A 224285-nucleotide genomic window follows, 5' to 3' on the forward strand; every position below is an offset into this window, starting at 1 on the left:
TCTTTTAGCATGGGTAGACTATTCACAATATATCATCGTCCCATAAGACACTTCTAAAATAATAAGCTAATATCATCCCACTGAGCACACACTGGTTAAATCAACATTGTTTCCACGTAATTTCAATGAAATTATGTCGAACCAACGTGGAATAGACATTGAATTGTCTGTGCCCAGTGGGATATGGATGAAGCATTGGCTAATCCTCTGATGTTCTAAAGTAGTGAATGTTACTTCATGCAAAGTAATGAAGAGTATCTCTTGCTTTGATTTTGTACATTTGTATAGAATATCTTGGCATATATAGGCTACTGTCCACACAACTCCCGCTCCGATACTCATCCTAAACAGAAAAAGGTTACAGATAAAGTTGGAGATAGTTTTGGATTTGAGAAGGAAGATCAAGTTTGACTGAGGCCATCTGTAGAGTTAGCATCAAAGCAAATGACATTGCGGCTTCAAAGAACAATCAACAAACCAAAGAAGCCAATATCTATTTCAGCATAAATGTTATATCAAAAGAAACAAAAAGTACTTTGTTGTCAGTTCTGCCTCATTGCTAGATCCTCCCACCGCTGCTCCTTGGGGACTCCCCCGTCACTGACGGCAAATGACCTTGGCGGAGCAGGGCAGGCCAGGGTTAATTGGTAGGAGCTGAGAGATGCCTTGGGGTTTGGACCTCGCTCACTCACCAGGGGAATGGGAGCGTTGGGTGAGACCCTGGCCTTCGGGATGCTATTCTAGCTCATTAGGATGTCAATCTGCAACACATTTCCGGCAGGGGTTTGGAGCCCCTCTGACTGCCATGGCAACAAAGGCACCCTCAGAATTTAAACCCAAATGCAGCTAGGCAGCTGCTTCAGGCACGCGACAAAAGAGAGCAGCAAAGGATCATGGGTCAAAACAAGAGAAACACATGAATATGATAAAGATGGCTTAAAATGTCATTGATCCAGTAAGACAGTATCTTGAAATGTGGATGTCTTCTTTATTCAGTTATTCAACTTTTGATAAAACTGCTACTTAGCCAAACTAATGAGCAAGCTAAGACTGTTCCTTGCCTCTGTCTACTAATTGGCTTACCTTCTGTGAACTTCAGCACCTAGTTATTGTCCTTCATGTTTTAGGAAACTCCGCCATTAGGCTGCATCCAAGGTCACTCAGGGGCATTTACACTCCTATTAATAATGTCTTGACTGAGTCACATGGCCTATTACTCCCCATCCTCATTTTCCAAGAGGCGTGTTGGTAAACCAGAGAGTGTGGCCTATCCTGTCCGCACTAAGCTGAGGGTGTCGGGTGAGTCAATGCTGGAGATCTCGGGGGACTCAACCGTCTCCTGAGGTCCACCTACTTCACATTCTAAACCATTGCAGTGAAATCAGTGACCCACCCTCCTGTCACTATCTCTGAAGGCACCTCTATGTTCAGGGGTCACGTCGTGTTTCAGTGAAATGCCATAATGACTGCTTGATTGTGCCAAGAGTGAATCATTGTAGGCAGAGTAAATGTTTCATATTGCTTTTAAACACTGTATTGATTGAGAAAATGTCTGTAAGAGATGTCTGTAAGAGCTGGTTATACAGTTTGACTACATAATGGCCTTTAAGGGAGGGACTTCTTTGTCAGTGGCTACTGCTGTGCTGTGAATGGGCTGAGATTTTCATTGTTACCGGGTCTGTGCATAGCAATCAATGACAAGAAATAACATGTCCTGTCAAGTGTTGTGTTTTTGGCATCATTAAAGTGAACACTTATTTTATCAAATCAATTCTCTGTAATTATTATTATGCGATTAAACAAATCATGTCATTTTAATTAACTAGGAAGTCTGGGCAGCAAGGAAAATCTTCAGATTACAAAGTTAGAATATTTTAACATCTGATTAATTAGTTTCTTAATTAATGAAATATTCTTTACCACACGTTAGTCTCATTCCAAACGTCATAAATTGTTGGTTATCTGCACAAACCCAGCCTTTATTATGACTCATCCATACACCAATTGTCTTAAATCATTTAGTAAATACTAACTAACTAAACAATCACAGAAATGCATAAACAAACAACACAGTAGATATGGTTACAAGGAAATTATAGGGGAGGTTCCCTCGCGGGCTAAGCCAATATGACGGCTTGGTGGACAAAGGGAAGTGGGTGTGGACTGAAAAGGGCAGGAAAGACAAAAGGCGTCACTACACAGTTTATAATTATATTAATTGAAATGCCAATCCTTTGCACATAAACGCTCACTCATTCGGGAACAATTGCAATCAATATTTATGCCCAGTGTGTCGTCGTGATCTCTGTTGGAATCGTCATTCCTTCTGTTGGAGAGTTCATCCAAGTCTCTATCTCGCTCTGCTTCCCTGAAGATCAAAGTATTTCGTGGTTAGAATGGATACTCCAGAGTACCATTCAGAAATGTTCTCATAGAGTAGCTGTTTCGACGGTTGTCGGTCTTCGCATCCCAGGTTGACATCATTTCTAGCTGCAGACCAGTAATTAGTATCTAAGATTTGCTCTTATTCTGTAGGGATCGATAGTCTCAGAGTTGAACCATTTCCAGCCGTGTAGCCAATGCTCCACGTGGTATGGTTAGGAATTCAACAAATATTTCAACCTTAGTTTATACTGAGGTTTTTGTGGTCTAACTCAACCTGTGCCCTCTCGGTGTCCATCGAGGTACTTGTGGTCTGAAGAGGATTTACTCAGGAGGGTTTTTTATTTGTAACAATAGAAAAGCCGGGTCTATGACGACAGATCATGTCTGTGCTCACGGGGGCGGGCCAATGACTTAGTTAATCTTTAAAGGAAATACAATTCTCTTTCATTAAAAATGTTTAACATCACCGTACATAATTTCACAAATAGTTGAATCTTTACGCATTCATTTTATACAATAATTAGATGCAAACCCCATAATTGAGAAGTGTACATATACATATACAGAGATATAGTTGAGTTTCTCCTGTCCTCTCTGAGGTCACCAAATGAAACACACTCGTATCAATGGACCATTCCCACCTTCTTACAAGTGGACCTTTTGTATCAAATTCCCATTTTGAGGATTTAGGAGTTTGCCATGTGAAATTCTTTGTTCTCTCTGTGTCTCTCTTTCTGCATGGCCAGAGGGAGAGAGTCTCCTCCAGGAATGTATGACCTGAGAGAGAGAGGGGGGGGGGGTGTAATCACAGACTTTATACCCTGCCTTTACACCCTCACATTAGAAGTGACAAGGCAGGGCATAAGCTGTGTGATGTCACTTCTGAGGGTGTAAAGTGTGTGCCGTCGTGAACCTTATGAAACTTGTTTCAACAGCCCCTGCTGATAGGTGTTGCACAGTGAGTGGGTAACATGAATGATTCAGAGATCTTCCAGTCTGTATTGTTCACAGCAACAAAGGTACAGTATGTAGACATATCTGTTAACATTCCCCATCTTCACTCCCCGTCAGCTTTTTTGACGTAATGGGTACATATGTTCTGGAAATAGCTGCTCACTGTTAGCTTCTAAACTTTCAACACTTAAAACATCAAGTCAATCATGTTGGTGTAAAACGATGTATATTTCTGTGCCTGTCTGCTTTCATGTCGTCTTTTGAATTAGGATGAAATGGAGATGGAGTTAAAGTAGTTGTGGTACAGTCAAACAGTATAAAATTGTCTTCTGGCATTGTCTTTATCTGCATCAAAAAAATGGATGCGATTAATGAGGATGGAAGGATAGATACGTAAATAAACCTAGTTAGGAATGTAACAAAACTTTGGTCTTTCTTTTCATTTTATATTAGTGGTGTAAGGTTTGAAATAGTTGTTTTGTGTAACATTTGCCACATATGGCAGTCATCCAGTGAACGTTTGAAAGGTTTGACATTTGTTTGGAAGGTCAGGGCACATGCTCCACTCCCTACTGCATGGAATATGGAATGCAGAAATAGTTTTTATCCAGGTACAAATTAGCTCTAGTGTGTCTGTAAGAAAGACATTAATGCAGTTGCCAATGTCACTATGAGAAAGAGAGGATGCATCTTTATCCTGAATATCCTCCAAGCAGCTTATTAGGGCAGACCACAGCTCCCTCCAAGCCTTCTGGGAAATGAAAGCGCTGTGATAACTAGTAAAGAGAGGTTGTGTGGGTAGCGTCTGGAACAGGGAAGCTGTTCAAGCTCTGAGCAGCTCTCACTCAGTCAGCCCCCATCACATATGTGGTCCTTCTGTAGCTCAGTTGGTAGAGCATGGCGCTTGTAACGCCAGGGTAGTGGGTTCAATTCCCGGGACCACCCATACGTAGAATGTATGCACACATGACTGTAAGTCGCTTTGGATAAAAGCGTCTGCTAAATGGCATATATTATATTATTATTACATACCATTGTACGCTCAGACCTCCGTTTGCACAGCGTGTGATGGTAACGTTGTCTACTACACCATCTGTGAAATGAGTGTGATGCTCACTTGTTTAAATGAAATATCATTGTATCTTAGGTATTTAGGGTTTGGTTTTCGCTGGGAAGACAAAATGGGCTTTTAGTACAGTATACTGCTGGGATTCATACAGCGAGGGAGACAGTGATTGTTGTTCATTCAAGAGGAAAGACCTCATTGCCCAACTACTCGCACTCCACATGCTTATTAATAAATGACATGCAGACACAGCCGAGAGAGAATATGTGGAGAAATGGATGGCTGAGCAAATATGAAGTGTCCTGCAGTATTCAAGAGTAGCGTCAAAGAGCATGTCTATTGGCAGAAACATTTGCGCCGGCATTCTGCATCTAGTCATTTCTTTCAAGTGATACATTATCGTTTCAGCGTGGGTTTTTAGACGTTGAACAACTCAGACATTTAATTGGGCCTGTGAAAAGGTGGTCCAATACCAACACCAGCCCATTATATGAAGGTAACGACATCTGCTGAGGCCTGCTGCGTTGCTTGGCCATCGAGTACCAGAGTCATGTACGGGGAGAGTTTAAGCGAAGGCCCACTCCCTTCTTCAAAAATCATACCAGGACTGCGCTTGCATCATCTGCCCACACATCTAACCAAAAATGGGAGCCATGCTCTGACTCACCCCCAACAATCCCTCTAAAAATCAGCCAATTAAATGACTTCTGCTTGGAGAGATACTGAAGGGCACCCAGAGCATCTCGTTTCCAGCTACACCTTTTCCTCCTCCATTCCTTGCCATCATCACTCCCGGTCATTCTGTTCATTTTCCTTATTAAAGAGAAAGGCTTTACTGTACACGTCAACACAGAGCGCTTCAGAGGTCTGATTGGTTAACCTCATTCCCTCATTCAAACACAGGCCTGGCTAGTACAGGTGTGTTTTTAGTCATTTGGGAACCAAGTCAGGTTGCTAAAACAAGATGAATGAGGCAAGACATTTTCTTCTCTTCTCTTGTAATGTTGGACCCTGATTGAAGAGGGACGATTTGAGTTCCATTTAGAAATAGTTGTTTTGTGTGGTAGAAATTACACAACTATTTTCAGTCCCATTTAAGTGGCTGAGAAAGGTAGACATTTGAAAGTGTCTGATCATGATGGACATTATTGTGAAACTATTTGTGAACAGCTAGAGAGAAAGGCCCGACAGGGCTCTCACGGTAAGTCTTCTATTGTTCTTACTGATTGGCATAATTTGCCCACTTTGAAAGCAGTTATCCCTCAAGCAGTGGCAGTTCTAGCTTGTATGGCTCCCTGGGCGAACCCCCCCCTTCAGCCCCCCCCCAAAAGCACCATTCTGCACTAACTGTAATTTTTTGTCAGACATTTGGAACACAAATAAATAATCATAACATTTAAAACTATATAAATATAAAAAAAGATATACAAAAATACTCATAAATATCTAAAAGAATTAACAAAGAAAAATAGAAACACGTACTAATGCTCGAGTGCCAAATCAACACATTACCCATCCCCCAACACTGTCAACCAAGAGTCAAGACTAAACCAGTTCACCTTGGTAGTGTGCAGACTGGTTTTATATTATTCTTAACGATTTCGCAGAAACCGAAAAAAAATGCAACAATATGTCTGTGAAACTTTATATTCACAGTATTATGAATGAATTGCGGTGTATTTGGTGGCATTTCGTAGTGTGACTGATTTCACTAATTGCATTAGTACTGTACAAAGTTAGAGGTGTGCTATTTGATAGATTCCCACGCTCCCCCTACGTTCGGGCTTCCAGTGGGGAAGTCTGAGGTCAACCTACCCCCCCCCACTCCCCATCTCGTACTTCTGAGTGGGAGACCTTCCCAGGCAGTTGCCTGCCTCGCCCACTCCGACAAGGTTAATTGCCCCACAGTCCCACACGGTGACATGATATCATTGACGTGATGTGCAAATGAGCGATAAAAAAAACGATCACGCAAATGTCACCATTCCAAAAGTTTTGTGCGGGCGCCCCGTGCCACCATTGGCGGCTGCCAATGTCGCCTATAACTAAATCTTCTACTGCCCTCAAGGATAAACCAGACGTCAATCAGCCTGAATGGTCCTTGTTGTACACTTTCTTTCACAGTAAAATCTCTGAATTTACTCACAGAAAGACTCAGATCCCTCTCATTAGTTGAGTACAGAGCAACACACAATCACTTGCAACAGTGGCGATCGGTGCCGTTTAAGATATGGGAGGCCAATTATTATTATTATTTTTATGAGCATGGCCTTATTTCTATTACAGCATATTGGATGACTGTCATTCACATTCACCCAGCTTAATGTAACATTGGTTTAGGCTACCTCATGGTACTAAAATGTTCCCAATTCCCATCATGTTGCTACAACCTAGCCTATGAATGAAATTTACAATGTTGAAATTTGAGTAACCAAGGTGACAAACATTGACACATTCAATACCACCTTACAATCTTGCCTGTATCTTGCTGATCAAGGATGTAATCATTAGTCCAGCAGTTGCAAACAAGAGTTTCTATTGGACAAATGTAGGTATGTTTATTCCCATTTTGTTCCATTTGCTTCACTTTAAGAAACGTTTTTCAACAGAATCGGCAGGATGAATACACCCCTGATCACACGCAAATGCAGTTCATTTTCATAGCAGCCACATACAAACAGCATGATACCTTCATATTCCTTCTCATATCTACACGCTCTCCTCCTCTCACCTTTTCCCTTTGCTTGTGGACTTCAATGCAAAACACATCAGCTTTTTGTGACCAGGCACAAAAACCTTTCCAAGCCAAACCTTGTCATAACCGCAGACTACATTGTCATCCCCATATTAACATCCTAGTCAACATATTGGGTGGGCAACATGTCAGTTCATGCTAAGACCACTGATAGGTTGGAGGATGTCCTCTGGAAGTTGTCATAATTACTGTGTAAGTCTATGGAAGAGGGTGAGAACTACGAGCCTCCTAGGTTTTGCATTAGAGTCAATGTACCCAGAGGAGGACGAAAACTAGTTGTCCGCCAGCTACACCATGGTGCTACCCTACAGTGTTGTTAAGGCTAGTGTAGACCTTCATTAATCAATTATCTGGTCACATTTACATATATTGTGTATAGGTTTATCTAAAAAGGACAACTTTAAGGTTTCACTATTTTTATGAAATTCACTGATGAGGGTGGTCCTCCCCTTACTCCTCCGAGGAGCCTCCACTGACTTGCAAGCACCCTAAGATATGACCCTGAATATCTCACACACTAGTCCCTTAGTACACAAGAGACACTACACACACATTCATTTGAATGTTAAACATACATTTAGTAACTAGTACTGCATAATAAACCCCTAATTTATGCCCTCAATGCAAATGTCCTCATTTAAACTATTTACATACAGTCGGCTAAATAATCATGAGTTAACACTGTCGTTCATTGACTGTTAGAGGAGTGCTTGAGAAAATAAAGGGAGCTTTTAAACCATAGAATTTATTGGCCTCTACATCCATTTACATACACAACACATCATTAAACAGTTTGAATTGTTGTTAAAGAGCACAGTTTAGCTGAAACCTCCCACTGGTGGCCTTGGCAGCTTTTACAACAGTCCTCTCTCCTTTATTCATTCAGCTGTATGTTATAATGCCATTCATATTTCAATGGATGTTTCCAGGTCAAATGAATGATTTATGTGCACAAGCCAGGTAATACAAAGATTTACTCAGAAAGAGACTGTTTGCCATTCAATAAAAATGTACAAAGGAGGGTCTGCCACAGTGTGGGTACCCCATCTCATATACTGAATCCATCAGTGAAACACAAATACATGTTCATATGCGTTTCTGGAAAAGATGGGGAAAGGAGAACAATTCCAATTTTACCAGACAAATTCTCATTCGACCTTGAAGGATAGCTACACTGTGTTTTCTGTTTGTTTACCTTGAGCGTGTATAATGCTGTATTAATGTACAGTTGTTTTCTTGGGGTGAAAGGAAAACTCTTACAAGTTGCTTTAAAATGTCTGGGTGCATCAAGGTTAAGTCCACAGTTTTTGTCCACTCATAAAACAACGTTGTCAGTTAGTAAATCAAATCAAATGTATTTATATAGCCCTTCTTACAGCAGCTGATATGTCAAAGTGCTGTACAGAAACCCAGCCTAAACCAATAGTACATGTGCTGCTCGCCACTAAAAAGCCTATCCTCATGTGCCCTCACTGTTCTCCAGACACCCTACATTGAAACAAAAGTGTTTTCTTCCCAGGGCTCTTGTCCTCAAATGCAATTACACATTTGCATAAAGCTGTGGCAAGGTGCCGGTCATTTAATTGAATGGATAATTTGTATAATTCTAATTCTAACAGAGTCAAGTGTGACGGTGAGAACTGAGAAAAGAGAAGGAAGCAGTACCACTGGGGGGCCATTTCTTAAATTTGCCAAATTTTCTCCCTAATGTATTGCCTGTTGAAATTATGATTGTTCCACGTACTCAAACATCTACATAAAATTATATCAGCAAATCATATCAAACTATCCCCTAAATATTTGTACATGTGTCAGGTTCAGTAACTTACTGTACACCAATGACCCTCCTTCACAGCTGGTAAAGGCAATCTGATCCTGAGACCATTATTTTTAACCTGAGACCTTAGCAAACAGTATTTGGTATTTCGATACAGCACTAGTGTACCAATACATGTGCAGCATGTGGTTGCTGCATCCTTCCTGGTCACCGTGTTTAGCTCAGTCATAACTGTGTGTCCATCCACTCCCATCTGTCTCTCTGTCCTATTTTAAGCATCAGGCCCAGCACTTAAGACTCACTCACAATATTAAATCACATCAAAAACCACAATTAAAACCATAAATACCAGTAGCTTCCCCCATTTATTTCCCCTTGCGTGGCTTATTTCCGATGAGACGTGAATGCAGCCTACTGTGGTTGATACAATTGCTGTCCCTTTAAAGTCAACCCACCTATTAGGGAATTAGGAGTATTTAGGAGTATGTCCTTTGGAAATGATTTGGATCACAGTAAAAGACTGGACTTTGACGGTGTCCTCCAAAAAGATGTCGCTAATTTAACTAAATTAAAAAAATATCTACATTGAGAGGACTAAAAACACAGTGACCTTTAACTGAAATGCACTCTTAATCCTGCCATCTGGCATTCATCGTAAAGTGGATGATAGATCGGCAACTAGTCCTCTTCGTTTGTCCCCTCTCGAAGGTCGAAGCCCCACTTGTAAAACGTACACCAGAAACGTGCTGGGTTTTTGATAACATACGGTCTCAACACAAACACACACTAAGAGAGACACACATGTGAAAGCACACCCTAACACACACACACACACCCTCCCTTTCTGTCATGAGTCTGTTATTCAACTCAAAAGGGGCGGATGTGAGATGAGGCATTCTATAAAATGTCACACGACATTTTAGACAAAAAAAAGAAACAGCTATGAAACTCCATTTGGTACAGTATCATGCCTACAGCACTACCACTGAATAAAATACAGTCCACATCCACAAAACAGGCAACACAGTGCAAGCCAAGGATGAGAGCTGTAAAGAACTGGACCTCCTTAAAGCACAATAGCTCTGAACTGTGCAATACTTTCTTGTACTTGAACATAATGGTAATATTAAGTATCCCTCTGCTGTTCCTCACAGTAATGAAGACATTCCAAAGCATATTTGAGAAGAAACAGAACAGGACCGTACCGTCCATTAAATATAGCACATATGAGCACACACATCCAAAGTTAAACAACATGAATAGAAGCTTCATTTAGTTCTTTTTAATATGAGGAACGGCGTGGCCTGGATAAATATTTATTTTGTAACACTACTTGAACGAATAGCGAAATATATCCTTTTTAGGCCACACTGCTCAGCCCCAGCCGTCCTCTCCCTTGCTGGCTGGATTGAACACTGGTTATAGAGAGCAAGAGTGTGATAAAAAAATGTCTCTCAGGCCACATATAGGCTGCTCATAGAGGAGACTGGGGCACAAAGTAACACTTTCAGTCTTTTGCATATTTATGAAAAGATGATTTGAGTCAGATTAATAATATGCATATCTCAGCTACCATTACACATCAACTACGTTTCTAGGACATACCAGTAGTTTACAACTCAACCGAAAGTGGCGTAAGTCATGAGTCTTGGGCTCCAGAGTGGCGCAACGGTCTAAGGCACTGCATCCCAGTCACTACAATCCCTGGTTCGAATCCAGGCTGTATCACATCCGGCCATGATTGGGAGTCCCTTAGAGCGGCGCACAATTGGCACAGCGTCGACCGGGTTTGGCCGGAGTAGGCCGTCATTGTAAATAAGAATTTGTTCTTAACTGTCTTCAAATCAAATTGTATTTGTCACATACACATGGTTAGCAGATGTTAGTGCGAGTGTAGCGAAATGCTTGTGCTTCTAGTTCCGACAATGCAGTAATAACCAACAAGTAATCTAGCTAACAATTCCAAAACTACTACCTTATAGACACAAGTGTAAGGGGATAAAGAATATGTACACAAGATATATGAATGAGTGATGGTACAGAGCGGCATAGGCAAGATACAGTAGATGGTATTGAGTGCAGTATATACATATGAGATGAGTATGTAAACAAAGTGGCAGTTAAAGTGGCTAGTGATACATGTATTACATAAGGATGCAGTAGATGATATAGAGTACAGTATATACATATACATATGAGATGAATAATGTAGGGTATGTAAACATTTTATTAGGTAGCATTGTTTAAAGTGGCTAGTGATATATTTTACATCATTTCCCATCAATTCCCATTATTAAAGTGGCTGGAGTTGAGTCAGTGTGTTGGCAGCAGCCACTCAATGTTAGTGGTGGCTGTTTAACAGTCTGATGGCCTTGAGATAGAAGCTGTTTTTCAGTCTCTCGGTCCCAGCTTTGATGCACCTGTACTGACCTCGCCTTCTGGATGATAGCGGGGTGAACAGGCAGTGGCTCGGGTGGTTGTTGTCCTTGATGATCTTTATGGCCTTCCTGTGACATCGGGTGGTGTAGGTGTCCTGGAGGGCAGGTAGTTTGCCCCCGGTGATGCGTTGTGCAGACCTCACTACCCTCTGGAGAGCCTTACGGTTGTGGGCGGAGCAGTTGCCGTACCAGGCGGTGATACAGCCCGACAGGATGCTCTCGATTGTGCATCTGTAGAAGTTTGTGAGTGCTTTTGGTGACAAGCCAAATTTCTTCAGCCTCCTGAGGTTGAAGAGGCGCTGCTGCGCCTTCTTCACGATGCTGTCTGTGTGGGTGGACCAATTCAGTTTGTCTGTGATGTGTACGCCGAGGAACTTAAAACTTACTACCCTCGCCACTACTGTTCCATCGATGTGGATAGGGGGGTGTTCCCTCTGCTGTTTCCTGAAGTCCACAATCATCTCCTTAGTTTTGTTGACTTTGAGTGTGAGGTTATTTTCCTGACAACACACTCCGAGGGCCCTCACCTCCTCCCTGTAGGCCGTCTCGTCGTTGTTGGTAATCAAGCCTACCACTGTTGTGTCGTCCGCAAACTTGATGATTGAGTTGGAGGCGTGCGTGGCCATGCAGTCGTGGGTGAACAGGGAGTACAGGAGAGGGCTCAGAACGCACCCTTGTGGGGCCCCAGTGTTGAGGATCAGCGGGGTGGAGATGTTGTTGCCTACCCTCACCACCTGGGGGCGGCCCGTCAGGAAGTCCAGTACCCAGTTGCACAGGGCGGGGTCGAGACCCAGGGTCTCGAGCTTGATGACAAGCTTGGAGGGCACTATGGTGTTAAATGCCGAGCTGTAGTCGATTAACAGCATTCTCACATAGGTATTCCTCTTGTCCAGATGGGTTAGGGCAGTGTGCAGTGTGGTTGAGATTGCATCGTCTGTGGACCTATTTGGGCGGTAAGCAAATTGGAGTGGGTCTAGGGTGTCAGGTAGGGTGGAGGTGATATGGTCCTTGACTAGTCTCTCAAAGCACTTCATGATGACGGAAGTGAGTGCTATGGGGGCGGTAGTCGTTTAGCTCAGCTACCTTAGCTTTCTTGGGAACAGGAACAATGGGATAACAACAGGGGATTGATTGAATATGTCCGTAAACACACCAGCCAGCTGGTCTGCGCATGCTCTGGGGGCGCGGCTGGGGATGCCGTCTGGGCCTGCAGCCTTGCGAGGGTTGACACGTTTAAATGTTTTCCTCACGTTGGCTGCAGTGAAGGAGAGTCCGCATGTTTTATTTGCGGGCAGTGTCAGTGGCACTGTATTGTCCTCAAAGCGGGCAAAAAAGTTATTTAGTCTGCCTGGGAGCAAGACATCCTGGTCCGTGACGGTGCTGGTTTTCTTTTTGTAATCCGTGATTGACTGTAGACCCTGCCACATACCTCTTGTGTCTGAGCCGTTGAATTGAGATTCTGCTTTGTCTCTATACTGACGCTTAGCTTGTTTGATTGCCTTGCGGAGGGAATAGTTACACTGTTTGTATTCAGTCATGTTTCCAGTCACCTTGCCCTGATTAAAAGCAATGGTTTGCGCTTTCAGTTTCACTCGAATGTTGCCATCAATCCACGGTTTCTGGTTTGGGAATGTTTTAATCGTTGCTATGGGAACGACATCTTCAACGCATGAACTCGCACACCGAATCAGCGTATTCGTCAATGTTGTCGTCTGACGCAATACGGAACATATCCCACTCCACATGATGGAAGCAGTCTTGGAGTGTGGAATCAGATTGGTCGGACCAGCTGAACAGACCTCAGCGTGGGAGCTTCTTGTTTTAGTTTGTCTGTAGGCAGGGATCTTGTCTATAGTTAAAGGTTAAATAAAATTCTAATAAAATAAAAGTCAAAACATTACAATTAATTTTACAATAAATTAGGTGGGGTTAATTAGGTGGGGTTAATTAGGTGGGGTTAATTGTAACAGGCTGCGGGGTTAAATGTTACATGGTCTTCAAATGGTAAAAAACACACAAAAAATAGATTTGAAACTGATATTTGGAAGAAAACACACAAAATATATTTTTATTGACAAATTAGCCACAATTAAAAGATAGGAAAATTAAACTAAGGTATTATATAGTTAAGACTATATAGTTAAGTACTGGCAAACCTGATGTAAAGAAGGGACATTTTATACCATTATGTAAATGTGTCTAAATACCATAGAATTTTAGGTCTTGAGAAAATACAACAATAATTATCATCGTCAACCATACCAATCAAAAGACCTCTTCTTACTGATACAAAGGGACATACTATATTATGATTAGATATAGAGGGACTGTTCCACAGGTAAATAATCACAAAAGAGAATTTGGCCTGGAAAAAAACCCGTCAATAAAATAAAGTATTTATCGATTCAAGAAAAACTTCCTAGGCTTGTAGATACACTTACCAAGCATTAGCACATTGAATAACAGCTTTCTAAGTGGTTTATAATTTGAATGATTTAGTTGTTACTTTGTGCCCTTCTCTCCCATATGCCAAATCACAGACGACAAGCTAAACATGGGGAGGCTGGTAGACTTCCCTTATCAACCAACTGTCACGCCCTGACCTTAGAGATCCTTATTTATTCTCTATATTTGGTTAGGTCAGGGTGTGACTCGGGTGGGAATATCTATTTTTTCTATTTCTTTGTTGGTTTTGCCAAGTGTGGTTCCCAATCAGAGGCAGCTGTCTATCGTTGTCTCTGATTGGGGATCATATATAAGTTGTGATGTTCCGTTTGGATTTTGTGGGGTGTTATTTTCCACGCTGCGCTTTGGTCCACTCTTCCTTCCACCATCGAAAGCCGTTACACCAACCCTCTGGCTGGGGCGTAATAAGGTTACAATAAGAAGATAGGAAATTAGAAAAAAACAAAACATTGCACCTATCAAACAGGAAATATGGACTAGGGAGAGTAACCTAGCGGTGATGCTGTTGTTGCCGTTACATTCAGATGACGGACTACATTTTACATGGTCAATAATAAACCCACGCTTCCCGGAATGCAGAGAGACACTCGTCCTCCCACTCATTATAACACGTAGACAAGTAATAAAACAGCAGCAACTGATTCCACAGAAGCGCTAGACCTACAGACAGAGTGGTGGATCTTCACCACAGTAAAGCCAGGCCATGTGTCTGAAAAGGGGTGAAAAAAAGCACTGATTTCCTTGTGAGAGCTGGAGAGACTATATCCCCATGGCAACCTGAGCCTCAATATTTTCCTTGTCCTCTCCAGTAGCACAATTCTCCACCAATGTTTGATATAATCTCTAAGGTGGTTATTATTACGGTCGTTCTGAGACATTTTCTATCTCCTCAAAGATGGTTACATGATATCCAGGTACAGTTCATAAAAATGGTGGTACCTTATTCATGGTCTGTACAGTGTGTTGGGTAATGGAGAGTACTGAGTGTGCTGTGATCTAGGAACAGGCAGGTGTGAGCAGTGGAGCAGGGTACAGAACAGCTCTAACAGACATCCTGACAGCCCGACCTTTCATATACGTAAACAATGTAAAACTAAAGTGAGGGGCAACACTTAGATAATGGAGGCTACAAAGCATCACAAGGTTACATACAGATGTAGGATTTTAATCTGAGCCAGTTTGCTACTACAGCAGGAAAAATGTGCAGAAAACCTACATTTTCTGCAGAAAACCAGCAGAATCAGGAAATGTGAATTATTACGTATTTGTGGGTTGGAGTTGAGTTGATACATTTTTTGTAAGGGAAAAAATCAAGCTGAAATTTCAAACTTCAGAATCTTTTTTTAAACCTCAAAAGTCTTGCAATAGGGTGATCAAATTAAGATCCTACATCTATATAGGGCTTCTCTACGGTGATAGTATGGAATGGAATTATTGTTTTGTTGAATATGGTGAAGCGGTTTCCCAACCAGCCATCTTTCTCTGATGAGATTCACCACATGATAATTCCCCAGGGATTATTCCAGTTGCAATCCTCAACTCCTCCAGTGGAAGACAGATGTGATATCTGCTTTCAGTTTCAACACATTTCAACAACTGTCACATTAAAAGCTTCACGGTTCAGCTATGTGTATTAATGCAATATTTTTCAGCTAACCTTTCTGGTAAATTCATGTCTGTTCATTACAAGTTTCTCTGTTGGAAATGTTTGCAAAAAAAAAAAAATGACCTTCCCATCACAATGTCAGGATAACGCAAATGGAAGATTCTTTGCCCAGATGGTGTTTTTAGTATCCATCTTCATTCTGCTTTCACCATGTACTGTAGCCCACGGCACTTGAGCAAGAGGCAGAGCAGATTTAATCAAATTGCATTTTTCCCAAAATGGGAATAAGAATTTAATTAAAAGAGAAAAACAAGCACAGTAACAATACCAATGAGATTCATTATCAACCATTCAGGGTATCTAAACTCATTTTAGGCTTGGCCACAAATAATGGATATTGATGTATTACTAAATCTGATAACAGGTGATATTGTAAAGTTCTGCAGTCACCGTATGATTTAATGCTTAAGCAAATCAACTCGACTAAACACATTTGGAGATGTGCATATCTGCCTAATGTTGAATCACAACATTGATCTGGACAGTACATGCTGCAGCTGAATATCACCGGTTTGATGTGATGTTCTAAGATGTCAAATTCATAATAGAGAATAGAATGGTTTTAACATACAGCCCCATGCAACAGTGTGATGACAGGAAACACCACTACACAATCAAACATTAACGTCAGAAACGCCCAATGGATCTCTGAGTGGGTAACATTGGATTCCCTCAGAAACTGAATGGCTGCCCACTGTGGAGGTTCCCCTTCGTAGTTCCTAAACCTGATGTACCTATGGAGAATTGATCCTCACTGGACACCTTACGTCAGAGCCAAAGCCCAAGCCCCTCTGCTGCCTGATTCATCCTCAGTCTCCATAGACAGTATCAGCCCCTCCATCACACACACAAATGGTAGATTAATTGGCAATTCATCTGGCCTATTTTTTAAAATGTTTATCTCCCCATTTCATAAAATAAGAGAGTGACAGATTTTGCTTCATGCATTTTTATGAATGTAAGCATATTACAGACCGCAGGCAGGAAAGCAGTGGAAATGAGCTAAACTGATTCCCCCCCTCCTGCTCCTCACCAGTTGAATGTCCTAAACCTGTTCATCATAAAATAAAGAAATGATTGAAGCCAGGTGTCTGGCACCAGTGACATCTTCTTCGGTCCGAAGTTCAAGGCTTTGCTATAATTTCCGAACGGTTCAACCGATATGGATGAAAATACCTTCAAATTAAAGCTGACAGTCTGCCCTTTAACCCCATAAGAATTGTACCATTTTAAATCAAAAGTGCTGGAGTCAAAATAACAAAACGTGTCACTGTGCCAACACTTTTGGAGCTCACTGTGTATAGACAGAAAACATTGCTTTGTTTTCACAATAATGACTTGGGTCAGATTGAATATCATTGGTTATATATAGCAGAGTTTCGAGTTGAGGAAGCCCTGATGTACAGCATTCTTATTCAAGTGACGTCAGGCCAGAACAAAAGGGATTCTCTTGGCGATATAGATCAGTGTCCTCCACCGTAGACAGCCATTGAATTGAGCTCTGATACACACATGAAATACCATGGCTGCACTGACACACAGATAACACAAATCAACCCTTCCTCTCTCTCAGCTGTGAGAAGCCGTCTCTCAGGACGCCTGAACTGAAAGCTCAGAGGAAGTATCTTAGTAATTACAATTTCCCCCCCCAGCCCTCACTCCTAATGCCTAGTCTTTCAACCATCTGGCCTGACTCATCATCGAATAAGAACATTGTTGATCTCATGATCCAATGTCCTCTGTGGCCTTAGATTCCCTTGATCCGTGAGTTAATTACACTACAGAGCACCTTTCCCCGATCATTTTAATTAGATGTACAATGTTGAAAATAAAGTACTGTATCAATAGGTTGAATCCAATCTAAGAGGATAATCATTGTCTGCAACCAATGTGAAACTCTATTTTAAATTGTGGATAAAAATGCCACCCTTCAAAACAACAAAACAAAGAGCATGGATTTTGGATGGACGATATCTGACAAGATGGATCTTTACACTGAGTGAGAATGAAGCAGAGTATTGATTGAGGCTAGTGAGAAGACCCTAAAGCAATCCTCACCTCTGGGGGGGTGCTGTCCCCTTGTCTCACCAGGAAATACACTAATTAAATCCTTTGGTGGTGACGGATAGTAATCTGGCCTGGCAGTAGATTTTGGCAATTTTAGCATGGAAATCTTGGTGGGCCAAGAAATGTAAAAAAAAAGAAAGTGGGATGCATGCCAGCAAAGCCACTATACAAAACATTAATTCAGCCTCATTTAAACAGTTCATTCAGCCTCATTTACTGCCTTAAAAAAACGTAGCTGATATGGCTGACTTGCTTAAACAAATGTGGTTTCTACTGACAATTGAGATGAACAAACTATGGCATAAGGGGACAACAAGCGGATCTGAGGCAATCCATAATTTTGATTAAAACATTAACGAGCGAGCTAGGACGGACGTAGTCAATATAACTGTTTGTTCAGCACTTTTGAAAAGTACACCGACAGAATTCAGAACATGGCCTTTCTTACAGTGTTCTCCCTGTACACCATGTCAGAACAGTATGATAAATAAAGGGGGCATATAAGCAGACAATGTAAGCTCTTACAATATTCGATGATTAAATTTCTCTAAAACATGTATAGGCTACCAAGTCAGAACAGTAAGCGAAATTAAGAGGTGAAAACAGACCAATTTATTAGGGTGAGATACATGGGCTACTAACAGCTTACTACACAACATACACTTAGTATTACTTTCTTAGCTATTTAGTTATCAAAATTTGTCATCAAAGTCTGTCATTCTCTGGATTTATGGTGCTTTCAAGACAACTGGGAACTAAAAAAATAAAAAAAAATGAATCATGATGACGTCAGTGATCTTCAGGGCATAGCCTAGAAAGAGGCAGAGTTACAATTTCGAGTTGGATGAAAGTTCAAAACATATTTTCCCAGTCGTAGCTCATCCCCCCCCCGAGTTCCCAGTTGTTTTGAACTCACTAAAGTCAGATTTCGCAGTTCCGAGTTAGCAGTTGTTTTGAGTGCAGCGCAAATCATGCTTCATCGACAGCATGGCCAATGTTGAATGTTTATCATTTTAAACTAGGGGTATAGAGCCTTAATCCCAGATTTGGGACCACACAGCCACTCCACTGAATAGCAGGCTAATGTTTGCCTTGCAATGCTTACAGTTAGCCACTGGTTCCTTCCAAATCACTCATTGTTGAATTTGTTGTGTAATGTTTATGTCCAATGATCACTGATACATTTTATCTATAATTTCTCTTAATTATTTATCTTAATGTGACAAGGATTAAAATGGAATTGCCAGTAGATTATCGACTTGATTCATGATGATGACTGCTAGCTAAGATTTTGAAAGTATGATGTTGACATGATTAGTCCAATCAAAGCTACTGTACATAACGTGATTTGACATCATTTTAGCTGTGCCAATGACCTTGAGCCTTCTTCGATGGGCACTTCTAATGTAACTCTATGGCTGCACCCAAGGGGCTAGAATTTTCGAGGTCTACCCTTAGACTTGGCGGTGACGTGGTGTCCCCATGAGTGACAGAACACTGAGCCAATCACGGCACAACCCTCCGTATTTTCTGCTGGCTTGCCCCATCACCATAGAAAGCACTGAGCTAGGCTGAAACACCTGCATTTTGGAGCTGCCTTACTTAAGAAAACAAAAGAGACCATGTTCGTATGTGGTTTATTAACTCAATTATATATATTTGACATTGTTTGAAAACTGATATGTGACACGTATTAATGCCAAAATAACATGAAAAACAGGCAAGCCCCCCAAAATAATAAAATTATTTTTCTTGCTAAAAATGTGGGGCGCAAACCTGCCCCACCTGCCCTGAATGACAGATTGCCAGTGCCCTGGGAGTCATTAAGACTGATGTCTGAGCTACAGCAATGAGAAGAGGGAGGGAGCAGCGGGAGGTGACAGGATCTCTTTCGCACTGAGTTTATACGTTATAGATAAGCGCTCAGAGAGGAGGTTTAAATGGAGTGGTGGGCGCTAGAGGGAAGGAAGCTTCTAGCCTGGAGATGATGCCACTCTGGGAAAATACCATCATTAGAACAATAGACAGAGGAGGCAACAGATGATGTTATTTTACGCTCACAAACGGCAAAATGTCAAGCAATCGGTGAATCACTGACATCCAGAAATTGGTGTTTCCATAAACATCACAGTAAGGAATTCATGTTGATATCAATCGAGAACCACAATGTCAGAAAAACAATCATTTTGTTTAAGCCCCACCAACCCACCCCCAGTGCAGAAAAAAAACTTGACAGTACATACAGTATTGTGGTATAGCAACACCAATCTACTGTAGCTCTGCATCCAAATGTAGTTCACAATTCAGGTAAATGTTTGAAAAGTACTGACATACTAACCCATCCACTTCACACCGATCATTTCAAGTAGCAGTACAAGATCAACATCCAATAGAAAAGTACAATTCAAAACGTTCTGACAGGGGAAATAGATGTAGGGACTTCATTACCATCTGTTTTAGTGAAAAGGTCCTTCCCATCAAGTGAAGGGCCACTACACTCCTCCGCCTGTAGGATTCAGATGAGAGACCAACGAGACTGCAACCCAAACAAGACAATGATACCAAGGTGTAACTGACTGGTGTCTTCTCTTAGACTTGGTTTGAGCTAGTTGAGGGTAGTGTGTCGAGTCTGGAGCCCCATATGACATCAACTTGTTTGGGCACATACAGGACATATACATTCCAATTCTTTTTTAATCAAGCACAAGCATAGAGTACAACGTACAACTTACAGTATACATGCCACTCAACACAGCAATGGTAATGTTTTGACGATGGAGCCTGTCAATAGACCAGTATGGGATGGGATGCATGGCACTGGATACTGTAGTACAGAAGAATGAGTTCTGGGGATGTGGTTCATTTTAGGAGAATATACAGTCATTTCAGCACAGGACAAAATGTAATCCTAAATCAACTTCGCACACGTTTACATATTCTGATGAATTTATCAGGATGCTATACCCTTTGGAAAACACATTTCTACAGAGGGTGGAATCTCCTAATCCCTGACGCTAATCAAGCAGCAACAACATGCTGCCAATTAGGAAGACCGTAAATCTACACAAGAAAGTGTGATGCCACATTCACAGTGAATACATTACCTCATAACTTTTAAATTGACAATCCCAAATGGATATTTAGACATTTCAGACAGATTAATAATGATTTCAAGTCAAATATTGAGACAGAGCCTGACGACCGGTTGTGCCTGGGTTAGGCTATTAGATGTCAGGTAGAGGGATAGTCAGTGAGAGGATCGTCTAAATCAGCATTCAATAAAAAGTAACAGTTTTGCTGGACAGTTCAAACAAAAACAACTATTTTTGTTGTTGTTTTGGTTCTGTACTTCAGCACTTCGGATTTGAAAATGAAACAATGACTGAGGTTAAAGCGCGGGCTGTCAGATTTAATTTGAGGGTATTTCCATATCGGGGGAACCGTTTAGAAATTACAGCCCTCTATATTGAATACATCATTTAAACATTTCACAGCGTAGGTTGGAAAAGGTATGCAAACCCCTAGGCTAATGACTTCTCCAAAAGCTAATTAGAGTCAGGAGTCAGCTAACTTGGAGTCCAATCAATGAGATGAGATTGGATATGTTGGTTAGAGCTGCCTTGACCTATAAGAAATACTCATAAAATTTGAGTTTGCTATTCACAAGAAGCATTGCCTGATGTGAACCATGCCTTGAACAAAATATATCTCATCAGTTCACAGTAAGACAAATTGTCTATAAATGGAGAAAGTTCAACACTGCTGCTACTCTCCCTTGGAGTTGTCATCCTGCAAAGATGACTGCAATAGCACAGCACAGAATTCTCAATGAGGTTAAGAAGAATCCTAGTGTCAGCTAAAGACTTACAGAAATCTCTGGAACATGCTAACATCTCTGTTGAGAAGTCTACGATATGTAAAACACTAAACAAGAATGGTGGGAGGACACCACAGAAGAAGCCACTGCTGCATGTCTGAAGTTCGCAAAAGTGCACCTGGATGTTCCCCAGCGCTACCGCAAAAATATTCAGAGGACAGATGAAACTACAGTTGAGATGTTTGGAAGGAACACACAACAAACACTATGTGTGGAGAAAAAAAGGCACAGCACACCAACATCAAAACATTATCCCAAATGAAAAAGCATGGTGGAGGGAGCATGATGGTTTGGGGCTGCTTTGATGGTTTGGGGCTATTGACGGAAAAATTAATTCCCAAGTTTATCAAGACATTTCGCAGGAGAATGTTAGGCTCTGTTTGCCAATTGAAGCTCAACAGAAGTTGGGTGATGCAACAGGACAACGATCCAAAACACAGAAGTAAATCAAAAACAGAAGACCTCAACCCTATTGAGATGCTGTGACATGACCTCAAAAGAGTAGTTCACACCAGACATCCCAAGAATACAGCTGAACTGAAACAGTTTTGTAAAGAGGAATGATCCAAAATTACTCCTGACCGTTGTGTAGGTCTGATTCGCAACTACAGAAGACATTTGGTTGAGGTTATTGCTGCCAAAGGAGGGTCAACCAGTTATTAAAAGGGTTCACATACTTTTTACACCCTGCACAGTGAATGTTTACACGGTGTGTTCAATGAAGACATGAAAACGTATAATTGTTTGTGTGTTATTAGTTTAAGCAGACTGTGTGTCTATTGTTGTGACCTAGATGAAGATCAGACCAAATCTTATGACCAATTTATGCAGAAATCCAGGTATTTCCAAAGAGTTAAAATACATTTTCTTGCCACTGTACCTGTATTAAAGTAGTCAAAGGTTTAGTATTTGGTCCCATATTTCTAGCACGCAAAGATTACATCTTGGTTGTGACTCTACGTGTTGGATGCCTTCGCTGTTTGTTTTAGTTACAGACACACAAATATCATACCCCCAACCATTAACCTCTCACCATTACAATAACATGCCTCAAACTTTCTCAGTCATCCTTATTCACGATTCCTTCAGGATTATCTGTAATCATGGAAGCATCCACATTAATGTAGAAGTGTTTAGAAACATTATATTCTTTCAAAATAATCTGAAACACAACCTAAACAAACAGCAAATGCATCCAACAAGTTTGTAGAGTCACAAGCTCGATGTAATCATTGTGTTCTAGGAATATGGGACCAAATACTAAACATTTGACTACAAACAGCAAATGCATCCAACAAGTTTGTAGTCACATGCTCGATGAAATCATTGTGTTCTTCGGCCTCCAGGGTGGCGCAGTGGTTAAGGGCGCTGTACTGCAGACAAGCATCGTCCGGGTTAGGGAGGGCTTGTCTCATCGCACATCAGCGACTCCTGTGGCGGGCCGGGCGCAGTACGCGCTAACCAAGGTTGCCAGGTGCACGGTGTTTCTTCCGACGCATTGGTGCGGCTGGCTTCCGGGTTGGATGCGCTTGCTGTGTTAAGAAGCAGTGCGGCTCGGTTGGGTTGTGTATCGGAGGACGCATGACTTTCCTGGGAGTTGTAGCGATGAGACAAGACAGTAGCTACTACAACAATTGGACACTATGAAATTGGGGAGAAAAAGGGGTACATTTTTTTTTTAAATGATCAAATGATCATTTGGGACCAAATACTAAACATCTGACTACTTTATTACACAAGTGAATTTGCCCAAATGTTTTTGCTGTATGTTACCAAATCCACAGCATATGCCATGCTTATGCATAACTTGTGCTGTTAGTCAGACTGTATGTTAATAGCTCCCTTTGGACAACTTCTGTTGCGATAACACCCCATGCCCTTGATACATTTCCCTTCAAAATCAGAACATTTATTTTCAGTCAAACAACCTCCAGTGTCTTAGGACATGAAATTAAAACTGACTGCCACGAGTCTCAATCAAATCCATTTAAGTCAGATGATGAGATTGTAATTCTCACGTCACGTTGTTTTAAAGTTGTTTTTAAATTGACACATGCTCAACAACAAAAAAACGGGCAGACCGGATCCCTCTCTCCATGCCCACGACTTGGCATTTCTCAGCATGTCATCATTTCACGAGGGCAGAAACGCAAAGTAAATATGAGTTTTCCTCTATGAGCCCAAAAAAAACTGTCTCTCCCTGGGGTTAGAAAAAGGATGTGCGCTCCTCCACTTTCCCACTAATGGGTTTTTCTTTCAATGGAGAGGAGATTTCTGTCCAGCAGCTTGTACATAAAGTATCATCACAGTTGCTGAACAGTCTGCACCCACACAACCGTATGTACATACTCTAGTATGATAAAATGTAAACAGAGTGTACAAAGCATTAGGAACACTCTTTCCTCGACAGACTGAGCAGGTGAAACCAGGTGAAAGCTATCATCCCTTATTGATGTCACTTGTTAAATCCACTTCAATCCGTGTAGATAAAGGGGCGCAGACAGACACGGCAGCATGGCAAGAATTCTGCTACACCTGCAATAACATCTGCTAAATCTGTGTATGCGGCCAATACAATTTGATTTGATTTGAGGAGACAGGTTAAAAGAAGGATTTTTAAACCTGAAGACATTTGAGACATGGATTGTGTATGTGTGCCATTCAGAGGGTGAACGGGCAAGACAAAATATGTAAAGTGCTTTTGAAAAGGGTATGATAGTAGGCGGCAGACGCACCGGTTTGTGTCAAGAACTGCAACGCTGCTGGGTTTTTCCACGCTCAACAGTTTCCAGTGTGTATCAAGAATGGTCCACCCTCGAAAGGACATCCAGCCAACTTGACACAAATGTGGGAAGCATTGGAGTCAAATTGAGCCAGCATTCCTGTGGAACACTTTTGACACCTTGTAAAGTTCATACCCCAACGAATGGAGGCTATTCTAAGGGCAAACGGGGGTGCAACTCAATGCGTTCTTAAGGTTTTGTCCACTCAGTGTATGCACTGTGCTTGTAGTACTGCCAACAGTGATCTGTTTTCCATGAGGCTGAGGCTGAAACCATTTCAGTATGGTAGATAGGTTTGGGTGATCAAGTGGCTGTACACACTAAAACACAGATGTCTAAAAGCTGCATGACTATTCCAAACACATCCCCTTACATAACAACAGTGGAATTCTAAAAGCTATCAACTACACCCCTGGACAGTTCACCTCTGTAGCCTACACTACAACAGGTTCCTCTAAATGTGTCATTCACACCACAGGATTAGATCTCTGTCACATTTACACACCAGCACTGTTTCCATAGTTACCCAACAGAAACAAAACTACCCATACCAGGATACACTTTGCATATATCCAAACGGGGATTCGTTTGCTCACGCATCTCAATACACTACAGGAATATTGATGATGCGCATCATTTCTTGTTACAGGCAAGTGGGAGATTGACTCATCCGAATTCCCACAGATGAGAGTAGTGTGTTTTCACCAAATATATTGTGAAACTCCTAGAAAGAACAGATTTACCCCACTGACATAGCATGATGTGTGGAATATATTATTGTGACATAATGACATTCAGAAAGATGAATCACAGAAGAAGAGATCTGTCATAACCCAAGTGGGAGGGAATAGCCTACGGTGTCTGTATGTGTCAGTCATACACCAGTGTACAGAGGTGGGGAAATGCCCCCCCCCAGAGGCATAATCCATTAACAGAATACTAAAACAATAAATTATGCTTGACAGGCATCCAGTGTTAGGGCCCAAGATGTTTCTCACTGAAAACCTAAGTAAAGAAGGAAGAAATTGATAACCTTTCCCACCATGCCGTATGTCCTACACCAAAAACATTGTTAACGCTCATTTTTAACATACTGTATTTTACATCCATGTATTCTGCTGTATACACTTGACAGCTTCTATAGAATGAAAAGCAGTTTTTCTTTTAAATGCACACACACTCGTCGTCAAGGTAAGAAGGCTCTCTGTGAGGAGTGATACAGAGAGGGCAGAGGTCAAAACACTTTTACTCAAACCTGATGCAGAGAAGAACGCCTACTTTAACGATACTTCTCCCTAATGAATCCCTCGCTCCCTTTCAAATGGATGTACAACCACACAAGAACCTCTGTAAACACGACCTCCTTATCTACTATGAGTAGTAGAGAGCTGCAGACTCTAGTAAAACAGAACAATCAAACTGTAAGACAGAAGTATGCTGCTACTAATAGATAAACAAATAAACATGTGCATTTATGATCGTCAGATAGGGAGTTGCGATTGGCTCATATTGTCTTGTATGGGTTAGTCAGAGTATTTTCTTTTTCGTGGCAGCCCTCTTATTTTGTGAATTGCGGCAGGAGAGAGCAGTCTACCCACAACCATGACATGCATCTGTTAAAGAGTTAAGGCAAATTCCTTTACTAATCAATTCCTGCCCTTGTTACGCCACAATGCCAATCCAATATTTATCCTAGATTTTCAAAGCCTTGTCAGATTCGGTCATCGTCAAGTGTCTGGTTGTGCTCCACTTGGGAAAGATCAGGAGAGCCCAAAAAGATGAAAGAGCCAGCCAGCAGGGCTGATGGACAGAACAGAAACATATCTAGAATTAATTAATTTGAGCATGTGTTTAATGTCTTAATATTTGTTCTCCTTTTGTCATGCTAAAAAAACTTTCAGGGCCTGGCTAATAGGCACGCTGATAGAATGGGAAGATGTGCATCATTCGAACCCTATTGAAGCAGCAGGCAGCTCATCCTTGTGTTCAGAAACACACATTTCCACAACGGTTTCAAACATGCCATAATGACAATTGCAGTAATAACACGCTGCTCAATGCAAAAGAGCAGCCTACTAAATAGAACCAAATCTCAACTCCCAGCCCTGCCAACCCTGGGCTCCAACAGCTCCACACAGACAGACGCACCTCATCACAATGTCTCCAAGACGCTCTATTAAACACAAACACATTGTCAGCTCTGCAGTCCTCTGCTGCACTGCCTATAGTAGAGTATGATCATACTAGAAAAATAATTAGCAGTTGACTTAACATTGCACTACAGGAAAACAAACAAGCTCATAGAATGGTGTGGAGGAGCAGTGTTTGAAGAGCAAACCATGATTGCGCTGCTCTCTCTTCTCCTACCGCTAATGGGCAGATGCAAACCATTAAATACCAAATCTAGTGTAATGTACAGGACGGAACAAGTACATGATGCATATAGTAGTAGAATGTAAGATTTAACCTTGAAGGAGCTTCATGGTGTGGAATGGGATCAACGGAGATTGATTGATGTGTCGAGAAACAGAAAGCAATCTGTTCATACGTTCCAGCAGACCCATGTGGGTGGGCTGGTCAGGGAGCGGGTTTAGGAGAAAGGTTAAGACCATGTCATCCCATCAACGAAAGGTAGTGGGTCCACTTCCTACAGTACTGACTTGCTGTAGACAGCAGTCCTACATTCACCATGGACAATACAGTGGTCAGACAACTCACACACCTCAGGCGGGTTTTCATTATAATCCATCTTTTCAGAGGAGCAGAGTCAATAGCTGGAATATGAGTGAGATTGGGTTGATGCTGAGTGATGGCGACTAAAAAGAAATTGTCATCCGTCCTCAAATGAAGCGTAGTGGCATTTAACACATTGGCAACTCTGGATAGATACATAACAAAACGGCAGAAAGGCATTGAAATGCTCTTCTAGTATGACTAGCATACAGATAGATGGCTGTTATATGCTCATTTATGTAAGGAAGTGCTAATTTATCAAGGAGAGAAAATATGGCGACTATACAGTATGCTGCCCATGACTGTCATCATCAACAAGTAATGAAAACGCCAATGACCAATTTAGCCTCGATTAACCACACTTTTAGAGTCCCCAACCTTATGTCTCATCCAGTGAGTGTCGATACAATTGACAGGCAATAGACTGAATCCAGAATGATGCCCGTTTTGATGCCCCCCTTCGAGTGAGAAGTGTGGTGCTTCGACAATGACAGTAGGCCAAGACATGATCACTGTAGGGGAGACATCCACTTACTGTGGCCTCTCCCTTACAAACAGAAGATCAATCATGGTTTAGTAGCTACTAAAGTCTGAGGAAGTCTAAACATGACAGCCTAATTAAATACGTCTGCTCTGGGTCGGAGCTAGGTAATTACGTGCTCTGATGAGTTGCTTATGTTTTGTGGCAGCGTTTGAACGTTTCATCTCCATCGCTAAGGACTAATAGTCTATATTTCAAATAGCATCGACAGTCAGTCTATCTTTAGTGCTCGCGACACTTTGTTGGGTTTTGAATCACTGATTAATCGTAACGACATGTTAGTAGACGCAAAATCAAACATCGAGTAGTTTGTGGCACTGTACTCTTATGAACTATAGAGCACCGTGGAGGCCTCAAATAATATTTATATAAAAGCAGCACACCCTGGACCTTACCCTCTTCAAAACCCAGCCTAAAACACACGACTTAAGCCTATGAACCCTCACGAACAAGAGAGCGACGATACCCACTCAAAACCCCCAGTTCGTGTGCTTATGTAATGGGAACGCGAGAAAGCTGTGGAAAATGTCAGTCGTGACTAAATCCAGTGAAGTAGTAGGGCTGAGTAGCCAAAGTAAGAGACAGGCGGCGGATTCCATTATGAACGTAGTTGGATTTCACACAGCTCCTCTCGGTCTCTCGCTCTCTCTTTGGAGCTGAGCTATAAAGGGCTGTAGGGTTATGTGCAGTCTAAAGCCATGTTAGAGGTGGAGATATAATCAAATTCTATGGTGATTTCTCTTTAACTACTATGAAAATGCAGCAAGATCTAGGACACATACAATGCCGAAAGTCATTGAAAAGCCTACTGTAGCGCTGCACGCCCTTAATAAGCACCAGTGTGTGATATTAAGTATAGTCCCTCTCCAGGACATGAGCCAGTGATGGAGAAAACATATTCCGCAATTGTTACAGAAATCCCCATGAAACCACGAAGCCTGGCAAAGCGTCTGGGTAGCCAAAATAAGCTCATGATCAAAGGGAGAAGGATACATTCCAATGCATTGATCCAGATGGTTGGTATTCGTCATTCGGAGTCAAAGTGGCTCTCTCACAATTTGATGGCTGAGACAGTGACGTGAGTTTCTAGGGCCGAGGGATTGATTAGATACAACTGTGGCAGGTCAAAGATGTGTTTTATTGATTTCTCAAATGTATGCAAATGAACAAGGCACTAAGAGTCTACGAAAACAGGAGAAAGCCTCAGAAATGGCCTGACATGGAGATGATTGAGAAAATGGCTTTTTATTCGCGGTACCCCAATGGCTCATTTGAATAACCTTACCTTGAATGGCAAACAAATGAAAAGCGTCTGCTAAATGGCATTTATTATTATTATTATTACTAGGCCAGATGAAGGAGCTAACAAACTTTTTTCTAAACAGAACATTTTGTAGTAATCTTGAACCCTTGAAAATGAAACACAATCCCTTGGGGGAGTATTTTGGTTTCAGAGTTGCTCATGAAGTGTTGTAAATCTCTTCTGTAATCATGGCAGGGGACTTTCGGGCATGCTTATTCAAGAAACACATAATGCACATTGACAGTATTCGATAGCTGAACTATCGCAGTTGAGAGTAAAGCCTGTTTCAAAGGAAACCGTGCTTATCGTGCCAATAATGAAAGTTGAGTAACATAGCCTGTTTATAATAAGAAGTCTTATAAATCCTATTATTGAACAAAATAAAACACCTCAGGGATTTTTGTAAGACAGATTGCAATGATTTTATCAATTCAGATTTCGATTGTATTCTGATTAAGTATAGACTTCCACAACCATACATTCAGAGGTCAGTATAATAGCCCAGTCAAATCTAATTTGTGTCACAATCCTAAACTAAACAAACCAGTCAATAGACATTCACACAGATAACCTTTCAACAGCTTCACTCAAAATCTGTTAGGCCAATTCAAATCTCTCAGATATCTGCTTCAACAGATTAGATGTTTCCATCAAACCCCATACTATCTCAGAGAAATGGTAACTATCCAAAGTGACAGAGAGTCTGTATGTTTATGATGTCGGAACAGGGTAACAGGGGCTCACGTCTGGATTGGCCCCCTAGCACAGGTCCCGGGCTGGGTAAACTATTAACTAGGCAGCAGTAAATCCACTTAGTAATCACAGGGTTGTTTAAACAACCGCACAAAGTCCAAATCACCAGTGGTATTACTACAGCAGTGTCACAGAGCCAAAGGCCCCAGTCTCACCAGTTACCACCATCAGTATGTCCAGCTTGGTGCTGTTTCTAAGAGAGGTTCTCAGGGAGGTCCCTGGATGGCTGCTGTGGTTTGGAGTCTTCCTGCCTGTCACTCTGCTGTTGATACAGATCATGGTTTACCTGAATTGGAAGCTGAAGGAAGGTAATTTAACTGCACTCTGCTTTATCTGTCATAACAGCTAACAAATTAGTGATTTTTGACAATATGCAATTAGATGAGACAAAGATTGTCAATATCTATATATTCTTATTTGTCTGTAACATACTACTTGTAGCATATTGCTATTGGACAACTAGCCCGTGTAAACCTGGTATGATTTGACATGCATATTACAGCTGCATTGGCATAGAAAAAGGACTACTTAAAAAAAAAAAAAAATTTTGAAAACAGTTCACCCTGTCTGAGACCTGTAGCAGTCATTGGAAAGCTTCTTAGTGTGGAGCTGGCCTGAAGGCTTAGTCACTGGTCATTATTTTCTCAACTTCGTCATTATTGATAGTATTACTGATGGAGCTCTGCCTCTCAGCTGGGCTCAGACCTCACAGCTTTTCAACCCTGCTGGCTGTAGACAGAGATGTGACCACACACAGACACAAAGAGACAGACTGACTATATACTTTCTTTATCTCAGTAGAGGCAGAGTTGTCTGCAGCACCTTACCCCAGGGACATGGCCTCCAGGCAGCACAACAGAACCACATCACCCAGGCAGAGACGACGGGCTGGGGGGAGAATGTACACCTAAGAAGGGGAAGTGTGGATGGCCCCACGCTGGATATTGCCCTGCTGGGTACAGTACAGCCTTCTGAGAACTCATATGCAAACAGAACAGTGTCACAGTGAGAGTAAAGTGGATGGAGATAATGAATACAAGTACTGAGGACTATCCACCACCAGATCATGGATAAAACACGAGCTAAGCCATGGATTGAGTGAAGCAACAACCAATATGGAATTCCAAATTACGGTTAACAAGGTGTTGGAATGCAGAGACAAAGTGCATTTTTTATTGCTGCAATTATAGTGTTTATTATACCTTTCTAAGAATGGTTCAAGATATTTTCAGAATATTTCCTTATGGTTGAAAAGGTTAAGAAACTGAGAAGTCCACAAATAGCTTTTGTTAAAGGGATACTTCAGTGTTTTGGTATCTACTTCCGCAGAGTCAGATTAACTTGTGGATACCGTTTTCATGTCTCTGCGTGTAGTTTTAAGGAAGTTGCTAGCATGCTAGCAGATACCCATAGACTTCCCATGTATTGTATTAAAGAATGTCATTTTTATGATAACATATTTACTTAGGATCTCACTTGGTGAAGACCAAAAGACTGAACATTGAATGCAACAACCATGTCTCTGTCACTAACAAATACAGTCATGGGTGGTAACTCTACAATTCATTCGAAAGGCAAGGCACTCTGGAAAATATGCAAATAAGCCTTTACAGTAAGAGGCACTTTGCAGTAGCATTATTAATACAGTAAATCAAATACAGTAACAGTATTAGATACCATAAAATACAGTATGGTAAAACTATTCCTTTTTATTTTACAGTAACTTATAGGAAACTGGCTGCCTGTAAGTTACTGTCTAAACAACTTTTCTTTTTGCACAGCGCATATTTTCTAGTGTGTAGTTCCAGTAGTTAGCTACATTGCAAAAAAAGTAATTAACTACTGAAAACACTAACTAGATTTTAATTTTGTTCAACTACCACCAAGCTACTGCAAAATGTAGTTCAATTACTAGCTGAACTACATGTAGTTCACTACTCCCTAACACTGGTAAAAAGGAACCAAACTCATCCAATCAGAGAATAACAACATTTTATTTCAACAGTGTTACACAGAGGGTGGGGTGGCTGTGGGGGAGACAACATTTTAAAGCTGCTAAAAATCTAAGATTATTTGCTATACACTGGGCCCAAATAGCAAATTGGTGAGGTTTGTCAGATTGCAGAGAGAGCTAAGGCCAGCCATCTTCTTTACCTACAGGTAAAAGATAAAAACAGTGGCAATTTTGTGTATTTCTTTTAGTTGTCAAAAAACCTCTGAAATATATTAAAAATATTTAAGAAGGGGCAAAAAAAACACAATCTAAATCAGTTTACTGATTGACAAAGAAAGATAGCAAAAAAATATATATGTTTCTACAAATATATTTCTGATTAATGATGCCAGAAAGTTATGGAAAAGCAAAAGTTTCCAAGCTGCCTAAGTGTTTCATGTTTTAAATGTAAATTTTGTTGTGTTTTTTTCTGAGGGAGGTACAGGAAAAGCACCTGCCCTTTAAAGGAATGTTTTTGTTATGACTGCATAGAGAAGAACATGTGTTGGCACTGTAGTGCAATGTACAAAATGACACAGCGCTTCGTCCTTTGCTAGTCCCTTGGAAACTCACCCAATTAAATACAATTTGCTGTTCCTCCTTTCCCCCAGAAACTGATAAAAATTTGACTCTAAGAGAACATGGAAGAAGACCAGGACCAAAGCTAACATAATATAATACCTGTCCACCTGCAACTGCATGAATACAGGAAGATAGATATTGAAATGACTTTCTCATAACATTACCCGTCTGTACATACTAGGAATGTGAATACTACTCAACAATAAAAATGACCACTTTTTGGTTCTAATAATGGCAGAATTTTTTTTCTTATTTTTGCAAAAAGCACAAAACAATTTAAACACGCTACAAATGTTAGCTAAGTGGTTTTCTTCTGAGTGATAAAAAAAAAGGAACGTGTGCAATGAAACACAGGAGTTCAGCCTCGGGGTTGTCCGACAGTCTTCCCACCAGGTTGACTCTCGGTTTGGGAGATGACAGGAGGTTCTCAAACATCCAAGTATGAACTTCACAGGCTCTCAGCTCTGCGAAAGAGAAAGAATTGAAGGACTGAATATTCTATTCAACATGAAGGAGAGTTGAGTGCCACCAACTGGAGTCATTTTACAGAGAAGGTCCAACGTGTCTGGAGATTTAATCAAAATCACCTCAAATAACTTGGTATGGTAATGCAACTGCCTTGCACTGATTAACAGTGTATTATACAGTTGATCATATCTGCTATTTTGTTGCTCTTCTAATTTAATTAGGAAGATTTAATCTGCTTCGGCGAAACTGGCTGAATCGCCTTGAGCTAAAGAGCTACTACAGCAGAAATTGGATTCTCATTACATACTAGCCGAATGGGATTAAAAGACACCATGTCCCTAATGCAAGCCCCAAAACCAGGTAGTAGTACTCCAGCGTCTGCTTCAAAGTCTTTTGATGAGCGAGGCATCTCTCACGTCCTGCCAGGTACAGTTCCTTCAGAAAGTATTCACACCCCTCGACCTTTTCCTCATGTTGTTGTGTTACAGCCTGAATTTAAAATGGATTCAATTGACTTTTTTGTGTGTGTGTCACCGGCCTACACACACAATGTCAAAATGGAATTACGTTTTTACTGAAATGTCTTGAGTCAATAAGTATTCAGCCCCTTTGTTATGGCAAGCTTAAATAGGTTCAAGAGTAAAGGTTTTCTTAGCATGTCACACAAGTTGGATGGACACACCCTGTGTGCAATAAGTGTTGAACATGATTTGTGAATGACGACCTCATCTCTGTACCCCACACATACAATTATCTGTGAAGACCATCAGTCGAGCAGTGCATTCAAAACACAGATTCAACCATAAAGATATGGGAGGTTTTCCAATGCCTCACAAAGACAGGCACCATTTGCTAGAGGAGAAAAACAATACAAAAAGCAGACGTGGAATACCCCTTTGAGCATGGTGACGTTGTTAATTACACTTTGGATGGTGTATCAATACATCCAGTCACTAGAAAGATACAGGCGTCCTTCCTAACTCAGTTGCCGGAAAGGAAGGAAACTGCTCATTGATTTCACCACGAGGCCAATGGTGACTTTAAAACAGTTAGAGTTTAATGGATGTGATAGGAGAAAGCTGAGGATGGATCAACAACATTGTAGTTACTCAACAATACTAACCTAATTGACAAGAGTGAAAAGAAGGAAGCCTGTACAGAATACAAATATTCCAAAACATGCATCCTGTTTGCGACAAGGCACTAAAGTAATAGTGCAAGACATATGGCAAAGCAATTAACTTTTGTCCTGAATAGAAAGTGTTATGTTTAGGGCAAATCCAATAACACATTACCGAGTACCACTCCATATATTCAAGGATAGTGGTGGCTGCATCATGTTATGGGTATGCTTGTGATCGTTAAGAACTGAAAAGTTTTTCCAGGCAAAAAAAAACAAAAAAAACATATGGAATGGAGCTAAGCACAGGCAAAATCATACAGGAAAACCTGGTTCAGTCTGCTTTCCACCAGACATGGGGTGATGAATTCACCTTTCAGTAGGACATAAGGTCAAATCTACACTAGAGTTGCTTATACCAAGAAGACAGTGTATGTTCCTGAGTGGCTGAGTTACATTTGACTTAAATCTGCTTGAAAATCTATGGCAAGACCTGGAAATGGTTGTCTAGCAATGATCAACAACTGATTTGACAGAGCTTGAAGAATTTTGAAAATAATAATGGGCAAATGTTGCACAATTCAAGTGTGGAAAGCTCTCTGCCAAAGGTAATTCTAAAATGTATTGACTCAGGGGTTGAATACTTTGGTTGAATCAATTTTCTTTTGTCCACTTTGACAGAGAATATTGTGTAAATAGTTTGCACAAAAAAAAATCAATTTTCATCCCACTTTGTAACACAAAGTCATGGGGTGTGAATACTTTCTGAAGGCTCTGTAGGTAGACAAGACAAAAGCACTTGATGATCTGACCACAAAATTCTCACTGAAGGTAAATATGCTGCTACACCAATCAAAGCGCCTTTCTATTCTCAGCAGCCGCTACAGTCATGCTTATTTCCCCCCAAATTCATAACTGGAGAGGATGACAGAAGTAACAAGCGGGAAGGGCTGGCTCAGGCCGGAGGTCTATCGGGTCCTCCTCTGAAGTGGTGGAAATACATTTAGCACATTGTATTTCTGATGGATTTTAAGCAATAGCTTAACTGTAATGTAAACAAGTTCCTGTGCATTGGACGGCTGCCATGACGGTCTGAGCAAACGACCAATGGACATACCGCTAAATGGGCAGGGTGTAGGCAGAGCAATGAGTTGGTTGGACAGAGTAATACCAAAGTAATCAAGGAATATTATCCGCCAAGCACCCCTGAATCGACTATATTTAACAATTGTCTATGAGCCTCTGCCTTGCTGTGGGTACATTTGATCCCATTGTGTGAATCCATTTCTGGCTCCTATTTGATGGGCCCATAGATACTGATTTATGACTGAGTTGTATTCAAGACAATTCTCTGGGCTTGATCCAAACTTCATGAGACTTCAATGGATTGGAATGGTTCCAACTCCAGGGGTTGACAAGGTCGAGTGACTGTTGAAAGAGCTATTGTGAAGGGCTTTCACGCTAGCAACCCACAGGGAATATTTGTTTTCTCTTCTCCTCCATTACACCAATTAATTACCATTGTCATTAATCTGCTCTTCCTGTGTGTATGAGGGGTCATCTGTCTGGTGGAGAGTGTGCTTCCACAGTCTGCCAGTACTGTGCATATTAGAATACAGATAGTAACGTCACGAGGTTAGTAAAGCCAGTGAAACAAAACATTTTGACCAGAAAAAGTGACACATCTGCAGATGTTTGGTTTGCTGACATTTTGTATGAACTTTACAATTCGTCCAAAAAAAGCTCAGTCATAAGTGCAGAAAGAGGAAACGTGGAGTTAAGAGAAAAGATGGAGATCTCAAAGAAAAAGACAAGGAGACAGTCAGTTCCATCCTGTGGGGGACTTACTTCCGGCAGATGCCTGTGATGCGCTGTTGGTTTGGGCTAGAAGGGCCACTGTAGAATCCTAACAGAGGGGGACTAACCTTTACCACTTACCCCTATAAACCCCCTAATCACCACACCCCTGGGCCTCCTGGTGGCTTCTGTTCCTTACCTGGCGCCTCAGTCCTCGCCCTCCTCTGCCAGCTCTGTCTCTTTGTGGACCACCACCCGAGTCACTGACATGTCAGGGTGCTGCTCTTTGGCTTCCTTTATAGCCTGGGCCAAGGCCTACCCGGGGTGGCAACATGCCACGGCAACAACACACCCAAAAGGAAAGGGAGACGATGGCATTAACGGAAATAAAGGAGAACAAAGGAACAGAAAAACAGACAAACAAAATGGAGGCGCTATGGATACAGATGAGAAATGTAGCAGCGACAACAACAAAAAAACAGCAAAACATAAAATGAAGACAAAGGATGGGAGGGTGAGGGGAGGAATGGAAAGCATGGCTTGGACATCTGCCCATGCTTGTGCCTTTGGGGTTTGGGAAGAAATTCTACTATGGAAACATATGTTGTTGTGAATTTTGGTGAGTTCTTTAGGGACCTCTTTGTGTGGAGTGTATCGGTCTGCTGTACTCTTTGGCTTAGTGACCAGATGAGCTCTCATACTGAGGTAAAAGACCCGTGCCACTATAAATCAGAGCGAAGTCTTTTCACAGGGATCGATGCATCTCTTTCAGCTGAGACATTGATTGAAAACACTTAAGTCCTCTTCTTATTGCCATTTCTAGTCTAAAGGAGCAGACACCAGAGATACTGGGCCACCACATTGAATTCTCATTCTTGCTAAAATGGCCAATAATATATTCTCTTAGATACACCACTTCACTGAACATATGAGCGCTTGACCTCAGTCAGTAGTATGGCACATTCTCATATCTCCATAAGTATAAAATGTAGGAAACATTTTGACAGAAGTGTAATAAGCCGACATCTTCCCTTCAGTAATACAAGCTGTTGTGGTGTGTAATTGGTCCCACCGGAGGTCGTATCTGATTGGTGACTGACTGACGCTCACCTGATCGTGGTCGATGTCCGAGTCTCCGGTGATGACAATGCGCTTCTCGATCCTGGTTTCTGAGAGACCGCCTTTTAATGTCTGCAAACAGCCAGATGTTCAGGATAAGTGCACAGACGTACTGCACGAGTAAAACAACACATCCTTCAGGCCTCGGGTTTCCCAAAAGCACCTTTAGGCTAAGTTCATCGTTAGAACCATTGTAGGAGCATCGTTAAAATCTCAGAACTGTTTCCCAAAAACTATCGTTACTAAAGTTGCACTTGAAAATGCTTGTCATTTACAGACGGCCTCAAACCAGAACAGCTAAGTGCCTTGTTAAATGCTTTTTTGCCCTTCCGCGCCACTTGATACATAGCTCTCTTCTAAACATATAATCAAGATGTTTATCTCTCTCTCTCTCTCTCTCTCTGTGACCGCTGATAACTTCAGAACGAAGTTTACTACAAATACAAAGTTGCCAAAGTCTTTACAATTGTTACAAACAAGCAAAGGGTAAAAATGCTTCAAATGAAAACGGAGATTAAAATATATATATACAGACAGAATAGGCTACATAAGGCCTATATCAAGACAAAGGGTGGCTACTTTGAAGAATCTAAAATATATTTGGATTTGTTTAACCCTATTTTGGTTACTACATGATTCCATGTGTGTTATTTCATAGTTTTGATGTCTTCACTATTATTCTACAATGTAGAAAAAAAGTAAAAATAAAGAAAAACCCTGGAATGAGTAGGTGTCCAAACTTTTGACTGGTACTGTATTTCAATAATATTGAAAAACATTTAATGTTCAATCGAGTTCAATTGAGTTCTATTTAGCTAATTGTAGGCTACTGTCTGTAATTTTTCTCAATTTCATGATGTGTCGGCCTAAAATGCACAATGATGTGGCCAATATTCTATTTAGTGCAGAGGATAGCCTAAAAATTAGAATAAGCTGCCTCAACATATATCTCACTAAGAGATGATCCGTCCTCAGTATTGTGAAATAATTATAATGTTAAGGTAAGACTTGAATGGGCAGCAAGGTAGCCTAGCGATTAAGGGCGTTGGACAAGTAACAAAGGCTGCTGGTTCGAATCCCCGAGCTGACGAGGTAAACATTTGTCGATATGCCCTTATGTAAAGGCACTTAACCCTTGCATAAGGGCACATCGGAGTAGAGGAAAATCAGAATTCTTCAGCAGTCTGCTAGCAACACTGTTCACTGATGTTTGGGGTCTGTTGAAGCCAGGTGCGGCACACAAACTTGGCTTGAGGTTTAGCATCTATGAGTCTGCACCAAGTCGCAACAGAGGAATTTTGCCTGGGCTGGGTAGGTGCCAATCACAGCCCCAAGCATCAACACAACAGACTACAGAGCAGGCTGCTCTACATTTGCACACAGATTACACAGAATAATGCTGCCAGATGGGAATCCAATCCTCCCTGCCAGAGTCCACAGTCTACATACCATGGCGTTTACACAATACACCAGGGAGAGCTGGGCTGTTACCTTGCTGATGGATGTGGCTTTGAGGTTACCATGACAAAGTGTGCGGTTGCCACGGCGAAGTGTGCGGCTGCACGGTTACCACGGTGACGCGTGGGTCACTGTGGTGACGTGTAGTTACCTTGGTGATGTGTGTGGTGGTGGTGGTGCACAGTGACTCTGAGGTAATGGTTTGGGCCGTCATGAGAACGCCTGGTTCGCCGTCTCCACTGCCGTCCAGCTGGAGGACACACACGGAGCCAGTTAGAGCTTCCTATCACCCGTCTAAACACTAGCCGTTTAGTGGTAGAGGGCTTACCTGTGCAGCCTCGTACGTGATGGTCTTTGTCTCGGTGTGCACGATGGGAACCTCCTTAGTGGCAATCTCGGTCTTCTGGGCCGCAAACGTGTCTGAGATGGTCACCATCTCGGTCTTCACCACAGGTGGCTGAGGAGGGGGTAGGGGGAGAGAGAGTCATGACAGAGACCCACACTTCACATATACCAAGGTCAAAGGCAAACACAGCACAAACCTCTAAAGAAGTAGGAACAGAACTCACGCACGGGCTGCAAATGAACGTTACAAAAATGCACAGAACTATAAACGACAATGTCTTTGGCGTAACCATGCAACCAAGCGCATGCAAGCAAAGTTACCTACTGAAAATGCAAAATGAAGCAAACGAAGCAAATAATAGAGGTTGTTGGAACTCTGATGTAACGGTACAATGCATTTTTGCTTTGATCTTTGCCACAGGCGACCAACAGCACAGCACGATACAGACATGCATTGACTTTCCCACAAATGAACGGCGTGACATTTAAGTAAGTGGTTGGGAGGATGAGTCCTTGAAGACCGCCAAGGCAGAGACAAAACCCAATTAATGCCAGTGACTCATCTCAACCAACAACTTAACCAAATAAAGACCCAATACATGGAAGGGGACACACTTCACATGCTGTAACACACACACACTTCATATGCTGTAACACACACACACACACTTCACATGCTGTAACACACACACACACACACACACTTCACATGCTGTAACACACACAAGTGACATGCACTGCACAACAACGCCTCCACTCCCACGCAATTCTCAGCGCCATCTCTGCCAGTGCGTTCACAAACACAGGGACCAGGGCCGACACACACATATGTATAGTGTATATGTATAGTGTATATGTATAGTGTATATGTATGTTTACGTGCTCACAGTATGTATAATGTAAAGTAAAAACAAAACACCAACAGAAACGTGGTGGACTGACAGGTGGCGATGATTACAGTGAAGTAGTCTGGGGGACAGATCCACAGTAGAGTAGGGCAGAGCTTTGACACAGATGCACAACGGAAGGTGCTGCTTGGGGGATGTTAGCCATTACTTCTTACGATTATCACTTATCATTTAACTTCCTTTAGCGAAAATTAGCCCAAGCGACCGCTGTGCAGGTGAAAGGCCTTCAGCCTTCCGTTGCTGTGGCGCTCAGGTGCTGAGCGTCAGGAGCACGGACAGACAGCGTAGAGAAGCAGCAGGCAGGTACAATATGAAGGTAGGTAGGTAGCTAGGTATGTAGTAGGTAGGTAGGTAGGTGGGTGGTGGTGGTCAGAAGTGCGTAGTATGCAGCAGCAGGCTAGGCGACGGGCCGTGCTCTGCACTACGCAGGTCTGGGAGACGGCAGCCATTCATTTACCTCAGAGCAACAAATAACCTGGGGGAGGCGCTCTGTCTCGGAGTGAGACGCGTCCCCGTTGACTCTGGGCTCCTCCTCCTCCTCTTCCAGGGCCACGGGGCCTTGATGGTCCTCGGGGGACTCGGCGTGCCCGTTAGGGGCCTCGTCAGGGGTAACCAGGATGTCCTCGGGGCTCTCCTCCGCCACAGGGGCTAGTTGTGGTTCTGTCGCGGAGTTTTCTTCCACTACTGCAGGGACAGGCTGGGCCTTTACCTCGACCACTGGCTCTGGGAGTGGTTCTGCAACTGGCTCTTCATTGACTTGCTGTTCCTCCTCCTCCTCCTCCTCCCCTTCTTCCTCGGGCTCTTCTTTGATCTGGTCAACTGAGGCGCTGACGGTGACTTGCGGATGGTACTCCCCCGCCTCCTCCTCCTCTTCCTCACTGTCCGAGGACACGCTCACAGGCCTCTTCTGCTCTTCCATAACTTCGTCCTTGGGCTTCTCGACCTCAGACTCCACGGCGACGGGGGTGATTACCTCAGGAGTGGTTATGGTGACGGAACCTTTGGGGGCCACCCTGATCTCCTCGACGACTACCGTCTCTTCTATCTCAACCTCTGCTGCCTGCCATGCCGCCTCGCCGGATTTCTGTTTATCATCTGCGCTCTACACCAGAGAACAAAAACAACAAACGGGATGGAGAGAGAACAACAAAGACGTAAAAGATGACCACACAACCCAACAAAGAACAACGACACCACCAACTGAAAAAAAGGCAACGCAACGAATATAAGGACGGATGGAAATGGCAACAGATGGAGAACGGGCAGCGTAACAGCAACCAGAAAAAGGAGAGAGAAATAGAGAGATGGATGACTAGAAGAAGAGATGGCTGAAATGAAAAAGGAGAGATGAGCTGGAAGTTAAGTATATGTGTGGGAGGGAGATGGAGGAGGGGTGGGGGCAGTGTTAGATGGGGGGGACCACCTTGGCGACCGTGTCCACCGTGAGGTCAGGGGGAGGCTCCTGGGTTCTGGATGGGGAGCATCTCTGTGGAACGTAAAGGCAACCAACAGGCAGCGGTCACTCACACACATCAGCATGACATTAGGAATCACTAGGGTTACCATAGCACTGTACAGGTTCCCCGGGTTAGGAGAGAGAGACTGTCTCTCTCTCTCTCTGACATGCACAAAACATGACCACCTCACTACCCATCTGTAGGAAGGGACCCTTTAACAGTTCTATAGCATGTAAAACACATTTAGTAACACTGTCCACTCAAATGAGACAGAACACAAGCATTCAAAGAAAGAAATGGCATTTGACAGAAGCGTATGAAATGACAATAAAATATTCATGCCAAAGTTTATGGCCAGCCTGGTTTGCTCTATAATCTCTTACAGCGTGTGTGCAAAATGAGTAGGTGCTTATATTATACTTGCATCATATTGTGCACTGCCAAGCCAACACAACTAGTCACCATAATAGGTGATACTACTTTAATTGTGTGTGGTAGTCGGGACTGGTCATGAACTTGGTGTGGCAGAGTTAGAGAGATGCACCATGGGACAATACATTAGTGGTCTCATGGGCAGCGACCTGATGTTTTGTTGGCTTTGATTCATCTGTACTGAGGAGCACCTCGGTAGTGAGTAGAGCCGAGGCCAGAGGGCCAGACGCAGTGACTACAGCGCCCTCTGCTGCTCGCCTAGTGGTAGTGCAGCCGGGATCAACCAGACCAGACTCGCAGGCAAATTTACTGAATAAAATGGAGGTCATTTCCTCTTCCAAGCTCTACACAGGTTAGAGAATGACAAAGCAAAGATGTCAGAGTTAGAGGAAGGACATACATTACTGGAGAGAAGGTAGTCTACACACAGTGCAACGCAACAGAAGATATAGAAGTGCCCTTAAAACTATACAGTGGCTGAGTGATCGAGCAGAGTGATTGAGTGCAGTTTTGAGACAGGGATTTTGGAGGTGTGCGTTCTAGGAATGAGGCAGCACACATCGGTAACACAGACAATACACACACACACACACACACACTGTTTATCACACAGGTCCAGGACCAGACCCAAGGCCTGTGTGTGAACACTATCACCTGCTTGTCGGGTGTAGAGAGAGTGACAAGAGTGACGAGTGAGAGGCAGGCATGCAGTACACCACTCAACACAGCCAAACACAGGTCTGAAACACAGGGTGGGAAAATCACAAGAGGAGCCACGTGAAGTAGGAACTCAAGTCAGGCTTGTCCAGCTGAAAGGAGGAGGAGTGGTTACACAGATGCACAAAGTGCAGTAAGCACAGAGTTGTGAAATTCAGCAGTCAAAGTTGCAGCTCAAAGAAAGAAAAGCACACTTTGGACAGCCCTGGGAAAGTACCAATAACAGTGGAAAATAAAACCGCTTACTCTGTGCATCATCAAACATAATAGACAGGGCAAAACTTGAGGAGCGCAGAAAAACACAAGAGCGGAAGAACATTGGGTGGTGCAGTCTGACATAACGTGCATCTACGGCTCAGGACAGAAATACAGAGATCAGAGTGCTTAAGACGTGGACAGTCAGCCATAGAACTAATCCGATCGGAGGCTGACCGTTCAGAACAGCAACAGTAATGAGATAAACTCAGCCAGCCATTGGCTGAGGGAGAAGAGGAGCTGGCTCAGCCATTGGCTGACAAAAGAAGAATGGCATTTACAGGCAGACAGAAGAGCCCACAGAGGCCCCCTGGGTGACAGTTGGGATTATGGGTAATATCATTAAATCCACTTAACAGTCAGAGGGAGGCGAGGGAGAGAGACAGAGCACGAGAGAGAGAGCAGTATACTCTAGTGACGTGTAGAGGACTGACAGGTGTTGTTCTTAGAGAGTGGTCTACCCATCTGTTCAGGATAGCAGCAGGGGGGTTGCTTAGTGGAATTAGGACCACAGAGAGAGAGGGAGGAGGAATGGTGTTGCTTCTACATCCCAACTGTCACATCATAATACAACATCAAGAGAGACAGAACCAGGGGAAGGAGGGCGGAGTCAGGGCCTCCCTGCAGGCTAGAGACAGATCGGAGAGAGGTGGAGACGGGGAGGAGAGTAGAGGACATGCAGGCAGGCTGGCGGGACAGGAGGACTGGCGGTAGGACACGGCTGGACACGTACCCCTTGGGCCTGCAGACGCAGGCTGGTAGCCGGGCTGGCTGTGAGGCGCTTTTCCCACTGACTGGGACGCGGCTCAGGGGTGGCCTCCATAAAACTGCGCTTTAACTCGCTAATGCTAGCCTGATGTTTCAAAACATCCTCCTGAGTCTTATCCAGGTCCTAGTGGTGCCAGGAGGACGCCACACAGCCATGGTGGGGGGTGAGGAGAGGGGACAACAACAATGGACAACAGCTACATTAGTCTGGAAACCATGACAGTAACAGGATGGACGCCAAGCCTCACTGATTGCCCGTGTATCGCTAGTTTTAGTGTGTGTATGGGTGTACCATTTGTGACCGCATTCAGAATTATAGGCGTTTGTCGCTGTTTCCTACCTCACAGTTGGCTCAAATAAATAAATAAAATACATATTTTTTGAACATGTGAACTTTCATATGGCTTAATTACAAACCTGTAGGGGATCCGTAAATATTAATACAAATATTACAATTATGAGCCTAGTTTGGCCAAGGAGACCTAGCTCCAAGTAATGAGGGCATTTCCTTATGAGCCACCAGGAGGCGCTATCACTCCACAGAATGTACAGGCTGGTAGTGGCACCGTTTCTTCACTGTATTTAGTGAGACTAAGAAATAATGGCCACACACCGTCCCAATCGTGACCTCACTCTAACGGACGACGATATCCAATTAAAAGCAGTCCGATTTCAAGTCGTTGTGAGCCCTTTTAGACAATTGGAGGATGTAGAAAACATCCACACTGATCAAAGGTTGTGATGAGAGAGAGGCATCAGTGAGGTGAGGCTTTTGTCAAGAGTTTAACCCTTTAGTTCAGTAGTAGCCTACAACGTGAACGACAAAAACATGGAACTGCCAATGGAACCCAATCAGAGGAACCAATTTTCCCTGGTCGTCACATTTCGACAGGTGTACATTTATACATGGCATAAAGCACATGCTGTTGCCATGGTGATAAGTGACACGTGACAGAGTGTGGCTTCACTTGAAATACATTTACATATATTTTTACATTTTTTCCATTCAGCATACTCCAGAAGGTTTGAAACATTGTTCTCATCATCTACACTTCATGAGTCTATTCCAGGTCATTTCTCCCATCATGACCCCGGTAAGGGAAGGTCATGATAAAAGTGTCGTTTATTTACGTTTAATAGCGTAAAAAGACATTCTAGTAATTACATGGCATAAGGCATCATGGCAGTTCCACGTTTTGGGGGCAGGTTTAGTTTGTTATTGTACTGTTACAAATTCAAAACTCAAATCAAGCCAACCAAAGCATGAACATCCCTAAATGGGTTAGGGAAACATTATTAGTCGGATATCACCGGGCAATACTAAATAATATGTTCACCAAAAAACAAATAGACTCAATAATAGGCCGGTAATCAGCGGCCACCCTCACCCCTACTAAACACCGAACCCTGTTGGGTCAGACATGCACCCAATCCCCATCCCTCATGCAGAATCATGCATTGGTGTTCAAACACATACAATCACACACACAGAGCCTGAGAGTGAGAGGTAGACCGGAGTAGTCAGCCTGGGACAGGAGCCAAGAGGACACAGGCTTGGGCTTTGATTCCCTTTAGTTAGGCGCCAATAGTCATCATAGTCATACCAACCTCCAACATTAAATTGCTATGTCTGACATATATATTTTCCCCCTGCACTCTCAACCTTCCGCTCTGTGGAATCAAAAAATGAAGAAATGAGGCATTTTGTGCAAAAAAATAATAATAAAGAGTAAATCAAATGCAGCCAGAGGTGAGACCCTGTGCAGTCAGGACAGATCCAGTACAGAGGCTGTGGGGACAGGGCTACAAGCACACTGGACCCTCTCCAAACCACACTTCACCGTAGCTGTGTAGTGATCAACTCTAATACTAAAATGTGGACATAAGAGAACACTTAGTCCTCACAATGTGGAGCTCACTTGGGGGTTTAACCCTTAGAATGCTGCAGCTAAGGCAAGCCTATCCGGAACAATGTCCTAAACCGTAGTATGTGCAGCTTTGGTGGCGCGTGGTTGGACAGCAGTGTGTTGTACTCCTTTTCCCCCTGGAAATAAAAAGCACCAAATACATCCCAGATCACAGTGGCACCAGCACTAAAAAGATATCAACAACAAAGCATACATTCCTGCAGCAAAAGTCAAACCCAGGCTACAAAATGAGGCGCAGAGAGGATGTGGAAAACCCCAGCTGATTTACAGACAAATACACCATCAAACAACCAATCAAATCAACCTGTTGGGAGGAGTCTGGCTCATCTCCTTTCATCTACGAGTGCCAAGGAGAAGAGGACATGTTAGTTTGACACCTGCACTGCCCATACCGCTCTGTATAAATGGTATTATAGATCATCTTAAAAAGGTGCAGTACGACGGGCCCTCACAGACCTCAGTGCCCTCAGTAGGTGTGGCCGCCGCCCCTTCGCTAGGCTCCTCCTCTACCTGCATGTAGTGGGAATGGTTTTTGTTGGGAGAAAGAGAAGGTGAAATGGATGATGGGAAAGGCCGATTCCCAGCAGCACCACATAAAGGTGCGATGTCATGTGATTGAGGGAGGAGCAGCCAGGCTCCGCCCACATGAGAGTAAGGCATGATTGGACGGAGGGGGGGGTGCACATGCTGGCCTTGGCTGGGATACTGGGCGGCGGTCTGGTCTTGTTTCTGTGTAGAGCTGATTTTACGTTTTTTTTTGTGTATTTTCCACCGTGTGTTTTTTTTATATTGTTTTCAAAAAATTGTGAGAAACTCTGGCATATTAAATGGCGACTAATAACACTGATCAGGACAGGGGCAGGGAGTGAAACACTGCAATAACGTCCTTATAGGCCAAAAGTAGCTTGATAACAGACATATACTGAACATATTCACACATCTAGCGGTTTATCAACATTTCCAGCCAAACGTATGATGACAGGAATTGATCATTTTACAACACTAAAAAGTTGTACAAGGTATCCTTTTCCTCTTATTCATTTAACAAAAAGGATTCATGACAGAGCAGCCAATACTAGTACAATATGATTTCTAATTTAAGATCTCTGGAGATTGGCGAAAGATTACAATTCAATTTGGTCATTTTACACAGAAAATCAAGGGTTTGGAGAAGGAAAACGGAGAGAGAAACATAACAGGGAGGGAGTGCAGAATACGGAGGTGAGGTAGTGACATGGTGCCACTTAAGGCCCCTACACACCCTACGCAAACAAAGTGACGGAGCGTCGTATGCGATTCGTTCCAAAATTTGACCCGCACAAAATAGTGTGTAGAAGTACGTAGAGAACGACGCGCCGTCGCTGCGTTGGCGTAAAGTGTCGTAGCGGTCTTTAGGCAGCAGGGTCACACAGCTCTTCCTGCAGCAGGGAAGTGTGTGTGTCAGTGTTTTTGTCTGAGCAGAGCCTGGCCACGGGGGCGGGCGCCTTGGGCTCCAGATAGCACAGTGACAAGGCCAGGGGCAGGGCCAAGAGGAAGGCCAGAGCCAGGGACTGGGAGGCAGACAGCAGCACAGCCAAGATGAACATGAAGGAGGGCACCAGGGAGGGGGAGGAGAGGGGCAGGAAGCGCTGCAACCCCGCGGGGACCAAGCAGGCAGCACAGTCCTGGGGCAGACTGGGAAAGCAGAGGTAGCCGTCCTCATCCAGCAGAGAGAAGGGAAGGAGGCCCAGGCGCAGGCCCGTCAACATGCCCAGCAGGGAGAGGCCCAGCCTGGATTGAGCGGCAGCCTTGGCCTGGGCAGGTGACCCTTCCTGGGGCTCTGAGCTACAGGCCAGGGGGGAGGGGGGAGGAGAGGCCTCTAGAGGCTGGTGATGGTACTGCTCTGCTGCAGCCAAGCTATCTGCATGCTGCTGCTGGGTACAATCAGGGTCCCAGATACCCGGGTAGTCCCTGTCCCCGTCCTCCGAGATGTCGGACAGAATGTCCAGCTCAGAGATGGTGTCCAGGATGGGAGGAAGGGATGAGATTGAGGAGGAGGAGGAGAAGGACAGGGGGAACATGAAGATAGACTGCACAGTGAGGGACCATCGTTTCCCCGCCGCAGAGAGAGAAAGAGAGCAGTCCACATGTAGACACCATGCAGGGAGGGGCCAGTAGGGGAAACGCAAGCAAAATCACAACCCATAAAATAAAATAAATGTGTGTGAGAAATTATAAAACAGTAACAGGATAGAGTGCACAGGAAAAGAGAGGAGAGGGGGAGAGAGAGAAACACACTATTAGTCAGTGAGACATGTCAAGTCAGGGGTGCAGACAAGAGGTCACAGAGAGGGGGCAGTGGAAAAGGTCAGGGGTCAAGGGGTGCTGGAGAAAGAGGGTGGGTGGGGTGTGAGGGAGGTCAATCACATTCTACAACTGTACAACAGGATTAGAGCTGGCATCATTAGTGGACAGAGACGCAGACTGAAGTCAGAAGAGATAACAGGGGGGGAAGAAACCCCAAAACAGGAAGGTGTTTGAGATCGAGTTAGAGCATCGTCGTACTCCGGTTGTTGTCATTCAAATCAAATTCAAAACTCAAAGTACTTTGAGCTCTGTCCTCTTAACAACATGTTCACTTCCTGAGAACCATACATCTACCCTGCCATGGCAGGACAACATCTGCCGGACAAAAATCCACTTAGTGGAGTCTCGATTAATAATCACATTTGCAAAGGGGGGGGTGTCCCATGGTCCTATCGGATACATTACCCCTAGTACAACTAAGACAGTGTGCCCAATGAACTGGGCTTTATCACAGAAGAGATGAGCCTCTGAATTCTTTGAGCTCAGTACCACAGGTTACATAACGAACTGAATACATGGCTTTCATGGCCAACTCACTGTAAGACTGAATAAGATCCTTTATACAGCTACCAAATGTCAAGCCAGTCTAAAACTCTTCCAATAGGAACTAGCAGGGGCACGGAGCAGACAGTTCAGAATGACATCCTATAGCTCCAGCTAATTCAATTCAACTATACACTGCTCCAGCGGCTGTTGTTTTGACTACTGGGCTGAATGGGGGGGTTTGTTCGGTAGATTTGTCAAAACGCAAAGAAACACATTACACAGTAGATCTTTTGAGGAGGGGCGGGGAACGTGACAAAACCAAATACACAAAGTTTAAGTCACTATACTGGTTGGTTTACATACAATCCAACGAGCAGAACAATAGGCTAGTTATTCTAAGCTAAACAGTAGACATACAATGAATTGAGTTCCCCTGTAGTGAAACCTTGGGGGCATTTCTTTGAGACAAATGAGATTAGGAACAGACAGACAATTCAGTCCCGGTCCAACAACGGGATGTCTCATTCTACCTAGAGAGAGAGAGGAGAGACCCGAGTGTGAACATCCCCCTGCCTCCTCTCTCACCTTGGAGTCAGAGGAGAGTTCCAGGCCAGGCTCCCTGCCGTTCTCCCCAGAGGTGGGGGCTGACTCCTGGGCCTCGGTCACGTTAATCGTTGGAGCTAGAGGGGCACAGAGGAGACAACACACACAGCTTTATATAACAACTATATTCTCCATTAATTTTCGAATGATATTCAGCTCAGCACATCAATTCTAATGTCAACTCGTGATAAAAATACAAAAAAATCGACAGTCACATCACAATATCGTTATGTTTTGTTAGGTAGCGTTAGCTAGCACTAGTTGGCTAAACCTGCTGTTCTCCATCTTTAAAGAAATAAAAAATACATGAATATGGACCCAACATGTTTTCGGCCCTTTTTTTTATTGAAGACTAATGAAAACTAATTGTCTCATGCTCTCTCACCTCTCTGCAGCAGACATATGGTGAGCAATATGTTTGGAACATCGAATCGCATATAATAAAATCGCAGTATCAAACCGCAACACATATAGAATCGTGAGAATCACAATACATATCATGAAGTCCCTGGAAGTCCTAAAGTCAACACCTGGCCAGCAGAGGACACTCTAACCACAGAGCACAGTTTAATCTGGTTCATATGAAAGAAGACCATGAATGCAGATTCATAGTACATACCAGACATGGCTATTTGGTTTAGTTATAGTGTCGGCCTACTTCCAATAGCTATTCAGTTGAAAAGAGCTCAGAGAAAAATGACACAGCAATCAGTTCTTTGGTTAAATGCTAGATCTATGTGAAACTACAGTAATTGACATGTCATGAATAGCAGTAGTGTACAGTAGTGGATTTCGTAGTGCCAACACACACACACACACACACACACACACACACACACACACACACACACACACACACACACACACACACACACACACACACACACACACACACACACACACACAGAGAGAGAGACTGAGTGGTCCGTTCATGGATTCTTGAGGTTTAGTTGTGATGGTTTGATATGGTGGCGGTGTGATATGGAACCTGTTATCATCTGTAACCGACCATGCCACCCACAGCACAGCCGCCACTCCCTGTATTGTTGTGCCATGTGTTGGGGGAAGAGAGAATAATTGATCCAGAAACCAGAACCAAATTCTCCTCAGCTAGGACCGCCTCGTTCAGAATCCCAGTCCCGGTCCCATACCAGCTGTGACCCTCTCTAAAGCTCTGGGGGATTACTGGGTCTGGGGGCCCTAATCAGGGGCCAGATCTTTGTCTCAATCAGAGCACAGAGAAGACTCCACAGCTGGCCAGACGGAGAACAAATGGTTCCCGACGTCTCGTCTCTTGATCGCCTCTACTACGGAGGGGCTAGAGGGAATTAATAGTATAGAGCATTGATGGTGAACGATCAAGAGGCTCCTCAGAGAGGACCTACATACAGGAGTGGAAAGGAGGGAAGGAAGCAAAGAATGGAGATTCCAGAGCAGGCCAGGTTAGCCCACAGCTGGACAGAGTAGAGTAGAGTAACCCTTTAATAATGAATGGCCCTTGTGCAATCGGGTATTTGGGATATTTGATTTAGTTATCCTAGTACCGTCAGATCTTCAAGCTAGACAGAGGGAGGAAGAAGGGCAAAAGCCCTCGCCTCATTCAATCGTTGTAGGCTACTCACGGCAACGTAGAGTATTGAGTAACCAACATTCATTTGGTGATTCATGTTTGTCGAGCTAGTACTCTCCTCCTGGATTAGTGCTGATGTAGTGGGAAGCAAAATGCAGATGGGTAAATATTACACGCTATTCGCTCTGTCACAGGAACCACCGTACATGTTCAAGCTTAGATTCCCAGGTTTAATTACAACAACACTTGCAGCTACAGCATCACCTGCATTTAATCTTCATGGCAGCCTGCTTGCAGGCTACAGTCCAGTACTACTGCATTTCAGTCTAATTCCCCAAATCAACTGGACACTAAGTTTTGCTCAGAGCAAGTTCTAGAACGCTTTCAATGGTTGAAAATAGGCCTAATGACTGACAACATCCTTCATGCGTGCAATTGCTTTACTGGCACTGTTTCTTTCCCGTGGTAAATGTATAGTGTCACGTATACAGCAGGGGTCCAGCCATTGAAACACTTTTGAAATCCCCTGGTCAAGACGAATGAGTCCGGATTCATCCCCAGTAATTCCCAAACAAAGGGAAACAGATGTTGGAGCCATTTCCCATATCTAACCAAATGCCCATGATGGGGAGGAAGTCATGCATACAGCTAGCTACACACACACTCACTGGCTGACCCCGTATAGGACACTGGCTCCGCTCTAAACACTTTAGACGAGACGGTTTGAACAAACTAGGAGGATGGTGTTAGTGTGCTCTAAACGTTAACAATTGATCGGGACGAAACAGAACGCATGCTGAGGCATGTTGAGGATTGCGGTCATACATCTGAACAGGGTTGTGTTTCTTTTTGTACGTCTCACTGTAATGGTTTTCCTCTGACCTTGCGGGTCCTTTGTTACGTTCCCTCCTTCGCTCACACTCTGGTTTGGAGTGTTTCCCCAGCAGTTTCTCTAAATATCTCTTTGAAGACGAGGCGGGGGGGTGGTTCTGTGACGTCCCCCTACGGCGTTTGCCTTGAGCGGACTGATTGAGAGCTCCCTGATGGTCACACAAAGAGACTTACTGCTTGTGAAGGCCGGGTGTAGAGACCATATTCCATCGAGTAACACTCTCCACTCTTCCTGCAGAGATAGCTATGGACTGACTCAGCAGAGCCCATAGTTTAAGGTAGTGGGCATAGTAATATGGCATCCCAAATGTGTGTGTGTTTGTCTAGTGCCACGGCCTACCTCCATCCAGGCTTCGTGAGATACGCTTGCTGGAGGTGCGCTCGAAGTAGGGTGCCGGCCTGTCGATGAGGGTGCTGGCCTGTCGTGTCTGGGCCTGGGTCCGACCACTGTATCGGAACTTGGAGCCCAGCGTGAGAAACTTGGCTTTAATGGGTGCTTCTGGAGTCATCAACCTAGAGCGAGAATGGGACCAAAATAAGATCAATACTATTCTGAAAACAAAACTTTTTCATATCCAGTTTAGTGGCAGTATACAAAACTTATTTCAGTTTACTGGAAGATTTTTCATTGGAAGAAAGCCTAGTACTCTATTTCATGCCAGTAAACTGGGACCACCGCTGAAGCCAAAGTGATAAACATAACCTCTCTATTTACACACAGAGATGGCTAAGGATGAGTCATGAAGACGCAGGTATAAGGGATCCATTCAACAGTCTCATTGTTTGTCAGTGACCGTAAGTAAACACAGCTGTAAAGGGCGCCGAACATTTAGCTGTCTCTTATTCCCCTTAGCTGGCTCTGCTCTGAGTCACAGTTGTGTTTGGGACTAAATATTATCGGGAGACAGAGGTGGGAGTGGGCTGGTCGCTAACCTCCCTGCCCCTATCCTTAATCTCCTATGGCGACAGGGCATTCCTGCCCGTCCAGCTCCCCCCATTCACTTCGCAGAGCCCCTTAAATCAGACATTTTTCGCGCGCAGACAGACAGCAGAAGTTCCTTCAAACAGGCCCGTGCCAAGCCTGAGGGGCCGGCAGGCTGGAGCAGAGGGGAGAGGGGAGGCACTCAGTCCAGATGTCTCTGGCGTCGTCTTAGTGGTGTCAGGTTTAGCCACAGTGGCGTCCATAAAGTGAGGCAATTGCTCTCTGCTCTTCTACAGGCACATTGGGGCGGCGGTCTGTTGTTTAAACACAGGGGCGTGCAGGTCAGAGCTGATTTCAACCCCATTCAAACACGCTGGCCCTGGGCGTGCTGCTGGTGTGTCAGGGTCTCTGTAGATTCCATCATGATCTCAGCATCCCCGGCACGACTTCTCCATCCCAGCACAGCCAGGGTCTGGGTCTAACATGACATCATGCCTTCACAACACAGTCCAAAAGAAGCCGCTATTTGATCAAGCTCTTTGGCCCAAACCGATATTGACCAGGCTGATTAAAGCTCTCATTGGTATTGATATCAGTGTACAAGACCATTAAGATGGCAGTTTAAGGAGAGTCATTATTAGGAGTTGATTTAGCACACAGAGGATCTGAATCATAGAGGAGAGAGGTGCTATTGGGCTTTGGCTATTAGTGGTTGAGTAGAAGGCAGCGAGCGATTTTTTTGCTTTGCATTTGTTGAGGCTGTGGCTCCCCTCCTTGTTACCTGTGCCAAGAACAACATAGCTCGATTAAACAGCCGAGGATCTCCATGGCAAATCTGGTTCCAATTTGCCATGGGCCGACACTCCTCTTACAAACTGTCAAACAATGCAAGGCACCGCAGGTGGGATTTATTTAATGTAATGTGTTGCTGGGGTGATTCCAACCATAGGGCGTTGCGTTTCAAATGACGTCAAGACAGATGAACCCCCAAGGGCCGGGCTGATCTGGGAGCGAGAAGTTGGGGTTTCACGGTTGAAAGACATCTCTATCAGTGGGTCTGAGGGACTCTGCTTTCCTAAAGGATATTAAATGTTTGCTCATTCTTAATCCCCAGTGGGGGACAGTTCCTTCCTTAATGATACATCCCTGCAGAGCGGACGCTAAGAAGACAGTTTAAGCGCATGATAATGGCCATGGCTTTAGGCCTCGGACGGAGAAGCTGCTTAAACAAATAAGTGCACAATGGCCTCGCTCCACTCCACTGTGCTCCATCTCTTCAGTCTTTGCACTGGACAGGAAGACTTGGAGGAACTTAGTGCTCCCTAGAGACTGGCCAATTACACACTTCAGCTGGTACACACTTCAGACTGTGGGGGAGGGGGGGGAAATGCAATTTAACATGCTCCACTGTGGTTTGACATGGGCTCCGACTGTCTGTGTTAGCTTAGACACGCATTTCACAGAGTCAACAGGTTAGAAAGGGTCTGTAGATGGATGTAAAAGGTGGAACAGAACATTTTAACAAATGGTGCAATCATTCAAAAACAACAGACTTCAAAGGACCTAACACACTAGCTCTTCCTCGTTCAGACATATTTTCAAGTCTGATGCAGTGAGTTAGAGGTGAACAGGATTAAGTTCAACAGAAATGTAGGGGTTGTTGACGTGGATGCTGACAGTGATTGTTACCTGAAGAAGGTATGATTCTCCACACAGACCTTCCAGACCCTCTTGGCAGCGCGGTGGTTGGGCAGCTTGAAGCCCACAGAGCTCTCAAACTGCTCTGTCTGGAAAGCAGAGTATAGACGTGAGTTCCCCTGAGTACTAGAGACTAGCTCAGTTAGAAAACATACGCGCTACAAAAGACAAGAGATATGGACCCAACGCTCCCACCTCCAAGACACTAGTTTGAATGGGCGTTAAGAAAGAAATATCTAAATGTCAGTATTTCCCTCTGTACAATCAAACCATCTCCTAACACTGTCAGTATTTGGCTCAATGAAGGAGTCTCCTTCCTACGGCTGCTCTCTCGAGTGGGCTTTCGAAAAGGACAACTCCAAAATGTGGAAATGTCTAGTGTTTTCCTCTGAGGGCGGTGCTGTCCCGTACCTCTCCCGGCCTGATTTTGATATAGAAGTTGCTGCGTTTGTAGGAAATCTTGAGGATTTTGGGCCAGGCAAAGCGGTTTATCCGGAGTCGGTCTTTGTAGATCAGCAAGCCGTTGGCACACACTCCCAACATGATGTCGACTCCCTCAGAGTCCTGCAGACAAAGACACCAGCCAAAGCAACAGTTCAACAAAGTACAATGAAGAGAAAACACAGTCAAGTATGCAGTATAGACAACAAGGAGAGAACAGACAACATTCTCAGATTTCGCCACGGAGCACAATGGAATTATTTGCTATAACATACAACTAAAAGGCCGGATATTCAATCATCCCATCACAACTCAATGGTAACGTTGTTATCAAGCTTGCATGACGCCATAAAGGGCCTTTTAAAGTCCGGCTGTATGGATAGATACAGAGTGACTATTGATTTGTGTATTCAAAATCCATCCCCGCTGATGGGCATGGCAACTATTAGATGCCAATGCATGGCTTTTAACCAAACCCTCTCACTCCGCATGGCCTTGGCATGCTTTGCCACATGACCTGCATTCCCTGCCTACAGAGAAAGAAAGATAGCATGAGCGAGTGAGAGGACATGTGGGCCTGACATGTACTTTTCTCACTGACGGTTGGGTTATGTACTAAGAGGTCACTGATCCTTCTCTCCCCCCTTATCGCTCTGCCTCTCATTCCCTTTCTCTGGACCAAATATTTCTCTGACTATTTTCAACCCATGTCGAGTCCACGTGGAGAGACAAGGGTTCATTCCACGGGGCTGTTCCCATGTCGATGGCCCAGTGAAAAGAGCTCCGGCTCCAATCCATGTGTTTGTACAGCTGACGCGGTGGTAGGGCCGGCTCTCTTTTCCAGTTGAAATGCTTTGGCTTTCTGTTTTCCGGCGCCCTCTCTTCCCCTCAATGCACACCACATCAAAGGAGCCTCCCTGAGTCCTGTGTGCTCTCACAGGCATTTCTTCCAGACCTCCATACACAATGAATGGAGCATAGTAGAACAGTTCCTGGGACTAATGACTAAGTTTGAATACTGACCAGCAAGCTATGCCTCCTTGTGCAGAGGATATCCACACTACAGCTTACAGTTCATTCACCTTTCTTACCGCCATCAGCTTCACATTTTCTCATCGCAGGGCATTTTATAAACCTCAAAATGTTTTTCCTCACATTTACCCCAAAATAAATACAGGAATTATTTCTCAAACATCATTTCTGGTTGAATTGGACATTTCAAAACCACTTTGTGTGGCAGCTAGGCACCTTGGCGTGGTGGAGATCCACACCGTACATCGACAACTTCTTAGCATTTTCTAAGAACTGGGCATCTGCTTGAGCAGGAGTCATCCCTCTAGAAAAGTAGACAAAACAAACAATCTATTGTAAACAAACAGAGGTGAAGAGTTCAAGTGAATGATCTGAAGTGGCAGGTCCTGAAAACGGGAATTCAAAGTATGATAATGATCACAGTACCTGTAAAGTCCACGGGTCATTTCCAACTAATTTCTACACAGGTGTCTCTCTCCCCAGTCCTAGGTTTTAAAGAGTTCCCTTTTATCTATAATATTTAATCTCCTAAAACTATGACACAGTGTCATTGTCACTTGCTCGTTTGCTAATTTAAAAAGGGATAGTTATCACTGAACTATACCCTTTAACCCCAAACGGCCCTGACCTGTGAGTTTTGTGGAGCTCCACCACCTTCTCCTCCATCTCCTTGGTCTGTGAGGGGGCGAACTGGAAGTCGCTGATGTAGTCGAGGCGGTGCTCGCCGGAGTCATGGTCTCCCAGCTCGGCCTGCAGGGCGTAGGAACCCAGCAGGGAGTGGGTGACGAAGGAGCAGGGCAGACGCCCCGACACTATGTCCTGTCGGAGCTGAAGGCACAGGAGATATCTACAGGGAGACGGAGAGAAGAGAGAGAGATGGGATGATGAGGAGGAGGAGGAGGAGGAGGAGGAGTGGAGGGAGAGAGTCACAGTCCATATCCACATTGAGACATGAAACACAGGTTGTAATTCTGGTCTGTACATTTCTCATGACACTAGCCCACTACTTCAGTTCTGACACAACACGCATGTGAAAACTGTGGGTTAGATGGTGGGAGGGGGGGGGCGTTTTCCTGTACGTTACAGTAGTGCAGCAGCCTGCAGAGAAGCAGAAATAGCATACAGAAATAGCAAAAGGTTGCAGCAATATCCAGTGGAGCGGTCTTCAGCCTCCAGAGTTTAGTTTCAGTACAGCCCCAGGGCCAACATCACAGGCAACGGAGGGAAACCATCTGCACGCAAGCAAACCCCCCTTCACGGTGTGCAGCCTGCAGACTCAGAGATGCAGAAATAGCATACTGCCTGTGACCTTGGCCCTGGGGCTGTACTGAAACTAAACTCTGGAGGCTGAAGCTCCACTGCACTGGGTATTACTGCAACCTTTTGACGGGCGCCGATCAAAGAGGGCATTTCTACGCTAGTTTAGGCAGTGGCTCAGTGATGGGAGTGCACCGGCTGAGGGCTCGGATCAGGGCATGATTAGACACTGGGAAGCTAGGGGGACACACACACATGGACATTGAACACTCAGTGGATGCCCACCGTCCCCTCCCCCTCAGTGTTCTGCTCTTCTGACCTCATCAACCAGTTGCTGCTGCAGTGTACAACTACTGTACAGCAAGGGACATGCCTTAACTGGATCCGGACTAGGTTATACAGACCAGTTGTACATTGAATAACAGTGCTTGTGTGTGTGTGTGTGTGTGTTTAGCTACATTCTGCATGTACATTCTGTATGGGCATGCTATCTGAAAATCAATAGCATGTACTGTACATACCATAACAGTACATGTATTTACATTTCCCCCATAAAGCCTGTGTACAAAATACTCTGGAAAGATGTCCAAATAGTGTGAATGCAAAGTATTAACAGACTGTAGGTTTGAGACTGCTACGGGCCATCTGTGTGGTATAAAAACATGATTTGTTTGCGCGACTGGGCAGATCCATTTTCTTTGCTTTATGACTAACACAATAAAGCCAAACATTCAAAATGTACAATTGAAGGAGTGGGGACGAAACAGATGTGGTGTGTGTGTGTGTGTGTGTCGTGGCTGTTTGACCTCTTTGTTTCCTGATGAAAGGGACAGTACAATACCTGGTAATATCCTCGGTCAGCTGGGATGGATCAGGGGGGTAGAACTTGACATTGAACGCAAACTGCCAGGTGGCATCTGTGGAAACGGAACAGAAAAAAAAACAGGGTCTCATCTGATCAAGAGTGAAAGGAAATACTTGATCTATATCGTCATAACACGTGATCATTATTTCTAAGCCATAAGGCCAGGCCGCGTGTGTTCAAACAAAGACGAACCGACTCCAGCTAATTCGTTTGGGTGAGCGTTTGTATGTAGAGGAAGGATAATTATGCATTTAGTATGAAATAACCAACACGGAAAAACAAGCGATGGCGGCATGCCGGGCCAGATGTGCTAAGAACCAGATGTGCTAAGAACACTCACTCTGCTAAAAGAAGTGGCACAGCCCCAACAGCTGTGCTCATCGTAAGGTAGGTGTGTGTGTGTGTGTGTGCGTGCGTGCATGTATGGATAGTGGTGGAGAAGAGGGAATCAGACGGGCAGAGAGATAGAAAGAGAACAAGATCACACACTGGGAAGGATGTAGCAGCTGCACTCAATTACACAACAGCTAAGACCCGTGAGCAGAGCCTCTGTGAAGATCTGAATTGCATACTCCTGGCATTCCTCTCTCCTCTTCAAAACACATTGGAGGAGAAGGTCAGAGGGGCGGGACCTCGGTCTTCTCCTCCAATGGGTTTTGAAAAGGAGAGATGCCACGAGGAGTACAATTGGGGTCTTCTCTTTGAAGTGGAGTTTTGTCAAGCCTGGAAAGACCTGGTGAGAGGAATTTTGATTTGGTGCTGTACCGTGGCGCAAAGAGACTCATCACAAATAGCAGAACAGAAACAGGGCCTTTCAACATACCGCTCACACTCTGTTTTGGGTATCCATCATTGGACACACTGAGGGGATTTAAAATCAGTAGAAAAAGGCTGGATTTAGGCTCAACCAGCTAGCGGAGAACACAGTACATTTCAGAAAAACACGTTCAACAACTCTCAAATCAACTTCACAATTGCAAAACATATGGCACACACCAAACAGGGTGGTCTACGGTGATAGTTGTGAGGTGGGATTAAAGAGCTCATGTTTCGGTCATGAATTATTGTTGTGACCGCTGTATAGAAAAGTACCATGTATGGAAAATGTATATGTAAACTGTGATCTGTATATAAATGGATCAAAGAAAAGTCAGTACCAAAAAAAAAAGACGTGTGCTCCAAAGAAGGGGGTGGTGGATGGGTTAATAAAACAATTCAAACTCAAATCCTTGACACTTAATCATGACACGGAGTAACTTTTACGTAAGTAACGTACTTTCTAGTAGTAGCCTACGTTTTTAGAGAGACTACTTGGTGTTGGGGTCAGATGGGCTTAACAGCCTTTTGCAAGGCTCCATGTTTACCTACCACTTCCTGTTATCAGCGATTCGAGAGCGCCATGTGAGATGAGACAGGATGAGCAGTGCTGATACACACTATCGCCTCATTTCTGTGCGTGCGTGCGTCCCCTCATAGACCACTGGCTTGATGTGGCGATGCCTAAAGCTTCGTCAGCATTAGGCTAGGGCTGGCTGTCACCTAGCAACCGCTAGCGGAGAGCGAGAGAGCGAGAGAGGTATGGGCTAGCGCTAGCCTGATTACACCCGGGGAGAGAAGAGATGGATGATGATGACGACTGTCTCTCTCCCTCTTTCATCTGGGCGAGGGACGTTACACAACGGCTTAATTGAAAACAAATGTCAACCGTGTCCTGACATAACAGACTTAATGGTCTTTCCCTGAAATGTACAGTCTGAAACGTATTAGGAATTATGGATTTTTCTATGCAGAAAAGGGATAATGAAATAATGAAAACCTCCCAGTGGAGGTTCTGTGTTGCTCATCAGTGGAGAGAGATAGTAATGTCCTTTCTGTTCAGCTGCAGGCGAGTGAGTGTCCCTGGTCTCGTCTGGACAGTACGCTGGAACAGAGTAATTATGAAGTGATCCCATGGGGACCATTTATTCTGCTGCAGCAACGAAGGGCTCTGCTTTTCATCCTTCCCAGAATCCCAAGGCCATGTGAGAGTGAACGTTGGGATGAAAAGCCAGGCAAGCAAACAATTCCATTGACGGTGTGGCGAAAACGGGAAGGAATTCAGGAAGTCTGAACAACTGAGAGGTCAAAGAAAATCAAAAAAACAAAAAAAATGCTTACTTTATTTTCCCACAAGACATGCGAAGGGAAACCATGCTGAATTCACCCACGCTTAGCCTGGCCATGGGATACAGGATATGTCAAATATGTTAGAGGAATTCCAAAAATGACCCCAGCGGCACTGTTCCAACAGTAGTCATATTGTGGCCGTTGTCCTTCAGCTGGACTGAGCGGAGGAGGTCAGTGACCATTTGAGGAAGCTTGGGGGCAAATTAAAGACTGATACACTGGAATGCAAGGCAGCTGGCTCAGAGCAAGTCACATGTCTGGACGATCATCCTTCACAATCAATGAGGGGAGGGTTCATTCACTGGTGCTACTGGGAGGGGGAAGCTCTAATCACATGACTATCTCAATCTGAGGGACTAATACCACTTGATCTGTCCAGGAACATTGTGTTTTTCTGGTGGGTGTGTGTGGCAGGAAAACTTTGCAGAACAGTAGCTTCAATGATCCCATTAAGTGTAGTATTTCAGGTGTGTAAGAGGACGAATATCGAGAGAAAACACCAGTTTTAATTTTTTATCTAGCACACAGAAGCACCTTTGGAAATCAGGGTAATTTTCCCAGTGAGCATTCATAGGCAGACTCATTAAAAAGTAACTGTTTTTCCAAAGATGACCATGCAAAAAGGTCCAACCGTGGTGGTGTGACAGGGACACAGTGGATTTCAGTCTCCCCCCTCCGCTCTGCCTCGCTTTTCAGTTATCCTTGAAACGTTCCAGTCAGAGTCACAGCCTGCAGATAAGTGGGTCCGACCAGAGGCCTCAATTCATGTCATGAGACAGCCTCCATTCCCCAGTCACACACACACACACACACACACACACACACACACACACACACACACACACACACACACACACACACACACACACACACACACACACACACACACACACACACACACACACACACACACACACACACACACAATTGAACACTATTACAGGGTAAACAGACACCTTAAATGAAAATGGGGTGTATCATATCATATGATATCCACCAGCAATACACCACTGGTCTGAAATCCTACACAATAGGTTCAATAAGTGAAACAAATACAAAGCTTCTCCATCGTCCGGTCTCTCTCCCACGTTACCTCCACCCACGCACACATTGGTGACATCATGTCCAGAGTCAAGCTGCACAAAATTCTATCCCAGAGAAGATGACTTCATGTCAGGGCAATTTCCTCTGCACTGCTGCGCTCCAAGTCTTTCCATCTCTCTGCGGAGAGAGCACTCAAACCCCAACCAGCGAGAGCACAGGCCATTATCTTAACGAAGAGGGATTCATTTCATATGCTAAAGAAAATGGAGTGCGCCAATATCTATGATTTCACTGGAAGCCACTGGTAGTCAGTGACATGTGAGTTAGTAACATAAACCACTAGTGATTTCAGTTGCAGGCCTGACTGTGAACTCCGCCTGCCTACTGATCTGAATCAGTCAAGTCAGTCTAACGGTGGCCTCCCTTATCAGCCAGCACTCCAGATATTTTGAATTTATCTCGAAGGGAGCAAACTGTGGCTAACAGACAGGGCATATGTCTGTTTCTCACTTAATGACACAAGGTGTTGAACCAGTCCAAACAAGACAGAGAGATAAGGCTACAAAATTGGCATAGGTTTGGCTCTTGGACAGCCAGGTAGAATGACTACTGTAAGAGTCGGTGGAACAGAAGAGGCCTGTTGCAGGCCACTGGGGCTGTACTGCACGGCGTGTTACACTCTTAACGCATCCCTGGACAGAAAGTACCTCCGCTCGGAGCCGCTGTTCCCATCGCTACATGTTGAATTCCCTCGGGGGTGTAACTATGTGCAAACGTCTGGCCGGTGTTACTGGAAGCTAAGTGCTCTGGGAGTATCAGACTGGGGGTGGGGTGGCGAGCACCCCCCTTCCCTTCTCTCTGCCCAGAGGTTCAGCAGAGCGCAGCCTCCCTCCACCCAACACACATTCCCCCTCCACAGCCCCATCCAGAATTACTGCGATCCAATGTCCAGATGTGAAAAGAGCATCTCTCTCCAGAAAAAAAATAAAAAATAAAAATGTGTCTCTGCAAAAGATCTAGTAAATATCAACAGTTACATTAGCTATTAGGGCTATCGGAATAGAGCGTACAGTGAATGGGGAGAAAATGGTGGGTGAAGTAACAGGGTATAGTGTGGAAGCCTTTCATTAGGTTGGTATGTACAGTAAAGCCAATTAGTGAGTACCATGGTGGCCCGGTAACTTAATAAGAAACCTCATCCAGAAATAGGTTTCAAGAGGTTTAAAAAACACAACTTACTGCGGATCTGACGTTTGATCTCCTTTGTAGGGTCCAACCAGCACTATAAAAAGAGAAACAAAGGAGCTACTCGTTTTGGTTTCAACAAGCATGCAGCACTTCAAACCACACAGTATCAGACTTCTAGCAGTTCACTGACCACAAACTTCATAGTTTCCCTGTTGAGTAACCATGGTGAATGGCAACTCATGTTAGACAAATGCAGGTGGGATTTTGATTGTGAAAGCGTCCATATTGCAAATAGCTACTAGGCAAGATGCACCATCTAAAACATAGAAGAACACTGTGCCATTTCTCATGTAAGTACTGTAGGAGATCAGGTATGTCAAGACGAGCGTCATCAAAAACAAGACAGAGGGAAGCATTAGGCACAGAGCTGCTGTAAAATGCAACGACAAAAAGAGAGTACATTTAGCACCAATCCAGACAACAAAACTCCGCCATGGTTGTCGTTACTGGTCTGATCCCTCGACTTCTGTGCTCCACTTTCATATAAAAAAACCACACACACACACACACACGATGAAAACCCATTCCACTAAACTACACTAACCTATATTATACAGCCTTTTCCCGCCACCCCCCTGGCTAGCCTGCAGTTTCCAGTGTCAACGTGGAACAAAACTCTGCATGCAGCCCCACCGCAAATATGCTGATCTCTCTCCAAACAGTCACCCTCAATGACTGATGTTGAGCCTGCGGACAGACTGTGGAGTGTGTTGACTCTGTGTCATTAAGCTCCAGTTAGAGTATGCAGGGGAGACTTTAAAGTTCAGGACCAAAGCCATAAGAACACCGACAGGCAATGTGAGAGAAGGATATGGGTCTGTGAAGCAGGCCTCCTTGGTTGGCAGGGGGCGAGAGCAGAGCAAGGCAGAGCAGAGTCAGTCTGGACTGAAGTTGGTTGAGAGGAACCTCGTCTGTCTCGAACCTGTGATATTAGAGAGCATCCCAATAAACTGTGTTGACATAGATCTGGAATATAACTGATGTTATTCCCTGGAAGCATATCTGGGTTCTCTGGAGGTTAACTGCACACTTCAGACATTCCTGTGAGGATGGGCTGGCCTTAGCACACAGTTTATCGTCCATCTGACTTTTATGAATCACTGTTGGTTCATTCAGGCCTTTGTTAAAACGTCTTTTTATTTTTAAACGATCAATTATGTGGTCCATCAGGCCCGCTAAACCGTTTCAAATGTCTAAACAGCTCATGTTGATCATGAGAGGGATATTATGCAGTCAAACCATTAGTCATTGTAACTTTTGTAGCAGAATAAAAGTCTAGCTAATTACACAATTGAGGAACAATATAAAAAAAGTTTGAGGACATAAACGCAAAAACATCTGTGCTATTGGGAGAGAGGTTATTATATGATTCATCTTAGGAAGTACACTGAACAAAAATATAAACGCAGCATGTAAAGTGTTGGTCCCATGTTTCATGAGCTGAAATAAACAATCCCAGAAATGTCCCACACACACAAAAAGCGTATTTCTCTCAAATCCTGTACACAAATTTGCTTACATCCCTGTTCGTGAGCATTTCTCCCAAGATAATCTAGCCACCTGACAGTTGTGGCATATCAAGAAGCTGACTAAGCAGCATGATCATTACGCAGGTGCACCTTGTGCTGGGGACAATAAAAGCCCACCAAAATGTTGCCACACAACACAATGCCACAGAAGTTTTGAGGGAGCGTGCAATTGGCATGCAGACTGCAGGAATGTCCACCAAAGCTGTTGCCAGATAATTTTATGTTAATTCCTATACCATAAGCCGCCTCCAATGTCATTTTAAAGAATTTGGCAGTATGTCCAATCGGCCTCACAACTGCAGACCACGTGTAACCACGCCAGCCCAGGACCTCTACAACCGGATTCTTCACCTGTGGGGTCTGAGACCAGTCACCCGGAGAGCTGATGAAACTGTGGGTTTGCAAGACCAAAGAATTTCTGCACTAAATGTCAGAAACCATCTCAGGGAAGCTCATCTGCGTGCTTGTCAGCCTCACCAGGCTCTTGTCCTGACTGCAGTATGGTGTCGTAACCGACTTCAGTGGGCAAATGCTCACCTTCAACGGACACTGGCAAACTGGAGAACTATGCTCTTCACGGATGAATCCCAGTTTCAACCGATGGCGTCTTGTGGGCAAGCTTTGCTGACATCAACGTTGTGCACAGAGTACCCCATGGTGGCGGTGGGGTTAGGGTATGGGGCAGGCATAAGATAAGGACAGCAAACACAATTGCATTTTACCGATGGCAATTTGAATGCAGAGATACCGTGACGAGATCCTGATGCCCATTGTCGTGCCATTCATCCGCCGCCATCACCTCATGTTTCAGCATGATAATGCTGAATGTTGCAAGGATCTGTACATAATCCCTGAAAAATGAAAATTGTCCCAGTTCTTCCATAGCCTACATACTCAGACATGTCACCCATTGAGCATGTTTGAGATGCTCTGGATTGACGTGTACAACAGCGTGTTCCAGTTCCTGCCAATATCCAGCAACTTTGCACAGCCATTGAAGAGGAATGGGAAAACTTTCCACAGGCCACAATCAACTCTACGTGAAGCACATGTGTCGTGCTGCATGAGGCAAGTGGTGGTCATACCAGATACTGACAGGTTCTGATCCACACCCCTACCTTTTCTTTAAAAAACAAAAGGTATCTGTGACCAAGATGCATATTTGTATTCCCAGTCATGTGAAATCCATAGATTAGGACCTAATTAATTTATTTCAATTGACCGATTTCCTTATATGAACTGAAACTCAAGTAAAAACATTGAAAATGTTGCATGTTGCGTTTATATTTTTCGTTCAGTGTAGTTAGGCCTAGAAGTACTGCAACTTTAGAAAACAAAACATTCCCCCAAAAGTGGATCTGAGTAGAAGATACGTTTGCATTTCTATTTTTTTTTTTTACTGTTCTGAAAAAGCCAGTCCCTTCTTTTTAAAGCAGGGCTTCAGATCTCACTGTAGAAGAATGTGGCTAAAAACACAATGACTTTACCGTCTGGTCAGCGTTGTCTTTGTAACTCAACCCAAAGTAGTCCTTCTCCAGTAGGTTCAGGGCTTCATACACTTTAAAGAACAGGTACTGGCCTTTCGCCCGTTTCTGCAGAGAGGGAAGAACAAAGAGAAGAGCATGAAAACCATGTCACTAATCATCAATTATAAAGAACAGTGGACATAAAAATAAAATAAAAACTCACAACCTACAATATCAGCGAGGCAGATTATTTAGATAACGAGACAAGGAGAAAAATATATTCATTTAGTGAACAATATTACATCTTTCACAGTTCGTTATGACAGGGTTCATTCACGTGGAGGTTCATTTATCTGGCTCATGAATGCCACAATTGTATGGCTGTGTGTTGAAAGTGTCAGAGAACTCTAGAGAATGCACTCCTCCAGGGCATCTCTTGGGTGTGAGCTGACATTTGCCCTGCAGACAGACAGGCAGACAGATATGCAGCCGTTTGGGACAGCTTGGCAGCTCTTTCCAACTGGCCCTGTATTCGCCTGCACAGCAGAACCAGACAGTATAGGCATTACAGGAAAATCCCCACGGATTGCGTGAGCATTATTGGTCCTTTGACATTGGTGGAATGAGGGAGCTATTTGGGACACATTGCAGTGTGGACAAAGGGGGCGAAGTACCACACTACCTCCTCGGGGCATCACATTGCCTTGGTCTGAGGGACAATAACCAGAAAAAGTCCACAAAGGACAACGACACTGCATTCTAGACAGAGGGGGAAGAAGACAGAAAGAAAAAAAGCTCTGCATTTTCGCCTCCTTGGGACAGCGTAGATATTTAAGGTATGCTAGTATTATCAGTCACTCCCAAGGACACTGGTGAAGCTTTTTGAGTGCCCCCCCCCCTCCCTCCCTGCTCCCCGACAATAGACACTGTTACATTAGATCGTCTGTAGAGTGAGAGAGTGACAGAGAAGAAAGTATTTTGCTAACAGTCTATCAGCTTGGAGGCTGCAACATCCTAGTAGCCAGAGGGGTGTGGCCCTGAGACACATGATTTGGCACCAGGTGGATTCTGAGATGTGTGTCCAAGGTGCTGCCTTTGTTTGGCTTTAAATTAATCACTTTACACGTGACCTTGCGTTGTCCGCCCATGGCACGCCCATCTGCACAACATGTTAACCAATCAGGACAGGAACTCAGTTTAGAAAACAGAAGCCCGATGGGGAGGATCAACGTTCAGTTCAGGGCCATCTCTTTCTTCTACTAAAGCACTTCAGTAGTGGCTGGTCAAGTCACTAAGGAGTGTAAGCAAACAGTAAAACGGATTTCCCCCATTCTTACTACTGGCCATGCGGAAGCCATTGCTTTGAAGTGCATTAGCAAAATAGGCAGCACTGTAAAAAAAAAACATTTGACCATTAGGCGGGATATTTTAGACGCTTCACATTGAAGCTCGGATTTCAGTGCAAATGCAATGAAACGGTCTGTGCCCTTGCCCGAGCAGTGCCTGACAGAGAGAGACCCCAGCACAAGCAGACAAGTCCTAATCGGAATTACTGCCTCCTGCTGCAAGTCACATACTTCCTAGTAAAAATGTTTGACAGCTACATCTCAATGGAACGAGAACAGCAAAGTAATCTCATTGGCAGCTGTAAAAGCACAAGTCGCAGACCAAAGGCACCATAAAAACTTCCAGGTCTTATACAGTCCATCCATATAAGCTTACACGGTCTCTGACAGCCTCTCCAAAGTCACAGCTATTTACGCTAGGCTCAACTAGAGGTAAGGTAAACACCACCCAAAGCCCAACCGTGCTGAGAGAGATGCTCCCTCCAGAGGGCTGATGCTCCATAAAAACAAACTTGTGGTTACCTGGGCGAGGAGTGCAGGGTGGGGCAGTCATCATAAAGGTGGAGCTAGACTTCAACGACGTTAGCGAGCTACTAGCTAGCCTCATTAGGATTCTTCCATTGGTCCCACTCTACAGTGCAGGTCAATTAGATCAGTCATTACCATGCTAACAGAGGGCACTTCATAACAAGGGCCTTGCCCTGTCTGCTTTGGCCTCAGCAATGCAGAGCGGAGGCCACAGCAATAGTATTGCCTCACTGGCAGTCACGCGCCAAGCAGGTCAAGTGAGTTCACTTACGTTTTATGACAGTGTTTGTGTATTTGGAACTTTGGGGCATAGAGTACAGTAGCAGAAATCTTCTTGGGGAGGGGTTGTGGTATTATATGTATGTGAGGGTCTGGGTGTGAAAAAGTAACGCTTTGGCATATTTAACAAGTTGAAATCAATGCTAGCGAGTTGCCCTGAAAACACACTGAAAGTGTATTGAATAATGCAGCAGTGCAGCCGTTGATGCATACAGTGCCATGTCCAATCATCTTATCGAACCAAGGTGAACCAGCCCAGAGGGGAACATGGTGGCACCACCAACAATCCACCCAGTGAGGACTAATTAGCAGGCCATGTGGAGCTGGGAGCTGAGCAGCAGCCTGCTCATGAGTGAATCTCTACAGCACGATTCCTATAAGGACACTTAGAGGGGTACATCTCAAACGAAAGCCTTTTCGGATCCCACCCCATGCACCATAGACAACAAACAGGTCTGGTGCTGGTAGCAAATATCAATCTACAGTCAACAATGGTACCCAATGAACACATCGTCTTACTACCAAACAAATGACGGATTTGGCCAAACACTGGGAATCTCCAAGAAATCACTAACTGTTTCTACTCATTTGGCTTTATGGGAGCATTCCTGATGTCTGAACATTGTTTTGCAATCAGGAGGGAGGGGTCCATCACTGGGACATTAGAGACCGGGTGGGAGAGAGAGAGACAGAGGACAGGCTGGGAGAAAGCGACAGAAGGGAGTGTCCGACTCAGTCTGTCCATGGCTGGAAGTCAAGAATCCGGACATCCAGACACAGTTTTATCATCTCCCATAGGCTTATAGAGAAATCTGCCTGAAACAAAACAGCAAGAATCAAATTCACATGCAGACAATCTATAGAGAGAAGCAAGGGGAATGGACGGTAGACAACACAGACACCCTTTGTCTGCATCCACTACAAAAGAGAGAAAGGGAAGTTGGTGTGTATAACAGTAATTTGGTGGGTGCTAATATTTGTCCCATTTCACGCATTTACAATGTGTATTATATGCATACAAGTGAATTTTACATTTTTGTTTTTTGCATAACCCAACTCCCCCCTGAGACACCCTCAGAGTGGGGTCACGGCCAGAGTCTGCCATTATAGATGGCAACCCTGGAGCAATTAGGGTTAAGTGCTTACCTCAAGGGCACAGAGATTTTTTTCCACCTTGTCGGCTCAGGGATTCAAACTAGCGACCTTTTGGTTACCGTCTCAACGGGCTAACCGCTAGGCTACCTGCTGTGTGTGTGTGCGCATGTGTGATGGCGAGACTGGTCTTTCCGGAGCCCCAGAGCTCCCTGCTGTTCCAGCAGATTAGACTCATACGTGTCCGTCCGCACTGAGCCGATGGTGAACAAATGCAGCAAGCCAAGCGGAACACAGCGGAAGCAGCCTTGTACTGCACAGAGCCACACCACTGGCTGAAAAGGAGATGACTACGTTGCCGCAGAGCCCCAGACGCCATTACGGTTTGTTCACACACACACAAATGTTGTGGTTTCACCGCTCTCATTATTGCAAGGCACTCACAAAGCAAGGGAAAATGTGTGAGGGAGAGAGTATACCTGGAACTGCAAGGCCTTGTCAAGAGTGCATGAGAATCATGCTTTATGTAGCTTGGCAGTACGAGAGCACTGTGTTTCTAAGACTCGACTTCCCCGACTGGTACTTCTGAGTAGAGAATGAGATATAGACTTCTTTAGATATGTATCAATATTATTTTCCGGTACACTGACCCATCCATCACAAAGTGGTGCATTCTAGAGAAAGGATCAATAAAGGCAGAGTCGGGGGTTTGATTGATTAGCTACATCAGAAACTAAATCTACAGTCTAAACACCATCAACAAGTACCCCCCCCATTGGCCCAAATCCTCTGCCTTGAAAACACACATGACAATCCCACTCTGGATCACAGACATATCCACCAGCAGCCCAGTCCACCAGTGGATTCACCCTGCAGGCAGCAGCCCAGACCCCAGGAGGAGAGAGAGAAGGGGGAGGCACGCCGCACAGGCTGTAGTCTCCCAGAAACACCTCCACGCCCCACTAATGGTCCTAATGGGCTGGGGCCTGGTCTGGTCAAGCCTGGCTGTGACAGGTGGGGGGTCACGATAGGGGCTGCACCAAATTATTTATGTATTACAATAATTGATTATGCTTATGTTGTATTAATAGAATAGGAAGGGCTATGAGACACCTCCCTCATACATCTATAGGGTCCTGGACTACAGATTAGCCATATATATATATATACATTGTAAGGTTTAATATTGTTCTACAGTTCTTTTCTAGTCTCTGCTTCTTATAAGAAACGGTCTGTGAGATGTGTGAGTTATTGCAGTCAAAACAGTGTGTCTGTGAGAAAGCGCCTCAAGGCTAAAAGAGATTCGTAGACACAGAACCCAGCAGGGGAGTGAAAGAGATAAAGAGACAGGTCAGACATACATAAAACAACTTGGGGAGTGGAAAATGACTGCTGAGCCCTTAGAAAACACTAACTATTGTCTCTCCTGCAAGTTTGTATAACTGTATATGTATAGGCTTGGTCTCATGAGTAGAAGGTGTTAGAAGACGTAGGCGACATCACTAGGGGTTGACTCCAACCAAGTATATTAAAGCAACTTGGACCCTTTCCTATTTTGCAGAACTTACTCGGAAACATGCGCGCTATGTTCCCGTTGCCAACTACTGTCTGCAATTACAATAATAAATGAATGATTGATTTACTTAAAGATATTGTCCGATTGCTGATTTCACCAATAAGCAAATGATTGACAAGGAACAAGCAACCTAGCCCAACAGCTGCTACACGGCCCCAAAGAGAGCGACAGAGAGGGTAGAGCGCTCCAGCACCATTCAGTCTGTCTCAGAGAACACCTTGGAGTACATCGAGAGAGAACTACGGTCGTGCAGTCAGATTTTGGCATTCCCATTAGCTCTCAATTCAAGTCGCATAAAATAAGGACCTAAACAACATGCTTGAGAGAAGAATATAAATGACTTTCAAAGGGAGACAGTTGAGAATGTCTGAAGTGGCCCTAGTGTGCTTCCATGAAACATGTCATTGTTTTCCACTGAGGGTTAGTGTGGGCGCTTGCTTTGCTTCTCCCCCCAAAATTAAGGTTAATCTCTGGAACACTTTGTGTAGGCATTGCACCTCGTTATAAATATGCCACTGTCTTCTGGCTGAATACTTCCCAACAATGGCATTTACTGATGCCTCAGCTATTCTGAAACTGTGAACAAAGCTGGCCCTGTTCAAACAGCAATTAGTGTTGGGGCCCATTCACAAGCCATCTCAAAACGCATGTTCAGCTGCACTGGAACCCACAAACACTCTCAATCACACACAGTGAAACCCCTTAGCCTCCAGGATGGGAAATTGACTAGCCTACACATGAATAACCAATGAGACAGAATCAATAACATAATAGATAGACTTAAGCAAACGCGACCAACTAGCTTTAACACTTGACTTGTAATTATGAAGAGAAAATCCCTCTATCCTACTGAGTGGATTTTATTGGAGATCGCTGACTGACTAACTGGAAGATAAGATGACTTGGTTATGAGTTTGCAGGCAGGGTTGGTTTGCCACACCTCTGTGGGCGACAGCAGATGCTACATGTTTAATCTGTGGGGGGCTCAGGACCCCCCTCTAATCTGCCATGCTTGTGAACGTGGTGGGCTCCAGAGAACTAGACGAGAACACCAGACGAGCACCCGCCGTGCAGCCTGCTTTTACCCCAGCCCGGTCAGGGGGGGGTAGAAGTTGGGAGGGACTGGGTCTTGGGCAGGGGGGTGTCATCCACCCATCCCCTCAACACCAGCGCTTATCCCTTTAGTGTATAAACCACAAAACTCCCAAATATAAAAAGGGGCTTTACGTGCACCTGAGGGCCAGAGAGAAAGAGAGGGCAGCCCTCCACCCAACACCTGAGGGCCAGAGAGAAAGAGAGGGCAGCCCTCCACCCAACACCTGAGGGCCAGAGAGAAAGAGGGCAGCCCTCCACCCAACACCTGAGGGCCAGAGAGAAAGAGAGGGCAGCCCTCCACCCAACACCTGAGGGCCAGAGAGAAAGAGAGGGCAGCCCTCCACCCAACACCTGAGGGCCAGAGAGAAAGAGAGGGCAGCCCTCCACCCAACACCTGAGGGCCAGAGAAAGACCCAACCTGAGGGCCAGAGAGAAAGAGGGGCAGCCCTCCACCCAACACCTGAGGGCCAGAGAGAAAGAGAGGGCAGCCCTCCACCCAACACCTGAGGGCCAGAGAGAAAGAGAGGGCAGCCCTCCACCCAACACCTGAGGGCCAGAGAGAAAGAGGGCAGCCCTCCACCCAACACCTGAGGGCCAGAGAGAAAGAGGGCAGCCCTCCACCCAACACCTGAGGGCCAGAGAGAAAGAGAGGGCAGCCCTCCACCCAACACCTGTGGGCCAGAGAGAGAGAGGGCCTCCAGCCCTCCACCAAACACAGGCCCAAGTTCAGTCCCATTACCTCCCAGTTCCACCCATGACATCGAATTCCACCCACAGCGAAACCAGATGATAGCCCACATCATTCAAACCCATGGGAGAACCCAAACAGACTTAAAAAAAAAAAAGATAGAAAAAAAGACACCAGCGGCAATTCTCTTAGATTGGCCATTTAGTGCGAATTCACTGCAGGGAATGGTGCCTTCAAAAACACATGATGTAGGCTATTGATTTCTCATCATCCCACGGCTCATTAGTAGGCAAATGAAAATAAACTTCAGGGCAAAAGGGAATGAGGGGGAGTAACAACGTGGAGATGAGATACTAGGGAACTTGGTCCAATGTAGTGAAACACTAATTCACCTGCTATGCTGGAGAAACAATAATACATGACACTAAATGACCAAAAGTATGTGGACACCTGCTTGTCGAACATCGCATTCCAAAATCATGGGCGTTAATATAGAGTTGGTCCCCCCTTTGCTGCTATAACAGCCTCCACTCTTCCAGGAAGGCTTTCCACTAGATGTTAGAACATTGCTGAGGGGACTTGCTTCCATTCAGCCACAAGAGCATTAGTGAGGTCGGGCGATTAGGTCTGGCTCGCAGTCTGCGTTCCAATTCATCCCAAAGGTGTTCGACGGGGTTGAGGTCAGGGCTGTGCAGGCCAGTCAAGTTCTTCCAAACCGATCTCGACAAACCATTTCTGTATGGACCTCGCTTTGTGCACGGCGGCATTGTCATGCTGAAACAGGAAAGGGCCTTCCCCAAACTGTTGCCACAAAGTTAGAAGCACAAAATCATCTAGAATGTCATTGCATGCAGTAGCGTTAAGATTTCCCTGCACTAGAACCAAGGGGTCGAGCCCGAACCATGAAAAACAACCCCAGACTATTAATCCACCTCCACCAAACTTTACAATTGGCACTATGCATTGGGGCATGTAGCGTTCCCCTGGCATCCGCCAAACCCAGATTCGTCTGTCGGACTTCCAGATGGTGAAGCGTGATTCACACTTGAGAAAGCGTTTCCACTCCAGCCGACACTTGGCATTGCGAATGGTGAATAAGAGGCTTGTGTGCGGCTGCTCGGCCATGGAAACCCATTTCATTAATCTCCTGACGAACCGTTCTTGTGCTGACATTTCTTCCGGAGGAAGTTTGGAACTCGGTAGTGAATGCTGCAACCGACAGAAAATTTTTACGCACTACAGCACTCGGCGGTCCCATCCTGTGAGCTTGTGTGGCCTACCACTTCACGGCTGTGTCGTTGTTGCTCCTAGACGCTTCCACTTCACAATAACAGCACTTACAGTTTACCGTGCCAGCTCTAGCAGGGCAGAAATTTGATGAACTGACATTCTATGACAGTGTCACATGGAAAGTCACTGAGCTCTTCAGTAAAGCCATTCCACTGCCAGTGTTTGTTTATGAAGATTGCATGGCTGTGTGCTCATTTTTATACACCTGTCAGCAATAGCCAAATCCACTCATTTGAAGCTAGGCTAAACCATGCAGTGATGGGGAGAGCCATTTGTTGAGCCAAAACGGGCTGCCTTGATGTTCTCAGCCTCTCTATCCCACTATAAAAGGGCACAGCAGAATCTACTAATCAACTATGCTATGATTACCTGACTCAAAACCAACAATCAAAATCATCATAATTTATTGCACCTACAGATAGGCCAAAATCCACAATAAATTCTTTACTCCAGCTGAGAAGTAGGTCCTACCAAACACAGTATTATCAACTTCAATTGTGTTGTCATGGTCCCGGAGAGCAGCAGTCAGCTAAATGGTTAATTTGGTCTCCCTGATGTTCCCTTCTTTAGGTGCCCAACCTCTCCTCTCGGTCCTCTCCAGTACTCTCCCTGCTGTGTGTCCTAGTCAGTCACCTCTACTCCACTTGTGTTTATAGGTTGATGTCCTGCTGAGATCATCAGCAACCGCAGCACAGCGCAGAAGCTATACGTGAGCAATAATTTTGGAACATCGAATCGCAATAAAAATGACAGTATCGAAACGCAATAATTGTTTTTATTTAACCAGGCCAGTCGTATCAGCACCTAAGTATTGTGATATCGTATCGTGAGGTCCCTGGCAAATCTCAGCACTGCTATAAATAGCCTCAGACTCCACCGGTAGCAAGGGAGGAAATAACAATGAAATGTCTGATACGAAAACCTCAATCTATACAACAGGATTACATGTAATGCTATCCTCTTCCTGCGCAAAACTAAATTATGGTGATGAGGTTCATCGAATAAGGAGAGGCTGCTGTGCTGTGTACAGCTCCAGTACACAGCACTGTTGTTTTCCTCTGGGACAACGCTAAACTACATGACAATGGTTCTGAATGCTTATCTACAACAACAATAATCCTTGCACTGAATCTTCTATAAAATGGAAAACAAATGCATCTGTCAAAACACGGTGTTAAAAAGGCAGGCAATTTTTTCCCCTATGAAAAAGATAAAAAGACAATTCCCTAAAGAAAACAACCTGTGGTTTACCCCTTTGACACACAGCAAAAACCTTACCAGTTTCAAAAGCAATTTTCTTGTCGTCTGCTTATTTTAGTCAATTACAAAAGTACTTTTAAGAAAAGTACAACATGTCTAAAGATGACTTTTCAACATGACCTGCTCCCTATCGTTCTCACTATTTAGAAAAACATCATATTGTAGGGCTTCCATCGTGCCCCTTTTCTTGGCGATGTTAGCAGCCACTTGAGTGAGTGCTTGCTAGCTTCAGACCAGAACATTAAAACTTGTTAGGGATAAGGTCCTTTTTTCAGAATTTCCGCCTGACTGACGTTCCCAAAGTAAACTGCGTTTTACTCAGGCCCAGATCCAGGATATGCATATAATTGGTACCATTGGATAGAAAACACTTTGTAGTATGTAGAAACGTAAAAAATAATGTATGAGACTATAACACAATAGATATGATAAAAGAAAATCCAAAGAAAATCCAACCAGAATTATAGGGGTTTATCCACATCCAGCTCCCAGATTGCAATTCCTATGGCTTCCACTAGATGTCAACAATCTTTGTTCAAGGTTTCAGGCCTATTTCTTCCCAAACGAGGAAGAATTATGAGTTTTAGTACTGGGACTCAGAGTTGGAAATCAGTCTGTGCGCACGAGACGAAGAGGACGCGCACCTGCTAATATAATTTTCCTATTGAACATACTTCTTTCCGTATGAAATATTATAGTTTAATTACAGGGTACCTGAGGATTGAATAGAAACGTATTTTGACTTGTTTTAACAAAGTTTAGCGGTAGCTTTTTGGATTCCTTTCTCTGCATGTTGAACGAGTGGATTACTCAAATCGACTTTTTGGGATATAAAGAAGGATTTTATCTAACAAAACTACATGTTGTAGCTGGGACCCTTTGGATTGAAAATCAGAGGAAGATTTTCAAAAAGTAAGTGAATATTTCATCGCTATTTGTGATTTTATGAAGCCCGTGCTGGTGGAAAAATATGTTGTGGGGCGCTGTCCGCAAACAATCGCATGCTTTCACTGTAAAGCCTATTGTAAATCTGACAGTGCAGTTAGATTAACAAGAATTTAAGCTTTTAACCAATATAAGACACTTGTATGTACCTTAATGTTTAATATCCATAATTTTTATGATTATTTATTTGAATTGCGCGCCCTCCAATTTCACCAAAAGTTGTCGACAGGTGTCCCGCTAGCCCTACGTTAAGCTAGCCAAGACTAACACAAACAAAATGACTATACAGCTACAAGTAGTGAGTGGAGTTACAAACAGACTGTACTAAACAAGTTAAATGTCTTACCTGTGATTAAATGTTTTCCACACACACAGCTACGTGCCTACTTGGACACCGCGTCCCCACATTTCCCACACCGAATAGCCTGCAGCCACAAGGCTCTTCTTGCAGGCTCCATTTCCCTACATGGGGGCATTTGTGAACCGTAGGTCGGATTTTTGACTTGGCTACATTGAACAACATATCAGCTTTTTGGCATGTTTTGATATTTCTGTATAACCCAAAATCTACGACGAAGTTACGTCTTTTACAATGAAATTGTGCCAGCTCTATTCACAATACATACACTGGGTGTACAAAACATTAAGAACACCTGCTCTTTCCATGACAGACTGACCAGGCAAAAATAGGTGAAAGCTATGATCCCTTATTGATGTCACTTAAAAAAAAAACATTTTTAAGCATCGAGACAATTAAGAGATTTGGTAAGACAACAGATTTAAGTTCCTTTGAAAGGAGTATGATAGTAGGTGCCAGACGCACCGGTTTTTCAAGCTCAACAGTTTCCTGACGAATTGAGGCTGTTGAGGGCAAAAGGGGGGGGGGTGCAAATCAATATTAGGAAGGTGTTCTTCATGTTTTGTACACTCAGTGTATATAGTTGCACGAATATTATCCATCACCTTTAACCTTACATCTCCAACTCTCCCCAGTGTGAGTTTTTTTACGTGCGTGATATGAGACTGCACAAAATGTGATTGTTACGTAACAGGACAGTTAACCCGCACTACCCTCAAACCAAGGCATAATGCCTGCTAATTATCTATATACTGTGTTTCAACTTGTCAATTTAAAATTATTTTATTTGACAGTTTGAATTGAAGTGTGTTCCGCCTCCTCAATAATTCACATTGAAGTACACCATTTCACTGTGGTGGACAATTGAAGTTTGAGGCATTACGATGAGACGGACAAACTTTGCTCTTTGATGCGAGCCCAAGCACTTCTCCAGTGTTTCCTCGGGTCAAGTATGCAGACATTTGTGCATCTCCAGTCAGAACAGAACCTGCACAAACTTTTTCCCACTGTCACATTTTCTGGCTGGCGCCCCATTGCTTTCATTATTGTTTTCCTTACTAATAATAACTTTGGACATGTGTGCGTTCCTATCAAAGTAAGTGCCTTATTACGCTATGATAATAGTTTCTGTATATCGTGTTATGCTGTTTGTACTGTAATACACCATATGGCGCATAATGGTTTGTGTGGTAGTCATGTATTTACTGTTTATTCACATTTTTCAAGTACTTGTGACAAATAATGTATTCTTATTTTTGCATAGATTATAATGGACACGTGTAAAATGCTTTTTTGAAGGTGTTACTGATTATGATGAGCTAATGCTAAGCCATATTAACCCACTATGTATGGAGCCATGTTGGTTGACATCATTCAACGCATTCTGGGTGTCATGCAAACGACTGTCAGACCAAATATATTTTAGCAAGATGTTATAACAAGGTGAAGATGTTGTAACAAGGTGAAGGGACAGTTCACTCGTCTTTCGAGTAAACTTCCAGAAGTCAATGATGGGAAGTGAATTACGGTAGACGACACAACCCCTTCAACCTTCAACATGCATACTGATAACAGACCCAACTCATCTTATCACCTCTTCTTATCTTTGGTTGAAGCAGAAAAAACAAACATGGTGGTGCACACAAACTACCCACTAGGCGGATTACTTTCGACTTTTAGAAAGTGTTTTACTAAATTATTTTGATGATTGGTAAGCTCACCCGTGATGTGTTTAATTGTAAATAGTAAATGCTTTCAGTTAATACGTATTATGGTTTCTGTCAGCTAAGAGTGAGCTTATTAGCTCACTATTTACACAGTTAGCGCTAGGACCGATGTAGCCTACATTTTCTGATTTGGATGAGAATTGTGTTAGGCTGTTGCCACTTCTGTGAATGTCTGAAAATTGCATCCATAAATAAACTGCACACGTCGAGGACATAATGTTTGTGCAAAATGTTTTGTGAAAAAATAACAGTGTGGCCAGCTCAAACACTGACCGCTGCGTCAATCGTAACTCAACGTTTAATGAAGTGTTCTAATCACACCGGTTTGCGCGTACGCTGCAGGGGCCACTGTAGAATGATCACACCCCTGTGTTCGTACGCGTCAAAGGATTAAACACTATCTTAAAATCTGGTCTGACTTCTATCACCAATATTAAACCATATGATCTGAAGTGTCCAGAAACAATTCTATTTTGGGGTTTGTCCGGGATCTGGACTTTGATCGTGTGTGTTACTTTGCTTAGAACAACCATAAATATTGAAGAGACTCACCTCCACCTCACAGGGGAACTGGCTTCCATCAAGCATGGTCACGTGACACATCACCATCTTCACCTTCTTGGTCAGTTTCAGTGGTGACTTGATAAAAGAATGTCCACCCTCAGGCTTCGGGCTCTCTTCCTCGTCTTTCTTCTCCTCTCCTCCTTCCTCTGCCTCCTTGGTCTCCTCTTCTGCTGCACTCTTCTCCTGAGATTCCTCTGCTGCTTTCTCCTCCTTAGCAGGCTAGACACAAATCACCAAGAGGAGATTCACAGAGCGAACAAGAAAAACCCTTCACATCCACAAAGGCCATTTTGTCAACAGTGGTTTGTCAAAGAGTAGCCTAATTCTGCTTAGTGTCATCAATTCTGTCAGCACAGATCTGTACGGAGAACCATAGTGTAACTTCTATCGCGGTACACACAGCTTTTAACCAGCACTCATTATGTTTTCCATTGGCTTGATCAGTGTAGATGATGTCATTGGGCGGATCAAAGTCTTAAAACATGGAAAAGGGCTGGGAATTTGGCGGGAATATCGACAAGCACAACGAGGAGATGTTTCTTCTGCAGCATAATAGCTTACAGCGATTCCAACGTAATAAAATCATAAAGGACAAATGAGGGGAACATTCAACATCTCTATACTAAGTGATATGTACTGACTGACTAATACTCCTAACAGGGTTGAAGGAGGAACCTTGACAGAGAGATCTAGTGACAGAGAGATCTAGTGAAGTGAGCTAAGTGGCACCAATTCCTCAGGGCCCATGCTTGGCTTGCTGTGGTTGAATCAGGTCGTGTGACTGCAAGGTCAACGATGACACGCTACTGTCAGACAGCCAGCAGAGAAGACCACCTTGATAAGCAGAGCTATAGTAAATAGAGTAATCTGGGTTCTCATCTGCCAGAGAGGAAATCAAATCTAAATCTGAGAATCGTTGAATTGAAAAACACAAGCAAAGATAATGGAGAGACAGTAAGAGGTGTGTGGTGTTAATATGGCCAATATAGGCTAGCATACCTGAGTGTCTGCACTGCCAGTGGAATGATTCTCCTCCTCTTTTTCCTCCGATTTCACTTCCTCTTTCTGTTCTGGTTTCGGCTCTCCGTTAATTTTCTCTTCTTCCACCTGTGGTTGGGCTGCTGTGGGCGATGACGTCTGCTCTGCCTCGGCCTGCTCCCCCTTCTCACCGTCCTCCTCCTTCACGGAGGCAACGCCTGCCTCCTCCTTGGGTGCAGCCTGGCTCTCTTTGGGTCCCACCTGGCTCTGAGACTTCTGCTTCTTAAGCCATGGAGGGAGGAACCTGGAGATCCCTTTCTTCTCAGAGGCTGGTGGTGAGGCTGGGGTGTCCTCGCCCTCCTGTGGTGTGGGGTTGTCAGCTGGCTGGGCCTCCTCCTGCTTCTCCTTGGCCTCTGCGGGGGCCTCGGCTGAGTCGGTGGCCGGAGCGGGGTGGTCGTTGGCGGACTGCTCTGCGGCCTTGGCCTCGTCTGTCTGGTTGGTGGCTGCTGGTTCTGATTCAGGTGCTGCAGGCTGCTCCTCTGCCTTCTCCGGCTCTTTCCTCACCTCCGTCTCAGATCCCACCTCTGTCGTCATGGTCCCCAGTCACACTGCACACAGAGAGAAAGAGGGATAGAGTTAAACCAGGAAAAGCTAACATCGTATCATATGTATTCCCAAATCACTAGCTAATAATAAATGAGCCAGGGCCTAAAACTAACCTTTTGGTCCACTAACCAAAATATCACAGAGGAGACACATTTCATCTGCCCCTTTAAGGGAGGGAAGTTAGCAGTGTAATGCAACTTAAGTCATGTTCATTCCTGTGAGATTGAGAGTCTGAGTAGTAGCCGGATTGTCCTCCCTAATAGATGAAATGTAACATTGAGAAACAAATAGCCAAGAAACACAACGACAAAGTCTCACTTCAGTGAACTTTAGTTTCAAGTAAATTAAGCCACATTTTATGCCTGTGCGTTGTCATGTTGCTTGTTTTAGGTTGGTCAAATTGTAAATACATTTATTGTCTACGTTGTGTTCTTTTTTTCTTCTCATGTAACACAACGCCGCAATTCGAAAGACGGTGAGGACGCCATAATATCAGCAGCATTTTTTGTCAGCCGTGTTTCATTGTGTCGGATTTCTTTGACATTATGTAATTGGAGCGAACTAAAATGTCATGTGGGGTGATGGTACAAAAGGCCATTGGCCATCAATGGCTGGCTGCTAAGGGGCTAACTGCATCTCCCACCAGAGAAGAGCGGTGGCCCCAGGCAGGGCTTCAACCCAAATATCAGTGACAAGGGAACAGCTCTGCACAACACATTTACTCATTCACCATGACAACAGGACTCAAGGGCAAGAGGTTAAGGTTCGCCACGCCTCTCTCAGTATCACAGAAAATGGCACGGCTCAAAATAAAACAACATAAAACAACGCAATGATATTACAGCTGCCTGAGTCTCTGGGTAATGGCGTTTCGACAGTAATTGGGTTGGAAACGTCATGTTCCAGAGAGGAGGACATATCCTCTGAAATTAAATGGACAAGGCGCTGCAGGGTGGAGCAATGACTCTCTGTAGAGACTAATTCACTTAAATCAAATGATCTACCCTGACTAAAATCGGTTTATTTCCTTTCTCCTGATAACAAATGTGATGGCATTAGATAAAGTCAGAATTGATCATGTACCTGGCATTCCATGGTTCACTTCAGTTAAACTATTCTTGTAGCAATCATTATGAGAGCGCACGCACACACACACACAGAACAATATTCTGGGTTACATGCAGGGGCGATTTATAAATAGAAAAATGGTCCCTCACGCATGACTAGCCAACGAGTTACGAAGGAGAGGAGGCATTTTATGGTCTTTTTTGGTTCCACACATTTTACAAGGGGTCATGTGACAAGTTGACAGGGGAATTAAGGGAGGCAGCAGCTGAGAAGACTCAGGGAAGAGTTGAAAATGTAACCAAGAAAAAGATTATTCTATCCAGAACTAACAGGGATGAGCGACACTTTAGTAGCAAAATGTAACAGAATGAACAGGCTAGGAGAACACATTTTGGCCTTCTTCAATTCAGATTAGGTTTAATCAGGTTAAGGACAAGAAGACGAATACAATTGCAACGAATACAATTACATTGAGGCCGATAAGAAAACTGTGCCGCCGACACGCATCGACAACATTGAGCATTCAGACCCTGATAACAAGGAACAGATGGTTTACCGTCAGACTTTATTCAATTTAAGAAAATAATCAACCTAACTCCACGAATGGCATTGGAACAGACACCACTTCCTCACTGATGTGCGGGGCTACATTCAGGACACACAAAAACACAAATAAAGACAACATGTGTAGGTCTAAGCTACACATCAAATGGTTCAAATTAGGCCAATAAATCACACAATCCATTGCAAAGAAATCGTCTACATCTAGGCCTAATCTAATCAAAATAAAATAGTATTTTTAACACAACATCAATTCCCTGACAATCCTAACCTGAATGTAGTGCAGGGTCAGGCTGGTAAATGAAATCACAACAGAGATTACCTGAAATAGAATACCATGTTGAATACCACAGCCTACAGGTTCAAAACTCAGAGCATATTTCTACCAATTTGCCACAGGGGAGTGACTTGCTCAGCCATTCAGTGGAACCAGGATCTGGCCACCCCAGCAGACTGCAGGCTAAATCCCAAATCTGCAAACGCTTGCACATCATGGGAGTAAGTGAAACAACACAGCCTGTCAAAACCAATCTGGGTCCTTGTCAGCAAAAAAACAAAATGGCCTCTCCATAGAGACATATGACTGACGTGCTCTCTCGTCACCTCATGCCGTCAGATGGTATTTTCTTTAAGAGGCTAATGTCACAGACATAATCCAGCAGACAGAACAGACTGGAAGTCAGAGCCTCAACACACACTGGTTCTGGAGGTGGGTGGTGGTTAGCCTAAGTGTTAACGCTCGTAAAAGCACGCGTCTCGATCTACGGCTATATAATAATCAGTTATGCTAGGAGAACTGTGGGTGTGACAGTCTGGGATATTTTAAGCATGTCGGTGTGAGTTTTGTTTGCTGTACACCTCCAGCCCAAGTGTAGGCTATGTGGAGCGTGTTGAGTGATAAGGGATTTAGCTTATCCCCAGTCAAATCAAACACTTCACCTCCCTACACCGCAACACAGCCTATTGTTTCATTACACTAATTAGACACGTTTGGACAATTAAAGTACTGACTGCAGTGACAAAGTCTGGAATCAAAACCATTAAGACATTTCGAAGAGATACACAATATGCAAATTATAATTTTTTTCCAATGTTTTTTCAATGTTCTCAGGTAGTCCCAAGAACTGACATGAAGCAACACTGGCAGTCTGTGATAAAGATCATTTCTCTGCTCATTCCCAACTGGCTGCAGTGTCCGCTTTTTCCTCCTGCAGCAAGCAGGTCTGTAAGCAAGCAGTTATGTTTCAGCCTCTCCTTCCATCTCGCCCAGGGCAACAACTCCCCAGACAGGAGATTCAAGGCCTCTTTCCCCCCCACCTCTCTCTCCCCTCGCTCTCATTCCCACACTGCTAAACAACAATAGGGCTTGCATGCTCTCACATACCCACTCTGGGTCTGGGAAAACTCCATCTAGCCTTGTACTCAAAATGGAAATGCAGATCATGAGTGGACCGAAAATGTGCCCCCCCCCATCTAGCTTGCCGTAAGCGCTCTCCCCCCCCCCATATGTCCTTTCTATATGAATTAAATGTTTATGGCATGCCTTATGTAACTTGGCTAAACCATCTGGTACCTCTCAAACTGGTTTCCTCCTGCATGCAGAAGAGTCTCCTAGTAGCAAACACCAAGTCTAAACCCATTGAAATTATCAGCTTATTTCTCGATCAACCTCTTTAAAAACAGTTTTTTTTTGGTGCAACAGAGCTTTAGAGTAGTAATTGTACTTGATAGAGTCTCTTCTTAAAATGGGGAAACCGGAGAGACAGAGAGAGAGAAAAAAAAGCACGTCACGAAGAGCGCTCCTGTACTGTGGCGCTGGTCTGGGGATTGTTTTGCTTAGGTTCTGCTCCCCACCGAGGCATACCATACCGGGAATGCTGCAGCTTCAAAAGGATTTGCGACAGGCAGGCTTTCATTTCCCCCTCATCCCAGGGCTCTATCCCCCCCAATAAAAACATCCCCCAGACAGTGGCAGGAGAATCCATTAGAGAGGAGCTGCCGTTCCGTTTCATCTTTAGACACAGGTTAGCAAATTTGTTGTCGTACAGTGTCGCAACTCTTTATCAAGCCCTTGTATCTTCTGGCTTTGTGACATTACACACGGTCACCAGCTGCGCACACATGCATTATGAAGTCACGTCTCATAACACACCGGGTCAGACAATGTGCTTGGCAAAACAAGGATGTCACTGCAACAACAACCAGGACAACGCCCCTCACTGATTATTCCAATCAAATCACTGGTTAATTAAATGACAGCTGGACAATGACTAGGCAAAGTCAATTTGCCAGTATTTAACAAAAATATTATCACATTTATTGGTCACATACACATGTATAGCAGATGTTATTGCGGGTGTTGCGAAATGCTTGTTCATTACCATATCTACTCAATCGTATGACCCATGAGCTCCAGGAACGGCTGAACTCTGAACACTCTTTGCGTCCAGCTAAACTCAAAACAGTTGACCTCACATTCTATCAAAGTGATCGGCAGATGAACTGCATTGACTATTAGCCAGCCGTGTCAGCCTCAGTACAGTAACCCAGTACACCGCTGTAGTGTGGCGCTGGGTGTGAGTACAGAGCAGCACCTTACCGTGATCTCTCCCCCCGCTGACGACCGACTCAAGACTCGGTCCTTTCCTTTCACCGTCCTGTGCTGTATTCCAGCTGATCAACCTCCTCCTGCTCTATACACTGCTGTCATTACCGCACCAAACTCAGGGGGACAGGCATAGACCGAGAGAAGAATGAGGGCGAGAGAGGAAGCCAAACTCTGCTGAGAGAGAATGGGGGAGGGAGGAGGGAGAGGGTGAGCGAAGGAGGCAGACCCCACCCCGGCTGTGTATGTGCCAAGAGATGGATTGTTAATGGACACTTGTGTTCAGGGACCAAGGCTAATCAAATCCTTCGCTCACTCCATCCTTTTCCTTTTCCCTGGCCCTGCCGCCTTTCACTGGCACAGGCATGCCAGTCCTCTCCTCTCTCCTTGGGGGACACCAGCTTGGTGCTGCAGCAGCTAGCTAACCACACACACACACACACACACACACACACACACACACACACACACACACACACACACACACACACACACACACACACACACACACACACACACACACACACACACACACACACACACACACACACACACACACACACATTCCTCAAAGGAAAGTTTCACACACACCATTCCAGACTGTAGACAAGATGTACAATTCTCAGCACCTATTCTCGCAAGCATCAACATGGTGTTGTTATAACTCATTATTCTAATGGTGTTAGCAGGCGAGCACCTAAATTACATTTTGGCCAAATCTTTATCCCAGTATTAGTGCTAATTTCACACATTGGGTGACAGATGGGAGGGCTCAAGTCATGTCGATGTACAGTGAAACAGACGGGTGAACTGCATTGGCAAAACAGTACACACGATCGAGGGTCTTAGCAGCCATGTTGCCAACAGTAGTGCACCGTAGTAGGATACAGCAGAAAATGATGCTAGGGATGGGCATTTGAGAAACAATTTTTAGAACACAAGGCCTGCACATTTATCTATATGCCAACAGTACGCAACAATGCCTCATTTATCATAACCATTACAGATTACAAATCCTAATTGCACCATATATACAGTGGCTTCAGAGAGTATTCACACCGTGACTTTTTGTTGTGCTACAGCATGAATATTAAATTAATTAAAATTGAGATGTGTCACTGGCCTACACACAATACTCCATAATGTCAAAGTGGATTTATGTTTTTAGACACAAATTATTTAAAAATGAAAAGCTGAAATGTCTTGAGTCAATACATATTGAACCCCATGGTTAAATAGACGGGACACAATTATTCCAAAACTGCAGCGCTCGTTGTTGGAACACATATGTCCCTACTTCAGTCAACCAGTCCATTTTGAATTTGCGATTTAAAAAAAAATGTCATCATTTGGCAAAGAATGTAGCTTGTGTATCCCATCAGTTAGATCCGTTTTTTAATAGGCGTTTATTTCTGTAGGCCTAACCGGAGCGCTACTCGGCACGTGTGTCAGCGTACTCAACACGTGTGTGTAGAGCTGGTGGTCTGGGCGCAATTGACTGAGTGAGACGGAGGGAAAAGGGAATTTAGGGAGAAGCGTGATGCTTGGTTTCTTTATTGTTGTGCCCCGAAAATGCACATGTAGACATGGAATACCAGAGTGAAAGCAAATTAACATTGTCTTCCAAGACAAAATTCCGCTCTCCGGTAAAATATTTTTTGGACGGCCGTATTACTCATGCTCATCCCCCAAATGATGCAGAGGCATTTTTAGGGAGGCGCAATCTGAAGTAGAGTTGGTGTCCCCAAAGTGTCCACTATGAAGGGATGCGTGCCCCAAGAGAGCGAGATCAAAACTGCTTGTCGTGCTTAATGGGGGAGGAGGCAGGATGGATAACAGGGTCTATGGGCACAGACTCATCAGTGGGAGGGTCACAGCAGGATTAAACTAAGAGGAATGTCCAGACGCCCCAAAGGATGAAAAGACCACAGACAAAAGGAGCTAATTGCCCGGGTCTCATGGCACAAAATGTCAATTTTCTCTTTCCTCTAAAGCCCTTTATTGAAGTCAAATGACAATGAGTTCTGCTGTTAGATGGATACGGGGGAGAGAGAAAAGCCACAAGTGTTGGAATGAAGCTTACATTTTTTAACCACTATGTACAGCAGTGCCCAGAGCACAAACCTATCTTATTTCCATCAAACAGACGCAAGGCATAACACACATGCTTTTAAACTGAACAAAAATATAAAAACCGCAACATTTCAAAGATTCTACTACTGAGTTACAGAAAATCTGTCAATTGAAAGCAATTCTAATCTATGGACTTCACATGACTGGGAAATACAGACATCGGTCGGTCACAGATTGTAGGGGCGTGGATCAGAAAACCAGTCAGTATCTGGTGTGACCACCATTTGCCTCACGCAGCGAGACACAACTCCGTCGCATAGAATTGTCCCATTCCTCTTCAATGGCTTTACGGAGTTGCTGAATATTGTCGGGAACTGGCACGCTGTCGTACACGTCGATCCAGAGCATCCCAAACATGCTCAACTGGTGACATGTCTGGTGAGTGTGCAGGCCATGGAAGAACTGGGACATTTTCAGCTTCCAGGAATTAAACTAAGAGGACTATCCAGATGCCCCAAAGGATGAAAAGACCTTGCGACAGTGGGCCATGCATTATCATAAGGTAACGGCGGCAGATGAATGGCACTGCAATGGGCCTCAGGATCTCATCCTGGTATCTCTGTGCATTGAAATTAGCATTGATAAAATGCAATTGTGTTCATTGTCCATAGCTTATGCATGCCCATACCATAACCCCATCAACACTATGGGGCACTTGTTCACAACGTTGACATCAGCAAACTGCCATACACGGTCTGCCATTGGCCCGGTATTTCCTAAAAAAATGTTGGAGGCGGCTTATGGTGGAGAAATTACCATCAAATTATTTGGCAACAGCTCTGGTGGACATTTCTGCGGTCAGCATGACAATTGCACGCTCCCTCAAAACCTGAGACATCTGTGGCATTGTGTTGTGTGGCATTGTGTTGTGTGACAAAAAGTGCACCTGTGTAATGATCATGCTGTTTAATCAGCTTCGTGATATGCCACACCTGTCAGGTGAATAGATTATATTCGCAAAGGAGAAATGGTCACTAACTAGGATGTAAACAAATTTGTGCACATTTAAGAGAAATATGCTTCTTGTATGTCTGGAACTGGGCCCCTGTTTCATTTTGCTTTTATATTCTGTTCTGTGTATATTATCATACACTCCATGAGTCAAAATAACTGTGGTTTGTCAGTGATGTAGGACGTGATTACATTTGAGACAGGGTATTCCTGCTCTTTGAAAACTCCTAGTCCTAGCACCGTCAGGTAGGATAACAAAACAGACCCTGTAGTGTGATTCAATAACTTAAATTTGAATAAAGCAAACCTGCCAGAGACAACAGACCAATGTATGAGTTTCAGTCTGTGTCTCGCGCACAAGGCACTGACTTACACACACACAAAGCACAGTCCCAATGTTGGGATGCCTTAAGTAAGAGTGTGGGAGCTAAAGGCTCCACTCAAGTGGGCTAAATTGGTTTTCCTGAGGAACACGTCTAAACCAAACTTTGTGCACCATCTGGGATTTAGCTGAGTTGCTATAGCAACAGGAAGTTCCCAGTTGTGCATGCAACTCACACTGTTAACTCGGCAGCAACAAAGAGGGTCACAAGCAGTAATGGTCTCAATGGCAAGAGAAAAGCCTGTTTGAATCGGTTTCCTCTAGAGTTCAGACTAACTCCACAGCATGGGGAGACTAAGTGTGCAGTGCCTCAGACTCAGTGGTGTGGAACAAATCGCTTTAATTAAAGTGTTTTTGAAATTAAATGAGAATCATGTTATGAGATGCTGGAACATTTTTACTTGGACATTTAGGAAGATCTAATTTGTTGGTCAATGCCAGTTAAACTCAAAATCATCAGCAATTTAGTTCATCAAGACCTAGTAGCTTTACCCCATGTCATTAAAACCCACTTGTATTTGTGTACTGAGCCACCTAGCACTAACACCTCCTCAATTCCCCTTGTTTGCATAGTAAACTCCTTTGTGGTCTATGAATTCCTCCCATAGTTGCCATCCATCCCTGCGGGAGCAACTGTGAGATCAACGTTGTCTCCTCTACAATGACCTGCAGCCTGTGTGAGCACAACAATACAGGGATCAATCACCGTCAGCTGCTGGGCTACTGTGTCCCACTGTTAGTCCAACAGCCCAGCCATAATGGCATCCCTTACATTAGACATTTTTATTTGTGTCATTTAGCAGACACTTGTATCCAGAGCGACCTACAGCGACCTAAGTGCCTTGCTCAAGGGCGCAGTGATTCAAACCAGCGACCTTTCAGTTACTGGCCCATCGCACTTAACCTCTAGGCTACCTTTCGCCCTACAACAGCCCTTCTGGGTGGCTCTCATTTACAGGGCCCAGTTGACCTCTGAAGGACTTCGTAGTAAGGTATGTGTGGTGGCTGAAGGGAAAGATGGTAAAAAGCTAATTCTAGGACTCTTGAGAATCAATGAGACTCACTGGTTTAGATAGTAGCTGTGATCGAATAACCATACTAGCGTGCCACATACCTAAACTGCATACTATTTAGCATGTACTGTTTAGTAAAAAGGATGCAGTATCCCACGGTCGCAACGCAGTAGTGGCTCATGATTGGCTGAGTAGGATTCAACATATATGCATTGCATTATTTCAACAGACATGCATCGCATTAACCAGCCTGATAAAAGCTAATTTCCAATTAGATACATTTCTCTAAACTGAAAAGAACAACAATGGAGTTATGGGCCAACTCAAGCTGGTTATAGGAATAATATCACGTTCGACCTATGCCTTAGTAGACCATATAGCCCATCTCTCCTATTTAAAAAGGGCCTGAAGGCAAACAGATAATTTGGTTCCATTTCATTATGTATTTGTGAAAAGAAAGTGCTGTAACATACAGTACCAGTCAAAAGTTTGGACACACCTACTCATTCAAGGGTTTTTCTTGATTCATACTATTTTATACACTGTAGAAAACTATGAAGTAACACATGGAATTATGTAGTAACCAAAAACAAAGTGTTAAACAAAATATATTTTACATTTGAGATTCTTCAAAGTAGCCACCCTTTCCTTGATGACAGCTTTGCACACTCTCTGCATTCTCTCAACCACCTTCAAGAGGTAGTCACCTGGAATGCATTTCAATTAACAGGTGTGCATTGTTAAAAGTTCATTTGTGGAATTTCTTTACTTCTTATTGCCTTTGAGCCAATCAGTTGTGTTGTGACAAGGTAGGGGTGGTATACAGGCAAGAAGAGCTCAAATAAGCAAAGAGAAACGACAGTCCATCATTACTTTAAGACACAAAGGTCAGTCAATATGGAAAATGTCAATAACTTTGGAAGTTTCAAGTGCAGTCGCAAAAACAATCAAGCTCTATGATGAAACTGGCTCTCACGAGGACCACCACAGGAAAGGAAGACCCATATTTACCTCTGCTGCAGAGGATAAGTTCATTAGAATAACTGCACTTCAGCTTGCAGTCCAAATAAATGCTTCAGAGTTCAAGTAACAGACACATCTCAATGTCAACTGTTCAGAGACGGTGTGAATCACGCCTTCATGGTTGAATTGCTAGAAACCACTACTGAAGGACACCAAGAGGGAGAGACTTGTTTGGGCCAAGAAACATGAGCAAAGTACATTAGACCGGTGGAAATCTGTCCTTTGGTCTGATGAGTCCAAATTGTAGATTTCTGGTTCCAAACTCTGTGTCTTTGTGAGACGCAGAGTAGCTGAACGGATTATCTCTGCATGTGTGCTTCCCACCGTGAAACATGGAAGTGGTGTGATGGTGATTTATTTAGAATTCAAGGCACACTTAACCAGCATGGCTACCACAGAATTCTGCAGCGATACGCCATCCCATCTGGTTTGCGCTTAGTGGGACTATCATTTGTTTTTCAACAGGACAAAGACCCAAAACACACCTCCAGGCCGTGTAAGGGCTATTTGACCAAGAAGGAGAGTGATGTAGTGTTGCATCAGATGACTTGGCCTCCACAAGCACCCGACCTCAACCCAATTGAGATGGTTTGGGATTAATTGGAATGCAGAGCGAATGAAAAGCAGCCGAAGTGCTCAGCATACGTGGGAACTCCTCCAAGACTGTTGTAAAAAATATTCCAGGTGAAGCTGGTTGAGAGAATGCCAAGAGTGTGTAAAGCTGTCATCAATGGAGGCTACTTTGAAAAATCTCAAATATTTTGATTTGTATAACACTTTTTTGTTTACTACATGATTCCATGTGTTATTTCATAGTTTGTCTTCACTATTATTCTACAATAGTCAAAATAAAGAAAAATTGGTGCATTCTCAAACTTCCTACTGTTAAAGACGCAAGTATATGTATTCAGACAGTGCCAGTGTCTTTAAATGGGAGATGTAGGCCACTAGACTAACTCCTCGCATTCCCATCAGCCGCATGATCTAAACTGCATTTAGTTCATCTCCAGCCACACACAGTGGCAGCCAACCATGCTTCTTTACCAACTTTGGAAACCGGGGAATGAGGCAGTTAACTGCAATAATGATGTGCATCAAATATGGCGTCCGTGTCCACAATGTTTTTCTATGATTTGCAAGGGAAAGCAGTATTGTTGAGGGTGGGATAAATCGGTCTACCCCCAGCCTGATGGTTTAGGCTAATGTTAGTCAAATCTACACATTCCATCAGAGAGAAAAGGTCAAATAGACAGTAGTAAGTACACATAGGATAGAGCTTATACCATGACATGATCACACAACGAGCCAAAGGGGTAAAGCACAGAAACTCACATTTCAGACATGATAAAGCTGATCTCAAGTCAGACTTAGACACCTGCTAAATAAAATTGTACTCATTCATGCGCACACGCACACACACACAGACACACCACAATTTCTACTACCAGAGTCTTATTGCTAATACTGCACAATTTAACCCCCCCCCTTTCTCTGATACGTGTGTTAATATTGGACTTTAAACATTGTGCCTTTCTGTACTATACTTATGCTAAACCATTATTTCTATTCTACTGAGCCATTTACTATGTTAGTATTCTTCTCTTTTATGATTTCTTATTGTTGTTGCATTGTCGAGAAGGAACCTGTAAGTAAGCACTTCGTTGGACAGTGTACAGTATACCACGTGTATCCTGCACATACCACTAATATAAATTAAGCAATAAGGCCCGAGGAGGTGTGGTATATGGACAATATACCACAGCTAAGGGCTGTTCATAGCACGACGCAAAGCTGAGTGCCTGGATATAGCCCGCTAGCCATGGTATATTGGCTATATACACCACACCTCCTAAATAAAGGTGAAATAAAAAATATAAACACAAACCCCCAGTGGTGCCTTATTGCAGCTGCATCTGATACAGGAAAGGACTCCAATCCCAACATCACAATGTAGAAGACGCAGCCCCACAGTGATAGCAGGTTGATATTAGCACACTTCCTGTCCTTAGATTTTCCCCTACACCCCGTGGAGCATGTGCCCCTATGGCTCAGTATCGGACTCAACTCAAGACATAGATACTCCCACTGCAGGGACTCCAGCATCCCAGAGCACCAACCCCAGCCCAGAGGTCCAGCCCAAGTCCAGAAATCCAGGCCAGAGCTCAAGCACCAACTCCAGTCAAAGGGCCTCATTTATAAAATGTTGCTACTCCCAAAATAGGCATGTGCCAGTTCAAGCAAAAGTTGTCATTTATAAAACTTGATGAGATTAGGTACATATCCTCCAGCAAACTTTAGACAATGTGTATGCTGTTTCTAGTGGTTGAACTATTGTATTGCAAGGCAAAAGTAGCCTCGTAGCCTTGTGAAAATGGGGCCCACTTTTTGAAAAGAAAACCACTCGATTTCGTCTCTACGTTATATTGGCATCGAACATGTCACCCTCCCTAGGAGGGGGTGACCTCGACAATTTATTGTTAAAACGAGAGGCTGACTGGATCTTTAATTTAAAGACCCTTGCTCCCTTCGGTCTCAACGTAGACTTTGATCTGAAGCCATTCTTGTGATTATTTTGATTTTGCTATTGTAAATGTTTGTAGGCTTATGTAGCCAAATTGTATCTATGATCGTACGCTATCCATTTATGTTTTTGGTATGCAATTTTAATATATGAGAAATAACCAATGATATCAGGCCACCCCCGGACATGATTACAGACACCTGTGTGTGTGTGTGTGTCGTTTGACACTATATAAATGAGTCATCCCGTAGTGTTTGTCGTTATACCCTGATGACAGCTTGTCTGGCAAAACGTTGGACATAAATATTTTTACATCTGAGCTCCTAGTGTGTGTGGCTCTCCTTTATTTTAATTTTTTTAGGTGTTACACTCTGCGAGCCAGCACCTCGCCTAAATAGGTGTACGTTTCTTTCACCTCTAAAGGTTCTAGTATCCTTGTGAAAACGGGGAATATATGACACTCTTGTTCATAACAGCAAAAAACAGGCAGTTAAATATACAGTAATAAGTGTAACGACGCTCCCACTTGGTCTGCCATATTCTTTCTCTTTGATCATTTTCCTTATTAGGATCTCGGGGGCGGAGCTGTGAGGGTCGTCAGCGACATGGGACACACCTGGGCCCGGGTGTGTCCCGGGATAAATACACCTCTTCCCCATTCAGACACACTGTTAGACTTTGGTTGTGGCTGTTTTATTTGTTTGCTTTAGCACCTTTCAACACCCCTCATTATCACATTTATGCACGCAACCACTCACACTACTGATGACTGACTACACACACACACCATTGTTTATTGTATTTATGTTACCTCAGTTAATAAATACCTTTTTGTTATTCCTCATCTCCCTTTCTGTTACAGACTTCGAGCCGGTTCGTGACACAAGATGCAATCACTTGATCATTCCATTCTAAAATAATTCGAAAGGCATCCATTTTCTATTGTTTATTTAATTTCCATTAGAATTGCAGAACAAATTCCTCACCTTTTCTGACTGATTTTTAGGGCCTTCCTCTGACACCGCGTGGTATAGAGGTCCTGGATGGCAGAAAGCTTGGCCCCAGTAATGTACTGGGCCATACGCACTACCCCCCTCAAGGCCGAGCAGTTGCTGTACCAAGCAGTGATGCAACCAGTCAGGATGCTCTCGATGGTGCAGCAGTCGAACCTTTTGAGGACCCATGCCAGGGGGAATAGGTTTTGTTGTGCCCTCTTCACGACTGTCTTGGTGTGTTTGGACCATGATAGTTTGTTGGTGATGTGGACACCAAGGAACTTGAAGCTGCTCCATTACAGCCGTGTCGATGAGAATGGGGGCGTGCTCGGTCATCCTTTTCTAGTAGTCCACAATCATCTCCTCTGTCTTGATCACGTTGAGGTAGATGTCCTGGCATCGCACGGCCAGGTCTCTGACCTCCTTCCTATAGGCTGTCTTATCGTTGTTGGTGATCGAGTCTACCACTGTTGTGTCAACAGAAAACTTGATGTTGGAGTTGTGCCTGGCTATGCAGTCATGAGTGAACAGGGAGTACAGGAGGGGACTCAACCCGAGGGCCCCCCGTGTTGAGGATCAGCGCAGCGGATGTGTTGTTATCCTACCCTTTCCACCTTGGGGGGCTGCCCATCAGGATGTCCAAGATCCAGTTGCAGAGGGAGGTGTTTAGTCACAGGGTCCTTCGCTTAGTGATGAGCTTTGAGGGCACTATGGTGTTGAACGCTGAGCTGTAGTCAATGAATAGCATTCTCACATAGGTGTTCCTTTTGTCCAGGTGGGAAAGGGCAGTGTGGAGCGCAATAGAGATTGTATCGTTAGTGGATCTGTTGGGCGGTTTGCAAATTGGAGTGGGTCTAGGGTTTCTGGGATAATGGTGTTGATGTGAGCCATGTGAGCCATGACAAGCCTTTCAAAACACTTCATGGCTACAGATGTGAGTGCTACGGGTCTGTAGTCATTTATGCAGGTTACCTTAGTGTTCTTGGGCACAAGGACTATGGTGGTCTGCTTGAAACATGTTGGTATTACAGACTCAAGAACAGGTTGAATATGTCAGTTGGTCAGCACATGCTCAGAGTACACGTCCTGGTTATCCGTCTGGCCCAGTGAATGTTGACCTGTTTAAAGGTCTTACTCACGTCGACCCTTCGGAGAGCGTGATCACAGAGTCATCCGGAACAGCTGATGCCTCGAAGTGAGCATAGAAGTTATTTAGCTTGTCTGGTAGGCTCTGTCACTGGGCAGCTCGCGGATGTGCTTCCCTTTGTAGTCTGTAATAGTTTGCAAGCCCTGCCACATCCGACGAGCGGATTCCTTATGAGCTTCCGGGTTACAGTCCCGCTCCTTGAAAGCGGCAGCTTTACCCTTTAGCTCAGTGCTGATGTTACCTGTGATCCATTTTTTCTGGTATGTACGTTTTTCTGGTATGTATATGGTGTACTCCTCAATGCCATCGGATGAATCCCAGAACATATTCCAGTCTGTGCTAGCAAAACAGTCCTGTAGCTTAGCATCTGCTTTATCTGACCACGTTCTTATTGATCTAGTCACTGGTGCTTCCTGCTTTAGTTTTTGCTTGTAAGCAGGAATCAGAAGGATAGAATTATGGTCAGATTTGCCAAATGTAGGGCGAGGGAGAGCTTTGTACGCGTCTCTGTCTGTGGATTAAAGGTGTTCTAGAATGTTTTTTTTCCCTCTGGTTGCACATTTAACATGCTGGTAGAAATGAGGTAAAACAGATTTAAGTTTTCCTGCATTAAAGTCCCCGGCCACTAGGAGCACCGACCTCTTGATGAGCGTTTTCCTGTTTGCTTATTGCCGTATACAGCTGATTGAGTGCGGTCTTAGTGCCAGCATTGGTTTGTGGTGGTAAATAGACAGCTCCGAAGAATATAGATGAAAACTCTTGGTAAATAGTGTGGTCTACAGTTTATGATGAGATACTCTACCTCAGGCGAGCAAAACCTCGAGACTTCCTTAGATTTCGATGCACCAGCTGCTGTTTACAAATATACATAGACCGGTAGAGTATGGTTTCATACTCGCGTGATGGTCTACAACAAGTTAGGATAGGCTACCCTTCATCCCATCTCTCATTTAATTGTACACACTTTACAGTAGTAAATAGATAAGCCATTTAAAGTTTTTGGTCTAGGCTATGCAGCTGAAAGGGTGCGTGGCAGATAACATACAGTAGAATTTACCAGGTGATCAGATAGTTTAATTTGCATGGAAGTACGTAGGCTATCACTAAGTTGGCCTAGTGTGTGTGTGTATATATATATACATATATTTTTATTTTTTTTCTTCCCCAGTGTAGACAATGTTTCAAAATTCAGAGGGCAGTGCAGCATATTTAGGTTTGGGAAAAAGTAAATGCAAAACATTATTGAATTCAAATGATCTGTTTTTTGGACTTTCATTAACAGTCAGATACAGTAAATGTCATTGCAAAAGAAAACATTCTGTCAACACCTCTAAAGACATTGGATCAAGTTCCCAATTGCCATTTCCTTTAAAACCCGGTCTTGGCCTAATTCCAATACTTCCAAAGTATTCAGAAAATAAAGGGTTTTATTTTCACCATAAAAGGTGAATGGAGGGCATTTAATGCTCGTTCATGCACAAACAGCTTCAGGACAGATCTGATTTATAAATCGGGAAAAATGCATATGTATGGCATGCGCCAAGTTTCTCCATCTACATTTTTAAAATGTTAAATACACTGTCTTTTCAGAAATGGCGCAACAGTTATGAGGCCCCAGAACTCCAGCCCCAGTCCAGAGCTCCTGCCCCAGTCCAGAAGTACAAACCATCCAGAACTCCATCCCCAGTCCAGAGCTCCAACCCAATTCCAGAGCTCAAGCCCTGAACTCAAGCCCTAGACCAGAACACCTGCCACAGAACTCCAGCCCCAGTCCATATTGGCCCCGGCTTTAGCCCCAGTCCAAATGAGCCTCAACCCCAACCTACGCTTCAGCCAAGGGATGCATTTGTTCAGCACGTTGGGAGCCCACACCCAACACCACATGTTCCAGATTGATTGCAAAATAGAGGATATTAAGCCCTTCATGATGTGCTTAGCTTGAATTATTACTTTTTTTGTGGGATCTCATCTAAAAAGAAAGGGAACACTGTCACAACTTTGCTGTCATATGAAGGCAAATGAAATGAAGAAACTGAGAAGATATGCAGTTATTGCACAAAAACTTTAGTTTAATATGGTTTTATTAACTATAATGAGCATGTCAAAATTCCAAACATCTTGTAAACCCTTGCACCCAAAAGATTTAGCATTCCAGAGATAACAGCTTGCCTTTGGTACATTCCTCTAGTATAGATGACACAAAAACATCAACATAGCTGGCTGTAAGGGGCGAGGTAGCCTACATGAAGTACATTATAGGGGCATTATCACACAGATTAATCAAACCCCAAATAAACACCCATTTAATCCAGACAGCTGTTGAGTCTGGGGGAGATGTTATTGTGGATTACAGTCTGGGGTCTGATTGAAGGACTGGTGATGTCATAGCTGACATTCACTGGAGGGCATGGGGCCAGCCCTGGAGTGGACCTCCTGAGGGAACACATCTGGGTTCTAGAGCACTGACCGTGTTCCTCCCAGAACTCCCACCCACCAACAACGGACTAGAGGAGTGAGGTTCTGAGCCAAATCTGGGCTGGACCCCTAAAATGTCAGCTCTCCGAAGCAAAGACAGAGCAGCATGATGATGTAGCCGGGCTAAACTAGGGTGGATCTAATCTCTAATCTAATGAATGCGGACCCAACCCCAATAGAGAAGCCCTTACTTACAGCCTCAAGAGAGAACAGACTCATGTTGTAACAAAATGTCATTGTTTTTCTATAGATTAGAACATAGCCCCGGGGGATAGCCTTTACCTTGTGTGCTGAGGCTATTTTCCCAAGTACGGTACTCAAGGGGACATCTTTTGAGTAAAAACATGTATTAACAATCACCTAAGAAAAACAAATCATGGCCTAATCCTTGTGTCCACAGTGCCATCCATCTGTCTCACTCAGCGAGACAGTATTTTGACACCCCTAAAAAAATATTCTCAATATTCAAATTCACCCCTTTCACATTAAAAGCGAGGATTACAGGATTACACAAACACAGTATTTATACCCTGATTTGTGTTACACTGCAAGCAAGCCGTGTGATGACATGATTGTTTATAACTAGGTTGGTGTCGTAGACAGCCAAACAAAAACCTGGATGAGACGGTTGTTTTCATCCACCAGAGTATGAGAAATGATCTGCAGTGAATAACTGAAGTCGGAACACAGGTTTAACTAAACAAATTAATATACAAAAACACATCCCTATTGTATAATTTGGCCGAGGGACAAGCGTCCATGTTCACGCCCCATATCTATGCATTTAAGGCTGAGGGGGAAGCAAAGCTGTAGTCTATATCCCTTCCCTGCCACTGACAGGGCAAAATGGTGTCATAATGGAGGGACATTCATGTGGAGAGAGCTCCAGTGTGCTGTGTTTAAACAGTAATAGAGCCGGACTGCTCCCTAGAAGACCGCCCCTTACTCCTTTATTCTCTGTGAATGGCTGAGTGTTCCAAATCTGATACAACAATCAGTCATAACTGCCCATTGTCCCGCTCTAAATTCCCTTATTCAGCTTCCATTAGTGCAATGAGGCGCGGAGACGGTTGCTCCCAAAGGGTCACTTGGTTCCATATGTGGGGTCCATCTCAGCACAGGTGCACGGGGGTTCCCAAGGACATATATTGCAGGTAGGGCTGGGTGACATGTCGAATTAATTTGAATGTATGTTTTTCAAATGCCGGCATCGCAGAATCTGCTTGTTCTCATGTTGTCTTTTTGGTCTCGTCTCGTTCGCTCCTTCTGTGCACCTACCCATTTACACCAGAGACCTGTATGCAATGACGATATGCTCAATGGGACTCGTTGTCCCAAAGGCGGGAAGGCAGGCGACAAACTTTGGTTGAAAATAAATAAGCGCATAGAAATGCATTGGACAGATTTTGGCGAAAGTGAAACCTCACGCTTCACCTCTTTCTCCTAAGACCCTCCACAACAACAAAGATGAGAGATCACTTCTTCCTCTCTGACAAACAGTTTCAATTCGCTATTTGCATTTGAGAAACACATGGAGACCTTTTACTGTAATAGGAGGAGAAGTTAGACAGGGTGTTTTGAAAGGTTGTTTGAACTCCTCAAATTTCGAGCAGAGCAGACACTACTAAAATGGATGCATAAATGAACATTCAATCCAGAAAATGAATTCTCAGCTTGTCGCATACGCATTACGGTACCACGTATCGCTAGCAGCATTTTAGTCAAATAAAGATTGTTATATACTCGCTATTTCAGTCTGTGTTTAAATAAATGTGCAATAAGCATAACACAATTAATTATATAAGGAATTGGCAACTTTTTCTCATTCTGAGAAATAAGGTAGGCCACTTGATTTCAACATCTGAACAAAGTGGACAGGGTTGTGTTTATCACAATTCAACTGTTTTGCCTTGTTAGCTGAAATCAGAGATTGTGAAATTATACCTAGATCAAAGTTGCCAAAACGTAATATAAATATAGGTGGCTACTCACTAGCATGTGGGCTTGTTTTTTATTTTTTTATTTCACCTTTATTTAACCAGGTAGGCAAGTTGAGAACAAGTTCTCATTTACAATTGCGACCTGGCCAAGATAAAGCAAAGCAGTTCGAAAGATACAACGACACAGAGTTACACACGGAGTAAAACAAACATACAGTCAATAATACAGTATAAACAAGTCTATATACAATGTGAGCAAATGAGGTGAGAAGGGAGGTAAAGGCAAAAAAGGCCATGGTGGCAAAGTAAATACAATATAGCAAGTAAAACACTGGAATGGTAGTTTTGCAATGGAAGAATGTGCAATGTAGAAATAAAAATAATGGGGTGCAAAGGAGAGATTGGTGTTCATTTATTATGCCTGCTACATTATTAGTGAATGTGCATTATATGCATGGTTCTGGTTAAATCTGTAACAAAACAAAAAAACAGATCAGTGACAATTGCAAAAAAAGCAGGTACAACTATTTTTGATACAATTATCAGGTCTTGTGGTTGTGGAAAGCATATATTCTGCCTTGGTATAATTTCAAAAGCACTGAATTCATTAGATTATTGCAGACTGTTTAAAAAAGCAGAGTAATTCATCTTTTAAAATTGTACAACAAAGCTTGAGAAAAAAATATATATATATTTTAGTTTATTGCCCATAAGTATGAAAAAGATTGAGATGAGTTAAGCCATATCGCCAAGTCCTAATTGTAGGAGTTACACCACAACTATTTTGAGCACTTCCGTGAAAAACAAACAATATCTGGGTTCAAGTTTAGTTGAAAAACAAAGGACATTTCTTGCATAAATTTTGAATGGTATCTAAAAGTGTTTATTCATTGCACATTCTTTGTGACAATATTATAGGCCCACAAGAGTGGATATGCACTTTTTCAACTGAAAGACAATGTGTATGTTTTAGGACTTGTAATTATGAGATTTGTGGTTTGAATTTTGGCGCCCTCTATTTTCACTGGTAGTTGTCATATCGATCCCGGTATCGGGATTGCAGCCATAACAGGCTACGGTATCGTTCGAGTCAAAGTATAATATATTTGGGCTTGAAGTGGAAAATTAGAAGTGGGAATTTCTGTGGCAATGCCGTGTCTCCCCGATGATCGGACGCGCCAATACTTTGTATGTTCATTTCAGGACTGGGTTTTACTTGATGTTACCACACACCAGCATGACATTGCTTGTAAACTCAGCAAAAAAAGAAATGTCAATTTTTCAGGACCCTGTCATTCAAAGATAATTCGTAAAAATCCAAATAACTTCACAGATCTTCATTGTAAAGGGTTTAAACACCGTTTCCCATGCTTGTTCAATGAACCATAAACAACTAATAAACATGCACCCATGGAACGGTCATGAAGACACTAACAGCTTACAGAAGGTAAGGAATCATGGTCAGTTATGAAAACGTAGGTCACTAAAGAGGCCTTTCCACTGACTCTGAAAAACACAAAAAGAAAGATGCCCAGGGTCCCTGCTCATTTGCATGAACATGCCTTAGGCATGCTACAATGAGGAATGAGGACTGCAGATGTGGCCAGAGAAATAAATGGTAATGTCTGTACTGTGATACGCCTAAAACAGTGCTACAGGGAGACAGGACGGACAACTGATTGTCCTCGCAGTGGCAGACCATGTGTAACACCTGGACAGGATCAGTACATCCGAACATCACACCGGCGGGACAGGTACAGGATGGCAACAATTGCCTGAGTTACACCAGGAACGCACAATCCCTCCGTCAGTGCAGACTGTCCACAATAGGCTGAGAGAGGCTGGGCTGAGGGCTTGTAGGCCTGTTGTAAGGCAGGTCCTCACCAGACATCACCGGCAGCAACGTCACCTATGGGTACAAACCCACTGTCACTGGACCAGACAGGACTGACAAAAAGTGCTCTTCACTGACAAGTCGCAGTTTTGACACACCAGGGGTGATGGTCGGATTCGCGTTTATCGTCAAAAGAATGAGTGTTACACTGAGGCCTGTACTCTGGAGCGGGATCGATTTTGGAGGTGGAGGGTCTGTCATGGTCTGGGGCGGTGTCACAGCATCATCGGACTGAGCTTGTTGTCATTGCAGGCAATCTCAACGCTGTGCGTTACAGGGAAGACATCCTCCTCCCTCATGTGGTACCCTTCCTGCGGGCTCAACCTGACATGACCCTCCAGCATAACAATGCCACCAGCCATACTGCTTGATCTGTGCGTGATTTCCTGCAAGACAGGAATGTCAGTGTTCTGTCATGGCCAGCGAAGAGCCCGGATCTCAATCCTATTGAGCACGTCTGGGACCTGTTGGATCGGAGGGTGAGGGCTAGGGCCATTCCCCCCCCAGAATGTCCAGGAACTTGCAGGTGTCTTGATGGAAGAGTGGTGTAACATCTCACAGCGAGAACTGGCAAATCTAATGCAGTCCACGAGGAGGCGATGCACTGCAGTACTTAATGCAGCTGGTGGTCACACCAGATACCGATGGTTACTTTTGATTTTGACCCCCCGTTCGATCTGGGACACATTATTCCATTTCTGTTAGTCACATGTCTGTGGAACTTGTTCAGTTTATGTCTCAGTTTTTGAATCTTGTTATGTTCATACAAATATTTATCATTGTTAAGTTTGCTGAAAATAAACACAGTTGACAGTGAGAGGATATTTCTTCATATCAGAAACATCTGCAAAGATCTTCCTCTTCGCAAGTCACGACTGGGCAAAATATATATATATTTTTTAAATATATATATATATTTTTTGCCATGGCCTATACTTGGCCACCTGAGGCATGGAGAAAATTAGAGGGTGCACCTCCACTTTAGATTTTTTTAAATCATAATGTAGTGAGAGTGAGAATGGTCCACCACCCAAGGGCATCCAGCAAACTTGACACAACTGTGGGAAGTATTGGAGTCGACATGGGCCAGTATCCCTGGGGGACGCTTACGAAACCTTGTAGAGTCCACGCCCTGACAAATTGAGGCTATACTGAGGGCAAAAGGGGGTGCAACTCAATACTAGGGCGTTCCTAATGTTTTGTACAGGGTGTGTAATATATCGCTATATACAAACACACAATACAAAACATTAAGAACACTTTCCTAACATTGAGGTGTACCCCCACCTCCCAAAAGTAATGTAGCCTTTCATTAAACTTCCCCTGTGAGAACCACGAGCACAGGCTAACTTGGATTTGCTGTACCGCAGCCGAAGCCTGCCTACAGTACCAAAGGTTGCACGGTGTCCATTACAATGTAGAAAAATGCATGTCTCTTATGGAAGATGCCAAAACTTGATAACAATTAGGGATGCACAATCTATCGGTGAGCATATCGTAACCGGCCGGTATTAGCTAAAAATGCCAACATCAGCATCCAACCAATGTCTAGTTTAACACCGATGTGCAAAACCAATGTCAAAGCTGACGTGCATACCTATATAAACGTAGGTAGATGACGTAAAAACGCCACAAAAAAAATACAGCGCTACACAGAACAAAGCTGAAAAACACTAAGCGCACACATCCAACAACTAAACAAGTTCAAGTCGAGCTGTCATTTGAAAGAGTAAGAACATTTCAGCAAGACAACTCCAAGATAATGGGATTCATTGCCCCTGACAATCAACCGTTCTCTGTCGTGGATGATGTTGGCTTTCGCCGACTAGTCGAGGACCGGTACACACTTTCCAAGTAGGCACTATTTTTCATAGGTTGCCCTACCGGAGTTACACGGTATTGTTGAAACTCACATTCATGAGCTACTTGCTATGGGCGTCACTGCTATTAGCTTCACGACTGACATTTGGACCAGCGATGTCAGCTTCATGAGCATTATGAGTCTGACAACACAGTGGGTCGACAAGGATTTCCTACTGAGGATAGCTGTATTGCATGCTCGAGAATGTGCTGGTTCTCATACCGCTGCTACAATTTCAACGCCATTTGAGAACATGTTTGAAACATGAACACTCCTAGCTCCATTCCAAAAACTGACTTGAGAAATAAGCTCAACTCAGACTACAGCAAACGTGATACCTTGTCATGGCAATGAAACGCCTGCTCAACAAAAATGCCAACACAGACCGTCGGGTTAACTTGGAAAAGTACTCTACTAGAGGCTGTGAACAAGCGAGTCGGTGGCATTCTCTCCGAGCCTCTACTGTGTCGCCACCATGCTCGATGCTATGTACAAGGACCGCTACTTCGACACAGACAAGAAACAGGGTTTACGTGAAAATATTAGACACAGCTGGACAAGATGTAAACGAACAGTGACCGTATGCACCGAGGAAAATAGAGGCCGCGGACAGAGGTGAAACTTCACTGCTTGAAATGTATGATGATGTTTTACTGGTAATGCGTACATACGTAAATTTGTGTGGTGTGGTGTGTGTGTCACCTTTATTTAACTAGGCAAGCCTGTTAAGAACAAATTCTTATTTACAATGACGGACGACGCTGGGCCAAATTGTGCCCCGCCCTATGGGACTTCCAATCACGGCCGGATGTGATACAGCCTGGATTCAAACCAGGGACTGTAGTGACGCCTCTTGCACTGAGATGCAGTGACTTAGACAGCTGCGTCCGTGTGTGTGTGTTTAACTATTTAACTGTACTAGAATGCTTAAAAGGCCGCAAAAATGTAAAATATTGGTTATCAATATCGGCCAAAAACGTAATCTCGGTGGATCCCCAATAACAATAGATGGTGAAGTTAAATATACTAGTTTTCATCTGTGGCAAAGTTTTCCCAAATTTGTATTTTATACATTTAACGAGGCAATTATGCTTATGACAAACCCAGGTCCAGAACAAGCCTAGCCAGCTGGCTAATCTTTTGAATATAGTGTAGTAAAAAATAAAAATCATGCGTAAGACTTGTTAGATAAAGTGTGTGACTGCATGTGAGCAGAGAGAACAGCAGAAGTGCAGCAGCCTGTTCTGCCAAGGCCAGCTCTGACATGGTGAAAGTTGGGGGCCATGTTTATTTTCCAGAGAAGGAGCCGTCTGCACCTCCTGCAAGCGGCCTCAAACAGCCCTGTGACCTTTGCACCCGCAGAGCATGGTAACAGGAAGTCTGACGTGGTGACACACTCCATCCTTCCCATTCAGGCCATTTCCTCTGTCTCCTATAGCAATCCCATCCCTTTATCTCACCCTCTCCAGCATGAACAAGGGCCGTTTTTGTCTCACTAAAGGGTATGGAAATAAGAACTACATTTTACAAAGAACCTCCTCCATTACTGTGTGATTTACGTTGATTATTTGATCAGCTCAAAACAGCGCCAACAATGGCTTAATTTAAAGGGAAGTCAAAGCTGTGTTTACCTTGAATAAAAATCTAAGCTTTACCTTTTGACATGCAAGCTCACATCTCCAAACTACACAAACAAAAATCCTTCAGCAGCTTAATCAAGCTCCTTAGAAAAATCTATTCAGTTCAATCCCTTGGATAATGAGAGCAGTCAAGCACTTCCTTCTATTTCTCTTTAGCTGCGACTGAGAACGAGAGCTGTCCGAAAGAGATGATTAGGGGGTATAGCCTCCTCAGTTTACTAAAGCAATCTCCTAATAGTAGATTAAACACCTTGAGGATCCCTCAGTTTGTAGTGTTAGAGGAAACAGCAAGGGGCTGTGAACACGACTCCAATTAGTATTCCACGATGGGGTCAGGCACTTTTCAGGCAGCCAGAGAGGACCCTTGGAAGGACCAAGGGTTTGAGGTTATCACTGGCATCACCCTAAAGAGGCGGAAATCAGTGGTGCAAACATTTTCCTGATGGAAAAGTGGGAAGTAACAAAGGGCATTCTTGATTTTCCAGTCCTGCTGCCCCAGTAACCAGAAATGTGGGGCTGCACTGCCTAAACATCTTGTTTATACAGCTTGGGGTTTTATCACTGCTCCACCATCCTGCAAGAGACACTGATATTTAGGCTAGAACAGCAGAGAAGCAAGCAAAGCTAGAGATACCTAGCTAGCCAATGTTCCCTCTTAGTTGCACGCGGGCGTGCAGCTCCTTGGGACTTCCGCACAGAAAAGCACGAGATTGGACTTCACTCAACCTTCTAGTGTTTTCCCCATTAGTTAGCACTATCAATTGAGGGAATTGCGATCTAATCAATGCAATATTAGCCACTTTCAATCCATCATACCGAAACAAAAAACGTACAATACAAGACTTCGTATACAAAATGAACTATGCAAGAGATTTTGTTTTAGGCAGAACGTACAAGAGCACAAAATGTGTGCACATCTTTGAAAAGAGTCGGGTAAAGAGATTTTTGTTGTCTTCGAGGCAGTGTTGTATTTTGAGACGGGCTTGAATAAGCTAAGTAGCCAATAGGCAGAGGGTAGCATATCTGGTCTAATTCTCTGTAATAAATGGTATGGGAATAATGATGCATATTATTTGCTACATTATGATTTTTTTTAAATAGCCAAAGTAGCCTACTTGACCACTTAAAACAAACTAAAAACATGTACAGCATCCATGTTCACAGTAAACGAGCGCGGGAAGTTGCACAGAATTTTCACAAAGTTCAAGTTTGCCTTCAGCAGACGTGAAATTTACTCAGTGACCGAAAAAGGGAACACTGCCTGTAGCGTATGTATAATATATATATATATATACAGAGGGGGGCTTCAAAAGAGTACAGGGGGTGAAGAACATCTGTGCCTCTGACTTCACTGGTTGTGTAATTAAGCTGCATTTCACTAAACAAATATGTTTACCTATTTTATGTAGTACATCAAACAGATCCTTGTGCTTCTAGACAGAACATTGAACGATCCCCTATGGTAGGGCCCTATGATTTCCGCCATGCGGGAAACGCGGACGGAAAAGCAGAATTTGGTCATAAAAATGGAATCAACTGTAAAAAGTGGAATAAGCAAGAATTTTCCATAATATGGCTGAAATGTATTATTTTTTTTAAAGTAGGCCTAATTATTGTAATAACCTAAATTAATTCAGATTTATAAAATTACAGACGGGTAGGCATAGAGAAATAATTCGGTTTTCGATTGGGGTGTTTTGAGAGGGGGAACAAGGAAAAGCAGTGTTAGCCAGTGCATGCCTCTTCAAACAACCATTACTAGTGCAAGCGCATCAGAAGATTGAAGACGAACATTCATTCAGGATTTAGTGGCTGTGTGCGCGCCGAGTCTGATATCCGTCAAACTCACCTGCCCCGTGTGTTCGACCAACATATAGAATAACCGTGGGAAGAAGTTTTCAGTGGTTGTTGGCGAGACAGATGCAAAGGATTGCAGCGCTCTAAACATTGTCAATTGTGAGTTAACAGCCTATTAATATACCATTGCAATAGCCTACATTCTGCAATGTGAATTGTCCGCATGCAAATTGTGATATTCCAAAAGATGAGCTATCGTGGTGAAATATAGTGATACATAATGTCAGCAGCAGCTGTCTGCCTCTCCATCTAGCTAACTATCGCTGTTTCTATATTGTTTACACTTGAAATTTAAATAACACTTATTTTGTAACACTATTATTTTAGGTTAAAACATAATTAAAGTTTTCCATTATCTTTCATTGCAGGTGTTGAAAATCAGTACTTTCTGGTGGATGTCATTTTCATGGACAGCAACTACTCAACGTTTTCCCAAACTATACTAGCCTCCCTCCACAGCAACGATCTGAACCTGAATGATGCCTGGGCAGTGGTCACAGATAATGCATCCTTACTGCCTGAAGGCATACAAGGTGGTTCTGAAAGGAGTGATGCCCAACAGTGTCCATGTAACCCGTCTCTGCCATGTCATCAATCTGGTGGGTGAGACCAGGCAGCACTACAAAGAAAAAAGAAAGCGCCCCCTTTTCAGGACACTGTCTTTCAAAGATAATTTGTAAAAATTGTGACGACCCTCCCACTCGGTCTGCCGTATTCTTTACGTTTGCTATTGTTTTCCGTAAATAGGATGTCGGTAGGCGGGGCTGGGAGGGTCATCAGCGACATGAGACACACCTGGGCCCGGGTGTGTCCCGGGATAAATACACCTCTTACCCATTCATTGAGGAGACTCTCTCCATGCAGACACACTGACATTTTTGTGGTCATTTTATTTGTTTGATTCGTCACCTTTCAACACCCCTCATTATCACATTTATGCACGCAACCACTCACACTGGTGATTATTGACTACACACACACATACAAAATTGTTAATTGTATTTAGTTCAGTTAATAAATATATTTTGTTATTCCTTAACTCCACATTGTCTCCCTTTTTGTTACGAACTTCGAGCCTGTTCGTGACAAAATCCAAATACCTACACAGATCTTCCGTGTAAAGGGTTTTAACACTGTTTCCCATAATTGTTCAATGAACCATAAACCATTAATGAACATGCACCTGTGGAACGGTCATTAAGACAAACGGTTTACAGACGGTAGGCAATTAAGTACTATGAGACTCCTAAGACAGCGCTACAGGGAGACAGGACGGACAGCTGATTGTCCTCGCAGTGGCAGACCACGTGTAACAACACCTGCACAGGATCACACCGGCGGGACAGGTACAGGATGGCAACAACAACTGCCCGAGTTACACCAGGAACGCACAATCCCTCCATCAATGCTCAGACTGTCCGCAATAGGCTGAGAGAGGCTGGACTGAGGGCTTGTAAGCCTGTTGTAAGGCAGGTCCTCGCCAGACATCACCGGCAACAACGTCGCCAATGGACCAGACAGGACTGACAAAGTGCTCTTCTCTGACGCGGTTGTGTCTCACCAGGGGCGATTCGTGTTCGTCAGATTCGTGTTTATCGTTGAAGGAATGAGTAACGCTGTGCGTTACAGGGAAGACATCCTCCTCCCTCATGTGGTACCCTTCCTGCAGGCTCATCCTGACATGACCCTCCAGCATGACAATGCCACCAGCCATACTGCTCGTTCTGTGCGTGATTTCCTGCAGGGCAGGAATGTCAGTGTTCTGCCATGGCCAGCGAAGAGCCCGGATCTCAATCCCATTGAGCACGTCTGGGATCTGTTGGATCGGAGGGTGAGGGCTAAGGCCATTCCCCCCAGAAATGTCCGGAAACTTGCAGGTGCCTTGGTGGAAGAGTGGGGTAACATCTCACAGCAAGAATTGGCAAATCTGGTACAGTGCATGAGGAGATGCACTGCAGTAACTAAACGCAGCTGGTGGCCACACCAGATACTGACTGTTACTTTTGATTTTGACCCCCTTTTTGTTCAGGGACACATAATTCCATTTCTGTTAGTCACATGTCTGTGGAACTTGTTCAGTTTATGTCTCAGTTGTTGAATCTTGTTATGTTCATACAAATATTTACACATATTAATTTTGCTGAAAATAAACACAGTTGACAGTGAGGATGTTTCTTTTTTTTGCTGAGTTCACTTCTCTGTTTCATCACTTTTGACATGGATGAGATGTCTTCTTCAAGAAGCCTGCCAGAAAGAGAAGATGGGCGAGCTTTCTCATGAAGGCGTTTGTGCAGGCCAAGACTCTTCCTAAAGCAGTGAGCTCCAGATGGAGTAGCTGGTTTGAGGCAGTGAAGTACCATGCAGAGCATGTTCATCTGTACAGAGTTTTTGTTGGCAGAAAAGTCACCATCCCAGGCAGTCACAAACATCCTCAGCCAGCTGGAAACAGAGGAGAAGGTTGCTGCATTGTTGCCTAGATTCTTGCATGACTTTCTTTCATTTGTAATTTAACACTTAGTAGAACTCAGTACTGAAGCACTTGCCTTGACAAAACAAATTGTGCAATGTTGTGTTGCGTCATTACAAATGTACTGTTAAGTTATAAAATGTTATTCATTCACATTAGACACTTTGATGATAAAATTTGTGTTAATTGTATAACATAGAATTCATAATTTGAACGGGGGAAGAAAACGGAATTTCATAGGGCATTCCTGTTGGGTATCACTCCTTTCAGAACCACCTTGTATGCCTTCAAATCAAATCAAATCAAATTGTATTTGTCACATACACATGGTTAGCAGATGTGTTTATCGTTGAAGGAATGAGTAAGGCTACGCTGCCGGGGCGGCAGCGTAGCCTAGTGGTTAGGGCGTTGGACTAGTAACAGGAAGGTTGTGAGTTCAAACCCCGAGCTGACAAGGTACAATCAAATCTGTTGTTCTGCCCCTGAACAGGCAGTTAACCCACTGTTCCCAGGCCGTCATTGAAAATAAGAATATGTTCTTAACTGACTTGCCTGGTTAAATAAAGGTAAAATTAAAATTAAAAATGTTAATGCGAGTGTAGCGAAATGCTTGTGCTTCTAGTTCCGACAATGCAGTGATAACCAACAAGTAATCTAACTAACAATTCCAAAACTACTGTCTTATACACAGAGTAAGGGGATAAAGAATATGTACATAAGGATATATGAATGAGTGATGGTACAGGGCAGCATACAGTAGATGGTATCGAGTACAGTATATACATATGAGATGAGTATGTAGACAAAGTAAACAAAGTGGCATAGTTAAAGTGGCTAGTGATACATGTATTACATAAGGATGCAGTCGATGATATAGAGTACAGTATATACACGTATGCATATGAGATGAATAATGTAGGGTAAGTAACATAATATAAGGTAGCATTGTTTAAAGTGGCTAGTGATATATTTACATCATTTCCCATCAATTCCCATTATTAAAGTGGCTGGAGTTGGGTCAGTGTCAATGACAGTGTTGGCAGCAGCCACTCAATGTTAGTGGTGGCTGTTTAACAGTCTGATGGCCTTGAGATAGAAGCTGTTTTTCAGTCTCTCGGTCCCAGCTTTGATGCACCTGTACTGACCTCGCCTTCTGGATGATAGCGGGGTGAACAGGCAGTGGCTCGGGTGGTTGATGTCCTTGATGATCTTTATGGCCTTCCTGTAACATCGGGTGGTGTAGGTGTCCTGGAGGGCAGGTAGTTTGCCCCCGGTGATGCGTTGTGCAGACCTCACTACCCTCTGGAGAGCCTTACGGTTGAGGGCGGAGCAGTTGCCATACCATGCGGTGATACAGCCCGCCAGGATGCTCTCGATTGTGCATCTGTAGAAGTTTGTGAGTGCTTTTGGTGACAAGCCGGATTTCTTCAGCCTCCTGAGGTTGAAGAGGCGCTGCTGCGCCTTCTTCACGACGCTGTCAGTGTGAGTGGACCAATTCAGTTTGTCTGTGATGTGTATGCCGAGGAACTTAAAACTTGCTACCCTCTCCACTACTGTTCCATCGATGTGGATAGGGGGTGTTCCCTCTGCTGTTTCCTGAAGTCCACAATCATCTCCTTAGTTTTGTTGACGTTGAGTGTGAGGTTATTTTCCTGACACCACACTCCGAGGGCCCTCACCTCCTCTCTGTAGGCCGTCTCGTCGTTGTTGGTAATCAAGCCTACCACTGTTGTGTCGTCCGCAAACTTGATGATTGAGTTGGAGGCGTGCGTGGCCACGCAGTCGTGGGTGAACAGGGAGTACAGGAGAGGGCTCAGAACGCACCCTTGTGGGGCCCCCGTGTTGAGGATCAGCGGGGAGGAGATGTTGTTGCCTACCCTCACCACCTGGGGGCGGCCCGTCAGGAAGTCCAGTACCCAGTTGCACAGGGCGGGGTCGAGACCCAGGCTTGATGACGAGCTTGGAGGGTACTATGGTGTTGAATGCCGAGCTGTAGTCGATGAACAGCATTCTCACATAGGTATTCCTCTTGTCCAGGTGGGTTAGGGCAGTGTGCAGTGTGGTTGAGATTGCGTAGTCTGTGGACCTATTTGGGCGGTAAGCAAATTGGAGTGGGTCTAGGGCAGGGGTGTCAAAGTCAAATGGACGGAGGGCCAAATAAAAAATTTAGCTACAAGCCGAGGGCCGGACTGTTCGAATGTTCATTGAAAAATTTTTAAATGACGCATATAGTCTAGTGAACCTAATTGAACCTACTGAAAACCTAACAAATATATTCCAATATGATCAGATAAATAAAGCAATATTTTCTTATGGCTCTGTCAGTAATCTTTAATTTTCAACAGACACAAAAGACAAATTTCCTTTATATAAAAATCCCCATAACATGAACATTAAATGAAAGAAACCGGTATTCAAGGCACCATCAGTAGCCTATATTTTCTATTTTAGCAAAAGTGGGCTAAATTTACTTCAAAGAAAAAAACAATAATAGCAATTTTCTATCATCCACTCAACTGAAATATTTTTAAAATATAATTGGATTGAAATACAATAAAATAAAGTGCAAAAATCTATTAATCAAAAACAACACTTTGTTTAAGGAGAAGTAACATGCAGTGAAAACAAATATTAAACTTTAACTTTTAAACTTGAACTGAGTAAAAACTCTAAATATGTGATTGCACAGTAATGTTCACTTGTTTGAGGTTGAGGGTGATACTTGGTGGTGTCCCATCTTTTCCACAAGTTCATCAATGTTCGGGGTAAGGCTCTGAGCTGAGGAAATCCTCAGAATTGAGTGGAGGTGTTCAGCAGTAAGTCGACTTCTGTGTGATGTTTTGTTCAAGTTCATCAAAGAAAACAGTTGTTCACACAGGTATGTGCTGCCAAACATAGACAACGTTTGAGCAGCCTGGATGCGCAGCTGGGGCATTGTGTCGGGGAGGAAACGGGCGAACTCCGCAGCACCCACTGCCGCATATTTTGCCCTCAGTGCATCATTGCATTGGAGGTCAATCAACTCCATTTGGAGGTTTGGTGGTGAGCTTTCCACGTCAACAGCAAATGGGTTACCGAGCAGTTCCAACCTGCTTTTTGTGCTTCAAAGTCAGCAAATCGGCGTCGAAAGTCAGCGGCAAGCATACCTATTTTATCAGCCAACTGTGCGCTCGGGAACGCACTGGTAGAGAGCTTCTCTTTCATGGTCTGGCAGCTGGGAAAGTGGCTCAAATTTTCTTTCCGCATCTGCGTCTCCCACAGAGTCAGTTTGGTTTTAAATGCCTTCACTGTACTGTACATATCAGAGATGACACGATCCCGACCCTGCAGCTGCAAGTTCATTGCATTCAGATGACTCGTAATGTCACACAGAAAAGCCATTTCACACAGAAACATTTCGTCTCGGAGTTGTGTTGTGTCTTTCCCTTTGCTGTCCAAGAACAGACAAATCTCCTCACGAAGCTCGAAACATCTTTGAAGCACCTTTCCCTGGCTTAGCCATCGCACCTCTGTGTGATAAGGCAAATCACCATGCTCCGTTTCTAACTCCGTCAGAAATGCCTTGAACTGGCGGTGATTCAAACCTTTGGCTCTGATAAAGTTAACTGTGCGCGTGATGATGCTCATTACATGCTCCATTTTCAAGGTTTTACCGCACAACGCTTCCTGGTGTATGATACAATGATAAGCTGTCAGCTCACCTGTCGCGTTTTCCTCTTGCATCTTTTCCCGTATCTTCGCCACCAGTCCGCTCCTGTGTCCACACATCGCAGGTGCTCCGTCGGTTGTCAAACCCACGAGTTTTTCCCAAGGCAGCTCCATCTCATTTACACATCTTGACACCTCTTCATACAAATCATGCCCCGTAGTTGTGCCATGCATAGGACGTAAAGCCAAAAACTCCTCTGTCACGCTTAGGCTGGAGTCCACTCCGCGGATGAAAATTGACAACTGGGCAATGTCAGAAATGTCGGTGCTCTCATCCACAGCCAAGGAATATGCAATGAAATCTTTTCCCTTTTTCACAAGCTGCTCTTTTAGATTGATGGACAACTGGTCTACTCTCTCGGCAATGGTGTTTCTGCTCAGACTCACATTTAAAAAGAGTTGCCTTTTTTCTGGGCAAACTTCGTCACAAACTTTAATCATGCAGTTTTTGATGAAATCCCCTCCGTAAATGGCCGGGCTGATTTAGCGATCTCTTCTGCCAAAATAAAACTGGCCTTGACAGCAGCCTGGCCTTGTGATTTGGCTTTTTTGAACAGAGCCTGTCGAGATTTGAGGCCTCGTTTTAATTCCTCTGCCTTTTGTAGCCTTTGTTCCATGTCCATATTCTTGTTTTTGTCCGCGTGTTTCGTTTCATAATGTCGTCTCAGATTATACTCTTTCAGTACCGCCACACTTTCTCCACACAGAAGACACACAGGTTTTCCAGCTACCTCCGTGAACAAATACTCCGACTCCCACCTTGTTTGAAACCCCGGTTCTCAGTGTCCACCTTCCGTTTTGCCATTTTTGATGGGTATCTGAAAGTTAATTTTACTGTGATGCTGACAACTGCTGTGCCAATAAATATTGAAATGAAGCAGCCTACTGCTCGGTGCGTCACCGTTGCATTGTGGGAAATGTAGTATTGGTGCGTGTAAAAGATCTGCGGGCTGCCGGCTTGCTGCGGTCTGCGGGCCGGTTCTAATAATAAATCAAGATCATCCCAGGGGCCGTAAAAACCTTCTCGCGGGCCGGATGTGGCCCGCGGGCCTTGACTCTGACATATGTGGTCTAGGGTGTCAGGTAGGGTGGAGGTGATATGGTCCTTGACTAGTCTCTCAAAGCACTTCATGATGACGGAAGTGAGTGCTACGGGGCGGTAGTCGTTTAGCTCAGTTACCTTAGCTTTCTTGGGAACAGGAACAATGGTGGCCCTCTTGAAGCATGTGGGAACAGCAGACTGGTATAGGGATTGATTGAATATGTCCGTAAACACACCGGCCAGCTGGTCTGCGCATGCTCTGAGGGCGCGGCTGGGGATGCCGTCTGGGCCTGCAGCCTTGCGAGGGTTAACTCTTACTCACCTCGGCTGCAGTGAAGGAGAAACCGCATGTTTTCGTTGCAGGCCGTGTCAGTGGCACTGTATTGTCCTCAAAGCGGGCAAAAAACTTATTTAGTCTGCCTGGGAGCAAGACATCCTGGTCTGTGACTGGGCTGGGTTTCTTCTTGTAGTCCGTGATTGACTGTAGACCCTGCCACATGCCTCTTGTGTCTCAGCCGTTGAATTGAGATTCTACTTTGTCTCTGTACTGACGCTTAGCTTGTTTAATAGCCTTGCGGAGGGAATAGCTGCATTGTTTATATTCGGTCATGTTACCAGACACCTTGCCCTGATTAAAAGCAGTGGTTCGTGCTTTCAGTTTCACGCGAATGCTGCCATCAATCCACGGTTTCTGGTTAGGGAATGTTTTTATCGTTGCTATGGGAACGACATCTTCAAAGCACGTTCTAATGAACTCGCACACCGAATCAGCGTATTCGTCAATATTTTTATCTGACGCAATACGAAACATGTCCCAGTCCACGTGATGGAAGCAGTCTTGGAGTGTGGAGTCAGCTTGGTCGGACCAGCGTTGGACAGACCTCAGCGTGGGAGCCTCTTATTTAAGATTCTGTCTGAAGGCAGGGATCAACAAAATGGAGTCGTGGTCAGCTTTTCCGAAAGGGGGGCGGGGCAGGGCCTTATATGCGTCGCGGAAGTTAGAGTAACAATGATCCAAGGTTTTACCACCCCTGGTTGCGCAATCGATATGCTGATAAAATTTAGGGAGTCTTGTTTTCAGATTAGCTGTAGGATGCCTTATCTGTGACCACTACCCAGGCATCATTCAGGTTCAGATCGTTGCTGTGGAGGGAGGCTAGTGTAGTTTGGGGAAATGTTGAGTAGTTGCTGTCCATGAAAATGACATCCAAAAATAAAAAACCGATACATTTAGTGGTGGTAACATGTTTTATGAGCTTAAATCAAAGATCACAGAAATGTTCCATACGCACAAAAAGCTTATCGCTAATTTTTAAACAAATTTGTTTACATCCTTGTTACTGAGCATGTTCTTTGCCAAGATAATCCACCCTCCTGAAATGTGTGGCATATCAATCTGATTAAACAGTATGATCTAGAACAACATACAAGACAGCATGTTTCAGTTCCCGCCGATATCCAGCAACTTGGCACAGCCATCGAGGAGGAGTGGGACAACATTCCGCAGGCTACAATCAACAGCCTGATCAACTCTATGTGAAGGAGATGTGTCGCGCTGCATAAGACCAAATGTTGGTCACACCAGATACTGAAGGTTTTCTGATCCATGCCCATTTGTTTTTTTTTTAAATGGTATCTGTGACCAGACGCATATCTGTATTCCCAGTCATGTGAAATCCATAGATTAGGGCCGAATGGATATTTCAACTGAGTGATTTCCTTATATGAACTAACTCAGTAAAGTCTTTGAAATTGTTGCATGTTGAATTTATATATTTTTGTACATTGTAACTTCTCAAAGTACTCCTATACTGCGGTCACTTGCCCTTCTCTGTAATTTTCCAAGTGTTAACGACGGTGATGTAGAGGTGGAGAATCAACTCAATGGTGTCAACTCCCATTTCTGAGTGTCAAGATTTGATTCCGCTAGGATTCGATTCCTAAGATTCAGTATTTTTGTAATGGAGACATTAGTTGCCATAATTCGGAGAACAAACTCGCTTTCATAGCAAGCTACCGAAGCACAGAGCGAAAGGGGAGGGACACAGTTTAGGCAGGTCAGCCACCAAGCAAACTGAGTAAGAATCTGTAGGCAATCAAAAGCTGCATCTTCATACTCCCATTCTTCTCTGCAGATCCTCTCAAGCTCTGTCAGGTTGGATGGGGAACGTCCCTGTACAGCTATTTTCATAACTCTCCAGAGATGTTCGATCGGGTTCAAGTCTGGGCCGCTCATTCAGAGACTTGTCCCGAAGCCACTCCTGTGTTGTCTTAGCTGTATACTTAGGGTCGTTGTCCTGTTTGGAAGGGGAACTGTCGCCCCAGTCTGAAGTCCTGATCGCTCTGGGTTTTCATCAAGGGTCTTTCTGTACTTTGCTCCGGCAGCTTTCCCTCGATCCTGACTAGTCTCCTAAGTCCCTGCCGCCGAAAATATCCCACAGCATGCTGCTGCCACCACGATGCTTCACCATAGGGATGGTGCCAGGTTTCCTCCAGACGTGACACTTGGCATTCAGGCCAAAAAGTTCAATCTTGGTTTCATCAGACCAGAGAATCTTGTTTCTTATGGTCAGAGTCTTTAGGTGCCTGATTGGTGGAGTGCTACAGAGATGGGAGAATCTTACAGAAGTACAACCATCTCCACAGAGGAACTCTGGAGCTCTGTCAGAGTGACCATCAAGTTCTTGGTCATCTCTCTGACCAGGGACCTTCTCCGCCAACAGCTCAGTTTGGCCCGGCGGCCAGCTGTAGGAAGAGTCTTGGTGGTTCCAAACTTCCTCCATATTAGAATGGAGGCCTTCAATGCTGCAGACATTTCATGAGTACCTATCCCCTGATCTGTGCCGACACAATCCTGTCTTGGAGTACTACGGACAATTCCTTCGACCTCATGACTTGGTTTTTGCTCCGACACACACTGTCAACTGTGGGCCCTTACATAGACAGGTGTGTGCTTTTCCAAATCATGTCAAATCAATTGAATTTACCACAGGTGGACTCCAATCAAGTTGTAGAAACATCTCAAGGATGATCAATGGAAACAGGAATCACCTAAGCTCAATTGAGTCTCATAGCAAAGGGTCTGAATACTTATGTAAATAAGGTATTTCATTCGTATTTTTGTTGTTGATAAAAACATTTAAAAACCTGTTTTTGCTTTGTCATTATGGGGTATTGTGCGTAGATTAATGAGCGGAAAAGGGTATTTAATTCATTTTAGAAGACTAAATTAATTGAATGTGCAAACAATTTTGGTTGGGGGAATTGTGTAGAGCTTTGAAGTCAACTGAATCAAAAGCCTTGTGTTGGATTGTAAAGGTAATCTTTGAAAAATTCTTGATATGAAACTGAAGCAACAGAGTTTTTGTTCTAGAGGCGTGTAACTTTTATTTGTTGAGCCATTCCATAGGAGCCTAAACCATTGTGACAATCACTGTGGAAAAACAGTGGCCATGGCAGGATGTCAGGAACACAGGACTCTAAAAGCGGGATGTTCCCATAACCCTTCCGAATGGTTAAGCAATCACTCTCACAGTGCACACCCAGAATTTGGAGACTGAGCGTCATGGAGAGGGGTCTGTTGCAACAATGTTCAAACAGGAATAAAACCCCACCTCACCTTTGTCCAATCACAATCTGAGATACTTACCTGTAGCGACAGAACAAGGTTGACATTTCAGAGCGCTGGCATTTCTTCCTCTTTTGTAACAATTAAGAATTGGCATATCAGTTGTTCTAACAGCTGTCAGTGGTGCCAATTTACAGAAGTTTATATATACTTTAAAAATATATATATTGAGAAAGTCAAGTTGAAACCTTTTCAACATGGTTCTTTTGAGTACACAGAGCCAAGCTGAATGCTACATTTAGCTTAGATTCAGTCCAACCCCCATGGAAACTAGATAAGAGGAAACAAGTGTTTAGGCATCCTTAGGTACTGAACCAAGGAAAGGGGACATGTGTCACCTGACCTCATACTATCTTGTTGTTACTCTAAAGAGATAACATGAGCGGTTGCCTGAAGTAGGCTAATGAGTACCCTAATGCTGCAGCTTTTCCCACTCGCTCTCCCATACACCAGAGATGTTTCTCAACCAAATCTTTCGCCTTCAGTCTCCTAAACCACTGAAGCTAATGGAACATGAACCATGGATTAACCCTAAACCGAAGTCTAGGCAAAATCCTTTACAGCATGATTCCAGTTCAACTTTCCATGAACCACAAACGTAGTGCTGCATGTGCTCAGAGACGTGTCCAAGAAAGGAATCTCAAGGCTGCATAAGAATAGGCCAGGGGGTATATAATAGCACTGCAGTGCTCAACAAGCACAACACCAGATAGCCTGCTTGAGAAGTCCTACCCCTACATTTTATCAGGCATGGCCCAAAAGTATCAGAAACAAACACCAGGATAGGTTGCACTGTAATTTCCCATCGAAAGGTTTAACATCAATAAGAGTACCATAGCTCTTGAACTTCTAGTAAAATATATTACCCTTCTACCAATAGGCTAATGCAAAACATTTTGGACAGTCGTTTACCAAGCTGCAAAAACTCAAGTAACGAGCAAATCTACTGAACTCTGTGACAGGGCACCATCATGCAGCTTCACACAATAACTCACTGTTCCATGTACTGTCATGCTAGCCACTGTCTAATTAGGAGATAATCAACCCCCCAAATGTCTCATTAGGACATCTGACAAGCCATAATGAGGCACTGTATTCACTTTCATCCTCTCAACAAGTGAACTTGCAAGTGATTTGCAGGCAGAACTATTGATGAGTAATGAAGCATTACTTAGTAATGAAGGGGTTGATGATAAATACCTCAGATGTACAGTACCAGTCAAAAGTTTGGACACCTACTCATTCAATGGGTTTCTTTATTTTTACTGTTTTCTATAATGTAGAATAATACTGAAGACATCAAAACTATGAAATAATATATGGAGTCATGTATTAACCCAAAATGTTTTAAAACAAGTCAACATATATGTTATATTTGAGATTCTTCAGAATAGCAACCCTTTGCCTGATGACAGCGTTGCACACTCTTGGCATTCTCCCAACCAGCTTCATGAGGAATGCTTTTCCAACAGTCTTGACGGAGTTCCCACATATGCTGAGCACTGGTTGGCTGCTTTTCCTTTACTCTGTGGTCCGACTCATCCCAAACCATCTCAATTGGGTTGAGGTCGGGTGATTGAGAGGCCAGGTCATCTGATGCAACACTCAATCACTCACCTTCTTGGTCAAATAGCCCTTATTTTTCACCGCCGATACAGATTATTGGAGGACCAAAAAGGTCGATACCGATTAAAATCTGACAATTTTTTGTTGTTGTTGTTTTGTTTGTAATAATGACAATTACAACAATACTGAATGAACACTTATTTGAACTTAATATAATACATCAATAAAATCAATTTAGCCTCAAGTAAATAATGAAACATGCTCAATTTGGTTTAAATAATGCAAAAACAAAGTGTTGGAGAAGAAAATAAAAGTGCAATATGTGCTATGTAAGAAAGCTAACGTTTCAGTTCTTTGCTCAGAACATGAGAACATATGAAAGCTGGTGGTTCCATTTACCATGAGTCTTAAATATTCCCAGGTAAGAAGTTTTAAGTTGTAGTTATTATAGGACTATTTCCCTCTATACCATTTGTATTTCATTAACCTTTGACTATTAGATGTTCTTATAGGCACTTTTGTATTGCCAGTGTAACAGCATAGCTTCCGTCCTTCCCCTCGCTCCTCCCTGGGCTCGAACCAGCAACACAACGACAACAGCCACCATCGAAGCAGCGTTACCCATGCAGAGCAAGGGGAACAACTACTAGAAGGCTCAGAGCGAGTGACGTTTGAAATGCTATTAGCACGCGCTAACTAGGTAGCCATTTCACTTCAGTTACACCAGCATATCTCAGGAGTTGATAGGCTTGAAGTCATAAACAGTGCAATGCTTGACACACAACGAAGAGCTGCTGGCAAAACGCACGAAAGTGCTGTTTGAATTAATGTTTACGTGCCTGCTTCTGCCTACCACCTCAGTCAGATACTTGTATGCTCAGTCAGATTATATGCAACGCAGGACACGCTAGATAATATCTAGTAATATCACCAACCATGTGTAGTTAACTAGTGATTATGATTGATTGTTTTTTATAAGATAAGTTTAATGCTAGCTAGCAACTTACCTTGGCTTACTACATTCGCGTAACAGGCAGTCCTTGTGGAGTGCAACGAGAGAGGGGCAGGTCATTATTGCGTCGGACTGGTTAACTGTAAGGTTGCAAGGTTGGATCCCCCGAGCTGACAAGGTGAAAATCTGTCGTTCTGCCCCTGAACGAGGAGGTTAACCCACCGTTCCTAGGCTGTCATTGAAAATAAGAATGTGTTCTTAACCGACTTGCCTAGTTAGTAATAGATAAAAAAGCGGCAAATCAGCACCCAAAAATACCGATTTCCGATTGTTATGCAAACTTGAAATCGGCCCTAATTAAAATCGGCCATTCCGATTAATCGGTCGACCTCTAGTTGGGTCATGGCCCTTTTGAAAAACAAATAATAGCGGGACTAAGTGCAAACCAGATAGGGATGCTGTGGTAGCCGTGCTGGTTAAGTGTGCCTTGAATTCTAAATAAATCAGACAGTGTCACCAGCAAAGAACCCCCACATCATCACACCTCCATGCTTCACAGTGGGAACCACACATGCAGAGATCATCTGTTCACCCACTCTGCGTCTCACAAAGACACCGCGGTTGGAACCAAAAATCTACAATTTGAACTCATCAGACCAAAGGACAGATTTCCACCGGTCTAATGTCCGTCCATTGCTCGTGTTTCTTGGCCCAAGCAAGTCTCTTCTTATTGGTGTCCTTTAGTAGTGGTTTCTTTGCAGCAATTTGACTATTAAAACCTCTTTGGGCTATGGGGAAGTATTTTCACATCCAGATGAAAAGAGTTCCCAAAGTAAACTACCTGTTACTCAGGCCCAGAAGCTAGGATATGCATATAATTGGTTTCTTAAACTGTTAAAATAATGTCTCTGTATAACAAAACTGAAATGACAGGCGAAACCCCAAACCCCCCCCGTCCCGTCACTTTTATTATAAGGCGATGCATTTGTATGCGGGGCACTGTCCTCAGATAATCGCATGGTAAGCTTACGCCGTAAAGCCGTTTTGAAATCTGACACAGCGTCTGGATTAACAAGAAGTTAAGCTTTATTTTGATGTATTACACTTATATTTATGAAAGTTAAATATTTACAAAACTGTAGTTTGAATCTCGCCCTCTGCAATTTTACCGGATGTTGTCGAGCGACACGCCTAGCCGTAACAGGTTTTAAGGCCTAATTCACACGGTCTCCTCTGAACAGTTAACATTGAGATGTGTCTGTTACTTGAACTCTGAAGCATTTATTGAGTCTGTAAACTGAGGTGCAGTTATTCTAATGAATTTGTCCTCTGCAGCAGAGGTAACTCTGGGTCTTCCTTTCCTGTGGCGGTCCTTCCTTTCATCATAGCGCTTGATGGATTTTGCGACTGCACTTGAAGAAACTTTCAAAGTTCTTGAAATGTTCCGGAAGGACTGACCTTCACGTCTTAAAGTAATGGACTGTCGTTTCTCTTTGCTTATTTGAGCTGTTCTTGCCATTATATGGACTTGGTATTTTACCAAATCTATCCATCTTCTGTATACCACTCCTACCATGTCACAACACAATGGCTCAAATGCATTAAGGAAAGAAATTCCACAAATGAACTTTTAACAAGGCACACCTGTTAATTGAAATGCTTTCCAGGTGACTACCTCATGAAGTTGGTTGAGAGAATATTTTGATTTAACACATTTTTGGTTACTACATGATTCCATGTGTTACTTCATAGTATTGATGTCTCCACTACTATTCTCTAATGTAGAAAATAGTAAAAATAAAGAAAAACCCTGGAATGACTAGTACTGTATATCATTACGATGCTGGGCCAATTGTGCACCGCTCTATGGGACTCTCAATCATGTGCAGATGTAATGCAGCCTGGATTCGAACCTGGGACTGCAGTGACACCTCTTGCACTGAAATGCAGTGCTTTAGACCGCTGCGCCACTCAGGAGCCATCAGAAAGATAGCTAATTATTTTGTTTTTCTAAGGACCCTGAAAATGGAGGCAGGAACCTATTCATGTCAGTAAATATATATATATTTTTTTATGATTAAAAAATATATATTATTGGCTAGGTAGCATGCTACAGAAGTTTGTGTACAAGCTAACTCAAATGAGCTGCTAACGTAATGTTAGGTAGCTAGCTAACTTAACATACTGTATAGCCAGTGAATTAAATATCACCAGCTAGCCAACTTCACATTAGCTAGACTAAGTTAGCTAGTGGTTTACAGCCGCAACAGAACAGCTGTTGTTTACAAATACACCAGAAGTTATTTGGGGTTCCAGGGTTCACTTCCGCTCCTGCTGAAAAAGCTGTTAAATGTCTATAGTTACGGTTTGGGTGAGGTTTTAATTACACTTGGCTTTCTTCCAATGCAGCCTGTCCTGCCATTTGGGTGTCTACAAGTGAGGCGTGTCCTTGAGCTCAAGGCAAGCCATCTGTCATTAGTCTACATGGATTTGGTTGGAAGTATCACACAGATGCTACACAGAGAGAGAAATACTGAGCTTTGCAGACTGGTCTCAGACTAGATGTAACATAGGAAATGCCAAGCAACCCAAAGTTTGCGTGTTCGAATCGCATCACGGACAATTTTAGCAACTAATTGATCTTAATTGAAATGAAGAAAAAAAAACAAGCGGACACTAAGCCCTCCATGGAAATGAGTTTGACACCCTGCCCTAACATACATCAAAACCTTTCTGTCCTCGGCACTCCAATGGGTGCATGTTTTGGTTTTTGCCCTAGCACTACACAGCTGATGCAAATAATCGTCAAACTTTGATCATTTGAATCAGATGTGTATTTTTACGGAGGGGGGGTGACGGTGTTTGGTGAACGCTGTCCTGGAGCAAGCTGACGTTAGCCACAACCAATTGTAATTCGTAATATATTACGTAATATACGCTTAGCAAATTCGTAATATATCATGCAAAATGTATGACGGACATCCACACATACCATGTGAAACGTAACATATGTATTCTTACTACGAGTGTCTCGGATTTACGTAAAGAATACGACATGCTCAGACCACGTTCCAGATTTATGATCTTACGTTACAAAACCATCACATTCATTCATTGTAATGACGTGCTTGACTTAAGTGGCCACGCATCCTATACCCACAACTTTAGCAAGATTGTGCCAGATAAGTCCATATAAAAGCAAAGTGTCGCTAGCTAAAATTAGCGTTATCAGCTAGCGGTCTGTTTTGCGCGTGAAATCAAAACATACACTGGCGGTAACTGCACGTGTAATGTCTGCAGGCGTGATTCCATTTGAATGCATTATCAAAGGATTTGAGTTACAGCAAAGAAAGCCAACCGATACGTAAACTAACGTTTATTCATTACGGTAAGCCTATGTCAATGTCAACTTTTTACGAATGCAGGTAACGTTACTAGCAACAATTCTCAATCGCGTAGCGAGCCATCTAATAAATCCTAGACGTAACCAGTGCAGTATTATTGCAGTAGTGTAGTATACCAGTGCAGTAGTGTTGTCTGCGAGCTATAGTATTATTTACCCAAGCAAACAAGTAAACAGTAGTTGGGCACATCCTGAAATGCATAATGATGTCGATAACTATCGTTAGCTAGACAAACTTACAGGAGCTTCTAGCCAACTCAAAGGAGTTCCTCTGAGGTATAAGAAGATGCCTATGAACCTCTGAGGTATAAGAAGAGGTTCCAACAGAAGGTAACCACGTAGAGACCATGGTTATATAAAATGATTGAGGATTAACTAGCTACAACTTGCTTATATAAGGAATTCATGTTTCACAAAGAGTCAGATTTTTCGGGCAAACCAGCTGTCATGTAGTAAAAGATTGGATCCCACTTGAGAACCAGTCATAGGTAACGATAAGTGTTGAACACAAACATGCCATGCCCATTATCTCTTAAACAACGTGGTCAAGGAACAAATGGAGATGCTCCAAAACTGACCAAGGAAATTGAATTCAGCTGCCTGACTTGCTAGCCTACTACGTGAAAAACGTTATTTTTTACAAATGTTAACAAGTACTTATGTTTACCTCACTTTTATCACTGACTACCAATTAGGTTGCACCATGGCTAATCAACTTACCTGATGCAGTTCAGATTAGATAAGAAACACTTTCAGAACGTGGCCTCATAAAAATATGCTCTGGTCAACCTCCTAAATTCTAAAATTGAAATTCCCAGACCAAAAATTAAAATCTGTCTGGGAGAAAAGGCAACTCGTCGATCACACTAGCCACGCCCCGTAAAAAAAAAAACAGGCCTCAAATATCATTGGCTTAGTCATTTTACAAGTATCCTAGAATGCATTGTGATTGGTTCCGCTACCAGTCTGTAAATGTAGTCGTTTTTCTATTGGCGATCTACAATTTGTACGTGTATTAAGAATTTGGCGTGGAAGTGGCTCCCACTACTGAAAATGTATTGTAATTACAATGTTTTTACATTTACTGATTGCAAGAAACATTATGAACACCTGCCCTTTCCATGACATAGTCATAGACTGACCATGTGAATCCAGGTAAAAGCTATGATCCCTTACAGATGTCACCTGTTAAATTCACTTCAAACAGTGTAGATGCGGGGGAGGAGACGGGTTAAAGAAGGATTTTTAAGCCTTGAGACATGGTTTGTGTATGTGTTCCATTGAGGGTGAATGGGCAAAACAAAATATTGAAGTCCATTTGAACGGGGTACGGTAATACATTTACATTTAAGTCATTTAGCAGACGCTCTTATCCAGAGCGACTTACAAAGTGCCCCCCTTTCAGGAAGTGCCCCCTAATAAGTGCCAGGCGCACCAGTTTGAGTGTGTCAAGAATTGCAAATGCTGCTGGGTTTTTCGCACTCAACAGTTTCCTGAAAGAAGGCTCCGCCGCCCAAAGAACATCCAGCCAACTTGAAACAACTTTGGGAAGCATTGGCATCAATATAGACCGCTGTCCCTGTGGAACGCTTGACACCTTGTAGAGTCCATGCCCTGACAAATTGAGGCTGTTCTGAGGGCAAACGGCAGTACTACTCAATATAAGGAAGGTGTTCCTAATGTTTGGTACACTCAGTGTAATGATCCCATGATATTTGGTTGACATGTTGCCTTTCAATTCCTTTTAGCAATTAATGTGAAGCAGAGACAAAACCATATCATTTTGATCTGGACAGACTAAACATTTTTTTTAAATGGAGTGAATTTGTATCAAAGAACAGTGTCGTGTGTTCAACAACCGCAGCATCAGATGACATATCAACAGCTTTACTTGGCAAAAACAAATAAAAGACTGGACCACGCACAACAACCATTAGCAATTTCACTTGCCATCAAATATCCATTACATAGCAGATATTCTGTTGTGGGCACTGGGGATCAATATACCATTTTATGTTTAGGAGGTTGAGTGTGCTTTATTAATGCATCGATTACCTTTTAAATGTTTGTAGTGTAATGAATCAATGGGCTGATGGCCTTGTCTTTGTTTATAACCTTGATGTAGACGTGAGCTAATCAAATTGTATTGGTCACATGCGCCAAAAACAACCGGTGTAGACTTTACAGTGAAATGCTTGTTTATAAGCTTTTCCCAACGACCAGAGTAGAAAAAGAAAATGGTAACACAAGGAATAAAATACACAAGAATGGAGCTATATACAGGGACTACCAGTCCCAGATCAATGTGCAGAGAGAGGTATGAGGTAGATACTGTACAGTATCTACGTGAAGGCAGGGTAAAGAGACTAGGCATCAGGATAGATAATAATAAGAGTAAAATAAAGAACAGAGTAGCAGCAGTATATGAGAGTAAAAGTGTGTGTGTGGTGTCAGTAAGTGCGTGTGAGCATGTATATGGTGTGTATATATATATAGTCTAGTGATTATACTAGACTACTTATATTTACTGCACAGGGAACATTAAAAGGAAAACCACTCTGCCAAAAAATGCATTAGCCCACAATTGATACAGTCCCAAAATATTTTGCATGTCAGCAGTCAACTTTTCAAGATATTGTACTTTCGAGAAGCAAAGTGTCACTGGCCACATCATCATGATGATGCAAAATGCTAATAAAGAACTTTTCAACACCAATACCGATTATTGGAGGACCCCAAAAAAGCCAATACCGATTAAATCGGACAGTTTTTATATATTTGTAATAATGACAATTACAACAATACTGAATAAACAATGAAGACTTATTTTAATGTAATATGATAAAATCAATTTAGTCTCAAATAAATAATGAAACATGTTCAATTTGGTTTAAATAATGCAAAAACAGTGTTGGAGAAGAAAGTTCAAGTGCAATATGTGCCATGTAAAAAAGCTAACGTTTAAGTTCTTTGCTCAGAACATATCGGTTGATTGATGGTGATTCCTTTTAACATGAGTCTTAAATTTTCCCAGTCAAGAAGTTTTAGGTTGTAGTTATTATAGGAATTATAGGATTATTTCTCTCTATACCATTTGTATTTCATATACCTATGACTAATGGATGTTCTTATAGGCACTTTAGTATTGCCAGCCTAATCTCGGGAGTTGATAGGCTTGAAGTCAAACAGCACTGTGCTTCAAACATTGCTAAGAGCTGCTGGCAAACACAGTAAAGTGCTGTTTGAATGCATGCTTACGAGCCTGCTGCTGCCCATCACCGCTCAGTCAGACTGCTCTATCAAATATCAAATCATATACTTAATTATAATATAATAAAACAAGCCTTTGGTCATTAATATGGTGAAATCCGGAAACTATAATTTCGAAAACAAAAAGTTTATTCTTTCAGTGAAATACGGAACCATTCAGTATTTTATCAAACGGGTGGCAACCCTAAGTCTAAATATTGCCGTTGCATTGCACAACCTTTAACGTTATATAATTATGTAAAATTCTGGCAAATTAATTAGTCTTTGTTAGGAAGAAATGGTCTTCACACAGTTCGGAACGAGCCAGGCTGCCCAAACTGCTGCATATACCCTGACTCTGCTTGCACTGAACGCAAGAGAAGTGACACAATTTCCCTAGTTAATATTGCCTTCTAACATGAATTTCTTTTAACTACATATGCAGGTAAAAAAATATCTAATTGTGTATTGATTTTAAAAAGGCATTGATGTTTATGGTTTGGTACATTTGTGCAACGATTGTGCTTATTTCGCAAATGCGCTTTTGTTAAATCATCACCCACTTGGCGAAGTTGAGGTAAGCTATGATTCAATGATAAATTAACAGACACCGCATTGATTATATGCAATGCAGAACAAGATAGTTAACCTAGTAATATCAACCATGTGTAGTTTGTTTTTTATAAGACAAGTTTAATACTAGCTAGCTGCTTACCTTGGCTCCTTGCAACCACAAGGCCCTTTTGATGCTGCACTCACGTAAAGGTGGGCAGCCTGCCATGCAGTCTCCTCCTGGATTTCAATGTAATCAGCATCCAAAAAGGCTGATTTACCAATTGTAATAACTTGAAAATCGGCCCCAATTAATCGGCCATGCTGAGTAATCGGTCGACCTCTAGTTGTAACTCATAATAGGACTGTGTTAGAGGTCTAAAGGGTCCCTCACAACACTCCTGTGATAGGGTCATGTCAAAAAGCCAACATCTGAAACATCAAACCATGATGAAACCAACATCTTAATTTCAGCCAACCAAATAACACATAAAATAGACTGCGGAATCACATTTTAAAGAGCAAATTCTTTTGGTCAAAAGGTTTTGAAAGGTCAATTTCAAATAGGATTAATAAAGCACAAATGCAAAGAAAAATAGCCAAATATGCAGTTCTTGATACATTGCATGTTGACCCACGACTGCGTGGCCAAACATGACTCCAACACCAACATTAAGTTTGCTGACAACACAAGTGGTAGGCCTGATCACCGACAACAATGAGACGGCCTATGGGAGGATGTCAGAGAACTGGCAGTGTGGTGCCAGGACAACAACCTCTCCCTCAATGTGAGCAAGACAAAGGAGCTGATCGTGGACTCCAGGAAAAGGCAGGCCGAACATGCCCCCATTAACATTGACGGGGCTGTAGTGGAGCGGGTCAAGAGTTTCATGTTCCAACTAACTATCATGGTCCAAACATACCGAGACAGTCGTGAAGAGGGCACAACAAAACCTTTTCCCACTCTGGAGACTGAAAATATTTGGCATGGGCCCCCAGATCCTCAAAAGGTTCTACAGCTACACCATCGAGAGCATCACCGCATGGTATGGCAACTGCTCGGCATCTGACCGTAAGGCGCTACAGAGGGAAGTGCAAACGGCCCAGTACATCACTGGGGCCAAGCTTCCTGCCATCCAGGACCTATATAATAAGCGGTGTCAGAGGGAAGCCCATAAAATTGTCAGAGACTCCAGTCACCCAAGTTATAGACTGCTTTCTCTGCTACCGCGGCACCGGAGCGCCAAGTCTAGGACCAACAGGCTCCTCAGCTTCTAGCCCAAAGCCATTAGACACATAAAAATCACCACCACACAATATACATTGACCCCCTCCCCTTCTACACTGCTGCTACTCGCTGTTTGTTTGTTACCTATGCATAGTCACTTCGCCCCCACCTACATGTACAGATTACCTCAACTAGCCTGTACCTCTGCATACTGACGCGGTAACGGTGCCCGGTATCGAGTCAGTGTATTACTTTTTATTTTAGCCTACTTGGTAAATATTTTCTTCTTGAAGTGCACTGTTGGTTAAGGGCTTGTAAGTAAGCATTTCACGGTAAAGTCTACACTTGTTGTATTCGGCGCATGTGGCAAATAAAGTTTGAATTCATTGAACTATCCATATTCCGTCTTTCTTCACACATCAAGGTAAAAGTAACATCCAACTCACCAGCAGAAGATGAACATGATCCCAGATGACAGCCAGGTCCACCGATACATCCCAAGAAATACGGGTGCAAAACAAAGACAAAGGGAAAATTATGCCCATCTTATATTAATTTAATAGTTGTACATGCTGTCAAAGGTATGAAACAAGACCACACCCATGTAGAATTTAAAACCAGAAGTAAAAGAGAAATTATATACCTCAATAGTGTTGTTCCTGTTTAAACCACTGATTCTCAATTACAGATTAACGACATAAATCCTAGTTCCAGTTGATTAGCATGATATGTGCAGTGATACTACCAGGGAATCAAACTGTTCTCTCTTAACCACCCAGGGTTGTTGTTTCTTGTCAAATCCCGGAACATGGTGGCTATGCAGATTTACCCAAAGGGATTAGTTAGAAGAATTCACAATTCACCATCTGGCCTGTGCTGTAGATATTAAATGCATTAAAAACTGCATTAAAAGATATCCTGGCTGCTCACTTTTTGTTGGCAAAGAGGTTGCTCTAGGTTAACATCACCTGTGGTAGAAGAGCTAGGTCCAGGGTTGCCTTCAATGAAGCAAATTCCAATGGGATGAAAATAGAGTATCCGCTAGTTCTCCTTACTGCTGACCAATGAGGATGACTAGTGTTAAAGTCAACAGTGGATTAAGAGGGAGAAAGAAGAAGTACTTGGAGCAGTGACTGTCACACACTGTGTGCAAGTAAATCCTCTCGATGCTACCTTGGGGCTGAGCCTTGAACACAGGCAGCCTGGTTCAAAATCCTCTACTTTTTTAAAGCAGCAGCTCCACTGTCATTGTTTGACTGATTATTGAGACATGTAATACCCTCCATGACGCAGGATGACTGTCATGTACAGGTGCATGACAGTGGAGCTGATGGAATGACTAAAAATCCATTAAATTTAATCCTCCACATTATAATCTGTTTCATGACGGCATGCATATGCCTTTAATGGCTGACATTTCCGCACATCAATTACACATCTTTGAGATTACGTTGTACATTCCAAGAATACTTCAGTGTAAAAATAAGTCTTGATTTTACATGGCTACAATTTACATGTAAATGGTGGTTCTATGAATGGTTGCTGTTGTGTAACACTGCACCCGATGTCACATATCTTGGAGGAAGGAACTTTAAGCAAATATAGGCATTTCAGATTCTTACTCACCTCAGAGACTGTACTACAAGTGACATGGGCACAAGGGGTAAGGTGGGGAGAGACATTCCATGCATTCACCTGTCTGCTTCTGTTTAGTTCAAGAACAAGTCGCCAAACTGGTCCTGCTATTACACCTGTTCCCTTTCTGTGATGGCAGATATCTCCCCCACAACCTGAAACCAAATCCAGTGGTTTACAGTTACAACACAAACAAAGGCGTGAAAGGCAGAGACAAGCACATATGTGAACCTTACACTTTCAAGGCACTGTTTGTTCCGCAAACAATACAGGTGTTACCGGAGGAGAGGATGGTGAACAAGGAAGGAGTGTGGTGTACTTCTTCTCTTCTCATGGAGTTTGAACATAAATAAATTAATGTTTTTAATGTCATTTCAATACTGCATAAGCTTCAGCAGGTGAATTGGACTCAATGTTATATGGTGACAAACTACTGTCTTGTTGAGAGATCTGTCCTTCAGGATCACTTCAATGTATGTGACTTCTGTGTTATTTTACAAGAGGCAATACATGGCTGAAATTACAAAGCTGATAACTGTCACTAACACAAATACAAGAAGGTGTGTATTGATTTGGTGAGTCTTTTCCCCACAGTTATTATATCCATGAAGAGAAGAGATAAACAGTACTCAGATAGTTATAAGAGCTCTGATCTATTGTGTTCACCACGCCACCTACACAGCATGTGTGCGTTACAAACCATGTCCTGGGGTCCTCTGTGGCCTAGTCTAACTGAGGCAATAGCGCATTAACTGATACTATATCACCACCTGTTTGTTGCTGGCTATTTGTTTTTAGAAAGTAGCAGTTCTCAGGCACAGACAAGTGACGGACAACTCAGCATTTAGTGAGAGAAATGAGTGCTCTGAATTTAGCTGTCGAAGGAAACTAAATACGTTACCTGTACAATATTGTAATATGACCTCACCCTATTATCACTTGCTAACGTTACTGTATCAGTTAGCAGAAAGTGAAACATTGTTTCAGTAACAGTGTCAAATACAAAGTGTGTTACTAATCAACATCACTACATCTGTATTGATGTTTTTATTCTGAAGAGTAAACAGCTGATTTAATAGTCGTTTACAGACAAACAAACACAAAAGGTAACAAACATTACCATGATGTTCCAAAACTGTAGCGTTGAGCACGAGAATGTCATATGACAACGTTAACTTTAGTTTTTGTCATTAGCGTATGTCATTTGATCCTTTTGAGCATCCGTAGTCCTGTGTTTACATGTGTAGCGAACCATGTTAGCTAGCTATGCTAGCCGTAAGCAACACATTCATATTTTCGAATGAGTGAGTGACACGTTTGTCCAGGCACATGCTCGTTTAAGTCAGCCGGTCTGCTGTCGTAGCCATGCTATCGAGGTTAGAGCAAGTTAGCGAGCTAAGTTAACTTGAATTTGACTTATTTCAACAGGTGGCAGGCGCTAGCTAAAGTTAGCTAGCACGTAAGACTGAATCCCATGGCCTGATCACATGTGAGTAAGCTGTCTTGCGCACAAATTCTATAAATATGTAGCTAGCTAACTGGTGAATCTCGTTTAGGTTTTCATGCTAGGACCTCAGTTCTTTAAATCATTGAGAGGGATTTGTCTGCTTCAAAGAGTGCTTGTAGCTGAAAACATCTATGTGCGAACTGCACAAGGTGCCTCGCTGAATTTGGTAAAAGCTCGTCAAAACAGTTGCTACGTGTCTGTGTTACCTCAAGGTCAGGTAAACTTCATTGAAATGCAGCCGGTCACCGGGACTGATTATGCTGTCGAGCTTGAGACAAACAGCATTGAACATGGCAACGACCACCTGCTGTCACCTGCACATGGTGCATCAACCGATCCAGTTGCTGCTGAGGAGAGTCACTTGCATTGCAATGTGAAGGAGCTCATTGCCCCTGGTGAGAAATATTTATCCTACCCTCTGTGGTGCTTGTTTTCATTACATGTATCATCACTGAAATCGAAAACTCATAAATGATGATTAGAGAATTGTAAGAAAGTACTCTTCTTGACAGTGCATCCCACAGTAATTTATTGGATGACATGTTGCGCAAACAGACAGAAGCCCCTTTGTTTTCATCCAAGTACAGTATGTTGTTGTTATTATGTACTGTCTTAGTGGTGGCCAGTGTCATGGCCTAATATCAGAATTATAGTGTCGTCACTCTCACAAGATGTCTGACCTTCTAGCATACTGTTTACATGCTTGCTGTTGTCAAAACAGGCAGTTAACCCACTGTTCCTAGGCTGTCATTGAAAATAAGAATTTGTTCTTAACTGACTTGCCTAGTTAAATAAAGGTTAAAAAAACATATTAAAAAGGCAATTCCATGGTAACAAAATGACAGAGACTCCAAACAAGAAACATTGATTTTTAAGTTTAACAAACCATTGAACTCTATGCACAATGACCACAGAACTCTATGCACAATCACTATTAGACAGTAAATAAAACATGTTTTACTGGAAACTCTTTGCTAGCAGAATTATGGTTAAATCTCCCTCAGTATTATTCTGGAACCAGAACTTTGTATCTGCAGTGTTATTCCTGTAAAATGTGTTTTTATAAAAGTTTCTGTGGAACTTGTTAAAAATTGTCCTTGTGCATAAAGTTATATATTTTATAACTTTGAAATCAATAGTTTTTGTTTGGTTTACATTTTTTTAGTGAAATATCTGTGTCTCAGTGTAATTCTGTTACCGTGGAATTGCCCCGACACAGAACAGTGGATGGGGTGGAGTCACACACACACACACACACACACACACACACACACACACACACAATCTGTCTAGTCAGACCATGAATTGTACAACGATCAGTTTTTGCAGTTGCTCAACTACTTCCAATGAATAGCTTATATTCACTAGCTACAAACATTAATTACATTCATCCAGATACTTGGAGAGCCTTTTACTTGAAAAGTATGTCTGAGGTATTTGAAGGATCCATCTTAGCCTTCCACATGCTGTCATCATCTCCCCCTTGTTCCTCAGAACATGAAATAGTGAAGAGGATCAAGAAGACACCCAAGAAGCCACGTGGAAGGAAACAGAAGTCTAAGTCATCTGAACGTTCTGACAATCTTATGTCCGAACTTCCATTTGCAAGTACAGCAATATGGAAGGACCTCGGCTGTAAGTAAAACCGTCTATGCCATATTATTTGTTTTGCAGTGGATTCCAGGCTAACTCAAATCAACATATCCAGGCTAATATAACACAGTTAGTTGTAACATACCTTCATTGAGAGGATGTGCTCAGTAGTTCCCATAGTGTGACCAGTTGATGGTTTCTTTCCATTTTAACTGGCTGGGCGAGTAGGAGAGCAGAAATTTGACTAGCGGCACCGACTCTGTAAGTCTATAATGACTGGTTATTTGTAGTTGCCAATTGATGCAAGGATCTTCCTTGTACCGCAGCTGCCCTTGCATTCAAATTTTCTCCAGCTGCCTACTGGCGATGAATAATGCATTGTTGACTTGACTGGCAGTTGGTTTTACAGGAGGGCAGTCAAATCCAACTACAGAATAACGGAATCACACATTTATCTCTTGTACAACACTAATATCATTGTGTTACATTTCCCCCAGTTACCAAGCCAGAGGCCAAATTGAAAAATAAACGAAAGAGAGGTGCAAGTGGTCGGGTAGAAAGTGAAGAGGATGCAGATACAAAGAAGAAGAAGAAGAAGGAAACACAACGCCCAAACTACTTTGTTTCAATACCCATCACAAATCCCAAGGTACAATTTAGTGATATATTTTTGTTGAGAAATTCATTTTTATTTTATTTTGGGGTATTTCTCTATATAGTGTGTCCATATAAACTCACTATATTTAGAATACATACAGCATGTGATCACAAAACAACTGCTACATAGAAAACAGTTTAACATCTGTGTTGATCAAAGGCAATAGGGTTTGGCTGGGGTAGGCCGTCATTGTAAATAAGAATTTGTTCTTAACTGACTTGCCTAGTTAAATAAAGGTTTAATAAAAATAATAATATCTTTGATTAACACAATGTTATACTGTTTTTTTAAATGTTGTCGTCCCATCTCGAGACTTACGCAACTTCGTGCATTTGTTAAAAAGCGTTTATCCTCGTTATAACCTCTGTCGACTATTATATCTTAGATGCTTCATCAGAAACAACAGCTCCTTGGGCTGTATTATCTCTCGACGCAGAAAAAGCTTTCGATAGACTAGAATGGTCATATCTCTGGTCTGTCTTGGAACATATGGGAATTGGCTCCAATTTCACTAATATGATTTAAATACTATATGCCAATCCCCTAGCCATAGTTATAACAGGTAATATCTGCTCTGCTCCATTCAGAATCACTCGAAGCAGCAGACAAGGCAATCCAATTTCGCCTTTGCTATTCTCATATCCCTGGAACCTCTGGCCAGGTAATTCATCAATCGAAGGAAATAACACCAATTTATCTATCTACAGATCTCGTTATATGTTGACAATATTTTACTATTTCTAGACATTGTTTCTCAGTCGCTCCAAAATACATTTAAGATCATAGATACATTCAGCTTCATCTCAAGCTATAAAATTTATCTAACCGAATCGGCTCTATTGCCTCTCAAGCCCCCGATGGAGGACGCCATCTCTACTTATGGAATCCTAATTGTTTCCCATTTTAAATATTTAGGAGTAGATATATTTCCTTCCATGGATAAAACCATTGCCAGAAACTTTAACAGAACGCTCAAATCAATTTACTCCGACCTCAGTATATGGAATGATATCCCAGTTACTTTAACCTGAATTTCTCTAGTTCAATGCGTCCCATATGCTTCTGCTTCTGGCTATTGGATTTAAATTCATAGTGCAGTTTCAAAAGTTTACGGTACACTCAGAGTATTCAGACCCCTTGACTTTTTCCAAATTCTGTTACGTTATAGCCTTATTCTAAAATGGACTAAATCATTTTTCCCCTCATCAATCTACACACCATATCGCATAATGACAAAGTAAAAACAGGTTTTTAGAAATGTTTGCAAATTTATAACAAATAAAAAACAGAAATTCCTTATTTACATAAGTATTCAGACCTTTGCTATGAGACTCGAAATTGAGCTCGGATGCATCCTGTTTCCACTGATCCTCCTTTCAATATACAACTTGATTGATAAATTAAATTGATTGCACATGATTTGGAAAGGCACACACCTGTCTATATAAGGTCCCACAGTTGACAGTGCATGTCAGAGAAAAAAACCAAGCCCTGAGGTTCTAGGAATTGTCCGTAGAGCTCTGAGACGGGATTGTCTTGAGGCACAGATCTGGGGACGGATACAAAAATGTCTGCAGCATTGAAGGTCCCCAAGAACACTGGCCTCCATCATTCTTAAAAGGTAGAAGTTTGAAACCACCAGGACTCTTCCTGGAGCTGGCTGACCGGCCCTCCTGCGCAATCGGGGGAGAAGGGCTTTGGTCAGGGAGGTGACCAAGAACCCGATGGTCACTCTGACAGAGCTCAAGAGTTCCTCAGTGGAGATGGAAGAACCTTTCAGAATGACAACAATGTCTGCAGTACTCCACCAATCAGACCTTTATGGTAGAATGGCCAGATGGAAGCCACTCCTCAGTAAAAGGCACATGACAGCCCGCTTGGAGTTTGCCAACAGGAGCCTAAAGACTCTCAGACCATGAGAAACAAGATTCTCTGGTCTGATGAAACCAAGATTGAACACTTTGGCCTGAATGCCAAGCTTCATGTTTGGAGGAAACCTGGCACCATCCCTACAGTGAAGCATGGTGGTGGCAGCATCATGCTGTGGGGATGTTTTTCAGCGGTAGGGACTGGGAGACTAGTCAGGATCGAGGGAAAGATGAACGGAGCAAAGAACCAGAGATCCTTGATGAAAACCTGCTCCAGAGTGCTCAGGACCTCAGACTGAAATACATTTCGAAGAGCATGAATTTAAATATTCAATGCTTTGAATCTATTATGTTACTTACTTAACGATGATAACCCCTTGAATCTCTCCATCAATCAGACAGGATTACTGCTGGCAGACAGCACTGCTGCACAGACAAATGTTGGCTCTGAGATGGCAACCACCCCACTTTTTAACCATTTAGAAGTTATAACATTAGAATTATCGACAGTGAGAATGAATGGTGCTAGTCAAGGAACAATTGAGCCCTGGAAGTAAAGAACAATCTCAGCTAAAGCCCCACGCATACAAACCAATTATGTATATTTATTTAGACTTTGGTACTTTCTTTGCTTTCAAGCCCAGGGGGAAGGGGTGGTACAGCCAGAAGAGGACTGGCCACCCCTCGTAGCCTGGTTCCCTTCTAGGTTTCTTCCTAGGTTCTGGCCTTTCTAGGGAGTTTTTCCTAGCCACCGTGCTTCTACACCTGCATTGCTTGCTGATTCGGGGTTTTGGCTGCGTTTCTTCTGTACAGTACTTTTTGACATCAGATGATTTAAGAATGGCTTTATAAATACATTTGATTGATTTGTATGTGGGAGATTCTCTGGTTATTATATATAAATGCTGGATGGCAGGAGGGTGAATGGCATGTTCTACTTGTGCAGATCAGTGAAGGTGTGGGGGTGGTGCAGGCCCTGGTGATGCAGAGAGACTCCAGACTCACACGGGCTCTGGTGCCTGTGGGCAGTCTTCACATCACGCTGCTGGTGACTCACTTGGCCAGTCAAGAGGAAGTCAACTTGTGAGTGTCTGCAGCTGATTTAAACTATTTCAACCAGATAGCCACCGTGTTTGATCGGGATTGTAGTAGAATAATTCTGTCTGTTTCTATGTCCTACGCATTTTATTAATAAAACTGATAAAACGACACCTTTTGGAACAATGCGAACTGTGAGGAGACGCACACTCTACACACACACACATGTATGTATGGTGGTATTATACATATTGTATTGTAGATATCTAGTGGTGTAATGTGTTTCATCATTTTGCCTTCATTTGTTTGGACCCCAGGAAGAGCTAATGGGGATCCTTAATAAATAAAAATGTTGTAGCCGACGATATTGATTCATCTATAATTTGTCAATAGGTTAAAATAATAATACAAATCAAACATACAGTAAAACACAATGCAGGTAACAATGTCCTCTTTTTTTTAACCTCTATAACCACTGAATATATAGGCCTACGATCTCCCTCTGATAAACAAATGGCTATAGATCTGACTGTGTACACATCCCAGGCAGTTGAATTTTGCATCACTAAAAACTGCAGGGATGAATGATGTATTAGCCTGAGTGGCTACTGTGTGAGCATGGTGTGGTGGGAAGAGAAAGAGGATGGAGAGAGGATGGAGAGGGGATTAATGCCATGGGATTGATCTGGCTGTTGTGCTGTGCTGACTGCAGGGCGGTGTGTGCAGTGGCCCAAATGAAGGCAGCGCTGCGGGACCTGCTGCGGGGGCGGGAGCTCATCCTGCCCTTCCATGGCATCGGACACTTCAGGAATGAGGTGGCGTTCGTAGAGCTGGCTCAGGGAGAACACCTCGCCACTCTGGCCCAGATCACAGGTGGGTGCTACTGCTGCCCCACCCACTCTGCCTTTTTTTCCCCCATCCTCTTCCTCCCTCTGCTTCTCTCCCGTGTGCGTCATCTTTGACGTCATTCACCATGCCTTGCTTAGCTATATGTTAGTCGTATATAGATGTGAGCTGGGATGCCAATTCAAGGTAAATCTGTTATGTATGAGGATTTCCAAGGGTCAGCCCTCAGCACAGTTTTGTTTACCCATTTATCATAAAATAATATTTAATGTTTAGCTTTTTTTTTCTCTTTAGCAAAATCTGATATTGGTATTATTTTTTAAACTTATTTTTAGATATTTCTTACTGTTTCCAATTAAACAGTTTTTTTTAGATGGCGCAAGGTTTCCTAAATACAGACACTAACGGATTATGTTATCAGCAGCTGTCCTGCCCAGTCCTGTACTTCCACTAACCGCTATACACCCGCCCTCTCCTCTTCTCTCCTATTGATTATCTCTTTATCTTACACCATCCTGGGCTAAAGTTGCTCTCTCCCTCGCTGTCCTGCATTGCAAATGGATCTGCTGTTGTTATTCCCATCAACCTCTCTCTCTGTCTCTGTGGTCATTCGCTCCAGGGGTTGTGAGGAAAACATTTGAGGAGAAAGGCCTCTCGTCTGGCGACGGCAAAGCGTTCAAGCCCCACCTTACCTTCATGAAACTGTCCAAAGCTCCTAAGCTACGCAGTCAGGTGAGCCTCATCACTCCTCATCACTCTGGCTGGAATGGCATGCATTGAGAACAACACCGACTCAGACAGACAAACAACACTGCTGTGTGGAGGTCTAGGGCAGCTTCACTCTCCTTTCAGACTGACAAGCTTCTCTGCCTTTGAGGCATACCTTATGTGGGTGAGCAGGTAAGACGATGAAATGTGTGGAGGGTAGTGACGCTGAGTCATTCACAGCTAGGTGTACATTTCTATTCTGCCTCGTATAATCTTGATTGACTTAAATCTGGCTGTCTGGAGTCTTAATGTCATTGATTATAATAATGTGTTATCATGAAATAAGTCTCTACATGATCATTCTAGACTTGGGAATGAAAATCAGTAGTTATGGAGCGTATGAATTATCATACCCTATTATAATACAGTGATACAAAATGAGGAAAGGTTATTCCTGTGAATACTGTTGAGCTTATAAATGGCGTACAATATCTTTAGTCTACGTCACTGTCATGTGGAAGGAAGCAGGCCCGTTAAATGTTCATTTTGAGAGAATGTATATTTGGAACAGCGGTCCACTATTTGACATGGTTGCCATCGTGGCCAAGTGAAAGATTGTTATGGTTGCCATCGTGGCCAAGTGACCGATGGTTATGGTTGCCATCGTGACCGATGGTTATGGTTGCCATCGTGGCCAAGTGACCGATGGTTATGGTGGCCAAGTGACCGAGGGTTATGGTTGCCATCGTGACCGATGGTTATGGTTGCCATCGTGACCGATGGTTATGGTTGCCATCGTGACCGATGGTTATGGTTGCCATCGTGACCGATGGTTATGGTTGCCATGACCGTGGTTATGGTTGCCGATGGTTATGGTTGCCATCGCGTGACCGATGGTTATGGTTGCATCGTGACCGATGGTTATGGTTGCCATCGTGGCCAAGTGACCGCCATCGTGGCCAGTGACCGATGGTTATGGTGGCCAAGTGACCGAGGGTTATGGTTGCCATCGTGACCGATGACCGATGGTTGCCATGGTTATGGTTTGCCATGACCGATGGTTATGGTTGCCATCGTGGCCAAGTGACCGAGGGTTATGGTTGCCATCGTGACCATGGTTATGGTTGCCATCGTGTGACCGATGGTTATGGTTGCCATCGTGGCCAAGTGACCGATGGTTATGGTTGCCATCGTGGCCAAGTAACCGATGATTATGGTTGCCATCGTGGCCAAGTGACCGATGGTTATGGTTGCCATCGTGACCGATGGTTATGGTTGCCATCGTGGCCAAGTGACCGATGGTTATGGTTGCCATCGTGACCGATGGTTATGGTTGCCATCGTGGCCAAGTGACCGATGGTTATGGTTGCCATCGTGACCGATGGTTATGGTTGCCATCGTGGCCAAGTGACCGATGGTTATGGTGGCCAAGTGACCGAGGGTTATGGTTGCCATCGTGACCGATGGTTATGGTTGCCATCGTGACCGATGGTTATGGTTGCCATCGTGACCGATGGTTATGGTTGCCATCGTGGCCAAGTGACCGATGGTTATGGTTGCCATCGTGACCGATGGTTATGGTTGCCATCGTGGCCAAGTGACCGATGGTTATGGTGGCCAAGTGACCGATGGTTATGGTTGCCATCGTCGTGACCCATCGTGACCGATGGTTATGGTTGCCATCGTGGCCAAGTGACCGATGGTTATGGTTGCCATCGTGGCCAAGTGACCGATGGTTATGGTTGCCATCGTGACCAATGGTTATGGTTGCCATCGTGACCGATGGTTATGGTTGCCATCGTGACCGATGGTTATGGTTGCCATCGTGGCCAAGTGACCGATGGTTATGGTTGCCATCGTGACCGATGGTTATGGTTGCCATCGTGGCCAAGTGACCGATGGTTATGGTTGCCAAGTGACCGATGGTTATGGTTGCCATCGTGACCGATGGTTATGGTTGCCATCGTGGCCAAGGACCGATGGTTATGGTTGCCATCGTGGCCAAGTGACCGATGGTTATGGTGGCCATCGTGACCGAGGGTTATGGTTGCCATCGTGACCGATGGTTATGGTTGCCATCGTGACCGATGGTTATGGTGACCGAGGGTTATGGTTGCCATCGTGACCGATGGTTATGGTTGCCATCGTGGCCAAGTGACCGATGGTTATGGTTGCCATCGTGGCCACCGATGGTTATGGTTGCCATCGTGACCGATGGTTATGGTTGCCATCGTGGCCAAGTGACCGATGGTTATGGTGGCCAAGTGACCGAGGCTTATGGTTGCCATCGTGACCGATGGTTATGGTTGCCATCGTGGCCAAGTGACCGAGGGTTATGGTTGCCATCGTGGCCAAGTGACCGATGGTTATGGTTGCCATCGTGGCCAAGTGACCGATGGTTATGGTTGCCATCGTGGCCAAGTGACCGATGGTTATGGTTGCCATCGTGGCCAAGTGACCGATGGTTATGGTTGCCATCGTGACCGATGGTTATGGTTGCCATCGTGACCGATGGTTATGGTTGCCATCGTGACCGATGGTTATGGTTGCCATCGTGGCCAAGTGACCGATGGTTATGGTTGCCATCGTGGCCAAGTGACCGATGGTTATGGTGGCCATCGTGACCGATGGTTATGGTTGCCATCGTGACCGATGGTTATGTTTGCCATCGTGGCCAAGTGACCGATGGTTATGGTGGCCAAGTGACCGAGGGTTATGTTTGCCATCGTGGCCAAGTGACCGAGGGTTATGGTTGCCATCGTGGCCAAGTGACCGATGGTTATGGTTGCCATCGTGGCCAAGTGACCGATGGTTATGGTTGCCATCGTGGCCAAGTGACCGATGGTTATGGTTGCCATCGTTATGGCCAAGTGACCGATGGTTATGGTTGCCATCGTGACCGATGGTTATGGTTGCCATCGTGACCGATGGTTATGGTTGCCATCGTGGCCAAGTGACCGAGGGTTATGGTTGCCATCGTGGCCGATGGTTATGGTTGCCATCGTGGCCATGTGACCGATTGCCATGGTGGCCAAGTGACCGATGGTTATGGTTGCCATCGTGGCCAAGTGACCGATGGTTATGGTTGCCATCGTGGCCAAGTGACCGATGGTTATGGTTGCCATCGTGGCCGATGGTTATGGTTGGCCATGGTGACCGATATTATGGTTGCCATCGTGGACCGATGTTATGACCGATGGTTATGGTGGCCATCGTGACCGAGGTTATGGTTGCCATCGTGGCCAAGTGACCGAGGTTATGGTTGCCATCGTGGCCAAGTGACCGATGGTTATGGTTGCCATCGTGGCCAAGTGACCGATGGTTATGGTTGATCCCGATGGTTATGGTTGCCATCGGTGGTTATGGTGGCCAAGTGACCGATGGTTATGGTTGCCATCGTGGCCAAGTGACCGATGGTTATGGTGGCCAAGTGACCGATGGTTATGGTTGCCATCGTGGCCAAGTGACCGATGGTTATGGTTGCCATCGTGGTTGCCAAGTGACCGATGGTTATGGTTGCCATCGTGGCCAAGTGACCGATGGTTATGGTGGCCAAGTGACCGATGGTTATGGTTGCCATCGTGGCCAAGTGACCGATGGTTATGGTTGCCATCGTGGCCAAGTGACCGATGGTTATGGTTGCCATCGTGGCCAAGTGACCGATGGTTATGGTTGCCATCGTGACCGATGGTTATGGTTGCCATCGTGGCCAAGTGACCGATGGTTATGGTTGCCATCGTGGCCAAGTGACCGATGGTTATGGTTGCCATCGTGGCCAAGTGACCGATGGTTATGGTTGCCATCGTGGCCAAGTGACCGATGGTTATGGTGGCCATCGTGACCGATGGTTATGGTTGCCATCGTGGCGTGACCGATGGTTATGGTTGCCATCGTGGCCAAGTGACGAGGTTATGGTTGCCATCGTGACCGAGGGTTATGGTTGCCATCGTGGCCAATTGACCGATGGTTATGGTTGCCATCGTGGCCAAGTGACCGATGGTTATGGTTGCCATCGTGACCGATGGTTATGGTTGCCATCGTGACCGATGGTTATGGTTGCCATCGTGACCAATGACGTTATGGCCATCGTGGCCAGTGACCGAGGTTATGGTTGCCATCGTGGCCAAGTGACCGATGGTTATCGTGGCCCGTGACCGAGGTTATGGTTGCCATCGTGGCCAAGTGACCGATGGTTATGGTTGCCATCGTGGCCAAGTGACCGATTATGGTTATTATGGTGGTTATGGTTGCCATCGTGGCCAAGTGACCGATGGTTATGGTTGCCATCGTGGCCAAGTGACCGATGGTTATGGTGGCCATCGTGACCGATGACCGATGGTTATCGTGGCCAAGTGACCGATGGTTATGGTTGCCATCGTGACCGATGGTTATGGTTGCCATCGTGGCCAAGTGACCGATGGTTATGGTTGCCATCGTGACCGATGGTTATGGTTGCCATCGTGACCGATGGTTATGGTTGCGATCGTGGCCAAGTGACCGATGGTTATGGTTGCCATCGTGGCCAAGTGACCGATGGTTATGGTTGCCATCGTGGACAAGTGACCGATGGTTATGGTTGCCATCGTGACCGAGGGTTATGGTTGCCATCGTGGCCAAGTGACCGAGGGTTATGGTTGCCATCGTGGCCAAGTGACCGATGGTTATGGTTGCCATCGTGGCCAAGTGACTGATGGTTATGGTTGCCATCGTGACCGATGGTTATGGTTGCCATCGTGGCCAAGTGACCGATGGTTATGGTGGCCAAGTGACCGAGGGTTATGGTTGCCATCGTGGCCAAGTGGCCGAGGGTTATGGTTGCCATCGTGGCCAAGTGACCGATGGTTATGGTTGCCATCGTGGCCAAGTGACCGATGGTTAGGGTTGCTATCGTGACCGATGGTTATGGTTGCCATCGTGACCGATGGTTATGGTTGCCATCGTGGCCAAGTGACCGATGGTTATGGTGGCCAAGTGACCGATGGTTATGGTTGCCATCGTGGCCAAGTGACCGATGGTTATGGTTGCCATCGTGGCCAAGTGACCGATGGTTATGGTTGCCATCGTGGCCAAGTGACCGATGGTTATGGTTGCCATCGTGGCCAAGTGACCGATGGTTATGGTTGCCATCGTGGCCGATGGTTATGGTTGCCATCGTGACCGATGGTTATGGTTGCCATCGTGACCGATGGTTATGGTTGCCATCGTGGCCAAGTGACCGATGGTTATGGTTGCCATCGTGGCCAAGTGACCGATGGTTATGGTTGCCATCGTGGCCAAGTGACCGATGGTTATGGTTGCCATCGTGACCGATGGTTATGGTTGCCATCGTGACCGATGGTTATGGTTGCCATCGTGGCCAAGTGACCGATGGTTATGGTTGCCATCGTGGCCAAGTGACCGAGGGTTAAGGTTGCCATCGTGACCGAGGGTTATGGTTGCCATCGTGGCCAAGTGACCGAGGGTTATGGTTGCCATCGTGGCCAAGTGACCGAGGGTTATGGTTGCCATCGTGGCCAAGTGACCGAGGGTTATGGTTGCCATCGTGACCGATGGTTATGGTTGCCATCGTGGCCAAGTGACCGAGGGTTATGGTTGCCATCGTGGCCAAGTGACCGAGGGTTATGGTTGCCATCGTGGCCAAGTGACCGAGGGTTATGGTTGCCATCGTGGCCAAGTGACCGAGGGTTATGGTTGCCATCGTGGCCAAGTGACCGAGGGTTATGCTTGCCATCGTGGCCAAGTGACCGATGGTTATGGTTGCCATCGTGGCCAAGTGACCGATGGTTATGGTTGCCATCGTGGCCAAGTGACCGATGGTTATGGTTGCCATCGTGGCCAAGTGACCGATGGTTATGGTTGCGATCGTGGCCAAGTGACCGATGGTTATGGTTGCCATCGTGGCCAAGTGACCGATGGTTATGGTTGCCATCGTGGCCAAGTGACCGATGGTTATGGTTGCCATCGTGACCGATGGTTATGGTTGCCATCGTGACCGATGGTTATGGTTGCCATCGTGGCCAAGTGACCGATGGTTATGGTTGCCATCGTGGCCAAGTGACCGAGGGTTATGGTTGCCATCGTGACCGAGGACCGGTTATGGTGGCCATCGTTATGGTTGCCATCGTGGCCAAGTGACCGAGGGTTATGGTTGCCATCGTGGCCAAGTGACCATCGTGGCCAAGTGGTTTATGGTTGCCATCGTGGCCAAGTGACCGATGGTTATGGTTGCCATCGTGACCGATGGTTATGGTTGCCATCGTGGCCAAGTGACCGATGGTTATGGTTGCCATGACGTGGTTATGGTTGCAAGTGACCGAGGTTAAGGTTGCCATCGTGACCGAGGGTTATGGTTGCCATCGTGGCCAAGTGACCGATGGTTATGGTTGCCATCGTGACCGATGGTTATGGTTGCCACCGTGACCGATGGTTATGGTTGCCATCGTGACCGATGGTTATGGTTGCCATCGTGACCGATGGTTATGGTTGCCATCGTGGCCAAGTGACCGATGGTTATGGTTGCCATCGTGGCCAAGTGACCGAGGGTTAAGGTTGCCATCGTGACCGAGGGTTATGGTTGCCATCGTGGCCAAGTGACCGAGGGTTATGGTTGCCATCGTGGCCAAGTGACCGAGGGTTATGGTTGCCATCGTGGCCAAGTGACCGAGGGTTATGGTTGCCATCGTGGCTAAGTGACCGAGGGTTATGGTTGCCATCGTGACCGAGGGTTATGGTTGCCATCGTGACCGATGGTTATGGTTGCCATCGTGGCCAAGTGACCGATGGTTATGGTGGCCAAGTGACCGAGGGTTATGGTTGCCATCGTGGCCAAGTGACCGAGGGTTATGCTTGCCATCGTGGCCAAGTGACCGATGGTTATGGTTGCCATCGTGGCCAAGTGACCGAGGGTTATGGTTGCCATCGTGGCCAAGTGACCGAGGGTTATGGTTGCCATCGTGACCGAGGGTTATGGTTGCCATCGTGACCGATGGTTATGGTTGCCATCGTGGCCAAGTGACCGATGGTTATGGTGGCCAAGTGACCGAGGGTTATGGTTGCCATCGTGGCCAAGTGACCGATGGTTATGGTTGCCATCGTGGCCAAGTGACCGATGGTTATGGTTGCCATCGTGGCCAAGTGACCGATGGTTATGGTTGCCATCGTGACCGATGGTTATGGTTGCCATCGTGACCGATGGTTATGGTTGCCATCGTGACCGATGATTATGGTTGCCATCGTGACCGATGGTTATGGTTGCCATCGTGGCCAAGTGACCGATGGTTATGGTTGCCATCGTGGCCAAGTGACCGAGGGTTAAGGTTGCCATCGTGACCGAGGGTTATGGTTGCCATCGTGGCCAAGTGACCGAGGGTTATGGTTGCCATCGTGGCCAAGTGACCGAGGGTTATGGTTGCCATCGTGACCGATGGTTATGGTTGCCATCGTGGCCAAGTGACCGATGGTTATGGTGGCCAAGTGACCGAGGGTTATGGTTGCCATCGTGGCCAAGTGACCGAGGGTTATGCTTGCCATCGTGGCCAAGTGACCGATGGTTATGGTTGCCATCGTGGCCAAGTGACCGATGGTTATGGTTGCCATCGTGACCGATGGTTATGGTTGCCATCGTGACCGATGGTTATGGTTGCCATCGTGGCCAAGTGACCGATGGTTATGGTTGCCATCGTGACCAAGTGACCGAGGGTTATGGTTGCCATCGTGGCCAAGTGACCGAGGGTTATGCTTGCCATCGTGGCCAAGTGCCCGAGGGTTATGCTTGCCATCGTGGCAGAGGGTTATGGTTGCCATCATGGCCAAGTGACTGATGGTTATGGCAGTAGATAGATATTAGTAGATGGTCTGGTCTGGCAGGAGGGATGAGGATTTGACCTGGGAGTTGGAGGGGAAAATGAGAGCTGCCGGCTTAATCTGTTTGTTGGTGGTGGATGACACGTTTCCTACGTGTTCCTCCTGTGCGTGCACGTGATCCTGTGTGGGGTCAGGGTGGATGGGTGTGTTCAAGAACATCCATATCTGGTCAGACATGATAGCGAGCACATCCCCATGTCTCTGTGTGTATGTCTGTGTTCTCGCCCAGGGTGTGAAGAAGCTGGACCCTGAGCTGTACTCTGACTACGCTCAGCATCATTTTGGAGACGAGAGGGTGATCAGGCTGGACCTCTGCTCAATGTTGAAGAAAAAGACCCCAGATGGATACTACCACCAAGAGGCCTCTGTTACATTTGGTGAGTAGACACTGTGAGGCTTTTTAATTTAAAAAAGAATTATGACTGAAATTCTCATCTGCTCTCAGCATTATTGACATTGTTACACATATAGTGTGGTGGAGTTGAAGAAAGGGAGCCAAGACCTTCAAAATAAAGATAAGAAATATATTTATGTTGGTTCCTCCATCTTGTTGTTGACTCACTTGGCAAATGTCTCTCAACTGCCATTTCATAGATAAAAGTAATAACAATACAAATATAAATTCAGTATATACACTGAACAGAAATACAAACCTCGCATACAACAATTTAAAATATTTTACAGAGTTACAGTTCATACAAGGAAATGCAACTATTTAAATAAATAAATTCCTAATCTATGGATTTCACATGACTGGGAATACAGATATGCATCTGTTGGTCACAGATGCCTTAAAAAAGGTAGGGGCGTGGATCAGAAACCCTGTCAGTATCTGGTGTGACCACTATTTGCCTCATGCAGCGCAACACCATCTCCTTCGCATAGATTTGATAATGCTGTTGATTGTGACCTGTGGAATGTTGTACCACTCCTCTTCAATGTCTGTGCGATGTTGCTGGATATTGGCGGGAACTGGAACATGATGTCATACATGTCAGTCAACAGCATCCCAAACATGCTCAATGGGTGACATGTCTGGAGAGTATGCAGGCCATGGACGGACTGGGACATTTTCAGCTTCCAGGAATTGTGTACAGATCCTTTTGACATGGGGCCGTGTATATTCCTGCTGTCAACATGCCAATTGCACGCTCCCTCAACTTGAGACATCTGTGGCATTCTGTTGTGTGACAAAACTGCACATTATAGAGTAGCCTTTTATTGTCCCCAACACAAAGTGCAGCTGTGTAATGGTAATGCTGTTTAATCAACTTCATACCTGTCAGATGGATGGATTATCTTGGCAATGGAAAAATGCTCACTTACTGGGTAAGCACATTTGTGCAAAACATTTGAGAGAAAAGCTTTTTGTGCGTATGTAACATTTCTGAGAATTTATTTCAGCTCATGAAACATGGGACCAACACTTTACATGTTGTGTTTATATTTTTGTTCAGTATATATCAAAATACAATATAATTATACAGTCATCAACATGACAATATAATGAATCAAATGCATTCTCATTTTGCTAGATTGCTAGCTGGCTAGGGAAGCTAGTGTTGCTACGGCTAAATTATCTAGCGGACTTTCACAAGTTCATTACAACATAAATGCTACATAACAATATAACAAACATTGCTGTTTTAAATAGTGTCTTTGCCACTCGCTTAGCTTTTAAAATAAAGGAAATGTATGTATTTTATGTTGGCGGCTCTGTCTTTGCTGTTGACTCAGTTGGCAAAAAATGTATTACAAATTGAGAAATCATGTGACTAAACTGAATACATACAATGATACAATGCTATTTTACAGTAAACAAATTGACAACAAACTTTTCAGCATGCTTATAGGGAAGAACATTTAACAAGCACAGCACTTTTTTTCAAGATTGTGAGAAATGTCTTGTTATAGACTTCAGTGCGGCTTTTGACATCGATCATCGTCTGCTGCTGGAAAAACGTATGTGTTATGGCTTTACACCCCCTGCAATATTATGGATAAAGAGTTACTTGTCTAACAGAACACAGAGGGTGTTCTGTAATGGAAGCCTCCAACAAAAGCCAGGTAGAATCACGATTTCACCAGGGCAGCTGTCTATGCCCCTTACTTTTAAAAAAAGTATTTACTGATGACATGCCATGCCACTTTAAGTAAAGCCAGTGTGGTTATGTATGTGCATGACTCAACACTATCTATACATGTCAGCTACTGAAATGACTGAAACACCTAACAAAGAGCTGCAGTTAGTTTCAGATTGGGTTGCAAGGAATAAGTTAGTCTTAAATCTTTCTAACTAAAAGCATTGTATTTGGTTCAAATCATTCACTAAACCCTAAACCTCAACTAAATCTTGTAATAAATAATGTGGAAGTTGAGGTGACCAAACTGCTTGGAGTAACCCTGGATTGTAAACTGTCATGGTCAAAACAGATTGATACAACAGTAGCTAAGATGGGGAGAAGTCTGTCTATAATAAAGCACTGCTCTACCTTCTTAACAGCTCTATCAACAAGGCAGGTCCTACAGGCCCTAGTTTTGTCGTACCTGGACTACTATTCTGTTGTGTGGTCAGGTGCCAGAAAAAGGGAGTAGGAAAATTGCAATTGGCTCAGAACAGGGCAGCATGGCTGGCCCTTGGATGTACACAGATAGCTAATATTAATAATATGAATGCCAATCTCTCCTGGCTCAAAGTGTAGGAGAGATGGACTTCATCACTCCTTGTATTTATGAGAGGTATTGACATGTTGAATGCACCGAGCTGTCTGTTTGAACTACTGGCGCACAGCTCGGACAACCATGCATACCCCACACAACATGCCACTGAGGTCTCTTCACATTCCTCAAGTCCAGAACAGACTATGGGAGGCGCACAGTACTACATAGAGCTATGACTACATGGAACTCTATTCCACATCAAGTAACTGATGCAAGCAGTAAAATTAGATTTTTTTTTAAAACGGCCACATGCATACACACACACGACAACATAGATGTTGTACTGTAGTGGTGGAGTAGGGGCCTGAGGGCACACCGTGTGTTGGGAGATTTGTGAATGTGATGGTTTTTTAAAATGTATATACTGCCTTAATCTTAATTTTGCTGGACCCCAGGAAGAGCTCATGGGGATCCATAATAAATACAAATTTAGAAGTTTAAGGTAACCATACCTCATCTCCCTTACTAAACCGATATCTTTTCGGCCAACAAAATCACATTCTATTTACATAGGCTACACACGTCAGACTCTCATGTTCCTCTTCAGTGGAGCTTAAGAGTATACTGGCAGTTCTTGGCAGAGTTACCCTCTGGCCCCACACTCCTCACCAGATTCCTTCACACAGACCTCTCCATGTGTCGGGGAGAATGTGGTGCATTGCAGGGGGAATGTGATGTGCAAGGGGACATGTGGTGTGTAGGGGGCAAGTGGGCAGGAGAGCCAGCGACATTCAGCTTCTGGATCCATAGCGGTGTTCTCCACTCCAGAGTTGGATCTGTGGCGACTGGGCAGGGCATATCTCAGTTCATAGTCATCGGAGTTACTGTCAGAGTTATGCTCTGCCTGTTTGTTTGGGTCTATGGGAGGGGGGTTTGGGTGTTGTCTTTGATGTGTTTGTACCTGGGCATGTGGTCTCCTTGGTTTTCTCCAAAGGAAGGCAGTCACAGGGCAGGAGTTTTCTGTGGAGCACCCTTTTTCCTCCTTGTCCATTATCTCGTTTCACCTCATACACCGGACTCTCTGGGTGTTTCCTTTTGAAGGACTATATGGGCTTGATCCTCCCAGTACAACCTTAGTTTGCCTGGCCCTCCTCTTTCAGACAGGTTTTTCACAAGGACTGTCTCCGGGTTGTAGCTCCTGACCATGGACCTTCCTGTTGTAATTACTTTTCTCTCAGACCCTTTAGTGGCTTCCTTTTCAGCGATGTTGTATGCCTCTTTCATTCTCTCCTGCTAGTTTGTGATGTAGTCCTGGTAAATTCCTTTTCTGCCATTGACTTTGAGGTCGAATCGCAGGTCGATGCAGAGTCTTGGGGACCTTCCAAACAGAAGATAGAAAGATTACGTCTGAGCATGTGCAATTGTAGACATGCACTACCTTGTTAAGTGAGGTTTTCCAGTCCGTATTTGTCTCTTCATTCAGGGTTCTCAACATTCGGAGCAGCGTCTTGTTGAACCTCTCGATCTGACCATTCCCTTCAAGGTGATAAGGGGTGGTGTGGGATCCACATACTCCACTCAGTTCATTTAACCTTGTGAGCAGCTGGTTCTCAAATTATTTTCTGCAACCCAGCTGCGTTCAGCTTGGCTGTGGTGAGGACATAAGTGGGTTGTTGTCTGTGTAGACAACGAAGGAAGGGGCATGGTAGAAGTAGTCCCTGAAAGAGCTAAGAACTTATCTGGTGGTGTCAATGTCTGTGAGCCGTACGACATCCATCCTTTCCCCTTGTCGCTGATAGAGGACAGCTCCCGGTCCATCTTGTGAAGCAGCTTTATGAAGGGTTATGTCATGTCTGGATAACCTAGGATAGATCGCCCCTCCGCACCACCTATCAGCTTGTTTAGAATTTCCTGATGGTCAGAGTTCCAGTTGATGGGAGTATATGAAGGATTTTGGATGTTGTTCTTTGTGCTTTTTCTCCTTTTCCTGAGGCTAGAATGGGTTTCTGTGATGTTCTTCCTGAAGATTTTACTCTTCCGTGGAGAACTTAACAGGTGGACCAGGTTGTCATCCAAGTAGGGCTGGCAGTCGGTGTGTCTGAGGCCGGATAGACATTCTTCCATGCTTCTCTGGAACTCTGCAGAAGCTGAGCTGAGGCCAAAAGGTATCCTGACCCACTGAAGAAGACCCCAAGGGGCGATGAAAGCTGTCAGTGGATGACTTTCAGGATCTAGGAACCCTTGATGGTAGGCCTTTCCCTGGTCGAGGACGGAAAACTATGAGCTGCCACTCAGTGAGTCGAGCGTGTCTTGTATTCTGGGGATTGTGTGTTGATCAGGAACAGATTTGTTGTTGAGCTCACAGCAGAGCCTCAGGCTTCCATCCTTTGTCCTCACACACACACCACTGGGGAGGAGTATGGTAACCTTGACTGGGTTACCTAACCTTTGTTTAGCAGGACCTGGAGATACTCTTTTACCTCAGCATGGAGTGGCTTGGAGATGTAAGTCTTCTGCACTGGTGTAGGGTCTTTCAAGGTGATGTACATGTCCAGAGATGGGATACAACTGATGTCAACATCATATGCTAAGGCTTTATGCAACATCTCTCTCATGCTTCCTCTGTCAGGTGATCCACATTGACTGGAGGGTACCAATTTGGTCTGTTGCTTTCCACTTTGTTGCTGTTTCTCTCTCTCTGCTGTTCTGGACTCCCTTGGGCTAGGTTGACAATAAAACACTTTGCTTGGGTGGCATTGGTGACAGGAAACACAGTTTTCACTGTCAGGAGGTGGCCTAGGATTATGCACTGGTTGAGTGCGATGGGGTGGTTGTTGGTGTTCGCGATGGGAATAGTGTTCCCAAGTGTTTTAGTCTTCACCAGCCCCTCAGTCACTTCCAAGCTGTGGGGGAGGGTGTGTAGTTCACTGGGTGTGAATAATATCTCTTGGCCTTTGAACTTGGCTCCTACATGTGCAGGTAAACGGATGGTTATGACTTTGTTGGCAGACAAGAAGATCCTCCTGCAGCCTGTTCTCACCAGGATGAGCTTCAACACCATCTGTGCAGTCTTGGCTGTGAGAGAGAATGCAGCACTTACTGTTTGAATAGTGTCTGTGTTGTGACCGGTGCTGCGGGCCTTCACCACCTCCTCAATAACGTTGAATCCAAAAATGGGGTTCTCTGCCCCACTTGGGTTGTCTGACATAAGGATGGGAGCTGTGGTGGTTTCCATTGTCTCGCTGCTCAGTTTGAACTGTACCTCATCTAGCCAGTGAAGGGGATTTCCATCTGATAGGCTGCTAGTCCCGTCAGTGTTCCGGGCCCCAACAGCTCTTCAATGGGTCGGAGGGTGGTGTGGGGGAGGTGTTTCTTCCTCCAGGCTTCGTTGATGATGCTAGCTTGAGCTCTGTTGTCCCACAGGGCCTCTACTGTGATTTCATCAAGCTTGCAGCTGACTAGACATTACCTTCCAATCAGATTGATGAGCTGTGTTTTGTGCCCTGTCACCACATAGTTCATATAGACTCAGGATTGGAGCTGTTGTTGTGGCTTTTAGTGGTGAGTGGTGTGTTTAGTCTACCTGGTTGCTTTTGTCGTTGCTGTTTTTTGTGCTGGTGCTGTGTGTCTCTTGTGGTTGGGGAGTCTGGCTCTAGGTGGGACACGTGATCTGGAGCTACTGTTGATCCTTTCTCAGCATCCCATTCCTCACCGCAGCAGAAAGTGGTAGCACTGCTCACCTGTGTGTGCCTCTTGACACGCCGCACATCTCCGTGGTCTCTGGCTGGTCTGTGTGGTAGATCTTCCCCTCTGGGCTGAATGAGAGGTGTATCTTTCCCCTGGTGATGGCTGAGTAGTGCACCTACCTTGTGATGGCTGAGTGGTGGCCTCCATTGCTGCCAGGAACACCTTCCTCATCTCCCAGATGTCGGACCTCAGCTGGTGGGTTTCGGATGTGATATGTAGACCCTGGATGTAACCTCTCTACGACTGTGGTGGTGGCTCACTCATCCTTGGCATCACTTAGAAGTCCAGTTTCGATGGCACGGAGGAACTTCCGCTGGAACAGGTCGTGGCTGTAGTCCTCCTTTTCCCTGTCTGTGGACTTCCACAGTAGCTTCTCTTTCAGCTCGAAGGTCTGGGCTGACTCTGACACATTCAGAGTAAGCTCTCTTCTTTATAATGCCCCTTTAGGTTGGTTTTTAGTATAAACAGCATCAACCCACTGGTGTATGACAGGTTGTCTCTCTGTCCCACTTCTCCTAAATTCCCATCTATTCTTAGTGACCTCAGGTACTGGGGTATGATGTGGTGTTACCAGTGGTGCTGAGGTGTGGTATGGTCTGTACTTCTCTTCCATGCCTGGGGGGGTGTGGCCATCTCACGGAGGCATCTGATCTCTTCCTCCAAGGCTCTGCACTTTTTCCTCCTGGACTCTCTGTAACAGGACATAATGTGTCTCGAGATCAGCAAGACGGCTGTGATCAGGGACTATTCTACCTCTTTCTCTCTACTCCTCTCATTTCTTGCATGGATTCGAGGACGCCTCTCAGGTACTCACATTCCCTGTCCTCAATGTCATTTAATGCCCTTTCAATCACCCGGATAAGACTATCTGGTTTTATTTAACAAACCTCCTTCAGCAGGACCAACGCATTTCAAATAGTTGCACACTACAATGAGTTGAGGCTGTTCCAGTTGGTGGAGGAAGGCACTCACTTCATTTATGTTCTACATTTGAGCCTCTTTTGTGTTGATGTTGTTCTGGCGCTTTTTTCTAATGTTAAGTTGATCCTAGGTTTGTCTCAATGGAGGTGGTTCTACCTTTTTACCTGCTTGTAGAATCTTCTCCTGGCTAGCTCACACAACTGTTACACATAGTGTGGTGGAGTTGAAGAATGGGATCCAAGATGAGTTATGCACATAACTTGATTTACTTCAGAGCTTGGGAGGAAAACTGAACCTGAGGGAAAGTTTAACAAGATAGTCTTAACAAGAAGTGGTGGGGAAAGTACTCAATTGTCACACTTGAGTGAAGGTAAAGATAAAAGTAAATGATTTCAAGTAAAAGTGAATATCACCCTGTAAAATACTACTTGAGTAAAAGTTTGAAGTTATTTGATTGTAAATATACTTAAGTATCAAAAGTAAATGAAATTGCTCAAATATACTTTGAGTATAAAAAGTAAACCTAAAAGTATAAGTCATTTCAAATTCCTTATATTAAGCAAACCAGACGGCACAATAATTATTGTTTTTTTACGGAGAGCCAGGGGCACATTCCAACACTCTGACATAATTTACAAACAAAGCATTTGTGTTTAATGAGTCTGCCAGATCAGAGACAGTAGGGATGTCCAGGAATGTTGTCTTGCTAAGTGTGTGAATTGGACCATTTTCTTGTCAAAATGTAACGAGTACTTTTGGGCATCAGTGAAAATGTATGGTGTAAATAGTACATGATTTTATTTTATGTAGTGAAGTAAAAGTTGGCAATAATATAAGTAGTAAAGTACAGATACTACTTAAATAGTACTTTAAAGTATTTTTACTTAAGTACTCTACACCGCTGTTAACAAGATAACAATATAATAGTTATTGTGAAGTGGGAATTTTCTTACTGCGATTAATTAGCCTATTTCTCTCAAAATCCCATAACCAGTTAATGTAATGTAGCAAGGGATGTAATTGTTTATTAGCTCAGATTTTATTTGCAAACAGCCTTGGATATTACTGAGTGGAATTAGAGCGCCTTGCTGTGTTCATATTTTACCAGCAGAGGGAGTTAAATCTTTTTTTAGAAGGTAATTAATTGTCTGTGAAGGCAATGCATTTCCTCCAAGTTATCTGGTCAACTCTTTACCCAGGGACTAACATTTAGGAGGTTTAAGATACTTGTTGTTCAGACCTGCCTTGATATTCCCCAGAGGTTTGTTCTGACAATCAGTAGACACTCCTAATTGCTGTCATCTCTTTCTTCCTGTCTAAATGGCTTTTAGTGCCTGTTTTGTTTGTTCTGATTCCCAGCTTGTTTTATTTTCTGGATGAATAAATCACTTCAGGATGTGTCCTTGGCAATCGTTCACTTTCACGTTGTTCTATTCTCACAGCCTCTTAACTGAGTAAACAGCAGAACAGACCTTTTTTCTAATTAGACTAAATGTTTGAAAGTCCACGAATATGTTTACTTTTGGCCTCCATCAATATCTGGAATTTTTGATTATGTTCTACTAAAGCCAGTAAGCCAGAATAGATTTACTAAAAGCACTGTAACCAGCCTGTGCCTGTATTATCTGCTTCTGTGCTGCCCAGTAGACACCTTGTGGTTGTGATAAACACTGCAGCCATAACATAAAAGGCTCATTCCATGCAAGCAGGTCTGCAAATGTAATTGTATGATTCATTGGGAGAGAGGAGATGGCTCTGTCTGCTGTAGCTTAGTGATGGTCTGACAAACAAGCTTGGCAAAAGTCTAATGCACCCACAGTGAGGGAGATGGGTTGTCTGCGTGAGCTCACCCGTATGCTGGGAAATGATTAGCCCACACACTGAGAGCTGAAGTGGTGAGAAGAGGGGGATAAAGCATTGTGGGGAACAGGGAATGGCGCAGCCTAATTCATGTGCACTGACCGTCTCTACAGTGCTCTCCTCTAGCTTGGTTTGTCGTGACGACGTGTGTGGTGTTTGTTTGTTTGAAAGCTTCCCTCGCATACTGAACAAACGGACATCTTGCTTCAGATTGCTGTCAAACAGCCTGTGAAATTGGTGGTACCGGGAATAGACTTGTTGGCAGTGGATCATTTGATGTTATGGGGCGGTTTTGCTTCCTTATTTTAGAAAGGTTTTTTTTTTTTGCTTATCTTTATCAAGGGACCCAATCATTCCCAAGCCCACTGTATATATGGTTGTCAACGAAACGTGAGAAGAAAGTGGTAGAGCTTTAGCCAACAATCTTTTTCACCCTCTGTAATGAGTTGGTCCACAGAGCTTTTGGTACAGGTCTGAGGCATCAGGTTGAGGGCAACATGGTTCCAATAGAAATATGATGTTAATTAGCCTGGCGCTCAGGGTTGGTCTGGAAGGACTCCAACTGGATCAGGAAACTGTCAGCAAGCAGGCGACAGAGTGGAAGAAGGGTGTTGATTCAGGAGGATGTGAAAGGAATATGTGTTGGTTATACATGACAGAAATAGATCACACCCAATGCTCTGCTCCATGGCCAATCTCTCTTTTTAAAACAATCCACACACACACACAATGAAAATGATAGTGACTGTCAGTGATATTATGATAGAATTTGGGTTGTAGTGCACATAAACACTGATTCGAGTTCACTAGTCCGTCTATTTTCCTCTCTGTCGGCTGCCTCTGGGCTCATGATGAAGCTATGGCTGGGCAGCAGTGCCAGGCGAGCTGGGCAAGCTCTCCTGGACTCATCCACTGGATGTGTGTAGTTGGCATTGGGAGCACTGGGTCTCTCCCCAGCCCTCTGATCTCTGCTCCCGTATGGAATGTAATTTAACAAGATGCTTCTGCTCTACCTGGTACTTGTAAGTAATACATATGCCAGGAAATACACTGAAGATTCATTGAAGAATCTTGTCATATCTGACTCATGTCGGTGGTTAACTTTTAGACGTAACAAATGTTGCATGTATTTCTTTTTTAAACGAACACACGATAGACATGTAAGCTAAGCCTTCTAAGGTCTCACATACGTGGGACATACACATTTCAAAGCACTTGCATACCGCTGTCTGACATTTATGCATGCAATGTGACACTTTTTAAAATTGTATTTTATTTATTTATTTATTTTTTACCCCTTTTTCTCCCCAATTTCATGCTATCCAATTGTTGTAGTAGCTACTATCTTGTCTCATCGCTACAACTCCCGTACGGGCTCGGGAGAGACGAAGGTTTAAAGTCATGCGTCCTCCGATACACAACCCCACCAGCCGCACTGCTTCTTAACACAGAGCACATCCAACCCGGAAGCCAGCCGCACCAATGTGCCGGAGGAAACACCGTGTACCTGGCAACCTTGGTTAGCGCGCACTGCGCCTGTCCCGCCACAGGAGTCGCTGGTGCGCGATGAGACAAGGACATCCCTACCGACCAAGCCCTCACTAACCCGGACGACGCTAGGCCAATTGTGCATCGCCCCACGGACCTCCCGGTTGCGGCCGGTTACGACAGAGCCCGGGCGCGAACCCAGAGTCTCTGATGGCACAGCTGGCGCAGTACAGCGCCCTTAACCACTGTGCCATCCGGGACGCCCGCAATGTGACACTTGTTGAAAAAATAAAGCAGTCTTCCATGAGGAAGGTGGAAAGCAGAAGGAGGAGGAGCGGGATGGGGAAAGCAGAAGGGGGAGGATGAGGTAGGAGGGGGACAGGAGGAAGAGTGGGTCAGGCCCTGTCCTGTGGGGACCATGAGCTACTGAGCTGGCCCTGTGATGGGATGACTCCTGACTGGCTCTCCTCCCCTAGACTGAGTCACACTGTGGTGTCACAGACGGGACACAGCACACTGAGGGGTCCCGCTCACCTCACACAAGCAGCCAGCTGTGAAGCCCATGACAAGGAGCTGACACCACCGCTCTATATCAAAAACACTGTTGCCATACTCACCCTCTAAGGTTGGGCAAGAGGTTAACCCATGTGGCAACTCTGGGGAAAGCTGGTGTGTGTGACTTCGATTTGATAGTGTGCCTGGGTTGTGAATCTGTTTTGTGCCAACTGCCAAGGAGGCTTTAGGCTGGTTCCTTTCATATTGTAGATGATAGAATCACTCTTGCTTTTTAACGATTTAGTTATTTCTGTCTGGGGCAGAATGTGCTGTATTCATTAGGAAATAGATTTTAGGATATCTAAATGTCATGATGTTTTTTTACAGAAAATAAAGTTGAATGCATGAATGATGAGTCTATGGATTTCTCTCTTGCTCTCTTTCTCCTCCTTTACAGTCTCCATCCCTTCCTCTATTGCTCTTTTTCTCTCTCTCTCTCTCTCTCTCTCTCTCTCTCTCTCTCTCTCTCTCTCTCTCTCTCTCTCTCTCTCTCTCTCTTTCCCCCTGCCTCTCTCTATCTGTCTCTCTCTCTCTCGCTCGCTTTCTCCTCCTTTACAGTCTCCCTCCCTTCCTCTATCGCTCTTTTTCTCGCTCTCTGTCTCTGTCTCTGTCTCTCTCTCTCTCTCTCTCTTGCTCTCTCTCTCTCTCTCTCTCTCTCTCTTGCTCTCTCTTTCCCCCTGCCTCTCTCTATCTGTCTCTGTCTGGGCTTGGTGTTTGTGACCTTTTCATGTTGTCACTCTCATCGTCGATGCAGAATCATCTCAGGGGGCCTCTTGTCCTGCCTGGTGTTGCTTCTGTAATGTCTGCTCCTTTTCCATGTGAGTTTGATCTAGCCCAGCAGTACATTACTTTAGGTCTACTTCATGTGTTTCTATCTGAGGTCCTCTAACACTGGGAGTCCTGAGTTGAATATATTGCATTTTTTATGCTTGACTGTCAGAGCTGTCTGACCAACCAGTCGCTGAATCTTTTGTGAATTGGTTAAGTTTACCTGTTAAGCCCACCCAAATCTAAGTGTAGCCATTTCTAACATGTACTGGCCTAATTTCTGTAAGAAAAGTAAAGATAAATTTAAAGATGAATCTCTTGTGTGAAGTTTTATGACTTTATTTACAATGAAATTTAATAAGACAAAAATATTTGATAAAATATGTGAAATCCACACTGGGGTTAATAGAAACAGAATGTGCTCTAGATAAGCCCACATCTTAAATGATCCATTTTAATTCATTTCCAAATGTGAAAAACTTACAAACTGACGTTTGTTATGTAAAATGAGCTGATATAAATCTCCCCTAAAGTTATTAAAATAAACTGATCATTACTATTCATCATGAACGGCGGCAGCGTAGCCTAGTGGTTAGAGCGTTGGACTAGTAACCGGAAGGTTGCGAGTTCAAACCCCCGAGCTGACAAGGTACAAATCTGTCGTTCTTCCCCTGAACAGGCAGTTAACCCACTGTTCCCAGGCCGTCATTGAAAATAAGAATATGTTCTTAACTGACTTGCCTGGTTAAATAAAGGTAAAATTTAAAAAATTCAAAAAAACTCATAACAGGGGGCTGTCCAATCGTATCCACAGAGATCAATGTGGACTTAGGCGTTTGTTCTTGTCCACCAGTACACACTTGATTCAACTAATCATAGACTTCAATCACAACATGATTAGTTGAATCAGGTGTGTTACTGCTTGGTTAGAACACAACCCTGCACCCACACTGGCCCTCTGTGGATAAGAAACCATGACACAAAGACCATAACACACACAACTTTCAATGAATTATCACATTGGCTGTACTGCTATTGTTGTTAATTAGTTCAACTTGTCTTCCTGAAGCCTGTCTGAAGACAGTTTCAAATCTCCCTCTGAAGACAGTTTCAAATCTCCCCTTCTACTGTGTATTAAAACGGTACAGGTGGTGGACCAAACAACTGAATCACCTATGAATGAAAGACAACATAACAATGCCCCCACCCAAAAGTTGATGACTAGTCAGTCGCCCAATAGTCATCTTCTTGCCCCTCATTTGTTTTATATTTTAATCAACCACTTGTTGGTCTTCTATCTCAGATATCCCTCAACCCTAGTCGTCTTCTTCTCGCTCTGCATCCACTACTACCTGTCCACTCCAAACGTCTTGGAGAGACGACCAAGGTTTCTAATGGTCCTTAATGGTTTCTAATCTCGGTAAAGGCACCATGGCAAGATGCAGAATATACATAAATGTCATTTTTGTGTGTTTTTAATCGACTTAAATCTGAACAAAATAACATTTATGCTCATGTTCACTGAATATTAGTGATATCAACACATTATCCCCATGTGCTTCAATGCATACTGGGCTTAATAGGAGCATACTGGGCTTAATAGGAGCATACTGGGCTTAATAGGAGCATACTGGGCTTAATAGGAGCATACTGGGCTTAATAGGAGCATACTGGGCTTAATAGGAGCATACTGGGCTTAATAGGAGCTTACTGGGCTTAATAGGAGCTTACTGGGCTTAATAGGAGCTTACTGGGCTTTAATATGAGCATAATGGGCTTAATAGGAGCATACTGGGCTTAATAGGAGCATACTGGGCTTAATATGAGCATACTGGGCTTAATAGGAGCTTACTGGGCTTAATAGGAGCTTACTGGGCTTAATAGGAGCATACTGGGCTTAATAGGAGCTTACTGGGCTTAATAGGAGCATACTGGGCTTAATAGGAGCATACTGGGCTTAATAGGAGCATACTGGGCTTAATAGGAGCTTACTGGGCTTAATAGGAGCTTACTGGGCTTAATAGGAGCTTACTGGGCTTTAATATGAGCATAATGGGCTTAATAGGAGCATACTGGGCTTAATAGGAGCATACTGGGCTTAATATGAGCATACTGGGCTTAATAGGAGCTTACTGGGCTTAATAGGAGCTTACTGGGCTTAATAGGAGCATACTGGGCTTAATATGAGCATACTGGGCTTAATAGGAGCATACTGGGCTTAATAGGAGCATACTGGGCTTAATAGGAGCATACTGGGCTTAATAGGAGCATACTGGGCTTAATAGGAGCATACTGGGCTTAATAGGAGCATACTGGGCTTAATAGGAGCATACTGGGCTTAATAGGAGCTTACTGGGCTTAATAGGAGCTTACTGGGCTTAATAGGAGCTTACTGGGCTTTAATATGAGCATAATGGGCTTAATAGGAGCATACTGGGCTTAATAGGAGCATACTGGGCTTAATATGAGCATACTGGGCTTAATAGGAGCTTACTGGGCTTAATAGGAGCTTACTGGGCTTAATAGGAGCATACTGGGCTTAATAGGAGCATACTGGGCTTAATAGGAGCATACTGGGCTTAATAGGAGCATACTGGGCTTAATAGGAGCATACTGGGCTTAATAGGAGCATACTGGGCTTAATAGGAGCTTAATAGGAGCTTACTGGGCTTAATAGGCATACTGGGCTTAATAGGAGCATACTGGGCTTAATAGGAGCATACTGGGCTTAATAGGAGCATGCTGGGCTTAATAGGAGCATGCTGGGCTTAATAGGAGCATGCTGGGCTTAATAGGAGCGTGCTGGGCTTAATGGGAGCGTACTGGGCTTAATAGGAGCATACTGGGCTTAATAGGAGCGTACTGGGCTTAATAGGAGCGTGCTGGGCTTAATAGGAGCGTGCTGGGCTTAATAGGAGCGTACTGGGTTTAATAGGAGCGTACTGGGTTTAATAGGAGCGTACTGGGTTTAATAGGAGAATAGGAGCATACTGGGTTTAATAGGAGAATAGGAGCGTACTGGGCTTAATAGGAGAATAGCAGCGTACTGGGCTTAATTGGAGAATAAGAGCATTCTTGGCTTAATAGGAGAATAGGAGCATACTGGACTTAATAGGAGCAACAGTGATTTATGTTGAAAAAGACAGAATAGCAGTCTACTCGTAAAATATTTGGAAACCAATGGTTTGGGGTATAAATATACCCTATAGACTACATTTATTATGGGATGTTAGTATTGAACAATATTGCTTTATTGTAATATAAATTCTTTATATAAGGAGTGCTTTTCGTACTACTGTACCCTTTAACCTGAGATTACGTTATTGTCAACTTAACATTTATGTATAACAATGCAACATTCATTTAACAGTAAAATAAGACAAAATGCATTTCAAAATGTATGTTGAGAATGCCTGAAATCTATCTTGTTGTAGTTCACGTAGAATTAATAGGGACGCTTACCTGACTGTAGTTAAAAAGAGGGGAAAGAACTAGTTAGATTCTTCCTTTACAGTTATGAAATGTACTGCACTTGTAAATTCCCATGGGAATTATACCTCTCTAGAGTCTCTGAGAAGTGTAGAGAGCCATGTTTGACTAATGCCGTTGTAAATTTATGCTGAGCACAATGTCAGTTCAGAAATATGACGTTTGTAAATCCTCTTCAGCCCTATTATGGAACTTTCCCAGCCTGAGATGGCGGTGCCACCATGTGTTCCATGTCATCTGTGTTGCTCATCGGTCTGGGGGGGCTGAGATGTCATGCACTGATTTCATTACTATAGTATCTATGGAATGAGAGGCTGCTCCAAGGGAGTTCACTGCCAGGTGAAGAAAATAAATTTCATTTTCAGCTACGACTCTATTAGTAATGTATTTGCCTTTTAGATATAGGCTAGCTAGGCCTACATTATTTCCAGTGTTTCTGCTTTGGAATGATGCATCCTGGTATTGCTTTTTTTTCATTTAAAAAAAAAAGAAAATTTAAACTGATATTTACAGATTCCTCATTCCTCTGTGTTCCATGTCGGATTGTTTTTAAATACATATATTTACATAATCCTACTATTCCTCTGCCTTCCATATAGGGATGTAGAATCTGTGAATAGTTTAGTAATCCACCGTGGTGCTGATCGTAATTCACCAACTCCTCTGTGGCAGCTGGGAAGAGCAGGATAAGCAAGTAATGTAATCTTCACTGGGTTTTCACGTTCTCTATGCTACCCTCAGCCAAAGGTCACGCTGATAAATGTTTGATTCTTTTATTTGTTCACCAGTGTAGCAGTAGATTAATAATAATCTTATGTGTCCTTTTTTTCTTTCTATTTTAATCGCGCTTTGGCGTGTTTAAAAAACCGTGACAATGCCCTCAGACAGACTAGTGTCCCTGTAACTCGCCACATCACCGTTAAAACTAGGTCACAGTCAGACTCTGAAGGAACCTATTTCTGGACCAATTTTGCTTCCCCAACCGGATAAAAAAAAAAGTTTACATTTAATCCTGGAGGAGACCGTTTTACATTCTCCTGGCTGACATCACTGTTCAAATATAGAGTTGGGATAATCCTCAAATGTGTTTTTGTTTTCCTCTATGGGTCATCTTATAGATGGCCTTTGCCATAAGAATGTGCAGGAGGGTATGTTTTTTTTCCTTCTTTAGATTTAATCTCAGCATGCCATGTTGGGTTGAGCTAATGGAAAATGGACGTGTGTTAGCTAGCCTACTTCTCTGTTCTGTCAGCGGCAGTACGGGAGGTAGGTAGTGTGGTAGGCGCGTTCTACTGGTGGGTTCTGAAGATGTTCTGTCTCCTCTGCCTGCAGCTGCAGAACACATTTACAAGGAGTTTGTGAGCTGGATATTTCTGTAGCACAGTGGTGCTGTAGAGAAACCCAGTGTTGTTGTTTTTCTGTATGTTGGAGGATCAACAGTTGGGTTTGCACATGCTCAATTCCTTCAGGCCTCGTTTATCAAAATAGAGGGGAAAAGCATTTGAGCTGTCCTGCTGAACTATGTCTCGGAGATAGAGAATGATTTCACCACTCACCTAAGGCCTATTGGACAGTCCTCTTACTCATGAAGATGGAGGCATCATTACATTGTATTTGTACAAATTAGCATGTACTGTGTGTATTGATTTATATTGTCGTAATATTATGAATTGTGCTACCTAAATCCTATGCCTGGCATTTCAAACAGATTTTGTTATACACTGTAAGTTGAGGTTTGTATATTCCAAAGTGTGTTGAAATGATAATGGCCTTGACTTTGAGAGGGTGTAACAAGTTTGTGTGATGTAACAACAGTTTGTGTGGTATATCTGCTAGGTTTGGCCTGCTGATATTTTGCCTTTTGTATGATTTACGTCTTGGGTAGCAACTGGAAACATACATCTAGTGTAGTGAGTGATGGCAGCGATCATTAACACCAGTCATAATCCAGAAGGGTGATGGGAAAGGCCTTGTTATCTTTAGTGTGCAGCTGCTTATCTGTGTGCTCGACCTGCCTCCTGACCACTTTTACTGCGTCACGGTGAGCAAAGCTGACCTTCATACAAATATAAAGTCATCCCCAAGTCCAAGGTACTGGGTAGGGCCCCCTGTCTGAGTCACTAGAGGCTCAGTCTGTGTGTTCATCAAAAGAGTCTGAAAACCAATATTGACCTTTGTTCCTTTTTAAGTTTACTCAGATTGAGTGTTGCCGGTGTGGACCGCTGAGGCCGCGGTTTCGATCGGAGACAATCCAATATAAAAAAAAATATATATATATATATATATGGTCGCAAAATTTCTTGAACTTTCAATCAGTTCCTTGGTTTTCCCCAAATCCCTGTTGGAGGATTCCTGGAATCAGTGGGGGAATAAGCGGGATATCTGGAATCCTCCAATCCTGGACTTTTGCAACCTTATTTAAGACCGCTCAGCCATGTTGAGAGTTATCTTATTTTTGAGCGATGCCACTGTTCATGTCTTGCAGCTGCCTCGCTCTTAAAGACATGTTCCGGAACATTGCCGATTACTATGTTTGTTTTTTTAACCTCCCGCATGGGGCTAGACGTGTCAATGTGTAGTTCGTACATCCATAGTCTGTGAGCAGAATAACTGCCTTAGCTCAATTTTCTACAAAATCCCTAGTTTGAAATGGTGCTGGGCAAATATCGAACGAATTTGTATCTCAAGGTTTTATTTTTTGTGCTTGAGTGTTCTATATCTTGGTCATTCTCCTTTACTCCTTCTGTGCTGTGAACTGTGCACCTTCCCACTCACACACAGACACCAAGCCCCTCCCCTGTCACTCACAACAACAATGAGGAAAGATGACGTACTCCTCTCTGACAACAAGCAGTTTAAACTCGCTATTTGCATTTGAGGTTTGGTCCAACACAATCTGTAATATTGACACCAAAATGCCTAGAGACATTATTTTACTGTAATAGACGAGAACTTAGCCTTTCTAGCGGTACCCTTTTCATGTTTCAACTCCCAAAAGTTTGAACAGAGCAGACCCTACTAAAACGAGAGTATCAAGGAACGTGATTGTTGAAAAATAAGGATCAGTTTATGTCACACGCAGCATTGTCGTACCACGTACCGCTAGCAGCATTTTAGCCACAGACCGCCATGTGCTTGCTGCCTAGTCTGTGTTTTATAAATGTGCACTGAGCATAAAAATACGCATTTATATTACGAATTGGCAACCCACTCTCATTCTGAGAAATATGCATCTTCTTATCCAGGTAGGCCACTTGGGTTCAATATATAAACAAGGTCAATGGGCTATGTTGTTCAAACAGTTGGACAGTTGCATGGTTCTGGCAAAAAGAAATGTGCACACTCTTGGCATTCTCTCAACCAGCTTCATCTGGAATGCTTTTCCAACCGTCTTGAAGGAGTTCCCACATATGCTGCTTTTCCTTCACTCTGCGGTCTGACTCATCCAAAACCATCTCAATTGGGTTGAGGTCGGGTGATTGTGGAGTCCAGGTCATCTGATGCAGCACTCCATTCCTCTCCTTCTTGGTCAAATAGCCCTTACACAGCCTACACAATGTTGGGTAATTGTCCTGTTGGAAAAACAAATGAAAGCCCAAACCAGATGGGATGGTATATCGTTACTGAATGCTGTGGTAGCCATGCTGGTTAAGTGTGCCTTGAATCCGAAATAAATCACAGACAGTGTCACCAGTAAAGCACCATCACACCTCCTCCTCCATGCTTCACGGTGGGAACTACACCTACGGAGATCATCCATTCACCCACACCACATCTCAGAAAGACAAGGCGGTTGGAACCAAAAATCTCAACTCATCAGACCAATGGACAGATTTCCACCGGTCTAATGTCCATGTCTTGGGCCAAGAAACACAAGAAAGTCTCTTCATCTTATTGGTGGCCTTTAGTAGTGGTTTCTTTGCAGCAATTTGAACATTAAGGCCTGATTCACACAGTCTCCTCTGAACAGTTGATGTTGAGATGTGCCTGTTACTTAAACTCTATGAAGCATTTATTTGGGCTGAAATTTCTGGTAACTGGCTGGTAACTCTCTAATGAACTTATCCTCTGCAGAAGAGGTAACTGTGGGTCTTCCTTTCCTGTGGCGGTCCTCATGAGAGCCAGTTTCATCATAGCACTTGATGTTTTTTTCGACTGCACTTGAAGAAACATTCAGAGTTCTTAAAACGTTCCGTATTGACTGACCTTCATTGCCATAATATGAACCTGGTCTTTTACCAAATAATTCTGTATACCCCCACTATCTTGTCACAGCACAACTGATTGGCTCAAAATTGTGATGAGTTGTGGCCAATCCTTCTACGGCTGTATGAAATCCCAGTCAGGCCATTAGGGATGTGTGATGGCATTGTAACAGGCCATTGAAGGACCACACACAGAAACATTTGTCCTAAGCTGTGTAAGAGGGCCAACAGTCTCCAGCCCCCATTAGCAGTGGTACTCACACAGCTGCAGCTCTAAAAAACACACACTTGCAGGCACACACACACACACACTTGTGGACACAGACCCCAATGTACACACTTTTAAACTGACTGTTGCTATAATCCCCCCATTCCAATTTGTGATGCTAGAACGTGCCAATTGCTGTGCCTCTAATGGATATTGACAAAAATTACAGGGTACAAAAACACATGACTGGATGTTCATGATGAGCTAGGGGAGGGATAGTATTGGTACTTTCATGTTCAAAACCAGAAAGAAATATGGATAGGGGGCGGGGAAATCATACAGTAGTGTATTGCAATATCATTTTTTCCTATTTTATATCGATACTGTGACGCCAAGTATAATTTTATTTGTTTTTTATTTTCCAGTACTTTTGTATACTTTTTAGCCAGTAGTTATGTAATTAGTGCTCACGAGCCAAAAGTGTTCACCACAAATTGTGTCCTACGTCACAGATATGTGCACCACGTCATTGCTCTCTCTATCACACTGCTGTGTGTGAATCTTGCTAGCTGTCAATCAAATGGCGAGTGGCTGAAGCTCATTGTCTACAACATGAATTGCTAGGGTGCTAGCGATGTGGGGGGGGCTAAAAGCCATATCTCTCTTTTTCCTAACTTATGGGCGATTCACGAGATCTATCAAATTGTATTTGTCACATACACATGGTTAGCATATGTTAATGCGAGTGTAGCGAAATGCTTGTACTTCTAAATCAAAATCGAATCAAATGTATTTATATATAGCCCTTCGTACATCAGCTGATATCTCAAAGTGCTGTACAGAAACCCAGCCTAAAACCCCAAACAGCAAGCAATGCAGGTGTAGAAGCACGGTGGCTAGGAAAAACCTAGGAAGAAACCTAGAGAGGAACCAGGCTATGTGGGGTGGCCAGTCCTCTTCTGGCTGTGCCGGGTGGAGATTATAACAGAACAAGATGGCCAAGATGTTCAAATGTTCATAAATGAGCATGGTCCAATAATAATAAGGCAGAACAGTTGAAACTGGAGCAGCAGCACGGCCAGGTGGACTGGGGACAGCAAGGAGTCATCATGTCAGGTAGTCCTGAGGCATGGTCCTAGGGCTAAGGTCCTCCGAGAGAGAGAGAGAATTAGAGAGAGCACACTTAAATTCACACAGGACACCGAATAGGACAGGAGAAGTACTCCAGATATAACAAACTGACCCTAGCCCCCCGACACATAAACTACTGCAGCATAAATACTGGAGGCTGAGACAGGAGGGGTCAGTAGACACTGTGGCCCCATCCAAGGACACCCCCGGACAGGGCCAAACAGGAAGGATATAACCCCACCCACTTTGCCAAAGCACAGCACCCACACCACTAGAGGGATATCTTCAACCACCAACTTACCATCCTGAGACAAGGCCGAGTACAGCCCACAAAGATCTCCGCCACGGCACAACCCAAGGGGGGGCGCCAACCCAGACAGGAAGATCTCATCAGTGACTCAACCCACTCAAGTGACGCACCCCTCCCAGGGACTGTATGAAAGAGCCCCAGTAAGCCAGTGACTCAGCCCCTGTAATAGGGTTAGAGGCAGAGAATCCCAGTGGAAAGAGGGGAACCGGCCAGGCAGAGACAGCAAGAGCGGTTCGTTGCTCCAGAGCCTTTCGGTTCACCTTCCCACTCCTGGGCCAGACTATACTCAATCATATGACCCACTGAAGAGATGAGTCTTCAGTAAAGACTTAAAGGTTGAGCCCGAGTTTGCGTCACTCTTACATGGGTAGGCAGACCATTCCATAAAAATGGAGCTCTATAGGAGAAAGCCCTGCCTCCAGCTGTTTGCTTAGAAATTCTAGGGACAATTAGGAGGCCTGCGTCTTGTGACCGTAGCGTACGTGTAGGTATGTACGGAAGGACCAAATCAGAGAGATCGGTAGGAGCAAGCCCATGTAATGCTTTGTAGGTTAGCTGTAAAACCTTGAAATCAGCCCTTGTCTTGACAGGAAGCCAGTGTAGGGAGGCTAGCACTGGAGTAATATGAAAAAATGTTTGGGTTCTAGTCAGGATTCTAGCAGCTGTATTTAGCACTAACTGAAGTTTATTTAGTGCTTTATCCGGGTAGCCGGAAAGTAGAGCATTGCAGTAGTCTAACCTAGAAGTGACAAAAGCATGGATTCATTTTTCTGCATCATTTTTGGACAGAAAGTTTCTGATTTTTGCAATGTTACGTAGATGTAAAAAAGCTGTCCTTGAAATGGTCTTGATATGTTCTTCAAAAGAGAGATCAGGATCCAGAGTATCGCCGAGGTCCTTCACAGTTTTATTTAGGACGACTGTACAACCTTTAAGATTAATTGTCAGATTCAACAGAAGATCTCTTTGTTTCTTGGGACCTAGGACAAGCATCTCTGTTTTGTCTGAGTGTAAAAGTGGAAAGTTTGCAGCCATCCACTTCCTTATGTCTGAAACACATGCTTCAAGCGAGGGCAATTTTGGGGCTTCACCATGTTTCATTGAAATGTACAGCTGTGTGTCATCCGCATAGCAGTAAAAGTTAACATTATGTTTTCGAATGACATCCCCAAGAGGTAAAATATATAGTGAAAACAATAGTGGTCCTAAAACAGAACCTTGAGGAACACTGAAATTTACAGCTGATTTGTCAGAGGACAAACCATTCACGGAGACAACCTGATATCTTTCTGACAGATAAGATCTAAACCAGGCCAGAACTTGTCCGTGTAGAATTTGGGTTTCCAATCTCTCCAAAAGAATGTGGTGATCGATGGTATCAAAAGCAGCACTAAGGTCTAGGAGCACGAGGACAGATGCAGAGCCTCGGTCCGATGCCATTAAAATGTCATTTACCACCTTCACAAGTGCAGTCTCAGTGCTATGATGGGGTCTAAAACCAGACTGAAGCATTTTGTATACATTGTTTGTCTTCAGGAAGGCAGTGAGTTGCTGCGCAACAGCCTTTTCTAACATTTTTGAGAGGAATGGAAGATTCGATATAGGCCGATAGTTTTTTATGTTTTCTGGGTCACGGTTAGGCTTGGTGTACCACTTTTAGTTTGGTACACATCCGGTGGATAGAGAGACGTTTATTATGTTCAACATAGGAGGGCCAAGCACAGGAAGCAGCTCTTTCAGTAGTTTAGTTGGAATAGGGTCCAGTATGCAGCTTGAAGGTTTAGAGGCCATGATTATTTTCATTTTTGTGTCAAGAGATATAATACTAAAACACTTGAGCGTCTCTCTTGATCCTAGGTCCTGGCAGAGTTGTGCAGACTCAGGACAACTGAGCTTTGAAGGAATACGGCGATTTAAAGAGGAGTCCGTAATTTGCTTTCTAATAATCATGATCTTTTCCTCAAAGAAGGTCATGAATTTATCACTGCTGAAGTGAAAGCCATCCTCTCTTGGGGAATGCTGCTTTTTAGTTAGCTTTGCGACAGTATCAAAAAGGAATTCTAGTGCTTCTAGTTCCGACCATGCAGTAATTTCTGACAAGTAATCTATCTATGTGCGCGCATGCATGCAATCTGAGAGTATTCACTTTCTTTTTCCACATTTTGTTACGTTACAACCTTATTCTAAAATGGATGAAATTGTTTTTCTTCCTCATCAATCTACACACAACACCCCACAATGCCAAAGCAAAAAGGTTTTTTTTTTTTTTTTGGAAAATGTATTAAAAATAATAGTTGAAATCACATTTACAAAAGTATTCAGACCCTTTACTCAGTAAAGGTGTTGAAGCACCTTTGGCAGTGATTACAGCCTCGAGTCTTCTTGGGTATGACGCTACAAGCTTGGCACACCTGTATTTGGGGAGTTTCTCCCATTCTTCTCTGCAGATCCTCTCAAGTTCTGTCAGGTTGGATGGGGAGCGTCGCTGAATAGCTTTTTTTAGGTCTCTCCAGAGATGTTCGATCGGGTTCAAGTCCGGGCTCTGGCTGGGCCACTCATGGACATTCAGGCACTTGTCCCAAAGCCACTCCTGTGTTGTCTTGGCTGTGTGCTCAGGGTCATTGTCCTGTTGGAAGGTGAACCTTTGTCCCAGTCTGAGGTCCTGAGCGCTTTGGAGCAGGTTTTCATCAAGGATCTCTCTGTGCTCTTTCCGTTCATCTTTCCCTCGATCCTGACTAGTCTCCCAGTCCCTGCCGCTGAAAAATATCCCAACAGCATGATGCTGCCACCACCATGCTTCACTGTAGGGATGGTGCCAGGTTTCCTCCAGACGTGATGCTTGGCATTCAATCTTGGTTTCATCAGACCAGAGAATCTTGTTTCTCATGGTCTGAGAGTCTTTGGGTGCCTTTTGGCAAACTCCAAGCGGGCTGTCATGTTCCTTTTACTGAGGAGTTGCTTTTGTCTGGCCACTCTACAATAAAGGCCTGATTGTGGAATGCTGTGGAGATGGTTGTCCTTCTGGAAGGTTCTCCCATCTCCACAGAGGATCTCTTGAGTTCTGTCAGAGTGACCATCAAGTTCTTGGTCACTTCCCTGTCCAAGGCACTTTTCCCCGATTTGTATATATTTTTTTATTTTATTTAACTAGGCTAGTCAGTTAAGAACAAATTCTTATTTACAATGACGGCCTACCCCGGCCAAACCTGGACGATGCTGGGCCAATTGTGCCTCCGCCCTGTGGGACTCGCATTCACGGCCGGATGTGATGCAGCCTGGATTCGAACCAGGTACTGCAGTGATGCCTCTTGCACTGAGATGCAGTGTCTTAGAACACAGCTTCACTCGAGAGCAACAATTGCTCAGTTTGGCCGGGCGGTCAGCTCTAGGAAGAGTCTTGGTGGTTCCAAACTACTTCCATTTAAGAATGATGGAGGCTACTGTGTTCTTGGGGACCTTCAATGCTGCAGAAATGTTTTGGTACCCTTCCCCAAATCTGTGCCTTGACACAATCCTGTTTCAGAGCTCTTACGGACAATTCCTTCAACCACATTGCTTGGTTTTTCTCTGACTTGCACTGTCAACTGTGGGACCTTATATAGACAGGTGTGTGCCTTTCCAAATCATGTCCAATCAATTGAATTTACCACAGATGGACTCCAAGTTGTAGAAATATTTCAAGGATGATTAATAGAAACAGTATGCACCTGAGCTCAATTGTGAGTCTCATAGCAAAAGGTCTGAATAGTCCCTCGTGTTTTTAATAAATTTGATACAATTTCAAAAAAGCTGTTTTCACTTTGTCATTATGGGGTATTGTGTGTTTTGTTTTAGCACATTTTAGAATAAAGCTGTGATGTAACAATGTGGGAAGAGGTCTGTATACTTTCCAGATGCACTGTATGTATATACAGTTGGTAGAACAAGTATTTGATACACTGCCGATTTTGCAGGTTTTCCTACTTACAAAGCATGAGCATAGAGGTCTGTAATTTTTATCATAGGTACACTTCAACTGTGAGAGACGGAATCTAAAACAAAAATCCAGAAAATCACATTGTATGATTTTTAAGTAATTAATTTGCAAAAAATGAAACGTCCTTTTTCAGGACCCTGCCTTTCAAGAATAAGTCGTAAAAATCCAAATAACTTCAAAGGTCTTCATTGTGAAGGGTTTTAACACCGTTTCCCATGCTTGTTGAATTAACCATAAACAATTCATGAACATGCATCCGTGGAACGGTCGTTAAGACACTAAGGTCACAGTTATGAAAACTTAGGACACTAAAGAGGCCTTTCTACGGACTCTGAAGAACACCAAAAGAAAGATGCCCAGGGTCCCTGCTCATCTGCATGAACTTGCCTTAGGCATACTGCAAGGAGGCATGAGGACTGCAGATGTGGCTAGGGCAATAAATTGCAATGTCCGTACTATGAGACGCCTAAGACAGTGCTACAGGGAGACAGGACGGACAGCTGATTGTCCTCGCAGTGGCAGACCACATGTAACAACACCTGCACAGGATCGGTACATCCGAACATCACACCAGCGGGACAGGTACAGGATGGCAACAACAACTGCCTGAGTTACACCAGGAACGCACAATCCCTCCATCAGTGCTCAGACTGTCCGCAATAGGCTGAGAGAGGCTGGACTGAGGGCTTGTAGGCCTGTTGTAAGGCAGGTCCTTACCAGACATCATTGGCAACAGAGTCGCCTATGGATACAAACCCACCATTTTCTGGACCAGACAGGACTGGCAAAAAGTGCTATTCACTGACAAGTCGCGGTTTTGACTCACCAGGGGTAATGGTCGGATTCGCATTTATCGTCAAAGGAATGAGCGTTACAGAAAGGCCTGTACTCTGGAGTGGGATCGATTTGGAGGTGGAGGGTCCGTCATGGTCTGGGGCGGTGTCACAGCATCATCGGACTGAGCTTGTTATCATTTCTGGCAATCTCAATGCTGTGCGTTACAAGGAACACATCCTCCCTCATGTAGTACCCTTCCTGCAGGCTCATCCTTTCACACATTAACAAGTCCAATACAGCAAATGAAAGATAAACATCTTGTGTATCTACCCATCGTGTCCGATCTTTTAAAATGTTTTACCGCGAAAACACAACATATATTTATGTTAGATCACCACCAAATCCCAAAAAAAACACAGCCATTTTTCCCAGCCAAAGATAGTCACAAAAGCATAATTAGAGAATGAATCACTAACCTTTGATAATATTCATCAGATGACACTCATATGACATCATGTTACACAATACATTTATGTTTTGTTCGATAATATGCATATTTATATCCACAAATCTCGGTGTACATTGACGCCATGTTCAGAAATGCCTCCAAAATATCCCGAGTAATTACAGAGAGCTACGCCAGATAACAGAAATACTCAACATAAACTTTGACTAAAGATACATGTTTTACATATAATGAAAGATACACTGGTTCTTAATGCAACCGCTGATTTTTTTTTTTTTTTTTTTTTTTTTTTTTATGTTACGAAAAAAGCATACCATGCAATAATCTAAAACGGCGCTAAGTCGTAACAATATTACTCCGCCATGTTGGAGTCAACAGAAATACGAAATTACATCATAAATATTCCCTTTGATATTCTTTCATCAGAATTCAGTGCAAGGAGTCCTAGTTCCACAATAAATTGTTGTTTTGTTCCATTGTGTCCATTACTAGTGTCCAATTAGCTGCTTTTGCTAGCCCGGTTAGTTCACATGTCCAAAAGCTGGCGCTGGTCCAGGCGAACTCGGACGAAAACTTCAAAAAGTTATATTCCAGGTCAAATAAACTGGTCAAACTAAGTAGAGAATCAATCTTCAGGATGTTATTTTCATATATATATATCTACTAACGTTCCAACTGGAGCATTCGTTTTTGTCTACGGAGTAATGGAACGCAAGGCTATATCAACAGTAATATGCTCAACCAGGAACTGGCATTCTGACAGACCACTGACTCATTCCTCTCCCATCCGGTCCCATATCACACTAGAGGCTTCATTTCACGTTCTACTGACTGTTGACCTCTCGTGGAAGGCTTAGGAAGTGCGAACAGATCCATATCTTGTTTGGATGTGAATAGGCGATGACTTGAAATTCAACCAGCCCCAGAATTTCCACTTCCTGTTTGGAAGTTTGCCTGCCCTATGAGTTCTGTTATACTCACAGACATAATTCAAAAAGTTTTAGAAACTTCAGCGTGTTTTCTATCCAATAGTAATAATAATATGCATATATTAGCATCTAAGACAGAGTAGGAGGCAATTTGCTATGGGCACGCAATTCATCCAAAGTGAAAATGCTGCCCCCTATCCCTAACAGGTTAGAACAATGAAAACTCCTAGCTCAATTCCAACAACTGACTCGAGAAATAAGCTCAACTCCGCCTGCAGCAGACGCGATACCCTGTCATGGTATTGAAACGCCTGCTCAACAAAAATGCTAACACAGACCGTTGGCCTAACTTGGAAAAGTACTCTACTAGAGGCTGTAAACAAGCGATTCGGTGGCATTCGCTGAGCCTCTACTGTGTCGCCACCATGCTCGAAGCTAGGTACAAGGACTGTTACTTCTACGCAGACAAGAAATAGGGTAGGGTTTACGTGAAACGTTAGACACACCTGGAAACATGACATGTATGATGAAATCCTGGTTGAGACTGAACAAACAGCACAGCAAGTCAATGAAATAGGTTTTGATTATGTTTTATTGGTAATGGGGACATAAATAAATGCCAACAAAATAACGTTTTGGTCAGTGTGTGTGTGTTTCAACTAAACTCAGCAAAAAAAGAAATGTCCTCTCACTGTCAACTGCTTAATTCTCAACAAACTTAACATGTGAAATATTTGTATGAACATAACAAGATTCAACAACGTAGACAAACTGAAGAATTCCACGGACATGTGACTAACAGAAATGGAATAATGTGTCCTTGAACAAGGAGGGGGGGGGGTCAAAATCAAAAGTAACAGACCCCCCTCCTTGTTTGTTCAGTCTCGACCAGGATTTCATCATACATGTCAAGCAGGGAAGTTTCAGCTCTCTGTCCGTGGCCTCTCTTTCCCGGTGTGCACTGTCACTATGTCCGTTAACTGACACTAACTGTTAACTGACTACACAGCAGACATTGTGGGCTAGGTTAGGAATGCCGTGTTGCACATTTAGCACTATATATTTTTTGTGCCGTCTTTCAAACAGCTACCTACATTTCATAAGTATGCACGTCAGCTTTGACATGGGTTTTGCACATCGGCGTTAAAATAGACATCGGGCCGATACCGATGTTGGGCTTTCTAGCTAATATTGGCCTACTCCGATATGCTTACCGATTTTTATATTGCGCATCCCTAGTAAGTAGTGGATGAAAGATGGTATTGCTGGCGAGTCGGATGCACAATGGTCACCATAACTTCCCCCTGCTATGGAGTGTCACTCAATAGCCTCACCCTGCTTGCTCTCTGAGGCTGTAGACATGAAACATGCTGTTCTATTGATTTGATGCTGTTTGTTGTTGGATTATTAATTCTGTGGACGTCGCCAGCCGCTGTTCAGACACCTTTAATGGCCTTGATGCTCTTCTCACACACAAGGAGGGAATCTATAGTAAACCAGGCTGCAGTCATTTGCTCTTGCCTTTTTAGTCTGATGGTGATGAGCTATCGTCTTGGATATAACACACAGTTAGTGTTTAGATAACGATCCAATAGAGTGCTCTTCAGTGGCTAAGCTAAAGGGTTCGAGAGGGTTTGATGGTAATGGGATTCATTCTGTTTTAGGCTAAATCGATATGAAATATGTAGCTAATGTAATATAATTCATTGTTATTTAATGCAGGCAGACCCATTTCTGATCTAAGTCTCAGTAGTCTGCACGGTCAAAATTAGTAAATGTATTTCTTTCTTGCACAACAAGTCTCTCTTTATGAATTTAGTATCTTTCATATTCACGCTGTTCGACATTAAAAGTAATGCCCGCCCAGGTGAGTTTGGATTTCAAGACACGCCAGTAGATGCGCTACATGATCAAAAGTATGTGGACACCTGCTCATCGAACATCTCATTCCAAAATCATAGGGATTAATATGGAGTTGGTCCCCTCATTGCTGCTAAAACAGCATCTACTTTTCTGGGAAGGCTTTAGATGTTGGAACATTGCTGCGGGGACTTGCTTCCATTCAGCCACAGGCATTAGTGAGGTCGGGCACTGATGTTAGCCAATTAGGCCTGGTTCACAGTCTGCGTTCCAAATCATCCCAAAGGTTTTTGATGGGGTTGAGGTCAGGGCTCTGTGCAGGGCAATCAAGTTCTTCCACACCAATCTCGACAAAACATTTCTGTATGGACCAGGGTTTGTGCACAGAGGCATTGTCATGCTAAAACAGGAAAGGGCCTTTCCCAAACTGTTGCCACAAAGTTGGACGCAGAGAATCATCTAGAATGTCATTGTATGCTGTAACATTAAGATTTCCCTTCACTGGAACTGAGGCCTAGCCCGAACCATGAAAAACATCCCCAGACCATTATTACTCCTCCACAAAACTTTACCGTTGGCACTATGCATTAGGGCAGGTAGGGTTTCCTGGCATTCGCCAAACCCAGATTTGAGTGTCGGACAGCCAGATGATGAAGGGTGATTCATCACTTCACTGCGTTTCCAATGCTCCAGAGTCCAATGGCAGCAAGCTTTACACCACTCCACCGGGCACTTGGCATTGCGCATGGTGATCTTAGGCTTGCGTGTGGCTGCTCGGCCATGGAAACGGCAGCTCTAGCAGGACAGAAATTTGACACACTAACTTGTCGGAAAGGTGGCATCCTATGACAGTGCCACGTTGAAAGTCACTGAGCTCTTCAGTAAGGGTATTCTACTGTCAATGTTTGTCTATGGAGATTGCATGGCTGTGCTCGATTTCATACACCTGTCAGAAACTGATGTGAAGGGGTGTCAACATACTTTTGTATACAGTGTAGAGGTCGAACAATGATGATTTTTCAACGCCAATACCAATTATTGGAGAACCAAAAAAAGCTGATACCGATTAATTGGCTGTTTTATTTTTTTTAATTTTTTTTATTTTTTTATATTTAAAAAATTTAGCCTCATGTAAATAATGGAACATGTTCAATTTGGTTTAAATAATGCAAAAACAAAGTGTTGGAGAAGAAAGTAAAAGTGCAATATGTGCCATGTAAGAAAGCTAACGTTTCAGTTCCTTGCTCAGAACATGAGAACATATGAAAGCTGGTGGTTCCTTTTAACATGAGTCTTCAATATTCCCAGGTCATGTAAGAAGTTTTAGGTTGTAGTTATTATAGGAATTATAGGACTATTTCTCTCTATACCATTTGTATTTCATAAACCTTTGACTATTGGATGTTCTTATAGGCACTTTAGTATTGCCAGTGTAACAGTATTGCTTCCGTCCCTCTCCTCGCCCCTACCTGGGCTCGAACCAGGAACACATTTTCAAGCTTTTTTAATGGCATAGTCAACTTAGTGTATGTAAACTTCTGACCCACTGGAATTGTGATTAAGTAAAATAATCTGTCTGTAAACAATTGTTGGAAAAATTACTTGTGTCATGCACAAAGTAGATGTCCTAACCGACTTGCCAAAACTATAGTTTGTTAACAAGAAATTTGTGGAATTTTTGAAAAACAAGTTTTAATGACTCCAACCTAAGTGTATGTAAACTTCCGACTTCAACTGTATATACATACAGTGCATTCGGAGAGTATACAGACCCCTTCCTTTTTTCCACATTTTGTTACATTACAGCCTTATTTTAAAATGTATTTATTAAAAAAACACACAATACCCCATAATGACGAAGTGAAAACCATTTTTTCGTAATTGTATCAAATTGATTAAAAATAAAACATCTTATTTAAGTATTCAGACCCTTTGCACTTGGGTGCATCCTGTTTCCAATGATCATCCTTGATGTTTCTACAACTTGAGTCCACCTGAGGTAAATTCTATTGATTGGACATGATTCGGAAAGGCACACACCTGTCTATGTAAGGTCCCACAGTTGACAGTGCGTGTCAGAGCAAAAACAAAGCTATGAGGTTGATAGAATTGTCTGTAGAGGTTCGAGACAGGATTGTGTTTAGGCACAGATCTGGGGAAGGGTACCAAAAAAAGTCTACAGCATTGAAGATCCCCAAGAACACAGTGGCCTCCATCATTCCTAAATGGAAGAAGTTTGGAATCACTAAGGCTCTTCCAAGAGCTGACCGCACAGCCAAACTGAGCAGTTGGGGGAGATGAAAAGAGCTCTGATGTTATCAGTGTTTATTACCCGAAAACAATAACAGAGCTGTGTCTGATACTGATATCAGCACAGTCATCTAGACAAGGTCTACAGCCAGCCAGCCAGCCAGCCAGCCAGCCAGCAAGCGTTATGTTGGTCTGTCTATCTGACATCTAACAGTGCCGACGTCCAGAGAGCAGTTCTATGTCATTGAGCTCTAAGCAGGCGTCATCGCTGCCACGGCCAAGGTTAGGAGAGCAACAGGAATGTTGCCTGGTACATCTAGTTCATAGTCTTTCTGCACACCAAGATGTGTGCATTCGTACGTTCATGCCCTACCAATTCATCCAGTCTGGCCAAAGTCTGCCACAGCAGCTTTGAATAACAACTTCCCAGAGTTAGCTGCTAATTGAATCTCGTATTTCGAGGGTTAAGTAGAAGAGAGGACAGTAGTCACCCTGGCATAGTATTTCACAAACGCTGCTGTCTGGTGTGCCTTGGATGGTGGGTGAGAGGTGGTGATAGTGTAGAGTGGGTGAGAGGTGGTGATAGTGTAGAGTGGGTGAGAGGTGGTGATAGTGTAGAGTGGGTGAGAGGAGGACCTGGGCCAGTGGGGTCAGAGCAGTGTGTGCCAACTGGGTCAGAACATAAACATGCTCTGTCTAGCCTCACTTCATCATCTGAATGCTCCTGGCTGTCTTTCCACTCTACTGCTCTAACATGGAGATGTAGTCAGTTCTCTGGTAGTTTGGCTCCATATTTCACTTCTTTATTTACCATTTAATGTTGTCGTCACATTTTTTGCGTAGCAGCCAAACTAATGATGAAGTGGTCATCATTGATGAAATTGTTTACAAAATTAGATTAGTCTCTAATCTATGTATTTCACATGACTCTGCAAGGGTGATCCATCCTCATTTTTCTCCTATCACAACTGTTGAACTCTGTAACTGTCTTGACCTCGTGATGAAATCCCTGAGCAGTTTCCTTCCTCTCTAACTGCGTTAGGAAGGATGTCAATAGCTCTTTAGTGACTGGGTGTGTTGATACACCCTCCAAAGCCTAATTAATGACTCCACCATGCTCAAAGGGATATTCAGCGTATGCTTTTTAAATACCAATCGGTGCCCTTTGGGGTTCCTGAGGGGTGCAGTGATCTAAGGCACTGCATCACAGTGCTAGAGGCGTCACCACAGACACCCTGGTTTTATTCCAGGCAGTATCACAACCAGCCGTGATTGGGAGTCCCATAGGGCGGCGTACAATTGGCCCTTGCGTCATTCGGGTTTTGCCGGTGTAGGCCATCATTGTAAATAAGAATTTGTTCTTAACTGACTTGCCTAGTTAAATGTATAATGTAAAAACATTTGCGAGGCATTTGAAAAACCTCCCTGGTCTTTGTGGTTGAATCTGTGCTTGATATTCACTACTCGATTGAGGGACCTTACAGATAATCGTATGTGTGGGGTACAGAGATGGGGTAATCATTAAAAAATGTTAACCACTATTGAACACAGAATGAACCCATGCAACTTTATTAAGGCTTGCCATAAAAAAAGTGGATGAATACTTGACTAAATTTTAATAGGGATGTGAATATTGTATTTGTAAATTCATCACTGTGTAAATAAATTCAATCACCATTTACAGCTCGACCTGCCTGCCTCCTGCTGAATCTTTGTCCTTACGAGTGGACTGCTACAAGGGCCCTAATTTAGATAGGTTTCTGTCTAGAATATCCAACATTTTGGTCAGCAATCTACTGTAGTTGACGTCGTTACATTTTTCTCTGTCGTCTCTGCTTCTTTCGCGGAGCAAAGACATTTAGGGACCATTAAGAAATGTAATACATTTTGTTTTTTAAAACAGGAAATGTTTTCTGTAAAAATGTAATAAATGACATCAGGTTGACCAGTTGTAAGAAAATAGAAAGCTGTAAAAACGACTCAAAATGTTAAGATTTCAGTTTGGCATGAATGCATATTTTATGTGGTTGAAATAAAATCAGCTCTTATGATACTGATAAACATAGCACCTTGACAGACGGTTCCTAATTGCACATTCTCTCAAGATCCTCTCAAAGAAAGAAAAAAGAAAAACTCTATGCAAACTCACACATACTACACTGGCACTCCCAAACACACACACACACACACACACTCCTACATACATGCTCACACACATGCATATTGATGCCACACACACACACTCTTTCACACTGTTTAGTATACAGTATATCCTGATTGCCTAGTCACTTCTAACCCTACCAACATGTACATACTAGAGGTCGACCGATTATGATTTTTCAACGCCGATACTGATTATTGGAGGACCCCCCCCCCAAAAAAAGCCAATACCGATTAATCGGCCAATTTTTTAAAACATTTTATTATTTGCAATAATGACAATTACAACAATACTGAATGAACACTTATTTTAACTTAATATAATACATCAATAAAATCCATTTATCCTCAAGTAAATAAAAAACATGTTCAATTTGGTTAAAATAATGCTAAATCAAAGTGTTGGAGAAGAAATTAAAAGTGCAATATGTGCTACGTAAGAAAGGTAACGTTTCAGTTCCTTGCTCAGAACTTGAGAACATATGAAAGCTGGTGGTTCCTTTTAACATGAGTCTTAAATATTCCCAGGTAAAAAGTTTTAGATTGTACTTATAGGAATTATAGGACTATTTCCCTCTATACCAATTGTATTTCATTAACCTTTGACTATTAGATGTTCTTATAGACACTTTAGTATTGCCAGTGTAACAGTATAGCTTCCGTCCCTCTCCTCGCTCCTGAAATGCTATTAACATGCGCTAACTAGCTAGCCATTTCACTTCGGTTACACGAGCCTCATCTCGGGAGTTGATAGGCTTGAAGTCATAAACAGCGCAATGCTTGACACACAACAAAGAGCTGCTGGCAAAACGCCCGAAAGTGCTGTTTGAATGAATGTTTACGTGCCTGCTTCTGCCTACCACCGCTCAGTCAGATACTTAGATACTTGTATGCTCAGTCAGATTATATGCAACCGGGACACGCTAGATAATATCTAGTAATATCATCAACCATGTGTAGTTAACTTGTGATTATGATTGATTGTTTTTTTTATAAGATAAGTTTAATGCTAGCTAGCAATTTACCTTGTCTTACTGCATTCGCGTAACAGTCTCATTGTGGAGTGCAACAAGAGAGAGAAAGGTCGTTATTGCATTGGACTGGTTAACTGTAAGGTTGCAAGATTGGATCCCCCGAGCTGACAAGGTGAAAATCTGTCATTCAGCCCCTGAACAAGGCAGTTAACCCACCGTTCCTAGGCCGTCAATGAAAATAAGAATGTGTTCTTAACTGACTTGCCTAGTTAAATAAAGATTAAATAAAGGTGTATAAAAAAAATCGCCGCCAAATACTGTTTTCCAAATGTTATGAAAACCTGAAATTGCCCCTAATTAATCGGCCATTCCGATTAATCGGTTCAACCTCACCTCATACCCCACCTGTGTTACCTCACCTCGTACCCCTGCACATTGACTTGTTACTGGTTCTCCTTGTATACAGCCTCGTTATTGTTATTTTATTGTGTTACTATTTCCTTTTTTATTTAGCAAATATTGTTCTTACTTTTTAACTCTGCATTGTTGGGAATGGGCTCGTAAGTAAGCATTTCACGGTGAAGTGTACACCAGTTGTAATTCGGTGCATGTGACCAATAACATATTATTTTATTTAAAATCATTCATATTAAGGCTACTTGAGAGGTTTATAGACCTAGAGTCAGAGTTTCCATTTAATCCATCTGAACAGTAGGCTACAGTCTACTTGACGCCCCCTCACCATCTTGTCACTGTCGAACTTCTATAGCGCCTCACAATCATCGCACATAACAAAGCCGGCACTGCCCTCATCCTCTTTTACCTCTTCACCAAATCTGAAGTGGCTTTTCTGGATCTTCCCTTTATTTTCAACTCTCCTTTTCACAGCTTTTCTCTTTATTGAATTAAACTCCGACATTGTCCACAAAAGCATTTGGCGATTGGCATGTCGGCTATGTGGCGCGCATACAGTTAGGCCCTAAAGCTTAGGCTTACGCACTCATGGCAGATAGATATAAATTCCACAAGAATGATGATACATTTTATTTAAATCCATAAGTGTATTTTCTCTTTATTTAATCCACCCACCCTTCATCCACTCAATATGTCATGACCCTAAACCCACCCGGCCCGCGGATATCACCGTGGGGGCTGTGGGCTATAAGTCAACCCGCGCATCACTAGTAGTCAGGGTTTCTCTGGCAGTTCGGCTTTTAGACTGCGTTGACTCACTCTACACATTTTTCCACGACCTAATAGTGAAGGAGTCATCGGAGATGAGATGGTGTTTATTCATATCATTAACTCTAGCTAGGCCTATACGGTGCTATAGCAAGTCTACACCCCCTTGAACTGTTTTCACATTTTGTTGCGTTGTTACAAAATGGGATTGAAATCGATTTCATTTATTCCATTTTTTGATCTACACAAAATATTCCATAATGTGAAAAGAAAATTCTACAAATGTTTACAAATTAATACACATTTAATGTCTCAAATATAGTAAGTATTCGCCCCATTTGTTTAGGCAAGCCTAAATTAGTTCAGAAGTCAAACTTGGTTTAACAAATCACAAGTTGTATGGACTCACTGTGTGTGAAATAATAGGGGTCGACATGAATTTTGAAGGACTACCCCTTCCTCTGTCCCCCATACATAGTGGTCCTTCTGTAGCTCAGTTGGTAGAGCATGGCGCTTGTAACGCCAGGGTAGTGGGTTCAATCCCCGGGACCACCCATACGTAGAATGTATGCACACATGACTGTAAGTCGCTTTGGATAAAAGCGTCTGCTAAATGGCATATATTATTATTATTATTATACTACATCTGTAAGGTCCCTCAGTCAAATATTGAATTTCAAGAATAGATTCAACTTCAAAGAGCTGGGAGCTTTTTGAAAGGTATGTGTTTGGTAGATGGGTAACAATAACAAATCAGACATTGAGTATCTTCAAGCATGGTCAATAATTATGCTGTGGATGATGTATTAAACCACCACAACACATCAAAGATGCAGTCGTCCTTCTGAACTGAGCTGCAGGACAGGAAGGAAACTGCTTAGGGATGTCACCATGAGGCCATTGGTGATTTTAAAACGGCTACAGAGTTCAATGGCTGTGATGGGAGAAAACTGAGGATGGATCAACATTGTAGTGACTCTACAAAAGAAGAATACAAATATACAGAATATTCCATAGAATATTCCATAACATGCATGTGTATGCAACAAGGCACTAAAGTAATACAGAAGGAAAGAAACATGGCAAAGGAAGACACTTTTTGGCCTAAATGCAAAGCCTTATGTTTGGTACAAATCCAAACACAACACATCACTGAAATAACTGCCTCCTTATTTTCAGGCATGGTGTCTGCTGCATCATGGTATGGGTATGCTTGACATTGGCAAAGACTGGGGAGTTTTTCAGGATGAAAAGAAAGGGGATGGAGCTAAGCACCGGCAAAATCCTAGCGGAAAACATGCTTCAGTCTGCTTTACACCGGATTCTGGAAGAGGAATTCACATTTTCAGCAGGACAATGACATATGACACAAAGCCAAATCTACACTGGAGTTTCTTAGCGAGAAGTCGGTGAATGTTCCTGAGTGGCCAAGTTACATTTGTGACTGAAATCTGCTTGAAAATCTATGGCAAGACTTAAAAATGGCTGTCTAGCTATGATCCCCACACCTTTTACAGAGCTTGGAGAATTTTGAAAAGAATAATGGGAATAATGCCCAATAAAGGTGTGCAACGCTCTTATGAGTCTTACCCAAAAAGACTCACAATTGTAATCGCTGCCAAAGATGTTTCTAACATATATTAACTCAGGGAGGTGAATACTTAACTAAAGTGTTATTTTTAATTAAAACATTTTTTTTAATATATAACTTTTCTTCCAATTGGACAAAACATATTATGTTGTGTGGTTCGTTGACAAAAAATGACAAATCCTTTTTAATGTCACATTGTAACACAATAAAATGTGAAGAAATCCAAGGGGGGTGTAGACTTTCTATAGGGTCTGTATGCCCTGGCTCTCTGCCTAATGTCGTTTTTCTATTCTCAGTAGAAAGCTGCTCTCTAAAGGCAATTACCATTGTTCAAATATTGAATTGTAAAAAAGGAGGATTGGATTTTCACTTACTGCATTCTGTTGCGGGTCGACATTTTCATCTCAGATCTGATTGATTTTTATTGTATCTTTTTGACCTGTAGGTTAACTCATTAAATGGAAACAGGATTTGCCAGCTGTGAGTGACAGTCATAGTGCCTACACAGCTTTGAATTATTAGCCTCTCAGTTGGTTCATAATGATCGCTCGTCTTTGTGTGGAATGCCGAGTAGCTGGCGAGGTGAGTAACCTTGGTCTTGTTGAAAACCCTCTCTCTGGTCCTGGGAGTTCGACGCAAACTTTCGGACACCTCTGGATCTGGCTACTCCGTAGCTAGGGGGTTGCCATGGGTCCTTCCAGAACACTCTTCCCTGGCTAGAGTCATGTGACCTGGTCACCCCAATCACAGGCTGTACTTGGTGAGGATCTCAAACCCCCCAACACAGTCGGTGCTTTAGTTGAACAAGGAGATGCAGAGAGACAACCGGTCAGAAGAACTTTGCACCACTTCAACACAACTCACCAATGGAGTCTTCCTACAAGGACAATCCTCCAACCTGGACTTCCCAACTGTGTGATAGCGCATCGCTGATGATACAACCACTTCCACCATTACTTCCTGTTTCAATGCCGGCTGTCTTGAGCGTGGTATGAAAATGAAAATCTCTGTCTCCCACTGGTCATCCTAAGTTGCCTAACCGGGGAGCTGGGACAGTTGTAGCTATAATCAAAACTGGCACATCTTTTGGAGACCACGCTCATATATACACACCCACACACACACCCACAGCAGAACACACAACTGTGGCAGTCAGCTGCCGGCCATTCCAAAGCAGTTATCCAAGGCAGCGAAAGGGAAGAGGGTGGAGCTTGAGTAACCCCCTCCCTTTCCACACACTCACACACCCCTCCCCTCTTTGTCACAGAGTGAACGCAGCCTTCAGCCTCTCAGTTGACTCCCTCATTCACTCACTCCATCTCAGGCAGTGTGGAAGCCGTGTTGGATTTTACTACTCATCTGTTTGCAGTGGGGTAGAGCAGAGAGTGATAGAGAGAGGATAAAGACAGAGAGAGACAGGGGGCAGAGGAGCAGTGCAGCTATGGGGCAGTTGTGTTGCTTTCCCTTCTCCCGAGCAGAGGAGAAGATCCGTAAGTCCTTGGGTGTGGGTGGTCTTTCTGTCTTCTGGTTTGCTTGTGGCTAGGACTCAGATCTATGGGAGAAAGAAAAGGGCTTATCATTTTACTGTATGTCTCTGTGAGAATGTGTGTTTTTATCCGGGTGTCCATTATTGTGTGTGTGTGTGTGTGTGTGTGTGTGTGTGTGTGTGTGTGTGTGTGTGTGTGTGTGTGTGTGTGTGTGTGTGTGGGTAAGTATGTGCTTTTGTGTGTGTATTTGTATTTGCACCTTAGGTCTTATCTTGGCATTGCGGAAGAGTTTATAGTCCACTATAATCGACGTGCACATGCCATAAACGTGCGTGCTCCTATCTCTGTCACCGGTGTACTGATATCTGAACTTGGGGCTGTCTGTCAAAGTGCCTGTGTCTTTTTCTGGAGCTGCTATGTGCCAACAGCCTCCAACAATTGGCAATGCAGCACACTCAGCACTGGAAGCTCCCATCCTGCCAAACAATTTATTTTTCATTTCTCTATTATAAATCCGTCCAAAGCTCTTCCCAGTCTGGCAAAGCTAGTCTTGTTTAATTTGGCAGGATTTTCTCTCTGCATTGTTTCTCTGTCTCCAACTCAATGGGGGACTTTCTCTGTTGAAACACTGCAATCAGTGAGCTGCCTTTTCTGAGAGCATGTTTGCCCTACTTTTAATTCTAGCTTGGTGGAGGGAAAGAGAGAGAGCGAGTAGCAGTGAGAGGGAAACTAGAGGGGTGGGGAGGAAGGGAGGGAGGGGAAGAAAGAGAAGGGTGAAGAGGTTTGTCATGAGAGGTCAGATGCTCGTTGAGTGATGTGATTGTGTTGTCACCACGCCTCGTGAGCCCAGCTGGGTGCGAGGAGCGTGTCCTTGTTTGGCCGCTGGCTGGCCGTGTGAATACTGTGAAAGGGTGTCTGTGTTTTCCACGGAAAAGGGGACCGTCTGTTCTTCCACGGGCACAAACTGTGAGCCCTGAGCATCTGACAACCCCAACAGCGCTAAATAATAGCTTTGGAATTTTAAAAGGCAGCATGGTGGAGTGGAGGGGGGAGGGGAGGCGGGTAGTTGTAACCAGCTAAAGCCGATCTGTCTGCCTGGTATTCCCAGTGTAGTTAGAAAAGACGGGTGAGGGCCTCAGAACACACTCAGACACATACAGTGCTAGTTAGGTTTGCTGATTCAAGCAGAGGCTTCATTGTGATCTGTATCCATATTGGAAGAGACCACTTGATTGTTCTCTTGCTATGGCATCATGTCAGCCTGAGGTGTGTAGCACATTCCTACTTGTGTGTCTGATGAGTAAGATACATGACTGGCAGAGCGCGCTGTATGGTTGCTGCCTGTCTGCACTCCTGTCGGTCTGCTTTTATGCAGCCACATGTGCATGCACACAGACACACACACACTCAGTGCACAGTCATGGAAAAACACATACACACGGCCTATTCTAACCCCGTCCAAGGACAGATTGGAGCTGGGACCCAATGGCAACCTTGTCAGGCCACCAGCACTAGGTCCCTATAGTGACGGAGAGACAAGCGCCCTGTGATATATGACTGCAGAAGGTCCAGAAGCACTAGGCTCAGCAAACACCCACTGTACGGGCTCATTTGATGCATCACTTTATCTTGTTGGAGAATATCCTAGTTGCTGTGTTGTGAATACTCATTTTTGTTTTGGAATGTGGCTTATCCATTATCCATGAGATAGATTCAATCGAGTGTGCTGGTTGATGAGGTGCAGTGCAGCGGTTGATGAGGTGCAGTGCAGCGGTTGAGTGTGTGTGTGTGTGTGTGTGTGTGTGTGTGTGTGTGTGTGTGTGTGTGTGTGTGTGTGTGTGTGTGTGTGTGTGTGTGTGTGTGTGTGTGTGTGTGTGTGTGTGTGTGTGTGTGTGTGTGTGTGTACAGCAGAGAGCGAGCAGAGCTAAAACGATCCTTCCTCGCCTCATTTCCCTCAGATGACCTGGTGGTTTAGGAGGAGCTCTCTCAGGATCTCCCTAATGGAGCTGCCGTTTCCTCAGGAAATACCTCCAAGCAGACTCCACCGCACCACTCCCCCTTCCAGGGGTGGAGGAAAACCACACACATTTACATTTTAGTCACTTAGCAGACACTCTTATCCAGAGCGAAGTACAAGAGCAATTACGGTCAAGTGCCTTGCTCAAGGGCACATCGTCAGATTTTTTTCCCCCTAGTCGGCTCGGGGATTAGAACCAGCTACCTGTCGCCCCATTTGATAACACGTCTGATGAAATGTCTGGGCACAGGAGTGGAGTAGAGGCGGAGAGAGAGACTGCTGTTCGATACTTGCATAGTTTAATACTCTCAAAATCATTCTAATGCTATCGCCTTGACTACTACGTATACTAGTCTGGGTTTTGGCTTCCCTTTTCTCAGTCCAATACAAAAAGGTGAACCACTTCGCCTTGTCTCTCAGGTGCACCCTGCTGGCTAGCTCTTAATCTGTCAGCCTGATCTCTTCTGCATTATTACCGGTGTGGATGTAGCGTTTAGTGCTCTCATAAAGTTCTCTCTGAGCCACAGCACTAACTAATGGACTAGAGTTCACCTTCACGCTGCTCACTGTTCGCGTGAGAGTGGGAGAGAGCGAGATAGAGAGTCTCTCTAGTCTACGATGTTCAGGTTTGGCTTCTGTCAACCCATAAGGGGTCTGTCTCCTCTGTGAGTTTCCCCCCCTCTTCACGTGGCAAATGCAGACATAGAATTACTAGTATCTAGTTCCGTGGATGTATGCACGCCCTTCTATGTACTGCACACCCTCTCACAGTGTGTTCTGTGGACTTCCATAGTACAAAGTGCACTCTTGCCTTGATTGAGTTGACATGTTTTGCTTCACACTTCTGATAACCAACTTCTATCGCAGCACACACTTCATTCTAATCTGCATACTGTAAGGTAGAATAAAGGTCATTACTTTGCCGTGTGAAGAAAGCTATTTATTTCTCCCCCTCTGCTGTAAGTATTCATTAAATGTCTTTGGAGAGAGACTCATCCCTGAGAGAAATACACTTAACACTGATGAACCTTTCTTAATCTGACTACTTCATTCTGCAACGCAGTGGTCCTCTGAGTACGAGACCATAAAACACCACAGAAATCGAAATGTGTGAGATTCCTAAATCACTGAGTGTTGAAATTCACCAAACCTATCATTCAGCATTGCAATCAAGGTATGCTCTCAGTCAATCAAAAATTTGTATGGCCAATCAAAATAAAGAATAAGCTAATCGCTGCACAACCGCCCCTGATTGTGGGAAAATGGAGTCTCATTTGTGTTGAAGTACTGTTCTGTTGCTAAACGGCTATTGTTTGTCTTGCAGATCTTTTTCAGAGCGGGCCCCGGGCTGCTCGGACAAGTACGTGTGTCTCTGTCTCTCAGTGGGCTCTCTGAGTCCCAAAGCACCATTTCATTTAAAGCACTGTACTCTCCCGGACTTCCTCCTTTTGACATGTTCTTGTGTAACTAGCAGACTGTTTGACTCTAAACCATACTGGAACGAGAGCGTGAAAGGATGACACCAGTGTTTGTCTTGTTTTTAGCCTCGGCTCCTCAGTGTTCTCACTGTTAATGCCAAATCCCCCTGTCACTCTAATGCACCCTCCAACTCGAACATACTTTAATACTGGCAGACTGTCACTGATACAGTAGCTAACAAGAGAACTGTACTGCAGGCACAACATATTTCTCCTAAAACTATAGCCACAGTAAATTCATAGCTTACCTTAATCACTTAAGTGCTCAAAATGTGAATTGTACTCCTCTGGGAATGTACTTAATTGACACTGTATGAGCTTACCATCACTGAGCTTTGAGGCTTGAAGAGCCTTTAACCAAGGGGCTCGTGTTGTGTTGACAGAACTTGACACTGAGCTGGAATAGGGTAACGATCATGTAGCTCAGAGCTGCTAGGCTTGCATGGTGTGAGTAGTGACCGGGTGTAGTAGTGACGCTTGCTGTTGTGGTGTCATTGGTTGTGTAGGTGTGAAGAGGGGTCCGGAGCCTGACGATGAGGAGCTGGTGAGCCTGAGTAAGAGGCTGGTGGAGGACGCCGTGCTGCGGGCCGTGCAGCAGTACATGGATGAGACTCAGCACAACGGGGCCACGTCATCTGACCTGGCGCGGCCCTCAGACAACCTCAACAGTAACACTGTCAACACTACCACCACCGACACCAGCGCCAGCAGCAAGTGACCACAGACAATTCCCCCAGGCGGCACTGGACACTAACCAGCCCAGGCAGGAACTCAGGCAGTCAGCCAGCCCAGGAGCCAATGGGCAGTTGAGGGGTTTTACTAGACAAGGAAGGTGGGCTTTTTGGGGCAGGACACTGAATTGATCGTGGAATCCCTATGCAGCTTTTTCTGTATCTTTAACTCTGTCACCCACTACTCTCAGCAGTCTCCCTCCAAACAAGCCTCTGTCGTGTCTGTCTGCCCAACTGTCTGACTAGTTTGGACCTTCATTCTTTCCTCCTATAAAGAGTTTCCCTTTCGAAGGAAATTGCTGTTCTGATTTATTGGCTGCCAAAGGTCGCCCCAACATTCAAAGTGGAGCTGACGTGTCACGACACACACTACAGACTGATCTGGGACCTGAGGTTAGGTTGGGCTAAACCTCGGCCCTCCGCAAGGTGCGGTCAGTGCAAAGACAATCACCGTCTTTCTACTAAAGCTAAAACAAAACATCACTACAAAATGAACTGCAACTCAAAATCTTGAGGCCAAGGGGATTGAGCTGGACTATGCAGTTAGAAAATATGCTGTGAACTATGTTTACGTGATCCTGTCTCATCTGTGCTGTATGTGGTTAAGACGTGAAGGGTAAATGTAGAGTGGGTCCCATGACCTACCCGTGGTAAAAATCTGCTTTTTAAAATCTAATTAATATACACAGCCAAAAAGGTTGACCTACTGGCGATGAGGATCACATTGGGTGTCTGTTAGTTTGTGTGTGTTTTGTTTGTCCCCTGTAGAAGAGGTTGGTTGATGCAGCAGACCTGGTTGGGAAGCCCCTTCACACACAGAGCCAGTGTCCATCTCAGAAACTACAGGACATAAAGGAGCTTTTATCCCAGCCAGCTGACCAGGCTAGCATCCCCCGGAAGATCTCTGGAGGACAGGATCCATCTGCATCTGACTGACTGAACACTCCCAGTGCCCGCCTCCAGGGCGGCGACAGCACCAAGGAACTTCGCATGCTGTAAGAGTAGGTTACTGTACTACACAGGAGAGAGACACCACAGTACAAACACAACAGAAAGTACATCCAGTTGTCATAGGGGAAGGTTTTTTGTATGATACTATTATTTACATTACTACAAAAAAAGATGTTTGTAATTTCGAAAAGGGTAGGAACAAAATAGTTGGCTTAAAAAAGGACAACTGATGAATTTCAGTTTTTATTTTACATGCTGTTAGCGAAGTAGATGCTTAAATTACCACATCCGAACTGGCCTTAATGATGACTGAAGTGAAGTAGACCTTGATTTATTATTACCTTGCTCTTGGAGGCTTGTGTTTTGTTTATGTCTATATTCAGCTTTTGCATAAATTCACCAGAACCTTAACATATGCTTTGTGTCATGGGATGCTACAGCGTTGTCTGCTGCCTTGCTTATGGTCTCCACAGTCTAAAGGTTGTTCTATGTACCAGGTTTGCTAGATGTCAACGACAGTTTTGTGTGTCATGTCTAGCCACAATGAACAATAAAAAATCTAAATAAATCAGGATATGAAAATCGATCGAACAGACTTTGTTTCCTGTCAGGTTGACTGATGCCTTGAGGGTGTTTTGAATGATCTATGGTGTCGATCTTTGGGGATGGTTCAAGGCAAAGGTTTAGAGCCTTTTGTGACGCAACCTCATTGGAATTTCCTCACAACAGAAGGGTCAGTGGGTAGTTCCTGTATTTTAAAAGCATCGGCCTCAAGCAGTTGTTTTACTCATATACTTTTTACATGTTTTCTCTTCCATTTTTGGATCTTGGCCCTCGAAGCTCCCGTTCGCCTGAGCCCTGGCACCATCTGCCCAAGCAGGGGGGGGGGGGGCAAAGAGAGAGGGGGAGTGGACGCTGCCCAGAGATCGAAGCAGGATTGGCGGTCGTGGGCTGAAACTATACTTATCACGGAGCTACCTGTATATGACCACTGCATTGAAGCCACCATCTGTCATAGTGAAGGCATAACAGTCAAGGTTAAATGTGTCATGATATCAGGCCCAGAGCAATCTCTTTCAGTATATTTGTAATCCATGTTTGATGTCAGAGTTGAGTATTTCATTGTTCATCATCTAGTGACTAAATTCCACTGTCTGCTGGGAGAAGTCGATACTGGGGTCATATACAGTGGGGCAAAAAAGTATTTAGTCAGTCACCAATTGTGCAAGTTCTCCCACTTAAAAAGATGAGAGAGGCCTGTAATTTTCATCATAGGTACACTTCAACTATGACAGACAAAATGAGAAAAATAATTCCAGAAAATCACATTGTAGGATTTTGTATTAATTTAGTTGCAAATTATGATGGAAAATAAGTATTTGGTCAATAACAAAAGTTTATCTCAATACTTTGTTATATACCCTTTGTTGGCAATGACAGAAGTCACAAGTTTTCTGTAAGTCTTCACAAGGTTTTCACACACTGTTGCTGGTATTTTGGCCCATTCCTCCATGCAGATCTCCTCTAGAGCAGTGATGTTTTGGGGTTGTTGCTGGGCAACACAGACTTTCAACTCCCTCCAAATATTTTCTATGGGGTTGAGATCTGGAGACTGGCTAGGCCACTCCAGGACCTTGAAATGCCTCTTACGAAGCCACTCCTTCGTTGACCGGGCGGTGTGTTTGGGATCATTGTCATGCTAAAAGACCCAGCCACGTTTCATCTTCAATGCCCTTGCTGATGGAAGGAGGTTTTCACACAAAATCTCACGATACATGACCCCATTCATTCTTTTCTTTCAGTCGTCCTGGTCCCTTTGCAGAAAAACAGCCCCAAAGCATGATGTTTCCACCTCCATACTTCACAGTAGGTATGGTGTTCTTTGGATGCAACTCAGCATTCTTTGTCCTCCATACACGAGGAGTTGAGTTTTTACCAAAAAGTTATATTTTGGTTTCATCTGACCATATGACATTCTCCCAATCTTCTTCTGGATCATCCAAATGCTCTCTAGCAAACTTCAGATGGGCCTGGACATGTACTGGTTTAAGCAGGGGGACACGTCTGGCACTGCAGGATTTGAGTCCCTGGCGGCGTAGTGTGTTACTGATGGTAGGCTTTGTTACTTTGGTCCCAGCTCTCTGCAGGTCATTAATATATGCCATTTAGCAGACGCTTTTATCCAAAGCGACTTACAGTCATGTGTGCATACATTCTACGTATGGGTGGTCCCGGGAATCGAACCCACTACCCTGGCGTTACAAGCGCCATGCTCTACCAACTGAGCTACAGAAGGACCACATTCACTAGGTCCCCCCGTGTGGTTCTGGGATTTTTGCTCACCGTTCTTGTGATCATTTTGACCACACGGGGTGAGATCTTGCGTGGAACCCCAGATCGAGGGAGATTATCAGTGGTCTTGTATGTCTTCCATTTCCTAATAATTGCTCCCACAGTTGATTTCTTCAAACCAAGCTGCTTACCTATTGCAGATTCAGTCTTCCCAGCCTGGTGCAGGTCTACAATTTTGTTTCTGGTGTCCTTTGACAGCTCTTTGGTCTTGGCCATAGTGGAGTTTGGAGTGTGACTGTTTGAGGTTGTGGACAAGTGTATTTTATACTGATAACAAGTTCAAACAGGTGCCATTAATACAGGTAATGAGTGGAGGACAGATGAGCCTCTTAAATAAGAAGTTACAGGTCTGTGAGAGCCAGAAGTCTTGCATGTTTGTAGGTGACCAAATACTTATTTTCCACCATAATTTGCAAATAAATTCATAAAAAATCCTACAATGTGATTTTCTGGATTTTTTTTCTCATTTTGTCTGTCATAGTTGAAGTGTACCTATGATGCAAATTACAGGCCTCTCTCATCTTTTTAAGTAGGAGAACTTGCACAATTGGTGGCTGACTAAATACTTTTTTGCCCCACTGTAAATTATATAGCAGACCTTTGCTCTTTACTCTCGACTTCTCTTCTCCAAGATTGTGTTGTATGATGCTCTAGCTGGCTGCTTTCCAGCCCTGTGTGGAAGAGACCATGTGCAGCTACACCTGTGCTCTATGTAAACTGTCAATCATGTGTCCAAAAACTAATTTCCATGCTTGAAAAATCACCTCTATCATATCCCTATAGTTATCAGACTCTGAAACTACTGATGAAAGTCAATGTGGTTTGCAGGACATGAATGTGTAATGTCAAATGCAGATGTGATTGACAACATAGTTAAACGTTATATAGGTAACTGCCCTAATAAAGGAAACACCCGTGTAAAGTGTGTTAATAGAGCATTAGGCCTCCACCAACCACCAGAACAGCTTCAATGTGCCTTGGCATAGATCCTACAAGTGTCTGGAACTCTGGAGTGATGCCACACGATTCTTCCACGAGAAGTTCCATCGTTTTTTGTGTTTTGTTGATAGTGGTGGAAAACGTGTTCAATTGGGTTGAGATCTGGTGACTGAGACACGCACCCTTTAAACCCCCTATGTTCCTTTGAGACCCCTGTTGCAAGACCACTGAGATCTCTTCTTCTAGCCATGGTAGCCAAAATAATGGGCAACTGGGCATTTTTATACATGACCCTAAGCATGATGGGATGTTAATTTCTTAATTAACTCTGGATCCACACCTGTGTGGAATCACCTGTTTCCAATATATGGTACTTTGTATCCCATATTTACTTGTGTTTCCATGTCACCACAAATCCCTTGAATGATTTTAATTGTTCATGACAAATCCTGACAAGTATTCATAGACAATCACAGCATGCAGGTTCACTCTCCTAGCAGAAAGCATCTTTAATATTTGACTATTGTTTTCACTGGGAGGTAGGTGAGGTACTGCAATGTGAATATGTTTTGCTATTTGGAGCATTATTGAACTTTGGCTCATAGATCACCAATGTATGTATTCCATTCATAACATATTCATAAAAAGTTAATCATTAAACCAAGGAATGGCGCCAAATCTATTCTAGACTAATGGACCTAAATGAGGAAGAGATTAGAGTTGATAGACCTTTTGGTTTTTCTGTGATGGTCAACCGATCTGTGAGAGATTAGAGTTGTTAGAGCTTTTGGTTTTTCTGTAATGGTCAACCCCAGAATCATCATCATCATGCCTCATTAGGTGTGCATAAAGTAAGGTAGCGTTTTCTCTTTCCATGGCATGGATAAGGAAGCCATAGTGGCCCTGGGAAACCCTCCCGTCCCCATAGATAATGAAGGCATTTTCACTTGCCAGCTGTACATTTTTTTAATGCTGCTGTTTTCACAGCAACGACGAAGATCTATAAATTGATTGTGCAGAGTTCATTTTCTATCAAGAAAACAGAACATAAATATTGACATTGCATAATGACCCTGCATGAGGCTGTTTGAATTGTATTAAATGAGGGCAGAGCTGTTATTTTTCTACCAATTTCCTATTGCTATTAATGATTTTGCCAATACATGAAGTACAATTATCACATTTTCTATCCATATGTTTTCAACTTTTTCCTCTCTTTCATTAGAAAGATAAAAGCTTGTGGTCTCTTGTTGGCATTGGGTTTGTGTATTTTTCCCTGTTCCAGTCATATCCCCCCAGGATGTGCATACATCTGCCTCATAATGCCATGTGTCAACCTCAGGACTCGAGAAACACACACACACATCACCCAATCCTCAGAAATAAATCATGAACAGCAAGTTTTCTGCCTTTTTATTCCCCACATTCCTGACATTTTTGTCCGTCCTTTTGTTGATGCTTTCTGACCACAGAGAGAAAGATTATTGTCAGTTGCAGCTTGCACACATCAGGCTGAATAATGGCTGAAAACAGTGTTGTGTTGAAGTGACTATATCCATGAAATAGAGTTCTGTATGATGGTTTTGAAATACCATGCCTGATGGTAGCGAAATTATTTAAAAAACATTTACTTTCATGGGTGTGCGAATTCTTCCCCTTCAACAGTTGAAGAGGTCTGACATTACTCTTGCAACCCTCTTCCTCGCTCTAACAAAGCTCTCTAGATCATGGGAACCCCAAAATTAGGCTAATGCACAATGAAAGCCCCCGGGCAAGTAGCCAAGCAGTGAAAGTGTTGGGCCAATTAACCGACTAGGTGAAAAATCTGTTGATCTACCCTTAATTTAAGCAAGGCACCAAATTACTCCAGGGTTGCCGTCAATAATGGCTGATCCCTGGCTGTGACTACACTCTCCGAGGGTGTCTCGGGGGGGTATGCAAAATACTCATTTCCATTTCACACCACACACGTATAGTGTGAAACAGGAGAAATATATGCACCCCCTGTTTGATCCTGACCTCTCACATCTCTGGGAACACTTCAGTGCTCCACCCATCCATTCTGACCTGTGGCATATGTCCTTGGGCTGTAGTGGTGGATGAGAAGGAAAAGAAAAGCCACTGCTTTCCCATGTTACCACTGCTCCGACATGTCCATTAGCCTTGTGTCACCAGCCACTGCCTCCACAGCCTGACGACCCTGCGAAGATAGAGCAACACGGAACCCTCCCGCTCCCTCTTATCTCTACCCAGTCCTGTAATGAGGAGGGATAGAGGCAGCAGCCATGCCACAGCAGACTGACATATCCCCGTGATCTAAGCTAGCAGTTGGTATGGCTCCTGTTTCCACGGCAACCCGATAACATGATTAAGAGAGTGCCTCATCTGAATTAATTTATTCAAACATCACCTTATGCATCTGTTTACCTCCGGGGGTGGGGGACATTTGCCCATTCCCACTGAGAGGTCTGAAAAGACATGATGGAGACACACAGGAGATGGGGAAAGGGGATACCTAGTCAGTTGCAATTGAATGCCCAGGCCTTCAGCCTTGCTCTGGGACACGAGGTCACCCCACCCCCCACCACACACACACCTCAGAGTGTACATACAGTATATCACAAAAGTGAGTACACCCCTCACATTTTTGTAAATATTTGAGTGTATCTTTTCATGTGACAACACTGAAGAAATTACACTTTGCTACAATGTAAAGTAGTGAGTGTACAGTTTGTATAACAGTGTAAATTTGCTGTCCCCTCAAAATAACTCAACACACAGCCATTAATGTCTAAACCGCTGGCAACAAAAGTGAGTACACCCCTAAGTGAAAGTGTCCAAATTGGGCCCAATTAGTCATTTTCCCTCCCCGGTGTCATGTTAGTGTTACAAGGTCTCAGACAGCAAATTTACACTGTTATACAAACTGTACACTCACTACTTTACATTGTAGCAAAGTGTAATTTCTTCAGTGTTGTCACATGAAAGATATCCTCAAATATTTCCAAAAATGTGAGGGGTTACTCACTTTTTGTGATATACTGTATGTACACTGAGTGTGTGTGTGTGGTGGGGGGTGACCTCGTGTCCCAGAGCAAGGCTGAAGCCCTGGGCATTCAATTGCAACTGACTGTGAACGGGGAGCAGGTGTGTTAAATTTGGTGTCATCGCTCTCACACTCCCTCATACTAACTGGTCACTGGAAGTTCAACATGGCCCCTCATGGCAAAGAACTCTCTGAGGATCTGAAAAATAATTGTTGCTCTACATAAAGATGGCCTGGGCTATAAGAAGATTGCCAAGACCCTGAAACTGAGCTGCAGCACGGTGGCCAAGACCATACAGCGGTTTAACTGGACAGGTTCCACTCAGAACAGGCCTCGCCATGGTCGACCAAAGAAGTTGAGTGCACGTGCTCAGCGTCATATCCAGAGGTTGTCTTTGGGAAATAGACGTATGAGTGCTGCCAGCATTGCTGCAGAGGTTGAAGGGGTGGGGGGTCAGCCTGTCAGTGCTCAGACCATACGCCGTACACTGCATCAAATTGGTCTGCATGGCTGTCGTCCCAGAAGGAAGCCTCTTCTAAAGATGATGCACAAGAAAGCCCGCAAACAGTTTGCTGAAGATAAGCAGACGAAGGACATGGATTACTGAAACCATGTCCTGTGGTCTGATGAGACCAAGATAAACTTATTTGGTTCAGATGATGTCAAGCGTGTGTGGTGGCAACCAGGTGAGAGTACAAAGACAAGTGTGTCTTGCCTACAGTCAAGCATCGTGGTGGGAGTGTCATGGTCTGGGGCTGCATGAGTGCTGCCGGCACTGGGGAGCTACAGTTCATTGAGGGAACCATGAATGCCAACATGTACTGTGACATACTGAAACAGAGCATGATCCCCTCTCTTCGGAGACTGGGCTGCAGGGCAGTATTCCAACATGATAACACCCCAAACACACTCCAAGACGACCACTGCCTTGCTAAAAGCTGAGGGCAAAGGTGATTGACTGGCCAAGCATGTCTCCGGACCTAAACCCTATTGAGCATCTGTGGGGCATCCTCAAACGGAAGGTAGAGGAGTGCAAGGCCTCTAACATCCACCACCTCCATGATGCCGTCATGGAGGAATGGAAGAGGACTCCCGTGGCAACCTGTGAAGCTCTGGTGAACTCCATGCCCAAGAGGGTTAAGGCAGTGCTGGAAAATGATGGTCATCATGATGGCCATACAATATATTGACACTTTGGGCCCAATTTGGACATTTTCACTTAGGGGTGTACTCACTTTTGTCGCCAGCGGTTTTAGACATTAATGCCTGTGTGTTGAGTTATTTTGAGGGGACAGCAAATTTACACTGTTATACAAGCTGTACACTCACTACTTTACATTGTAGCAACGTGTAATTTCTTCAGTGTTGTCACATGAAACGATATACTCAAATATTTACAAAACTGTGCGGGGTGTACTCACTTTTGTGATATACTGTAGGTGGCACGAGCACACAGCCAGGGATCGGATTGGGAACAGAATGACTGGTTATTAACTTTGACATATTTCTTTATTTAAAAATACTAAAATGCTTGAGGGGACTTAACTGGGGCTACGCAGATTTGTGACGTGGCTATAGCCCCCCCGGTGTAGCGCCGTACCTGTATTAGCCGCTTGGGTATTTTTTTTTATATCAAGGAATATTTCACTTTCTCTGTTCATAGGAGTAACACCTTGAATTTGTGCATGAGGCAAAAATAATGCATTGTGACTCGAGTTTCCCCATCAGCTGGAAGACCGTGTCCCTTTTTGGTCAGTGTCAGTGGAGGAAAGGGAGAGCGATGGGATGCTGATAGGCGGAGGACCCTCACTCTGCTTCTCTCTCCCTCCGCTAAGACTGACCATCAGATGCAGGCACCATCAGCCCAGTGAAATAAAAAGCAAATTATTTAAATGTATACTCAGCTGTGCCTCACAAGTAATACCATGAATATATTACCAGTGTGATCATGTAGCCTAACTCAAATTGTTTTATATAATTGCAAAAAAATGGCCCGGACAACAATGCATTGGCAGGGGAATTCAAGCAAAGCAAATATGCTATGATAATGTATTGGGCCTGTAGCTTACTGCACAAATCTCCTTGCTACAGGACTGTTTTTAATTGGTTAATGTTGCATAAGCTTACGTTTTTAAGTCATGTTAAAAAAACTGAGCTGCTTACATTTTGACTCATAAAGTGATCTTAACTCAGAAATGGTTGGTGACCACTGTTCTAGAGTTTTCCCTGTTAACACTATCAACGTTTCCATTTACTGTGGAAATTTTAATAAATCAGTGCAATATTAGCCACTTTCAATGCAACATACTGAAACAAAAAGCTATGCAAGATATTTTGTTGTAGGCAGAATGCATCAGAATAGGATATCTATTATATTGACACACACACTACACAGACCAGTGCGGCATAACCAATCAGTGCTGCAGTAGGCCTATATGCAAACAGACCATTGCCATATATGGATCTGTGCCCTTTACTTTGAACTGGACTGTGTTTACAGCATGAGAGGTCATGAGTAGATGCTCTTGTGCACATATTGTTCATATCCTTTGCTAGTTAGTGAGTAAATATCCCAGTTATAGATCATTTGTAGTCAGCAATAGGGGGAGCGATTGCTTCCAACAAGATCTCAAAACATGTACATTTCTAGGGATCTTTGAAAGTGAAAAGTGTGTCAGGCACTGTGGCCGACTATGCGGTGGATTTCCGTATGTTGGCAGCGGAGAGTGCTTGGAATCCAGAAACACTGTTTGACATGTTCCTGTACACCATCTCGGAGGAGGTTAAGGATGAGCTTGCGGCTCGGGAGTTACCCACAGATTTTGACTCCCTCATCGCTTTGGCCATCCGCATTGATGGACGATTGCGGGAACGATGGATGGAGAGGAAATTCAATTTCACTCGCACGTCCAGGGATTCCATCTCGCCTCCGAGTCATCCCGGAAGTCCCCGACAGTCCCGTGGCCGAGAGCACCCAAGATTTCCCGACCTTTCTCGAGAGTCACCGACGAGGGCCGAGGCACTGTTTCCCGAGTCCATGCAACTAGGCAGGGCTGGGCTATCGCCAGTGGACCGGAACAGCACAAGGAGCGGTCTGTATTGTGGGTCTTTTGGTCATTTTGTGTCCTCGTAAAAGACCAGGCTCACCGGTAGGAGCGAGTACTCTGGTGGGCCATATGGGGAACTTTTCTGCTTCCCTTACTCGCACCCCTCTATATCATCTACTGCATCCTTATGTAATACATGTATCACTAGCCACTTTAACTATGCCACTTTGTTTACTTTGTCTACATACTCATCTCATATGTATATACTGTACTCGATACCATCTACTGTATGCTGCTCTGTACCATCACTCATTCATATATCCTTATGTACATATTCCTTATCCCCTTACACTGTGTATAAGACAGTAGTTTTGGAATTATTAGTTAGATTACTTGTTGGTTATCACTGCATTGTCGGAACTAGAAGCACAAGCATTTCACTACACTCGCATTAACATCTGCTAACCATGTGTATGTGACAAATAAAATTTGATTTGATTTGATGTTGTGGGGAAACCAGTCCAAATCTCTCCAGGTCCTCATTGACTCTGGGTCCGATGAGAGCTTTTTGGACGCCACACTGGCTTCCGAGCTGAACATCCCCACTCAGCCCCTCTCCATTCCCATGCATGTTAGAGTGTTGAACGGGAGCTCTATAGGTTGGGTCACCCATAACACCACTCCCATCAACCTACTTGTGTCAGGGAATCACAGCGTGACTATTCAGTTCTTGCTTATCAAGTCCCCCCAGACCCCCGTGGTTTTGGGATTCTCCTGGCTCCAGCGACACAACCCACTCATCAACTGGTCGACGGGTGCCATCATGGGCTGGAGTCCATTCTGCCACGTCCATTGTCTGAAGTCGGTGCAACCTGCCCTGGGACGTCTTCCTGTGTACTCTGAGGAGGTTCCGGATCTCTCCGCCATTCCCGTTTAGTACCAGGATCTTCAGGAGGTGTTCAGCAAGTCCCGGGCCACTGCCCTTCCGCCTCACCGCCCCTATGACTGCAGGATTGACCTACTCCCAAACACAATGCCGCCCCGGTGCGTCTGTACTCGCTGTCGGGACCTGAAACCAAGGCTATGGAGCACTACATTTTGGACTCCCTAGCTACTGGATTTATCCGTCCCTCTTACTCTCCCGCTGGCCCATGCATTGACTACCGGGGACTCAATTCCATCACTGTAAAGAACCGTTATCCACTACCATTCATTTCCTCTTCCTTCGAGCCGCTCCAGGGGGTCACTGTGTTCTCCAAGCTGGATCTATGTAACGCCTACCACCTGGTGCGGATACGAGAGGGGGACGAGTGGAAGACCGCCTTCAACACGACCAGCGGCCACTACGAATATCTGGTCATGCCCGTTGGCCTCCTCCAACCTTGCCAGTCCCTCATCGCCCCTGGTCTCACATCTCCCTGGACTTTGTCGCGGGTCTCCCATCATCTGATGGCAACACTGCCATCCTGACCATGGTGGATCGCTTTTCCAAGGCTGCCTACTTCATTCTTCTCCCCAAGTTACCCTCTGCCAAGGAGACAGCTCAGCTCATGGTGCAGCACGTCTTCCGGATCCATGGACTGCGACCCTCAGTTCTTGTCCCGGTTCTGGAAGGGATTCTGCACCCTCATTGGGTCGTCGGCCAGCCTGTCCTCCTGTTTCCACCCCCAGTCTAATGGTCAGTCGGAGCGAGCCAACCAGGACATCGAAACCACCCTGTGCTGCCTGGTCTCCACCAACCCCACCACCTGGAGCCAGCAGCTGGTGAGGGTGGAATACACGCACAACACCCTTCCCTGCTTTGCCACGTGCCTATCACCATTTGAGTGTTTTCTGGGGTATCAGCCCCCGCTCTTCCCGGAGCAGGAAGAGGAGGTCGGTATACCTTCTGCCTAGATGTTTGTCCTCCGCTGTCATTGTACTCTGGTATCGTCTTGGGTAGAAGGTATGGCTATCCACCAACGATCTGCCCCTCTGGGTCTGCCCCTCCGCAAACTCTCCCCCTGGTTTATCGGCCCGTTCCCCATCTCCAATATCATTAACCCCTCTGCTCTTCATCTTCTGTTGCCCCGTGCCCTTCGTATACATCCCACCTTTCATGTGTCCAGAGTCAAACCCATGTCTCACAGCCCTTTGTCTCTCGTTAACAACAAACGATCCCACAACTTTAGAGAACATTTCCTGAAGACTCTCATTAGGTCCTTACCTAAAGTTTTCATAGGAATGCCCCAGTGACGTGCAATGACTGTTTCCAAGAGACCATTCCCTTAATGTCAGAACTTACCCAGAACATGGTTACTATTTTCTCAGAATATTGAATATTACTTTTCTAGACACGTTTCATGGGAACGTTGCAAGAACATTCCCGTGTCCAGTTTTCTAAGGGTTAGGACAATATTCCATCCAGGTCACACCAAACAAATACAGAACATAGTTGCCATGTTTTCAGAATATGAAATTAATGTTCTGGTCATATTTCATGGGAACATTGCAAGAACATTGATGTGCCCAGTTTTCTGAGGGTTAGGAGAATATTAATTCCATCAACGTCTGTAACGTCAACGCCAGGATACAGGAAATAGGTGCAGTTAGTGAGTTTAATAATAATTAACGTAGAACATTACAAAATAAGAGAAACGTCTGACAAGGAAACATAACCAATATTGCCTGAAGAGTGATGCTAGATAAAGTGGGAGTAATCAGGGTAGTGATGGAGTCCAGGTGAGCTTCATGATGGGGCACAAGTGTGCGTAATGAGGGTTGCCAGGTGTGCGTAATGATGGGTTGCCAGGACCGGTGGTTAGTAGACCAGCGATGTCGAGCGCTGTATAGAGGGGGAGTGAGAGTAGATGTGAATGTACCCCTCCCTGACGCGGGGCTCCAGCCGCAGGACAAGACCGGCCAGGAGCACGACGCCGGGCAGGAGGACAGCCCCGAGGGCGAGGCAAAGGGGAAATTATTGGATGATGTTGGGATCTAGAATGTCGTCCAACGGAACCCAGCACCCCTCCTCTGGACCATACCCCTCCCAGTCCACCAGGTACTGGAGTTGACCCCCACAACGCCGGGAGTCCAGGAGAGATCTAACGGCATAGGCGGGGCTCCCCTCAATGCCCAAGGCAGGCGGAGGGGTGTCGTGTGGGACTGCATCAGCCAGGGGACCAGGAACCACCGGCCTGAGGAGGGAAACATGGAAGATGGTGAGATCCGGTAGTTAGTGGGGAATTGTCATTGAGGACCTTGAGCAGCCCCACAAACCGGGTACTCAGCTTCTTACAGGGCGGTTCCTGGTGGAGAGCCAGACGCAATGACCAGGATGGGACATGGGAGCCTCACTGCGGTGGTGATCCACCTGCTCTTTCTGACGGTGAATGCCTGAGTCACTCATCCACCACAGGACAGGGCCAGTATAATTAGGCCCTGTCCAGAAGCAAACCCTAACCTCTTCCCCCTATGCACTTGTGTAAATCTGAACCAACTGTATAGGTGTAAGCAATAGGGTGAATGCACTTCGAAGTAAATCTCAGCTCTATTAAAAGTACAATCAAGAAAAACTATTTTATATAGTGATTCAGGAGTAACATTAAAACAGGGTAAAATGCCCCACCAACATCAGATCACTATACAGAAATCCCTAAAAACGAAAAATAATTACTGTATAATTGAACATGCACAACATAATCATGTCAAATATGTCATTTGAAAACACTATGTTAAATGCACTGTGTGTCCCTAACCTTGCCAACAGACAAAGAGCTGTGAATGGATTAGTGATTCACCAATCAGGGCCTTGATGGGCTCAGTAATAAGGTGTGATGTGTAAGGGAAAATATTTACGGGGGAGGGGGGAATGTTTCTTTGGGACCATCAGGTGACGTCCTGATAACTGATATACAGAAATGTTCCTGCAACGTTCCCATGAAAAGTGTCTAGAACATGAATATCTTATATTCTGAGAACATGTCAACCATGTTGTGTGTGTGTGTGTGTGTGTGTGTGTGTGTGTGTGTGTGTGTGTGTGTGTGTGTGTGTGTGTGTGTGTGTGTGTGTGTGTGTGTGTGTGTGTGTGTGTGTGTGTGTGTGTGTGTGTTTGGTGGGACATTGATGGAATATTCTCCTAACCTTCAGAAAACTGGGCACAGGAATGTTCATGCAACATTCCCATGAAGCGTGTCTCAAACATTAATATTAGATATTATGAGAACATGGCAACCACGTTCTGGGTAAGTTCTGTTAGACATTTAGGGAATGTTCTCCTAACTCTAATGACAATAATAACAGGTTCTCATGAGGTTTTTGCTAACATACACAGAAAGTTCCCCAAACTAACGTAAAAGTGGACACTCAAACATCTGGGGGAACATTATGGATAACATTACAAAAACTTTCTCTCTCCTTAGAATTGTTAGCTGGGAGTCCAGCCATCCACATTATAATGAAAGGATGGATGTTGTGAGAGAGGGAGGAGGGAGGCTGTTCTATTTCTCATTAGAATAATGATGTTGAGGAGGGCATTTGAGGCCCACACGACTCTAGCAAGCTTGTCTCCCTCCACTGTGTTGCTCTGACACACCGCAGGCTCAGTAATACATGCACGAGTCTCATATGCCGCGTCAAACCGTCTAAAGATGTGTCTTTTATCATCCTACAGCATAACTAATACACAGTATAGCATCGCTCCAACAGGGTGACACAACACAGGCAGCCAGATATCTACCAGGCATGGTGTGCTGCAGATGAGCATAGTGTGGTGTTTCACTGTGTGTGTAGGTGTGAATGTGGGAGCGGTATCTATTCAATAGCTCTGTGCACCCTATAACCTATGCCATTATCATTTGAATCAGTGCTGTTCCTGTGGGATTGTGCTACTCCTGCAGGAGCTGTGATATCCACGAGACATCACCTCCCAAATTACAGTTCAGACACTTATCCTTAAACTCTGAGGAGACACAAAACCATCATGATGATACATACAGTATTCACCCCCCCTTGGCATTTTTCCTATTATGTTGCATTACAACCTGTATTTAAATAGATTTTTATTGGATTTCATGTAATAGACATACAAAAAATAATCAAAATTTGTGAAGTGAAATGCAAAAAATAACTTATTTAAAAAGAAAACATGGAAAAGTGGTGTGTGCATATGTATTCACCTCCTTTGCTATGAAGCCCATAAATAAGATCTGGTGCAACCAATTACCTTCAGAACTTAGATAATTAGTTAAATGAAGTGCACCTATGTGCAATCTAAGTGTCACATGATCTGTCACATGATCTCAGTATATATACATCTGTATACACTTCAGAGTCTGCAACACCACTAAGCAAGGGGCAATATGAAGACCATTTAGCTCTCCAAACAGGTCAGGGACAAAGTTGTGAAGAAATACAGATCAGGGTTGGGTTATAAAAAGATATCTGAAACATTTTAACATCCCACAGAGCACCATTAAATAAATAAAAATTAAGTGGAAAGAATATGGCACCAAAACAAACCTGAAAATAAAAATAAAAGAGAGCCGCACACTCTAGGAGCTCAGATGCAAAAATGTAATACCAACGTTTCCACAGCCAAGCTATCTTCAAACCTGCCAAGAGAGGCCCGCCCACCAAAACTCACAGACCAAGCAAGGAGGGCATTACTCAGAGAGGCAACAAAGAGACCAAAAATTACCCTGAAGGAGCTGCAAAGCTCCACAGTGGTGATTGGAGTATCTGTCCATAGGACCATTTTAAGCCGTACACTCCACAGAGCTGGGCTTTACGGAAGAGTGGCCAGAAAAAAGCCATTGCTTAAAGAAAAAAATTACCAAACACATTTGGTGTTTGCCAAAAGGCATGTGGGAGACTCCCCAAAGATATGGAAGTAGGTACTTTGGTTATATGAGAATAAAATTGAGGCCATCAAGGAAAGCACTATGTCTGGAGCAAACCCAACACCTCTCATCACCCCGAGAATATCATCCCCACAGTGAAGTATGGTGGTGGCAGCATCACACTGTGGGTATGTTTTTCATCGGCAGGGACTGGGAAACTGGTCAGAATTGAAGGAATGATGGATGGCGTAAAATACAGGGAAATTCTTGAGGGAAACCTGTTTCAGTCTTCAAGAGATTTGAGACCTTCCAGCATGACAATGACCCTAAGCATACTGCTAAAGCAACACTCGAGTGGTGTAAGGGGAAAGATTTAAATGTCTTGGAATGGCCTAGTCAAAGCCCAGACCTCAATCCAATTGATAATCTGTGGTATGATTTAAAGATGGCTGTACACTAGCGAAAACCATCCAACTTGAAGGAGCCGGAGCAGTTTTTCCTTGAAGAATGGGCAAAAATCCCAGTAACTAGATGTGCCAAGCTTATAGAGACATACCCCAAGAGACTTGCAGCTGTAATTGCTGCAAGAGGTGGCTCTACAAAGTATTGACTTTGGGGAGGGTGAATAGTTATGCACACAAGTTTTCAGGTTTTTTGTCTTATTTATTGTTTGTTTCACAAGAAAAAATATTTTGCATCTTCAAAGTGGTAGGCATGTTGTGTAAATCAAATGTTACAACCCCCCCCAAAAAACTATTTTAATTCCAGGTTGTAAGGCAACAAAATAGGAAAAACGCCAAGGGGGTGATTACTTTCGCAAGACACTGTAGGTTTAAACTTTTAGTTCATGATTAATCAAGCTCATGAAAATATAATTTATCTTTAGACTTTAATGATACAAAGATGGGGTTACTTGTCTAATAAATAATTACATAAAGCATTGTTGTAGTACTCGAGTCCGGTCTCGACCACACATTGTCTTGGACTTGTCTCTGTGTCAGATATATAAGTACTCGGTCTTGACTCGGTCTCGGACAGTGAGGACTCATTGAGGACTCATTTCTTCCCCAGACCAGCAGAGGAAAACATATCATAATTGTCAGCTTCTATTCAGTCAGCGTATAAAACCGATTCGCCAGGACAAATATCTACACTCCTTTCATGACACATAAATATCCTATTGCCTATTGAGAGTAGTGCAGCGGTCTAAGTTAACAGGCTAGGTTGGCTGTGTTAAGGATGTGGGTACGCAGACCCGCGAGCCACTGTGGTGGTGAGTTCAGATGTTTTGTGCCCCCCCCATCAATGTTGCCCATCCTAAACCATCCATATATTCTTCTGAAATATGAACACAGAAACACAACAACTCTTATTATGGTGGCGATTTGACACAATTACAATCATGGTCTTGAAGTGGACATTTTTCTGGTCTCCGTCTTGGACCCCACACGCACCCCTCGCAGTCTCGGTCTTGACTTGGTCTCGATTTGCTCGGGCCTCCAAGTAGCAGAGTTTACTTTCTCCAAACCAACCAGGATGGCACAACAAAATGTCTTAATCTGCAGAGAATGTCTTGACTTGGTTATTGTGGGAGACAGGGCCAAGTTTTCAGCTTCCCCCTGAGGCAATGCCTAAATCCAATCTGAGGGATTGCAATGAACAGAAAGCTTAGAGCCATATACTGTTGCACGGATTTATGTTCATTTGGTTAAGCATCACTTTCAATGTAAGAAAAAGCAACCTTCAGTTGGAATCAAGCACACGGATCCCGGATCCACCTATTTCCCCAGGACTGTTCTGTTTTGTCCATGAGAGGTGCAAGTGCCTTTCCAACAGCCTTGCCTTCGCTGCCTCTCTGTCTTGATTAGATGTGTGTGGGTGGACTGGGCTCTATTCATCAAGTGTGATGACCGAAATGAGGGTTTATCATCTCGAACGCTCCCCCAAAACTCCTCTCAACCTCAATTTAATTCCCTTACAAACCCTCCAGACCTGCCCGAGTGGCTGGCCCGCCTAATTACCTGATGTCTATTCAATTGTGAAAAAATTAAGCCTATATTACATCAACAATTACTGTGTTCCCGGTAGCAATGATGGATGCCACACTGTGTATGAGTTGGAGGAGTATTTCTTCAACAGATCCACCATGTCATAATCATAATGTTATTCCGCCTACATGCCTCATTATACTACAGTGTGCCTGCCTGATATAACTGCACCTGCCAGTATTTAACCTTTATTTACAATGGGAAGAAATATCAAGAATTGTATTTCGGGAACAATAAAGATCTATTGAATTTAATTAAACTGCCGCACTGAGCACAAACTGGTTGAATCAACGTTGTTTCAGCATAATTTGTCAACTTCTTGCGACATGGAATCTACGTAGAATATATATTGGAATTGAAAAAAGTTATCGACGTAAACTGTTGTTTTAAAGTTGAAATTTCAACCACAGGATTATGTCATCGTGGTAACCTCATTTCAACATAGAAAAACCTTGTATAAAATATGTTGAATTTGTACCTTTAAAACAACGTCAGATCTTCAACATTACAGTATATACACTATCAGAAAATAGCTATCGTGAGAATGATTGTTGACAAATCTCCACCTAAAAACAAAATAAATCTATTTACTTGCTATCGGAGTCATTCCAAAGGGTAGGTTTAACAGAGAAAATGAAAAGTGACCACTCATATACAGTAACATCAATGATGCTATTTAGGCCTATATAGCATTTGCAAATTCATCAACAGCTATTGTTTCAATTCAACCCAGAAAAAAATTGACAATAGAATAAGAATAGGGTTTCAAGCTCTGGTTGATTTGAAATGTAAGTATGTTTAGTGATATTGAATTGTGTTTGACTTTAATTCCAGTTTGTCTACAAATGAATGCCAGGACAACAACCTCTCCCTCAACGTGATCTAGACAAAGGAGATGATTGTGGACTACAGGAAAAAGAGGACAGAGCACACCCCAATTCTCATCGACGAAGCCGCAGTGGAGCAGGTTGAGAGCATGAAGTTCCTTGGTGTCCACACCACCAACAAACTAACATGGTCCAAGCACACCAATACAGTCTTGAAGAGGGCACTACAAAACGTATTCCCCCTCAGGAGACTGAAAAGATTTGGCATTGGTCCTCAGATCCTCAAAAGGTTCTACAGCTGCACCATCGAGAGTTGCCTCACTGCCTGGTATGGCAATTGCTCAGCCTCATCCAGGACCTCTATACCAGGCGGTGTCAGAGGAAGACCCTAAAAATTGTCAAAGACTCCAGCCACCCTAGTCATAGACTGTTCTCTCTGAACATCTAATCAAATGGCTACCCAGGCTATTTGCATTATCCCCCCCCTTTTACACCGCTGCTACTCTCTGTTGTTATCGTCTATGCATAGTCACTTTAATAACTGTTCCTACATGTACATATTACCTCAACTAAATGGTGCCCACACACATTGACTCTGTACCGGTACCCCCCTGTATATAGTCTCGCTATTGATATTTGACTGCTGCTCTTTAATTACTTGTTACTTTTATTTCTTATTCTTATCTGTATTTTTTTTTACTGCATTATTGATTAGGGGCTTGTAAGTAAGCATTTCACTGTAATTTCTACACCTGCTGTATTCGGCACATGTGACTAATAACATTTGATTTGAATTAATTTTGTATGTTGGATTCTCCATCTCAGCCAAAAATAAAAGTTAAAGAATAGGACTAAATCAAATCAAACTTTACTTAAAGTGCATTTAAAAGATAGATTTGTTTTGATTTAGTCCTATTCATTAACTTAGATTTTTGGTTGATATGAAGATGTGAATCCAACATATTGTTTGCACCATTCATTATTTAAAACCTCTCTGGGATATGTGGGACGGTAGCGTCCCACCTCGCTAACAGCCAGTGAAATTGCAGGGCGTCAAATTCAAAACAACAGAAATCCCATAATTAAAATTCCTCAAACATACAAGTATTTTACACCATTTTAAAGATGAACTTGTTGTAAATCCAGCCACAGTGTGCAATTTCAAAAAGGCTTTACGATGAAAGCACACCAAACGATTATGTTAGGTCAGTACCTAGTCACAGAAAAACACAGCCATTTTTCCAGCCAAAGAGAGGATTCACAAAAAGCAGAAATAGAGATATAATTAATCACTAACCTTTGATGATCTTCATCAGATGACACTCATAGATATTCATGTTACACAATACATGTATGTTTTGTTCGATAAAGTTCATATTTATATCCAAAAATCTGAGTTTACATTGGCGCGTTACATTCACTAGTTCCAAAATATCCGGTGATTTTGCAGAGAGCCACATCAATTTACAGAAATACTCATAATAAACATTGCTAAAAGATACAACTGTTATGCATGGAATTTTAGATCCACTTCTCCTTAATGTAACCGCTGTGTCAGATTTTTTAAAAAACTTTACAGAAAAAAAGCACACCATGCAATAATCTGAGTACAGCGCTCAGACAACAAAACAAGCCATACAGATATCCACCATGTTGGGGAGTCAACAAGAAGTCAGAAATAGCATTATAAATATTCACTTACCTTTGATGATCTTCATCAGAAGGCACTCCCAGGAATCCAAGTTCCACAATACATGTTTGATTTGTTCGATAAAGTCCATAATTTATGTCCAAATACCTCCTTTTTGTTCATGCGTTTAGTACACAATCCAAAATCACGACGCGAAAGTTCAGACAAAAAGTCATATTACAGTTCGTAGAAACATGTCAAACGAAGTATAGAATCAATCTTTAGGATGTTTTTATCATAAATCTTCTATAATGTTTCAACCGGAGAATTCCTTTGTCTGTAGAAATGCGATGGAACGCAGCTAACACTCACGCCACAATCATTGTTCTGTTATAATCTGCATTTCAAATGGCACCCTATTCTCTTTATAGTGTACTACTGCTGAGGTGCTTTAATTGACAATAAAACCTAATATAACTCAAACGGAAAGCATTTGCATTTTTGCCATGCCACTCTGACAGACCTCTGACTCATTCAGCTCTCATTAGCCCCCACTTCACAGTAGAAGCCTCAAACAACGTTCTAAAGACTGTTGACATTTAGTGGAAGCCGTAGGAAGTGCAATATGACCCCACAGACACTGTATATTTGATAGGCAATGATTTGAAAATCGACAAACCTCAGATTTCCCACTTCCTAGTCAGATTTTCTTCTCAGATTTTTGCCTGTCATATGAGTTTTGTTATATTCACAGACATCATTCAAACAGTTTTAGAAACTTCAGAGTGTTGTCTATCCAAATCTACTAATAATATGCATATATTCACAACTGGGCCTGAGTAGCAGGCAGTTTACTCTGGGCACCTTATTCATCCAAGCTACTCAATACTGCCCCACAGTCCCTTTATTTAACCAGGAAAAGCCTAGGCTGATTGCTCTGCTATTTTAATTACAATTGTTCGTTTTAAGTGTTTTTTTATTGTGCATTTGTCTTGAATTACCTTTTGTTTTTGGCTTGCTTACTGTCAAGTATTGATAATTTTGATCTAATATTTTTTCTACCTGAAATTGGACAAGAAATTTGACTTTTCGGTTACCAACAAAAGTATAATGAGCTGATTGTTTTCTTTTGAATACCTGCATTGAAGAGTTTTACCTATTATCTAATGGAGGACAACAAAGGACTACAAAGCACAGGAATGGGGAACACGGGGATTCCTTCATAGTTTTAAGAGAATAAAACAAACCTTGAGTAAGGAGCTCAAAAAAGGTCTTCTTCAACTTGGAATCCTATGGAAAAAGCTTAAACATCGAGGACAGGGATTCATAAGCCAAAAGAGTCTCTCTTCAGCCAGTTAAAAAAAGTCTGTTCCACCTCTCACTGAGGCCCCTTTAAGACTGTTTAATGCACAGTCTCTAACAAATAAGACTACTATGACAAGAGTTAATCAGTAACAATTGCCAGAAATTGTGATTTCTATCTACACAATGAAACAGCTCCACCTGGTTATAAATATCTGGAAAATGGCACGGCTGGTGGTCTTTCTGTTTTCCACAAAGACTGTTTTGAACTGAAAATGTTGCTTGTCCATGCTGGCTTATCATTTGAGTGCAAGGCTTTTAAAATGAAGTCTCCCAGTCCCCTCACTGTGATACTTATCTACAACAAACACTGTCTCTTTTACTACAGAGTTTTCTAAGCTGATCACCTCTCCGTGTCCTACCCTCTCCAATGTTGTTATCCTAGGTGATTTCAACATACACATTGATTCAACAAAACGTTCTTCTGCCACTGACTTCCTGAATCTGCTTGACTGTTTCAACCTGGTACAGCAAGTCAACGTCCCCACACACAATCGTGGACATACACTAGACCTCATCATCACTGGAGAAGTTGCTGCCTCTGTCCTGTATGTACATGAGATAGGTGTATCTGACCATAGGGCAGTAACAATGTCTGTGAGTACGCCTGCACTTCAGCTCCGCTACAAGCGTGCAATTCAATTCAGAAACATCAAGTCCCTTGACATAACCGTCTCAAAGGAGTTTGTTTGCCCTACAAGCTGACTGTCATGAGTCCACCCCTGATGAGGTAGTTGACCTGTATAAAAGCGCTCTAAGGAACACCTTAAACAGCCTTGACCCTGAAAAAAACACGCAAAGTATCCTTCCAATGGTCCTCCCCATGGTTCACAAAGAAGCTGTGCAGCATGAAGACACATAAGCTAGAGCATCTGTGGAGAAGTACTGGCCTAACTGTCCACCTGCAGGCATATAAGGACCACCAGGCTTTAAAAGCAAAGAATAGCAGCCCGCTCCACCTTCTAATCTGCCATTATAGACAACGAACGAGGAAATCCCGGGACCTTGTTTTCCACCATCAGTCGTCTCCTCCACCATACAGACGCTGACCCTCCCACAGCAACTACTGAACAATGCAAAAGATCTGCTGAGTCTACAAATTAATATTTAAAAAACCCCGGATAAAACAACACATCAAGGAACAATGCTGACTGTGAAGAGAGAGACACACACACACACTCTAAACTCTACACACACACTCTAAACTCTACACACACACTCTAAACTCTACACACACACTCTAAACTCTACACACGCTCACACTGCAACAGCCTAAAGTGTCAACATATCAAAGCACTTTAATGTTTGAGAATAGTGTTCTGAATTTCTTTCTTTTTCTTTGTTTTCTCTTTCTTGTTGTTGTTATTTTTTTAAGTAGTCCTGTAGGTTTTTGGTCGTGGTGTTCTTAGTTTGAATTTGTATTCTGTATTTTGTCATGTTCTATGTTTTGCATGGATCCCAGGAAGAATAGCTGCTGTATCTTCAACAACTTCTTCAACAGCTAATTGTCTCTGTTAGGGGGAGTGAGCTTGACAGGCATAGTCTCACAACTCAATCGATTGTTAAAAACTGTTTTCTGCCCCTCCCAAAATATATAATTTATAGATAATTGGCCCTCTTTCAGGGACTCATCCACAAACAGGACCAAGCCTGGCCTGCTAAGGAGTGATGGACTCATCGTATCGTATAATCGTATAATTGTGTTTGTCACATGCGCCGCATACATCATGTGTAGGCGTTACAGTGAAATGCTTACGTACAAGCCCTTAACCAACAACGCAGTTTAAAAAAAAATGTAAGAGATAAGAATAACAAATAATTAAAGAGCAGCAGTAAATGACAATAGTGGGGCTATATACAGGGGGTACCGGTACAGAGTCAGTGTGCAGGGGCACCGGTGTCGAGGTAATTTAGGTAATATGTACATGTAAACTCTGGAAAAAAAAGAAACATCCATTTTTCAGGACCCTGTCTTGCAAAGATATGTGAGGGTAGGCAACAACATCTCCACCCCTCCTCAACACTGGGGCCCCACAAGGGTGCATTCTGAGCCCTCTCTGAGCCCTCTCCATCCATTTTTCAGGACCCTGTCTTGCAAAGATATGTGAGGGTAGGCAACAACATCTCCACCCCTCCTCAACACTGGGGCCCCACAAGGGTGTGTTCTGAGCCCTCTCCTGTACTCCCTGTTCACCCACGACTGCGTGGCCACACACGCCTCCAACTCAAGTTTGTGGACGACACAACAGTGGTAGGCTAAATTACCAACAACAACGAGACGGCCTACAGGGAGGAGGTGAGGGCCCTCGGAGTGTGGTGTCAGGAAAATAACCTCACACTCAACGTCAACAAAACTAATGAGATGATTGTGGACTTCAGGAAACAGCAGAGGGAACACCCCCCTATCCACATCGATGGAACAGTAGTGGAGAGGGTAGCACGTTTTAAGTTCCTCGGCATACACATCACAGACAAACTGAATTGGTCCACCCACACAGACAGCATCGTGAACAAGGCGCAGCAGCGCCTCTTCAACCTCAGGAGGCTGTAAAAATTTGGCTTGTCACCAAAAGCACTCACAAACTTCTACAGATGCACAATCGAGGGCATCCTGGCAGGCTGTATCACCGCCTGGTACGACAACTGCTCCACCCACAACCGTAAGGCACTCCAGGGGGTAGGTAGGTAGGTCTGCACAACGCATCACCGGGGGCAAACTACCTGCCCTCCAGGACACCTACACCACCCGATGTTACAGGAAGGCCATAAAGATCATCAAGGACAACAACCACCCGAGCCACTGCCTGTTCACCCCGCTATCATCCAGAAGGCGAGGTCAGTACAGGTGCATCAAAGCTGGGAGACTGAAAAACAGCTTCTATCTCAAGGCCATCAGACTGTTAAACAGCCACCACTAACATTGAGTGGCTGCTGCCAACACACTGACTCAACTCCAGCCACTTTAATAATGGGAATTGATGGGAAATGATGTAAAATATATCACTAGCCACTTTAAACAATGCTACCTAATATAATGTTTACATACCCTACATTATTCATCTCATATGTATACGTATATACTGTACTCTATATCATCTACTGCATCTTTATGTAATACATGTATCACTAGCCACTTTAACTATGCCACTTTGTTTACATACTCATCGCATATGTATATACTGTACTCGATACCATCTTCTGTATCTTGCCTATGCCGCTCTGTACCATCACTCATTCATATATCTTTATGTACATATTCTTTATCCCTTTACACTTGTGTGTATAAGACAGTAGTTTTGGAATTGTTAGTTAGATTACTTGTTGGTTATTACTGCATTGTCGGAACTAGAAGCACAAGCATTTCGCTACACTCGCATTAACATCTGCTAACCATGCGTATGTGACAAATAACATTTGATTTGATTTGATTTTGATCATTCGTAAAAATCCAAAATAACTCCACAGATCTTCATTGTAAAGAGTTTAAACACTGTTTCCCATGCTTGTTTGAACCATAAACAATTAATGGACATCCACCAGTGGAACGGTTGTTTAGACACAAACAGCTTACAGACGGTAGGCAATTAAGGTCACAGTTTTGAAAACTTAGGACACTAAAGATACCTTTCTACTTACTCTGAAAAACACCAAAAGAAAGATGCCCAGGGTCCCTGCTCATCTGCATGAACGTGCCTTAGGCATGCTGCAAGGAGACATGAGGACTGCAGATGTGGCCAGGGCAATAAATTGCAATGTTTGTACTGTGAGACACCTAAGACAGCATTACAGGGAGACAGGACGGACAGGCGATCGTCCTCGCAGTGGCAGACCACGTGTAACAACACCTGCACAGGGTCAGTACATCTGAATATCACACCTGCGGGACAGGTACAGGATGGCAACAACAACTGCCCGAGTTACACCAGGAACGCACAATCCCTCCATCAGTGCTCAGACTGTCCGAAATAGGCTGAGAGAGTCTGGACTTGTAGGCTTGTAGGCCTGTTGTAGGGCAGGTCCTCACCCATTTATATTATCATCTTATGTTCATACAAATATTTACACATGTTATGTTTGTTGAAAATAAAGGCAGTTGACAGTGAGAGGACATTTCTTTTTTTGCTGAGTTTAGGTAGAGTTATTAAAGTGACTATGCATAGATAATAACAGAGAGTAGCACCAGCGTAGAGGGGGATAGCCATTTGATTAGCTGTTCAGGAGTCTTATTGCTTGGGGGTAAAAGCTGTTCAGAAACCTCTTGGGCCTAGACTTGATGCTCCGGTTCCCGCTTGCCGTGCGGTAGCAGAGAGAACAGTCTATAACTTGGGTGAATGGAGTCTTTGACAAGTTTTAGGGTCTTTCTCTGACACCGCCTGGTATAGAGATCATGGATGGCAGGGAGCTTGGCCCCAGTGATGTACTGGGTTGTCAGCACTACCCTCTTTAGTGCCTTGCAGTCGGAGGCCGAGCAGTTGCCATACCAGGCAGTGATGCAACCCGTCAGGATGCTCTCAATGGTGCACTGTAAAACATTTTGAGGATCTGAGGACCAATGCCAAATATTTTCAGTCTCCTGAGAGGGAATAGGTTTTGTCGTGCCCTCTTTTGACTGTCTTGGTGGGCTTGGACCATGTTAGTTTGTTGGTGATGAGGACGCCAAGGAACTTGATGCTCTCAACCTGAATTGGAGCGTGCTCGGTCCTCCTTTGCCTGTAGTCCACAATCATCTCCTTTGTCTTGATCACGTTGAGGGAGAGGTTGTTGTCCTGGCACCACACAGTCAGGTCTCTGACCTCCTCCCTATAGGCTGTCTCATCGTTGTTGCTGATCAGGCCTACCACTGCTGTGTCATCAATAAACTTAATGATGGTGATGGAGTCATGCTTGGCCGTGCAGTCATGAGTGAACAGGGAGTACAGGAGGGGACTGAACACGCGCCCCTGAGGGGGCCCCGTGTTGAGGATCAGCTTTGCGGATGTGTTGTTAGCTACCCTTACCACCTGGGGCGGCCCGTCAGGAAGTCCAGGATCCAGTTGCAGAGGGAGGTGTTTAGTCACAGGGTCCTTAGCTTATTGATGAGCTTTGAGGGCACTATGATGTTGAACACTGAGGTGTGGTCAATGAATAACATTCTCACATAGGTGTTCCTTTTGTTCAGGTGTGAAAGGGCAGTGTGCAGTGGAATAGAGATTGCATCATCTGTGGATCTGTTCGTGCGGTATGCGAATTGGAACTGGGTCTAGGGTTTCTGGGATAATGGTGTTGATGTGAGCCATGCCAGCCTTTCAAAGCATTTCATGGCTACAGACATGGTCCTTCTGTGGCTCAGTTGGTAGAGCATGGCGCTTGTAACGCCAGGGTAGTGGGTTCGATTCCCGGGACCACCCATACGTAGAATGTATGCACACATGACTGTAAGTCGCTTTGGATAAAAGCGTCAGTTAAATGGCATATATTATGAGTGCTATGGGTCTGTAGTCATTTAGGCAGGTTACCTTAGTGTTCTTGGGCACAGGGACTATGGTGGTCTGCTTGAAACATGTTGGTATTACAGACTCAGACAGAAAGAGGTTGCCAGTTGGTCAGTGCATGCTCTGAGTACACGTCCTGGTAATCCGTCTGGCCCTGCGGCCTTGTGAATGTTGACCTGTTTAAAGGTCTTACTCACATCGGCTGCGGAGAGCATGATCACACAGTCGTCCAGAAAAGCTGATGCTCTCATGTATGTTTCAGTGTTACTTGCCTCAAAGCGAACACAGAAGTTATTTAGCTAGTCTGATAGGCTCGTATCACTGGGCAGCTCTCAGCTGTGCTTCCCTTTGTAGTCCGTAATAGTTTGCAAGCCCTGCCACATCCGGCGAGCGTCAGATGCCGGTGTAATACAATTTGATCTTAGTCCTGTATTGACGCTTTGATTGTTTGATGGTTCGTCAGAGGGCATAGAGGGATTTCTTATAAACTTCCGGATTAGAGTCCCGCTCCTTGAACGCGGCAGCTCTACCCTTTGTCTATCAACATAAACAGAGCTATAACTCCTCTAGCTGCACAATGAAATAGGGTGCAGGCCAGGCAGCAGGCTGTCAGCCAGCCTGCCAGCTTAGTGGAGTCTGCCACTATCATGGTCAGTGTAGTCAGTTTAGCTATCCCCATTGGGACAGTGTCTGTGCTTTGATCTAGGTTTGGCAAAACTAAACATGGTGGGGTTCGCTTTAGCAATCTTACTGGAATAAAGACCTCTTCCATTCCTGTCATTATTGAAAGTGATTGTGATATCTCACATCTCAAAATAGGGCTACTTAATGTTAGATCCCTCACTTCCAAGGCAGTTCTAGTCAATGAACTAACCACTGATCATAATCTTGATGTGATTGGCCTGACTGAAACATGGCTTAAGCCTGATGAATTTACTGTGTTAAATGAGGCCTCTCCTCCTGGTTACACTAGTGACCATATCTCTTGCACATCCCGCAAATGCAGAGGTTTTGCTAACATTTCCGATAGCAAATGAAAACTTTTTTAATGACTGCGTTTTCGTCTTTTGATCTTCTAGTCATGAAATCTATGCAGCCTACTCAATCACTTTTTATATCCACTGAGTTCCCTCACTGAGTTCCCATCAGACCTTGTAGTCATGATAATATTCACATTTTTGGTGACTTTAATATTCACATGTAAAAGTCCACAGACCCACTCCAAAAGTCTTTCAGAGCCCTCATCGACTCAGTGGGTTTTGTCCAACATGTCTCCGTACCTACTCACTGCCACAGTCATACCCTGGGCCTAGTTTTGTCCTGTGGAATAAATATTGTGTATCTTAATGTTTTTCTTCATAATCCTGGACTATTGGACCACCATTTTATTACATTTGCAATCGCAACAAATAATCTGCTTAGACCCCAACCAAGGATCATCAAAAGTCATGCTATAAATTCTCGGACAACACAAAGATTCTTAGATGCCCTTCCAGACACCCTCCATCTACCCAAGGACATCGGAGTACAAAAATCGGTTACCCACCTAACCGAGGAGCTCAATTTAACCTTGCATAATACCCTAGATGCATTCTCACCCCTGAAAAATGAAAAACATTTGTCACAAGAAACTAGCTCCCTGGTATACAGAAAATACCCAAACCCTGAAGCTGTCACATCTGCTCCCGCTTCACCCTCGTGTTCATCCGGTGCCTTCTTGACCTGCAGTTACTCCCCCAGTACACTCTCTCTCTCCCTCACCCTCTCTGTGTGATTGTGTGTTTGGAGACAGGTGTGCTGGAGTCAGAGCAGAACCCTACCAGCTGCAACTCGTTCCATAATCAAGACCTCTACAAATACTCAGTCCTGCCACTTCCACTCTGCCAGATCCTAATCTCTGCTCAGTCAGTTCATGGTTCTAGCTATTTATGAGTATTCAAAATTCCTGACACTCTGCTGTGCCTGTTTCCCTGCCTGACACTGTTTATCCTCTCATTGCAGTTTACCGCTCTATCTCTGTCTCCCGTTCCACATCTCACCACCCTACTACCCTGTTCTGGATTTAGCTCACCACCACTACCTTGGATTCCCCTCCGGACCTGTTTACCCGGTTCTACCCAGCTCACTCCAACCTCAGTCTCCACATCCGTTTTTCTACAACTCATCCGAGCTTCCCCGGATCTGCACTCCATATCTCCCTGTTACACTAAATATCTTGGTTCATTCATCCCTGTTTCCTCACCTGGGTCTGCTCTTGGGTTCCCCTGTGTCGCTTGGATTCCCCTGTGTCGCTCCGCCTAGCAAGCTTCCAGAAAATTGGGACGGAAATGACGCTCCACCAAACTGGAAGTCTTCCGACTAGCCTGGGAAGACAGTACCATGTAATATCGAAGAGCCCTCACTGCTGCTTGATCATCCTATTTTCCAACCTAATTGAGGAGAATAAGACCTTGTCACGGACGGACCTGGTGTTTTCGACTCTCTCTCTACCGCACCTGCTGTCTCGAACTCTGAATGCGCGGCCATGAAAAGCCAACTGACATTTCCTCCTGAGGTGCTAACCTGTTGCACCCTCTACAACCACTGTGATTATTATTATTATTTGACCCAGCTGGTCATCTATGAACGTTTGAACATCTTGGCCATGTACTGTTCTAATCTCCACCCGGCACAGCCAGAAGAGGACTGGCCACCCCTCAGAGCCTCGTTCCTCTCAAGGTTTCTTCCTAGGTTCATGATTTTCTAGGGAGTTTATCCTACATATGCATTGCTTGCAGTTTGGGGTTTTAGGCTGGGTTTCTGTATAGCACTTTGTGACATCGGTTGATGTAAAATTGGCTTTATAAATGCATTTGATTGATAATGGGGATCTGAATATAAATTATATATCCTGTACCAGTCAAATGTTTGGAGACACCTACTCATTCAAGGGTTTTTCTTAATTTTTGTACTATTTTTGACATTGTAGAATAATAGCGAAGACATCAAAACTATGAAATAACACATATGGAATCATTTAGTAACCAAAAAAGTGTTAAACAAATCAAAATATATTTGAGATTCTTCAAAGTAGACACCCTTTGCCTCGATGACAGCTTTGATGATGCCCGCCAGCTGTTGTGCCACCGAGTCATCGGGATTCGCTCTGCTGACATTGAATACTGCAGTACGGCCTATCAGCATGGTATGGATATCTGTTCATCCAGGGTTTTTGGTTGGGCTTTGTTCAGATTGTTATTGTGGGTATAAAATCAACACATTTCCAAATTAAGCCTGACTGACAATATATATTTGTCAATGTTGATGGAGGAGTCCTGGGTGGACGATTCTTTGAACATAATTGCAGTCAGTACTCTCAAAATTCCTGCAGCATTGAGTCTGTCTCCTTTGTCCAGGCCTCATTGTGTTGGTGGCTTCCTCTTGAGTTGCTGCTTGAAGGAACAGAGAGACGTGATCTGATAGTGATAACACATTGGAAATCCAGCTATCACAAACTTTTTGCTGTCTATTTGAGTGGGTGAATACAGGTTCATGTCATTGATCAACATCTCAACCAATTATTACCAACTTATCCACGTTGAATTGACGTGGTGTGCCCGGTGGGGCATGTCTATTGAATCCCTGTAACACTGCTTTGTGACCAGGTAGCTTTGACCTTCTGACTTTGGTGTGACCATTCTGAAAGCATGAACTCAGTTTGCTCTGGCTTTGTTTCTATCTCTTGTCCACATTATACTGTCCCCACTGTGGATTGAACTATGTCGTTGTTAATGAGATACTGCATTATCTCGCTCTCTCTTATCTTTCTCTCTTCGACACACACAAGCACTCACACGTGGACAAATACACACCCCCCCCAAAACACAATATCTCTGGACAGCAGCCCACATCTCCAGTCCAAGGCTGCTCTTTGGGGAGAGAGTGAGGGAGGCTGGGAGAGATAAAGGCTCTTGTCGCTGGACTGAAGAAGCCTGTGGTTGGTGTGTGGGGTCTCGTCTGTCTCCTTCTCGTCCTCAGGAGGCTGATGTGAGTGCTTGTAGCAGAAGTAATGAAAAGCGAATGAGGCAGTTTAACAAGACACACGGTAGGGGCAGATTGGGCGGGCGGGGGAGGGGCAATGATAGACAGACAAACAACAGGTAGACACCGATCCCCCTCGATGCACCCCGTTACCATGGAAACCCTGGCTGGCGGTGAGAAAATAGAGCACTAAGGATGTCGGCATAAATATGCAGTTTCCTATTCAACTGCACATGACTGGAGTTGACTAGAGGCCAAAGACATATGTGGATGGATTTACAGTGCCTTCAGAAAGTATTCACACCCCTTGACTTTTTGCACATTTTGTTGTGTTACAAAGTAGGATAAAAATGGATTTTCAGAAAGAAAACGCCATGGGGAAATACAGTACGTTTAACCATTAATTAAGCAATGAATAATGCAAGTCTTGGCGCTATAGGCTCTGCTCCTACGGGTGGTGGTTGAAGCAAGAACTCATCGCATAGTAGCAGCAAGAGGCAACAGGATGAGTGAGCAGACCCACTCAGCTTAAATAGACCACCAAATAAGGTAGGCGTGATTGATATTAGCCTCTAATAGATGTCATCTCAGCTGATGCGTCTGCCTGAGGCGGGGCATTTGGGTTTAGTTTCTGAACTGGTTCTACTTCATTTTTGGTCAACGATCTACACAAAATACTCAGTAATGTTACAATTCTTACGTTTATTACAAATTAATGACAAAATAAAACACTACTATATCTTGATTAGATAATTCACCTTTCTCAATAAAATAGCGAACTGTATCCAGGCACTGGATGGCGGGGAAGGTAAATATGTTCCTGGGGAGAGGCAAATGGTCCATCAGGTTAAGTAGAAATTGGTTACCTCAGTTCACATTATCAAAAAGAGACAAAAGTGAATGAGTTGTGGGTTTGCTTTAATAGGTATGCAGTTCCTACTCCCTAAGTGTTTATACAGTACAGTCACAAGGGCAGGCAGGGAGATGGATTCAGGTCGACGGCTCGGTCATTATGGCTAAAGCTATTCAGACAGAATACAAATCGACGCAGCTCTTTTTGTTCTGAGACAGAGAGGATCATGAAACCTTGAGGTTGCGACAGTGTAAAATTAAATCAAATGTATTTGTCACATACACATGGTTAGCAGATGTTAATGCGAGTGTAGCGAAATGCTTGTGCTTCTAGTTTCGACAATGCAGTAATAACCAACGAGTAATCTAACCTAACAATTCCAAAACTACTACCTTATACACACAAGTGTAAAGGGATAAAGAATATATACATAAAGATATATGAATGAGTGATGGTACAGAACGGCAAGATGCAGTAGATGGTATCGAGTACAGTATATACATATGAGATGAGTAATGTAGGGTATGTAAACATTATATTAAGTAGCATTGTTTAAAGTGGCTAGTGATATATTTTACATCAATTTCCATCAATTCCCATTATTAAAGTGGCTGGAGTTGAGTCAGTGTGTTGGCAGCAGCCACTCAATGTTAGTGGTGGCTGTATAACAGTCTGATGGCCTTCAGATAGAAGCTGTTTTTCAGTCTCTCGGTCCCTGCTTTGATGCAAAAGGCTACTTAAGGCTACTTTTAAGACCATCATAAAAATGTATACAACTACGACTCAGTGTGTGAACTTTCATGAACTTACATGATCCTAAAATGGAAATATAGTTACTGTTGAATTGTGAGGGCATGAAGTCTCTGACAAAGGCAGAATCTGGCTTTTCAGGGTGCAGTCTACATTTACGTTGCCAGGTAACACAGGAACAGCAATCTGTGACGACCGACTAATGTGCAACGACGAGGCAGGCACCCCTGAATCACTGAGACAAACTGTAGCCTCAGAGAGCAGAATCTTGTGACATCACGCGCTCAGACACTATTCATCTCAGTCTGTCCAAAAAAATTCAATTGTTCACATCAGATGTCTCTTTCTGCAATTGTAATGTCATCAGGGGAGATTATAAGACATCAGTTTAAAATGTGACAACTGTGCCTCTCTCGCAGAGGCTTAATCATTGAATCAAGTCTAGACTCTATTCCAAGTTGCGACTGCATATCAACTATCTGTATCAAGTCAACTTGTTAAATGCATGTGCCTATTACATTCAGCGAGATTGGTATGGTCGGGAAAAAAAGCTCATTGACTGTGGTGCTGAGGTTTTCCTTGTCACATAGTTCATGGCTGCTCCCCTGTCATCCGGAGCAGGGCTGTCTGTCTCTTCAGTCTTAATGACAGCTCTGGCTTGATTACTCTTCATTAGGAGTCCCAGGGGCATAACGCTAGGCACAGAGGATGAGGAAGGCTGGGGGCTGAGGGGTTGGAGGAACAGAGAGGCCGAGGGACTGAGAGACAGGGGAGCTGGGGTGGACGTTCTGGGGGGCTGGGAAGAGACAGACAAGTCAGTCTGTCACAGATGCCCCACCTGACCATCTGAGCAGATTATCAACAGGTCTGTATAATTCATTCTTAGACCAGTGAGTGTGGCATTTCGAGAGAGGGCTTGTTGTACCCTGCTGGGAGAACATCAAGGACTGAGAACGCATGGCATTTTCAGAGCAGTGAACAAATAAACCCACTTGAGAGAATAAAAGTGGCATATCGCAAGGGAAATAATGTAGCTGTTAACAGAAACTGAATAGGTGGGTGGAATAGCAGCAATTACTGTGCAACCTACAATCAAACATCAGACACAGCATGCATTTCCAGAAACGCAAATGATCGTATTGCATTTTGGATTAAAACATTTAAAATAACTCTCCTATATGTTCAGCCTGTTCCCTTCAACAGAGCAGAAAGGTTCTACCCTTGTACAAGGAGCATCATTTGTTTTAATGGAATGTCTCGACTTGAGCCAGGGATTACTGAAAGCAATCATGCTTAATGTAGCGGCCATGCAACCCTACTGAGAGGGCCTGATCCTCTGGACACAGGAATCAGCAAAGCGCCTTACCCAGACAGTCCACACTCCCTCCCTCTCTTCCCCCTCCATCCCTATCTTTGCCTTTCCCCTGCCCACTCCCCCAGGTCCCCTGGAGTCACATGCTATCTCTGGTCTGGTCTGAGAGGTCTGGCTGGTCACAGTGACCATGGCAACCGCATCATCAGCAGACCACAGATTGCAGGTCCTTGGGACTGTTAACAGGAAGTAGAGGTGAGGTGGGTTTCTCAAAAAATTGCAGTGGGAGATGAAGACAAGGCCCTGTCTCTCCACAGTAACAAAGTCATGACTCTCTGTAAAGTAATAGATTTGTTCTGGAGACCTGGTTGTGTCGGAGAGTAAGGACTGCTACTGGAAGCCTTTGTGTAATTCTTTATTAGACAAGTGACACTCTTTACAATAACCCCTAAAGTAGAAATCTGAACCGAACATAAAATCTATTCTCATTCTATTTGATCCATGGCCTGTGTTGCCTTTACCATGTATTTCTGCATTGTATTTTATCATACTGAGAATACCTCCTATCAATGTCACCTAGCAGATTCATCTTACTGAGCTTCAGCAACTACTTGATTCATTTCAAGTGTTATTGAGTCAATTTCCCACATTTCCTAAATCTATGACAGATGAAGACACAGCTGCCCCAATGTCTGGAGCTGAGCAGCAGCCCAACTGTCAAATAGAACCACATCTCTGGCCCCTATCTTCCAGTCTGAAAAGTCCACATGGTCTAGGCTAATGTAATTCTCCAGTGAAAAAAAATGAATAGATGGGAGAGAAACAATTCTAACGTATATGTTCAGCTAAATTTATACCAACAATATTGCTAGACAGCAAATACACTGCCCCAGTTTTTCCATCAGGCACATTTCTGAATTAGTGTGTCATTGCCTGCACACTCCAATTACTGTACATTATAAACTGGGTGGTTCGAGCCCTGAATGCTGATTGGCTGATGACAAAACATTTTACTGCTTTAATTACATTGGTAACCAGTTTATAATAGCATTAAGGTCCGAGGGTGTGTGGTATATGGCCAATATACCATAGCAAAGGGCTGTTCCTCTGCACGACACAACACGGAGTGCCTGGATACAGCCCTTACCAACGTAAATAGAGCAGTAAAAATACATGTTTTGTCATCAGCCAATTCTCATTCAGGACTTGAACCACCCAGTTTATAATGTACAGTAATTATAATTATGGTGCAGTACGCATGCAATGAGACGCTAATTCAGAAATGTGCTTGATGAAAAACTGTGGGGGGTGGGGGGGTGTATTTGCTATCATACCTCTAGCAATATTGTTTATGGAGTCCGCCAGGCCAGAGGCAGTAGGGACGACCACGTGTTCTCTTGAATTGAACAATTTTCCTGTCCTGCTCATTACATTCAAAATGTAACAAGTGCTTTTGGTTGTCAGGGAAAATGTATGGAGTAAAAACAATATTTTCTTTAGGAATGTAGTGAAGTAAAAGTAGTCAAAAATAGAAATACTAAACTACAGTACAGCCCAAAGAACAACAACTTAAGTAGTACTTTAAAGTATTTTTACGTTACACCACTGCCAGTTAGCACAGGGCTTGCATCACCCATTCCCACACTGACTACTAGTGCTGTCATGCTGTTTGCCAGAGACTACTCTACAACTTGGTAATGTCTTAAGAGACTGCTTTAGCAGCAACACCTCATTTACTGTTGATATCTGAAAAATAGTTGAAAGCTGCCGGCACTGAAGGCAGCAGGGAATATTTGATATTGAAGGCATGATTGACTCAGTCCTTTATAGCCAAATTATACTTGAATTTATGAGAGATGTGAAGGCATGTGCTTTGCATAATAACACAAATTACATAACTAAAGGACTCTGATTTAGCCACTTATCATAACAGGTAAATAAAAACATTGGCAGTAATCCCCTAACAACAATACGTTTTATATTCATAAGGGAGAATACTAAGGACAAGAGAAGGGAATCCACAAGAGTGTAAATAAGAATTAATTCATATCCACTTCAGTGGTTCTTATTCTGCTTGAGGAGTTCTAGAGGGTCCTCTGTGCCCAAACTCAGTCCTGCCCCTTCCCCTTGCACTACACAGCTGATTCAAATGACAAACTCATCAAGCTTTGCTTATTTGAATCAGCTGTGTAGTGCTAGGGCAAAAAAAAAACTACATGGGAAGGGGGGATTAGGAAACGCTCCTCTGAGCC

General features: G+C 43.7%; 2 protein-coding genes and 1 long non-coding RNA gene across 25 annotated transcripts; 2 read left to right on the forward strand and 1 right to left on the reverse strand.

Annotated features, from left to right (window-relative positions):
• Positions 1 to 31539: 31539 nt before the first annotated feature.
• LOC118386842 (protein 4.1-like) lies at positions 31540 to 127480 on the reverse strand. 21 transcript variants are annotated; one of them, XM_035774745.2, is made up of 24 exons: positions 127115 to 127480; positions 78223 to 78809; positions 77212 to 77442; positions 64497 to 64601; positions 61472 to 61514; positions 56999 to 57074; positions 55529 to 55747; positions 55117 to 55204; positions 53839 to 53991; positions 53419 to 53516; positions 51148 to 51320; positions 48329 to 48423; positions 45368 to 45421; positions 45216 to 45248; positions 44592 to 44654; positions 42949 to 43107; positions 41393 to 41587; positions 40778 to 40840; positions 39812 to 40456; positions 38430 to 38558; positions 38253 to 38351; positions 36635 to 36715; positions 35724 to 35839; positions 31540 to 32603 (listed from the first exon to the last, which is right to left on the reverse strand). In XM_035774745.2, exons 2-23 carry the CDS (start codon positions 78793 to 78795, stop codon positions 35732 to 35734), a joined length of 3483 nt encoding a protein of 1160 aa, XP_035630638.1. In that variant the 5' UTR covers positions 78796 to 78809; positions 127115 to 127480; the 3' UTR covers positions 31540 to 32603; positions 35724 to 35731. The 21 variants fall into 21 exon arrangements, with proteins under 21 accessions (XP_035630638.1, XP_035630637.1, XP_035630636.1 ...); XM_035774744.2 differs by lacking the exon at positions 127115 to 127480 and adding an exon at positions 122360 to 122510; XM_035774743.2 differs by lacking the exon at positions 127115 to 127480 and adding an exon at positions 83036 to 83229.
• LOC127931346 (uncharacterized) lies at positions 95047 to 105912 on the forward strand. The gene is made up of 2 exons (XR_008140765.1): positions 95047 to 96835; positions 105242 to 105912. It is a non-coding gene; the product is annotated as an uncharacterized LOC127931346 (long non-coding RNA).
• A 1960-nt stretch (positions 127481 to 129440) lies between the features above and the next one.
• Positions 129441 to 189151, forward strand: LOC118386845 (A-kinase anchor protein 7). 3 transcript variants are annotated; one of them, XM_052523532.1, is made up of 10 exons: positions 129441 to 129607; positions 129732 to 129792; positions 130023 to 130205; positions 131305 to 131445; positions 131901 to 132052; positions 134876 to 135012; positions 135680 to 135840; positions 136433 to 136545; positions 144614 to 144761; positions 187381 to 189151. In XM_052523532.1, exons 3-10 carry the CDS (start codon positions 130043 to 130045, stop codon positions 187590 to 187592), a joined length of 1227 nt encoding a protein of 408 aa, XP_052379492.1. In that variant the 5' UTR covers positions 129441 to 129607; positions 129732 to 129792; positions 130023 to 130042; the 3' UTR covers positions 187593 to 189151. The 3 variants fall into 3 exon arrangements, with proteins under 3 accessions (XP_052379492.1, XP_035630658.1, XP_035630657.1); XM_035774765.2 differs by having other exon boundaries at positions 129441 to 129792; XM_035774764.2 differs by having other exon boundaries at positions 129441 to 130205.
• The last annotated feature ends 35134 nt before the right edge of the window (positions 189152 to 224285 follow it).

The sequence above is a fragment of the Oncorhynchus keta genome, chromosome 8 (genome assembly GCF_023373465.1).
Source record: "Oncorhynchus keta strain PuntledgeMale-10-30-2019 chromosome 8, Oket_V2, whole genome shotgun sequence".
Classification (NCBI taxonomy): domain Eukaryota; kingdom Metazoa; phylum Chordata; class Actinopteri; order Salmoniformes; family Salmonidae; genus Oncorhynchus; species Oncorhynchus keta.

What these genes read in the sequence shown, in the direction of transcription:
- LOC118386842 (XM_035774745.2), bottom strand. Translation starts at nt 78,795, where the DNA reads ATGACGACAGAGGTGGGATCTGAGACGGAGGTGAGGAAAGAGCCGGAG. An exon ending in AGTTCCCCTGTGAGGTGGAG is followed by an intron (nt 64,602 to 77,211) that starts GTGAGTCTCTTC and finishes CCCTCTCTGCAG; the next exon opens with AAACGGGCGAAAGGCCAGTA. An exon ending in TGGATCTCCACCACGCCAAG is followed by an intron (nt 53,992 to 55,116) that starts GTGCCTAGCTGC and finishes CTTTGTCTGCAG; the next exon opens with GACTCTGAGGGAGTCGACAT.
- LOC118386845 (XM_035774764.2), top strand. Translation starts at nt 129,866, where the DNA reads ATGCTAGGACCTCAGTTCTTTAAATCATTGAGAGGGATTTGTCTGCTT. An exon ending in GAAGGAGCTCATTGCCCCTG is followed by an intron (nt 130,206 to 131,304) that starts GTGAGAAATATT and finishes CTTGTTCCTCAG; the next exon opens with AACATGAAATAGTGAAGAGG. An exon ending in CACTCTGGCCCAGATCACAG is followed by an intron (nt 135,841 to 136,432) that starts GTGGGTGCTACT and finishes CATTCGCTCCAG; the next exon opens with GGGTTGTGAGGAAAACATTT.